The sequence below is a fragment of the Equus asinus genome, chromosome 21, assembly GCF_041296235.1.
Source record: "Equus asinus isolate D_3611 breed Donkey chromosome 21, EquAss-T2T_v2, whole genome shotgun sequence".
Taxonomy (NCBI): domain Eukaryota; kingdom Metazoa; phylum Chordata; class Mammalia; order Perissodactyla; family Equidae; genus Equus; species Equus asinus.
Window position 1 is genome coordinate 62554851 of NC_091810.1, and position 288358 is coordinate 62843208.

Consider the following 288358-nt stretch of genomic DNA (forward strand, 5'->3'; position numbering starts at 1 on the left):
AATAGCAAACACTCACATGATGCTAACCGTGAACCAGCAGAGTTCTAAGCTCAGCCAATGTATTAAGTTATTTAATCCTCACAACAACTCCAGGAGAAAGATCTACTAGTACCTCCGTTTTACAGATGAGGAAACTGACAGAAAGAGAGGCTATATGACTAGTCCTGATCACCCACTAATAACTGGCAGAGCTGGAATTCGAATCCAGGTGATCCAGCTACAGTCAAACTACCATGTTATATTCAAAAGAGCAGCTGGGCCTTATCTGTGGTTATGTAGCTGACATGATGTTCATGTTCTTTTTGACACAGTTCCAGTTCTTGAAATCTGGTTGCAGGGCATTCTCCCCATGCACATACAGAACCTGAAGGTAACATTCTCACTTTAAGGGCAAAAGGACTTTTATCAAACCCTACCAAATGGCAATGGTATCCACCAACCTCAGAATGAGCATATTTGTTAATTGTTCCAGGTGCAAACTTTGCTAGTTTTACATCCAGTTGACTTGAAGCATTTCAGCCATCTTCCTATCTACCCGGTTGGGGTATGTTGCTTTACAAAAATGGCCACGATTTTCCAATCCTTCCCCCACCTCTCTTAACAAAGAGAGAACCTGAAAAATGCACATTTTATAATGGCGAAGCATTTTAAGAACCACCGGACAAAAAACATTTTTGTTCCTTGTCAATTTACATTCACAGAATTTTTGTGAGTTCGCATCTCCTCCCATCAAGAGGTGGTGGAGTCTTTTTCTCCAGCCCTTGGATCTAGGTTGGTCTTATGAATTGCTTTGGCCAAGAGATTTCAGCAGAAGTGATGGTGTTCCAGTTCCGGGCCGAGGTCTTACACTGCCATGTCGTCTCCTGGAACCCACTCACCCACTATGAGAGCAAGGCAGGGCTAGTCTGCTTGAGAATGGGAGACCATGTAGTGTAACTCAAGTCAGCCCAGTCAGCCCAGACGAACCCCAGATATGCGGGACAGGCAGCCAAGATCAGCAAAGCCATCCCACAGCTGCTTGCAGATGCCTGAGGAAGCTTAGCTGAGCTCAGAAGAACTGCTCAACTGAACCCAGCTAAATTTCTGACCCAGGGAAGCATGAGCTAAGTAAATCGTTGTTGTTTAAAGTCATTAAATTCTAAGGTGGCTGATTACTGTCAAAAGCTAACTGTCACTCTGGCTCACTGGGTACTTGGCACTGCCTTTTCCAAAACCTTAGCATGTCCGAGAGGTATACCCGGGACCCCATTGTCTTGGTTTCTTCAGGCTGCTATAACAAAATACCGCACACTGGGGGGCTTATAAACAACAAAAATTTACTTCTCACAGTTCTAGAGGCTGGAAGTCCGAGATCAGGGTGCCAGTGTGGACAGGTGAGGCCGTCTTCTGGGTTACAGAGGACTCACTGTATCCTCACATGGCAGATGGGGGGCGAGGGAGCTCTGTGGGGTCTCTTTTTATAAGAGCATTAAGCCCTCATGATCTAGTCACCTCTCAAAGGCCCCACCTCCTAATCCCACCACCTTGGGGTTTAGGTTTCAACAAATGAATTTTGAGGGGACACAAACATGCAGACGACAGCACCTATGAACCTCTTAACAAAGATGTACATGTCTGAAAGGATGCATATTTTGAAACGATTAAGCAGCTCAAGAACCATCACCCAGAAAGTGTTGTTGCTACTTGTCAGCATTTGAAAGTCACGCTATTTAGAATTAACTCTTCTTGAGGAAAAATTAATTGCTGTGTAGAAGTCCAAGCAGGTAGCACTTTTTAATCCCTGTAGTCAAATGTGAATATTTCTTAAAGACTTAATTTTCTCCATCAAGAGCTCATTCTTCCCATTTACCAGCTGTCTCTTCCTGTTCATTAGCTGCTGCTGAGTACTGATTGGATAAAGGCTCTGTAAGGAGAGCACTTGTCCCTTAGCCTGATCCCCAGGGTCACATCTAATTGGGAAAAAATGGTAGGTATGGGATTATTGACCACAGAGATAGCAGCCTTTCTGTTGAGAGCTGTGATCAGCTTCTTTCACAGTTTTGCAAAACAGCAAGAAAGTAATTTTCACCACTACTGGCAACAAAAAATTCTAGCAGTGAGGTTTCAGATCGTGCTGCAAGAACAGCCCCTCAGCTTAGTTGCTCTTTTCAATGAAAGTTTCTGTGTGGGTGAATCTCAGAGAGATGTACTCCATCTGGTATATTTCTTGGAGTTGAGGGTATAAGTGCCATTTTCATCCTACTTTGTTTAATCTATTTTAAGAACTCTTTATATATTAGGGAAATAAAACTTTTCTCTATGATCTATGTTCCAGATGGGTTTTTTCTTTTCTGTTTTCTTTTGATTTTGCTTACGGTGGTGTTTGCTATAAAGAAAGTAAAAATTTTATGTTGTCAAATGCATCAATCTCTTAAGATTTCTGGGTTTTGCGTCATAGTTAAAGAAGCCTTTTCCTCTCTGAGTTTCTAAAATTATTCTTGCATCTTTTCTTCTAGTGTTTAATGATTTTGCCTTTTATCCTTTCAAACCTTTTTTGAAAAAAACCTTCAAGCCACTTGGAATTTATTTTGGTACGGGTGTCCCTCACTATCCGAAAGTTTGCTTTATTCCCCTTCTCTTTCACAAAAGACCTACATTAATGCCTGCTGAGTGAAAGAAATCAGAAGAGGATTTTCACTTTTATGAAAAAAAGGCAAAAGGAGAAAATAGCAGTCAGCGTTTGTTTTGCAGGGAGCCGTTATAAGGGCTAAACAATAAAGCCTACTGTCATATTCCAAACCCTCCATGTCAGCCACAATAGACAACAGACCTCAATCTTTGACACCGAGGCGGGCAGATATAGAAGATGTAGACATTAGTGACCTGCCTCCCCTGGTGGATTCAGACAACGATGAGGTGAGAGTAGCTGCCCCTCTTCCTCTCTCTCCTACACTCAAGCCTCCTGTACCTCCCACCAACTCAGCCTCTGATGACTCAATCTAACACACCCTGGTCACCACCGCCACCTCTCAGCCATCGAGTGTGCTTGCTGTCTTCCACATTCTGGTGAGTGAAACTACACTATACATACATTATTTCTACTTTATATAGGCTGTGTATTTACCATGTCATTCCTGCTTTTACTATGTGTCAGTGTCATTTTAGATTTTATGTGTTATTTGGTATGTTTTGGTAGGTTATTTTTTGGGTCTGGTAACACTCAAAATTTTTTCCATGTAAATTAATAGTAATTGCTTCTTTGCTTTATGCCATTTCAGCTGATAGAAGGTTTCATAGGAACACTCTACTTTTGGATAGTGACAGAAACCTGTATAAGGGTTTTCAGATGGTTAAAGTTGATTCCCAAACCATTTATTGAATAGTCTATTTTCCTCTACTGATTTGAGATGCTAGTTTTTATTGCATAATAAATTTCCACATGCATATAGATCTGTTCCTTGATTTTTCATTCCCTTCCCTTGCTCATCTATTATTTCACCACTGCACACTCTTTTAAATATTCAGATTTTATAATGTTTTAATATCTTTTAAATCTTTTTAATTTTTTCTTTCCTATTTTTGCTCATTTACTTTTTCATATTAATTTTAGAATCAGTTTGTCCAATTAAAAAAATTCTGTTAGTATATTTGTTGGAGTCACATTAAATTTTTTGGTTAGCTTACGGAGAACTATTATTATAATATTGGATGTAGTATTCTTTATGTTCCGTGTGCTTCTCTGATCATTTTGAGAATTTAAGTTTTGTTCACATAGATCTTTACACTTCTTATTGAGTTAGTTCTTAGGTATTTTACCTTTTTAAATCCTATTATAAATTGATCCTTTTCTCCTGTTATATTTTCAAATCTATTTGTTTATATAAAGCTATTGATTTATGAATATTCATGGTATATGCCACCATGTTATTAAATTTTTATTTGGTTCCCATGAGATTTCCAGGTATATGAGCACATAATCTATAAACAGTGATAATTTTAACCTCTTCCATTTTTATTATCTCAAATTTCTTCTTCTAATCTAATTGTGCTGTTTAGTAACTTCAAAAACCTACTAAGTGATAATGGTGAATGTGACTGTGCTGATTAAAAATATGCCCATAGTATCTATCCAAAGAACTTGAAATCAGCAATTCAAAGAGACTCATGCACCCCTATTTCACTGCAGCATTATTCACAATAGCCAAGACGTGGAAGCAACCTGAGTGCCCAGCAACTGATGATTCGATAAAGAAGATATCATGTATATATACACAATGGAATACTACTCAGCCATAAAAAAGGATAAAATCATCCCATTCACATCAACCTTGAGGGTACTATGTTAAGTGAAATAAGCAAGAAAGACAATAAAAGACAATCTCTGTATGACTCCACTCATATGTGGAAGATAAACAAGCACGTAGACAAAGAGAACAGATTAGTGGTTACCAGGGGAAAAGGTGCATGGGGGGTGGGCACAAAGGGTGAAGTGGTGCACCTATAATATGACTGACAAATAATAACGTACAATTGAAATTTCACAAGGTTATAAACTATCATAACCTCAATAGAAAATAAAATAGAAAAAAATATGCCCGCAAGTTCTTTGACATTCATCCCTTCAAAAGATGGAGACCAAGTCTCTTCATGAAGGGATGCTGGACTGAGTAACTTGCTTCTATTGAACAGAAACAAAGTGGAAGAGATGGTGTGTGATTTTGGAGACCAGGTCATAAAAGGCACTGTGGCTGCATCTCTCTCTTGTTTTACTTACTCTGGGGTGTGTGTGTGTGTGTGTGTGTGTGTGTGTGTGTGTGTGTGTGTGTATGTGTGTGAGTGTGTGCTCAGGCAACCCTATGGTCCCAAATGTTGAGGTACAGAGGCTTCTGGCCAACAGTCACGCTAGTGAGCTTAGAAGTGGTTCCTCCTGCCCCAGTTAAGCCTTCAGATGACTGCAGCCCCAGCTGATATCCTGACCGTAACCTTTTGAGAAAGCTTGAGCCAGAACAATACAGCTAAGCTGCCCCCAGGATAGGTGTTGGTGCAGATTTTCTTTATTGGAATGGATTATAAACTGATTCACAAAAAACCCACCAAGTTTAAAAATGAATTGTTTTAGCTTGGACTGAAAGGGACAATGTCAGTACAACATGAAGAGAGGACTTCAGATCCCTGCACAACTATAGACAGGAAGCCGCTGAGAAAACCATTTAGCTGTAAACATGGGCTTCTTTTTATAGAAGTGAAAGGATAACTCAGAGAGTGGAATGGAGAAGCCCAGTGGATGGAGACAAGAGCCACTGAGTATTCCCAGGAAGTATGACAGAGTCCTCCTAATCAAGGAACTGGCAACCTTTACCCAACTGAATTTCAGAATTTCTATGGACTAGTGACTGCTATATACCTTCCATTTCCACCCTCTTTGAAGGGAAATGTCTGTAAAGACAGTTTCCGATACCTCTCCCATCATTACATGTAACATGTGGTAGTGGTTGGGGCAGATCACTTGTCTTTTTAATTCACAGATCTTCATATGGAGAGGAACCACTTGAGTTACACCCAAGGAACTGCATCCAAGGAGCCTCACCTGCTCCAGGGCCTCACAAGATCCTGGACCTTAATGCTGTAACGGAATGAGAACTTTGCAGGGGTCTGGGGAAGGGGTGAGTGTATTTTGCATGTGGAAAGTATGTAAAACACTTGTGGCCAGAGGATGGATTTTGGAAGTTTTTTTTTTTTTTTTTTTTTAAAGATTTTATTTTTTCCTTTTTCTCCCCAAAGCCCCCCGGTACATAGTTGTGTATTCTTCGTTGTGGGTTCTTCTAGTTGTGGCATGTGGGACGCCGCCTCAGCGTGGTCTGATGAGCAGTGCCATGTCCGCGCCCAGGATTCGAACCGACGAAACACTGGGCCGCCTGCAGCGGAGCGCGCGAACTTAACCACTTGGCCACGGGGCCAGCCCCCTGGATTTTGGAAGTTTTAAAACATGGCCCCCAAATTATTTAACTCACCTCTCATCAATCTGATTTTGTGGCTGTTTGACTAATAGGATTCAGTACAGAATGAAGATTCTGGGTCAGTTTCTGGTCCCAGGCCTTGAGTGTTAAAGAAAAAAATATTCAATGACACTTGTTAAAGATGGTAAGGCAGACTTTATTCAGGACCATTACAGTAGGTATAGGGCCCACTGCAATGGGATTTTGCAGTTGGAGAGAGATTGGGCGCAACTCCAAACACAGCATGGTCAGTGGGAATTTAGAACCAGAGCACGGTGGTCAGAGGATGGAAAATGACTACGAAGAAACATCAAGGGTAAGGAAGATTCTGGCTAAACCCACCTAACAGGATTCTTGTTGAAGGCAGGCCAGGGTGATCTGTTATCACCTGGGGGATGGTGGAGGCTAAAGAATCTTATCAGATATCGAGGTAGAGGGTTTCACAAGGAAGCACAGAGATGAGCCTAGGGAGAGAGTTCAGGAGCCTGACTAAAATTTGGCCAAGCAAGGAATCTTTGTCATAAAAAATTGGCAGCTTCCACTTCCTAGTTTGGGACACTTGCTTTCCGGACCCAGCTGCCACGCTGTTAGGAAGTCAAGCCCACACGGAAAGGCCATGTGTAGGCATTCCAGTAGTCCCAACTCAGGTCCCAGTGGACGGCGAGCATCAAGCAACAAACATGTTGGTGCAGCCCCCCTCACATGACTTTAGTCCCGGCCATATGACTGCATCCGTAGGAGAGACCCTTTGGGAGAGACACCTAGCTACGCCCAGTGAACGCCAGACCATGAGATATAACAATAACACGATCGCCTGCTGTTACTGCGACTGAACCCTTAATTTAAGTCAGCCTGGCCATACCGCTTACGGCTATCAGTAGTTGGGAAAAGACTTTCCAAAGCTCTTTCTCGGGAGCGTTGATTGGATTACACTAACATCAATCAAGATTTTCTGCCCAGGGGGCCTTTCAGGCCCCAGAAAGAAAGTGAGCCTATTGGCTAAGACTCCCAACCGCGCTCTCCATCTATAGTGCGGGCAAAACCCAGAGACTACCTGAAAAGCCCACAGGGGAGCAAGGCAGCTCCGGAAGTGGCGTTTCGGGCTGCTTCCTCTAGTGCAGTCCAATGAGCTCTTTCTTTTGGTAGCAAACTCAGTTCTCGAGTCCGCCCAAGAGGAAGAACGTTTTGATTGGTTGTTTAGCCCGGGGCACAGAGATTCACGGGAGCCTCGACCAAACGCTTGCCGCTATTGTCCAGTTAGCCTGTCAATCAGCTGACCTCTCTGCATGGGCGGAACTGGCTGTCCTTTTGGCACCGCCTTTTCCTGGGTTGGAGCGTAGGGAGGCTGCAAGGCCGCAGGGGCTGGGAACCTGCCGCTTGGGCGGGGCCGGTATCACGGCCGGGACAGTTCCTCGGCCGCGAAGCGCCGGCAGTGTCCCGAAGCGCGTGGCCGGGCGGGGCTGGCCTGGGCGAGGGGCGAACGCGGGGGCGGGGCCGGGGCGGGGCCGGAGGAGGCGGAAGCTGCGCGCGAGCTGGAGCCGGAGCCGTATCGAAGCCAGCGTCCGGGCCGGCGGGACGGCGTCGGCGGGGTTGGCCGGGGCGGCGGGGCGCTAGAGCCTGGGCGGGCGGGCCGAGGGCCGGGGGTCGGGGGACGGGCGGGCTCGCTCCCGCGCGGTCATCGGAGCGGGCTGAGCTCCCGCCCCCGCGCAGTGCCGGGGAGGATGCGGCCCGGGGCCCCGGGGTGGGGCGGGTGGCGGCGGCTGCAGCGCTAGCGGCGCAGGGGGTGGGCGGCGGCGGTATGAGGCGCGGGGCCGGCGCCCGCGGGAGGGAGGCGCTGCCGGCGGCCCGGCCGCTCCCGCTGCAGCTGCTCGCCGGGCTCGTCCTGCCCTGCCCGTCGGGCCCCGGCCGCTCTCGTCACGGCCGCCGCCCGGGTCGCCGCTGGTGACCACTCGCCGCGCCGCCGGAGGCTTCACCCGCGCCCTCCCCCAGGACGCGCCCGCGGAGCTCCGGCCCCTTCGCCCCGCTCGCGGAGACCGCGCTGCGCGCCGGGCGGCGGCGAGGCCGGAAGATGGCCTGGGTGCTCAAGATGGACGAGGTGATCGAGTCCGGACTGGTGCACGACTTCGATGCCACCCTCTCGGGCATCGGGCAGGAGCTGGGCGCCGGCGCCTACAGCATGAGGTACCAGGCGCCCTGGGCCGGGCGGGCGGAAGCCTCAGTCTCCTTGGGAAAGGCCTGCTCGACCCTAGGCCTCTGCCCACCCCGGTAGCGGGCGTGGGAGGGGTGCCCCGCAAGCTGCGGCCGGGGACCACTCGTGAGGGCTTCATTTTTGCTGTAAAGCACGCCCTGCTATTAGGATGGCTTGGGCTGGTGGGGGAAGGAGCTTCCTTTCCTTGCAAGTGTTTTACAGGCCTTTTAGAGCTGGCACACACCGTCCGAAATGACAGGGCTCACACTGGGAAAATACTCTCCAAGGTTTTAGTATCAGTTCCTACTCTGTTGTCCTACATTGTAGTCTTTCTTGTTTGCCAATTGTAATCACTTGATGTTACAGTATAATTATATCATAAGGGAGAGTAGCCACGGGAGAAAAGCACATTGCCTTAGGTATATTTTTTTATTGTCGCAAAGTGAAATTTCTCATTTTGGGGACTTCCCTCGCAGGCTGTTTCCTGCCGAAGAAGGCTGAGAGATGCAGTGATTGCCCCACAAACCAGAGTTTGTTTAGTCTCTGCTGTCTGGCCCAGCAGCCATTCATTTTGCTTAATTCTGAGAGGTTGACACAGCTCTGAGCTTAGTGTCTGCCCTTTCTCCTGAAGAATACTGTTTTTTAACTCCTGTCAGTTTGGCAGCTCTTTATTTTTATTTCTTAGCATCTTTGCTGAAATACAGTTGACATGGTAGAAGTTCACCCGATTAAAAGTGTAAAATTCGATGGTTTGGCAGCTTTTCGTTAATGCGAATTGAGGTTTTCCAAATATGTTCGTTGAAGTAAGGCCTCCTGTCTTTGGAGTGCTGTCCAGTTTCCCCAGAGGTTTTTCATACATGTCACCCAAGCCCTGGGGAACGAAGGGAGCGCACGTGTCCTGACGACGACGGAGGGCTGGCTCGGAGCCCTCCTGGAATGATAGGGGCTGCTCCCTGTAATTCGGCTTTTAAGTCTTCGAGGGAAACCCTGGGCCATAGCGAACTCTGGGGAAGGTGGAGATGTTTCTTAGGGTGTGGACATGCCCGGAGGACAGACTTTGGTCCCCAGTCTCTCTGACTCGGAGTCTGTTGGTCCCCCTGAACTTGGCGCTGTTCTCTGCAGTTGTGCAACTTGCGGGCTCTGAATGAGGTGGCTTATTTTCTAGAACAACTCTCTCAATTGTTGAGGAAATTGAGCTATGTAAAGTCATAGGGTCGCCCCAGATGGGACTACTAGAGGCAGTGATTACCTAGGGAAGACCCTGGGCCTCAGGTGCAGTGAAGGCCTAAGCGGGCGGGTGGAGCAAAGTCACCGTCTCTTTTTTCACTTGCTTCTCGCTTACGGTAAGATGCAAGTTTGCTGCTGAGAACCCTGCTTATTGAGGGTTATTTTGAGCTTTTACTTTTTTCTAGAGTTTTGTTTTAGTGATTCAGCCAGCTAATTAACTTTTGTTCACGGTTTATTCCGTGAAAAGGAAGTAAAATCTTCTTATTAAACCTTTCCCTCACCTTGTTCTTAAAGTAATGCCTGACATCCTTGTAATTCTGTGCCTTTTCCACCACTTTCCATAGGGTAACTTTTTCCAGTGAATGTTTTTGGTTCCTGGTTATATGTTGTGTGTCATTTAATCTAAATGTTCAGGTATCTTCGAAGGCAAATACCGTTTTTAAGGAGCTTATTTAGTTTTTTCGTATTTCATTGTGTCCTCAAAAACTGAAGAGCCAGTGAGAGTACTTGCTTCGTGCAAATTCAAGCCCCCTTATTGGGAATTCAGACTTAGGAAATTCCCAAATTGAATTGATAAGGGAAAGGCAGGAGAAGGCATAGGCTGTCGAGGGCCTCCTGCGATTGAATCTGCCGTTGGTGCACCTGGGCCCGAAGCTCCATGGGCTGGACCTCAGCTGCCCAGCATCTTTCTTTCCTGGGCGGTCAGTCTCTTTCTCTGGCATCCCATGGGAAGTAAGGCTGTTGATGCTTGTCTTTCTCTTTCATTTGTTCTTTCTTAAGTTTAAGAAGTAAACTTGAGTTGCTAAATTTGAAATTATTAGAAAAATGACTTCTTGAGAAAAGCTTACTTTGTAAGCGGCTTTCCAGTTTTCTTTCAAAGTGAAGTATGCTTACTGTATTTGCTTTTTGGATGGCTTAAAACAAGAGGTCTTTTTAAAGATTTCTTTTAGGAAATGGTTTCCTCAGCTTTGGGGAAAGATAGCTTGAAAGGAAGAGGTGGTTTCTCTCAATAGTCTGACTTAATGTATTTGCATTAAACAGTGTAGGCTGATAGTACTGGGATATGTGGAGGCTAATTTCTGATATTATCTTTATTACTGTTTTTTTGCTCTGGTTTTTATTTTGTGTGTGTGATCCCGTGTTACTGTTGTTCCCACATTTGTATGTGAGGTATGAGCTGCTGCAGTCTATTTGAAATGAAGCATGTCCTAAATGTTTTCTAAAATCTTAGTTAAAATATCAGGATTCTAGCAATGGCCAAAGAGACCTTAGAAAACTAACAGACTGGTCCTCTTCTTCTAAGTGAGTAAACCAAAGCTCATAATTGTTAAAGTGATTGGCCCAAGCGGCCTGTCATGGTACCGTTCCAAATGAAGGCCGAGTTTCCCCTCTCTGAATGAAGGCCGAAACCCATTGTAACTTGAAATCTGGGTCATTCATGTTTTGTGAAGTAAAGAACAGACAACCAAATGACTTTAAAAAGTAAAACTCATTAAAACTCTCCTAAGAGGGTCTTTTGGGCCACCTGGTAATTTTCTTTCCATCTTACCATTCATATGTTATAATCTGTAGCAAGTTGATTTTCAGGATTTAAGGAGTAATGCAACTTCTTTAAATTATGCCTAAAACTTTGCTATTAAATTACTACCTTACCAAGGGCATTGATCTGAGTCCTGTTAAACTTCACTATGGTATAAATCTGTTTTGAAGCAAAAGGTTTACTTTACGTATTCTGAAGTGGGAGGTACATCCATAGTTTACATGTCATTTGCTAAATCAAAACTGCTTTGAGGTGAAGACAAATTTCCTATATTGATTGAAAGGTTAAAATGTCAGTTTACAGATCCTCTGGGGTAATGGGAAAATTCCAACTATGATCAGTGTTAAGTTAGTAAAAGATTACTAAGGATATAGATTATTATGTAGCTATTAATAGCTGATTATTTCCTTTTGGTCTCAGGCTAAAACAGAATGTCCTTGAGTAGGTGACATGTCTTGGAAGTATGGAAAAATTTTAGGATCAGTGAAATTTTTAAAATTTATTATGGTGGTGCCTGAGATTGCTTCCAGAATTGGCAATAATTTCTATAAAACTTCTCATTTTAAAGTTTAAAAACTTTCTCTGGATTTAATCTTGGCTGAAGTACAGGAAAGAATTTAATAAATGGCTGATTAAAAAACATCGATTTCAGATTATAGTGTCCACATTGGTTTTTAAATTTATTCCTTAAAGCAGGGATTGGCAAGCCTTTTCTCTAAAAGGCCACATAGCAAACATTTAAGGCTGCAAGCCAGAGGGTCTCTGTCACTTTTTTTTTTTTTTAATAACCCTTTAAAAAATGTAAAAACCATTCTTAGATCATGATTGTACAAAAACAGGCCGCTGGATTGGGCCCTGGGCTGTAGCTTGCTGATCCCTGCTCTGAAGGATCGAGTCTAATAATAACTTTGATCGCCTTGGAAAAAGATTTGCTGAGTGTTGAAATCTTAGAGGCAAGAAGTAATTTTTATGTAGACTAGGAACTCTCTCAGTTAATTTACGTTCTATTCATTGTCCACAGATTTTATTGTGTTCAGTTTTTAAAATGAGGGTGTCCCCCCTCCCCACTAAAGGTAAGACTCAGTACAGTTTATATCCTTTAGTCAGGGCTGTGTGAAGCTTAGTAGTTTATTGATAAGGTCTCATGAACTTGCTGTGTCTCATTGCAGTGACAGGACACAAACATTGGCTCTTGGTGGAAATACCATCTGATGTCTCATCTTTTTTCGCTTTAGGCTCTGTGACTGAATTTAAGAGAAGCTCCGTAGTGCTTGCTTGGCTTGCTCTGGGACACCTAATAGATGGATGTCCAGCTGTTCTGCTGTGAACCTTAGGAGTAGGCTTTTTTTCTTTTTTTTAACTTCCTGCGTTTTTTGGAGATTGTTAAATTGTCTTGATTTAACTATGACAAAATTAGTTTTTATTCATTTATATGTTGGTAGTTGAATTTTTAACTTTTAAAAAAACCTTCTCATTTTAAAATAATTTTAGGTTTACAAGTTACAAAGATAATATAGAGAGGTGGTATATTCCCTTTACCAGCTGCTTCTACTTCCATAACCAGTGGACAGTTTTCAAAACTGCGTGGGTGCAGAATTGCTATCTAAAGTACAAAATTTTTTTGGATTTCACAGTTTTTCCTCTATTGTCCTTTTTCTAATCTAGGTTCCATCTAGGTTCTAATCTAGGTTCCATATTGCATTTAGTTTTTGGCTCGTTCAATGACAATTTTTTAGTCTTTCCTTCTCTTTTGTGACTTTGACACCTTTAATATGTAGTGATCAAAACTGTCGTTTTTAAACATATAAAGTTTTTTTGGAAGCAAAGATAGAATATACCTATGAATACTATTTAGCTTTTAAAGGATCTCTGTCATTTTAGCAGAATGATTTTGAGTAGACTAAGACTACTGTTGGTGTCGTTCATTTATGAATTACTTTGTCTCGATCTATCTGAATAGAATATGCTGTGTACTTTGTAGTCCCTTCATGATCAAGGAATTTAAAAATTTATTAACAATCACAAACCATTATGTATTACCATAAATGTTTTCTATTAAAAAATTATTTTCCACAACAAAACACTCAGTGAGAAGAGTGGCATTATCTTATCCTTGTTGCAATCTCTTTAATGTCTGTCTTAGAAAAACAGATGTATTGTCCTGTCTGCTATTGAAATACATTGTTTTGGTTGACATGTGAAGAAAATCCAACCTCACGTAGGTATGTGGTTGGAAAAAGGAAGATTACTTTAATAACCCTTTCAGATAATTTTGGATGTTCTTCTTTGATACTATACCAGCACTTGACAAGTGGTAGTTTCTTAAAGTTGCAGTGTGGAATCTGAAACTATATCAATATACTTTTTGTACTGTTACATTGGAATCAATTGGCCTGTTTTGTACTTTGATCTCTTACCCTGCTTGATTTTGAAATATTCATGTGTTGGCCATTTGGAAAATAATGATTTTTCTGAGTTATGTAGATCTAAATGTTGGTTGACACTTTTTATTAGGCAATATAAAAAAATTCTTATTCCTTAATATCACCACCAGTCCATCAGAGAAAGCATATGGTGGAGGGTTCAGATTTTATTGTTGACAACAAATACCATCGCAGGTGGTTTCCTTGAAATGATAGGCTCACTTTATTCATTTTTTGAGGAAATTTCTGTCAAATATGCAGGTCTGAATAATCATAGTTGTCAGGTTTTCTTTCAGGTAAAAATGATATTCTGTGAGAGAAACTGCTAAATCAGCTCACAGATCACACCGACGTATAAAACTTTTCCTTGAGACAACCATTGCACTTAGGTGTGTGACAGAAATACATTATACCTACCCAAGAACCAATATTTAATAAAATTAATAATTTTTATTCAGTGACTACTAGTGCAGTTTGGTGCCACTGCCTTGATTCATGCCAAAGCACCGGCAGTCTTAACCACCATTGGTTTTTTGTGTTTTTTTAAGATTTTATTTTTCCTTTTTCTCCCCAAAGCTCCCCTGTACATAGATGTATATTTTTAGTTGTGGGTCCTCCTAGTTCTGGCATGTGGGATGCCACCTCAGCATGGCCTGATGAGCGATGCCATGTCGGCGCCCAGGATTCGAACCGGTGAAAGCCTGGGCCGCTGAAGCGGAGTGCAAGAACTTAACCACTTGGCCATGGGGCTGGCCCCTAACCACCGTTGGTTTTGTGCCATGAGTGTAAATGTCAAAAAGGTGAAAAAGGCAAATAATGTTTTAGTGTTATTCTGAAAAAGGTATGACCTCCTGAACCCCCTGAAAGAGCCTCAGGTTCCCCAGGATTCCTCGGACCACATGTTGAGAACCTCTGGTCTAATGTGTGCCTAGAGTTTAAATACTTAAAACATTTTCTTCTAAAGTGGAAACAAACCCATTATTAAATAAGAGCTTAGAGAAGTTAAGTAGCCTGCCACAGTGTCACTCAACAAATGGCAGAGCTGGGATGTCACCTCCACTTCTTTCTACCACACCCTTTGGCTGCCTACCAAGTAATAATGGAGAAGTCTTCTCAAGGTGGTAGAATATGATCTTTGTGGATAGGAGGAAAATCAGTCAGGAATGCTATATATATATTTTCTTGTTGTGTCTTGCTTTCTTTTTTCTTTAGGACCTTGCTGAATTTACTAGTTCTAATAACTGGTAGGATCTCAGATTTCCTAGTTAATGTCTTTAAATAGCCATAGATTTGTTTCTTCCTGTGTAATCTTTGCATCTCATTTTCTTGCCTTAGCTTGCTGGCTAGGGCTTCACCGCAGTGTTGTTTAGAAGCTCTAAGAACTTGAATCTTTAATCTTCTTACCGATTTTAAAGAATGCTTCCAAAGTTTCATAAATAGGTCATCTCTGTTCCGAGATGAGGTTGGTCCTCAATTTTCGTTGACTTGTACTCCTGTCTTTTTTTTTTTTTTTTTTTTTTAAACATTAAGGCTATATCAGCTTCAGGGGAGTTGGACTGCTTTCTCTTTTTATGGGCTGCAAATTTTTATATAAGATGGAACTTAATTGTTTCTTCAAGGTTTTGTAAAAGTCATCTGGAATATAACCTGGATTTGGTGGTTTTAATTTTTTTTTTTTTGGCATGAGTAGGTGTTCTGCACATATAATTTACTTAATGGACATAGGAATATTTACAATTTATCTTAGTTGTGGTGATTTTTATTTTCATAGAAAATTGTCTGCTTTAAGTTTTCATATTTTTTTTAAAGCTCTCTACAGTACTTCTGTATCTTCAGGATTTTGCAAGAAACCAAATTTTGATTTTGTTTTTCCTCTCTGTTGGGTTTTCTGTTTTATTTTTGTGGTTTTCTTCTTCCTCATGTTCTTGCTTACTCTTATTTTTCAACTTCTTGAGTTGGTTTCTTTCTCCTTAGTTTTTGGTGTCTGTTTTCTTTCTTTCTTTCTTTCTTTTCTGATGAGGAAGATTTGCTCTAAGTTAACATCTGTTGGCAATCTTCCTCTTTTTTTTGCTTGAGGAAGATTAGCCCTGAGCTAACATCTGTGCCAGTCTTCCTCTATTTTATATGTGGGATTCCTCTACAGCATGGCCTGACGAGCAATGTAGATCCGCCTCTAGGATCCAAATGCATGAACCCTGGCTGTTGAAGCAGAGTGTGCTGGACTTAACTACTGTACCATGAGCCAGCCCCTGGTGTTTGTTTTCTAAGAGATGCATTTAAGGCTATTTATTTATTTTTGCTGAGGAAGATTTGCTGTGAGCTAACATCTGTGTCAGTCTTCTTCTCTTTTGTATGTGGGTCACCTCCACAGCATGGCTGCCAACAAGTGGTGTAGGTCTGCAGCTGGGAAGCAAACCTGGGCCACCTAAGCAGAGTGGGCAGAACTTAACCATTAGGCAACAAGGCCGACCCCCAAGGCTATTTATTTAACTGTAAGTTTCTCTCCCAAGTTTTGAAGGCAGCACCTTTGTTTTTATTCAGTTCTGTTGTTTTCTTATTTTCTTTATTATTGCAGTTTTTTACATATTCTAGATGCTAGCCTTTAAATATATGGATAGGTCACAAAAAGTTTCTGCTCCATGTCTTGTCTTTCCATTCTCTTTATGATGGCTTTTGAATAGAAGTTCTTGATTTTGATATGGTCAAATTGACCAATCTTTTCCTTTAGTCTTTCCTTACTCTGAGGGTCTACAGATATTTTTACAGTCTTTTTAAAAGATTTGTTACTTTATATATTACACCTAAGTTTACAATCAATCTGGAGTTGATCTTTTTTTCTTCTGTTTTTGGTATGGTATGATGTAGGGGCCCTCTTGCAGTTTTTCCTGTATAAATATCAAGTTTACCTTAGTATCATTTACTGAAGACTGTTTCTCTCCTCTTTATAATGCCATTCTGTTCTAAATCAAGTGCCTATAGATGTGGTGTTCTGTTTTCAGATTCTGTATGCTGTCCTTGTTTTCCTGGGGAATACCCAACTAGATCATGGTTTGTCATTATAGTCTTGGATTTGATTTGATAAGATGTAGCTTAGGATTTTTATTTGCATATTTATGGCTGAAATGAGCTTTTCATTTTCTTTTCTAGTTCTGTTTGTACCTAGTTTTGACTTCGAAGTTATATTACTCTCATAAGATGAGTTAGGAAGTATTGCCGCTGTTTCTGTTCTGTTGAAGACTTTGTGTAAGGGCTACCATTTAAAGTTTGGTTAGAACTCGCCTGTGAAACCATTCTAGGCCTGGAGCTTTCTTTGGGGGAAGTATTTTAACCACAGTATCAGTCTCTGTAGGATTATTTTTTAAAGCTTTTTACGTCTTGAAGAAAGTTTTGATATTACTTTTCTAGGAAATTGTTCATCTTATCCATATTTTCAAATGTAAGGGCATAAAGTTAGTGACATTCTCATCTTTTGAGTTTTTGTGCCGTTAGTTTTATCTTCTTTCTTTATTCCTCCTTATTTGTGCCTTTTCTGTTTTGATCGCTCTCCTAGACATGTATCTCATTTTTTAGAGCATATTGGCATGGTCCTTTTGTGCCCTGAATACTTGTTTGTATGAAGGGCTGTGAGAAGTTCCACATTTTTAGGACACTCCTTTTCTCAAGCACTCTGGTCAGCTAAGGCTCTGCGCCTCCGCCGTTCTGTAGCCATCTCCCCTTTCTTACCAATTCCTTCCACTTTGCCCTCTGGAATTCTCAGTGTGTCATCAGAAAATTCCCTAAATGGTCAACGTTATGGATTGAATTGTGTCCCCCTGAAAAGATATGTTCAAGTCCTAACCCCTGATACTTCAGAATGTGGCCTTATTTTGGAAATAAGGTCTTTAGAGGTAATGAAGTTAGAATGAGGTCATCAGGGTGGGCACTCGTCTCATTGGTGTCCTTATAGAAAGGAGAAGTTTGGACACAGGGACAGGCATGCACTGAAGGAAGTCTGTGTGAAGACAGACAGGGAGAAGGTGGCCATGTGACTAGAGTAATGCACCTGCAAGCCAAGGCACACCAAGGGTTGCCGCCAAACACCAGGAGCTGGGAGCGAGGCCTGGGACAGCTCCTTCCCTCACAGCCCTCAGAGGAACCGACCCTGCCGACACCTGTATTTCAGACTGCTGGCCTCCTGAACTGGGAGGCAGTGAATTTCTGTTGTCTTAAGATTCCCCGTCTTTAGCACTTTGTTACGACAGCCCTGGGAGACTAATATAGCCAGCTTTGTCTCGTAATGGTATCTTTACCTTCTTAATTCTTTGGAAAGCTGGCTGTCCCGAGTATACTCTTGCCCTGAAGCCCTCTCAGGTGCTGGGGTTTGTTGCCACAGTCCTGCCAGTGCACTGGAAGGTTGAGGGATCCTCCTTACTTCTCATGCCGCTTTCAAGCTGTTCTCCTTTCTCTTTCCCTGCAGACCCGCACCTCTTCCTTCCCATACCCACCTTCATCTGATTGCCTTACTTGGTACTTCACTGAGAAACTTGAACTGCCATATCCTGTGCTGGCTTAGACGTTTTCCTTGATATATTTCTGTGGATTTTTTAAAATTTGAATTTCTTTGGTTATCTGGGCTTTTTTTGTTGTTGTTTGCTGAGGAAGATTTGCCCTGAGCTAACATCTGTGCCAATCTTGCTCTATTTTTTAGTATATGGGCTGCCAGCACAGCATGGCTACTAACAGAGCAGTATAGGTTGGCACCCGGAAACTGCACCTGGGCTGCCAAAGCAGAACACTCTGAACTTAACCACTAGGCCACTGGGGCTGGCCCTATTTAGGCTTCTTGAATCAGTAAATTGGTGTATTTCATCAGTTCTGGAATTTGCTTAGCTTTTATCTCAAATATTACCTCTGCCCCATTCTTTCCTCTTCTGGGACTTCAATTCAATGTAAATCTCAGTTTGTCCTTTCTTTCTTTCTTTCTTTTTTTTTTTGGAGGAAGATTAGCCCTGAGCTAACTACTGCCAATCCACCTCTTTCTGCTGAGGAAGACTGGCCCTAAGCTAACATCCGTGCCCATCTTCCTCTGCTTTATACGTGGGATGCCCACCACAGCATGGCTTTTGCCAAGCAGTGCCATATCTGCACCCGGGATCCGAACTGGTGAACCCCAGGCCTCGGAGAAACGGAACGTGGGAACTTAACTGCTGTGCCACCGGGCCGGCCCCTGTCCTTTCTTTTCTTAACGTCTCTTCTGTGTTTTCCATGATTTCGCTCTTTGTGCTTCCTTCTTGCTAACTTCTTGTATCTATATTCCAGTTTCCTTGTATACTCTACATTTCTGTCTGAGCTGCTGTTAAACCTGAGTTTTTGTTTGGTTGGTTGGTTGGTTTTTTTGAGGAAGATTAGCTTGAGCTAACATCTGTGGCCAATCCTCTTCTTTTTGCTGAGGAAGACTGGCCCTGAGCTAACATCCATGCACATCTTCCTCTACTTTATACGTGGGACACCTGCCATAGCATGGCTTGCCAGGCAGTGCCATGTCCGCACCCAGTATCTGAACCGGCGAACCCTGGGCCACCGAAGCAGAACGTGTGCACTTAACTGCTGCGCCACCGGGCCGACCCCAGACCTGAGTTTTTAATTTTAGTAATTTTATTTTCCAGTTCTAGAAGTGCTGTTTGTTCCTTTCCAGTTCTGCATCCCTTAAAAGTTCCTGTTCCTTGTACATCTTTTCAGGCTTGTCTTTTATTTCTCTTTTACATAATAAGCATAATTTTACAGTATGGGTCCAATAATTCAAGCATCTGAAGTTTTGGGGAATATCTGTGTCCAATCAGGAAAACAGAAAACATTTAGATGTTTCAAGCAGAGGAAGATTTAGTGAAGTATTTGATTGGAAAAGTGCTAGAAGGGTCTGGGGTGGAGGGCATGTTACCTGGTTGCTCCTGGGCTAGCCGCTGGAGGCATGGCTGCTGCCACCTGAAATTTCCTGCAGCTGCAGGCTGTGTTTGCCTGCCTCTGCCCTTTCCCATTCCCTGTTAATTTCCCACCAGTGCTTCCCTTTGGAGCAAATAACAAGACTGCAACTGGCCAGGAGCCTTGTAAATGTAGTTTTCAGGCTCTAACCCTCTGCAACAAAGGCAGAGAAGAGCTGAATACCAACAGACAGAACCTGAAACTGAATATATGCCATCTGTTGTTTTTGCTGTTGGTTCTTGCTCCTAGAGTCTTGTTTGTCTGTGTGCCTGCTTATTTTTGGGTACTGGCACTTCAAAATTATTTGGAATAATTTGAAGCCTTGAGGCTTTTCATTTGCTTGTCAGATACCTTGGAGTCCTGTCTGAGATATGGGATTACAAACACAATTGAATACTAGGACTCTCTTAGAGTTCAACCTAGTAGAAATGAGGATCTTAAATTGTCTGGAGGGCTGGCCCGGTGGCATAGCCGTTAAGTGTGCATGTTTCACTTCAGTGGCCTGGGGTTTGCTGGTTCGGATCCCGGGTGCGGACATGGCACCGCTTGGCAAGCCATGCTGTGGTAGGCATCCCACATATAAAGTAGAGGAAGATGGGCACGGATGTTAGCTTAGAGACAGTCTTCCTCAGCAAAAAAGAGGAGGATTGGTGGCAGATGTTAGCTCAGGGCTAATCTTCCTCAAAAAAAAAATTGGAGACCTAGTTTTTCACTTTAGTAACAATTGATTGGTTATTAATGCTGCAATTGTTTCCTTGAGTCAGCGGATACGTAAGCTCTGTCTTTGTGTTACATGCTGGAGTCAGTCAGTGAAGAGAAACAAATTTGGGGGATGGTTATATACTTATGGGGAATACAAACTTATGTCATGTATACTGTTGGAAAGTGATAAGTTTTATGGATAAATAGAGCAGCAAAGGGAAATTGGGAATGTGGATAAGAGGACTGCACTGTCAGATTGTCAGTGAGAAGGTGACATTTGAATGAAATGAGCCAGAAGGACATCAGCTGAAGAGTAGAGCCAGTGCAAAGGCTCTGAAAAGGTTGGGGAAGGAGGCTGGGGGGAAGAGGAGCAGATTGAGTAGGGCCTTGTAGGACCTTGTAAGGATGCTGGTTGAAAGTGAGCTGATGGAGAATTCAAAGGAATGAAATGATCTGACTGCTGTTTGAAGAGCATCACTTTGGCTTGAGTGGAATGCATTTTCCTTCTAATTAAGTAAAAAATTGAGTTTTCAAGAGCAAATGATGTTTACATGATTGTATGTTAAGTTCACTCAAGAACCATTTAGCACCTACCATGAGCGTAGTATTTCCTGTGTGGATCATCTAGGCTATAAGTAAGTGAATAAAATGGTGGTCACCTTCTAGGATCTGAAGCAAATAAAATTTTATTTGCTACATGTGACAGTTTATTTATAAATGGTCATTCTTATGCAGTCTTATTTCTTATTTTGATGACCTGTATTTAATGATCAACTCAAGGAGTTAGCATTGAGATCTTAAAATTATTCTCCATGTCACTTATAAGTATAATGCTCGTGAGTCATGGCTCTCATCTCATTTTTGTTTTCTTTCTCACTAAGAGACCTTTAAATGGTTACGTATATATGATGTAAGACTATATATATGTTCATCTGCTTTGGAGCCATTTTGACTGTTACGGTTGTTTTTCATAAAGACAGCTACTTTGAGTCTTAAAGTACCATTTTTAAATCTCCTGAAAAGTTTTTATATCTGCCTCAACGGTTTTATATCTGTTCCACCTAGATGGGACAGAATTCCTAGGTCACAGTGTTAAGAACTCTAGCGGAGAGTTGGGGACCATCACTGAGTATGTGTTCCTCAGTTATACTTTTGTACTGCGGAGTGTTTTGACAGTTCCTAGATATAAATAAAAGAGAAGGAGAATTAGTGGGTAACGTCTCTGAATAATCAGTCACTCTAGTGCTTTAATAGAAATGTAGGCGGGGAGGAGGGAGTGCAGAGTTTCCCTCCCATTTCATTTATTTCCACATTTTGTTTTTAAATTGAATTTAATTAAAATGGGCCAGCCACATACCTGACTTAGGCAACAGCTTGTCGGAAGGAAAAAAAGGGAAAATAAGAAATTCAGACAAGCCTTTGCTATTGGTATTGATGTAGTAGTTATTTGTTTGGATATTTTATTATTTTACTTTTTATTGAAGAATGAACATAAAAAAGTTATCAAGATATAAATGTACAGCTCAGCGAGTCATTTCAAAAACAAATATCCACCTTTTATACATTAATGGTGGGAATGTAAAATGGTGCACCCACTTTGGAAAAGAGTTTGGCAGTTCCTCAAAAAGTTAAATAGTTACATATGACCCAGTAATTCTACTCCTAGATATACACCCAAAGGAGTTAAAAACATGTGTACACAAAAACATATGCAAGTGTTCATAGTGGCATTATTGATAATAGCCAAAAAATGGAGACTATCCAGATATCCCATTATCTGATGACTGGATAAACAGAATGTGGTATATCCATACAATGGAATACCATTCAGCAATAAGAAGGAATGAAGTATGGATACATGCTACAAGACGGGTGGACCTTGAAAACATACTGAGTAAAAGAAGCCAGTCTCAAAAGGCCATATCATTCTATTTGAAGTAAATGTCCAGGGCCAGCCCCGGTGGCCTAGTGGTTAAGTTTGGTGTGCTCTGCTTTGGTGGCCCAGGTTCAGTTCCCAGGCGCACACCTACACCACTTTTATCTGTCAGTGGCCATGCAGTGGCGGCGGCTCACATACAAAAAGAGGAAGATTGGCAGTGGATGTTAGCTCAGGGCAAATCTTCCTTTAAAAAAAAAGAAATGTCTGGAATAGGCAAATCCGTAGATCAGTGGTTGCCAGGACTGGAGATAGAGTGGAGGGATAAGGAATGACTGCTAATTGGTACGAGATTTCTTTTTGAGGTGATGAAAACATTCTGGAATTAGTGGTGATGATTGCACGGTTCTGTGAATATACTAAAAATCACTGAATTATGTACTTTAAAAGGGTGAATTTTATGGTATGTAAATTATGTCTCAGCTCAGTTAAAAAAAAAGCACACATCCATGTGTATTTAACCACCCAGGTTAATAGAGAATGTAGACAATGCCCTAGAAGACTCCCCCTCCATCTTCCTCCTAATCAATGCCCCTAGTTATTCTTGGGGGAAAAGATAGCAGCTGTTTCTGCTGTTGCTGTTTGCCTCTCAGAAGGAGCCATTGTTTTAGACTAAGCATCAGGCTTTATGCTCTCAGCACGTGCCAGGCCTAGTAGGGAACTTTTTGTAAAGTACCATTTTAATCAAATGCTTCTTTGTGATTTCATGGGGCCAATGTGACCTACCTTTTGAAATAGGTAGCTACACACTGTTGTTCTTTTTTTACGGAAATAATGAATTTAAAGTTTTTAAAGATTTTTTTGAAGTAACTTTTTTTCAAGTACCATAGATATCGTTAGCCTGATCTCTTACTTCATCAGTAGCATGGACTTTATTAACTATTAAGTACTTTTTATTTTACCTGCCTCATGATAGCTGCACACCCACACTAGAGATAGGGGTTATTAATATTCTCTTTTAGGGGAGCCAGATTAGCATTAATAGTTCTTTTATTCTGCATATCATTTCTGATCTTAAATTTTAAAAGAAACTACCCCTAAATGTTTTTATATGCTTTTGCATATTTTCAGTGCAAGTAAGGTCAGTGTTGATGTTTTGCTTTTCAGCGATGTCCTGGCATTGCCCATTTTCAAGCAGGAGGATTCCAGCCTTCCATTGGATGATGAGACTAAGCACCCACCTTTTCAGTACGTGATGTGTGCTGCAACATCGCCAGCAGTAAAACTGCATGATGAAACGCTCACTTACTTGAACCAAGGTTAGTGTGGCTGTGTCAGATTTTGATGTAAGAATTTACAAAAATCTGAAATAAATGTTTTGGCACTGTAGCCAAGATTACTGTAATAATTTAAAATTAGATTCTTTTTCTTACATTTTCCAACTTTAGTTAACAAAAATTGTAGGAATTTTACAGTTGAGCCAACAAAGTAATAGTTTGTGTAGACTGATTTACATAAAGAGGGTCTGGAACAAGATTTATTACAGGATTTTTCAGACAGAATCCAAAGGAGGAGCAAGTAGGAAAGGATGTCAGTTATTTTTAGGAACAGTGGTTTCAATATGGAACTTGAGAGTGGATCGGAAGTCCAGCTATCGAGGAGCCTGGGTCTCAGGCATGAAGCAGGTTTGTGCTGAAAATAGACATGAGCTGCAGCAAGATGGAGTCTGTGGCTAAAGTAAACCTTGTCAGATTTTGTCTACCCATGTCTTCTCTGTGTTCTAGAAGAATAGTATCTTTTGGTGATATGCAAGTGAGAATGGGCAGAATGGAAAACAGCTGTGGGGGTAGACTTTACCCTTGGGAAGGATGAGGGGTTGTTTTAGGTGCTGTTAGCAGTTTGGACACAAGCCAATGTGACCTACCAATGTAAACAAGAGTACTTTGTTATGCAGGAATTAATTTGTTGGATCATTTACTGAAAGCATGTTGAACTCTTATTTTGTAAAAAAATTGAAGATTCTTATTGTTAGAAAAGTAGTGTATACTCATTGTAGAAAAGTTGGGAAATATGTCAAGGGATGAAGCTGAAAATTGCCTGCAGTTGCATCCACCAAGAGAACTAGTTCACAGTTTAGGTATATCTCCTTGTCTGTATATCTATTTTATTTCAACAAAATTGGAATTAATGTCTATTCACTTAGGAGGGTATTGTGATTATCTTTCTGTCATTAAATGGAATCTTTAATTCCTTGAACTTTAGAAAGAGCTATAGATTTTAGACTCTTTGTGATTAATATTCTGAAATGGGGAAGAATAACTTCTAACCTTTCATTTGAAAAATAAATTTAGAATCTATGAAGTTTTACTTCAGGTAATTCTATCTGTAGCACCTATGGCAATACCCTAACGTTATTGTTAACGTCAATTTAGTATTGGTTTGGGGAGGCATTCAGATATTTGAGACTTAAGTTTCACATTTGAAAGAACTTTAAGAGTTTACGTGGTAATCTGTTTTAGACCTAAAAATATCAGAAGAAACAATGTAGGGGCAAGGATATTCACTGTAGCTTTATTTCTAATGACAAAAAAGGAAATAACCTGAATTTCTCTTACTTAGGGAATAGTTGAATAAGATCTGTTATGTGCGTACTGTGGGATGAATGAGTACACACACATACACACACATACCTCTGTTTAAAGGAACATGTTGCATGTATCTGTCTATTGGCTTGGGGAAATAATCCATAATTTGTTACTATTATTAAGCTGCATAGCAATATTTCATATTGAGAAAAGTGGCAATCTACCATCTCTAGTGATGATACATGATACTGACATTCACTGAGTGTTCACTGTGTATGAAGCATTGTACTAAACTATACATGTGTTATCTTATTTAGTTCCCACAATAAACCTAGGAGAAGTTTTATTAAGCCACTTTACAGATGAAAGAAAACTAAAGCTTAGAGCAGTTGATTAAATTGTTCAGTATCAATTTGGTCAAGCTTAGATTTTTAAAAAATTATTGCAGTATATACAGTAGTATGCACAAGTCTGAAGTGTACAGCTCAATGAATTTTTACGTATATTATTCCCATGAAACTACTACCTGTGTCCAGTTTTTCCAGCAGCCTCCCTATGTCCTCCTCCCAGGTGATGCTCCAGCTTGACTATGATCAATATAAGTGCAGGTGATTTTCTTGTGGTTAACTCTGCTCACTGCAGTATCAATGATGAGTATTTTCTTGGTTGTAGAATTGTTAGTTTATTTATAATTAATATAAATTTTTTTCTTTTAAGAAAAAAAAGTAGAAAAATGAACTGCATATGTAGACATATTTTTTAAAACTTTGATTTGAATAATCACTAAAAATGCATTCGAGTAATAAAAGAATTCTTTTATATGCCTTTTAAAAAGAAATTATAATACCTTTAATACCTGAGTATCAAATATACATAGTGTGTATAGTTCTCTTACATACTTGTCTCGCAGCATTTATCACTTTGACAAAAGGTTCTGAACCCAAGATTTTCATGAATTCCCTAAAATTTTCAAGTTTTTTATAAATGTACGTTCTCCTAGGAAGAGGATCCATAGCTTTTTCTAGATTCAGGCAAGGTTTGGACCTGACTGAATTGTTGCTGCGTATCTTTCACCTCACCTCCTAAACTGATAAAACAAATGAAGGTCCAGACTTAGCAAAGGATCTTCAGATGATCAAGCGCACTTTCCCAAAGAAAACATCCTTGACAGTGCATCTGCAGTTTTGACTTTTTACTGAAGCCTTTCCTGCAGTGAATAGTGTAAAGAGAATCAGCTATAGATATAGAAAATAATATTTAGGCTTAATTAGTTTTATCCAGGAATTCTAATAGAATCCCATGAATATTTTTTTTAGCTAAAGTGACATTACCATGGAAAGTTCTTGCAGAGTATACCTAGGTGATACCATTTTAGTATAGTAACATCTATGCATCAGCTTTGATGGTGTGACTGTTAGGTATTGACATAATGTACTGTTTACTCTTTCTGTTTTTAGGAATCAGATCGTTATTCAGTTTTAATGCTCACCAATCAGTTTTTCCTGTATTCAGATGAACTCTTCAGCTCTACCAAGGAAAATGACTTATAATGGCAGTGTTGCCTTGTTCATCAAAAAAGCATACAAGTTTTTTTTTTTTTCCTGAGGAAGATTAACCCTCAGCTAACATCTGTTGCCAATCTTCAGCTTTCTTTTTTTTTGCTCAAGGAAGATTAGCCCAGAGCTAACGTCTGTGCCAGTCTTCGTACGCTTTATATGTGAGTTGCCACCACAGCATGGCTGATGAGTGGTGTAGGTCCACACCTGGGATCTGAACCCACAAACCTGGGCTTCTGAAGCAGAGCATGCTGAACTTAACCAGTATGCCACAGGGCTGGCCCCAAGATACAAAAAATTTATAAAGGATTAGATAGGGCATTTGAAGTTGTCATCCATTAGCACAAGTTTTCATTCTGCCTAAGCTTCCACATGTCAGTCTGTTTGCATTCATTCTAACAAATGAGAGGGAAATTAAGCAGTCACTTTCTTCTCTACTACTTGGAAATAATGACAACTAATGAAAGCACAGTTATTCCCATTTTATGATATTAAAGCTTTAGAGGGAGTAAATTTTTCCTACAGTTTTCTATTTAGATTATTGACCATGTTTTTTATAGATAAAGGTTTCAACCCAGAGTTTTCTCATTCCAAATCTCATTTTCTTGACTACCAAGTCTGTTTACTAGAATAATTCTAATGTTTTCTAAGTTTTCAGTTAATTGTTAACATTTTAAATTTAACAGTTTAAATAGATGATTTATATACATGGTTCAAAACTCAAAAGGTATGAAAGGTTGTACAGCAAAGTCTTCTTCCCCTGTCACCCAGTTATCAAGTTTTGCTCACCTCAGATAGTACTGAATTAGAACCATTTTTAAACACCTAAGAAGATTCTAATCATGTTTTATGACAGTCTTTGTATAACAGAAGTATAGTTAATATTTTATTGAATTTATTCTAGTAAACTTATTTGTTCATGTGATGAGTGAATTATATGGTTAATGTAGCTGTGGTGAATATAATGGTCTTGTTACTAAAGGATGAAATTCAAGAGAGAAGTTCCATCTCTGAAAGTAATGCCTAGTAGAAGCTCTCATATGAATGAAATAGAACTGCCCAGGATCTATGCTCCTCTGCTGCATAGTGGACGTCCTTATGCACATTATTCAAATACCTTTTTCTTCCTTTTAAGTGTTTCAGCTAGTTACAGTGACCAGTGATTTAAATGTCTTTTCTGCATTTACTGGGGTGTGAGAGGTAGAAAGAGCAGATTGAGTAGTGGTTATCAGTGGTGTCTGGAGCCAGGCTGCCTGGGTTTAGATCCCATTGCACCACCTGCTAGTTAGGCAAGTTACTTAATTTAATACGCTCCACATACGGCAGTTGAGAATTAAATTGAGTTAATATATGTAATGCACTTAAATAAACTGGCCAGCACATAGGAAGCACGACATGAGCCTTTGCTGCTATTACTATTATTTATAACTAAGTAGCTTTAATGATTTCTGATTGTACTGGAAGACCAATTATTTAGACCTTGGTTGATGTGTTAGTTTCCTGTAGCGGCGAGATGAGCAATTTTTACAAGTGGTTAGAACACAACCCTGGGATTAGATACCGGTGTGATGACTCAGGAATTTTGCCAGATTTGTTGGAAAGTACAATTATAATCTTTTAAATAAACCTGTGTCAGTTTTGAACTGTAGAAATGGTGTGTTTGCATTGCTTAGCAACTGTGGGAACCTGTTACTATTTTACCTTATGTAGCAAAAGAGACTTTGTAGATGTGATTAAATTAAGGGTGTTGAGATGTAGAGGTTATCCTAGATTATCCAAGTGGGCCCAGTGAAATCACAAGGGTCCTTAAAAGTGAAAGGAAGGCAGGAAAGTCAGGAGCCAGAGAGAGATCTGAAGATGCTACGTGCAGCTGGCTTTGAAGATGGAGGAAGGGGCCGAGAGCCAAGGGATATAGGTTGCATCAAGAAGTAGAAAAAGTCAAGGAAAGAGATTCTCCCCTAGGGCCTCCAGAAGGAACGCAGCCCTGCTGACAGCCTGATTTTAGCCCAGTAGACTCATTTTGGACTTCTGAACTCCAGAACTGTGTAATAATAAATTTGTATAGTTTCAAGCCACTAAGTTTCCGGAAATTTGTTAAAGAAGCTACAGGAAACTAACACATTAACCAAGGCAAATGGGTACTACATGGATGATCTCCAGGGTGGTGCGGGATGAACCACTGTTGTGTGTATCAGAGCTGTTTCCGTATGGTGGTCATCATTTACGGTTCTAGACAAAACCTCCACATCTTCCAGGACTGCCTCCAGACAGAGCTTATCTCTGAAGGCCCTGTCTAAGTTTCTAAGCTGGGTCTTGAAATGGGCATCTCATGAACCCTGAGCCCTCACTTGTGGTCATGTATATAAACAAAATGTGTGCATATACATATATTCAAATACGTGGACTGTACACACGTGTAATGAATATATGTGAACGTAAATGTACTTACGGAGCATATATATGTAATATAACAAGAGCTGTCCTAGACTGTTGTCAGATGTACAGTCCTGTCAAATAAGTGAATGACTGTTTAGTGAATTTTGGTTACTTGTATAGGAATCATACTGCAATTTATTTATTTATTTTAATTTTTATTTTTTTCGGATGTACATCATATTTCGAATTCTGTATACATTACATCATGTTCACCATGCAAGTTATTTTAAAGAGCTTTCAGTTGACTTAGTTCTTAATTTTAATAGACAACTAAATAATTTGAACTATAAAGGACTTTTGAAATCTTGTTACCTTTGATATTGAACAGTGACTCATATAACATTGTATTAAATGATCCCTGTGCAAAATGATGCAAATGTATAATCAGCATTCTAAACCAGGCCATTTTTCTCTTTGGTAGAGCACTTTGGGAGAGTGTTTAGCATAACATATCCTAGTATTTGTTCAGCTGCTAAGAAAAGATGGTTAATTCTTATCGTTTTACTCAGAGCATTTTGAGTATTAAGTTATTCCCAGGAAAAGGTCCTGAACACTTTATGTTGGAAAGAGTATTGACTGACTGAATATTTACATCTTTACATAAAGCAGTGGTTCTCCAACTTTAGCATGCATTGGGGTCACCCAGGGGACTTGTCAAACATGATTGCTCGGCCCCATAGAGTTTCTGATTCAGTAGGTCTGAAGTAGGGCCAGAGAATTTGCCTTTCTGACAAGTTTCCAGGTAATGCTGATCCTCTGGTCTGGGGACCATGCTTCAGTTTTTTATTACTTTGAATATTCAAGCAAATATGTGAGCTTACCCTCCCCATCACCTGTTATGTTGAATGGTTTTCCTCAGAGGAAGGCTGGTGCGTAGTTTGGGCTGTGTGCCATTCTTTGGTCATAGCTTGGGCACTGCTAGTAGCCTCCTCATAAAACTCATCTCCTGCCTCTTGGGCAGCTGTTGCTGAAGAATATTCATCATTGCATAACACCATAAAGAAAAAGATGTAAATTCTGTATAGCCTTAACTTCATCAGTCAGGTAGAAATTGGAACACATTTTACAAGTTGTATTGATGCCTTAGAGTGTTCGTTTTTGTACTATTTTGAACAATAGAAGTACAGAGTTTAAAAACTGTATTATGTTTTCCTAGTTATGCCTGAGCAGCTGGCCTCCTCTGCTCATAGGTAACAAGAAGAGTTAAGTCTCTGACTTTGTGGAGTAAAAAACTGTAGTCCCAACATGGAGCCACAAGAGGGTGGAATAAACGCAGTTGGCTCTCCCTTTGAGCGGGGATCTGGCTGGCATAGGCTGCCCCTTCTCTTACAGCTCCAGCTGAGTCTTTGATGCTTCCACACCTCATGATACGAGGGAGACTTCTGATCTTAACCCCTTGATTTATTCCAGATCAGCTCATTGCTGCTGTTAGATCAGAAATATCTGTTCATTTGGAGGCCAGATTCTGCTTGGAGAATCCTGTTAATTAATCCATATTAGCTACTTTGCAAATGGTTTTAGGCCCTAGGAAATAGTGTCTCGTGGATTAAAAATACTGTTAAATGATAGAAGCTTCAAAAAAGAAAAAATATTTTTTATTAATTTCATTTTACACATTAGTAGATTTCTTTGAGGTTAGCTTTGGTTCTTGTTATAGATTAAAGTTCAATATTAGGACCTTAGAAATAAATGCTTCAAACTTAGCCAAGGAGGGGCTGTCACATCTTGGGCTTCATGTTGCTCTGGAGTCCATCTGAGGAAGCTAGACTTTAGAGTCCATATTCAAAGGTGAGTGGGGACATGAACTCAACAGTTATATTTTTCTGTCAGTGCTTTTGTGTATCTAAGCCAAAAAAGGAGTGAAAAATCAAAACATGAAAGGTAAATTCAGAAGGTAAAGCAAAAAATAAGACTAGCAACTCACAGGATATAGCTGTTTAAGTTAGCTTTGTACTTCATATATAGTGGAACCTTCTTTATATTTCAGTTAGAACCCTGGCCTAATATTTCAAGAAGTTGTGTTATTAAAAGAATTATGGAAGAATACAAGAAGGAGAAATTAAACCAATAAAAGCCTGGTAGTTCACTCAGTGGACATTACCATTAAAGAATAGTTAATAGAGAGGGGTTTCTAAGTCGTGAGTGAGTTGGGATAAAACTGAAGGAGAACAGCTAGGATGTGCATAGTTTCCCGTAGGGAAACCATCTGAAGCTCAACAAATGTTACAGAACCTTTCTTAACCTACTTTTTGATTTTAGAAGAATAAAAATTTACAGTGTGTTAATACAGGAACAACAAATCTCAAGATCTGTTTGTAGAAATCGATTAAAGTTTATATTGAGCACAGAAGTATTCTTGTTAGGTTGACTAGAAAAAGTTATACAAAAGAGGATAGGAACATTGAGATTCCTTCCTTTATTTGATTTTTTCAATCCTGAGAATTTTTGAGTTTTTGAGGATCACAGGGTAATCCTGGGGAGACAAGTTTTCCCTCCCTGCTTGGCAGCCAAATGGAAGGGCTTCCAGGATACTGTGCACTTTGTTCACTTCATCCACCTCCCAGCTCGCTGGCTTCTTTGACTCTTTATTTATCCCAGCAAAGTGCCCTCACTCTCTTCTCTTTTTCTGCACTCACTTTTTGAATGATCCTGTCTTTAAATGGCTTTACCTAACAACTATACCCTGAAAAGTCCCCTATTAATATCTCCAACCGAGATCTCTTCCTCTTGGCTCCAGATTTGTAAATCAACTTGATTATCAACTTGGATGTCCAAAAGGTATCTCAGACTTAATGTATTCAGTCGCACTTTTGATTCCCCCCTCAATTCTAAGCCTAGTGATCTTCCACGTCAGGAAATTCCTTTGCCAACAATCTGCAATAATCTTCAACTCTTCTTTCTCTCACACTTTGCATCTAATACACCAGAGAATGCTTAGGCTCTTCCTTCACAATATCTCTAGAGAGTGACTGCTTCTTACCGTCTCCACTCCTCCTGTCAGTATATGAGAGTCCCTCTTTCGTCCACAGCCGTACCACCCAGAATGCACCCAGTCTCATCTGCTGTCCGAAGCTGAGCAGGATCAGGCCTGGTTAGTGCTTAGGTGGGAGAATGTTTCCCTTTAGACTCAGCAACTCAAACTGAGAGATTTATGCTAAACTGACTGGTGAAAAATGGCTTTGGTGTGGTTTTAATTTACATTTCTCTGGTCGAGGTTGAATGTCTTTGAATATGTTTAAGAACTGCGTTGGCGTTTCCCTCTTTCATGAACCACATGTTCATGTCATTTCCTCCTTTTTCTTCTTCTAGGGATGTTGGACATTTGTTAGTGTTTTTGTAGGAGTTCTTTATATATTAGGAAGAGTAGCCCTTTTTGTGTAATGTGAGTTGCAAATATTCCCCCTCTTGCATTTTTTCCTGTTTTCTTGACTAATGAATCCCTGAGTCAAAGGATACAGTATTTAATTCGTTAATAGGTACAGCCAGATTGCCTTTCAGAAAGACTATATCAGTTTATATTCCCCCACATTTTATGTGCTTATTTCTCTCCATCCCTGCCTACTTGATTTTTAATTAATTAAACATTTTTTGTTGATCTGAAAATCACATTTTGTTAATTTTGTGTGTATGTGTGAGGAAGACTGGTCCTGAGCTAACATCTGTGCCAGTCTTCCTCTATTTTACGTGGGACCCTGACACAGCATGGCCTGACGAGTGGTGCTAGGTGCACGCTCAGGATTGAACCCACAAACCCTGGGCTACCAAAGCAGAGCGCACAAACTTGACCACTATGCTGGCTGGTTGGACAGCCCTACACTTTGTTAATTTTTATTTCCTAAATTCTTGTGAAGTTGAGTATAACTTTAAATGTATAATGGTGTATTTTTCAAAGATATCTATTCATATGCTTTATTTTAAAAATTATTTCTTAGTTCAGATCCATTGTTAGATATGCTGCAAATTTAACTTTTTAAAAATGTCTCTTACCATAAAGGTGTTTTTAGTGTTAATCTCTTTCAATCTGTTGAATGAATCCTAAGGACTATTCCTTGGTAAATACTATATATAGTTGTTTTCCTTCACCAGTCTTGGAGTGATTTGGTTGTGTTTTGATACCTTTGTTGTATTTTGACCCTATGATCTAGTACCCTTTATATATTTTTCTGCAAGCCTCATTGGAGTGTGGACAAGATATTGGTAGTTATATCATAAAGAGCCTCAACTTCATACGATACTAGAAGCCCTCTTTCATTCCTCCTGATTTTCTACATATCAAATTCTACTGTCATTTTTTAATGGCATATAATCTGGAAATCATTTTCCTGGGTTTGGAGTACATTATTAACTTTAGGCAGCAGCTTATTTTCCTAATTATATAGATTGGTGTGTGAATATCTCCTCATGTTTTCATATGGATGCTAATTGAGCAGTGAGAAGGTATGAGTTGGGTGCATTGGACACAAAGGAGAAAGCTCTAGGATTAAAATTTGACCATACCTCACACAAAAACCTATACACAAATGTTTATAGTATTATTATTCATAATAGTCAAAAAAGTGTAAACAACCCAATGTCCATCAACTGATGGGAATGGATGAACAAAGTGTGCTTTGTTCATGCAATGGAAAAATATTCAGCAATAAAAAGGAATCAAGTACTAATATGTGCTGCAACATGTGTGAACCTTGAAAACATTATGCTTAGTAAAAGAAGCCAGTCACAAAAGGCCACATAATTCCATTTATATTAAGTGTCCAAAGTAGGCAAATCCCTAGAGACAGAAAGTAGATTGATTAGTGGTTGCAAGGGGCCGGGAGGATGGGAGAATGAGAAGTGACTGCTGATGGGTGTGAGTTTTCTTTTTGGGGTGATGAACATGTTCAAAAATTGATAGCGGTGATGGTTACACAACTCAGAATATACTAAAAACCAGTTGTACACTTTAAAAGGGTGAATTTTATGGTATGTAAATTATATCTCAATAAAGCTGTTATAAAAAATTAGTCTTGGATAATGCATGTATGCATAATAAAGATTTAGTGTGAGAGAGTAAGATGAAAATAAATTGACAGAGAAACTCTTTAGTCTTCTGTAATAGTGTAAGAAGGAATGGATGGTGTGATTTGCAGGGAAGAGAAAGATCAACCGGAATTTGTTTCTCCAGCAAATTAATATTGGGTAATTGTATGTTTTGAGAGACAGTTGAATTTTTATGTTAAACAGAGTAATGTTCTTTATATGGATTGTTTTTGATACATGATGTCTTTAAATAGGTCAGTCTTATGAAATTCGGATGCTGGATAATCGGAAAATGGGAGATATGCCGGAGATCACTGGAAAATTGGTAAAGGTAAGGACGATCCATTTTAATTCCTAATACATACTGCAATGATTGAAAAAAGTAGCAGTTTTGCTGCAAGGGATTTTTCTTTTTTGCTGCAAGAGTTTTTATAAAAGATTTTACTTAATTTCACTTTAACAAGTAATGGCTATATTAAAACTCCTAAAATTTTGAGCTATATTTTGTTTACTCATCTGTAAAATAGGAATTATAGCAGCTACTGGGTGAAGTAATTGTGAGAGCCCTTTGGAAACCAAAGTACCATAGAAAAGTTAGTTGCAGCCATTGGGGGAAAAACTCACCACCACAACAAAAACTTTGTTTCTCTTTTAAAGTAAAAGATAATGTGGGGGAAAAATGTAAGTGTTAATATGAAACTTTAAAAAGTCCTTTTATTTCACTTCTTAAAATTTCTCTAAGTAAAATTTGAAATCTCTGTTCACCTTACTGATGTATCTGAATGAAGAAGTCAGTCATTCCAGGTATAGGAGGCGTAGCCATTGGCCGGCCAACCTGTTCCTTTTAGGATATATCTTCAGAACCATCCCCGCCCCCTCCAGTGTCATGCAAGGTGGGTCCTTCTAGCCTCTACCTATCATGCACCACAGTTTATTATAAATTCCATAGCATTACAGGGCAAGGTTTATGGAAGAAACTTAATTGGGAAACAGCAAAAAACTTCAGTGTGACTACGTGTTAGCAAGAGAGAAACAGGCATGAGTTCTCTTGATTCTTCCATCTTCCCACAGAGAGCCATCTTGGGGCCTTGGTGCTGCTGGGTCCTCAGTATGGAGAGGCATTCATTGGAAAGACCCTCCCCTCTGTGGACCCTCCTTTTTAGAGGGCAATCACGGAAAAGGAAGCCTTGGTAGGGGGAATGGGTACTAATACTAAAGCTAACAAATTGGCATATCTGGGAAAGCCAGTTGCTCAGCACCTAGAGGCCTGGCAGTCTTTGGGATATTTTAGCACTCCTCCCACTCCTGGGGGCAGGAAGCCCCCAATTATTTGGAGAGTTGAGGAAAAGATAGAGGGTCTGTTCCACACTGGATCATTGTCTCACCAGCTCGGAGTAAGCTCCTAGATTTATCTTTCTGCCTCCTGGGGCTCCCAACATACTTGCAACAGAAGGAGAGAGGTTATTTCCCCATTCTCGAATTTGCCGTCTGCACTTTGAATCTGTTAATGTCTATGGTCAATCAGTGCGTTTGGTCATTTCCCTAGAGGATGAGTCAGATGGTCTTATTTTTTTTAATCCTTCCTATTGTTAGTGGATTGGATTCACCATTTTAAAAAGTCATCAGCATTGTTTGCAGTAAGCAAGCCCTACTTGGACTGGCTATACTCTGCTAGACTCTAATGACAAATAGCTACAGTTTGGTCAAGGAGCCAGACTAATAGCTCTCATTTTCTGTGTCCGGGGAGCTTAGAAATGTTGAAGATTGTCTCAGCATGCCCTAGTCCCAGCTGGCTTGCTGTCAGACAAGCCATTGGATGTCCTGGCGCACCTTTGGGCAAGTCTGCCAGTTGTACCATATGTGGTTAAAATTCAATATATATGTATTTTTTTTAAAGATTTTATTTATTTATTTATTTATTTATTTAATTTTCCTTCTTCTCCCCAAAGCCCCCCAGTATATAGTTATATATTTTAGTTGTGGGTCCTTCTAGTTGTGGCATGTGGGATGCTGCCTCAGCATGGCTTGATGAGTGATGCTAGGTCCGCGCACAGGATCTAAACCGGTGAAACCCTGGGCCGCTGAAACTTAACCATTCAGCCACTGGGCTGGCCCCTCAACCTAGTAATATATATTTTTTTTAAGGGAAGATGTGGGTGAACTCTTCTGTCATGTGGAAGTTAAAGTTACATTTGATGACTGAGATGCTGGTTTAAAAAAAAGTGTAAAGTGTTAAAAAATTATTTTAATTGTAGATTCCTCTATAAAATGGAATAGGGCTTGATGGGCCCTGATTTGAGCTCCTTAAAACTGTATCAACAAATGTTAGAACACTTTTTTCAACTTCTTATAGTAAAATTCAAACATACTCAGAAGTAGAGAGAATGGTGTGATGAATCCACATATTTCTCTTATGATGGTATATCATCTCTTATTTCATTATTATCATTTCTCTTATGATGGTATATGATAAATACACCTATGTCATGAGTCCTCATCATAAGTTCTCCCAGATTCAGCATTTATCAATAATTTGCCAGTCTTGTTTCATCTGTTCCTCCTGTGCTTTTTTTTTTGCTTGAGTATAGAATTTACTAATTCATAATTTTAACTCATATTTTAAATAATAATTTTAACTCAGTTCATCATTGATGATTCTTCAGTATTCTGACGAAAATATAACAAATTTTGGTATCTAGATCAAATGCCAAAATTAAGTTTCCATCAAAGCATTGAAGAAAGTCATTCTGAAGCAGTTTGTCATTTATCGTTGAAGACAAGCTGGCTTTCACGGGCAGTTCCCTGAATAGGTGGTAAGATTTAGAAATAACCAGTCCGATAGGTGAGACTTAATGTTTAAAATACTTTTGGCAAGCTAGTTAAAATACCTGTCAGATTAACTTGGAATGGCAGGGTTAATCAAGTTGTTGCTTGACTGTTTTAAGTTCACCTTCCTTGCATTTATTTCCAAGTTAAAACATTTAATATACAAAATTAGTGCAAGTTAAGAAAATTAAGGTAAAAATGACCCTTCATCATGAGATAATGAATTGTTGACACAGAGAAACCATGCGGCTGTAAGTGCAAAGTGGGTGTTTTGCTGACATAACACTAGCATGTTGTACCTAGACAAAGGTAGTTATTTTGAAAGCATCAGTATCCCTGAACAGTTAGCTTATAGATTGGAAAGGGCTAATTTTTAAAAGGTCTTCAGTCAGTTTCATCTTCCACTTGGTAAGCAACATGTCTGATTTTTGGTGGGTGTGCCGGAATACATCCAGTCATATCCTGAGAGCTTGCCTGGGATTCAGAGCTACAGTCTGCTACTGCCAAAGACGACAGGATGAATTCCTTAAAAATCATATCCTTCTTCAGCTAGAGGATCCCTAAACTATTCTATAGCCATCGAGAGTTTAATTTCCTAGCCCCACGATCTTTGGCTTTACTACTGTGAGGGAGTCTTGGGCATCAAATGCTGGGTTAGTAAAGGTGCTTTGGAGCTTCTTCAGTGTGCTTAACATACTCAGCGATGTGCTTGCTCTGCTTGTTCTTTCTCTTATTGTTAGGGCCCCTTTATCCGTTGCTGGTTTTCCAGGTGTGTTCGGTCTCCTTTTAGTCAGAATGTCCACACAATGACTTTTTCCTTTCCAAATTTAAGAAGTTTTGTTTAAATCTTGCAATTTCTTAACTATGGTGCTCCTTTCATATTCTTTACTGTACTCTCTTAGTCTGGCCTTCTAGAATGGGGTTTAGTAAGGCTCTTAAATCTATTATCTGTTTTCATCTGAATTTGTGGATTTAATCTGGTTCTTACTAAATATGGAAGAATCAAAATCATGACATTTTCTGTGCTGTACCTCCTTCTGAGAGATCGACCTGCTGGCGACTGTGAACCCGGGGCCACCAACAGCCCATGCCCCATCACTGTGAGGGCTTTGCTGCCAGCAGGCGGTGGTGTGAAATGGGTGCTGCAGAACTGCCCAGGGAGGCTCTGCAGACGTGGGTGCAGGTGGGGAAGATGGGCATGGATTGGAGTGGCCACAGGGCCTTTATAGACTTACACATCAGTCCTAACCACTGACTTGGCCTTTTTGACTATTTCAAATTAAAATATTGCTACTTGTAAATGGTTCCCTTCAAAATAATTACAGCTATGTTTTGGACAGTATTTGGGGGGTGGGAAAGGCAGGAGCACTAAAGTAGTATTTATGTGTATTGCTAACAAATTATTTCCTGTCCAAATCAGCAGAGAGTCTACTGGAAATAGGATTATCTTATTGCATCATAGTCTGAGAAATGCTTATTTGTAAATGTGTCAGTCACACTCATTAGTGCAAATCTGGTAGCTGAGTGGATTTTGATGACCTGTTATCTGTTCCTGGAATGAAACAGTAGTTGGCACCCCCAACCTGTGGGAGGGAAAGGAGGGGATGGTTGGAGAGCAGAGAATTGGCCTGGAGTTTGTAGAGTTACAGCCTTCCCTAGGGACCTGAGTGTCTGGATAAAGGTGACCTGTGGGGTTTTTCTTTTGTTTCTTAGATACCCTAACTTGCAGGTTAAATAGTTGAGAATGAATTTTGCATATAGGTTCTCCTTTTCGACGGGCGGGCAAATCCCCTCCCTTGACTGTCTTTCTAAAGAAACTCGATTATTAACTACTATTTTAAATTAATAGTTTTACCATTATACCTGGGTTTCTCTGTTTCTCTGGGTTTTACTACCTTTTAATTTTAGTAATTCCTCTGTGCATCTGATGGTTTCTTCATAGAAAAGTAATTCTTGCTCACTAATTTTATGGGCATGTACCTTAATTTTGAGCTGCAATATCAAATTTTTAAATAAAAATTTTACTAAACCATTTTATTCATGCTTTTTATTTTTGAGTTATAATTCTTTGCACCAAATAATTGTACCCATAATCCAGGTATCCAAGAGCAAAACAGTTCACTTACAAAATGTTAAAGCAGAGTTAGTTTTTGTACTCTTCTATTAGAGGTTAATTCATAAGAAGTGAAGATGCTTTTGCATTTTAGCTGCAACAGTTTAAAAGTACTTGTTTTCCCCACTTATTCCATAGAGCATCATAAGAGTTGTATTCCATGACAGACGGCTACAGTATACAGAGCATCAGCAACTTGAAGGTTGGAAGTGGAATCGCCCAGGAGACAGACTTCTCGATTTAGGTACAAGTGGCCATCAGAAGACCGTGGAGAGAGGAAGGCGGTTGGTTAGCTGTACCTGTTAATATGTTGGCACAACATGTAACTGTGGAGAAAGTTTTGGTGTTAGCAGATCCTGTGTGCCTTGAGTTGTTTTATAGTTAAAAAGTCATTTTTTTGGTGCTAAAAGAACGAGCCAGGAATTTTATGAGTTTGAAACCATTTATTTAATTCTCAATTGGCACCATCTATCATATTCTTAGTAAAATGAAATAGAAACCATGGTGGGACAAAGTATGATATGCATTAGGTGGGTTTTGATGTTGAAGTGGTTGACTGTGGAGAACACTGGAGAACAAAATTCAGCATGGAGCTATCATAATTTCATTAGAACATAATTATAGTAAGTTGTAAGCTTTTTAATTATAGTGGATGAGTTTCTATGTAACTTCTTTTTAAAATATAGATATTCCAATGTCTGTGGGAATAATTGACACAAGGACAAATCCAAGCCAGTTAAATGCGGTTGAATTTCTTTGGGACCCTGCAAAACGCACATCTGCTTTCATTCAGGTTTGGATTTTTACGTTATTAGAAGCGTACTAGCTTAGTTATTTAGAAGGCCTTGGATGAGACTACATTCTTGATGCACAATATCTTTTGTGATGCACAATATCTTTTTCTTTAAATGCTTATTTGTGAGCTGTCTTGTAATGTCTTTTTAAAAAATATATGCACTGTTAAATTGGAGTTAATCTACTAAATCCGTGATTTATAGACTAACAAATATAAAGGAAATCTGATATGTAAAGCATTATTCAAGCATTACTTTTACCACTGGTAATAACAATAATCAAGTCTTCCATTTTTCATAAGATGCATTTTTCTTGAACAAAAGCCATTTAAATGGATTGTTTGAAAAAGTGTACGGTTTTAAGATTCTCTAAGCATTATTTAAAAACATTCTTATATGGAAATTTTCAAACCCCCACAAAAGTAAGAGAATAACAATAATGACTCCTCTGTGTACCCGTCACCTGCCTTCAACAGTTAGTAGTAGTTTTCCCTTTTTAACTTATTGATAGAATATTTTAAAGCAACTCCCAAGCATTTCATTTCACCCATAAATATTCAGTTTGTGTCTCTAAGAGATGAGTTTTTTAAAAGCATAAATATAATATTATTATATGTAAAATAAAATCAGCAGTAATTCTAATACCCAGTATGTTCAAATTTGTAAGTGATAGAATTAAAACTACTGAGTAGGTCATCTTTATGTAGAAAAGGAAAACTACTTAATTGTTGACCAGCCTAAGTTGCCTCTGGTTTGTGTGAATTGTAAAGAATCTTTAGTGTTTTGCATTTTTGTGGTCTACCAAATATCATGCCCCATCCACGCATAATCCCTAGGGACATGGTTCATATTGGTTGAATATTTTTTCATAGTGTTTGTCTAACAGGGTAACTAGTCACATATGAAATGACTAGAATGAAAGCAATGTAAATGTCAGCCTTACGTCTCAGGTTGTGCACAGTCATACTGCAGAGATCAGTTTTAACCTTGAGCCATTAGAGGAACTGTGTAGCAGTTTACAAATTACCAAAGTCTTGTTGCTAACCCTGTGAGGTACCCTAAAGCTGTCACTGTAGTGGTATTGGGAGAGGGGGCAGAAGTGGTGGAAGATGAGTATTGTCCTCAGGATCCTCAGTGAACTTTGAAGGGTTGACAGAAGAGTTTAGATGGATACAGGTAGGATGAGTAGTGGGCAAAGCATCACAAGTTGACGTATGTGGGACCAACAATAAGGTGATTGACTGGCTAGAACTGGGGTGATGGCGGCAGAGGGCACACAGTGGAAGCTCAGAATGATGAGGTGAGGACTGCTGTGGATTGAGCCACATTCACAGCTTAGGAGCTGGGTCTGAGAGCAGCACAAGGTCCGGAGTGGAGGTAGGGGGAGGACGCAGGAAACGACTGGACTGTTGTCCCTGTATTCGGAGCAAGTCCTGAATTAGAGGAGAGGCACTGGATGGGGAAGAGCTCATTCCCAAAATGTTCAGAAAGGCTCAGTTGGATTTGTGAAAAGAAAGCCATATATCAAAACAATCAGAGAAATTCACGACAGATATCTGGCTGATATGTAGGAGTTTGTTTTAGAGGATCTTGAATTTTATAGCTCTAGCAGGACATCTGAGAGGGAACAAAGTAGAAGGGTAATCACTGGGCGGTACTTTGAATCCATTTCAGCTTGACTTGTTTTCTAGGTACACTGCATCAGCACAGAGTTTACTCCACGGAAGCACGGAGGTGAAAAGGGAGTGCCTTTTAGGATCCAGGTTGACACTTTTAAGCAGAATGAAAATGGAGAATATACAGATCATCTACACTCAGCTAGCTGCCAAATCAAGGTTTTTAAGGTAAATGATGGAAACCGGGCTTTCAGTAATTAAGGCCCAGTCTTGCTTATAAAGTTGTCTGTCTGAAGCCTGATGGATGAAATAATCTACTTTGTTTTTAAGCCTAAAGGTGCAGACAGGAAACAAAAAACTGACCGAGAGAAGATGGAGAAGAGAACTGCTCACGAAAAAGAAAAGTATCAGCCGTCCTATGATACCACGATCCTCACAGAGGTAATGCAGAGCGGCATGTCGGCTTCTGAAGAGAAGCAGAGGTTTGCATATTAGCAGTATCTCTAAGGATGAGTTTTGCTACAAAGGGGTTGGGGAAGATTGGGTGGTAGACTGACAATGTTCTTTGTGAAATTTGTGGGGAAAATATTTTATTTAAATTTGGGGATTTTAATGGTTTCCTGGGTGGGATCTTGAATGAAGATGCTGAAATCCCAATCAGGTCTCAGAAAAAGACCTTAAAAACCTTGAAGTTGGCAAGAGATTAAGTCGGGGCCTAGAATGTCCTATTTTTGTCACTGCTGGGGTTTTGCATTTTCTTTAATTTTGAATCCTGCTAGTCGTGCATTTGTTTAAGTGGACAGCAGAGACGTAAAGCAGGGTATTAGATCTTTCTTTGTATAATGAAAAGACATTGATCCCAATCTTTGGTGTTTGTCCAGATGAGGCTTGAGCCTATAATTGAAGATGCAGTTGAACATGAGCAGAAAAAGTCCAGCAAGCGGACTTTGCCAGCAGACTACGGTGATTCTCTGGCAAAGCGAGGCAGTGTAAGGGACTTCTGCTTCTCTTTTCATTGTGCAAGAAACCTTGTGCAGTGTTAGATATAGGACCAACTTCCACCGAAAAGTAAAGCCAAATTTGTTTCGGATGTCCTTGTCTTGATTTAATTTGCTTTTGTTTAGACTTCCTGCTTTCTGTTTGTTCCTCACTGAGGAAAATTTCCTAAATCTAACACTTTAAAACAAAGTTGACCATATTGGGTGGTTTTGGAGGGAAAAACGACACTGAGAAATATGTTCCCTCTCTGTCTCCTTCCCTTCCTCCCTCCCTCTCCCTCCTTCGTACACACACTTCCTTCACGAGCACTGAAATTAATTGAAATACTTTCTTTAGTAAAATAATTATCATTTTTGTGTAATTAAAAAAGGTTTTGCTTTCTCATGTGTATAACTGATAAGAAAATTTCATGGCTATTTCAAGAAATGATGGCAGCAAGCATGACATTAATGTATGCAGTATACTTTGTGTCACACTTCCCTGCATGTAGTATAAGAATGTGTGTCTGTCTGTGCTTTTAAAAGCCTGTTTGGCAGCACTAGTAGGAAGAAAATCTTTGACGGTGTTAGTGTTTCCTCTTGGCACCTGCATTGTGACCTTATGCTTCAGGCCAGAATAGTGCAGCTTGCTACACTCTCACCTGGTTCCCCCAACCTGCACTTAACGGGGTTTTTGGTTGAATATGAGCTTTGTCAGCCTAGGTTTAGCAAATCTTTATTTTATGACACAACTTTTCATCTAACAATCCACAAAGGATGATCCTGTTATATAAACTTAGATCAGCTATATACCTGCGGTAAATGTAAAGACAGAGCATTAAATAATTTTTTTTAAATAACTGTCATCATATGTATTAATGGCTACTCTATTCATCATTGAAGTGTTTGTCCTATCAAGGTGACAGAAATGGAATTTTCACTCTTATACATGTATCTGTAATTATCTGTAGACTGTGAAACTCAGAAGTACTATCACAGGAACCTCATTTCCAAATTAAAGCATTGATTGAAAATATTGTTAATGCTTCTTTATGCATAAAACTGAAAAGATACTCATCTGAGTGAATGGGGAGCACACATGTTGCATTTTCTTTAACTGGGCTTTTTGGACTGAAATCAAGGTTGTATGGAACAACTGTATACTCCTTCCCCAAAATGCCTGCCCCTCAATTTTATGTTTTTATTTCTCTTCTGATTTCCCAGCTGAAGACTCACAAATGGTTCTTAGTAAACTTTTTTGGGGAGACTGATAAATCACTTTTCTTCTCTTGTTAACCAACTAATTAAAAGGAGCGAGTTCTGATAATTCATAAATCTGTTACAGCCCAAAGCTACTCTGAAGATGGTAGAAATGTTGGTAAATTATTAATGATTCTTAAGTCTAAAGTATGCAAAACATCAGCAGTTCACTGGCCTGGGATTTCACATCTTCCTAGTGTGCTTGTTTGCTGCCCCGGGCTGCATTTGGTTTGGTTAAGATACTTCTGGGGGTGGTTAGAGCTCCTCTTGGAAACCTGTTTTAAAAAAGCAAGGTACAGATTAATCCCTTAAAAAATAAAGTCCGCAGCATTTTATGTATTTCTTCAAGTGCCTACGAAGGAAGGCCAGCATTTCTTATCGTTCTTGGATAGTTACAATTGGCTTTCAGTAGAAAGGGATGTCCAGACTTACCTGTTCAAGTTCAAAGGTGCTGTGTGAAATGGTCCCACACTGAATAGAGAGGCAGTACTCTTGGTTCCTAAGAGCTGCTGCACAGCAAAACCCTTCGGGTACTCCTGAGCTCTTTTTTATTGGGTCAAATCAGGACTGCCAATTTCTGCAGTGTAAGAGGGGTCATTGTTTTCTAACCTACAAGGGGAGGGACTTTGTTCACTGTATACCAAAACCATGACCGTACGAGTCCAGGCCAGGTATTGCTAAACCTTAATGAATTAACAGATTGTCTTCAGAAACGTAGGCACCTTGCCACTGCTTGCTTCTAAAGACAGGCAAGAGTGACAAGGTAGAAGAAACACTGAAAATATTCCCAGCTATGCCTTTTTTATCCTCCTGGGTTGAGACAGCAAGAGAAACCTGTAAAACACAGGCAGGCAGGTCTTGGTGTTTCCTTCAACCTGGCCATTTAAGAACTTGGAATCCATTATTTTCTAAAAGTAGAGGCCTCCCAACAGGACCGGTTTTCACTGAACGCTAGTTTTTAGTGTTTGGTGAATTGAGTCTGATATTTATTGGGCAAGTTTTAGATGTCGACTATTAACAGCCCTTTTCTACTGCTAAATGCATCTAGATGTAATAGTAAAATAGGTGTGTTTATGGAGTTTCAGTAAATTTGATGTCTCTGCCTTTTAGTCTGCCGTTATAACTTGAAGCTTCTTGATGGCTTCATTTCCTCAAACAGCTGGCAGTAATTACCAAAGAAATTTGGGGAGACTTAATTTAATTAAATTTTTTTTTTGGAGGAAGATTAGCCCTGAGCTAACTACTGCCAATCCTCCTCTTTTTTCTGAGGAAGCCTGGCCCTGAGCTAACATCCGTGCCCACCTTCCTCTACTTTATACGTGGGACGCCTACCACAGCATGGCTTTTGCCAAGTGGTGCCATGTCTGCACCCGGGATCCGAACCAGCAAACCCCGGGCCGCTGAGAAGCGGAATGTGCGAACTTAACTGCTGCGCCACCAGGCCGGCCCCAAGAGACTTAATTTTAAAAGGTTTTTACTATTTAGATTTGTGTGTTATGTTACGTTGTAATATTTTGTATCTGGGGAGGACGGTGTAACAGGAAAATCTTCCAGGTAGTAGAGATGACCGTGAGCATGTGACGCCTGTAAGTTATTATCAATTGGCTCACTGTGTCTTGGGTTCCTCAAACTGCATATGCTGAGGACATACTACTTTTTAAGATAGAAAGAAAACAAAGACCCTACTTTAAAAAGAATGAGTATTGTTGTATAAAATGTCATTTATAGTGAAATCGGTATGCCATGCAATAAGTTTAGCAGTGCTATCCAGCCAGATTAGATTTCTTTTTTGAAAGTTGACAGTAGTTGAAACAATAAGTCTGCAGTCATTTTCCCCATTTTTGAGGGGATACATAATGGGTAGTTGTAAACAATGTTAAGATTCTGGGATTTCTGTTTTATGTTCTTTGTATTCATGCTTCTTACAGGTGTCAGACATGTTGTTTTAAGCTCGTGTAACCATTGGAGAGATTTGGTTTCTGCCCTCAGGGTGCTTCAGTCTCAGCTCCTTCACACAAGAAGTGGTCTTGACACTTACACTCAAAAGAATTTTGAAAAAGAATATCCTCCCTTACACATTTTTCGGTTGAAATCTGAAAGTTTTCATATAAATTTAAATAGATGCAAAGGAGACAATTTTCTGGCATAGTGAATATTTATATTTACAATTTAAGATAAAACTATTACATTACTTTTTGAAGAGTATCCTGTGGAATTTAAATGCCCTGGCAGTGGTGACACCCACCATCATTCATGTAAAAAGTCCGAGATTAAGCTCTTTAGTGACGTCCGAATTTTACTGTGCTCTTCCTTCTTGATCTCGTTTTCTCTTCCATTCCCCTTAAACAATTTTATGCTAATATGACATACTTTTATGCCTGAAAACCTTTTAATGATCACCCTAATTACTTCTTTACAATGAACTTATATTAATTGAAATTTCATTTTAAAATTCCTTTGACCATAATTCTAAGTCAGTTGAGAAATTTAAAACATCATTATTGTACCACTTATAAAACAACAAATCCTACAAATTTTGATGAATAATTGTTAAATATAAAAACAGAAATGTTATTGGAAATGCATCTTGAATGATGAGACAGAACAGAACATAGAACATAGTTAAATTCCAGGTTTTTTTTATAGATAAGAGAAACTTTGGTTAGAGACATTTACTTTTCTTTCAGCAGTCTCATTCAGGTCTTGGAACTCCTTTTGAGTTATCTGCCCCAAATCCCAGTGATCTATTTTTGTATGATCTAGGAGATTATTTCACTTACGTGTCAGCTGACAATAGGTCCTCCTGAAGTTTTTTGAAGGCAAAGAATTGAAACCACCTGACGTACAGAAGAGTGTTTTGAGAGTCAGGTACTTTCTTAGTATCTATCCTGATAACTTTGAGTGGCCTTTTCTTAGTTTCTGGCAGAGCCTTCTACCCCATGGCCATGGGGAGATACGATGTCTTTTTTGCGTAAAATGGAAGAAGATTGATTATAAAGGGGAACTCTTGAAACCGAGGGCTTTCTGAGGCAGATTTGTTTTAGAAAGAATACCTGTGGAGTGGTATGGAGTCCCTCCACACCTCCGTTTGAAGACCTCTCCTTGAGACCACCCTAGCCTGCTCAGCAGGTTTTTCAGCTCTCCTAATTTACAGTCAATGTGTCTTTGTATCTTTGCTCTATTTTTGGTCAGAATTGTGCCGAGGGCTGAAAAATATTTTAAGTTCACCAAGTGCCTTCCAGGAAATATAAAATAATAAACATGTAGATAGGTATGGGCAGTACCATACACAGTTGATGTATTTTGATGCTAGGTCTGTCTCATCTTACTTGGGAAGCTCAGAGCAATCAAGGAAGCAAATAGAGACTGGTGAGGCTGCTCCTTGGGGAAAAGGGCAAAAGGAGCGCCAGGTAGGACACAGCCACTGTCCTGGTCACCCTGCCGTGTCATATGTTGCTTATGAATCCTTTCTTGCCTCTGCTGTTCTTAAACCTTGATAGGCACCTGTTGGGGAATTGAGAAAGAGGGAGGTGAAAGTTCTCGAAAGCAAACTGTACATAAGTATATATTTAAGATGCCTTTATAAACTTTTGCTGCTATCATCACTTCAGGTCTTCCCTAAGATTAATCAGTATCTAGACGCATACAGCAGGTAAAATTTTTCCTTGCCGCACAGAAGATTTGATGTTTCTGTGAGGTTGCTTGATGAGTGTCAGGTGTCTTGTGTTTTAGTCTTGCTTTTGGCCAGACTAGAGAGTGAATTACAAGAATATTTCTTCCACCTACTTTATAAGCATATCATTAATTTATTTTTGTTTCTATCCTTAGTGTTCTCCGTGGCCCGATACCCCCACAGCCTATGTGAATAGCAGTCCTTCCACAGCGCCCACTTTCACCTCTCCACAGCAGAGCACTTGCAGTGTCCCAGACAGGTATCTGGTGTGTGTAATTGTGTGCCCGAGGCGGATTCATGCTCATGCTCCTTTCTTTCCATTTCTCTCAATTTTCAGCACCCACCCCCCCTTTTTTTTTTTTTTTTTTTTTACTATCTAAAGTATATAGTGATAGGAAGTAGCCTGTACCTCATTTTCAGAGGAAAGTTATCTTTTGTTCACCCACTAGCCTTTCCTAGCCCCTTATTTTTCACACATTCACAACTACGGAAATGGTAGAAGAGGGGGCATTTTCAAGATATAGTCTTTGTGAGATAAACACAGCATTAATTAGGTTCATGAATAGAGGACAGGGAGTTATTACGGTGATACCGAGACTTGAATATGTTAGATTGCATTTATTATAAAGTGCATTTGTCTTTAATGCTCACCATATCAGAGTTATTTTCTGCCCTATTTCTTCTCCCTCCCAACAGACACACTATTTTTTAAAAATTAAGTCTTTAAACTTGAAGGGCTTTCAGTTTCTAAAGATTTACTGTGGTTTTAGAAATGGGAATGGTGGACTTTGTTTATCTATTATCTGGCCCTGAGTGGCAACTGAGAATCTCATGAGCTCCAGGCAGCAGCAGGAGAGGCGTCTCAGGCGTCCGAAGAGGCTGCCGTGGTGCCACTGCGGAGCTTTCTGTCCCCGGGCTTTGCTGAAGAACTAATGTGGCGTAGGTCACATCTTGTTTCTACTCTGGTCCTGCTGACAGGGTCGGTCTTAGTCTGCTTGGGCTGCTATAACAAAATACCACAGACTGGGTAGCTTATAAACAATAGAAATTTATTCTCACCGTTCTGGAGGCTGGAAGTCTGAGATCAGGGTGCCAGCAGGGTCAGGTTCTGGTGAGCATTCTCTTCTAGGTTGGAGACTGCTGACTTGTGTCCTCACATGGTGGAGAGCAGAGCAGACGAAGCCGACTCTCTGATGACTCTTATAAAGCCACTAATCCTATTCATGGGGGCTCCACACTTAATGTCCTCATTTAATGCCAATTACCTCCCAAAGGCCCCACCTCCTAATGCTATATAGCACCTTGAGGGCAAGGTTTCAGAGAGTGATTTTTGAGGGAACACAAACATTCAGACCATAACAGGGTCTGTCCCTGAGGAGATGGACAGACTAAGAAGGCAGCTTATTTTCATCTAGGTTACTATGCTTGAAGAGTAGAAAAATACTCATAGATTCAAAGACACTGGGGAGAGAAGGAGCCCAGCATGCTACCATGTAGGGGAACTCTTCTAGTTTCACAGTCAGTCTGGTCTGAATAATCCTAACAAATGATTATGATTTTACACTGGAGCTGTGAATTCACGTAGTCACTAATTGACCTGATATTTCCTGAGAGCCCACTGTGTGCCCTCCACTGTTATGGGTGCTGTGATATGTAAGTGACAGACAAATCCCTGTGTGAAGGAGCTTAAGTTCTGGTGGGTGGAGACAGTTGGTAAACAGAATAATAAACCTAAGGAATTGAGGTTATAAGTACTAAGAAGGGTCAGAGCTCAGGACTAGGAAGGTGGTCACATTCCTATGGAATTGTTTTTCATTTTCATTTTACCTTAGAAACCACTAGGATAGTGGTGCAGTTTCTTTCTTTTATTCTCTTGAATTCCACCCTCTTTAATCGCGGATAAATGTATTAAAGGGATATCATTTTCTACCTTGGCTTAGGATCATTATACCATTTCTTGTAGCTCATTATTTTCTTAAAGTAGATTTTTTGCAGTTATTTTCAACTGTTTATCTTATTTGATTTCTCATATTTTTTTCCTAACTAAAATGAATCAGTATCCTCCATTTTCCTGGCACTCTTGGAGATAATTAGAACCCTTGTGTTTCATAAATCTTGAATTTCTTACTAGAACAGACGGAGAAGGAGGCAGCACAAATTAAGAAACTGTCTTCTGTGTCTTAACCTTATCATCAAATTTACTCCCTGACCAGTTGTACCAATATTCTTGTTGCAAATTTACATTGTTCTGTCCCACAGTATTATTTTAAATTTATGTAGTTTAATAGCCTTTAGGGTCTTAAAAAAAATATATGTATCATAATCATCCTTGCTTTCCTTCTCTCCAGCAATTCTTCTTCCCCAAATCATCAGGGAGATGGAGTTTCACAGGCCTCTAGTGAAGTAAGTATCTTTTTCCTGAAACTATCAGATGCTTTCAAAGTTCTGCATGTTTAAGCCTTTGATGACAGGGCTTGAGTCGTTGTTTGGGGCGCTGAGTGTCAGACCTATGCTGCTGACTTTAAACTTGGAGGATTTCTGTGTTCTGTTTGAGTGTTCTTTATAACATGCCAGTGAGTTGGATTATTTTTTTAAGTTTGAAGAGTTTCTTCTATTTATATTCATTTTCTTTGTTAATAGAAACTTCAGCCTTCAGCCACAATCCAGGAAACACAACAATGGCTGCTCAAAAATAGATTCTCTTCCTATACAAGACTGTTTTCCAATTTTTCAGGTATGTCTGTGTGTATGCACATGCCTGTATGGTTTACTTATTTCTGTGCTTTTATTAACTTTAATTTAAAAAAAAATTTCGAAATAGTTATAGATTCATAAACAGTTGCCAAAATGTGTACAGGGAAGTCCTGTGTACCTATTGCCCAGTTTCCCCCAATGGTAACATCTTGCACACCACTTGTGCACCCTCAAAACCAGGAAACTGACTCAGTATAATCTACCATTTCACCAGTTGTATGTGCCCTCATTTGTGTATAAGTGTATGTAGTTCTTTGCAATTTTCTTTCTTTCTTTCTTTCTTTTTGGTGAGGAAAATTGGCCTTGAGCTAACATCTGTTACCAATCTTCCTCTTTTTGCTTGAGGAAGATTGTCGCTGAGCTAACATCTGTGCCAATCTTCCTCTGTTTTATGTGGGATGCTGCCAAAGCACGGCTTGATAAGCGGTGTGTAGGTCCATGCCCGGCATCCAAACCTGCGAACCCTGGGCCTTATATGAATGGCAGCATATAATAGGTGACCTTTTGAGATTTTCTCACTCAGCATACTGCCATTGAGTCCATCCAGATAGTTGTGTGTATCCATAGTTTGCTCCTCTTTATTGCAGTATAGTACTACATGGTACGAATATCCTCAGGTATGGTTTGTAAAGTGTGAATTTCTTCTTGTATAGTAAGCTAAGGGAGTATTTAGATGGAATTTTTAAAGGGACCAAGCATTGCTTCTCTAGGAGGTATATAGGGAACCTGTCTAGAGGGACAGTAATAGATAATGCCAGGAGGGGCAAGGGCAGCATTTCCCAAATGTATTTGGCCCAGGGACCCTTTTCCTACAGAACACTTACCAACGTGTTCTGGCCAAACACGTCTTGAGCAGTGCTGGGCCACAGTGAAATGGGGCTATAAAAACACAGCTTGAGCCTTTTAAGAACGTGCGTGTGCACACACCCGGCCTAGAGGAGAGCTTGATTTCACAAAGAACGTGGTGTCCTATTACGTCAGCCATTTATTGCAGGGCTTGTGCAATGATTAGTCATTCCCTGTGTTGCTCTTTGTCTCTAAAGTAGCCAGTGAAAGTTGTGTGCTAGCTGGTAGCCACATTTTTATATGACTGAGTAAAAGCCTTTATCTGTGACAAACTGGAAATTAAGAAATTTCAGTTGGGGGGCAGACACACATATTGAACCCTCATGGGGAAGACAGATGCAGAGCATAGCACATACAGAAAGCTCTGGCAGTTGGAACTGGGGGCAGTCCCAGGTTACGCCTATTATATGAGGTAGATACATGTTTTGGTCTGGAGAGTTCTGAGCCCTTTTCACTGTGAGCATTGATCTCGTGGCTTGGCCTCCTGCCTTTTCCTTACCCTGTGAGCTTCCCAACAATAGAAAGGTGAGGAGGAGAGTTAGGCTCCTTGACCTGAGCCTCTTGGGCATTCACATTTCAGAAAGAGTTGTACACATAAGTATCTGTCCAGTTCTGTGGACGGGTTAAGGATGTTTACACACACCTCTGGGCACTGCTGTGAACCCTGTTTTCAGAGGTGTGTGCAGTATGCCCTGGTAGAGAGGTGAGAGGGAGCCTGTCCTTGCTTACTTGGCTTGCATAAAACCACGCCATCAATGCTTGTGCCTTGTGGGAGATGTGCTTCTTTGGTCTTTATTTCTTTTATAAATTAGAAAGTTATTAGGCTCTCACATTCAGGCCTAGAAAGTTATTAGGCTCTCACATTCAGGCCCTCAAAAACAGAAAGGTAACCCTATTATCTTGTTACATATGTAGGTGGATATTTATCCTGTGAAAGTCATGGCTCAATCCCAGAGAGTATCTTAATTCTCCCAATTAAACTACATCTTGAGTGTTAATAAAAGAGAGAAACAAAAGATTATGGACCCATCAAACATAAAAAGTAGAGAGAGGAGTATGATGAACCCCGATGAAACCATCCGCAGCTTCAAAAATCATCAGCCTTTGGTCAGGCCAGCTCTCTACCCTCTCCCCCTTTTCTGCTGTATTTTAAAGCAAATCCTAAATATCATGCCATTTACATTTACCAACTATTTGTGGGAGAAATCTTAAGGTATAATATGCAATTCTTTGCCATGCTTTTGTCCTGAAACTGGCTGCTGTGACAGAGTTATGTTCCAGAATGTTTGACTTTTCACTGTGTGTTGCCATATAAAGAGGCCTAGTCCTGGCTCTGCTGCTGACTTGTGTGACTTGGAGCAAGTCCCCCAAACTCTGGACTTCCATTTCCTTTTTTTGTAATACAAGATTGGTCTGAGTGATCTTAAGGTTGATTATCTGGGGTCAGAATCACGTTTATCCACACATCCACCACCCAGCCAAAATAAGGTAGGTGGGGAACTCCTGTATAGGGCCCCCCCATTGATCTGCCTCACCAGCCTCTGGGCTTCTAAGCTCCTTCTTGATTTAGGACATGGAAGAGCCAGCATTTTTTTTGGCTCTGTGGGACAGAGAGTGTGTGTGTGTTCGTGTGTTGCTCATGTATATGTGTATACTCAGGAAACCTGTGACGGTTTTGAAGGACAGTTAACTGTGTGAAGACAAATGCCATAAAGTAGCCAGTCCTGCTAGTTCTTTTCCATTTCTTTGAGAAGAATCTTTCTGCTGTTCTCCAGGTGCCGACTTATTAAAACTGACAAAGGAGGATTTAGTACAAATATGTGGTGCAGCCGATGGAATTCGGCTCTATAATTCACTGAAGTCAAGGTAAAATACTGTGTTTAAAAGGAACTGTGTGCTTGAAATAAGAATGTACCTTTCTTCGCGTGGGGAATTTGGGCAGAATGTGTTTCCACGCTGGGTTGGCGTGTGCCTGTGTGCGCTGTCGAGCATCGGCAGCATCGCGCTCACAAGAAGACTGTTTTGTGTACACCTTCAGGGCAGGCCCAGATATGATGCAGGCACTGATGAGGGCAGAGGTAGACTGTAAGACTGGTAGAAATGCACATGGGCAGTACTGATTTCTTGAAGACGACTGGGTTTGTTGCCAAGAAAACAAACTTCTCATTTAGGTGAGCTATACAGAATCTATGGTTTTCAAGGTCGTTTGACTACTACTAAACAGTTATTAAAAATGTAAACTTCTCATTGTGAATTAAAATGATAGAACCGTAAACTGTGCTGGCTTTTAAGATCCATTTACTATCATTGCTATTTCTAGACTTGTGGTATGAGAATTCCATTAAAATTGAATCTTAACTGATTTTAAATTGCTGACTTAATCTTGAAACTTAAATTTACCAGCATCTGACAGACCATCTCAATGGTTTAGAGTCTGGATCATCAGATTAGACCACCTGTGATAGTTGGTGTGAGGTGTGTGTTTTTATATTTTTATTAGTAAATTATTTTGTATAATAAAATAACATTGTAAAGTTCTCATAAGGAAATAGAACTTAGATTCCTGTAGTTATCATTTGTTCATGTGGTGAGGCAGCTTTGTCTCCCCGACTCATGAGTGGCATCTTCTGCTTACAGGTCGGTTAGGCCCCGCTTAACCATCTATGTCTGCCAGGAGCAGCCAAGCAGCACACCACTGCAGGGGCAGCAGCAGGCTGCAGGCAGTGGAGGCGAGAGTGGCAGTGGGACACCCTACGGTGGGTATCGAGGGCATCTCAGCTTCCTGTGACCCTTTCTGATGCGGAGGCAGAAACGGGAGAGACTGAGCAGGGTTTCGAGGACTCCTGTCACATCAGGACTGCGGAGTTGCTGCCGTAGGGGTCTTGCCAGCAACGAGAGGCAGCAGCTCTTGGTTCAAGTTGTTGAAGAAGAGGAAACTATTGGCCTTTCTCAGTGATTTCAGCCACACTGTGGGTCTTTTTTTACATAGTCCTTTATGCCAGAAACCTCTAACAAGTGAAAGACTAGCTTGAATGGTTTGGGGTTTTGCTGTTTGTTTTTTTAATCTCAGATTTACTGAAATGATGACTATAACATTTGCAGCTTGGAAAGCAGGGGGTTTTTCTTTTCTTGTTTTCCATTTTACTGATTGGGGAAAAACTTAAAATATCACATGAGCAAAGATGCGTCTGTGTAACAGGACTAAGTGTGTATAGTTATCTCTCACAGCATCTGGCCAGCACTGCGCTCGGTGCAGTGAGTGGTGCCATGGCCTTTTGTTACTGTAAATATGCTCTCTGTCATTATCCCTTGAGTACTGGGGGGCTTCTCATGCTGCAGGTTTGCCTTAATTGTCTGATAGAGTGCTGGATAGGGCAGAGAGAGAAATCCTGACCCTCCTCCCCTCCTCTAAATATGATCCTGAAAAAAAAAGCAAGCATTTTTTTAAAGGCACATGTTTTCCCATTTGTAAGGTGGTATGTGGAAATATGTTCCCTCTTCCCAAATTCTGAAACAAAATAAGGGCAGCACACCCAGAATTTTCAAAGAAAAATGTGTTATGGAATTCAGAGAGGCAGCTGTTTGCTCTCATAATGAGTAGAGTCTGAAAAATACTTAGCAGCTTGAATTTTACTGCAGAATCCCAAGGAAAGCATCTGTGGTGAGCTTTCCATTGGTATCATTTTGAGTTCAAAAGCTGTGAATTTTAAGACTAAAGATACAAAGTCTTAGTCTAAAAGGATAAAAAGTCTAAAGGAGCTCTCCACATATCACCAAGGTCTTCTGTATCATTTACGTGTGGTCAGTATTATAATATTTTGGAAGGCGTATCCTCAAACATGAGTGTTTATGGAGGAGTGTGTGGACATATTGGTGAACTTCACCCTGGATCAGGCACAGCAGACCTTTTCTCTGAGAGGCCAGGTAGTGAATCTTGCCAACTCTGTGGACCACAGGGTCTCTTTCGCTCTCAGCTCTGCCATGTGGTGCCACAAGCACCATAGACAATCTGACACAATGGGCCATGTTCTGACAAAATTTTATTTTAAAAGAACAAGTGGAAGGCTGGGTTTGGCTCACACAGGCTGTAGTTTGGTGACCCCTGCTCTGGATCATCTGTATAGTCTTTAATTATAGTTCCAAATTCTAAGCTTTTCATAAAGTATAATTAGCGAAGCTTTCTGTACACACACCAGGAAAAGCCCTTGTTTAGAGAAGCAAAGCTCCAGCACTGATACTCCTGATGGATGTCGGGCCTGAGTCAGGAAGGGAGCAGGACCCGCAAGAGGCAGACTCATGCGGCTGTGCTGAGTCACATGTTCTAGAAACACAGAACACTGGGTGGACTGGGACTTTCTGTAAAGAGGAACCAGGCTGCATTGTCTGCATCCTTAGCTTTTTGTGTGGCATCTTTTACACTGTTTTTAATTCTCTGGGGCATGGAGAGGGAGGAGAGGTAGCTTTTATTTCTTAGGATAAATTCCCACTAGTAGGATTACTGAATAAAAAACTATGACCCTTTTTAGGATTCTTTGTATATACTGCTAGAAACACGTATTTTTGAAAACAGCTTTCTTGAGGTGGAGTTTATATACCATAAAATCCTCCCATTTAAAGTATACAATTCAATGATATTTTAGTAAGTTTACAGAGTTTTTGCAGACATTACCACAATCTTACTCCAAAAAGATCTCCTGTGCCCATCCGCAGTCAATTCCTGTTTGTTTTTAAGAGAAATTCAAACCTCAAATCGTTTTGTACAGAGATTACTGTTACTGGGTATTCTAGGTGTGAGCACAAAGACTTAATGCATTATTGTATTTCAGATGGGTGATAAGGGGGAAAGAACTATCAGGTTGTTCCCATTTTCTTCGGTTTGTTTTCAGTACTTTGAAAGGTGTGACCTTCCTCTAGATGAGGTCGAAAACAGATCAAAGATGACTGCTAAGATGCTGTTCTTATTTTTCATTTCAGTTTATCATGCAATCTACTTGGAAGAAATGGTTGCCTCAGAAGTCGCTCGAAAACTTGCATTGGTGTTTAATATTCCTTTCCACCAGATTAACCAGGTTTACAGACAGGGTCCCATTGGTATTCACATTCTTGTTAGCGATCAGGTAACTCGAACTGGCATGCCCTCTTGCTTTTCCCATTCACACTGGTGTTTACTTTTATATATATCATTGCAGAACTCAGGAAAAATTCTGTGACCTCTTTTGCCCAGTACTCATGGGAATTGTTTTCAGGGAGTTGGGGATCAAAATTTGTAAGAATTTATAACCAAGAGTTTCACATATCCTAGTGATATAATAATACAAATCAGGGAGAACTGTGGCTCCCCCATCCCTTTTCAGTTCAGACACTCATGGGGGGACTTCTGGGTGAGTGGGGGCTTTGGCCCTTTTTATGTAGAGAGGCATTTGGATGTGTTTTCCCTTTTGTCCACTATTTGATGAGTAATTTTAAAAAACAGTAAGGTTAGAAGTACAATTCCTCCCCCCCCACTGTTCAGTGATGAGCAAGTAGTAACAGAAGAGCGCTTAACGCAGTGACTTGTCCTTAGATTGGTTATTCACAGGATCAGATCTCACAAGGACTGTCACCGGCAGGCCCTGCCAGTGCAGCAGGTGTAAATTTTTACTACGTCACACTGCCTTCATGAATTACCATTTTGGCTGTTGAGTCCTGTACTTGTGTGACAACATATAGATTATGACACTTTCTTTTACTAATTTTAATCTTTTCTAAAGAAAGGACAGTTGGATCTTAATTATACATCTGCTTTATCCTTCTAGATGGTTCAGAACTTTCAAGATGAGAGTTGTTTTTTATTCTCCACAGTAAAAGGTACTTTGGCATGTGTGCATGTGTCTTGAAATGCTGGAATCATGAAAGAGTGTGTGTGCCTGTAATCAGCAGTCATCTTGTGTGTTTACTTTTGAAAATGCTGGCTTTACTAATTTTAAGAGAGTTTGACAAATGAATCAAGAGAATGTTTCTAGCGATTGTAATGGAAGCTAACTGGCAAATAAGGAGGAGAAATCAGTCCTTCTAGATGACTGGGGGGAAAAAAATCTCAATTCCTTCAGCCAGTGTTTCACTGAGCATCATGTGTCAGATACCATGCTTTTGGTGCTAGAAAGATCTTGAACAAAACAGACTCCGTGGAACTCTAGAGTGGGGAAAGCAAACCAGAATTGGCCAGCAGATGAGCATAATTACAGATATGTTAAGTGCCATGAAGGAATGGGAAAGTGTGGAGTGCTTATGGACAAGGGGGATCTGGGTAGGGGGACATGAGCCTGTTAGGCAAGGCTTCTCTGAGGAGGTGTCGATAACGCTGAGACCTGAAGAGTGAGAAGGAGCCGACCATACAAGGAGCATCCCAAGTGCAGGGTAAAGGCAAAGGAAAGAGCTTGGCCTCTTTGGAGGCCTGAGAGAGGGCCATGGAGCTGCCGTGCAGGATGTGAGGGCCGAGCAGAGCAAAATGAAGTCAAGACGGGCAGCAGGACCTGCTATTGATGGTAGTTTAGACTTGATTTGAAATGCATTGGGAAGTCAGTGAAGTTCTTTAAACAAAGGAGTCATCTGATTAGATTTTTCTTCCATCTTGCAACTCTGTGGAGAGAGATGAGAAGGTGGGAAGGCTGAAGGCAGGAGATGTCATCTAAGTGAGGGGTGATGATATCCTATACATCTATAGACAGGGCCCTGCTGGGCTCCACGTTTGAGGGAGGAGTGGTTGTGACTCTTGTAAGAGCAGCTGGGCAGACAGTGGTCCCAGTAGAGCATTAGGAATGGTGAAGAGAAAGCAGCAGGAGTTCCATTTCAGTATCTGGAATTGTCAAGGTGGCAGTGATTATGCCCATCTGGAGCTGGCAGGAGAGGCTTGGGCTTGAAATGTAAATCTGAAAGCCTTGAGCATATCAGCGGTGACTCAAAGCTGTGAAATCGTTGGGGTCATTTAGGGGAGAATGTGCAAAGAAGGCCTGGACAGGGCTCACGTGAGTTGCAATTAGAGTTAGATAAAGGAGGGATTTTTTTTTAAGATTTTACTTTTTCCTTTTTCTCCCCAAATCCCCCCAGTACATAGTTGGTTATTGTTAGTTGTGGGTCCTCCAGTTGTGGCATGTGGGACGCTGCCTCAGCATGACCTGATGAGTGGTGGGATCCGAACCGGTGAAACCCCAGGCCACCAAAGCAGAGCGCGCGAACTTAACCACTCGGCCATGGGGCCGGCCTCCAAAGGAGGGATTTGTAAATGTTAAATTATTATACAGAAAGAGACTTTTAAAAGCCTGTGGTTTAATTTAAGATCTAACTCCAGTCCTGCACAAAAGCTGCACTTTGAAGAGCAGGATATCCTGTGTCACTCTTTCCTAGAAGTGACTCTGGAAGGGAGTAGCCCAAAACAGTGCTGAAGTTGATGTCACTTTGTGCCTGATGTGATGCATATGTCATCAAGTTACCTGCCAGGTTGAGTTTTAACTGTGAACTGGTTTACTTTATCTTTTACTTTCACAAACATCTTTAGCGTAGTACCCTTCTGCTCAGTTTTCTGTTCTCAAAGCAATACAATTTTACTCACAAAACTCACATCATTTAAGAAAGGGCTTTCGTACTGTAACTGGATGGTAGAGTTCTGTGAAAGCAGTGGACCCTTCTGACGTCAGGCATCACAGGTATCCCCTCCAGTCTCAGTGTACCGTTGTTCTCATGAAAAAATTCATTTGTTCCTCCATGAATGCCTGTACTGCTTCTCACCATTGCTTGAGAAACACTAGGCCATCAGGCAAAAATAATGATAGATTTTTAAAATGTTTCAGCTCTACCTCTAAGCAGTTCAAACATTATTTCCAGCAAGGACGGATGTGTGCAGTCAGTTGATTTGTATGTCTGTGGAGCTGATGGTCCTCTGCCCTGGCAGCACAGGCTTTTCACTTCTTCTGCCTCCAGCTTTTGCCCCTTTGCTTCCAGCACTTTCGCTGCTGGTCTTGATACCCCCACCGCCCTAGAACTGGCAAGCAGTATGGGCCAGACATGCGAAAGCAAAATATCTGAAAGGGAATGTGTACATGTTGTTGCCTTAGGGAAGAGGAGCTGGAGCAAGTTAATTGGCTTTTGCTCCTGTAGAATTATTTAAAGGTAATTCTGAAATGTGGAGGAAGGGTGTAGATTTCTGGGACTTTTCACTTTAATAGCCTTGATTTTCCTAAGCCTGGCTAAAAAAATTGTACCTTCTTTCCTTTTTTTGTAGCTGAAAATGGTGATGGTATCCACATAATTTTGAAATGATGTCTTACATAGTCTGAACTATATTCAGTACCAAATAAAGTCACGCTTAAAAGTGTGTGAAGACTGAATCCAAGAAGTCTTGGGATTGGATTTTACCGTATGAAATGTTTCATATTGAAAACACAAGATGACCTTTCTAATGAGCTGTATGAGAGGCGAATCTCCTCACTGTCACTGCCATAGCCAAGCATCCTCGTGAGAGTGAGCACGTCCGGACAGCATGCGTGCAGCTCTGGGGGCCACGGTGCAGGCGGGGCTGCCTGCTTCTCTGGCAGAGGCCAGTAGATACAGTTCCTAGAAGCAGCCTGTGCTGTCTTTTTACACTGTATGCGGTTTGGAAATGAATGTAAAAATGGACTGTGGGCATTTACCTTTCTGTGCCAGTTTGGCTTTTATTGCCTGAACCTTATGCTGACCTGGGGCAGGTGGGGACAGTGCTGCTGTGGAGCCAGCATGGAATCTGTCTGCGGAGAGGCAGTGTGCTGATTCGGTGATTGGTGGTCAGGTAAGAGGCGTGGCACCTTCTCAGAAGAATCATGACTAAGGCTGTGCGTCTGATGCGATCATGCCAGATGGAGGAAGAGCCAAGCCAGGAAGCCGGGCTCGAAGCAAACTGCATTATCAAGAGTACCTTGGTGAGAGGATCAGTGTAAATCCTAATAGGTACAAAGACTTGTGTTTTGCTTTGTCACAGTTTTATTGAGAAACTTTCGCTTCTGCTTCCATTTTTAGCATTTTGTTTCTGGTTTTCATTTTTGAAGCCCCATTGTCTTTTAAACTCATGTGGTTTTCTTTCTCTTTTTCCTCCTCCTCTCTGTCTCTAACACCCTTCCTACTCTACCCTGTACCATCCTGTTCTTAGACATTTTCAAAGCCCTTCCCCAGACATCGGAAATAGGTGACTCAAGCAGGGGGAGAAGTATGATAGTTTCTGACTCGGTGTTAAGGGGTCCTTGTTATCAACAAGTTGAAATTATTCATGGAACACTAGACATGATAAATCAAACACTAAATTGTACCATAAAAATTCCCTACACCACTTCTCAAATATTAAGCTTTAGTACAATCATGGGTGAACATTCTGCTGATTAGAGGCTTTTTTATACAGCACATAGTAGCTTCTTTTTCTGTAAAAAAGAGTATCTCTTTCATAAAACCAAATGCTTGTCTGCTAGTCTGCTTTTCAGAGGGAATCCACAGTTTTCAAATCTTCCCGAAGTTCATCAGCAAGCATTTTTGAGGGTTGTGGTATAGCAAACCCAGTGTTTTTTTTTAAACTTTGATTCCATTTTAATTATACCATCTCTGTCCACTTACCCAGATTTGATCCTTATCTTTGTTCAGGAAGAACAGAAGTGAGTAATTTTGAGTTTGAAATCTCTCCCAGAAGACAAGTTTGACATTTTATGTTTTATTCATAAAGGGGGTATTTGATATGAAGCAGCACTGTCTCTAAATATTTCCATCTTCGGTTTGAAAATATCTGTGACTCCTACAGACCCTAGAGCAGGAGAGCTTTCCTTTCTGTCAGTCATCTTCCCTTTGCTTTTGTGTGACCACATGTTTTCTGTACCAATCACTTGGGAAAGAAGTGAGCTTCTCTCTTAATTGTTTTAGAGTTTTGCTTGTCTATTTAGCATTCCTTTTTGAGTCTCAAGATTTATGGAACAATAAATGTCATTTAATGCTGTGTGCTATTTTGAATTCCTCATCAGGTTTTAGAAGTGGGGTAAAAAGAATTTTAAAAGCTCATCAAACTTGAAATTACACCAAGTGGTGGTGAACATTAGTCTGTCCCAGTGAAACAGGTTCAATTATGGCACCAGCAAATTTGCTACTTTGTTTTTTTAATAGTAGGATGTATACATTTCAGTATAATAAATGTTTTCCGATTGTTTTGCAAATGTGTGTCTCATTTAAAATCCCAGTTCCTGCCAGTGTGATCAGTCATAGGATCAAGGGGTTCCGTGTCTATGTCCTGAGTACACACCAGTCCTGTGCTAGAAGAGATGAAGCCCGTGTGGTGGTGGTTTCTTTTCAGTTTGTTTCCTCAAAGCTGATGCAACTGAGCACACTTATTCCAGTAACTGTTCCATACTCAAAGAAGCAAACGTGATTTCCTTAGCAGAGGTTGAGGTCATGGGACACTGAGCAGCCAGTCTAGTAGCTGTGATAGGTTGTGTCCTGGCTCAAAAGAGAGAGATAATGTATGGAAGGCCCTGGTCATTTAAATTTTTAAATAGAAACTACAATTCATAGTCACTGAAGCAAGTCTGTGTAATACGCTCCTTTGTTTATTTAAATAGCTTTCTGCATCAGTCATTTGTCCCTCCACACAGTGGTGTAAATGTATATTTAAGTAACTGCTATGGTTACACACAATTTTTAGACCAGGGAATACTAGAGTATACCATAAGGCAATAAAATCATCAGGACTTTAATGCTTATTCCAGTAATCCTGTTAAATCGACTTATGTGGTTGTAGATGTATCTGCCTTCTCTTCTAGAATGTAGCTGAGGCACTGTATCCTAAATGCTTCTAAAACTGTCCATCTAAGAAGTATTGCTAGTCATGGGAAAATCTCTCATTTTTGCTATTTCACTTCAGCTTCCCTTGAGCTCTGAACTCTTCAGTTTGGAGAGTGGTTGCTAGGAAACGTTGGCTACCATTAACACAGAGGTTCACAATGAAGATGGCGATGGGTTCCTAATCTTTAAAAAAATCACAAATATGGACAGCACAGAGCACAAACTAGATCATCTTATCAGATTTTAGGTAATATTAGGAAGATATGAAATTGGAAAATGGTTTTGCTCAGATTGTCTACCATAAGATTATAGCAATAAAACCCTCTGACTTAAGCATTGCAATGGTTTGTTCATTTTTATATGAGTCTAAAAGGTGCCAACACTTTACTGATCTGAGTTTTAAGTGTGTAAAATTTTTAAACAGTTCTGGTGTAACTTGATTTCTAAGATCTTAAAATAAACTTGGAAAAAAGATCACACTCATTCTACATGCATCCATTCATTATTTTTAATTGATTATATTATAGATAACTTAAGCCTTAATCAGTTCTATTTCTTTAAGGTCCCCAAAATTTTGTGGGAGATGACATTAGCTTTTCTCCTATAACAAAAATGCATTATGTGCTATAGCATACCCCAGAGCCTATAATTTCCAACCAGGCAACACAAACTCTGAGTTGCTTTTGTTTAGTTTTTGGTCCCCAAAAGTTTATATGACAAGTTGACAGAAAGGTGAAGACCCGGCTTCACCCAGTTGAGAGTCCTCACTTCTTTGGTGTCTCATGGAAACCTATTTGCCTTCCACATAGATCTCTACATATAAAAGTATCAGACATTAGGAATTTGCAGTACAATCACTTTGATAAAGTTGCTTTAATCTTCAAAGTGGAAAAGTCCTGCTAATCAAAATGGAATCAGTGTGAATTAAACTAGCCCACTGGCTTAAGTATCAGGTAGAAATACAACAGCTTATTTTTTTGCTCAATTTGTGCTAACACTGATGGTTTGTTTGAGGAACGCTGACAAAGCTGAGGGCAGGACTTTCGAACCTGGGAAGGCACCCACCTCTCAAGAGATCGGGGTTTATTGCACGGTCCTGGCTGCACTGAGACCTCTCCTGCCATGTGTTAACTGACACAGGCTTTAATTTGATTGCATCACAGCAGAATAAAGGTGAAAACTATCACCAGAGTTACTGCAATCCCTACAGAAGTCTTTTACCTGTAAATGCCTTTCCCAATGGAGAATCAACAGATTTGGGTGACAGTGGTGTAGGTCAGGAAGACTCAGGTCTTCTCTGGAGGAAGGGACATCTCATCATGCCTTGGGCCCAGGCAGCTGCTGTCAGAGAATGACACAGCACCTGCACAGTCGCTGTCCACTTCCTCCCACTGCTGTCGGTGGGGTGACAGGAGCGAAGTAGGCATGGACTTTGACATGAGGGAGCTGAGCCTGAAAGTAGAAAAAAGAAGAAAGTGGAGTAGTCTTTACACTCGTATTTTTAGGATTATATGCATAATCCTAGAAAAGCCCACAGTTCTCATGTAGAATCTATTTCACTTTACTATTAGGCAAATAGTTCAAAGAGAATTTCTGGTGTAGGACAGAGTTACTCCTGTTTACATACACGTCCCCTAAAACAGCACCTTCTAAAGACAAAGGGAAACTAATATTTCTGCCCAGAGAAAGTCACTGGCCTTGTATGCAAACTGAGTGGAGTTCTGGACAGCTGTAGCACCCTGGGGCTGCTTTGGGGTATAAATGCAAAGTTGCCTAAACTTAAGGCATATTCAAGAAAATGACGTAGGTGAACTATGCGGGGAAAGAAAGCCACGTGCCATTAAGCCCTCTCACCCGGAAATTAGCCAAGACCATGTTCTTGCTCCTACTGGTAATGACCTTAAGTCTCTTTCTTTATAAGGGTGCTGATCATCTGATTACATGGAACCTCCACCCTAGACCCATTCTGGATGTTGAATCTTCCAGGGTGGGCTCTAATAAGAACATTTTGAAGAAGTCTAAGGAGACACTTGTCTAACAGATCAGTTTGCATAACTATTGGCTTAGGACAGAATGTAAATAGATGTTGATTCTTTTTTGGTGAGGAAGACTGACCCTGAGCTAACATCTGTTGCTATTCTGCCAATCTTCCTCTTTTTGCTTGAGGAAGATTGTTGCTAACATCTGTGCCAGTCTTCCTCTATTTTGTATGTGGGACACCGCCACAACATGGCTTGATGAGCAGTGTGTAGGTCCGAGCTTGGGATCCGAACCAGTGAAACCTGGGCTGCCGAAGCAGAGCACATGAACTTAACCACCATACCATTGGGCTGGCTCCTTGGATGTTGATTCTTGATGTAGTCATTGTTTGCTTAGAAATTATGCCAGGTGTGACTGATTCCTCCCCCACACTTACCCTCATCCGCTTGATGCCTGCACGGGTAACCTGCTGGCAGTCATAGAGCTCAAGGCGCTCCAGGCCGCGGCAGTTCTCTAGGTGTTCCAGGGCCACATCAGTGATGAGGAGGCAGTTGTCCAATTCGAGTACCCGCAGCCTCTCATGGCCACAGGTGCTGTTGCTCAGGTGCAGAATCCCATCATCTGTGATGAGCTCACAGTGGGACAGACTCTGGAATGGAGAAAAGAGCAAGTGTTTGCAAGACTCTCTCATTCCAAGGCTCAAGGCCTAGGAAAAGCAGAGAAGCTGGCTTGGGTAGTGTCCCAGAGTAACCACTTAGCAACAGGAGGATCAAACACAAAGCCCTGGGGCCCTATGGCCAGGGGTTTGCTGCAGCTGGGCAGTGGCTTCTCTCACCTTTCTGATTGTGTAAGGATGGAAATCAAAATTGCAGGGAATAGTCCAGTTCAAGTCGGTGATGCAAGAGGATCCTGAACTCACCTCCTCCCACGAAGACACCAAATCTACAGCTACGTATGGAACACTTCCTCTGAAGAAAACCTGAAAACTGGCTGAGCGACTCCTACACATCAGGCGAATGAGAGAAGACCCATGTTGAAGTGAACAGGAGAGGTTGGGACACAGTCTTGCCATAAACCCACCTCCAGTGCAGTGACCCACAGTCAGGAGGGAACTCAAAACCTGAACTTCTCCCTGAGGAGCAAAGGGTTTGACCCCACATTGGGCACCTCCAACTTTAAGACCTGTACCTGAAGGACAACCCCCCAAAACGTCTAACTTTGAAAACCAATAGGCTCACATAGACAAGATCCACAAAACTATAGTGATAGGAGAAAAGGCTCTTAAAGAGCTCGTGTGCTCGGACTCACCCACACCAGGACCCAGTGCAGAAGCAGCCTATCTACAAGAGCCTGGGCTTGGTGTGGGAGAGGCTCATTTGCTTGTCTTTGAGGCAGGCATCTGATTTGACACATTTTGGGGGGCCTGGTGGGATGCTCTCTGGGGACAGATACTGATGAGTGCCATCTTTGCACACTCCCTCTGCCTCGATCCAGCTGGAGAGCATCATCTTTTTTTTTTTTTACCCCCAGCCAGCGCCATCTTCACATTCTCCTTCCACCTTGCTCTAGCCATTGGACACTTTTTCTTTTTCTTTTTTTTAATAAACTTTAGGCTTTTTCTTTTTTCTTTCCTGGTAGGCACCATCTTCACACTCTCCTTCTGCTGTGCTTCAGAGAGCCAATGTCTCTCGGAGGGGAGCTTTTACACGTGTCTGGTGCCCCAGTTTTTGTGGCTGCCACCACAGGTCACTACTACTCCTGGCTCTGGTGGCCAGCAGGGCTTAATTTCTGGGTCCCATCAGACTGTAACCAATGGAGAAAGAGTTCTTAAATGGCTACCACCTCCAGGGAACAGCAAGAGACTGCAGACCCAGGAGCTCAGTCTTTCTGTGAAAGAGGCCTATTAGGCTGTCACCATAGTGGTAGCCTGAGGAGCACTCTTCTAATTAAAACACATCTTAAGGGCTAACTGTAATCCTTTTTAGAGACCTTGGAGGGCGGATGCTGTCCTTGTGCTCCCCCTCTGCCATGCTCCAGAGCACCACTATCTCCCAGAGGGAAACATTTACACACGTCTGGTACCCCAGTTTTTACTTCCTGTGCCTGTCTTTGCAGCTGCTGCCCAAGGGATGCCCCTTGATCACCTGGCTCTGATGGCCAGGAGGGTTTGCATTCCTGGATTCCATGGGACTTTAACAATTGGAGACAGAGTTCTTGGCAGGTTACCACCCCCAGGGCACTTTACAGACAGCAGACTAAAATATACCCCCAGTCTTTCTGTGAAAGAGGCTTATTTCCTTGGCTTAGAGCTTCGGCCTGAGGAGCAGGCTTCTGCTTTGGCACATATCTAGAGTAGTACAAATGTGTTCTCAGGGAATGTAGGCTGGTGCATGCCATCACTGTGCTCTCCCTCTGCCTTGCTACAACTTACTGGTATCTCCCAGACAGGAGTTTACGTACTCATCTGGAGCTCTGGTTTTTGCAAATGCCACCCAGGGGACAGCTCTAAATCACCTGGCACTTGTGCCAGTGGGGCTTATGCTTTCAGTCCCATAGGAGTACATATACTTGCATACTTTAAAAGCTGCTGCCTGAGGGTCTGGCTTCCAATCAGCCTGAATTCATCTACTGACTGAGATCCTGCCCCTTTGGGACACTGACAGGTCTTGGTACACCCTCAATTACCAGGAATCATTAAAAAAAAAAAATAGGCTTCTTGGACAATCACAAAAGTGTGAGAGACAACAAAGAGCTAGGGCAGGGTTGAACAATAAGGTTCATCTCCCACATGAGGCTACTCCTTCAAGACTGGGAGAGGTTACTGTTTTATCTAATGCATAGAAACCAACAAAGAGAGTCAAGCAAAGTGAAGAAACAAATGAATATGGTCCAAATGAAAGAACAAGATAAAACCTCAGGAAAAAATCTTAATGGAATGGAGATGAATAATTCACCTGATAATGAGTTCAAAGTAATATCATATAGATGCTCACCATACTCAGAAGAATGAACACAGTGAGAACTTCAACAAAGAGATAGAAACTATAAGAAAGTACCAAATAGAGCTCACAGAGCTGAAGAATACAATACGTGAAGTGAAAAATACACTAGAGGAGTTCAAGAGCAGACTAGATGAAACAGAACAAAGGATCAATGAACTTGAAGACAGGGCAGTAGAATTCACCCAGAGCAGCAAGAAAAGAAAAAGAATGAGAAAAGTTGAACATAGCCTAAGGGACTTACAGGATAACATCAAGCATACTAATATTTGCATTATAGGAGGCCCAGAAGGAGAAGAGGAAGAGACAGAGAGAGGAGCAGAAAACTTATTTGAAGAAATAATGGCTGAAAATTTCTCTAACCTGGGGAAGGAAACACACATTCACATCCCAGAAGCCCAGAGAGTTCCAAGTAAGACGAACCCAAAGAGACCCAACACCAAGACATGTTATAATTAAAATGTCAAAACTTAAAGAAAAGGAGAGACTCTTAAAAGTAGCAAGAGAAAAACAACTTGTTACATACAAGGAAACCCCCTAAGACCATCAGCGTATATTTTAGCAGAAACTTTGCAGGCCAGAAGGGACTGGCACAATATATTCAAAGTGCTTAAAGAAAATAATTTCCAACCAAGAATACTCTTCCCAGCAAAGTTATCACTCAAAATTGAAGGAGCAATAAAGAGTTTTCCAGAAAAGCTAAGGCTAAAGGAGTTCACTACCATTAAACTGGCCTTACAAGAAATGTTAAAGGGACTTCTCAAGCTGAAAAGAAATGGCACTCATTAGTAACAAGAAAACCTATGAAAGTATAAACCTCACTGGTAATGGTAAATATATACAAAAAGTAGTGGATTAATCACTTATAGAACTAGTAGGAAGGTTAAAAGACAGCACTAGTAAAAAAACTCCCAAAACTAAAATAATTAGGTAAGAATACACAAAATAAAAAGATGTAAAATGTGACACCAAAAACAGAAAATGTAGAAGGGAGGGAGAGTAAAAATATAGAGCTTTAGAATGTATTCAAACTTAAGTTATCAAATTAAAATAGAACAACTGACATTTGTAATAGTCTATGTAAGCCTCATGGTAACCACAAAATAAAAACCTAGAGTAGATACACAAAAGAGAAAGAGAAAGAAATCCAAGCACACCACTAAACAAAGTCATCAAACCACAAAGGAGGAGAGCAAGAGAAAAAAAAGAAACAGAGGAACTTCAAAACTGCCAGAAACAATTAACATAATGGCAATAAGTATATATCAGTAATTACTTTAAATGTTAATGAATTAAATTCTCCAATCAAGAGGCATAGACTGGCTGAATGGATTGAAAAATAAGACTCACCTATATGCTGCCTACAAGAGACTCACTTCAGATGTAAGGACACACAGACTGAAAGTGAAGAGATAGAAAAAGATGTTCCACACAAATAGAAACCAAACAGAGCTGGGGTAGCTATTACATCAAACAAAACAAGCTTTAAAACAAAAAGTGTAATAAGAGACAGAGAGGGATAATACATAATGATAAAGGAAACAATCCAAAAGAGAATATACCATTTCTAAATATTTATGCACCCAGTGTAGGAGCACCTAAATATATAAAGTAAATATTAACAGACCTAAAGAAAGAAATAGGCAGCAATACAATAATCATAGCGGACTTTAATACCCCATTTACATCAACAGACAGATCATCCAGACAGAAAATCAATAAGAAAACATAAGCCTTCAACAACATATTAGACCAAACGGACTTAACAGTTAGATACAGAACATTCCATCCAAAAGCAGCAGAATACACATTCTTCTCAAATGTACATGGAATAGAATCCAAGACAGATCATATGTTAGGCCACAAAACAAGTCTTAATTTAAGAAGATCAAAATCATATCAAGTATCTTTTCTAATCACACTGGTATCAAACTACAAATCAATTACAAGAAGAAAACCGGAAAATTCACAAATATGTGAAGATTAAACAATATGCTACTGAACCACCAATAAGTCAACAAAGAAATAAAAAAATACCTTGTGACAAATGAAAATGGAAATATAACATTCCAAAATTTATGGGATGCAGCAAAAGTAGTTCTAAGATAAGTTCATAGTGATAAATCCCTACCTCAAGAAACAAGAAAAATCTCAAATAACCTAACTTTATACCTCATGGCACTAGAAAAAGAATGAGGCCCAAAGTTAGTACAAGGAAGGAAATAAAGATCAGAGCCAAAATAAATTAAATAGAGACTGAAAAGACAACAGAAAAGATGAATGAAATTAAGAGCTAGTGCTTTGAAAAGATAAACAAAATTGACAAACCTTTAGACTCATCAAAAAAAAAAGAGGGCTCAAATAAAAAATCAGAAATGAAACAGGAGACCTTAGAACTGATACCATAGAAAATCGAAGGATCATAAGAGACTACTATGAACAATCATAACCAAGAAATTGGACAACCTGGAAAAATGGATAAATTCCTAGAAACATACAACCAAGAATAAATCATGAAGAAATAGAAAATTTGAACAGACTGACTACTAGTAAGGAGATTTAATCAGTAATCAAAAACCTTCCAACAAACAAAAGGCCAGGACTAGGCAGCTTCACTGGTGAATTATACCAAATATTTAAAGAGAAGTTAATACCAATCCTTCTTAAACTCTTCCAAAAAACAGAAGAGGAGGGAACACTTCCAAACTCATTTCATGAGGCCAACGTTACCCTAATACCAAAAGCAGATAAGGATGCCACAAGACAAGAAAATTACAAGCCAATATCCCTGATGAATATAGATGCAAAAGTCCTCAACAAAATATTAGCAAATCAAATTGAACAATACATTAAAAGGATCATACATTTCCAGGATACAAGGATGGTTCAACATTCACAAATCAATGTGATACACCACATTAACAAAATGTAGAATAAAAATCATATGATCAACTCAATAGATGCAGTAAAAGCATTTGACAAAATTCAACATCTATTTATGATTAAAAATATCAACCAATTGGGTATGGAAGGGACATACCTCAACATAATAAAGGCTATGTATGACAGGCTTCAGCTACCCTTATACTCAACATTGAAAAGCTTTTCCTCTAAGGTCAGGGACAAGACAAGGATACCCACTCTTGCCACTTTTATTCAACATAGTATTAGAAATCCTAGCCGGAGTGATTAGACAAGAAAAAGAAATAAAAGCCGTCCAAACTGGAAAGGAAGAAGTAAAACTGTCACTATTTGGAGATGACATTATATTAGATACAGAAAACCCTAAAGACTCGACAAAAAAAAACTGTTAGAACTAATAAAGAAATTCAGTAAAGCTGCAAGAAACAAAATTGATATGCAAAAATCTGTTGCATTTCTATACACTAATAATGAACAATAAGAGAGAGAAATCAAGAAAATAATCCAATTTAAAACTGCATCATGGGACCAGCCCCGTGGCCGAGTGGTTAAGTTCACAGGCTCTGCTTCGGTGGCCCAGGGTTTCACCAGTTCAAATCCTGGGCATGGACATGGCACCACTCATCAAGCCATGCTGAGGTGGCATCCCACATGCCACAACTAGAAGGACCCACAACTAAATATACACAACTATGTACTGGGGACTCTGGGAGAAAAAGGATAAATAAAAATAAAATCTTAAAAAAATAAAATAAATAAAATTGTATCAAAAAGGACCAAAAATAGGGGCTGGCCCCGTGGCCGAGTGGTTAAGTTCGCGCGCTCCGCTGCAGGCGGCCCAGTGTTTCGTTGGTTCGAATCCTGGGCGTGGACATGGCACTGCTCATCAAACCACGCTGAGGCAGCGTCCCACATACCACAACTAGAGGAACTCACAACAAGAAATATACAACTATGTACTGGGGGGCTTTGGGGAGAAAAAGGAAAAAATAAAATCTTTAAAAAAAAAAAAAAAAAGGACCAAAAATAATAAATGTTGGAGAGCTTGTGGGGAAAAGGGAACCCCCAAACACTGTTGGAATGCAAACAAGTGAAACCACTATGGAAAACACTATGAAGATTTCTCAAAAAACTATAAATAGAAACACCCTATGACCCAGCTATCCCACTACTGAGTATCTATCCAAAGAACTTGAAATCAACAACTCAAAGAAACTTATGCACCCCTATGTTCATTGTAGCATTATTCACAATAGCCAAGATGTGGAAGCAACCCAAGTGCCCATCAACGGATGATTGGATAAAGAAAATGTATGTGTGTGTGTGTGTGTGTGTATATATATAATATATATAATGGAATACTACTTGGCCATAAAAAAGACAAAAATCATCCCATTCGCAACAACATGGATGGTCCTTGAGGGTATTAGCTTAAGTGAAATAAGCCAGACAGAGAAAGACAAATACCCTATGATTTCACTCATATGTGGAAGATAAACATACAGACAAAAAGAACAGCTCAGTGGTTACCAAGGGGAAGGGGGATGGAGGGTCGGCACAAAGGGTGAAAGGGAGCACTCATAACGTGACAGACAAATGATAATGTACAACTGAAATTTCACAATGTTGTAAACTATTATGCTCTCAATTAAGAAAAAAAGAATAAAATACCTAAGAATAAATTTAACTGAGGAAGTGAAAGAACTGTATGCTGAGAACTATGAGATTGATGAGAGAAATTGAAAAAGAAATAAACAGCAAGATATTCCACGCTCATAGATTGGAAGAATTAATATTGTTAAAATGTCCCTACAACTCAAAGCAATCTACAGATTCAATGCAATTCCTATCAAAATTTCAGTGGCATTTTTCACAATAGGACAAACAATCCTAAAATTTGTATGGAACCACAAAAGACCCTGATTAGCCAAAGCAATCTTCAGAAAAAAGAACAAAGCAGGAGGTATCACGCTCCCTGGTTTCAAACCATATTACAAAGCCATAGTAATCAAAACAGTATGGTATTGGCATAAAAACAGACACATAGATCAATGGAAAAGAATAGAGAGTCCAGAAATAAACCCATGCATATATGGTCAATAAATTTATGACCATTAAGCCAAAAAACATACAATGGGGAAGGAAGAGTCTCTTCAAAAACTCATTCTGGGAAAACTGGACAGCCATATGCAAAAGAATGAAACTGGATCACTATCTTACACCATGCACAAAAATCAACTCAAAATGAATGTAAGACCAGAAACCATAGACCTCCTAGAAGAAAACACAGGCAGTAAGCTCTTTGATATCAGTCTTGGAGAAAATTCTTTTGATTCAATGCCAAAAGCAAAAGCAACAAAAGTAAACAAGTGGGACTACATCAAACCAGAAAGCTTCTACATAGCAAAGGAACCATCAACAAAATGAAAAGGCAATCTACTGAATGGGAGAAAATATTTGCAAGTCATTCTGATAAGCAGTTAATATGTAAAATATATAAAGAACCCACGCAACTCAGCAAAAAACAAACAAAAACCCAAACAAGCCAATTAAAAAGTGGGGAGAGGATCTGAATAGACATTTTTCCAAAGAAGGCATACAGATGGCCAACAGGTACATGAAAAGAGGCTCAACATCACTAACCATCAGGGAAATGCAAATCAAAATCACGATGAGATATCTATCACCTTAAACCTGTTAGGATGGCTATTATCAAAAGGACAAGAAATAACAAGTGTTGCTGAGGATGTGGAGAAAAGGAAAGCTTGTGCACTGTTGGTGGGAATGTCAACTGGTGCAGCCACTATGGAAAACAGTATGGAGGTTCCTCAAAAAGTTAAAAATAGAACTACCATATGATCCAGCAATTTCACTTCTGGGTATTTATCCAAAGGAAATGAAAATACTAATTCGAAAAGATATCTGCACCCCCATGTTCATTCACTGCAGCATTTACAACAGCCAAGACATGGAAACAACCTAAGTGTCCATCGACGGATGAATGGGTAAAGAAAGCGTGATATATATATATATATCTATATATATATCTACATATACACACACATACACTGGAATATTATTCAGCCATAAAAAACAATGAAGTCTAGCCATTTGCAACAACATGGATAGACACTGAGGGCATTATGCTAAGTGAAATAAGTCACAAAGAAAAAGACAAATACCATTTGATCTCACTTCTTTGTGGAATTAAAAAAAACCCCTAAAACCAAGCTCATACATACAGACAATAGATTGGTGTTTGTTGGAAGCCAGGGGAGGGGGTGGGGGGGTTGGAAAGGGGTGTCTGAAACAGGTAAATGAAGTGAAATGGTAAAAATTTCCAGTTATAAAATAAATAAGTTATGGGGATGTAATATACATCATGGTGACTATAGTTAATAATACAGTACTATATATTTGAAAGTTGCTAAGAGTAAATCCTACAAGCTCTCATCACAGGAAAAAACAATTTGTAGGATGTAGGGTGACAGATCTCAACTAGACTTATTCATAGTAATAATTTCACAATGTATACAAATATAGAATCATTACACTGTTCACTTGAAATTAATGTAATGTTTTCTCAATTATACCTCAATAAAATTAAAAAAAAAAAAAAAGAACCAGAGCTGCAGGTGCCCAGGACGCTCTAAGAGTAGCAGTAATTCTCCTGGACATTCAAAGTTTAATGCCTGGAAGGCTCAGGAATGAAGGAGTTAACACTTTTAAGTGCCCGTCAAGGCCGACTTAATGGGCCTTAAGAGAAACCTGAACAGATCAACCACCTGCATTCAGACGGAGCACTTTTCTGTGGAATCCTGGGTGGTCTGCCTAAGCAGGTTTCCCCACACCCTGCAAGGCTGCCTCTGAGAAGAATCCAGTTCAATAATGAGCAAAAAATGATTAACAGTGCTTCCTGCCCTCAGTTAGAGATGGGGTGGGCAAAGGGATGCTGGAAGAAAAACAAACAGGTGGATATTAGGTTGCAGTGTGGACTGAAACCGCTTACAGTTTTAGATTTGAGGATCATTGTGGTGACTGAGGAAGGGAATTGAAGCCCTTTTGTTTTTTTCCTGCTTTTTCTCCCCAAATCCCCCCAGTACATAGTTGTATATTTTAGTTGTGGGTCCTACTAGTTGTGGCATGTGGGACACCACCTCAATATGGCCTAATGAGCGGTGCCTTGTCCGCACCCAGGATTCGAACCTGTGAACCCCCGGGCCGCCGAAGCAGAGCGTACAAACTTAACCATTTGGCCATGGGGCCATCCCCGAAGCCCACTCTTGACTGAGCAAGGCAAAGAGTAAGCAGTTGTGCTATTTTTATTAAATTGTTATTAATCTGTTCATTTATCATTAAAGACCACTTTAAAACTGAGAAAGAAAATCGCAGGGGAAATTTCAGAGTTTACTCCATTGAGTGCAGTTTTATAGCCCAATTCTCCATTTGAGGGTTGGCCAGTGAATCAATGAATCTGATGTCCTTGTTCATTTAGAACATTGTGCAGCCATGACTCAGAGACACACTGAGCATTTTTTAAGGTTATAATTAAACAGACCTGGAACAGTGTGACCTGACATTACTGGCTTCTCTTGGGTATAAACAGTAAAGGTTGCAGAACATAAATTCAGATTAGTATTATATACCAAATGGATTTTTGTAATTTAAGTCATCCATATCAATAGTTTCAGACCTGACAGTTTCTCTCAATGCATATAAAATGTAACATTCATCCCACCACAAAAGTTCAGAGGCAAAAAGTACTGCATCAAAGTCACAATTATTCATTTTTCCCTCAAATATATGAGTTCCGACTCTGTGCCAGGCCCTATGTTGCAACAGTGAGTAAAAACACTCTTCTGCACTGGTAGGACTGAGGTTCTAGAAGTGAAATAGCATGACTATTAAACTGAAACTACGGCAAGTGCACTGAGAGCATATGATAGCGGGATTTGACCTGAGGAAATGACCACTGAATGGATATCTGAAGGATTAGGAGCCAAGAAGCAAGAGTGAAGAGCGTGTTGTGTGCAAGCCCCCAAGTGGCCAGAGGAGAATGGTACCGAGTGTGGGAATAAAGGAAACATTTGGATGTAGATGGAACTAGGGAAGTAGAGGCCAGATCACAGAGTTGTGTAAGTATCTGGGAAGAGTTTTAAGGAGAAGCTGATACCATGTTTGTTTTTCAAACAGATTATCATGTATCACTACATATCCACCAGTACGGCTAAAATGAAAAAGATGGAAAATAAACTGTTGGTGAGGATCTGGAGCAACTGAAATTCTCATATGTTGCAGGGGATATTTATATATTCCTGACTGAAATGCATCCATGTGTTAACTAAAAGATGTAACAATACTGGTTGTAATAACCCCAAACTAGAAACCACTCAAATGTTCAATAGTAGAAAGGAAAAATAAATCACAGTGTACCCAGTCTGCAGAGCAATGAGAATGAACAACGTTCAACTACATGGAACAATATGGATGAATTTTACAAATGTAACAGTGAAGAAACCAGGCACAGAAGAGTACATATGATGATTCCATTTGTATAAATTACATAATAAAGTACAAAAAAAGGCAAAACTAACCTTATGCTATTAGAAATCACTACCCTTTGGCAGGGGTTAGGGATCGGAAGGGAGCGGAAGGGGTCTTTCTGGGGTGCTGTAATGTTGATTCTCAATCTGGGTGTGCTCAATTTAGGGAAATGCACTGATGTACACACCTATGATAAATGCTCTTTCTGCATGTGTATTTTACTTCACTAAAAAACTAAAATTGAAAAAAATAAACCACCCTGACTGCCAAATTATCAAGAGTGTAAATGTGGACAAAGCTGAGCAAGTGGTGGTAGGCTCCTGTAATGTCTGGGGCAAGGGAATGCCTGCTTCTTTGGACCTGATGAGTTTTGGTGGAGAAGACAGAGATAAGTGGAGGGGTATGAGGTATTTTTGCAAAATGAAAAAAGAACCACAGAAAATTTGATATTGGACATAAGAAATAGGCAGCTGAGCACAAACCAGAGGGAAGGGAATCTAGTACGAAAAAGAGAAATTCCGTCAGAACCTTGACGCTTGAAAGACTCCTCTTTGAGCTCTTTAACAACATGGGACCTACTTCCCTTCTCAGGAATCCAGCCACACGGCATGTCTCTACACACAATACAGTCTTGACGTAATCAGTGACTGCCATTCATTGGTTTTTAGCTGTAGAATTGACTTATGCATAAAGCCAGAAGGCTTTTCAGGAGGCTGTTTAAAGTTGATAAATCGAGAAATAGAATTGTTTACAATAAAGTACAATCAGAAAAGAAATGTAACTTTATTTACGTATACATATATAGGGATATATATACACAGATAGGAGCAAGAGGATGATGGAGGTAAGTGTAGGAATGCCAACTTCCTCATTGGAAGAGGAATTGAGGAATCAAGGAGTTAATAGTTGCATCTGGGACCAAGGAGATATTCTTATATTATTTGAAAAACTTCTATACTGGCATATGCAAGCATAAATGCTGGCACATTTATGTAATTTTTAAAAACTGGTTTCATTTAAGGATAATCCCTGAGTTCACAGGAAAAACCTGCCAACATGGTTCACACAGCAGAGGGGCCTTTTATTTTACATCAATAAAGAGCCAATAGTCAAAGCCATCTGCTTTGGGCTACCCACTGTGTATACATTGTCTCCTTTATTCTTCAAAACAACCCTGCAGAGAAGGTATTATCATCCCCATTTTACAGATGAGAAAATTGAGGCTCAAAGAAGTTGAGCTCAGGTTGATTAAAGCCTTTCCCCTCTGCCCTGCACCGTTTCACCACATCCCTGGCATACTACAGAGGGGTCAGGCCATTTTTATTTCCTCATCTGTTTATAGCAGGTGTGTTAGGAAGGAGGAATGTTTCATAGAAACAAGTTTACATTGCTGGGTATTATATCCCCTAGTCTAGTTAGGAGTGGGCAGCTTATACCAGCATTTCTGAGGAGTCAGAGGTAGCTAGGGTTGGTAGGGGCAGAGTATGCAGAGCAGGGGGTGGAACTGCTTTTAAATGCCAAACAGCAGGTGTCTTTTGCTCCCCAGATGTAGCAAGGAGAAGGGAGAAGGGGAGAGGAGAAAACCATCTTTCAATCTCACATAGAATTTCTCTAGCAGGCTACAGACATTGGCTACAGTGGTTATCCCTGGGGAGGGAGCAGGGTGACTAGGGGTTTTAAATAAGAATGGGATTTTTCTCTTGTATTCTTTGCAGTTAAAAAAAAGAACTTTTTTCTTTTGAATTTTATCAAATGCTTTTTCTGCATTAATTGATATGATCATGTAATTTTTCTTCTGTAGCCTGTTAACATGGTGGATTACATTGATCCATTTTCAAATATTTAACAAGACTTGTGTCCCTGGAATAAACCCTGCATGGTCATGGTGTTTAATTATTTTTATATATTGCTGAATTCTATTTATTTTTTGTTATGGACATTCGGTTCTATATTTATAAGGGATACTAGTCTGTAGTTTTGGGTTTTGGCACGATTTTTGCCTGGTTTTGATATCAGGGTACTACTGTGTTAGTTTGTGCTTTTAAAGGTATTGGTCTAAGTTATCAAACTGACTTACGTAGATTGTTCCTAGTATTCCCTTATCATCCTTTTGATGTCTGTAGGGTCTGTGGTGATACCCCTTGTCTCAGTCTGTTCACACTGCTATAGCAAAACACCACGGAGAGGGCAGCTTATAAACAACAGAAATTTATCTCTCAGTTGTGGAGGCTGGAAGTTCCAGATTATGGGGCCAGCAGATCTGCTGTAATGGCTACGGAGGGCCCCCTTCCTGATTCACTACCAGAGCCTTCTTGTTGTGTCCTTGCTTGGTGGATGGGGTGAAAGACCCCTCTGGAGCCTCTTTTATAAGAGCACTTATCCAATTCATGAGGGAACCCTTATGACCAATCACCTCTCAAAGGCCCTACCTCCTAATAACACCCCTTTCGGGGGTTAGGATTCACTAACATCCAGACCGTAGCACCCTTGTTTCATTCCTGACCTTAGTAATCTGTGTCTTCTCTTTGTCAGTCTTGCTAGAGGTCTGTTTCAAAGAATGAGCTTTTCATTTTGCTCGTTTACTTCTGTGGGTTTGCTCTTTTCAATTTCATTGATTTCTACTATTATCTTTAGCATATCCTTCCTCCTTATTTTCAGTTTATTTTGCTCTTCTTTTTCTGGTTTCATGGGGGTGGGACTTCTTTTTAATGTAATCATTCAACACCAAAAATTTCGTTCTCAGCACTGCTTTAGCTGCATCCAACACATTTTGGTATGTTCTGTTTTCATTTTCATTCAGTTTAACTCTTCAAAAAAAATTTCCCTTGAGACTTCCTCTTTGACCCATGGATTAATCAGAAGTGTGTTTTTAAGTTTCCAAGTCTTCAGAAATTTTCCTGTTATCTTCTGTTATTGATTTCTGTTTTGATCCCATTGTGGTCACAGAATACATTCTATATGATTTCAATGCCTTTCAATTTTTTGAGGTGCGTTTAATGGCCCAGGATATGGTCTATTTTGGTACATATTCCATGGTCTCTTGAAAACAAAGTGTGTTCTGCTGTTGTTGGGTAGAGTGTTCTATAAATGTCCACTAGGCCTTGCTTGTTAATGGTGTTGAGTTCTATATCCTTGCTGGCTTTCTGTCTGGTTGTTGTATCAATTGTTGAGAGAAGAATACTGATGTGTTCAACTGTAACTGTGGATTTTCTGTTTTTCCTTTCAGCCCTATCAGTTTTTGTTTCATGTAATTTGTAGTTCTGTTGTTTAGTGCATATATATTAAGAATCACTATGTTATCTTGGTGGACTGACCCTTTTATTATTGTCATGTTCTCTGTCCCTGGTAATTTTCCTTGCTCTGAAGTATACTGTAAATAATATAATGACTCCTGCTTTCTTTTGTTTAAAGTTTGTATTGTATATCTTTTCCCTTTCAACCAATCTATATTGTTACATTCAAAGTGAGTTTCTTACAGCTTATATTATTTTATCCACTCTGGCAATCTCTGCCTTTTAGTTGGTATATTTACACCACTTACATTTAAAGATATCTTTGGGCTTAAGTCTGCCCTTTTTCTTTTCTGTTATTTCAGTTTTTCATTTCTCTGTTTTCTTTTTCTCTCTCTCTTTTTTTTAAGATTGGCACCTGAGCTATCAACTGTTGCCAATCTTTTTTTTTTTCTGCTTTTTCTCCCCAAACCCCCCCAGTATCTAGTTGTATGTTTTTTTTTTAGTTGTGGGTCCTTCTAGTTGTGGCATGTGGGACGCTGCCTCAACATGGCCTGATGAGCAGTGTCATGTCCGTGCCCAGGATCCGAACCAGCAAAACCCTGGGCCGCCAAAGCAGAGCACGCGAACTTAACCATTCAGCCAAGGGGCCAGGCCCTCTGTTTTCTTTTTCTTGCTTTCTAATGGGTTACATAAACTATTTTTATAATTCCATTTTGATTTATCTATTGTGTTTTGAGTTTCTCTTCTGTAGACTTCTCAGTGGTTTCTCTAGGTATTACATTACATATCCAAAACTTATTACAGTCTACTGGTGTCAATTGTTTACCAGTTTGAGTATAGAAACTTTACCTCCCTTTAAGTCCTTTCACCCTGCTTCATTTATAATATATCATCCTAATTACTTCCTCTACATACATTGAGAATATCAATGTTATAATTTCTGCTTCATCAAATAAAATTTAGAAAACTCAGAACAAAGTCTATTGTTTTACACACATTTTTTCCTTACTCTTTCCATTGTTCTTTCTTCCTGATATCCTAAGATTCCTCCTTTCATCATTTCCTTTCTTTCTTTAAAATTTCTAATTGTGGTATAAAAACCAACATAAAATTTATCATACTTACCATTTTAAAGTGTTCAGTTCAGCAATGTTAAGTATGTTTACACTATTTTGCAATGGATTTCCAGAACTTTTTCATTCCGCAAAACTTAAACTCTATACCCATTAAACAATGTTCCCCATTTACCCCTCTCTGCAGCCCGACAACCACCATTTTACTTTCTGTTTCTATGAATTTGACTACTGTATTTGACCTCAAATTTGTGGAATCATACAGTATTTGTCTTTTCTTCTTTTGAAATTTTATTGTGATAAAAACATGAGCTCTATCTTTTTAACAAATTTTAAGTGTACATTATTGTTGACTATAGGTACAGTGTTCTACAGCAGACCTCTAGACTTTATTCATCTTACTCAAGTGAAACTTTATGCCTGTTGATAAATAACTCTCCATTCTCTCCCCTCCCAGCCCCTGGTAACCATCATTCCAGTCTTTGATTTCATGAATTTGACTATTTTAGATACCTCATATAAGTGGAATCATGCAGCAGTTGTCTCTGTCTGGCTTATTTTGCTTAGCATACTGTCCTCAAAGTCTACACATGTTGTCATACATTGCAGAATGTCCTTCTTTTCTGAAGCTGAATGGTATTCCATTGCATGTATATGCCACATTTTCTTTATCGTTTCATCTGTTAATAGACATTTAGGTTGTTTCCACATCTTAACTATTGTGAATAGTGCTGCAAGGAAAATGGGAGTGATAATCTCTCTTCAAGATGCTGATTTCAATTCTTTTGGATGTATACCAAGAGGTGGGATTGCTGGACCTTATGGTAGTTCTATTTTTAAGTTTTTGAAAAACCTCCATATTGTTTTCCATAACAGCTGCACCATTTTGCATTCCTACCAACAGTGCACAAGGGTTCCAATTTCTGCACATCATCACCAACACTTGCTGCTTTTGTGTTTTGATAATAGCCATCCTGACAGATGTGAGGTGATGTATCATTGTGATTTTTACCTGCATTTTCCTGATGATTAATGAAGAACGTTTTTCATATACCCATTTGCCATTTGTTTATCTTCTTTGGAGAAATGTCTATTCAAGTCCTCATCCCATTTTTAAGTGGATTATTACTTTTTTTGTTGTTGAGTTATATAGTTTCTTATATAACCTGGAGATTAATCCCTTACCAGATACACTGCTGGCAAATATTTTCTCCCATTTACTCTGTTGATGGTTTCCTTTGCAGAAGCCTTTTAGTTTGATGTAATCCCATTTGTTTATTTTTCTTTTTGTTGCCTGAGCTTTTGGTGTCATATCCGTGAAACTGTTGCCAAGACCAATGTCATGAAGCTTTTGCCCCACGTTTTCCTCCAGGAAGTCTTACATTTAAGTCTTTAATTCATTTTGAGTTGGCTTTTATACATGGTATAAAATACAGGTCCAATTCCATTCTGTCACATGTGGATATCCAGGTTTCCTGACCTGGATATCCTGGTTTGCTGAAGGGACTATTTTTTCCCATTGTATATTCTTGGCATCCTTGTTGAAAATTAGTTGACCATATATGCATGGATTTATTTCTGGACTCTCTATTCTGTTCCATTGGTCTATATGTTGTCTTTATGCCAGTATCATACTGTTTTGATTACTTTGATAGCTTTGTAATATAGTTTCAAATCAGGAAGTATAAGGCCTCCAGCTTTGTTGTTCTTTCTCAGGATTACTTTAGCTATTCAGGGTCTTTTGTGATTCTATATGAATTGTAGAATTATTCTATTTCTGTAAAAAATGTCTTTGGAATTTTTATAGGTATTGAATTGAATCTGTAAATCACTTTGGGCAGCATGGATATTTTAATAATATTAAATCTTCCAATCTATGAACATGGGATGTCTTTCCCTTTGTTTCATTTCTTTCATCAATGTTTTGTAGTTCTCAGTATATAAATCTTTCACCTCCTTATTTAAGTCTATTCCTAAGTATTTTATTCTTTTTGGTGCTACTTTAAATGGGATTGTTTTCCAAATCTCTTTTTCAAATAGTTCATTGTTAATGTATAGAAATGCAACTGAATTTTTTATGTTCTTTTGTATCCTATAATTTTACTGAATTTACTAGTTCTAATAGTTTTTTAAATGTAGTTCTCTGTATACAATATCACATTGTCTGCAAACAGGGATAATTTTACTTCTTCCTTTCCGATGTGGATGTCTTTTATTTCTTTTTCATATCTAACTGCTTTGGCTAGGACTTCTCATACTATGTTAAATAAAAGTAGTGAAAGTGGGCACCCTTCCCTTGTTCCTGATTTTGGAGAAAAAGCTTTCAGTTTTGCACTGTTGAGTATGTTAGCTGTAGGCTTTTCATATATGGCCATTATTATGTTGAGATATTTTCCTTCTATTCCTAGTTTCTTGAAGAGTTTTTATAATGAATAGATGTAGAATTTCATTAAATGCTTTTTCCGCATCTATTGAGATGATCTTGTGATTCTGACCCTTTAATCTGTTGATGTGATGTATCACATTAATTGATTTTCATTTATTGAATCATCCCTGCTTCCCAGGGATAAATCCCATTTGATTGTGATGTATGATCCTTTTAATGTGCTGTTGGATTCAGTTTGCTAGTATTTTATTGAAGATGTTCACATCCATATAGATCAGGATTATTGCCCTTTGGTTTTCTAGTAGTGTCTTTGTCTGGCTTTGGTATTAGGGTGATGCTGGCTTCATAAAATGAGTTTGGAAGTGTTGTCACCTCTTCAATTTTTTGAAAGAGTTTGACAAAGGCTGGCATTAATTCTTCAAATGTTTAGTAGAATTCACCAGGGAAGCCCTCTGGTCCTGCAATTTTCTTTGTTAGGTTTTTGATTACCGATTCAATCGCCATACTAGTTACAGGTCTGATTAGGCTTTCTATTTCTTCATGATTTAGTTTTAGTAAGTTGTATCTTTCTAGGAATTTGTCCATTTCTTCTAGGTTATCCATTTTGTTGGCATAGAACTGTTCATAGTCATCTCTTATGACCCTTTTTATTTGTGTCATCCATTGTAACATCTCTTCTTTTGTTTCTAATTTTACTTATTTGTCTTCTTTTTTCATAGTTAGCTTAGCTAAGAGTTTGTCAATTTTGTTTACGTTTTCAAAAGACCAACAGTTCCATTAATTTTTTTCTATTGTTTTTCTATTTCTGCTCTAATCTTCGTTATTTTCTTCTTTCTGTTAACTTTGGGCATGGTTTGTTCTTTCTTTCTAGCTCCTAGAGATGTAAAGCTAGGTCGTTAGAGAACTTTCTTCTTTTTTAATGTACATATCTATCACTATGAACTTCACTCTTGTGCTTTTGCTGCATCCTATAAGTTTTGGTATGTTTTTAATTTCATTCATTTCAAAGTATTTTTAAATTTCACTATTTTTTGAAGTTTCTTGTTTTCTTTTTGCAACTGACTTCTAGTTTCATTCCATTGTGGTGGGAAAAGACACTTGGCATAATTTTTATCTTCTTGAATTTGTTAAGACTTGTATTATGACCTAACATGAGATCTACCCTGGAAAAAGAGCCATATATGTGCTTGAGAGAAACATGTCTTCTGCTCTTGTTGGTTGGAATGTTCTTATGACTGTTAGGTTAGGTCTATTTGGTCTATAGTGGAGTTCATGTCCTCTGTTTCCTTACTGATCTTCTGTCTGGTAGTTCTATCCAGAATTGAAAGTGGAGTATCGAAGTCTCCTCCTATCAGTGTATTGCTGTTTATTCCTCCCTTCAGTTCTGTCAATGTCTGCTTTATATATTTAGGTCATCTATTGTTGGGTGTATACGTATTTACAATTATTATATTCCTGGTAGATTGACCCTGTTTTATCATATAATGTCCTTCTTTGTCTCTTAGGACAGTTTTTGACTTGAAGTCTATTTTGTCTGATGTAAATTTAGCCATCCTGCTCTCTTTTGGTTACCATTCACGTGGAATATGTTTTTCTGTCCCTTCACTTTCAACCTAGGTGTCCTTAAGTCTAAAGTGAGTTTCTTGTAGGCAGCATATAGCCTTGTCATGTTTTTTTTAAATCCATTTAGCCACTCTATGTCTTTTGATGGAGGAATTTAATCCATTTACATTTAGAGTGATTACTGATAGGAAAGGATTTACTACTGTCATTTTTAAAACTTAAAGAAGTTCACTTAGAGCAGAGATAGGAGGCTGATATGATAGTATTCAAGCTTGTTTATTCTCCCCACCTTCTCCTTCCACTTCCTCTAGGTTGCTACAGGTCTCTTAGGATGAAGAAGTGTGTATGTGTCCTACATCCTGGGAAATGCTCCCCATGGAAGCCCAGGGACTGAACAGAATTTCAACTGAAAGATTAAAAAAAAAAAATTGAAGCCACTTGTCTGTCAAAGTTGGGGTAGACCATGACCTGAGGAATCCAGACATTCTCTTCTTCCCTAGGGCCAAGAATCTTCCCAAGACCTTTTCCAACAACAAGCGCCCTTTCCCTCCCCCTTATCTCTGTAAGTTTAGTGGTGTGACACCGAAGGAGCTGCCAGACTGCCTTGACAAGGTTGCTTGAAAGTGTGGGTAAGGAGAGTTTGGAGGAACCTCGGGATTCCTGACTGCAGGAACCCTTCACCTGCTCCCTCCTCCAAAGAAGCAGCTTCTTATGGTGGGCCTCTGGCAGGCAGGGAATAGCTGGCAGTCTCATGAGAAGGGCTCAGTCTTTGGGACCTGAGACCACAGCTGTAGGGATCGCCCTCATCATTCACACAATAGTTTTCGTGCCTGACTCTGAGACTTTGGCTGGCTTGTTTATATCCTTCTTTGTTCCAAAAGAGGATTTGAAGTGGCTTCCCCTGGTTAAGCCTAGTGCAAGGTGCTGGTGCTAGAGGAGAGAGGTAAGATCCTGTCTCTGTCCTCTAAGAGTTGACAGTCTAAATCACAATCCTAGACTCCCCCTGAATTCCCACTGAGGAAAGCTTCCTTGGATTTATGAATAGAACTTTTAAAACCTAAGGTTAATAGTGCAAGCACTAAAAACATCAAGGCACAGAGAGATGGCTAAAAAGCCAATAGACAAATTAAATGGAATTTTAAAAATATTCAGTTAACCCAAAAAGAAGGTGAGAAGGGAGGAATAGAAAAAAAGAGAGAGAGAGAAAACTCAACTGTATCAATATTATATTAACCTTAAATGACTAAACATTTCAATTAAAAGACAGATTATTAGACTGGCTAACAGCAAGACACATACATAAAAACACAGATAGGCTGAAAGAAAATGATATGCCATGCAAAAAGTAAGCATAAAAAGGCTGATATTAACATCAGATAAAGTAGACTTAAAGACAAAGAGTATTACTAGTGATAAAGAGGGACATTTTATAATGATAAAAATGTCACTGCACCAGAAGGATGTAAGAATCATAAATTTGTATGAAGCCAAATTGTAGGATAAGACCTCAGTGAGGATACACTAAACATCTTAGCCATGGGAGGGCTACTGTGTACTGGAGATGGGGTTGGCCCCAGCAGCTGGGCCAGGACTTGCAGCTTCCCATATGTGTACATGAAGTCACCCTGCTTGTAGAGTTTTGGGAGTGGTCTAATGTGTCTAGTGAATCTCAACATTCTAAGCTGAGATAACTAGAAGGTCTGAATAAACCAGGGTCCTCAATTTGGGACCAAAACATAGGCTGGACTGCTCTCCTCCAGGTGGTGCCACAGAACAGTGGCCCTTCAAACTGAACCCCCACCTCAGCTTCTCACTGTCAGCTCTTTCAAGCCTCACAGAGACAGTTAAGAAAGAAAGGAAGGAGTCTACCCTCCTTAGCAGTGCCCATGAGGCTCTGGTCCTTGCCTCCCATTGAGCCTCATCCCTTCTCCTTCCTCCCTCACTCTAAAACTCAGCCAATTGCAGAAAGAACACGTGCTGTTTCATCTGTGTAAAATGCCCTCAAGCCCTTTTTCTACCTCATTCTTGCTGGTGCTTTGAAAACTGGCCCAGTAGCTGAGAGTTGGATTTAAACAGGATGAGAGCTTTGCTAAGTGAAGAAGGTGAATCTTGAGGATCAAGGGAGTGATTTAATAATTGACTGTAGAATTTATGCTGAGTTGGGGGGTGGGCATAAAACGGGGATGGACAATGAAAAGATGGTGGGATCAATGGGTCCCATATAAATTATTGTTGTAGCTGGGTAATACAAGAGATGATCAGAAAGACAGGAGATGGTCAGACTGGGGGGGCATTAAACTGAGAAATAAACAACATACATTCTATTCTACACTGTTATTTTCAAAGTTGCTAAATGTTTCCACTTAAACTGAAAGAAATATTCATCCAAATCTTACCAACTCGTGCGTCCCTATTTTTCCTCTACAGCAGTGAGTAGTGGCATAACAAGATTGTCTCACATCCCCAAAGGCAGGCTTTCTACTAGCTGGATAACTTATGCACTTGTCATTCTGAAGGGAGAGTGACTGATCTGACACCTGATGGACATGGCTTTCTATACATCATCACTGTGTTTTGATAAATCAGGATGAAAAATAAACTTGGTAGCAATGAAGTAATATATTTCCTTTTTGGCTACATTCCTTATTCTTCAATATAATAGACTGATAAAATTCTTCTTGGATAGCTTCTATGACCAATGAGTTACATAGTATGATTCAAAAAGCCCAAAAAGCTGGCTCTGATATTGAACAGGAAACCAGCCCCGCCATGATCAACAGAAGCTGCTGCTAACACATCCTACAAGCTAAACACTGGAGGAACAAACAGGATCCTTAACCTTCTTGGAACAAATTTCATGACTCTTTACAGATTCTTCCAGGTCCTACTCCTCTGCATGTGGAATTCCCCTTGTTCACAAATGTATATTTGACTAATTTTCAAACAAACAGGATCAGTTTTCCCTTTCAAATAGCCTTTTGAATTTTTGGGTTTTTTTGGTTTGTTTTTGTGGGGGTTTTTTGCTGAGGAAGATTATCTCTGAGCTGACATCTGTGCCAATCTTCCTCTATTTTATATGTGGGTCGCTGCCACGACATGGCTGATGAGTGGTGTACGTCTGCGCCCAAGATCCAAAGTCCCGACCCCAGGCCGCTGAAGTGGAGTGCATGGCGCTTAACCACTGCAGCACAGGGCTGCCCCCTGAATTGCGTTTCTGTGTGAGTACAATGCCCTTCCTCCCTTGAGGATCACAGAGTGACTCCTGGAAGCGGCAGTGTGTGTGCACACCTGCCTCGTTCACGTCTAAAGGACAACCTGGGAAACTGAAGCGTTAGGAACTGAGGTGTGATAGTCACCTGGCTTTGGGCTGGTGGTCACTTCCTTCATTTCTTCCTGCTTGCAGATCTTTAGTAAAAGGTAAAAGCCGTATTTCAAAATTCTGAGTCTATGGGTTTTTCCCCCAAGAGTATTGCCTCCTCTAATCTCTGCAGGCCAGGGGAGGAATCCCTGAGGAGGACCCCCTGAGCAGCCTGTGCCCAGCTTTGTCACAGAGTGCTGTCTGTGACACTCCCTCAGTAAGAGGAGTTTCCTTACGGTGGGGACTGCGCTGCTCCCGTGTGGCCGCCTGCCCCAGAATGAGGCCTGTGGAGAAGAAACGTGCACGTTTCACCTGGCACTCAATGCCTGCCATCCTAAATCCTCCCAGGGCTGCCATTTCATCAAGGCAGGTGGCAAGCCGGCTGCACATGTGCACTGCGGGACCTGCTGCAGTAGAAATGCACTTCTGACACAATCCGAACTTTAACTCACCCTCAGCTTTACCTGAGGGTTGACAGAGGCACTGCTACTACTGGCCACTATCAAAGTGGGTCGTGCTCCTTGAGTATCCCTTAAATAAGGATCCAGGCACAAACTTCTCCGGAATTTCAGAGTGAGGATAAAGTTTCTCTCTCGTGATGAAGTATCTTTGATTTCTACAGTGCCTAGGACAGTGCCTGGCATGTGGTGTTCCTCAAGAGGTGTTTGTAGCGTGAATTAGATGGATATGGAATAAACGTAATCCATAGCATTTCCCTTTTCTGTTTTGGCTATTAGGAATCTTCAAAGCTAAGTTCAGATTTCAACTGCAACTGTTTCCCTGCTTTTCTGCTAATAATCCTTTGTGTTTTTTATTCTGGGCTCTTATTTTGGACTTCTGGTTTTATTATAGCTTACCTTTTACTCTTACGTCCCCTTTCTGGAAGTAGCTTATACAAATACAGGGGACAAGATGGAGATTTAGTCACCAGCATCTCCGCTGGGGAGAATGCTATGTATTTGGAAGACACTCCCTGACAAGTCGCTGGGGTGGATCCTGCACTCCTGAGGAGGCAGGAGGAAGAGCAGGAGTTAGGGAGCTGGCGGAAGGCCTTGTTGGCTCCGTGTAACCCCTCCTTAGGTGCCTCCGTCCTGATGTGAGTAGATTTCTTGCAGACACTGATGAAGGGGCAGGAGTTCAAGTCCAGGGTATCCCAAGGGAGGACAGAGAGAGCCCTTGGGCAGCACAGAGGAAGCAAGTTAAAGCAAGGAATAAAACCTGGGGCTCCTAATTTTTCCCACATCTCTGAGAGGCAGAAGGTGTCAAGGAAAAAGGGTGGAGAGGATAAAAGGAGAAAGCACATCTGAGTAAGAGGTTCTGCCAATTATAAAACCAAATCTGAACCAATTTGTGAGTAAAGACATCACTAGAACTACAAAATTATCTGTAACACGTATGGGGAAATGATTTAGACAGAGAATTTGGATACACATAGATTCCTGACTAATCTCTGAAATCTGACCCCAAATTCTTTTTAAAAAGTCCTAGAGCTGTCCACAGCCCAGCTGCACTTGTGCCTGAGGGAAAAAGTAGCCAGAATGCGGAAACAAGGAAAATTGGTGGGGAGAGTAACTCAAGGCCAAATGGAGCTTTAATGTTATAAAATTCTAGTCCCTGAGGACAAAGCAAGTTTCAAAAATGACAGAGAAAGTGCATTTAAGAAAAATCTGTTGTGTATCTCAGGGCAGTGGAAAGCCCAGACCCCAGGGAGGCCAAGAGATCCAGGACCATAGTGCAGTTGTGTAACTTTGGCCAAGTTCCTTAACTGCTCTGAGCCTCAGTTTCTTCACTGATAAAATGGGGACGTCCATAGTGCCTGCATCACAGGGCTGTGGATGGCATCAAATGAGACAATGTATCTAGCACAGACATAGGCAGCACGGTTTACATGGGCTTGCTCAATGAATGGGGATTCCATCCCTGCTCCTGGCTCAAACAGCTGGATGTGAAATGTGCATGAGATGTCTGCAGGGCTAAGAGTGCCAGTGACACTATTCACTGCTCATTTTGGATCTCTCAATATATTCTAATTCCTTTTCCCCCTATAGATATATATATGAGGAGATGTGAAATGTAAATTTAATACAAGGATGGCCTCAATCTTTTGTCTTAGATTATATCATTTTAACGTCCTTTCACTCCACCTGACATGATGAACATGAACTTGAGAAAAGTGGTAAGGACATGGGTCCCTATATTAGGTCCACATCCTAAAATGGAACCAGTAACATTTAGATATCCCGCCTCCCAAGTGAGCCCAACTAATAGGTCTCTGAAACCAAGAATGATGATACCTTTACAGAAAGGAAACCCAAACAGATTCCTGTTGTAGTGGGAGGATTTTTTCATTCCTAAAAGGTTAATAATGTCACAAAAAACTCAGACTCACCAGGGCTTGGAGTTTAGGACAGTGAATGGAAAGCTGGATGAGTGTGCTGTCGGTTATCTAGAGAGAAACATGCTGCGTCAGTGTGGCTTCTATACCAGAACTTAATACCTAATCCTGGCTTCTCCTGAACACGAGAATCAAAGGGGCAAAAGAGAATTAAAAACTAATCTCAAGCACACTTGGGCTGGGAGCTCCTCTTTTTACCAGCAACCTCAAATCTGTCCACTCCTGGAGATGCAAAGTCGTTCTCTGGTCTCTCTCTGGTGCCCCAAGGGGGCCTAGGGACAAGGGGACAAAGAGGGAGGGGTAAGGAGGGTCCCCCAGGATTCTTCATTGTAGAGTCACCTCGTTGCTGGACATGCAAACTTTACCTCCCTTAAATTCTGTGAAAATAAGTTTCTTTTTCTTTCAATGTTTGGCAAAAGATGGAGCTATCCTGAACTTCTCGACTGTAGCTCTGTCTGATGACTGAGAATAGCCCAAAGTTTACGCATCTCACTGCCATGGTCCTCATGAGTTCCCAAGCTCTAACAACTATGCTGGGCAAGGAGAGTCCAGACAGTAGCCAGTCTCTGGCTATGTGGTTGTCTGTTAGGACTAAGGGGTAGCCCTGCAGGGCTATCAGGAGTCCACTCACCAGAATGCATTCCTCAAGATCCATCTTTTCCAGGTCATGGCAATTCTGAAAGAGTCCATAAGACATCCCCCACATGCAGTCAGCGGTTGGGGCAAAACTGGTGGCTTGCTCTGTTCCTCTGAGTACGGGCCCAGTATCCCTGTTTTCTTCCATCAAGGAGTGTGCCCTGTTGCTAAAGTGGCCCAGTACTAACGAGCAGGTGCCCTTTGAATCATATTCACTTTAGAAATGGGAATAGGGCTGCCCTGGGCTGCATTTCCTTCTCTCATCCTGGACAGGTAGTTGCCTATAACCTTCCTGGTGGCTCATAGATAGCAGCATGTAAATTTTAGCCATAGAATAGGTTCTGGGAGGGCATGAGAGTGGGGAGCGCAGGCACAGTGTGGGCAGGTGAAGGTTGGGGGAAGAGTGTATCAGTACCCCAGGAGGACACGGGTTCCCAGCCGCAGGCCACAGGGACCCCGTGGTGGTCGGCATTTGCACGGCAATGTGGAAGAGGGAGCAGAGGCAGAGTGCAGCCCGGTTAGGGGAAGCTGCTGAGAGGTGAGTCAGGTCTGTGCGAGGAAGGGCATCTCCTGCCCGGGATGGGGCTCTTCTCACTGTGGGCCCACCTGACCAATGAGAGTGAGGCTACACCTGCCACAGAACCCTCGACAGGACCTCCCGAGTTTTCCGGCCAACTGGAAAAAATGCAAAACACACTCAGAGGACTGTATTCCACTCGGTGCCTGTCATTTCTGAAGGTATTTTTTTGCACACTCCAAAATCACTCCAAGTCACTTTGATTGAGGGAAGTGAATTACAGTTTGGTTTTGTTTTTTAAAACTTCTACCTTACCCGAGCTAAAAGTGTAAAGCCTGCGTCAGTCAAATGGGAACATCGGGCAGCCTCCAAAATCCTGGGATAAGGAGTGCATGGGAGAAAAAGTAGCAACTGGTTAACAGGAGAAACATTCACTTCATGATGCACGCTCTTGCATTTATTCTGCTCTTTGACACAACTTTGCTTCTGCTAAAAGCGTTGGAAATGCAAATACTGTCGCCACTAGACAGATGAGGAGAATGAGGCTTAGGGAGGAATGTGACCTGCCCTAAGCGCCAAAGTCCTAACCTGAACTCAAACAGTAAATCCAGGCATCTTCCCACTGCACCGCACACTGTTGCTGTTGTTGTTTTTAAATATTATTTCAATATTTGTTGACTTCTAAATACAATTAAAATGAACTTTTACTCAACAAAATCATCTTGATATCTATTGCATTTCTTGAAGTTACTCTAAAGGAAACTTTAAAAATTTGCAGCCAAAGAAAAACATGAGTTAATTCTCAATACTCATGCTTAACAGGGGCAGATGCATGAATACCATTTTTAAGTTAAATACTAATAGCAATAATTTTGACCTCCTTTCTGACCAGTTTTGATCACCCAAATTCCTTCTACTATGGAGAAACAGCAAAAATATCTAGAATTTTCCATAATACAACGGTAAGAAAAATGGGCAAAAGACAGAAATAGACAATCCTTAAAGGATACGCAACTGGTGTGAGCATAAGAAATGGATCCGTTTCACTGATGAGTAAAGAATAACAAAACAAATGGCTTTTTGCTGCCTCTTTCTAGGGTTAAGATTGCTGCTTCTGAAGTCGAACTCTGTTAAGTTCAAATTCTACTTTTACTTCTTACTCATTATGTGACCCAGGATAAATCATGGGATTTTCTGAGTCTCAGTTTCTCCTCCGCAAAACAAGCGAGAATAACAGTACTTATCTCCTAGAGACGTGGTGAGGATTAAATGAGATAATGCTTATAAAAGTGCCTAATACAGAGCCTGGGACATATGAGTTCAAGTGATGTTAACTATGATTAGTAGTTTGTTGCCATTATTAAAGTTTTAATAGTCACAATATTACATGGATAATCAGAAAATCATTATTTGTTAAAACAAAACTTTTTTCCTGATGGGAAAGATGATAAATAAAGTAATTGTAATTTTCCTCCCATGCTGTCCATTTAGCAGCTGGTTTAGAGGAGAACATCATGGCATTTGGATGTGAGGCTATCACTCTGCTCACTGTCAGATCACTCGGATATCAAACAGCATGAGGCAAATCATGTGGGCAAACGTGTGAAGTGCATCAAGAAACTGGTGGTAGACATTTAGTGCTTTCTCGTATGTCCCTAAATGAACTGCATTACGCGTTGTCCTACTCCAATCCCCCGACAGAAGCCAACAACAACACAACCACCGCCTTCTCCACCACCACCTGTTCCTACTGGCAAGCCTTTCTCCTCCTGCAGGAAGCCCTCCCAGTCAGCTCAGCCAAGCTCTGGGCTGCAAAGCAAAAGTGTGGTGCACTCACTGAAGTCTTGGGCAGTTCAAAGCCAGGGCTGTGAGAGAGGCGTCTGTGAGGTTGCTGCAGCCAGAAAGGCAGAGGGCCTGCAGCCGGTGGCATCCCCTGCATATCTGCACCACGCCTTCATCCGTAATGCGCTGGTGAAAACCAAAACAGGAAGGGAAATCAGAGGGCACCAGCAGTACCGAAATGAGAGCAGCAGAAAAACAGGACCTACTGCTAGTCGATTAGTTTGGGTTGCCAGTTACTCGCATTTTATCCTAATAATTTAAACAAAACAAGATGAAGCACAGGGCAGATGTGTTGTTATCTCTGCACAGCTTTAAAATATCCTAATGTTACTAATGAAGAGTAAAATTTTAAAATTTCATTTCCCTCCCCAGAAACATTTGATTTTTTTCAGGAAAAATTCATAAACTTGTGTTAAAAATCAGGTTAAATAAAGAGCTCATGAGACTTGCCTAGTTAAGTGACATATTAATTTTTGGTTGAATTTCTACAGATTAATGTTTCAGATATCTACCATATAAATCACATGTATATACTTACAGCATTTCCTCAATGTTTAGAAAATAGCAAAATTAAATAAATCACTGATAAATCGCTTGGGATTCTATGAATTTAGCCATGAAGATTCAAAATAAAATCTTTCTTTAAAGATACTAATTTATGTAGAAATAAACATGCACATATATGTCATACTTCAATTCATCTGGCAGTACTAGCAATCCAAGGTCCTATTTTTGAACAGTGCAGTCCCTGTACTCCCCTGTAAGGTCAATATTTGTCCCAAAGATACTTTGTTCTATCTCTCACTATCAGGGACTCTAAAGATTTATGATTCACTCACTAAATGCCAAATGAAAACGATTTCTCTCACTTTACTCAAGATTGATGTTCTCCCTGAGAAACCAAATAGGATTTAGCAAGCGTGCTCTTCAATCATCAATATTTACAATGGCAGTGAAGAAGCAGCAATAGTTTTTCACAGGCTAATGCTCTGATGAAAATTATACCTTGCCCTTGCATACGCCCTTTCTTTTTCAAAGTCTTTTCACATCTGTTACTTCATTTTATTCACTGAAACAATGTGAGAGGTGTCATCATCCCCAGTTTATAAGTAAAAAAAAGACACTGAGACATTACCATGGATTGTTTAGGTTAGTGACTAGTTTCACAGCATTCCTGATATCTCATAATAAACCAAGACCTTGATCTGTATTATTTTTAGGGGACATGTCAGTAGCTTTGTATTGGCCTTTGGGTTTAGATTGTTGTTCTTTCATCTTGCGGCAAATGGATAGATCACATCAGGCCACAGGAGAAGTAAGGGTGTGATCATCCCAGCTGCCCAGGGTGCTTCACAGCGGGGCCTGCGGCCGATTCCTGAGGGAGAGAACGTGGAGCAGGAAGGTGCTCACAGGAGAGGCACACTACTTACTGAGCAGGACTGTAAGTTGAGGCTCACAAGCTCATGGCAGTAATTCTGAATGTGCTTCAGAGCTTCGTCTTCCAACTGAGTAGAGAGAGAAAAGAGGGATGGAGCCAGGTCAGGGAACAGTGGGGCACCAAGAAAAATGAAGCAGCAAGTTCCCTAACGAAGTGCCACACCTATTGTTAGATAAGTGTTAGATGAACACGACTCTATTGACCCCTTGGTACCTGTGTGCAGCCCCTCAGAAGCAGGGCTTTTAGGCCTCGACAACCTCGCACCAGTGCCTCGATGCCATCCTTCGTGATCTGATCACACCAAGAGAGGTTCAGGTACTCCAGGTTTCGGCAGCCCTCACTGAGAGAACAAAGAACAAAACCACGCATGTGCAGTCTATCCTATAGAGAGTTTATTACCAACTTTGAGTTTAGTAAATCACAAGCAATTCAGAGGAGCAAGAACCTCTGAGACCTGTCTGAGTCACCTACTTCCTGCTCCAATGAGACCATTAGAAAGGTTTCAGACACACCAGAATGTACATAACTTTGGGTATTTCTCATGACCACAAACAACAGGTACTTTTACCTGATCCCCTTTAAGGAGCTGTTTGTAATGGACACACAGGAGGTCAGATCCAGATGCTTCAGCTTGGAACAGAATCTGCTAAGGCTATAACACGTGCTGAAAAAGAACAGACACACTAAAGGTATTTTCAACCATGTTTCTCTCCCCTCACTCTCCCCATGGCCAATTAGTGCCCAAACTAATTTTCATTACTTGCCTGTCAGTGATTTTTGTGCACCCATTGAGGTTTAAATGTTCAATGTTTCGGCAGTTCTGTGCAAAGGTCCTAAAATGAGAAAACATTTAAAAACTCTGTGCAAGTTGCTGGGCAGCCACTAGAGGGCATGTGTAACCGTTCACATTTAAAACAGTGCTCCTCAAACTTTAAAAAAATTTATTTAATTGTGGAAAGAACACTTAACATGGCATCTACTCTCTGAACATTTTTAAGTGTACAATATACTACTATTGACTATAGGTACTACTGTCTTCAAGCTTTAATGTGCACACAAATCAGCTGGGGCTCCGGTCACAGTGCAGATTCTGATAGTAGATCTACACAAACTCCCTGATGTCTGCATTTCTAAGCTCTCAAGTGATGCCAGTGCTGCTACTCTGGGGACTATACTTTGGGAAGCAAAGTCCTAGACTGACTACACTTCAGTTGTAACTCTCCTTCACCCACACCTTGGCAGTCATCTGAGAATGGAGGCCTGGCTCCCTGTTTCTTCCTCTCTACAAGAAAATCAATTGGAAGCAAGGGGGCTGAATCTTTCTTGCATTGTGTCACGCTGCCAGTTGGTTACAGAGCTTTCTGGAGAAATTGTCTCTGGCCATTAATAGCATCCAGTAGTTGATGAGTATCAAGAACCATCCATTTACTGGTGAGAACACTAATTCATGAAGGGCAATTTCCTCAATGATTTGTGGGTTGGTAGGGAGGCCAGAAGCAGAAAATTAAACATCCCTTACTCACCACTTACTACTTAACATATTCAGCAAGGACTGGCTCAGGTCATCTGCATTTTCCTGAAATACAGCTTCAATGTATCCTATAGGATAGAGTCCTGATTCTTCCACGCAGTACCCAAACATCTTCAAAACCTGGCCTCAAATCAGATGTCATTCTCATCTGTTCCTTCTGCCCTGCTATGGTACAGGGAAGGGGAACTGAGCTGGAGTCTAATGGACTTCCTGACTTGGGGATATGGAGCCAAAAGTCTGACCAAGGCAGTTAGAGTTATTAGAGAAAGTACTGGAGTGGAGGGAACTTCAGAGATCTGCAGAGGGTTCCCCTCAAGAATTCAGTAAAGTACTGATCAGAGCATGCATGTGAGGAGACTACTCAAAGCCTGGGAAAGAATCAAGAAAAAGCACTAGAGAGAACAAAAGCCAGATCTCACCCAGAGCCAGGAATAGTGCCCATTCCCACCAGCCAACAGTGAAAAATGTTACAATTTGTACGGCACTGGGTAGAGTACTGAGAAGGCTCTTGTTTCAGGAGTCGAGTACAATTAGCTCTAGACTAAACACTGCTTTGGTCCAACCTAACAAATTTTTTAAACAAGATCTGAAAGGAACTATGTCCAAGTAACTCAACTGCATCCTAGTACAAAACCCAAGAATATTTGTAGAAGCACAAAAATATTCTGCACTCAGAGTAAAATTCACAATATCTGGCATTGAACAAAAAATTACCACACTTTCAAAGAAGGAAAATATATCCATAATGAGAAGATTCAATCTATTAAAGCTGACCCAGAACTGACAGAGATATTAGAAATAGCAAAGGCATTAAAAGTTATTATAACTGTGTTCTGAAGAATATGGTTGTATAAAGCTAGATAAAGTTTGAACATGTTATGTTTAGTAAACACATTATATAGAGATATGAAAGATACAAAAAAGACCCAAATTAAGGTCTTAGATATGAAAACCACAATGGCTGAGATGAAAACTTACTGGATGGGATTAATGAAAGATTAGACATTGTGGAAAAGAAGACTGGTGAACTTGAAGACACAGCAACAGAAACTATCCAAAATGAAACATGGAGAGAAACCAAGAAAAAAGAACAGAGCATGAATGAACTGTGAGATAGCTTCAAGAAACCTAATATACATGTGATTGGAGTCCTTAAAGAGGAGGGCCCAGCCCTGTGGCCAAATGATTAAAGTTCCACGCACTCCCCTTCGGTGGCCTGGGTTTGGATCCCAGGTGCAGATCTACTGCACTCACCAGCCATGCTGTAGCAGTGTCCCACATACAAAAAAGATAGAGGAAGATTGGCAAAGATGTTAGCTCAGGGCTAATCTTCCTCAAGCAAACAAAAGAGGAGGATTGGCAATGGATGTTATCTCAGGGAGAATCTTCCTCAGCAAACAAAGAAGAATAGGAGACAGAGAGGGGAGGGAGAAAATATCTAAAGAAGTAACGGCCAAAATTTATCCAAAGTTTATGAAAACTATCAACCTATAGATACAAGAAAGTGAAAGAATTCCAAGCACAAGAAATATGAAAGGCATATCATAACCAAACTGGCCAAAACTAGTGACAGAAAAATCTTACAAGCATTTAGAGAAAAAGGACACATTACGTACAGAAGAATAAAAATAACAGTGATAGAAGATTTCTCATTGGTAACAAAAGAGCAAGAAAACAGAGGAGCAGCATCTTTAAAATACTGAAAACAAAAAACTATCAACATAAAATTTTATGTTCAGCGAAAATATTTTTCAAAATTGAAGGAAAAATAAAGATATTTTTCAGACATAGAAAAGCTGAAAGAATTCATCAGATCTGCAGTATGTGAAATGTTACAGAACGTTCTTCAGGCAGAAAAAAAGTGAACCAGATGAAAATTTATGTCTACACAAAGGAATAAGAATACTGGAAATGGTAACTACTTGGGTATATAAAGTCTTTCTCTTTTTTTTAGGTGTTTAATTCTCTTAAAAAAAATAATTGCCTGTTAAAACAAAAATACTAACAATCTAGTGAGGGGTTTATATCATACGCAGAATTTAAATGTATGACAATAATAGCATGAAGACTGAGGAAAAATGGGAGTGATGTATAATATAATTTAACAGTAGACTATAATAAGTTAAAGATGTAAACTATAAACTCTAAAGCAACCACTAAAATTATGAAACAATGAGTTATATCTACTAAGCCAAAAAAGGATATAAAATGGAATCATAAAATATCCTCAATCCAAAAGAAGGCAGAAAAGGAGGAAAAGGGAGAGAAAGAATGTACAGAACAAATAGCTAACAAATAACAAGAAAGTAAATTTAAAACTAACCATACCATATCAATAATCACATTAAATGTAAATGATCTAAATATCCAAAGCAGAGATTTTCATCACGGATCAAAAAAACAATACCCAACTATATACTGCCTACAAGAAACCAACTTTAAATATAAAGACACAAATCAGTTAAACGTAAAAGAATGGAAAAAAATATACCATGCCAACACTAATCAAAAGAAAGCTGGAGTGGCTATATTACATGAGACAGAGTAGACTTCAGAGCAAAGAATATACCAGGGATAAAAGAAGGCCACATGATAATGAAAAACTGGTCAATTCATCATAAAGGCACAGCAATCCTAAATGTCTATATACCTAATAACAGAGCTTCAAAATACATGCAGAAAAGAAACTGATAGAACTGTAAGGAGAAACAGACAAATCCAAAATTATAGGCAGAAATCTCAAGACACTTCTCTCAATATTTGATCAAACAAGAAATCAGAAAATCAGTAAAGATACAGAAGATCTGATCAACACTCTCAATCAACTTGACCTAATTGGTATTTATAGAACACTCCACACCTAACAGCAGCAGAATACATTGTTTTCAAGTGAACATGGAACATTTATCAAGATAGACCATATTCTAAGTCACAAAGCAATTCTCAGTAAAATTAAAAGAATCCAAATTGTATAAAGTATATTTTTTTATCACAATGGAATTAAATTAGTAATCAATAACATAAAAAGCTGGAAAACGCCCAAATATTTGGAAACTGAATAATACACTTCTAAACAACCCACGAGTCAAGGAAGAAATAAAAAGGGAAATAGAATGCATTTTGAACTGAATGAAAATGCCAACGCAGCATTAGAATTTGTGAAATCCTACTAAGTCAGTACTTCAGGAGAAATTTATAGCACTAACCTTCTATATTAGTAAAGGAAAAAAGGTCTCAAATCAATGACTTCTGCTTTCACCTTAAGAAAGTAGAAAAAAGAAGATCAAATGAAACCCAAAGCAAATAAAAGAAATAAAATAATAAAGATTAGAGCAGAAATCAATGAAGTAGGAAACAGAAAAACAATGAAAAATCAATGAAACACAAAGCTGGTTCTTTGAAAATAGCATTAAAATTAATAAACCTCTAGCCATACAGATCAGGAAAAGACAAAAAATTACCAATGTAAGAGAAATTTAATCATCTTTACTCTTTAAAAATGCACTATTAATGCCAATAAAAGAATTCAAAGAATATTGAATTACAATAGGCACTGTATAATCATTGTGATTTCTATTAGACATGACAAGTACTTCCATTTACTTAAAAAAAAATACCAATATCAGGAATGAAGAGAGGAGATATCACTGCAGATTTTATAGATATTAAAATGATAATAACAGCATTATAAACAACTTTATGCCAATAAAATCAACAACTTAAATGAAATGGACAAAATCTTTGTAAGACAAAACTAAACCAAAGCTTACTCAAGAAGAAATAGAAAACCTGAAGAGTTCTACATACATTAAAGAAATAGAATTTGTAGTAAAAACCTCCCACAAAAGAAAGATGCAGCCCCAGATGGCCTCAATGGTGAATTCTATATTTTAAGGAAAAAGCAATACTAATTCTACATAAAGTCTTCCAAAAAACTGAAGAGGAGGAAACACTTCCTAATTTATTCTATGAGGCCAGTATAACTTTGATACCTAGACCAGACAAAAACATCACAAGAAAACCAATTAACAATATCCCTCACGAACACAGATGTAAAAATATTTAACAAAATTTTAACAAATAGAATCCAACAACATGTAAAAAACACAGGTGCCAGCCTGGTGGCATAGTGGTCAACTTTGTGTGCTCCACTTTGGTGGCCTGGGTTTTGCTGGTTTGGATCCCAGGTGCAGACCTACATACCACTCATCAAGCCGTGCTGTGGTGGCATCCCACATAAAATAGAGGAAGACTGCCACAGATGATAGCTCAAGGCCAATCTTGACACACACACACACACACACACACACACACACAATACATGACAACTCAAGTGGGGTTCATCTGAGGGATGGAAGGTTAGTTTAACATTCAAACATCAACCAGTGTAATTCACCATACTAACAAACTAAATAAGAAAAAAACATATGGTCATCTAAATGATGCAGAAAAAGCATTTGACAAAATCTAACATTCACTCTCAATTTTAAAAAAACCTCTCAAACTAGAAATAGAAGGAAATTTCCCCAATTTGATGATTATAAAAAATCTACAGCTAACATCATACTTGAATGCTTTCTCCCTAAGATGGAGGACTGTCTAGGATGTCTATTTTCATCACTTCTATTCAATGCTGTACTAGAGATTCTAGCCAGTGCAATCAGGTAAGAATAAGAAAAGGTACTTATTGGAAACAAAGAAGAAAAACTATCTTCATTTACAGGTGACATGACTGCCTATGTAGAAAATCCAAAGGAATCAACAAATAAGCTACTAAAACTAATAAATGTATCTATTAAGGTTGCAAGATAAAAGATTGATGTACCAAAACCAATAGTATTTCTATTTACTAACAATGAACAATTGAAAATTGAAATAAAAAATAATACCATTACAATAACATTTTATAACTTAGAGATAAATATGACAAAAGATGTGCACAACCTGTACACCGAAAACCAAAAAACATGTTGAGAGAAATTTAAAAACACCTAAATATATGGAGACATATATCATGTTCATGCATTGGAAGACTCAATATTGTTAAGATATCAATTCTCCCCAAATTGATCTTTGCATTCAACATCACCCTAATGAAGATCCCAGCAAGACCTTGAAGAAATTGACAAGCTAATTCGATAATTTATATGGAAATGCCATGGATCTAGAACAGTCAAACAACTTTCAAAAAGAACAAGAGCTGGAAGACCACTACTACCTGATTTCACGACTTACTGTTAAAGCAACAGTTATCAAGACAGCATGGTTTGGAGTAAACATAGACAAATAGATCAACGGAAAATATAAATAGTACAAAAACACTCCCACAATTATTTTCAACAAAGGTGCACAGGCAATTCAGTGGAGAAGGGTAGTCATTTCAACATATGGTGCTAGAACAACTGGACATCATAGGCAAAAAAATGAATTTCAATCTATACCTCACACCACATACAAAAATCAACTCAAAATGATCATAATCTAAACCACAAAACTTCTAGAAACAAAGAAGAAAATCTTTATGACCTTGGGTTAGGCAAAGATCTCTTATATATAATACAAAAAACATGATTCATAAAAGAAAAAAACTGAACTTCATTAAAATTAAAAAACTCTTCAAAAAAGAAAATAAAAAGATAAGCCACAGACAGGAAGAAAATATTTGCAAAACACGTATCTGATTAAGGACTTGTATCCAGAACATATTAAGAACTCTCCAAATTCAATGGTAAGACAACAAAGAATCTATGAAAAAAATAAGTAAAACCTTTGAACAAACATTTCAGCAAAGAAAATATACAGATAGCAAAAAAACACATAAAAAGACACTCAACAGCATCAGTCATTGGAGAAATGCAAATGAAAACCACAATGAGATACCACTACAACATTTATTAAAATGGGTAAAATTAAAAAGACTGACCTACCAGAAAAAAAAAAAGACTGACCTACCAACTGTTGGCAAGAATGTGGAGGAACTGGAAGTATCATACACTTCTGGTGGGAATGTAAAATGGTACAATCCTTTCAGAAAACAGTTTAGAAGTTTCTTAAAAAGTTAAACATGCATCTACCAAATGATCTGGCCATTCCACTCCTAGGTATTTACCCAAGAGAAATTAAAACATATAACATATAAAGTCTTGTACAAAAATGTTCATAGCAGCTTTATATGTAATGGCTGAAAACTGGAAAGAATCCAAATGTCCATAAATAGATGAATGAATAAATTGCAGTGCATCCATACAATACGCTACTACTCAGCAATAAAAAGGAATGAATTATTGATACACACAACAACATGGATGAATCTCAAAACAATTATGTTGTGTGAAAGAGGCCAGGCAAAAACGAGTACATACTGGATAATTACACATAAAATTTTAGAAAATGCAAACTAACCTATAGAGATAGAAAGCAGATCAGTGTTTGCCTAGAGATGGGGCAAAGACAGGGGTGGAAGGCACGGAGGGATTACAAAGGTATGTGAGGAAACTTTTGTGGGATACAGATATGTTCATTATCTTTATTATAGGGTTGGTTTCATGGGTATGTATCTCAAGTGTATTGTATTGCATTACATTGTATTGTATTATTGTATCTCAATTGTAAAGTTGTTAAAAATCCATAGGACATCATATATAATGATGGAGCAGGAGTTATAGAGAATACACATTCAAGATCCATTAGTACTGGGATTTTAATCTATTTTGATTACTACTTTGTCTCCACTGCCTAAATCAGTGCCTGATACAGTAGAGGCTCAGTCAACATTTGTAAATGACTAGTCCCCCTCCCACCAAAACAATAACAATACACGTGTGGGGGCAGAGTAGACGTCAAGGCTAATTCTAGGTGATTACAATAAAAAACTGGAGGCATAAAATCCTTTCTGAGTCATAATTTGTGTTTATGCATATCATTATTTCTCACAGTAATCTGGTCTCATATTAAAAATGTATGTAGACAATACAGATTTCTGCTCTAACAATTATGGTAAACCAGTAAACATTCTTAGCCTTATAGGATAGTTTTGCTAGCATATATGGCTTTATTGCAATTGCCAAGATAATGTATTTCTTTGACATTCCTCATTGACAATTCACATCTTCACATTTATTTTAGTTTCCTCAAGGAAACTACTATTAGATTTATGTTCTATATTACAAATTATCATAGGACCTATTTGGTACATTTAAGTTCCCTGTTAAAATAGAATCAATCTATTCCACTGGTTTACAAAGCTTTTGAAGTAGCAGAAAATTTGGTCTGATGATCTTAATTTCTTGATTTATAAAAAGTCACTTTGTTCCATAATATTTAAAGGGAGTGTATTGATCCTTAAAAGATGTTATGAATTAATTTTCTTAGCAATGGTGTAGCAGGTGTTTCCATTACAAATTCTACTGTCTGCAATCACTATATACTGTACATTCTCACTGGCAGTCTGGGACTGATGTACACTGGGGTAATGTTTGGGTCTGCAAGAGACAAAATCTGTTCCAAGGTTCTAGGAGATGGTGTGTGCCCTAATTTAGCCAACTCAAACAATACTAGAGGCCACAAGGGTAAGGACATAAAGGTTTTAATTATATGTTGTCTCCAGGAAAGCTCAAAGCACATGTCCTTTAACAGTTGATTGATAACATTTCCAATAAATAATGGCTCTCTAGGAAGAAGTGGGCAAGCATTTGGTTGGATAGGACATATTGCTAACTACAGTAAAATGAATATGGTAATCACATCCCTTTTGAGTACGAAATTCCAGGTTATGCTAAGGAAGTTTCTGAAAGAATTATGTTCTTAATTAGTATAATTTATATAAAAAGGTAGCTACTCTTATGAGAAGGGAATTAGGAAGATAGGAAAATGAAGAAGGGAATAGAAGAGAGGCGAACTAATGTTATACTATGTGCCAGGCACTTCATATATGTTATTTCATGTGATACCCATGACATTCCCAAGCAGAAGCTATAACTGCCTTCACTTTGCAGAAAAGAGAACTGACACTCAGTGAGATGAAATAATTTTTCCCAAAGTCACACCCCCAACAACCCTGGAGCTCTGTTTCTAACCCAGGTCTGTTGACTCCAAAGTCATGGTTCTCTCATTATTCTATACAAATTACCATAGAAAGAATTTAAGATTACAAAAGCACATAATATGTTTATTTTTGCTAATGAAAATGTCAGCCACAAGCTGCCATGACAAAGTGCGTCACTGTGGAATCGACTTACTTCAAGGAGGAATCCCCGACACCAATGCAGCCTCTCAAGCTGAGCTTCCTCAGGAATCCACCACATCGCTTTGAGATATTTTCCACCACTCGACCCTTGAATCAAGAAAGTTGGGGAAAAAAATCTTGTTTTTCATGTTGCTCATCTAACAGCATAGTAACCTGAAATTTAGGACTGAATCCTATTTTTCCAGGTATAACAGAGGATATTTTGGAACATTCCTCCAACACCCCACTTCTGTCCCTAGTGCACAAAGGGGCTGCAAGCACTGATAAATGTTTTCAATTAAAGCATTTAAGTGTTAAAACAAAAAAAAAAAAAGCACTACTTTTTGAAAGTCTTAACCCTGGAGGGCCGGCCCCATGGCCGAGTGGTTAAGTTCGCATGCTCCGCTTCGGCAGCCCAGGGTTTCGCTGGTTTGGATCCTGGACACAGACATGGCACTGCTCATCAAGCCATGCTGAGGTGGCATCCCACATGCCATAACCAAAGATACACAATGGTGTACTGGGGGGATTTGGGAGAAAAAGGAAAAATAAAATCTTAAAAAAAAAAAAAAGTCAGTCTTAACTGTGGAGTTAGGACTCATAAAGAGACTACTACTCCACAAGAGAGGTAAGGAAGAGTATGTCTGGAATACAGGAGCTCACTTAAGCTGTCTCTAATATTACAATGCCCTGTGATTAAAGTCAATGGAAAACTACAAGTCAATTCAGACAGGACTACTAATGGCCCATATACTTCAGGAATCATGGTTTGGCTACCACTGGTGGCAGCTGGAAGCCACTGCCACCTTGAACTGTTACTTTCCCCCAATGGACTTCCATTTACAGCAGCCCTGCCCTATTCCCACTTTTTCTCTATAAAAGCAAGCTCCTTTCTCTGTTCACTGGATTTGCCTATGGTTCATCATAGCATGCACCATCCTCAATTGCAATTCTTTTGACTATTAATGAATAAACTTGTGAAGGTAAAATAACTGGTGAATTTGCTTTTTAAGTTGACATATATGGTGTCAGAAGTGGGATCTGAAGGAAGTGATCCCCAAGAGATGGCAAGCCCCAGAACTGAGCGAGGTACGTGCACTGAGCCCGTTGTGCTCATTGCTTCTGTGAGTTGCCACCTCCTTTCATTTTGGTGAGTCTCTTCCAGGATTCTGAGCTCCACTCTCCTTGTTATTTGAGCTCTCCAACCTTATTCAGGATCAGGAAAGGCTTTGTACTCTCAGGGGTAGGACTTTGTCCTTCCTGGTTCAAGGCTCTATCCTTGAGTTCAAGACATCGTCCTTAATGAGTACTCAGTTATTTTCTGAAAGTAACACAGTTCCTTTTGGGGCTCAGCCTTGCTGAGAATCCAAAAGCTTTTCCTTGGTTTTCAGATTCCTTTTGGAATCAGGGCTGAAAATCTGGCAGCCTCCTTTTGTTTTTAGATTTCTTTGGGGATCAGGGCTAGGACTCTAGCAACTTTCTTGGGTTTTCAGAGGATATTTCACAAATGGGATTCCAGTCATGTAAATGTTCTGAAGAAAATCCTCCAGAGATCCTGGCTGGATTTGTGTTTCAGAACTTTGGGCTCCCTATGTGCACATTTTTAACTAAATGGACCAAACCAACCAAGAATAATCCATAATTACAAGAGCCATTATGTGGAACTTTTGATCTCCCCAAACTCGCTTTTCTTAAAACCAAACTGGAAGACCACAGCTCTAAAACTAAGCAAAATGAAATGTCTATTTTCCTTGGTACCTGGAGGCTTCTGGACATGCATAAAACTCTAAAATTGCCTCACTACATGACACTTTGTCTAAATTAGCTGAAACAACTAAAAAACTGGGGGAGAATAAAATGGCTTCTAAAGCCTTGTCTTCCCCTCTCCCTTCTCCTTTGTCTCAAGCACCAGCTTGTTTGTCTTCCCAGACTCCTTTGTCTCAGACTTTACCCCCCAGCCATCTTGTGCATAGGTTCCATCCCTGGCACCATCCTCCTCTTTTCCCCTCTGCAAAAACCTGCCCCTTTAAAATCAGACCCTCTGAGGAGTCAAATGCTAAATCCCTATTAACTATTTCTAAGTTAACAGGAGAAGGAAAAATTTAAATAGCAATTACCCTAGACTTTTGATAGTAGACAAAATGACGCCAAAGACAGTTCTAAAAGGATCCTTACAGCATGCACAAAAATTCCTTAGTAGAAAGATTTGGCTGTGTGAATAAGTAACCTCAGCTTAGTCCATCTGCCAGAAATACAACTGGGATCCAACTATCATTTTGAGTTTTGTACCTGAGATATGGCTAAAATTTTTTAAAGGAAAGCTATGAGATCTCTGTCTGTGCCTGTATGTTATGTATCTATGGATGCAAGTTATAGAGATATGATATTTTTCTACCTCTGGATGGTATTGATAAGATTGATTTGTAAAAGAGCTCTATTTAATTGGCTTGAAATTTAGTGCTTATAAATTAAGTATTCCTAAATCTCAGAAATATAATGGAAACTCACCCAAATGTTATGTGATGTAGGATTAATCTTTTGTAAATAAAAGCTAGCTTAAGGTTGTTGGTTTAATTTAAACAAGCACATCTTTAGAGTTATCAATACTGAATATAATGCAGACATCCAATTTTCATTCTACCTGGGTTTACTAAACTGCTGTTATCTCTTACAAAATTTGTTAGCAAGAAAGTAACTTAAGACAATGGTTGGCTATTTAATGTCTAATTTAAGTGTGATTGTTAAAAGTAATTAAAATATATGTAAATAAGATCAAAGTTTAAACTACGTTAGACTAAATAATGGATGGCTATTGAACACCTAAATCATTTCCAAATAAGATAAACATTAATTATTGAACATGGGTTTAGCTACTTTTGGCTTCCTAGTGTAGAGAGGCTAAGGATATTTGAGTTTATTAGTGAACATGTTTTAGGAAACTGAGAAATTTTCTAGGAAAAGAGGCATATGTTTCTAGAAATTTACAAAAGGTATTTATAAGTTTGCCAAGCCAAAAAATGCTAATATAGTTCACAATTGCTTACTTCTCAGTTTTCACTAAGAATTAAGGATGCTAAGGGTTAAAAATTCTAATATACATAACAAAAGCTACTAGAAACAAAAACAGAAACATCTCTGTAAGCAAGGAAAGTAGGATGTGTGTTCTAGTAAAGGAAAGTATGAGGAATGGAAATGCATTTTATTGAGGGAAAGGAAGTAATTTTGTCCTAAAGAGAGGCTGGTTGTTTCAGAATGGGAAAGAGAAAAACATAAGACAAAATCTGAACATAACAAGAAAGCTGTACAAGGTTTATGGAAAGGAACCTTGGGAAAGGAATTTTATGGGCAGTCAAGACTGACTAAAATTGAAATGAATGAGTTTTAATACTGAAAGTAAGCTGATGCAAAATTGAAATTTGGCTTTCTTTTCTGTTAAAAGAACAAGGTTTATGGGCCAGCCATGATGGTTAAAGTTTGGCACACTCTGCTTCAGTGGCCCAGATTCGGTTCATGGGCATGGAACCAGACCACTCATCTGTCAGTAGCCATGCTGTGGTGATGGCTCACATAGAAGAACTAGAAGGACTCACAACTAGAATATATAACTATGTACTGGGCTTTGGGGAGGGGGGAAAAAGGACAAGGTTTTCTTGGGCTACTGGCCTGCCTCTGATAGATTGTGAAAGCTTCTTTACTTTTAAGCAATAGGCCTAGAAATAGAGATTTTATGTGTTTTTTTAATTAAGATTATGATAGATTACAATCTTGTGAGATTTCAGTTGCACATTATTGTTAGTAATGTTGTGGGTACGCCACTTCACCCTTTGTGCCCTCCCCCCACCCCCCCTTTTCCCTGGTAACCACCGATCAGTTCTCCTTGTCTATATGTTAACTTCCACCTATAAGTGGAGTCATACAGAGTTCGTCTTTCTCTGTCTGGCTTGTTTCGCTTAACATAATACCCTCAAGGTCCATCCATGTTGATGCGAATGGAACAATTTGGTCCTTTTTTATGGCTGAGTAGTATTCCATTGTGTATATATACCATATCTTCTTTATCCAGTCATCAGTTTCTGGGCATTTAGGTTGGTTCCACGTCTTGGCTATTGTAAATAATGCTGCGATGAACATAGGGGTGCATGGGACTCTTGGGATTGCTGATTTCAGGTTCTTAGGATAGATACCCAGTAGTGGGATGGCTGGGTCATAGTGTATTTCTATTTTTAACTTTTTGAGAAATCTCCATACTCTTTTCCATAGTGGCTGCACCAGTTTGCATTCCCACCAACAGTGTATGAGAGTTTCAAGATTTTATGTTTTATCAAAATAATTTCCTGTGCTGTTTGTATCGAGTCTTTAAGAAAACTGAGTCTTCTTAACACTGAAGGAGTTAAGTTTTGCTTACAGCTATGTAACTCTTTGTATTTGCCTTTGAAATTTTTTATTGTTACTTTGGTCTGATAGATAACTAGGTATTTTCTCATAATGATCTGTGACCCAATTTGGTCAAGTGTCTTCCCCAAATATTCAAATTTTAAATGAAGTCTTTTCCACCTGGACGTAACTTTAGGATTTTCCAGAGGGCACCTGGGATATCTCAAAAGATTTGTTCCCTCTCCTAATAAAAAGAGAGAGATTACACTAATTAGGCTTATTTAGCATGTCAAATTACATGAGAAGCGTGGTCAAATAAGCAATAACAAACCTTTTAAGGTTATAATGTATGGGTGAATGTTACTAAAATGTGTTCTAGAAACTGTATAAAAATAATAAAAATCTGATATGTCCTAATATAATGTTATTACTTGTAATTCTAAATACTATCTAAAATGTATATCATAAAAATACCCAAATTTCCTTGTCAACTGCATTTACCCACTGCCTTTTTTAAAAAAATCTTTTGCCAGTTACACTTATTATTTTACTCTGATGCCTTTACAAATATGTTTCATTTTCAAAGAGATTCATGGGAAAGACTTTAAGAATACTCTGTAACACAGGTTTTGATAACTTTAAGATCATAACATTGAGCCGGGTGGGAACTTCTGGAACTTGAGTGGAGGACTGATTGCTTTAATGTTTTGTTTCCCAGATTTAAAGGATCTCTTTTTCTCCTCTTCTTTAAGCTATCTATAACTTACAGCAATTTTGTAAAGTAGATCTTTGCAACAAGGGTTGAAACATTTATCTTTTTCTCCCTACCTAATCTCTCCAGAATTCAGAAACTCTTAAGTATTCTTTTCACGACAATATGTGTATTTGCATAAATTCAATGAGAACCTGTTCTCCTTATAACAGGACAATTGGAATAACATTTGGAAATATTGGCTAATATTACCAAAGCTTAGACCAGAATGTCATATTTGAAAGAGATCTATGTAAACTAAGATATGACCAGACAGCTTTAAAGAACTGCTTGGAAAAATAGGCCTAGCATCTTGCTTACAAGGTTCCAGCAAAGCAATCTTTACAAAGAGTTTGCGTGGTCAATCGCTATTTTTGCTGTATTTACATAAATAATCAGGCTAAGTTTAATACAAATTAGTTTTACTATGATTATCTTTAATAAAAATGGGGGTAATTGTGGAGAGAGAAATCATGCTTGCACCTTTGTGGATATTAAATTCTAGTCCTACTGTCTTTAATGTTTTGTTATATACCTGTAAGCTGGATGGGATCCTATCTTCTTCTGGTTTCCTTAAATGTCTGGCTACAATACTCCAAATTGATGTTTCCAATTTTACTAACCTTGAAATCTCTTTGAAAGGGATCACACCAGGTCCTCCTATCAAGATGGCAGCCAAATTTCAGGGACTCGAGACTTGGGTACATGTCTCAGAGCTAAAGAAGGTTCACCTGACATCTAGACCTCTACTAACACTGGGCACTTCCAAATCAAATTGACTAGGAAGAGAAGCAGCTGACATCTGAGGCAGACAGCTTTCCCAAGATGACTGGACCAGGCCTGTATAGCCTCTTCTCACTTTGTTTCTTATTTTATTTTCTCCCTCTCTTTCCTAGAAGGACAATGCTTTCCTCTGCCTTTCCCAATTCTTTGCAAAAGGGGGAAGTCTCTCTGAGTGCTGGATTTACCAACAGAGACCTCAGTCTGTCCAAAACAGTAATGAGCCCTTAGTTCACCCTATAAGTAATTTCACTTGGATTCCAGATGATGTTGTATATCTAAACTGCTCTGCTGGCCCCTTTCACCAAATCAGGGTGCTACCCTACCTAAACTTGTCCCTTGCTTTAATTTAATCCAGGCTTGGAAGGTGAAAACAAGATCTTTTGAATATTTGTATGAAAAATTTTGTGGGACCATCAATGTCAGTTGAATCATTTATATATTCTTAACATGTCCATGTATTTAGACAATCTCTTGATGTGTAACAACATAGTATCTAAGTCTTGGTTATGTAATACCAATGCCTCTTTCCCAATGAATGAGTCTATAGATAATATGACTTATGCAGGAGCCTTATGTACATCCCCTGGTTATGTCTTCATCTCTGGAGGTTTCAGTAATAGTGTTTATGCCCAGGCAGCTCACTGCCCTGACATCTGGAGAATATAAGGACAGTGTGCTCTTAGGGGATTCACTGTCCTGTTCTCTCTGCATAATCAAACAGAGACCTCTCATTGGTCTCTCCCACTGAATCTCCATAACCACTTTAAACGAGAACTTTCAAGAGGCATGTACGACTCTGGGTTTGCCTCCACAGGAAGAGCTTTCTTCCCATGGATCAGAGTGGGTGCCAAAGAACAAGTGATCAGGAATCTCTCCCTGACACCAGAAGAGTTGGCCAACTCCACAGCCAAAGCAATTTCAGCTCAGCAATGGTCACTTAACTCACTGATCAATGTTTGGGATAATCATATAGGCCTTCATTACCTACTTGCTGAGCAAGGAGGTATCCATGCAGAAGGAACACCTCCTATTGCACACATGGGTAAATGCCTCCAGGGGGGTAAAAACCCAATTACAGAAGGTTAGAGAGTAAATACACTGGCTATAACAAATCTCACCTAACAGTCCACTGTCTTTTGTTTTGTTCAACTAGTTACCTTTAGGTTTGAGCTCCTGGTTTAGAAGCATCCTGCAAACTGGGTTTGTAATACTGCTCTTAATCTTACTTTATATACTTATTGCAAAGTTCTGTACCTCTTGCCTGTCAAATCTCTGTAAAAATGACGTGCCCAATAAGGTGATGCTAGCTCAGCACTTCAAGATGATTGCCAATGCTTATGGCCTTGGAGAAATATAGACTTTACAAATGGGAAAGGCCTGAGAGTTCTCCCTCCTAACCTTTCTTGTTACTCAAATGTGGCATAAATGGTTTCCAACCACTATTTTACCTTCCCTACCATGTGGGAGAAAAAGGTCCTTCCTGGCACCAAGGGACAATACCACTACATGCAGAGAACTGGACTGTTGATCAGCAATTCTTTTGGAGAAAGATTTTGATCAAAAGGGGAAAACATGGAATGAATTAGAGAAACCGCAACTAAATTAAAGTCAGGAAGGCCTGTAGGAGGAGATCTTACACCCCCTCATACATCATCAATTACTCCAACCAGGACAAGACCTATGCTTGTATCTCCAATTGGAAGTACAGCTACTTTACTACTGAAGGAAGATTTCTCCCCCCACCCAGAAACAGCCCAGCCAATGAGAAACACTGCAGTTCAGCCAATGACATGCCACTGCCACCCTGAAGTGTTACTTTCCCCCAATGGCCCTTCGTTTACAACAGCCCCTCCCTACTCCCCCTTTTCTCTATAAAAGCAAGCCCCTCTCTTTGTTCTCCACATTTGCCCATGGTTTGCCATAGCACAGACATCTAGAATTGCAATTCTTTTGGCTATTTCTGAATAAACACACTTTGAGGGTAAAATAACTGGCAAATTTTCTTTTTAAGCTGACATGGCAAAATATTATTCTGGGTGTGTCTGTGAGGGTGTTTCTGGATGAGATTAACATTTGAATCAGTAGACTGAGTAAAGCAGATTGCCCTCCCTAGTGTGAGTGGGCCTCATCCAATCAATTGAAGACCTGAATAGAACAAAAAAGGTTGAGTTAAGAGGGAACTCCTCCTGCTTGACTGTTTGAGCTGAAACATTGGTCTTTTCTAGCCTTTGGACTTATACTGAAACATCAGCTCTTCTTGGGTCTCAAACCTGCCCCTGCCAGCTTTCAGGTTGGAATTTACACAATCAGCTCTGCTGGTTCACAGGCCTTCAGACTCAAACTGCAGATACACGTTGGCTCTCCTGGGTCTCCAGCTGTCGAATGCAGATCTTGGGACTTCTCAGCCTCCATAATCACATGACTCAATTCTTTATAACAAACCACTCTATTTATCTGTATCTATAACCACACATATCCTATTGGTCCTATTTCCCTGGAGAATCCTGACTAATACAGATTGGATCCCTTACCTTCATTTTGCAAATAAAAAAATTAAATGGTTAAATTGCCAAGGTTATACTTTAGTGAGTAGCAGAGTTCAGGTTCTAACAGGTTTATCTCATTCTAAACCCTGTGTGCTCTGTAAAACTACTACCTCCACAAGGAAGAAAACATTGAAAAGGGCTATTTTATTTTGTTTTTAATATTATTATCCTTATTTCATAAAATAGCAACCTTGACACTGAACTGTAAGCACTCAGAATTCACAAGGACACAACAAACCATAGGATCACAGGGGCAGGGCTCACACATATTATTACCTGGTTAACATCTTAATTACGGTGAATATCCAAACTTTGATATTGCTAGAGGCTTTATTTATGCTTTCTTGAACATTACCTAAGTTAACAATTAGTTTTGAAACAAAATTCCAGACAACCATAAAATAAATCTCTGTCATGGGGAGGGGTGGAGTTTGTGGCTTGATAATCCAAGATTTAAGTACTGAATAAAAGAGCAAAAAAAAACCCCTCCAAACTAATGTCTGCAAATGGAGCACACAATATATTTTTCTCCATTTCAGGTTAGTAACACTTATATAAGCTTTCTATTCTTCCTTTCTTTGGAGTAAAAGTTTTTATACTGAAATTAAAAAATTATATTTACATTTTCTGCTCCACTGTTTCCATCTAAAAGGAAAGAATGAGGAAATCCTTTCCAACGCAAAATTCAAGTCAATGACTCTGCATGTTATCTATTACATAGTATGTTGCAGGTGTGCATTTTGAGAACAAAGGGCTTTAGAGAAAAATAAGACCTAAATAGAGAAATCCTTGGATTTACAACTTTTAAGTTAGCATACTACTTGTTTATTTCTCATTTTTGGCTTGGGAGAATCTTTAATAACTATGAAGCACTGACAACAAAATGTCCAACTTTTAAAGGCATAGAAAATACCTAAACACCAGGGAAACAACACTTATTCAGGAAACAGTGATGCTCAAGGAGACACTCAATGCACATTTGTCATCTGGATGTTTTAATCTGTCTTTTCTTTGAAATGCAACAGTCATGTAACCATTGTGCAAAAGTACCTACCTCTCTACTCTTACTAGGTGAGAGACCTTGGGTAAGTTACTCAAACCTTTTGCACCTCAGTTTCTTCAATACAGTGTTTTTGAGAGGATTAAATAAAGTAACTTATATAAAGTACTTAGAATAGTGCCTGGCACACAGTAAACAGTATTAATATATTAATCCTGACCCTTGGCACCTTCTCTCACCTCTTAACATATCCACAAATCATTGCTTTCATCCCAATGAAATGAATTTGAGACCATCAGTTTATCCATGGACTGCTTCCCAGGGTGAGTATCCAGTGGGTCCTCTTTAGAGACTATGGGAAGCCCAACACTTGGTTCATAATTCAACCTGGATTCAAAGCGTTAGCCCAAAAAGGGAACTAAATAGCATTAGACTACACTGAAACCCTGGTGTCAGCTATTTCAAGTTTTTACATGTAATTGGTGAACCATAAATTTGTCTTTTAGTGGAAGCACTCAAGTATTTCTGCAATGTGTTTATATAGCTGCAGTCAGCACTTGACTAAAATTCTGAAATCAAATAATGCACAAGGTAGTGCTATTTGCTTAAAATAGTATTTTTTAATATCTGAGTTTAAAAGTTTTTAATGTGACTTCCAAAAAGTTGTATAGTTTGGAAAAATCATCTAAGAAAACTGAGGAGACAGAAAGAACTAGAGAAAAAGAAAAAATATTTTGCAAATTTTTTTAAAACAATGACTTTCCTTTGCCAGTAAAAATGACTACAACTTTTGGTATTTCATGTTCTCAATATCACTAAGTAAACACAATGAACAAAGATCTTGAGATTATCCTTTTGAAGGGGAATTACATGTCAGCATGTTTGAGTGGGGCACTGTTGCAATCATTGCTATTAATTCTGGAAAGAGCATTAAAGAACTCCTAATTCATGGACCACATTCCAAGCCAGGAACTACAGCTTATCTTTCCAAGATGGGCATGAAGTCCTGAGGTCCCTGCCTCCTTCCAAGCTCAGAGAACCACAACAAGAGAGGAAATCAACTGTGGGAAACCCTCTGCTCAGCCCCACTTGCTGTAGGTGCTCTGCTCCACAGGTCTGAGATGGGACCAGAAACTCTCAGGCAGCAAGTAACCTAGAGAAGGAGGTGAAGGGGCTTCCACAACTTGCCATTAGTTCTTCGAGGTAACACCAGGTTAAGTAACTCACAGGAAATTATTTGGGCCCATCTCACTATTAAACACATTCATTTCCTTATCCATTAAAAAAGACACAAAACATACACTTTGATAAAAACACTCGAACACACTACATGAGTAACTGAATCAAAATACAATTCCCCTACTGTAACTGAGTTGGCTAAACTAGAAATGAATAAGATTTTACTAACAATGGGGAGATGATAAACTTCAGAATCTCCAGACCCTTAAAACAGCACTCCAGGGGATCAGCCCAGTGGCGCAGCGGTTAAGTTCGCACGTTCTGCTTCTCAGCGGCCTGGGGTTCTGCTGGTTTGGATCCCGGGTGCAGACATGGCACCGCTTGGCAAGCCATGCTGTGGTAGGCGTCCCACGTATAAAGCAGAGGAAGATGGGCATGCATGTAAGCTCAGGGCCAGTCTTCCTCAGCAAAAAGAGGAGGATTGGCAGTAGTTAGCTCATGGCTAATCTTCCTCAAAAAAACAAAAAAACCCAGCACTCCAGACAACTACTATGTGCAAAGCTCTTTATTACTTCCCTCTCTCTTTTTGGTTATAAATTAGAATTTAATATCAAAGTTGTTTTAAAATAAATTTTTCTTATTTGGTCAGGTTTACTGTCTTAAAGGGAGAGATTTACATATTTACAGACAAATACATCAGAATCCTAGAATTATAAAAGGCTTTAAAGATTATTTTACTTCTTTGTTTTCTAGATAATAAAACTGAGACACTAAGAGATCCTGTGCTAAGTGGTCAAGCCAGAGTGACAGTGCAGATCTCCAGCCTCACTTCTGGGCCTGTGCTTCTGACATTTTCCATTCCTGATGTTGAATTAGAATTCTCACTGGATCTTTCAGACAGACAAATATCTGTCAAGAGTCTCCTAAGGTTAAAACATTGAACCAGGTGTTAACGATGCAGGTGTGAGTCTTTAAAAAGCTGAGTGGTAAAACTCAGAACAAGGGAGAAAAGTAATCTGTTACTGATACAGAGCAAAAAGTAAAATACAAGCAGAATTTTGGTCTTGATGTATGCAAATACCTTCCAGGTTTTTTTCTGCTCTACTCCACCTTGGCACCTTAATATTAAATCTAAATGCAGCAAAATAAAAAGGCAGGAAAAAGTGAGCAGTTTACTTACAAAATCTTCTTAAAAAAATCTTTTGTTGAAAACAAGGTTAACTTACCTCTACATCTGTTTGAAAGTTAAAAAGGTCTATTCGTTGCCAGTTGCTTCCATCCAGGGCTAAGATGTTCCAAGCCTGGGGGGTGGGAGGTAAAGGAGGAGGGATTGGGGTGAAAGAGATATATTTATGTATTTCCAAACTTTTTAAAAAATATACATCAGTTGATAATCAAACGTGGAATTATAACGTGTTACGTTAAATATACAAAATGACATTTTAATTTTTAACTGTTTACTTGAACTAAAACATCCTCATTCTAATAAGACTAATATTTATTGATTAAAACTCTGGTTAATACTTTACCTTGGAAATCTGTGCACATCGGCACAAAGTTACTATATCCAAGAAGGAAAATATTCTAGGAAGAAAGGGAAAAAACACAAAAATGAGATGGTGTTAACATTTTAGGATATTTATAACTTGAAAGATAAAATCTAATGAGCCATGTGGATAGATCATAAGTTTTTTCAAGATTCCTCAATTTGCAATACACAAATGCAGCATAATTCTACATCACTACCGTGAAATATTAAATGTTTGCACTCACTAAACTTTATTTCCCTTGTTCTAAGACATGGATATGGGACAGCAGATCATAACTTGTTCTACTCAAAGACCCAACTCTCTAATCGCCAAGGCACTAAGCCTGGCGAGAGCTAAATCCTTCTAATTCTCATGCCCCCAACAGCGCAAATCCCTCTTTCAGTGGTAGATGCACCAAACAAATTCAGATGCCTCAGCCTCAAATAACATGGCCAAGAAATGCTCGATGATAAAACCCATTTGGTTTTAAGATGCATTTGTTTACAGGGCAGAAAGATGGAGCTCATTAGTTGGCAAGGTCTACAAGTGACCAGTTTTTCCTGAGCAAAAGCCAAGAAGCCAGAGAAGATGAGAAAGATGGTGAAAAAGAAAAGAAGACAGAAGCAAACAAAAACTTAGTTGACATCAGTAACGTCCCTAGAGGAAGCAGTAGCTGTCAGCATGGCAGGAGTCTGAGTGAGGTCCCAACATTCTGGCAGTGGAGGAGATGAGCTGCTGATGATAGCAGAGTGGCAAATAGCTGTGTGTGCCTCTGCACTGCGCAGTGACAGCTGAAAACAAAGAACAGCTTCATGTGAGAAGAAGGGTAGATGGGGATGAGGTCAAGGACAAAAACAGGATCTCAACTGTCATAGTCCTGGAAGGTAAATATGAGTCTGCGCCTCTGTGTGTGGGATGGGGAGGAGGGTGAGATGAAAAACAGCTACCTATAAAGTTCTTCAAAATTCTTCAAAGGTAACAATGAGTGGAGCTGAAAATCCATTGGCCCAGGAAAGAACAGTAATAAGACATCAGCGTGTTATACGCTACAATAACGCACCCACAAGCAGCACCACACCGCTAGTGACAAGGTAGATACCACGCTACAATACAGGTTTCAATCATTTTCTAGTGAAAAGCAAGGGATAGAAGCCTAAGAGCTGCACTGACCTCAAAAGACTTAATGGAACTTTGTGCATAGGAAAATGCTGGTGGCTGAAAATGTGTATTTAAGTAAATAAATATAAACATATTAAATATATAATATACATATTTCAGGGTGTCTGCATACCTACATTATCTCTATGGGAACACATCTTGCCCCACCCACAGGCCCTCCTGCCTCAAATGTCCATGTTCTGTGACATGTGACCATTCCACAATGAGCCACAACTGATTGTCAGCTCCCTAAAAAACCAAGGACCAGATAGAGAAATGAGTATGGTACAATAGTCACATTTCATGCTGGGGTTGGGTTCTAAAGTACAAGCTGAAGGTGAAAAAGGAGTTAGCTAAGTTTCCCTTGAAAATCCCTTAAGAATGTACCACCTTGGAGAATCACATACTCTGTCGCCTCTCGGTAGTAATAACAATACTGATAATAATAAAAATAGTTAACATCGATTATGCACTCACTATGTGCTAGCCACAGTTTATGTTAGTCATTTAATCATCACAACAATGCTATGAGGTGCTATTATTATCTCCATTTTACAGATGAGGACACCGAGCACAGAGAGGTTAAGTAACCTGCCCAGGCCACATAGACAGTAAGAGCGGAGCTAGGATTTGAACCCAGGTAATCTGGCTTGGGAGCTCAAGCCCACGACCACTACACATACTGCCTTAGAAAGTTTAACACAGCTAATTTTCCCGCAGGATTGAACTAGATGCTATTTCTTCAACTAAACAGCAGAGGAAGTAGTGTGTCTAGCGAGCCTGCAGTATGGAAAGCAGATGTCTTTAAATGCTAGAATCACGCCACCTGGAGCAAGATGCTCACACAGAGAATGAACAGGTGGAACAGAAGTTCACATTTCTCACCTTAAGCTTATTAGCCAATTTTATGGTTACTGAATGAAAAAGTAGATTGCTTTTAGTATTCACATTATTTCCTCTTTCCCGCCACGAATACATGTAGCTGAACTTGCGCAAGTTAAAAAGGGCATGATAGGTCTCCAAACTGCTGAACTGCAGCCTAAGCCAAATTCCTGAATCATGTTTCAAAGAATAAAATAAATGCCCCGAATGATAGAGCCTGGGATACTGGCAATAGAAACACAGATAGCTAGAGGAGTTTGAGTAGTGGGAAACTGAGTTCTAGCCCTTCCAAAACACGGTTTTCTGGAAATTGCTTCCTGCTTCAAATGTGTAACTTCACCCTTCATTAGCAAAGCACTGCAATGGCAACTTGGTTATAAACAAGTACATACAGGGGTATATGGGAGTGGATGTACTTCTGGACTTTGCACTCTGTTCCACTGGCCTGTTTGTCTTCTACCTTTGTGCCAATAAGACCTTTTTAATTTATGAAGCTTTATAATCTTTTTTTTTTCCACTGAGAAAGATTCACTCTGAGTTAACATCTGTTGCCAATCTTCCTCTTTTTTTCTCCCCAAAGCCCCAGTGCATAGTTGTATATTGCAGTTGTAAGTCCTTCTAGGTCTTCTCTGTGAGCTGCTGCCACAGCATGGCTACTGACAGACAAGTGGTGTGGTTCTGTGCCCAGGAACCAAACCCAGGCCGCCAAAGTGGTGAGAGTGCCAAATTTTAACCACTAGGCCATCAGGGATGGCTCTATAATAAGGCTTGATGTCTGCTACTGTAAGTCCTTCAACTTTGTTCTCCTGCATCAAGATTACCTTGGTTATTCTTGGCTATTTTTGGTTCTTTGAATTTCCACTCATGTTTTAGAATCAGCATATCAATTTCCATAAGAAAACTTTCTGAAATTCTTATGGGATTGAATTTTTAGAAACTTCAGGGAGAATTGAGAGCTTTACAATATTAAATCTTCCAATCCAGAAACATAATATATTCCATTATTTATTTAGAATTTCTTTAATTTCTCACAGTAATTTTTGTAGTTTTCCACTTAGACACTCTGTTCATCTTTAGATTTTTTTCCTCTGGTTATCTGATGTTGTTACTATTAAAATGGAATTTTTAAAATGTCACTTTCCAGTTGTTGCTAGTATTTAGACAGACTTAATTTTCATATATTTACCTTTTACCCAGTACTATTTCCAAATTCATTAATATATTCTAATGATTTTCTACATACAAAATCAATTCACTTGTGAATAACGACAATTTTCTTTCTTCCTTTCCAATAATCATACTTTTTGTTTCTTTTTCTTGACTTATTGAAGTGGCTATGATCTTCTCTAGTACCAATAATGGCAATGAGAGACATCTTTTCTTATTCCTATCTCAGAGAAAAAGCTGTCGCTCTTTACTCATTATGATATTTACCATAAGGTTTTTTCTGCCTTTTCAATTTTTTAAAATTACTTTGTTATACCCTATAAAATATCTCAGTTTTGCACATGCATGGTTTTAACATCTAACATCTGCTTATCTTCTCTTTTAAAAATTTATTAAAAATAAAAGCAGATAATAGAGTTCTCATATATTACCCCCTACCTTGACATACATATAGTTTCCTCTGTTATTAACATCTTGCGTTAGTATGGTACATTGGTTACAATTAATGAACTAACATTGACACATTATTATTAACTAAACTCCATAGTTTAAGGCTCACTCTTTGTATTGTACAGTTAGTTCTACGGGCTTTGTGAAATACACAATGACAGGTATCCACCATTACAGTACCAAATAGAATAGTTTCTGGCCCTAAAACTTACCTGTGCTTCACCTGTTGATCCCTTCCCCTCCTCCTCATCAACCCCTGGCATCTACTGTGTTTTTTTGAGGAAGATTAGCCCTGAGCTAACATCTGTTGCCAATCCTCCTCTTTTTGCTGAGGAAGACTGGCCCTGAGCTAACATCTGTGCCCATCTTCCTCTACTTTATACATGGGATGCCTACCACAGCATGGCACGCCAAGTGGTGCTATGGTCGCACCTCGGATCCAAACCGGCAAACCCTGGGCTGCCAAAGCAGAACGTGCGAACTTAACTGCTGTGTCACCAGGCCGGCCCCAGTCTACTGATCTTTTTAATGCTTCCATCATTTTGCCTTTTCCAGAATGTCACATAAGTGTAATCATACAGTATGCAGCTGATCAGACTAGCCTCCTTTGTTTAGACATATGCATTTAAGGTTCCTCTATGTCCTTCAGTGGCATGATAGCTCATTACTTTTTATTGCCAAATAATATTCCATTGTATGGGTGTACCACGGTTTGTTTATCCATCCATTTAAAGACACCTTGGTTGCTTCCAGTTTTGGTGATTATGTATAATTCTGCTATAAACATTTGTGTGCAGGTTTTTGTGTGGATATGATTTCTACTCAGTTGGATAAATATCTAGGAGTGTGATTGCTAGATTGTACAAGTTTATGTTTATCTTTGTAAGAAACTGCCAAACTGTCTTCCAAAGTGGCTGTACTATTTTGAATCCCCACAAGCAACCAAGGAGAGTTTCTGTTGCTCTGAATCTTGCCAACATTTGATATTGTTAGATTTTTTAATTTTAGCCATTCTAACTGGTGTACAGTGGTACCAAATTGTTATTTTAGTTTTTAATTCCCTAATGACCTATGATATTAAGAATGTTTTCATATGCTCATTTACCATCTATACATCTTCTTTGGTGAGATGTCTGTTCAGATCTTTTGCCCATTTTTAAAATGGTTGGTTTGTTTTCTTGTTGGATTTTAAGAGGTCTTTGTATATTTTGGACATCAGTCCTTCATCATAGGTGTCTTTGGCAAATATCTTCTCCCATTCTGTGGCTTGCCTTTTCATGTTCTTAACAGTGTCTTTCTTGCAGGAAATTTTAACTTTAATAAAGTCCAACTTGTCAATTTTGTCTTTCATGAATCATACTTTTGATGTTGTATCTGAAAACTCATTGCCAAACCCAAGGTTACCCTACCTTTTCTCCTATGCATTCTTCTAGAAGATTTCAGTGTTTTTACATTTAGGTCTATGATCCATTTTGAGTTTATTTTTGTGAAAAGTGTAAGGTCTGTTTCTACATTCTGTTTTTGCATATATGTCCAATTGTTTTTGCACATAAGTCCAATTGTTCCAACACCATTTGCTGAAAAAGATATACTTTATCCAATGAATTGCTTTTGCTCCTTCGACACAAGATCAGTTGATTTTATTTGTGTGGTTCTATTTCTAGGCTCTCTATTCTGTTCCACTGATCTATTTATCTATTCTTTCACCAACACCACACTGTCTTGATTACTATAGCTTTACACTAAATCTCTAAGTCAAGTAGTGTCAGTCCTCCAACTTTGTTCTTCAGTGTTGTGTTGGGTTTTCAGAGTCTTTTGCCTTTGCATATAAACTTTAGAATGACTGTCAATATCCACAAAACAACTTAGTGGCATTTTCACTGGGATTGTGTTGATTCTATAGATGAACTTGGGAAGAATTAACATTTTAACAATATTGGGTCTTCTTAACCACAGATATATAACATCTCTCCATTTATTTAGATTTTCATTGATTTCTTTCATTGGAGTTTTAGAGTTTTCATCACATACCCCTTGTACAAATTCTGCTAGACTTCTACCTAAGTATTTCATTTTTTGAGCTAATGTAAACGGTATTGTGTTTTTAATTTCAATTTCCAGTTGTACACTGCTGGTAAACAGGAAAGTAATTAATTTTTTCTATTATCTTATATCCTGTAAACTTGCTATAATAGCTTATGAGTTACAGGAATATTTTGTCAATTCTTTGGGATTTTCTACAAACACAATCATGTCACCTACAAACAAAGCCAGTTTTATTTCTTCCTTCCCAATGTATACCTTTTCTTTTCCTTCCTTTTCCTATCTAACTGCATTAGCTAGGACTTCTAGTACTATGATGAACAGGAGTGGTAAGAGGGGACAATCCTTTTCTTGTGTCTGATCTCAGGGAGAAAGCACCCAGTTTCTCATCAATAAGTGTGGTGTTAGCTGTAGGTTTTTTAAAGATATTCTTGATCAAGCTGAGGAAGTTCCCGTCTATTCCTGGTTTGATGAGAGTTTTTATTATGAATGGGTGTTAGAATTTGTCAAATGCTTTCTCTGCATCTACTGCAATGACCAGATGATTTTTTCTTCTTTAGACCACAGATGAGATGGATTGTACTAATTGATTTTTGAATGTTGAAGCATCCTTGCACACCCGAAATAAACCCCACTTGGTTGTGGTGTATAATTCTTTTTTATACATTGCTTAATTTGATTTGCTAATATTTTTTTGAAGATTTCTGCATCTAGGTCAAGAGAGATATTGGTCTGTAGTTTTCCTTTCTGTAATGTCTTTCTCTGGGTTTGGTATAAGGGTAACGCCGGCTTCATAGAATGAATTAGGAAGCATTCTGCTTCCATTCTCTGGAAGACACTGTATAGAATTGGTACATTTGTAGAATTCACCAATGAAATCATCTGGGTCTGGCGCTTTCTGTTTTGGAAGGTTATTCATGATTGATTCAATTTATTTAATGGATATGTGTCTATTCAATGTATCTATTTCTTCTTGTGTAAGGTTTGGTAGTTTGTGTCTTTCAAGGAATTGGTCCATTTCATCTAAGTTATCAAATTCGTGGACATGTAGTTGTTCATAATATTCCTTTACTGTCCTTTTAATGTCTGTTGGATCAGTAGTGATGATCCCTCTTTTGTTTCTGATATTTGTAATTTGTGTCTTCTCTCTTTCATTCTTGGTTAGTCTGGCTAGAGGTTTACAATTTTATTGATCTTTTCCAAGAACCAGTTTTTGGGTTCATTGATTTTTCTCTATTGTTTTCAACTTCACTGATTTCTGTTCCAATTTTTATTATTTCCTTTCTTTTGCTTGTTTTAGATTTCCATTGCTCTTCTTTCTCCAGTTTCCTAAAATGGAAGCTCAGATTATTGACTTTAGATGTTTCTTTTTTTCTAATTTATGCATTCAATGCTGTGGATTTCCCTCTAAGCACTGCTTCCCACAAATTTTGGTAACATATTTTCATTCTCATTTAGTTAAAAATATTTTAAAATTTCGAGACTTTTTTGGCCCATCTGTTATTAAGAAGTATGTTGTTAAATCTCCAAATATTTGAAGATTTTCCAGCTCTCTTTCTGTTACTGATTTCTAGTGTAACTCCATTGTGGTCTGAAAGCATACTTTGTATTCCTTCTATTCTTTTAAATTTGCTAACATGTATTTTATGGCCCAAAATACAGTCTATCATGGTGAATATCCTGTGATCTTGAGAAGAATGTGTATTCTGCTGTTGTTGGATAAAGCATTCTATAAATATCCATTAGATCCAGTTGACGAATGGCGCTGTTCAATTAAACTATATTATTACTGATTTTCTGCCTGCTGGATCTGTCAATTACTGACAGAGCATGGATGTTGAAGTTTCCAACTATAATAGCAGTTTTGTCTAGTTCTCCTTGCAGTTCTATCAGTTTTGCCTCATGTATTTTTGATGCTCAATTATTAAGTGCATATATGTTAAAGATTATTATATCTTTTTGGAGAATTAACTCCTTTATCATTATGTCATGCCTCTCTTTATGCCTGATAATTTTCCTTGTTTTGTCATCACTGTCTGAGCTTGAGATAGTTACTCCAGCTTTCTTTTGATTTGTTAGTATGGTACATTCTCTCCATCCCTTTACTTTTAATCTATCTCTGTCTCTATATTTAATGTGGGTTTCTTACAGAAAACATACATAAGTGGGTCTTTTTGTTTTAATGCACTCTGAACTTATACCATATTTGTAACTGTTTTCTATTCACTGAACTTTTTTTAATCTTCCATTTTTTCTACATTCTCTGGTTTTAAATGAGTATTTTATATGATTCCATTTTCTCTCCTCTCCTCGCATATCAGTTACATTCTTTTAAAAATATTTTTAGTGGTTGCCCTAGAGTTTGCATTTTCTTTTGCCTCAAGGTATATTTTTATTTCACTTTTGATTTTTTCACTGACCTATTTTTTTTGTTCACTCCTTTACTCTCCATTTAAGACATCTTTGAAATACTCAAATAACTCAATAATATTGGTATATTTTTGTTGGTTGCTCTGATTATAGTGTACATCCCCATTTTGGTCTACCTTGAATTAATAATATACTTCCACCACCAAAGTAATGATAGACTGCCATTTAATCCTTTCCTATCTTTTGTGCTAATGTTGTCACATATTTTACTTGACATATATTATAACCCAACAATATATTGTTATAATTTTTGCTTTAAACAGTCAATTATCTTTTAATGAATTTTTCAAAAGAGGTAAAAGGTATTTTATATTTACCCACAGAATTACCATTTATAGTGTTCTTCATTCTTTCCTGTAGACCTGAGTTTCATTTCCCTTCTAAAGAACTTTCTTTAGCATTTCTTACAATATGGGAATGCTGGTAATGAATTCTCTCAGCTTTTGTTTACCTAAAAATGCTTTTATTTTTAAAAGATAATTTTGCTTGATATATAATTTGTTTGAGAGGTTTTTTCCCTTTCCTTTCTGCACTTGAAGATCTCATTCCACTGTCTTGTGTTTTGAATTATTTGTTATATGAAGTCAATGAACATTCTTATCGTTATTCTCCAGCGTCTATAAGTTTTCTCTGTCATCTTTTAAGATTTCTCTTCATCTTTGGTTTTCAGTAATTTAACTATGGTATGCCTAGGTGCATTTTTTCATTGTATTTATTCACTTGGCATTCACTGAGCTTCTTAAATCTGAAGATTGTCTGTCATCAGATTTGGGGCTATTATTTCTTCAAATATTTTTATTCCCCATTCTTTCTCTAGACCTCCAATTACATGTATGTTAGACCACTTGATATTACCTCACAAGTTGCTAATTATGTTTTGATGTTTTTTCAATCTTTATTCGTTTGGTGTGACAGTTTGGATAATTTCTATTAACCTGTATTCAAGTTCAATGATCCTTTCTTTTGCAGTGTCCAATCTGCAGAAAATGATATTTTTAAATTTGAGATATTATTGTATTTTTCAGTTCTAGAAATTTCATTTGATTCTCTTTGGTGTTTCCATTTATCTCCTGAAATATCCCATCTCTTCACTCATTATAACCATTTTCTCCTGTAAATTCTTTAATGAATTTGTAACGGTTGTTTTAAAGTCCTTAGTTACTAATTCCAATAACTGGGTTATCTAAAAGTCTGCTTACATCAATTGTTTTCTCTTGTTTATGGGTCATGTTTTTCTGCTTATTTGTATGTCTCAATTTTAGTCCGTATTTCAGTCATTGTAGCTAAAAGAACAGAGAAGAATATAGTATAACTTTATTTTGGCTTGTTATTTCCCAGAGAGTGCAAGCCCTTTCCTCTGTCTGGAGGTTAAAGTTAGTTTCCACTCATTCAGAATCCTTCTTGAGTTGAGCTGGATCATAGCTAAAATTAAATTTAGATCACTTGTGTTTGGCTCAATCTTCAACCTTCTGAGCCACTACATTAAGAATAAAAACTTGTCAGTATGTGATCCAGAATGGGTTAGCTGCAGTTTCAGATAGCTTCAGTTTGCTTCTGGATTCAAGTCTGGCAAGTATTCTGAATCCTATCACAGAAGGAATGTAATAGCCTAGACAATTTCTCTCTGCTTATGGGCCTTTTCTCTGTTGCTGCCTTCTTGGTAAAACTTTCTTGGAGACAATAGGGGCAAAGACGAACTAAAGAGGGAGAATTCCTAGGCTGAATTATTTGTTCTTGTATTTGAGTCTCCAAAGCACGGCTGATTTAGCTTCTATGTCTAATGCAGGCCCAGCTGTACCATGACAAGGCATCCACCACCAGGTATGGAAGCTGCTGTAGTCCTCTGCTCACTAAGAAGGGTATGTCTCTCAGTTCAGTTCATTCAGACCTCCTCTTGTCCACTCCTCTTTGCTTGTCCTATAGAAAGCAAGATTTTTAAATTTTGTCTGTAATTTTTCTTGGATTACCATGGAAGCAAAAATCTTTCATGTCCTTCCTAAACAAAAGGAGGAATCTCTATAATAATGTTTTTTATCTCAAGGCCTATTTTATCTTATATTAGTATTTCTGAAGTCTAAAGTTAATATTATCTACCCAAAAACTGTAAATCACTTTAACTCTAATTACCCTCTTCCCATCATCCAACTAAAATTGTTGACTATTTTAGTTCCACCTTCCTTTCACCAAATCTTCCACATAATATATTAGTTATTAGCAATATTTTCTTTCTTTTTCTGGAGTCAGTATTTATTAAGATGTACCCACATGATTACATTTTGTTTAACACTGTTTCTTGTTTCTCATTCATTCCTTCTGAGATCAAATTTACTAAAGTTTATCCTTTAACAGTTCTTTCAGACAGGGGACTTCCAAGAGTTGGAAGATTTTTTTTTACTGTGATCTTTTTTATTGAGGTAAAACTCACATAAAATTAATCATTTTAAAGTACATGATTCAGTGACATTTAGCCCACAAACAATGTTCTGCAAACACCATCTCTATCTAGTTTCAAAATATTTTCACCCAAAAGAAAACACCATACTTATAAAGCAGCCATTCTCTATTCCTCACTCCCCTTAGCTCCTGGCAACTACTGATCCACTTTCTTTCTCCATGGATTTGCCCATTGTGGATACTTCATATAAACAGAATCATACAATATGTGGCTTTATTTCTTACCAAAATGTTTTTGAGGTTCGTTCAAGTTATAGCACGTATCAGTACTTCCATCTTTTTTATGGCTGAATAATATCCCCTAGTATGTATATACCACAATTTTTTTATTCATTCATCCATTGAGGGACATTTGGGTTGTTCCCACACTTTGGCTACTGTATATAATGATGCTATGAATATTCATGTACAAGTATTTGTTTGAGTTTTCAATTCTTTTCAGTATATACCTAGGGCTGGAATTTCCAGGTCATACAGTGATTCTATGTTTAGTTTTTTGAAGAACTACCAAAACTGTTTCCCACAGTGGCTGCACCATTTCTGGAAAAGGTTTTTATTTCATTTTAGAATGATAATTTTAGAATGATAATTTAGCTGGGTAAAGAATTCTAGATTTACATGTCCATTGGCACATGGAAAATATTTTTCCACTCTTTGCTTTTATTGTTGCTGATGAGAGATCTATTGTCAGTTTAACTGCTAATCCTTTTAGGTAATTTTACTCATCTTGCAGGTTTTTAAAAAACTTTTCTTTGTCTTTGAAGTTCTGCTGTTTCACTATGATGTGTCTAGGTATGAACTTATCTTTATTGATCCAGTTCAAACTTCACTGTGCTACTTCTATTTAAGGATTCATATCTTCAATCCATTCTGAAAAATTTTCAGCCACTATTGCTTTAAATATTACCCCTCTTACATTTTCTCTATATTCTCTGTCTAAATTTCCTTTACACAAATGTTGAATCATCTAATCTGACCTTCTGGGTCTCTTAACCTTTTCTATATTTCCATATCTTTCTCTCTCTATGCTGAATTATGTGTAAATTCCCCCATCTCTATTTTCCAGTTTTCTAATTCCCTTTTCAGTTTGATATAATAGCTCTTTAATCAATTTACTCTACCTTATGCTGGATCATATCCTTAGGTAACTTGTCATATTTTATTATGACCTCATTTTCATCTGATTATTGATATGTGGAAAGCTCATGCATCTTGGTTTGTGAAATGGCCCTATAAAATTGTTTTACACTTGATTCTGCCAAGTTTTCCCAAAGGTTTCATCTTTCCAGCATCAATTTTACATTAATTTCAAAGCTTGGAATTTCTTAATCATTCATACATGGGATTAGATTTTTCAAAAAATGACTTTTCCCTCTTCACTCAGAGTCCTGAGCAAAAGCAAGGTTTTGTTTATTTTCTGTTTGTTTTTTTTACAGTCTCATCTTACTTGATAGAGGGAACCTTTCCAGGGTCTCTGCATTATGTAGCAGTCACATATTCAATTTCTCTCCTTGTACAGGCAAGGCCTCATCTCCTTTCTCTGGCTAGCATTAAAATTCCAGCCACTAGCTATTACAGACAGCCTGCCAGCTGGTTTGCTAACCACTCCAGTTATAACTACACTAAGATTCTTTCTTTCTTGAACTATGTATTTACTTCTGTTTTATTTTATTATAACTATTGTTTTTCTTTGTTATTTCATGTGAGCCCAATTATAAGGTTACAGGATCCAGAAGTCAAGTGTTCCTTTTCTTTGATGACAATTAACAGCATAGTACATAGAATGCTCTATGGGGTAGAATATCAACTACCCTTCACTTCCACTACTACAGCAAGGAAAACTAGGTACATGATCTAGTTGATTTTTGATTAGACACATGACCTATGATGTTGACTAATGTGAAACTTAAAAGTCTGTGCTCTGCTGAATAGAATAAAAATTATATACCCTATCCTTTATAGGTAGATATATGAATATTTATGAAGGGTTTTTGGGTGTATTATAAGACTAATGCATCCTGCAAACAATTTTTTTACTAAACAGCAATCAAGTATAGAAGGAAGAACATAAGATGTGAAGTCAAGGCCTTGGTTGAAGTCTCATATCTACACAGACCCTTTAAACTCCAAATTCCATGTTCTTAACAACCGTGGAATCTTGATCAAGTCATTTAACCTTTAAGTCTCAAATTTTTCATCTGTAAAATGAAGATAATTAAAAACTGCTCTATCTACTTCAAAAGACTGTTTTGAGTATCAAATGATGATTATGAAATTGCTGCAGCGTATTCAAGAAACACTCCTTTTTTTCTCCAAAATAATAATCATTAGTAAACTTTAGGCTGAATGGATGGTGCACATTGAGAACAAATTTTTAAAAATGAATAAAAAGAAATATCAACAGTTTCTCTCAAATTGGAGGCAGAATCTTTTTCACCCCTCGAGGAATATTCACCCTGAGCCAACATCTGTTGCCAAACTTCTTTTTTTTTTTTCCCTTGAGGAAGATTAGCCCTGAGCTAACATCTGTGCCAATATTCCTCTATTTTGTATGTGGGTTGCCGCACAGCACAGCTGACGAGTGGTTAGGTCCGCACCAGGGATCTGAACTCACAAACCCAGGCTGCTGAAGTGGAGCATGCCAAACTTAACCACTACGCCACAGGGCCAGCCCCTGCAGGCAGAATCTTAACAGGACTTTAGGAAAGTGTGAGGAACTTTAAATTGTCACACAAACGTCAGTTGTTCTGCCAGGAATTGCTGTGAGTTAAGAGTGTCAGCAAGCCCCAGAATATGACAACTGTTGGCATTTATGTATTTATACACATCCTCTTATGGGACCACCATCGTATACGCGGTGCATCATTGACTGAAACATCCTTATGTAGACATGACTGTATTTTACCTGAACATCCAAAATACTGATGTGTTCTTTAAGCAAATGTTAAACTTGAGGTTATTGAGAGAGGATTTGTTTAGTGATGTTATCAAAATGGAAAAAAAACCCTTAAATTCTCCATGCGTTTTTTTTGAAGGTCATCCTCAAAGAACTATGAGACAAACAAACATTTACTCAGACTGCTGAGACGAGGAAATTCTGAAACTCAATCACCACTTTTCTCCCTACAGTCTAACCCCTTCAGAACCACATGATGCAAAGACTCCGGTTTTCTGAAAGGAAATCAGATGAAATCTCACACTAACCCTCACTGAATAGTAATTATGTTGTTGTTAATGTATTGTTGATGCCGACACCTAGCGACCCTGTGTACAGCAAGCGGAACCCTGCCTGGTCTTTTTGCACTGTCCTCTCATCTTCCAGAGCTGGATCAGACAGTGCTCCACTGCTATTCACAGGGTTTTCATGGCCAATTTTTTCAGAAGTGGGTGGCCAGGTCCTACTTCCTAGTCTGTCTTAGTCTGGAAGCTCTAATGAAACCTGTCCACCACGTATTTCATGTCCACTGATATACCAGTGGCATAGCTTTCAGCATCACAGCAACACACAGCTACCACAGTATGACAACCAACAGACGGGTGGTGTGGTTCCCTGACTTTGGGAAACGAACCCGAGCCACGGCAGTGAGAGCATCAAATCTTAACCACTGGACCACCAAATAATTATGAGGTAGCACAAATAGAGGTAACCACTTCAGAAATGTTTCCAAAAGTGCAGATACTATTTACACTTGCTATCTCAGAGTGTGAGAGCTGAGGTATGTTAAAGAGAGATGTATCTTTTTCTTCATGCATCTTTTAACCATCACTTGCTAAAACTATCAAGTTTTTAAATTTAAAATCTAATAAAGAAAAGAGTAAAGAAAGACAATGAATCCAGAATAGCAAAATTAGCCTCACATGAATGCATAGTCTCTCTTTGGTTTTGACTCTCCACATTTTCAAGGGAAGTTAAAGCTAAGTTAATTAGCTCATTATTAAAACCTGTAATCATCAAATTTTCTGACAAAGAACAGACATTTTTATGGCTGGGTTCCAATTTTTCTATTACTAATTCATAAATAAAGGTGTCATCATAAATGTTGAGCACTAACCAATAACTAAAATAAAACACAGCATAAAAGGAAATTAGTCAGCCTGACTAAAATTATTTAAAAGACATTTTAACAAGAAGGATACAGTCAAAGGAAAGATCAATGACTTCATGCAAATGCAAGACACTTTACAATGATCAATCTACTTCTGCCATAATGCTAGTGATCTTAAAGAATCCATAATTGAGTTCCTAGAAGAAAGATTTAATTTTTAAAACATAAGTCAACTAATTGATGGGAAACATGAAATTTTCCAAGTTTAGACAACTGCATCATAAACTGGAGAAGGAAGATTTGCAAAGTCAACATTGGACAGAAACCAATGTTGAATGTATTATTAAGATTGAATCAAATCAAATTGAATCAAATTACAATAAAGGATGAATAAAGTTAACTTTGGACTTGAAAAAAGTCATTTGAGAAATTAACAATGAACTTAGTAAGGTGGTAATTCAAGAGGTTTCCACAGCATTGGGAACAATTCTGAACGGAATGGGAAACAAGATATTAATAAAGGTTAGGAACACCTAACCCTAAAAGATAGCAAAGGGAAGACGCAGCAACAAGACGGTTAAGCACAAGAACAAAAAACAGTAAGCAGAAGACAAATTGAGAAAAGAAAAAAATGTATAGGCCCTCTTCATACCTTTCAAACTTTTCCCAAATCTTTTTATTAGGAATATTTTGATACCTACAAAAGAATTTATGACACTTTGTAGTCCTCAATAATAAAAATAGTATGAATCACTACTCAAACTTAAAAACTAGAACATTACCAGTATCACTGCACCTACTTTGTGGCCCTCCCTTGTTTCCTTCCTCCACTTCTCAACCAATAAATATGCTCAGAATTCCTGTTTTTCATTCCCCTGCCTAATAGTTTTATCACAATGTATACATTCCTAACAATATACCATGTATTTTGCTTGATTTTGAATTTTATAAAAATGGTACATGCTGTGTATAGTCTTTTGCAACCAGCCTTTTTTCACTCAGCATTATAATACTAAGATTTATGCATGCCATTTTGTGGGACTGTAGTACATTTCACTGCTTTAGAATATTTTGTATTTCAGTTAACGAACATTTGGTTGTTTTCAATATTTTTGCTATTATGAATAGTGCTGCTATGGACATTTTTATACATGTTACCTGGCCACAAAGTGTACATTTGCAAGAACTTCCTTAGGGTATACTCAAAAGTAGCAATGCTGGGTCACAGACTATGCCAATGTTCAATTTTATAAGACAATGACAATTACTTTCTGGGTACACACCTATACTTCATTTCCTGGCTTCCCTTGCAGGTACATGTAGCCACATAACTCAGAGCTAGCCAGGGAAAGTGAGCTGGCTGGGGGGAAGCTGTAGTTGAAGACAGCAGAGTTTCCTTCAACCAGGTCCTCAATAGCTGCACAGAGCAGGGCTGCCCTGCTGACTTCACAGAACACACCTAATTCTACTAGTTGAGTAATAAGTAAACTTCTGTTGTGTTTAAGACATAAGAAGTATATGAGATATATATGCCTACTCTAAATACACTAATACAGAAAGAGATACCTTGAAACGGGGTGCTTCTAGAATGAAAGCCTAAAATATATGATCTCTACCTTGTGGCTAACAGCACAGCAAACATGTATCAGAGCTGGGAAGATGAAGACATTTGTTATGTGATATTTCTAACCATGATAACATGGAGAGCAGAAAAGCATGTAGCTCTAGAGAAGAAGTTGGAAAGTGTCAAAATGTTTGTGAATAATGGTTTCTCCTTGCTATATTGAGCAACGCATTACAAGAAACAAAATACTCAGGAAAGAACTGGTGGTTTGCAAGCAGAAATAAAAGGGGAGACAGTACAGAAACTGAGGGCCTCAGACAGTTGGAACAGCCAACTATTTCTAAAAACCATATGGTAGAAAATAAGACTTAAAAATACCTTAAGAGATTATTCAGACTTCTCTGTTAAACATAATAACTAAACCCTGTAGCAAAGATCAGATGAAAGTAGCCCCCTTTCATTCCAAGCCTGTTTCAGATGTCTCAAGATAGACACCACGGAGAAAGAAAGGCATAGGAGCCAGGAAGCAAAAAATCAAATAAAGGAGGCCTGAGAGTACTCTAAGAACTGTGGGTGTGGTTACTGGCACAGGGAACTAACTAGAATCAGACGGATTAGAAGACCACCAAATTGTTAAATTCTCTCAAATAATCCATAAGCCTAGCCTAAAATATGCTGTGATGATAAACTAATCCCCAGGCCTCCAAAACTGCACAGGTGGGAAATGGCTGTGAAATAAAAATAGCCCCTAGGAAAGGAATATTCCCTAACATCCACTTCAGACACAGTTAGGGAAGATAACGGGCAAGGAAGAACCTTCCAGAGGTTGAAGTTAAGAGTCAACAAGACCAATGGTAAGGGAATCCCTTTCAGAAAATAGAATAGGAACTTCCCCTACTGCTAGGACAAGGGGGACTTCACAATGCCTGCCTAGCAGAATCTCCTCATTGCTATAGAACAGTAACTGCTGTGTGTCTTCCTTTCCTCCCCTTTCCAAATTTTATTCTGTATTGCAGTTATCCTGCCCCTGTCCTGAATAAGGAGTGAGGGACAGCAGTTGGGAGAAGGTAACAAAACCATGAAGCACCACATGCCGATCTGATGGAGAGGACTGCATATCACCCACAGATCCCCGAGCTGGATGCAGTGAATGGATGGGATCCGGTTTACCTCTTGGGGATGAGGTATGCTGTGTGTGGAAAGAAGGGGCATCAACACGGTACTCTGGTTACGAGAAAGGTAAACTATGACTTAAGAGGCTAGCTGCTCACCAAATTTCATGTTTTTCTCTTCTTCCTGGGCATACATGTGGTCTAACTATGCGCCCAGGAAGAATAGGACTACATGGATTTTGGAGAACAGCTAGCAGCCGTTGCCTCTCTTGCAGTTAGGTGAGGCTATGTAGTTGAATTACTCTCAAGTGAATGTGAGAACACGATATATGCCACTTTCAGGCCTGGTCCATAAGCATCTCTCATCACGCTCCCCCATGCACTGATCTAATCTTACTGTAGATTACACCATGTGCCATCAACATTATAGGTCATCATGTACGTCTGCCACAAAATTGTATAATAGAAATTTTTTTAAAAAAAGAATAAAAGGATTGAAAAATAGATACTAGGCAAAAGAAAGCTGGTGTCACTATATTAATATCAGATAAAAAAGATTTCAAGATAAGAAACATAAAGGAGAATAGAGATGATAGCTATATAATAATAAAACATTCACTTCACCATGAGGATGCAATGACTTAAAATGCAGCTGTACGTAATGCTGCCTCGAAATACATAAATAAACAATTGACAGAACTATAACTAGGATAAGACAAAGAACCCACTATAGTCAGAAACTTCAATATACTTCTCTTGGCTGCTGACAGGCCAAGGAGTCAAAAACCAGCAAAGGTTTTAATCATTTGAAAAACAAGTTTGGGATTCCAGTTCAAGATGATGCTGCAAGAAGATCCTAAACCCAACTCCTCCCACAGCCACACCAAATCTACAGCTGCATGTGGAACAATTTCCTCTGAAAAAACCCCAAAACTCGCTGAGTGACTCCTGCACATTGCGTAAATGAGGAAAAAACCCACATCAAAGTGGATACGAGAGGCTGAGACACAACCTCACCATAAACCCCACCCGTGGTGTGGTGACTCACAATGGGGAGAGAACTCAAAATGCCAAACTTCTCCCAGAGGAGCGAAGGGTTTGAACCTACACCAGACACCAAAACTTTGAAGACCTGCACCTGACAGACAACCTCCAAAACATCTAGCTTTGAAAGTCAACAGGGCTTGTGTCCACAAGACCCACAAGGCTACAGTGAACTGAGAAATGGTTCATAAAGGGCTAAGGCGCACAGACTCACCCATGCCAGGCCCCAGTGCAGAGGCAGCCAACCGAAAAGTGCCCAGACTTTCTGTGAAAGACGCTTATTTGCTTATCTCAAAGCATCAGTGTAAGGAGCAGGCATCTAATTTAACACACATCTAGGGGCCTACGGAAATACTCTCCATGGACAGAGGCCAGTGTGTGCCATCTTTGCACTCTCCCTCACACCAGCCAGTGGGCATCAACTTTGAAGTCTTCCTCTGCCTCACTTCAGCTCTCCAGTATCTCCCAGAAAGGGGCTTGTACCCTAGTCTGATGCCCAGATTTTTGTGGTTGCTGCCTGTGGGACACCTTTAAGCCACCTGGCTCTGGTGCCCGGGAGGACTTACACTTGCAGGTCCCACAGTATTGTAAACAATGGAGAAAGCGTTGTTAACCAGCTACCACCTCGAGGGCACCCTAAGAGGCAACGGACTGAAGTGCCCAGTCTTTCTGTGATAAAGGCCTATTAACTCATCTTCATGGCTGCGGCCTGAGGCAGGCTTCTAATTAAATATACATCTGTATATGTACAATAGACTATAACCCTCTCGGGACACCTCAGAGGGCAAATGTTCTCTTAGCTCTCTCCCTCTGCTGTGCTCCAGAGCACTAGTATCTCATGGAGGGGAGCTTTTACATGCATCTGGTGCCCCAGTTTTTACATGTGGTGCCCCAGATTTTATGGCTACCATGCAGGGGACACTCCTTGATTGCATGGCTCTGGCGGCCAGCTGGGCTTATATTCCTGGATCCCACGGGACTGTATGCTTGAAGAGAAAGAGTTCTTAGCCAACTACCAACCCCAGGACACGGTGCAAACAGCAGACTGAAACACACTCCCAGTCTTTATGTGAAAGAGGCCTGTCTGCTTGTCCTGGAACTTCAGCCTGAGGAGTAGGATTCTACTTTGGCACATATCTAGGGACCTACTAAGTTGTTCTCTGGGGACGCCATCTTTGTGCCTTCCCCCTACCTCACTCCAGGTTGCTGGTATCTCCCAGAAAGAAGCTTATACATGTACCTGGTGCCCCAATTTCTGTGGCTGCTGCCCAGGGGACACCTCTAGATTACCTGGCTCTGGTGGCCAGCAGGACTTAACGCTTGCAGTCTCACAGGAATTTACATATTTGCATACTTTAAAAGCTGCTGCCTGAGGGTCTGGCTTCCAATCAGCCTGAATCTAGGTATTTCCTGAGTTTCTCCCCTTTGGGACATTAACAGGTCTTGGCACACCCTTAATTACTAGGAGCCACTAAAAATAAAATAGGCTGCTTAGACAATCATAAAGATTTGAGAGACAACCAAGAGCTGGGGCAGGGTTGAACAATAAGGCCAACTCCTAAATAAGGCCACTCCTTCAAGACTGGTGGAGGCTGCTGTTTATCTAATGCATAGAAATCAAGAAATAGAGTCAAGCAAAATGAAGAAACAAAGGGATATGTTCCAAACAAAACAAGCTAAAAGATCAGGGAAAAAAAACTCAACAAAACAGAGATAAGTGATTTACCTGATAAAGAGTTCAAAATAACGGTCATAAAGATGTTCACCAAGATCAGGAGAAGCATGGATGAACACAGAACTTCAACAAAGAGAGAAAAAAATACGAAAGTATCACACAGAAATCACAGAACTAACGAATATAATAAGTGAACTAAAAAATACACAAGAGGGGTTAAACAGTAGACTAGATGAAGCAGAAGAAAGGATCAGTGAAATCAAACACAGGGCAGTGGATCTCATCCAATAAGAGCAACAAAAAGAAAAAAAATGAAAAAAAGTGAAGATAGCTTAAGGGACTTACAGGACATCAAGAGGACCAAGATTCGCATTATAGAGACCTCAGAAGGAAAAGAGAAGAAGAAAGGGTCAGAAAGCTTATTTATAGAAATAATGGCTAAAAACTTCTGTAACCTGGGGAAGGAAACAGACATCCAGATCCAGGAAGCCCAGAGAGTTCCAAATAAGAGGAAGCCAAAAAGGCACATTATAACTAAAATGTCAAAAGTGAAAGACAAGGAGAGAATCTTAAAAGCAGCAAAAGAAAAACAACTGTTATGTACAAGGGAACCTCCAAAAGACTATCAGCAGATTTTTCAGCAGAAATTTTGCAAGCCAGAAGGGAGTGGCATGATATATTCAAAGTCCTTAAAGAAATAAATTTCCAACCAAGAATATTCTACCAAGAAAGGTGTCATTCAGAACTGAAGGAGAGAGAAAGAATTTTTCAGACAGGCAAAAGCTATAGGAGTTCATCACCACTAGACCAGCCTTATACGAAATGTTAAAGGGACTTCTTTAATCTGAAACTAAAGGGTACAAATTAGTAACAGGAAAACAAATGACCATATAAATCTCACTAGTAAAGGTAAATATATAGTAAAATTCTGAATAACCTAATATTGCCAAGGTGATGGGTTAACCACTTATAAAGCTAGTATGAAGGTTAAAAGACAAAAGTTGTAAAAATAACTATAACTACAATAATATGTTATGGATACAAAAGATAAAAAGATGTAAATTGTGACATCAAAAAGATAAATCGTGAGGGGGAGTAAAAATGCAGAGGTTTAGAATGAATTCAAACTCAAGAAGTTTGGCAACTTAAAATAGACTGTTATAAATACATGTTGTTTTATGTAAGCCTCATGGTAACCATAAAGCAAAAACCTATAGTACATACACAAAAAATAGAAACGAATCTAAGTATACCACTACAAAATATCACCAATTTACAAAGAAAGAGAGCAAGAGAAGACAGGACAGAGAAACTACAAAACAGCCAGAAAACAATTAACATAATGGCAATAAGTAGATATCTATCAATAATTACTTTAAATGTAAATGGACTAAATTCTCCAGTCAAAAGACATAGAGTGGCTATATGGATTTTTTTTTTTAAAAAAAGGACCCACCTACACGCTGCCTACAAGAGGTTCATTTCAAATTAAGGACACACAGACTGGTAGTGAAAGGATGGAAAAAGATATTCCATGCAAATGAAAAACAAAGGAAAGCTAGGGTAGCTATACTCACATCAGACAAAATAGACTTTAAGACAACTGTAATAAGAGACAGAGAAGGCCATCACACAATGATAAAGGGGTCAATCCTACAAGAGGATATGACATTTGTAAATATTTATGCACTCAGCATAGCAGCACCTAAATATATAAAGCAAGTAACAAACCTGAAGGGAGAAATAGCAATACAATAATAGCAGAAAGCTTGAAAAGCCCTCTACATATCAAACAAATTAAAGTACTTAAAATTTTTCCTACAAAGAAAATTCTAGGCTCAGACAATTTTTCAGTTCTATCAGACTTTCAAGGAACAGTTAAACTAAGACATACAGACTCTTCCAAAGAACAGGAAAAGACTGAATACTCCACAATTCAATTCAAAGGCTTGTATTAATTCCCAAATCAGATAAATACAGTATGAGAAATAAACTTATAGACCCTGATCACTCAAAAACAGACATGCCTTCTGGTGGTTTGCCCCATGGTCAAGTGGTTAAGTTTGCACGCACCACTTCAGCAGCCTGGAGTTTGCTAGTTCGGATCCTGGGCACAGACCTATACACCACTCATCAAGCCATGCTGTAGCGGCATCCCACATAGAAGAACAAGGATGATTTACAACTAGAATATACAACTATGTACTGGGGCTTTGAGGAGAAAAAAAAAAGAGGAAGATTGGCAACAGATGTTAGCTCAGGGTCAATCTTCCTCATGAAAAAGAAAAGAAAATAGAGATGCCTTCTGTGTGGTATTAGCACATAGAAAATAAACTGACGGAACAGAATAAAGAACAGAATATATTACAGAGATGATATGGCATTTCTTTGGAGGAAGAGAAGAACCATTCAACAAATGAATCAGGAAAAATTGATAAACCCAACTCAACTGAGTCTCTAATCCATTGTTTGTATGAATGTAAACTGATAAGACCCCTTTGGAAAAACAATATAATATCACTATATAAAGTTAAATATTTGTATAGCCTATGATCTCCAGTAATTCCACTCCTAGAGGAACTTTTTTTTTTCTTCTTTTTCCCAAAGCCCCCCTCAGTACATAGTTGTACATCTAGTTGTAGATCCTTCTGGTTGTGCTATGTGGGATGCCACCTCAGCATGGCTTGACTAGCGGTGACATGTCCGTGCCCAGGATCTGTACCAGAGAAACCCTGGGCCACCGAAGCGGAGCATGCAAACTTAACCAGTTGACCATGGGACGGGCCCCAAGGAACTTTTGTGTATTTGTACCAGGAGACATTTACAAGGATGTTCTCAGCAGCACTGCTTTTATTAACAAAACGCTGGAAACCCAAGTACTCATCAAAAGAAGAATCAGTAAGTGACTTTTGGTATATTCACATGATAGAACATTATACAGCAGTAAAAATGAATGAGTAACAGGCAACCAGAGCAACATGGATCACTCTTGTAACATAATTTTGAGTGAAAACCATGTCTCAGAAGATAGGATATACTTTTTTTTTACAAAGTTGATAAAAACAAGCAAAAGTGAACACTGTATGGTTTAGTCAAATATATTTAATATAAAAATTTTTTTTAAGAAAGGAATCATAGATACAAAGTTCTTGAGAATATTAAGTTGATGGTGGGGAAGGGGAAAGGGCAATGCATGGATCAGTAAAGAAGTGTATCATTAACCAAGAATTACGAGTAATCCAATTTAACTACAGTAAAAAAAGCTGCAGTAATCATCCTTGTATATTTATCTTTGCAAATATATCTGCTACTAAGTTCCTACAAATGAAATTTGTGAATATGTATATTTAGCATTTTGAAAAATCTTCCCCATTGGCCCCAAAGAATGGCTACAGCAGTTTATATTCCCACCTCTAAAGTATCTTAGACTGTCTGTCTCCTACCTTCTTGCCAAAACCTAGTATTATCAAACTTTTGTGTTTTGCCCAGTCAGATAGGTAATATCTAATTATTTTGATTTGTATTTAAATATTGGCCTGATTGAGCATCTTTTTATATATTTATTGGCCTTTTGTATATCTTCCTTTGTTCATATCCTCTTCAAACTATATTTCTAATAGAGTTAATCTACCTTATGGTTAATAACTTTTAAGATTTTTTTTTCTTTGTTTATTGAAGAATATAGCCCTTGCTTATAATGCGTATTCTAATTATTTCACCTACAAATGTGCTATTTATCTTTAGTTTGGTATATTTTGTCATATTTTACTATTCACAGAGTCAAATTTACCAGTCTTCTCTGTTGTAATTACTGAATTCACAGTTTTTAAATTACAAGTCTCTCACATAACTTTCCAGGGCTAAAGCTCTGGAGCAGAATGTATAGTTCTATCCTTCCTATCAGTGGAGCTTTTCTGGTGTTTCATCCTGTCTCAATGTAGACAAAAAACCCAAAGGCATCATCAGAGTTTTAATGTATAAGCATAACCTCACTCTGGACTAACGGAAATTTGCTTCTGCCATGCTTTAGACTCAGATGCCGACCCTAAAATAGTATGTAATAGTATACAGAGGTAATGAAAAGGAAGGACCTGTAAGCTTTTGCATTCAGTTTCAACACATTAATTCAGTCCTATATTGCTTCATGCAAAGTAAAAAAATCAACAATAAAAATGAACAAACCCCAACAAAAAGTCTTTAACAAAAAAGACAAATCTGTATAGATGCTTAAACTTGAATTTACAGTACCCCCAAAATAGCATCTTACCTGTTAGGCTGCCTTGGAATATATATAAGGCATCACAGACAGCAGGAGGTGGAGGCACCAGTCCTTGAAAAAGTCCATGGAGTGCTGAAACCCACCAGCAGGCAGCAATACCCACTTAATGATGCCCAAAACAGGGATGAGCCCTTTACTGCACTGCTCCCCACGGTCCCAAACTACACAGAAGCACTGGGCTGTAACTTAGTGATTGCAACAAAAACCACAATTACTTTCACTCATGGAATTGGCTTACAAATTTTAGAAAAAGCAAAATTTGAAAATTTATGTGCTAGTCATTTTATAATTTTCCCTAGTAAACTAGTAAAATTGCCAAATTATGTAATTGTGTAGTTGATTTCATTTGCCCAGAATTATTAGGCTTAGCTCTCCTGTTTGGGGCAAACCCCTCATCAAGCCAACAAACACTATTAGTACTTAATTTTGTCATGTATTAGTACTAACTTTAAGAGGAAAGAAAATGACATAAATAATGGTGATTTAAGTTTTTAAAAACGTCTAATAAGAGGTTTCTTTCATTATTATCTATTACTAACAACAGCTTTGTCTTCTCAGAATGTTTTAAAATATTTACTGCATGTAGCACTCCCTGTCTCCTGTGAAGTAGTTTTCATTTCATCATTAACATATGAAAGCAACCATAACAGAAGTAAAAACTTAAGGTCAAACAAATTAATATTAAAATGTATAATCTAAGTGTGAAGCCAATATTCGATTCAGACAAGACTTCTTTTCTAAAAAGAGGAATGGTTCCTTCCAAGAGACTGCCTTTTTTATAATACAAAATAATTATCAGTTTTCTTAACACCACCATTAACCTGCTTAGGTCCTAGTAGTTGTCCATTTATTATCAGATAGTAGTATGCAATTTCCATTGAGATTGGATTAGTCCAGGTTGATGAAAGGAAGCATTGGGCTACATTAACTTACTTAATAATCAGGTTCTTTACTGAGATATTGTTAGCAGCAGCATACGTTAAGATTCATATCAGGACAGCTTGCTTTTGTCAGTTATTTGCACTAAAACTGACTGCATTGTCAAACACCATTTAGTAAGTATTCAGGAATCCAAAATTGATATTAATAACAATAAGAGCTAACATTTATTAAATGCCAGGTACTCTAAGAGCTAGCAACAACCCCATAAGGTACAAGTATTACTACTCCCTTTTTACAGATATGGGAAATTATGGCACAGAGAGTTAAGTCACTTTAAGGTCACACAACTAATAAACAGGGAGAGTTGAAATCTCAATGAAGTCTGGCTCTAAAAATAATATATAGATAATAACAATGAGGACAAATATATGTAAGGACAACCAGCTCACTAATAGATATATAGATTACAACCAATTAAACATTCCCATTGTTATAAACATTATATAACTGCCTCCCCAGGAAGAGGAAAATTACAAGCTGTTTGTTGAACTGTGTGAGAGTGAAGGGTAGAGAGGGAGAACTTAAGTACCTTTAACCTACGAGAGAAGGCTGAGCAGAAAAAGCAAAATTGTAAAAACTTGTTAAACTAAAATTGGGTGGTAGAAGGAATCTCTGAATATCGGCTGGTCTCAAAACAGGCAATAAGATAAGCAGAAGGGAAAAAAACCTCACAGATTTTTCTGAGTGAATTCAAAGAGATACAAAGAGATGAAAAGAAGCACATAATTCCAGGTTATGCTTGTTAACAGTTCCAAAGAGGAAGCTGAGTCTTCACTTGACGTGACCAGTAATGGAAGCTGGTAGAGAATTTACGAGGGTGGCTGACACACTCAAAAATTTCAGAAGAGAAAATTACCTCAGCTGCAAGCAAATGAGATTATTATAAACTCAAAGAACTCATATCTATCGAAGTAAGACTGGCAGTGAACAGGAATTCAACAAGAATACGAACAATAGTTTGCACTGTCACAAAGAAGTCTACAATATGAAGTAAAAATGTAAGTCTAGGACAGACTGAAAGTACGAAGACATCGTTTAACTGAGCAAAATAATCAACACTTAAGTTCCATGAGGCGGGGACTTTGTTGCACTCACTCACTTTGCTGTGGAATTAACTGATGATGAAGATGGCTGTTTCAGTAACCTGGTTCAAACCCTTCTTCAAAATTTTGCTTAGAAAGGGTGGCTAGAAGAGGGGACAGCTATTATTACTGAGAAAAGAAAGCCTGAGAGTAAAATGGTAGAAAAGATTTAAAGGCCAACAAAATCATGGTTACCTAGAGTTAATTTTGAGACTCACAAGTCAGAGAAGATCTGTAGAAGTACTTCAGAATTTAAATTCTCCTTACAGACTCCAAAATAAGAAGAGAAGTGGGAATGCAAATCTATGAATAGACACGTATGAACATTTGCTCTCAAATGGCAATTCTTTTTGAAAAACGATCTATGTATGAGCCTTATGGCGTGATTCAAAAACTGTAACTCCAGGATTCTTAACAGCTGGGTCCAACATGGATCTTTAAAAGAATTAAAGTTTCTAAAACGGAGTTCAGAAATCACACTAGCACATGAAGTGACATAAATCCCCTCCTCTTTTTTTTTGTCAATAGATAGAAACTGTTCCATGGCTGAGTACAGAATGAAAGCTAACCCTACCAAAAGGGAAAAAATATTAAGTTAGCAGCCTTGCATCACAGACAGCAGCAGTATTCATGAGAAGAGTAGACCTTAATCACACTCCAGTGCTGAATGACTAATACGAGTCTGCCTGAAGCTGGTTATGATTCTCCATAGTAAGAACGACATATTCATATTACAACTTGATGTCTGTGCTGTAAAAATGGTTCAGATCAGGAATGAAACATCGCACACTTCTAGGGTACACCATCTACTTTGTAGTGTGTTGTGGATGGTGTGCCCTACAGTTGTACAGTAACAGCCTGCTCACCCTAACCCAGCAATCTTAGTCTAACAGCTTACGGTGTTTGATCAAGACCTTGCCAGTTTATATCATTCCTTCCTTGTTAACACTTTCACTTTAAAATGGTCCAAAATGCCAAATATTCTCTCTTATCCAAACAAATATTTGTTTTATTGAAGTAAAATATAATTGCTGTATTTTTCATATGATACTGTCATTAGTTAATTTTCCTTTTTTATTAACTGAGTAGAATGAGCTCATGAGGACAGTGTCAAACACCTGATGACTAATGAAACATCCTCTGAAGCCCCTGAAATGAGATCACAACCACAAAGAGGCTAAGTGTTCTCGCCCCGTTTCTGACTCAAGAAAAAACGTCTAACATAATGAGGATGGCAAAGGTGATTAATCTGTGACATTTACACAGTGACTTTGTGGTGAGCTCCAATATGTAAACAAAACTCATCCCCATTCACCAAATGCTAAAATGAAATTTAGCACCACTAAGAAATGGAGTCATCTGGTCAATCTTGTAATGCATGTTGGCATTTCCTAAAATTTTTTCCATGGAATATTAAAAGGATTCCATGCTCAGTAAGTCTGAAATTTCACAACTATCCATCTGGGAGCATCACCAAGCACAGTAGCCTATTAAGGCTCCGGGAAGTCATGCAGTAAACAAACTGGTTTTGTTAACCCAGTGTTTCCCATACTTCTTTGATCACAAAACCTGTTTTTGTTTTATTTTGTTTTGTGGAACAACAGTGAAAGGAGAAGAGTTTGGGAAATGCCAGCTCAAAGATTACCATATATACATGTATTAATTATTTGTAAACAATTAAAAAATAACATCCAAAACTAAAATAGGATGTCTTTAACAATGCACAGTACTAAAGAAAACTACAGTGCCTCAAGGTCAACAAATGCTGCTTGATAGCTTTACTTGGTAAAATGACAAGCAAAATACCATTTACTGTATACTCAGTGATACCAAAAGTAAAGGACAGAAAGCCTTTATAGTATTCACTGTCTCTTAGCACATAATTCTCATAAAATGGATAAAAACATATCAATATTTGGGCTGATAGCATTTTAAATGCTCAGTAAGAACATATAACTGTACTTATGTTAAAACTGACTTATCAGAAAACATCTAAATGTCTATGATTTCAGGAGCTCACAATCTTAACAACAATCTCTCCTCATGTTATTGACTACATTGAGATTATTTACGGCTACCAAAACAATGGCACCTACTGAAGATTATTACAATACTTACCACATTACAAAAAGAATCCAGACCAATGCTATGTACATACTTAGTACACTCTGGATTAGACCAAGTAAAATTTAACAACAAGCTGAACAGCATTCTATAAAACAAAAACAAAAAGTCAGTTAGGCTAATTCTGTCTGTTTTTCTATGCTACGGACTCACAGAGTGAAAGAAGATTGTCTTGGAACTTGATGACTGAATCAAATCTGAATTATGTAAAGTTTATCTATACTTACCTTAAGAGAAGTTCTTTGGGTAGCTTTTTGTTAATAAGACCTTCATCATTATTTGAGAAAACCTAAAAGGAAAGAAAGAGAAATTGTTAAAGTGTTCCTCAATCAATTAAAAAAAAAAGTTATGTATTTTTCAGATCAGAACAGCCCCAACCACTGTCCTACAAATATGATGATACTAATTTCATGAAGCCACCACACTTCAATATTGATGGATATAAAAACAGTTTATCCCCTATCACCATTTCATAAAAACAGCAACAGGCAGCCATTTCTATACTACATTGTATTAGTGGCTCTGGTCAAGGCTATTAGGCAAGAAAAATAAATAAAAGGCATCCTGATTGGAAGGGAAGAAATAAAACAACCTCTAGTCACAGATGACATTATCTTGTATGTAGAAAATTCTAAGAAATCCACAAAAACTCTATTAGAACCAATCAAGGAGTTCAGCAAGGTTGCAGGATACAATATGCAAATGTACAACATACTTAGCATCAAAAAGAATAAAATACTTAGGAATAAATTTAGTTAAATAAGTGCAAGACTTATATATTGAAAACATACAAAACAGTGTTGAGAGAAATTAAAGATGACAAATAAACTGAAACACATTCCATATTCATGAATTGGAAGATTTAACAGTGTTAAGTTAGCAACACTTCTCAAACTTATCCGCAGATTTAGTGAAATCTCTATCAAAATTCCAGCTGCCTTTTTTGAAAAAATTTAAAAGCTGATTCTAAAATTCATATGGAAATGCAAGGGACCCAGAATAGCCAAAAAAATCTTGAAAAGGAAAACAAAGCTAGAAAACTCATATTTCCTGATTTCAAAAATTACTATAAAGCTACAGCAATTGAAACACTGTGGAACTGGCATAAGGAGAGATACATAGATCAATGGAGTAGAACTGAGAGTCCAGAAATAAATCCTTATATTTATGGGCAACTAATTTTTGACAAGGGCTCCAAGAAAATGCAGTGGGGGAAAGAAGACTTTTCAACAAATGGTGCCAGGGCAACTGGATGTTTACATGCAAAACAATAAAGCTGGACCCCTACCTTGTAGCATATTAAAAAAATTAACTCAAAATGAATCAAAGACCTAAATAAATATGAGTTAAAACTACAACCCTTAAAAGAAAACATAAGCATAAATCTTGGTGACCTTAGATTACGTATGTAACAGTTTCTTAGATATGACATCAAAATTACAAGCAAGCGAAGAAAAAATAAATAAATTAGACCATCAAAATTAAAAACCTTTGTGCTTCAAAGAACATCATCAAGAAAGTGAAAAGAAAACCCACAAAATAGGAGAAAATATTTGCAAATCACATATCTGATGAGGGAATTGTATCCACAATATATAAAGAACTCTCAAAATTCAGCAATAAAAAGATAAACCAGTTAAATGGGCAAAAAGATACATCATGATTAAGTGGGAACCACAGGGATGGCTCAACATCTGCAAATCAATCAATGTGATACAACACATTCACAAAATGAGGAATAAAAACCACATGATCACCTCAATAGATGCAGAGAAAACATTTGACAAGATCCAACATCCATTTATGACAAAAAACTGCTAACAAAATGGGGATAGAAGGAAAGTACCTCAACATAATAAAGGCCATATATGACAAACCCACAGCCAACATCATACTCAATGGGCAAAAACTGAACGCCATCCCTCTGAGAACAGGAACAAGACAAGGATGCCCACTATCACCACTCTTATTCAACACAGTACTGGAGGTTCTGGCCAGAGCAATTAGGCAAGAGAAAGGAATAAAAGTAATCCAAATAGGGAATGAGCAAGTGAAATTCTCACTGTATGCAGACGACATGATCTTATATATAGAAAACCTTAAAGAATCCATCGGAAAACTATTAGAAATAATTAACAACTACAGTAAAGTTGTGAGGTATAATATCAACTTACAAAAATCAGTTGCATTTCCGTACTCTAATAACAAACTTACAGAAAGAGAACTCAAGAATACAGTTCCATTTACAATTGCAACAAAAAGAATAAAGTACCTAGGAATAAATTTAACTAGGGAGGTGACAGACTTATACAATGGAAACTATAAGACATTATTGAAAGAAATAGATAATGATATGAAGAGATGGAAAGAGATTCCATGCACATGGATTGGAAGAATAAACAAAGTTAAAATGTCCATACTACCCAAAGCAATCTACAGATTCAATGCCATCTCAATCAGAATCCCAATGACATTATTCCTGGAAACAGAACAAAGAATCCTAAAATTCATATGGGGTAATGGAAGACGCTGAATTGCTAAAGCAATCCTGAGAAAAAAGAAAAAAGCTGGAGGCATCTCAATCCCTGACTTCAAAATGTACTACAAAGCCATAGTGATCAAAACAGCATGGTACTGTTACAAACAGAGATCAATGGAACAGAACTGAAAGCCCAGAAATAAAACCACACATACATGGGAGCTAATCTTCAACAAAGGTGCCAAGAAGATACAATGGAGAAAAGATAGTCTCTTCAATAAATGGTGTTGGGAAAACTGGACAGCCACATACAAAAGAATGAAAGTAGACCATTAACTCATGCCATACGCAAAAGTAAACTCAAAACGGATCAAAGACTTGAAGATAAGTCCTGAACCCATAAAACTCCTAGAAGATAATATAGGTAGTATACTCTTTGACATCGAACTTAAAAGGATCTTTTTGAAGACTGTGTCTTCTCAGGCAAGGAAACAAAAAAATAAATAAACAAGAGGGAGTTCATCAGACTAAAGAGCTTCTGCAAGGCAAAAGAAACTGGGATCAAAACAAAAAGACAACCCAACAATTGGGAGAAATATTTGCAAATCATATATCTGATAAGGGGTTAATCTCCATGATACATAAGGAACTCACACAACTGAAGAACAAAAAAACAAACAGCCCACTCAAAAAATGGGCAGAGGATATGAATATTTCCAAAGAAGATATACAGATGGCCAATAAACACATGAAAAGATGTTCAATGTCACAAATCATCAGGGAAATGTAAATCAAAACTACACTAAGATACCACTTTATGCCTGTTAAAATGGCTATAATCACTAAGACTAAAACGAACAAGTGTTGGAGAAGGTGTGAAGGAAAGGAAGTCCTCATACACTGCTGGTGGGAATGCTAACTGGTGCAGCCACTATAGAAAACAGTATGGAGATTCCTCAAAAAACTAAAAATAGAACTACCATATGACCCAGCTATCCCACTACTAGGTATCTACCCAAACAATTTGAAATCAACAATCTAAAGTAATATATGTACCCCTATGCTCATCGCGGCACTATTCACAATAGCCAAGACATGGAAACAATCCAAGTGTCCATCGACTGAGGACTGGATAAAGAAGATGTGGTATATATATGCAGAATACTACTCAGCCATAAAAGAGGGCAAAATCATCCCATTTGCAACAACATGGATGGACCTGGAGGGAATTATGCTAAGTGAAATAAGCCAGACTGAGAAAGACAAACACCAGATGATTTCACTCATATGTGGAATATAAACAAACACATGGACAAAGAAAATAGTTCAGTGGTTACCAGGGGAAAGGGAGGGGGAGGTGGGCAGAGGGTGAAGGGGAGCACTTATGTGGTGACAGACAAGAAATAATGTACAACTGAAATTTCACAACAATGTAAACTATTATGAATTCAAATTTAAATAAATAAAAACACGGGCCGGCCCCATAGCACAGTGGTTAGGTTCATGTGCTCCAATTTGGCGGCCCAGGGTTCACATGTTCGAACTTGGGCATGGACCTACACACCACTCATCAAGGCATGCTGTGGCAGTATCCCACATACAAAATAGAGGAAGACTGGGACAGATGCTAGCTCAGGGACAATCTTCCTCAAGCAAAAAGAGGAAGATTAGCCCTCATACCTTAAAAAAAAAAAAAAAAAAGGAAAGGGTATACAAAACCCAGAGCAAAGGAGATAAGTAGAAAGACAAAATCAGAAAATTATAGCTCTCCATCAGAACAGTTTAGCAAATGCTAAGTATAACATTCAAGATAAAAGGAAGGGAAACATCAAGAATAAATATAATCTTGTCATTTTAACCACAAACTCACAACACAAGAAGGAAGAAAAAAAAAGATCTGACAATAACAATCTAGAAGGGGAAGAGGAGAGGGATGGAATGGCTTAATCTAAGGAAATAATAGGCTATCAGAAAATGGACTATCTATGAGATGTTTTATACAAACCACATGGTAACCACTAAACAAATAACAAGAATAGAGACACAAATTACAAATAAGAAGAAAGCCAATATAGAAAACCACCTACCTGAATTGGTAGGCCAAAAATCATGGGACGAGAAACAAAGGAAATGCAGGAGAACCAGAAAACAAGCGATAAAATGGCAGCACTAGGCCCCCACATTTCAATGGTCATTCTAAATGTAAATGGATTGAACTCTCCAATCAAAAGACACAGAGTGGCAGGATGGATTAAAGAACAAGACCCAACAATATGCTGCCTCCAGGAAACATACCTCAGCCCCAAAGATAAACACAGACTCGGAGTGAAGGGATGGAAGATGACACTCCAAGCGAATAATGAACATAAGAAAGCAGGTGTCACCATACTTATATCAGACAAGGTAGACTTCAACACAAAACAGGTAAAGAGAGACAAAGAGGGGCAGTTTACAATGATAAAAGGGACACTTTACCAAGAAGACATAACACTTATAAATATATATGCACCCAACACAGGAGCACCAAAGTACGTAAAGCAACTATTAACAAAACTAAAAGGAGATATCAACAACAATACAATAATAGTAGGGGACCTCAACACCCTACTAACACCAATGGACAGATCATCTAGACAGAAAGTCAACAAGGAAACTGTAGAATTAAATGAAAAACTAGACTAGCTAGACTTAATAGATATATATAGAACACTCCATCCAAAAACAGCAGTTTACATGCTCTTCTCAAGAGCACATGGAACATTCTCAAGGATAGACCACATGTTGGGAAACCAAGCAAGACTCAACAAATTCAAGAGGGTTCAAATAATATTGAGCATCTTTTCTGACCATAATGGTATGAAACTAGAAATCAACTATAAGAATAAAGCTGGGAAAGGGGCAAAAACGTGGAGATTAAACAACATAATACTGAACAACCAGTGGAGCATTGAAGAAATTAAAGGAGAAATCAAATATTATCTGGAGATGAATGAAAATGAAAACGCCATACCAACTCATCTGGGATGCAGCAAAAGCAGTCCTAAGAGGGAAATTCATGGCAATACAGGCTCATCTCAATAAACAAGAAAAAAATAAGCAATCTCAAACTACACCTAACAGAATTAGAAAAAGAACAAACAAAGCCCAATGTCAGTAGAAGGAGGGAAATAATAAAAATTAGAGCAGAAATAAATGAAATTGCAACAAAAAAGACAGTAGAAAGGATCAATGAAACAAAGAGTTGATTCTTTGAGAAAATAAATAAAATTGACAAACCCTTAGCCAGGCTTACTAAGAAAAAAAGAGAGAAGACTCAAACAAATAAAATTAGAAATGAAAGAGGAGACATCACAACAGATACCACAGAAATACAAAAGATTATAAGAGAATACTATGAAAAATTATATGCCAACAAATTGGACAACCTAGAAGAAATGGATAAATTCGTAGACTCTTCCACCCTCCCAAAACTGAATCAGGAAGAAATAGAGAATCTGAATAGACCAATCACAAGTAAAGAAATTGAAACAGTAATAAAAAAAAACCTCCCCCAAGACAAAAGTCCAGGACCAGATGGCTTCTCTGGAGCATTCTACCAAACATTCAAAGAAGATTTGATACCTATCCTTCTCAAACTATTCCAGAAAATTGAGGAAGATGGAGCACTTCCTAACACATACTATGAAGACAACATCACCCTGATCCCAAAACCAGACAAGGACAACACAAAGAAGGAAACTACAGGCCAATATCACTGATGAACACAGATGCAAAAATCCTCAACAAATTCTTGCAAACTGAATACAGCAATGCATTAAAAAGACATACACCATGATCAAGTGGGATTTATACCAGGGACACAGGGATGGTTCAACATCTGCAAGTCAATCAACGTGATACACCACATTAACAAAAGGAGAAACAAAAACCACATGCTCATCTCAAGAGACGTAAAGAAAGCATTCAACAAGATCCAACATCCATTCATGATAAAAACTCTCAATAAAAAGGGTATAGAAGGAAAGTACCTCAACATAATAAAGGCCATATATGACAAATCCACAGCCAACATCATACTCAATGGGCAAAACTGAAAGCCATCCCTCTGAGAACAGGAACAAGACAAGGGTGTCCACTCTCACCACTCTTATTCAACATAGTACTGGAGGTTTTGGCCAGAGCAATTAGGCAGGAAAAAGAAATAAAAGGAATCCAATAGGCAATGAAGAAGTGAAACTCTCACTGTTTGCAGACAACATGATCTTATATATAGAAAACCTTAAAGAATCCATTGGAAAACTATTAGAAATAATCAACAACTATAGCAAAGCTGCAGGGTATAAAATCAACTTACCTAAATCAGTTGCACTTCTATACTCTAATAACGAACTAATAGAAAAAGAACTCAAGAACACAATCCCATTCACAATCACATCAAAAAGAATAAAATACCTTGGGGTAAATTTAACCAAGGAAGTAAAAGACTTGTACAACGAAAACTACAAGACTTTCCTGAAAGAAATTGATGACAACATAAAGAGATGGAAAGACATTCCATGCACATGGATTGGAAGAATAAACGTAGTTAAAATGTCCATACTTCCTAAAGCAATCAACAGATTCAATGCAATCCCAATCAGAATCCCAATGACATTCTTCACAGAAATAGAACAAAGAATCCTAAAATTCATATGGGGCAACAAAAGACCCTGAATTGCTAAAGCAATACTGAGAAAAAAGAACAAAGCTGGAGGCATCACAATTCCTGACTTCAAAATGTACTACAAAGCTACAGTAATCAAAACAGCATGATACTCGTACAAAAACAGGTACACAGATCAATGGAACAGAATTGAAAGCCCAGAAATAAAACCACACATCTATGGACAGCTAATCTTCAACAAAGGAGCTGAGGGCATACAATGGAGAAAAGATAGTTTCTTCAGCAAATGTTGCTTGGAAAACTGGACAGCCACATGCAAAAGAATGAAAATTAACCATTCTTTTTCACCATTCACAAAAATAAACTCAAAATGGATCAAAGACCTAAAGGTAAGACATGAAACCATAAGGCTTCTAGAAGAAAATATAGGCAGTACACTCTTCGACATCAGTCTTAAAAGGATCTTTTCAGACACCATGTCTTCTCAGACAAGGGAAACAATAGAAAGAATAAACAAATGGGACTTCATCAGACTAAAGAGCTTCTTCAAGGCAAGGGAAAACAGGATTGAAACAAAAAACTAACCCACTAATTGGGAAAAAAAATATTTTCAAATCATATATCTGACAAAGGGTTAATCTCCATACTATATAAAGAACTCACACAACTCAACAACAAAAAAATCAAACAACCCAATCAAAAAATGGGCAGGGGTCATGAAGAGACATTTCTCCAAAGAAGATATACGGATAGCCAATAGGCGCGTGAAAAGATGCTCATCATCGCTGATCATCAGGGAAACACAAATCAAGACTACACTAAGATATCACCTTACACTCGTTAGAATGGCAAAAATAACCAAAACAAAAAGTAAATGTTGGAGAGGTTGTGGAGAAAAAGGAACCCTCATACACTGCTGGTGGGAATGCAAACTGATGCACCACTATGGAAAACAGTATGGAGATTTCTCAAAAAACTAAAAATAGAAATATCATATGACCCAGCCGTCCCACTACTGGGTATCTATCCAAAGAACTTGAAATCAGCAATTCCAAAAGTCCCATGCACCCCTATGTTCACTGCAGTATTATTCACAATAGCCAAGACGTGGAAGCAACCCAAGTGCCCATCAACTGATGATTGGATATAGAAGATATGGTATATATATATACAATGTAATACTACTCAGCCATAAAAAAGGATAAAATCATCCCATTCACAACAAAATGGTTGGACCTTGAGGGTATTACGCTAAGTGAAATAAGCCAGATAGAGAAAGACAAACTCTGTATCACTCCACTCATAAGTGGAAGTTAAAAATGTAGACAAAGAGAACAGGTTAGTGGTTCAGGAGAAAGGGGGTGGGTGCACACAAAGGGTGAAGTGGTGCACCTACGACACAACTGACAAACAATAACATACAACTGAAATTTCACAAAATCTTAAACTATCATAATCTCAATAAAAAGTTTAAAAAAAGAGAAATATTAGCAACAAATGTTAGCTCAGGGCCAGTCTTCCTTGCTAAATAATAATAATAATAATAATAATAATAAAATAAAAACATAATGACACACTTCACAGCCACAAGGATGGCTAAAATCAGACAGACAGATAATAACAAATAATGGCAAGAATGTGGAGAAAGTGGAAACCTCATACACCTTTGGTGGGAATGTGAAAATGGTGCAGCCACCTTGGAAAACAGTCTGGCAGCTCCTCAAAGGTTAAACATTGAGTTACCATATTAACCAGTAATTCCAGTCACAGGCAACTACCTAAGTGAAATGAAAATGTGTCCATACAAAAATCTAAACATCAATGTTCACAGCAGCATTATTCATAATAGCCAAAAAGTGGGAACAATTCAAATGCCCATCGGCCAATGAATGGGTAAACAAAATGTGGCATACCCATACAAAGGAAAATTATTCAGCAATAAAAAGAAATGAAGTACTGACACATACTACAACAGGAATGAGCCTTGAAAACACAAAGGCCACATATTGTATGATTCCGTGTTTACATTAAATATCCTGAAAAGGCAAATCCATGGCAACAATATAGATTAGTGGTTGCCTAAGATTAGAGAACGACTGCTGATGAGTATGGGGTTTCTTTTTGGAGTTATGAAAATGTTCCTGAATTAGACAGCTTGGTGAATATACTAAAACACACTCTAAGTTTTTGTTTGTTTTTTGTGAGGAAGACTGGCCCTGAGCTAACATCTGTTGCCAATCTTCCTCTTTTTGCTTAAGGAAGATTGTTGCTGAGCTAACATCTGTGCTAATCTTCCTCTATTTTTATGTGGGATGCCACCACAGCATGCCTTGAAGAGTGGTCCTAGGTCTGTGCCTGGGATCTGAGCCTGCAAACCCCAGGCCACCAAAGTGGAGTGTACAGATTTAACACTACACCACTGGGCTGGCCCCTGGATTGTACATTTTAAATGAGTGAAACTTACAGTATATGTGTATTATCTCAATTTAAAAAAAGGCATACCACAATCCACCAAAGCAAACTGCAGAAGTGGAAACAGTGTCATAAATAGTATCCTACATTCATTTTTAAGGTATTCCAATGATTAGTCTTAGTGGTGTGTATGTGAGATACTAACATTTATTAAGTGCCTACTGTATTCCAAGCTCCGGTAAGAAATGTGTTAGATGAATTAGCTAAATTATCTAATTAATCTTTCTCTAGTTCCTTGAAGTGTCAAGTTAGGTTACTGACCTGCTATCTTTCCTCTTTTTAATGTAGATATTTAGAACTATAAGTTTCCCTCTGATCACTACTTCCAGTTCATGCCATAAGTTTTGACATGTTGTATTTTCATATCCATTCATCTTAAAGTATTTTCTAATATTCTTTGTTATTTCTTCTTTCACTCACTGGTTGCTGAAAAGTGTGTGGTTTAACTTCCACCTATTTGTAAATTCTCCAGTTTTCCTTCTTTTTTGGTTTCTGGCTTCATTCCATTTTGGTCAGAGAAGATATTTTATATGATTTCAGTCTTTTGAAATTTATTGAAACTTGTTTTGTCACCTAACATAAGGTTTAACCTGGAGAATGTTCCACGTGCACTTGAGAAAAATACGTTTTCTGCTGTTCTCGGGTGGAGTGTTCTATGTATCTGTATTAGGTCTAGTTAGTTTATAGCGTTGTTCAAATCTTCTACTTCCTTATTAATCTGCTGTCTAAATGCTCCATCACTGAAATTATAGTGATGTGGTCGGGGCTGGCCCCGTGGCCGAGTGGTTAAGTTCGCGCGCTCTGCTGCAGGCGGCCCAGTGTTTCCTTGGTTCGAATCCTGGGCGCGGACATGGCACTGCTCATCAAACCACGCTGAGGCAACGTCCCACATGCCACAACTAGAAGGACCCACAACGAAGAATATACAACTATGTACCGGGGGGCTTTGGGGAGAAAAAGGAAAAAAATAAATGATAAACAAAATAAAATAAAAATACATAAATAGTGATGGGGGTAGTTGTGAATGATACCATAACAATCTTCACACATCTCAATAGCTGTCCAAAGGATGCGCTTATTTTCTGTTATTACAAAGACCAGTGAATCAAAGTTAAAAGATTTCAACTCAACATAGAGAAAAACTTTCTAACAATAGCCCATACTAGAATGTTCTACTCTTTAAAGCAGTGATACTCTACCCACAGTGCTCCTGCAGAGACCACAGAAACAGAAATGTCAGAGAAGGAAACCCCTTCCTTCAGTGAGAGATTTGAATAAGACACCTCTAAGGACCAAATCTAATTTCTGAATCTATCATCCAGGTTCTGCCATGTACATCTTGCTTACCTTGGGCATATCATTTAACTTTTCTGTGCTATGGTTTCCACTTTTGTAAAATGAGAATAGTAATGGAAACTGCCACAGGAGTTGTTGTGAATTAAATGAGTTCATTTGTGTAAAATGCCTAGAATAGTCTTGGCAAATAGTAAGTGCTCAACAAATAATAGCTATGATGATGATGTGAAGTCTCCAACTATTATTGTAGAACTATCTATTTCTCCCTTTAATTGTCAGTTTGCTGCACATATTTTGGGACTTGGTTGTTTTGTGCATATGTGCTTATAATTATTATAACTTCTTGAGGAACTGACCATTTATCAACATATAATTAACTTGTCTCTTGTTTTAACTTAAAGTCTATTTTGTATGATATTAGTACTATTTGCCTGAAAAGTCTTTTTCCATCTTTATACTTTCAACCTATTTGTCTTTGAATCTCACAAGAGTCTCTTGCAGACAGGACATAATTGGAACATAGGTTTTAGGGGTTTTTTTATCCATTCTGTCAGTCTCTGTATTTAATTGGTAAATATAATACTTCTACATTTAAGGTGACTACTGATAAGGAAGGACTTACTTTTGCCATTTTGCTATTTCTGTATTCTGTAGTTAAGTGTACTACTACATAAATGTCAGTTAGGTCAAGCTGGTTGATAGAGATGTTCAAATCTTTTATATCCTCACTGATTTTTCTTTTAATCTATGAATGCTATCAGTAAGAGAGAGAGGTGTTACTATATCCAAACATGATTGTGGATTTGTTTCTTTCTCCCTTTGGTTCTGTCAATTTTTGCTTCATGTATTTTGAAGCTTTGTTGTAAAGTGCATACACATCTAAGATAGTTACGTATTTTTAATGAACTGACCCTTTGTCATTATGAAATATCCTTCTTTTACTCTAGAAGTTATCCTTGTCTCAAAGTCTACTTTGACTAATATTAATATAACAATACCAGTTTTCTTCTGATTTTTGCATTTTTTCCATCCTTTTACTTTCAATCTGTGCCTATACACTTAAAGTGTTTCTCATAGACAGCATATAGTTGGGCCACACTATTTTATCCAGCCTGACAATTGCTACCTTTTAATTGGAGGGCATGGCCTACTTCTATTTAATGTAATTATTGATATGATTGGTTTTAAGTCTACCAGCTTAATATTTATCTTCTATTTGTCCCATTTGTTCATCATTCCTCTGTTCCTGCTTTCTTGACTTTTCTTTTGGTAAAGCGGTATTTATTTGGTTTGTCTTATTGATCTCATAGTTGTAGTTGTTTGTATTTTTTTAAAAGTTTGCTCTAGTGATCACAGAGTGCATCTTTAACTTACCACAGTCAAACTTCATTTACAGTCATGCACCACATAACAATGTTTCAGTCAACGATCGACCACATATACGACAGTGGTCCCATTAGTACTATACAGCCTAGGTGTGTACTAAGGCTATACCATCTAGGTTTGTGTAAGCACTGTAGGGGAGGAAGACATTTTCCTCTACCCTTTTAGGTTCTTCTGGCTGGTCTAAGAATTAAATTGACATGAGACAGATTAACAGGAGAAAAGCAAATAGAAGTTTAATAAGATATATACCCAGGAAATGGAAATGAAACCCAGGAAAACCAAGTAAGTCACCAAAATGGCCATAGCCCTCACCTTAAATACCATTGGCAGCTAAAGACAAAAGAAGATGTTGCAGGTGGGGAGAGCAGGGGACTTCAAAGAGAAGGAAGGCAATTCACAGGTAGGTGAAAAGAAGCAAACACTTGGAAAACAAGTGTTTGGCCACACAGACACAGAAGAACACAGAGGGGAGCCCAACAAACATGCTTTTCCAGGTTCCTCTCTATTTACCATCTAGTTCAAGTTATGCTAAGGTGATTGCTCACTTCCCAAGACAGGTTTTTTTATGTGAATTCTTTTAGGCAGTTAAGGGAGAAGGAATAAGAAAAACTTTGAGTCCTTTGTTTCTTAAAAACAATCAGCCTAAAATTAACCTCATGTTAAAGAGACACATTTTGGGGTGGCAAATTTTGTTCCCCCTTGGTACATGCTACAATGTTCACACAATAATGAAATCACCTAATGATGCATTTCTCAGAACGTAAACCCATCGTTAAGTGACACGTGACTGTAATTTCCTCCTGCCTGCTTTGCATTTATTGTCATATATCTTACTTCTCCTTCTACCATGTGCCTGACAATATATTGCTATTATCTTCTGAATAAATATATATATGAAAGAATGATATTTTTTATAAGATCTCTTATATTTACCTATTTACCTTCATGGTGCAATTCACTCCTTCCTTCAGAAGGAGTACTTTTCAACATTTCCTGTAATATAGGCCTGCTGTAGACAAATTGTCTTTGCTTTTATCTGTCAGAAATGTCTTTATTTCTCTTGCATTTTTGAAGAACATTTCTCTGAATATAGAATTTCAGGTTAGCAGGTTTGCCTTTTTTTCTTTAAATCACTTTTAAAAAGTTATGAGATTGTTCTCTGGTTGCATTGTTTCTGAAGAGATGTCAGCTTTCATTCATATTATTGTTCCCATTATGTAATTCTTTTTCTTTTCCACCTCAAGATTTCCTTTATAAAAATACTTGATTTTTGGAAGTTTGACTACAATGTGCCTAAGTTTAGACTTCTTTGTATTTATCCTGCTTGGGGTTTGCTGACTGTGTCCAATTGCTGTTGAGTCCATCAAATGAATTCTTAATTTCTGATATCACATTTTCCATTTCTAGCATTCCCATTTGGTTCTTTTTACAGTTTTCCTTGTTCCTGCTGAAATTTTCTGATCTGTACATTCATGTTGCTCAACATCTGGATCATGGGCCACATTTTCTTGTTTCTTTGCATGTCTTATAATTTGTTATTTCATGTCAGATATTCTGTGTAAAGAATAGTGATTTACAAAGGTCAATAAAACTAAGAGCTAGTTCTTTGAAAGATAAACAAAAGCGACAAACCTTTACCTAGACTCACCAAGGAAAAAAAAAAAGAGAGGACTCAAATAATTTCAGAAATGAAAGAGGAGGGGTCGGCCCAGTGGCACAGCAGTTAAGTTCACATGTTCTGCTTCAGAGGCCCGGGGTTTGCCAGTTCGGATCCGGGGTGCGGACATGGCACTGCATGGCAAGCCATGCTGTGGTAGGCATCCCATATATAAAGTAGATGAACATGGGCACAGATGTAAGCTCAGGGCCAGCCTTCCTCAGCAAAAAGAGGAGGATTGACAGCAGTTAGCTCAGGGCTAATCTTCCTCAAAAAAAAAAAAAAAATGAAAGAGGAGACATTACAACTGATACCACAGAAATACAAAGGATCATAAGAGACTACTATGAACCAAATGCCAACAAATTGGACAACCTAGAAGAAAAGGATAAATTCCTAGAAACATACAACCTACCAAGACTGAATCATGAAGAAAGAGAAAATCTGAACACACCAACTCCAAGTAAGAAGATAGAATCAGTAATCAAAAAGCTTCCAACAAACAAAAGGCAAGGACCAGACAGCTTTACTGGTGAATTTTACCAAATATTTAAAGAAAAATTAATACCAATCCTTCTCAAACTCTTTTAAAAAATATAGGAGGAGTGAACACTTCCAAAATCATTTCACGAGACCAGCATCACCCTAATACCAAAACCAGACAAGGACGCCAAAAGAAAAGAAGATTACAGGCCAATATCCCTGACAAACATAGATGCAAAAGTCTTCAACAAAATATTAGCAAACCAAATTCAACAACACATTAAAAGAATCATACACCATGATTAAGTGGGATTTAATCCACGGATGGAAGGATGGCTCAACATCTGCAAATCAATCAATGTGATACACCATATTAACAAAATGAAGAATAAAAGTCATATGATCATCTCAATAGAGGCAGAAAAAGCATATAACAAAATTCAACATCCATTTATGATAAAAACTCCCAACAAAGTGAGTATGGAGGGAACCTACCTCACCAAAACATGACAAGCACACAACATCATACTCAACTGTGAAAAGCTGAAAGCTTTTCCTCTAAGATAAGACATAAGACAAAAATGTCCACTTTCGCCACTTTTATTCAACACAGTATTGGAGGTCCTAGACACAGCAATTACGCAATAAAAAGAAATAAAAGCCATCCAAATTGGAAAGGAAGAAGTAAAACTGTCACTATTTGCAGATGACAAGATATCATATATAGAAAATCCTAAAGACTCCACCAAAAAACTGTTAGAATAAAGAAATTCAGTAAAGTGGCAGGAAACAAAATAAATATACAGAAATCAGTTGCATTTCTATACACTAATAACAAACTATCAGAAAGAGAAATTAAGAAAACAATGCCATTTACAATTGCACCAAAAAGAACAAAATACCTAGGAATTAATTTAACCAAGGAGGTAAAAGAGCTGTCCACTGAAAACTATAAGACACTGATGAAAGAAACTGAAAACACAAACAAATGGTATGGAGATATTCCATGCTCCTTGAAAGAATGAATAGTGTTAAAATGTCCATACTACCCAAAGAAATCTACAGATTCAATGCAATCTCTATCAAAACGCCAGCAGCATTTTACACAGAAATAGAACAAACAATCCCAAAATTTGTAAAGAATCACAAGAGACTCCAATTAGCCAAAGCAATCTTGAGAAAGAAGAACAAAATTGGAGGTATCATACTCCCCGATTTTAAACTATATTGCAAAGCTATAGTAATCAAAACAGTATGCCAGTGACATAAAAACAGACACACAGATCACTGGAACAGAAGAGAGAGAGCAGAAATAAACCTATTCATGTATGGCCAATTAATTTATGACAAAGGAGCCAAGAATATACAATGGAGAAAGGACAGTCTCTTCAATAAATGGGGTTGGGAAAACTGGACGGCCACATGCAAAAGAATGAAACTGGACCACTATCTTACACTATACACAAAAATTAACTCAAAGTGGATTAAAGACTTGAATGGAATATCTGAAACTATAAAACTCCCAGAAGAAAACATAGGCAGTAAGCTCCTTGACATCAGTCTTGGAGATGATATTTTGGACTTGAAACCAAAAGCAAAGGTAATAAAAGCAAAAATAAACAAGTGGGACTACATCAAACTAAAAAGCTGCACAGCAAAGGAAACCATCAACAAAATGAAAAGGCAACCCTCCAAACAGCAGAAAATATTTGCAAATCATTTCCTGATAAGGAGCTAATATCCAAAATACATAAAGAACTCACACAACTCAATAGCAAAAAAAAATCCAACTTAAAAAATGGGCACAGGACCTAAATAGGCATTTTTCCAAAGATAACATCCAGATGGACAAGTACATGAAAAGGTGCTCAACATCACTAGTCATAATGGAAATGCAAATCAAAACCACAATGAGGTATCATCTCACACCTGTTGAAATGGCTATTACCAAAAAGACAAGAAATAACAAGTGTTGGCGAGGATGTGGAGAAAAGGGAAGCTTGTGCACTGTTGGTGGGAATGTAAATTGGTGCAGCCACCACGGAAAACAGTATGGAGGTTCCTCAAAGAAGTAATAATAGAGCTAATATATGATCCAGCAATTCCACTTCTAGGTACTTATCTGAAGAAAATGAAAACACTAATTGGAAAAGATATCTGCACTTCCATGTTCATTGCAGCATTATTTACAATAGCCAAGACATGGAAACAACCTAAGTGCCCATCAATGGATGAATGGATAAAGAAAGTGTGGTACACATACACAATGGAATATTATTCAGCCATAAAAAAGGGAAATCTTGCCATTTGTGACAACACGAATGGACCTTGAGGGCATTATGCTAAGTGAAATAAGTCACACAAAGAAAGACAAATATCGTATGATCTCAAGTCTTATATGCGGAACCTAAAAAAAAAAAATCCTAGATACAGAGAACAGATTTGTGATTGCCAGAGGCAGGAGATGGGGGTGGGGAGCAAAACAGGTGAAAGGGCTCAAAAGGTACAAACTTCCAGGCATAAAATAAATGTCATGGGATGTATAACATACAGCATGGCAACCATAGTTAGTAACACTGTATGGCATATTTGAATGTTGCTTAGAGAGTAAATCTTAAAAGTTCTTATCACAAGAAAAAACTTTTGTAACTAGGTATGGTGACAGTAGGTTGCTGGCAGGGGAGGCTGAATCTTGTTAACCTATAGTTGAGGTGGGTTTGAGATTTGTTGTAGCATTAGTTAGATTCAGTTCATGATTTGCTTATTTTAGGGTGAGATCAGAACTCCACCTTCAGGAGAAGCTGGGATCTGAGCACTGGTGAAACGTCACAGATCTCCTTGAGCATTACAACCTAGTTGCTAGCTTTCTGAATTGTGAAAGACCTTTCTCTATTCTACATCCTGGCTGCCAGCTGGGAAGCAGTCTTTGCTCTCCAGTAGCACCCTCTGCTGTCCATGCCTTAAGGAGATCTCTCTCTCTGTACCCTCTTACTCCGCCTTCTGAAAGCCTGCTGCCTTGTCCTCAGGGAAAACCTGAGTAGGGGGATATTTCCCAGCTCTCCTGCCATGCCCCCAGCCTGTGGTAGCCCTGCCTTACACTTCGTAAAAGCCCCTACTGCCTCAGAGAGATTTCTATTTACTCTCCTGCCCTGCCCCTAGCCTTCAGCTGACTTCATCTACCTCAGGATCCTTCTTAGCTCTCTCTTCCTCTGGCCCCAACCTCCAGCATACTACATCCATGTACTCAGTGAAGGCCCATGGGAGAGAGGTGGCAGGTAGGTGCAGCCTTTCTCTGTGGCTGGGACTCCTCAGGATTCCAAATTGCTGCTCAGCCCACATGCAGTCAGTAAAAGTTGGACTGATTTCTCCTTGCCTGTCTATAGCAGATTCTTCTTCCTGCTATCCCACCACAGCTGAAAGTATCTGTCTCCTCATTTCTGGGAAGGGCTTATCATGTTTTGGATCGTAATTCATTTAGATTTGTGTCCTCAGCTTTCTGGTGGGTTTTAGAGAACTTCAGATCTAGCTTTTGAGACACCTTTTCTTACTGTTAGAGTGGAAACAATGTCTAACTTTTGCAACTTTCAATAACAAAGTGGAAGTCTTTATTATCCATTTTTTGTGTTTTGAGGAAGATTGGCCCTGAACATCTGTGGCACTCTTCCCCTATTCTATGTGGGATGACACCACAGCATGGCCTGACGAGCAGTGCTAGGTCCATACCCGGGATCCAAACCTGTGAACCCAAGGCCACCAAAGCGGAGCATGTGAACTTAACCACTACACCACTGGACCGGCCCTTTTTGACAGAAGAAAAACAGACTTGGAGCAGATAAATGACTTGCCCAAGGTTTAGAACTAAAAAAAAACCAGAAAAACTACAATTTAAACTCCTATCTTCTGACTCCAAGTCTAGGGTTCTTTGTACTACATAACAGGTACTAAAGGCTACTTGAGTCTGGGCAAGTCATTTAACCTCTCAACGCTTCTAGTCTGTAAAATGAAGGGGCTATACTAGAGAAAGCCAAAACTCTCTTCCAAATCAAATATTTCAAGATTCAATGAAGTTTGTGTTTTTAAAGCACATACCATCACACTGTTTCTGAAAGCATAACTGTGTGTCTTCAGATGGCTTTAGATTTTAGAGGTCTAACAAGCATAACAAATTTATCAAGTCCAAAACCAACTCCTGCTTTCTTCATCCCTACTCTAAATTTACTCCTCCCATAGTCTCTCCATCTCAGTAAATGACTTCCTCCTATTGCTCAGGCTCAAATTTGGAAAGAAGCCATGGTGTAATGGTTGCGATGCCAGACTTGGGACACAAGCTGGTTGAGTTTGAATCCTGGCTCTGCCACTCACCAACTAGGTGACCTTGTTGATTAAATTGCCTAATCAACCTGGGCCTTGTTAAATGGGTATAATAACTTCATTCTCATAGGGATGTTGGAAGGATTAAATGAGATAAATGTGAAGTGATCAGCTTAAAAGTGGACAAAGTGGAAGGGCTCTGTGAAAAAAAGTTATTGTTACAATTACTAAAAACTATTTTCCACCCTCACCCCAGTGTAGACAAAAGGGAGACAAATATTGTCAAGAGAAGGGAAATTAATATAGAGAGAAACCTCTTCTTTTCATGATCTACTAACACAGACCTCATTATATAAGCTCTCTTAACTATACTATAAGATGACAAAGAGACCAAAAACTGTCTAAATCTTGGATATATTTTATTGTAAAGTGTCCCCGCCCCTGCCCCACCTTGTGCTTCCCAACACCTTTGAGAAATCCTAACACAGACAAATACAGAAAGGGAAGTGCCAAAATAGGAGGAAGGTCCAAATGAATGAACTAAAATGGGAAAACTGTATGACACAATGTTATTTTATATTTCAAACAAAATAAATCCGCCTTACAAGCTAAAGTATTAACTAACAACAAAAACCTGACAACAGGCATCCCGATGTACATTTTGATTCATGTGAATTAAAATTTAAACAATTACTTGATGTATTTTTGTAACAAGTTAGAAAAGGCAACTAAAATAAATGTAAAAACTACTATTAGGAAAACCCTCAGAAAATAAAATTTTGTTTTTAAAACAATTTCATCCCTCAAGTCTAAACGGCTTTATGTAAAACACCGATCTCTGATTCACAAAAAGCAGGTGCCAACTCCTAAACACAAAATTAAATGACAGGAGAAACTTTCAATGCTATTGCCATTATGAGTATGAATCCTAGTCCAATAATCTGTCTCCAATAATTCCTCTTCATTTCACCTTTGTGAAAGAGGAGAGGGAAAAGGAGGAGGAGAGAAGGCTAGGCGTGCCACTGTTCTGTAGCATCTAGCTCGGTGCCAGGAACAACAAAATGCCAAGTATTCATAAGTGCTGAAAAAAATCAAAATCCAAATAAGGAAGAAAACTAATTTCCCTATATATATATGCCATATATATTGGGGAACATATAATGACACACTATACATTACAGTATAATCCAGTATTTACATAAAAGCAGGTTCTGAGACAAACTGCCTGGTTTTGAAATCTGGCTCAACTTATCAGCTGGGTGACCTGGGCAAGTTACTTTACCTCTCTGTGCCTCAATTTCCTCATCTATAACATGGGGAAATGGTATCTTCCTCATAGGGTTGTTGTGATGGTTAAATAAGACAAACAAGGTGCTTACAAAAACATCTCACACATAGAACATACACCATAAATGGTATTATTATTACACAGGCAATAGAAACAAGTGGCTTAATTGAAGAAATTTTCATTGACAAGTAGTTAAGCAGAGGTTGAAAATTCACATGCAAAGTCATTTACATCAACTACTAAAGCTGTACGTTTAGATTCAAGCATTTAATGAAGAGTAATGTTATGATCTCAAATACAGTTTGGGGATTATACAGGCAGCTTCCCCATCCCCCCCCCATACCGGCTCTCCACTTCCCTTGGGGCCCAGGCACCAGCTTACCACCCAATTAAATCCCTTCCATGAATTAAACTCTTAATGCTTCAAGATACACAAAAAGCAAAGCATTTCTAAGTTTAGCAAAGCAACCATTAGTACATAAGTACAGTAAAGTGCTTTTAGAGCAAATAAAACTCTAAAATTCACACTAGTGAATCAAGGCGGACTGTGGGTCAGGATGCAAGAGGTGGACGAAGGAGAAGAAAAGGAAAATGGACAACAGGAGGAATATGAGACTTCAGAGAGCTGTGAGAATTTAATTCCTGAATATTATTACTTTCTCCTGGCTATAAATATAAGAGCTCTTCTCACATATAACATACAAAAGTAAGTTACTGCAATATTTAAAACACTTAGATTTTTGTAAAATTCATTTTCTAAAACTCTTGCTGGCTGGAGCCATTGTCATTTAAAAGCAATTCAGAATTAAAAAGAAACATACACAAAATAAGACATTGCTGTTACTGGTGGATGATGCTCTTTTCCTGCTATCAACAGGCCACACACCTGGCAGCTGTTTTTCCAGAGTCAATGAGAGACAGACTGTCCACCTTCTCTTACTGCCACGCCTCTGCTTAGTTAAGACAGAGCCAGCTAGGGTTCCAAATGGCAGGTTTTCTCTCCAGAGGGCCAAATGGCACTTGGGGAGCACTCTGCATCCTCAGCTTATTAGTACTTCCACTAACTCCTGCAGGTAAGGAGCAAATCTACACTAAATTACTGATAGTTAAGAAAAAACGTTTCTCAAAACCAGGCTTTTCCTTACCCCTCGCACCTGCTCTCAAATATTCTATACCAAAGGTGTGTCCCCAAGCTGAGAGTCCAGTTCCTTTCTTCTTCTATCTTCTCTTTTAGGCCCTCTTTTCCAGGCCTCTGGAGATCTCACACCTTTGGGTGGCAATTCCCTGAACCTTGTCTATTCAAGTCAACACCTCAGCTGAGTCTTCAATTCGGGTTTTAAAAACGCTTAATGGAGGCCAGGTGGGATGCCCATCACTCTCAAGTTTACTCAATAAAGGTAATGATTTAAGACGTTTACAATGTACTAATTATGAATTGAATCCCTGACTGAGGGTGCTGCACGCCGAAAAAACCACCAACTTAATGCCCCCATTTTTTTAAGAGGAGGAAGAAATCTCCAAAATCACAAATTTCCACATGCTAAAAAACCTATCAGAATGATGAATTTAAAAGAAATACATATTAAGTATCGTTATTTATATATAATAGCACAGAAACAAAACAGGAAGCACACACACTGCAATATACGGTTAATATGAACATATGTGATAGTCACACGCCTTTTTCTTTTTTTTTAAAACCACACCCTCTCTGGGTGGCTTCCCAGGCTCGCCAGGGCCAAAGAGCGTCACGCTGTCCGGCGGCCCACGGGGTGGCGGTCCCAGCTGGGACCCAGACACTCAGCGGCAGAGAACGCTGCGTCGCGGTCGCCCGGGAGCAGGCGGGCGTCAGGGTCCCCCAGGGTTCGCCCTCCTCCGGGCCCGCCCAGCCCTGCCCCGCCCGGCAGCCCCGCAGGCCGCGGCCCAGCCTCTCGGCGACCCCGGCGCCGCCCGCCTGAACCTAGCAGGCGGCCGCGAGGGGACACAGTCCGGGCCGGGAAGGGCGGGGCGGCCGAGCCAGCCCGAGCCCCAGACTCACCATGGCCGGAGAGCCGCGAGCGCGCCCACAGCCCGGAGTCACAAGGCGCCGGCAACGCCCGTTGTCCTGGTGACGCCAGCTGGGCGCCCCGCCCCGTCCCCAAGGTGGGCTCGGAGGCGGCCATTGGCGGCCGGCGAGCACGTGACGCGCAGGGGCGGTGCCCTTTGGACCGCCCCCTCCGCCCCCCACGCCTGGACTGTGGGGCGGGGCCTCTTCGCCCTCCCTACTTTGCATCTGGTCCATGATCACCCTGATCACCTTGACTTCGCTCACCTGACAGATAACCCAACCACAGACTTCCCAGCTGGGAGAGACCTTTATGGTTCTTCTTTATTTAAGAAACAGATTGTACAGGTAATACGTGACAGCATTTTAAACTAACGATAACAAGAATTAAAAGGAATAAAACCATTCTAAATCTCAGCACCTGAAGTGACGACCAATTAAATTTGTCTATATCGAGTCTACCTGCTTCCAAGATTCCAACGAAATATGTATTATAATATATTGTATTCTTAAAAATAGAAGCAAACCATACACACTTTCATAATCTACTTTTTTCAATTAAAAATTGTCATCTTTGCATGCCAATTCATGGAATAGCATTGTGTACATGCACTCTAATTTATTAAATCAATCAGCAGTTTGTTGAATGTTTTTAACAAGGTTGAAGGGAACTTGGGATAGCCTCAAGTCCAGTCAGTTAGGTCTATGAAGAAGAGATATATTCAACAGCCAACCTGACATCTCCCCTTGAATGTGTAACAGGCATCTCAAACTTAATATAGTCCAAATAAGACTTTTGACCCACGTTTCTTTCTCACTCTCCAGTCGTCTTCATCCCAGAAAATGTTCCCACTATCCCCTTGGTAGTTCAAGACAAAACTTAGGAATCATCCTTGATTCTTTCTGTTCATCACACCTCACATCCAATCCATTAACAAATATTCTTGACTCTGTCTAAATAAATCCTAAATCTATCCATTTCTCACCAGTCTTCACCTCACAGCCACCATCATCACTTGCCTAAATTCGTCTGCATGCCACCTGTCTCCCCTCCTTTAGTCCGCACTATAATGGCTTTTCAGTAGATTCTCATGGCGCTTAGGCAAGACATCCAAGCTCTTCCCATGGTCTACAAGGTCCTCCATGGTGGGGGCCTTGTCTACTGCACTAACCTTATTTCCTACCACTCTTCCCTCATTCACTCCATGTTAGCCATGTTTTATTTCCCAAGGTTCCTCAAACATGTCAAACATCTCCTACTTAAGAGCCTCAGCAACCGCTGCTTCTTTCATTTGGGAAATTCTTCCTCCAGAACTTCACACTGCCCATTATATAACTTAATACAGGTCAGTTATCTCCTTAAATGCCATCTTCACAGGAGCCTTTATTGATTATTCAATCTAAAATATCTCACCCCATTTACTCTTTCTCATCCCAGTCAGCCTCTCTTATAACTCTGCTTTGTTTTCAAAATATTTAGTACCATTTGAGATTACCTTTTTAAATTTTTGGTATATTGATTACTGCCTGTCTCTTCACCCTGGAATACAAGGTATCTATCTTGTTGCATCCCAGTGTTCTTAGTGTTTACAACAGCTTGTCGCTTATAGTAGGTGTTCAATAAATATTGATGATCGATTGAATGAATGAATGAACATCTTTCCTAGGACTGGATGGTCAATTTGAAGACACAAATATGAACATGACTGGTCAAAGTAGTGATTGTGACAGAAGAAGAAAAACTGTAATTACTGACAGTTTTTGTCTATTTTATTATAAAATATACATAAAAGTAATAAAATATTAATGCACAGTTTTTAAAAAGTGAACTCCTATATAAACACCACCCAGTCCAAGATATAGAACATTGCCAGAAACCCAGAAGATCTCATGTGTCCTTTCCCAATTTTAACCCCTCCCTTTATGTGAGTGACTACTATCTTAGTATTTATGGAGAACACTTTCTTGCTTTTCTTTATATAATTTCTATAGTTCATTCATTTTCATTGCTGTAAAGTATTCCACTGAATGTGTATACAAGAATATATCCATTCCACTGTCGATGGGCATTTAGGTTGTTTGGGTCATTTCCTGTTTAGGACTATTATAAACAATACAGTTATGAGCATTCTCCTTGTGCATATTAGCACTCATTTCTCTAGATGAAGGTTTCTCAATCTTGGCAATTTTGACATTTAGGGTGAATAATGAAGAATAGAATTGCTGGTTGGTTTATCTTTGGATTTACTACATAGTGCCAAACTGTTTTCCAAAGTATTTGCAACAGAAGTGACATCATGGAATTAGCAAAGTAGAGCACTCCAAGAATTGGTCCCTTGCAAGAATTAGTCTCCCCAGCAAGAATTAAGCTGGCAAAAACTGACAGAATCAATTTTTTTGGAATTCTGCAATCTAATCCAACACCTATGTCAACCAGGGAGTACTTAATGAAGGAAGAGGCTGTTGAATTTTGGTGAGAAACCATGTGGTTTCTGCTGACTTGCCTAGCATCCCGTATTCCTCAGTTTGGCAGCAGCCTTGTAGACAATGGCCCATGTTCCCAGTGCAGCTTACAGGTGCCAGGGAAAGCAATTTGGACCTTGTTCTCAAAAATTGTGGTCATGCATTTCACTTGTCTGATGTTTCCCTAAGGGACCAGCACAGAGACTGACCTTTATTTTGCCCCCTTCGGGTTGGAGTAGCTTTCTGCGTGGCATCTGAAGGAAACATTTAAAGATATATGCTAACCATTGCTACCTGGGGCAGAGAATGAAGGATGAGGCAAACAGCAGACAGATCCAAAAGCCTGGGTATGAGGAGGCTGAGGACGAAGATTTTCGGGGCAATAAGAGCTGTGGAGGGCTGCTGTGTACACTGGGGAATCTGGAATGTGCTGTGCATGCCCAATGCCAGACACATGCTCAGAAAAGACCTGAGAGGACCCTGGACTTACACCTCTGGCTGATCTTTGGACTCCACATAAGCAGGAGGTGAAGGCTAAGGCAGAGTTGTAGTCAGCTTGGCTTAGCTTTGAAGGAGCATCCTAGCTCAGAGCCAATGTTGCCAATCAGGGGAGTTTCTTTCTTTTTGTCTCCAGGCATTTAAGGAAATACCTTCTAATCACTAACTGACTGCTGAGGTAACAGAACAGAGACTTCAGTGAGCATACATAACAAGGAATATGATCTTTGCAAAAATACTCTGGAAAAGTCACTAAACAAATGGACAACTGCAACCCTGAATGATCAACCTCAGAGAACCCTGTGGAGGGAGAGAGAATCTGTAGAGACAGAAAGTAGATTAGTGATTGTTTAGGACTGGGGGAAGAAAGGGCGGGTAGAGAGATGATAGCTAAAGAGTATAAGGTTTCTTTTCGAGGTGATGCAAATGTTCTAAAACTGTGATGATGGTTGTGCACAGCTGTGAATGTGCTAAAAATCATTGAATTGTACAGTATAAATGAGTGAAATGCATGGTATGTGAATTATATCTCATTAAATTGTGTTTTCCTTTTCTGTTCTGATTTTTGTTTAGTGATTACCATGAGGTTTGTATAAAAGAGCTCATAAATGAGATAGTCCATATTCTGATAACCTCTTATTTCCTTAGTCTAAGCAGGTTCCATTCCTTACCTCTTCCCCTTCTGAGTTATTGTCACAACTTATTCTGTTTTGTGTTGTGAGTTTGTGGCTAAAATGAAGTGATTATATTTATTCTTGATAAATAATTTTCCTTCCCTTTATCTTTAATGTTATAATTCTTTGCTAATTTGTTCTGAGAGTTGAAATTTTCTGATTTTGTCTGCCTATTTTGTTCAAAGCATTGTAAACCCTTTATTTTTCAGGTATGTAAACCCTTCTTGATCGTACCTTGTTCCAGGAGGCGAGGATCTTGTGGTGATGAACTCCCTTAGCTTTTGTTTATCTGGGAAAGTTTTTATTTCTCCATCATATCTGAAGGATATTTTCACTGGATATAGTATTCTTGGCTGAAAGTTTTTGTCTTTCAGAATTCTGAATATATCATTCCACTCTCTCCTAGCCTGTAAGGCTTCTGCTGGGAAATCCGCTGAAAGTCTGAAAGGGGTTCCCTTGTAGGTTACTTTCTTCTGCCTTGCTGAATTTAAAATATTAAATTTTTTCTTTGTCATTGACTTTTGCCAGTTTTACTAATATATGCCATGGAGAAGGTCTTTTACATTGATGCAATTAAGAGTTCTGTTAGCTTCTTTTACTTATACTTCCAGCTCCTTCCCCAGATTTGAAGTTCTCAGCTATTATTTCTTTGAACAAGCTATCTGCTCCTTTCTCAATCTCTTCTCCCTCTTGAATACCTATAATCTTTATGTTGTGTTTCCTAATTGAGTTGGATATTTCTCAGAGAATTTCTGCATTTTTTTTTAGTCTTAGTTCTCACTCCTCCTCCATCTAAAGCATTTCTATATTCTTATCCTCTAAATTGCTAATTCTACCCTCCATAAATCAGCTCTGTTACATAATGACTCCAGATTTTTCTTTATCTCATTCATTGTGTTTTTCATCTCCAACATTTCTGATTGGTTTTCCTTCATAGTTTCAATCTCTTTTGTGAAGAATTCCCTGTGTTCATTCCCTATGTTAATTTTGTTCCTGATTTCATTGAACTGTTTGTCTGAGTTCTCTTGTAACACATTGAGGTTTTTTTATGATAGCTATTTTGAATTCTCTGTCATTCAGATTGTAGATTTCTGTGCCTTCAGGATTGATAGCTAGATGTTTATCTTTTTCCTTCTGGCCTGGAGTATTAATATACTTCTTCATACTATTTGATGGGGTGGATTTGTGTCTTTGCATAGTGATCATAGCTGGTCACAGATCCCATCTGCTGCTACTGGTGGGGGTACATGGGGAAGGAGCTGTGTATTCTCGGCCCACAGCAATCCCTGTCATTTCTGCCTGTCTGAGCCTGAGCCACTCCTTGGGACTGCAGCAGCCCTGTGGGCCCTCCCACTGAATAGGAAAGCAGTCACACAGAGGCTCAGATCTGCCACCGCCTGCTCCCACAGTCCTGCTGAGATACGCTCCCCACTTTGGGGCCACAGCAGTACTATAGGCATTTGCAGCAGCCAGAAACTCATTCTCCCAGGCCCATAGATCTGCCACTGTCTGCTCCTACATCATACCAGCTGTTGTGCTTGGCGGGTGGGGCCTCCCCACTGGGTCTGAGCCAGAGCCACTGCCTGGGACCTCAGCAGTACTGTGGGCTCTCCCACCAGATGAGAAAGCAATTACACAGGGGCTCAGGGCTACCATCACCTGTTCCTGCAGTCACTCCAAGGCGCACCCTCACCTTTGGGGCCACAGCAGTGCTACGGGAACTCCAGCTGGGAAAGCAGTCACACACATGTAAAGGGCTGCCAGGGGGCCAGAGAATGTTCGCTTATCTCCACCACCTCCTCAGAGATAGTCCATACATCTTCAGATGTACAGCTTTGCCAGTCTCTCAGGCATCCTGATGTGCTGTATGGGTATCCTCCATTGATCAATGAATGTCTGTTTAGTTGTAGTTCAAAGGGGGAGAGACAAAAGGAAGAGCTCACTCTGCCACGTTGCTGACATCACTCCTAAACTGTGATTTTCTTAAAGGTATGTTGTTGGTACAAATACATTCTTAACTCTCATATGTTCTTGGTAAATTATCTTTGTATCAATGTTAAATATCCATTTTTGTCCTGAATTTTTCACTTTGAATCCCATTTACTCTTTTTCTCCAAGATTTGGTGAGGTATAATTGACAATAAACAATTGTATATATTTAAGGTGAACAGCTTGATGATTTGATATATGTATACGTTGTGAAATGATTACCACAATCAAGCTAATTGACATATCAATCACCTCACATAGTTACCATCTTATTTTTCTTTCTTTTTTTTGGTAGAGAGAATACTTGAGATCTACCCTCTTAGCAAATTTCGAGTATTCAATACAATATTAATAACTATATTCACATTGTTGTACATTAGATCTCCAGAACTTATTCGTCTTGCATAACTAAAACTTTGTGCCCCTTGGTGAACATCTCCCCATTTCCCTCTTCCCCAAGCACTTGACAACCACCATTCTACTCTCTGCCTCTCTGTGTTTGACTATTTTAGATTCCACATATAAATGAGATCATGCAGTATTTGTCTTTCTGCATCTGATTTCTTTCAATTAGCATAATATCCTCAGGTTCATCTGTGTTGTCACAAATAGCAGAATTTCCTCCTCTTTTTTTGCAGGGAAAGATTCACCTGAGCTAATATCTGTGGCCAATCGTCCTCTTTTTTGTTTTCCCCCAAATCCCAGTGCATCATTGTATATCCTAGTTGTAAGTCCTTCTTGTTCTTCTATGTGAGCCACAGCATGGCCACTAACAGATGGGTGGTACAGTTCTGCAACTGGAAAATGAACCCAGGCCGCTGAAGCAGTGACAGCACTGAACTTTGACCACTAGACCATCAGGACTGGCTCAGGATTTCCTTATTTTTAAAGACTGAATAAGGGACCAGCCCCATGGCCAAGTGGTTAAGTTCACATACTCTGCTTCAGCAGCCCAGAGTTTTACCAGTTCTGATCCTTGGCACAGACATGCACCGCTCATCAAGCCATGCTGAGGTGGTGTCTCACATAGCACAACCAAAGGGACCTACAACTACAATATATACAACTACATACTGGGGGGCTTTGGGGAGAAGAAGAAGAAGAAAAGAAAAAAAACCAGAAGATTGGCAACAGATGTTAGCTCAGGCGCCAATCTTTAAAAAAATAAAAATAAAAAGGCTGAATAATAGTCCATTGTATAATGTATAGATTTCCCTATTCTAAAAGTTTATGTGAATGTATAATAATCTGGCTTTTGTGACTAGCTTCTTTTACTTAGCACAGCATTTTCAAGATTCATCCCTCTTGCAGCATGCATCAATACTTCATTCCTTTTTATGACCAAATAATATTCCATTGAATGGATATACCACATTTTGCTTATCCATTTGTCCACTGATGGACATTTCAGTTGTTTCCACCTTTTGGCTATTATGAATAATGCTGCCATGAACATTCATGTGCAAGTTTTTGTATAGAAACATGTTTTCTTTTCTCTTGAGAATATACCTAGGAATAAAATCGCTGAATCGTATGATAACTCAATGTTTAAGCGTTTGAGGAACTGCCAGGCTGTTTTCCAAAGTGGCTGCACGACTTTACATTCCCATCCGCAATGTATGAGAATTGCAATTTCTCCACAGCCATGTCAACACTTTTTCTCATCTGACTTTTTGATTCTAGCCATCCCAGTGGATGTGAAGTGGTATTTCATTGTGATTTTAATTTGCATTTTGTTAATGACTAATGATGTCAAGGATCTTTTCATGTGTTTACTGGCATTTGTGTATCTTCCTTGGAGAAACAATTATTTATATCCTATGCTCATTTTTAATCCAGGTACTTGTCCTTTTTTCTTTTGTTGCATATGCTTTTGGTGTCATATCTAAGAATCTTTTGCCAAATCCAAGGTCATGAAAATTTATCGATATGTTTTCTTCTAAGAGTCGTATATTTTTAGCTCTTACATTTAAGTCTTTGATCCATTTTGAGTTAATTTTTGCACATTGTGTGAGGTAAAGGTCCAACTTCATTCTTTTTATGTTGATAAGCTATCCCAGAACTATTTCTTGAAAGGACTATTCTTTTCCCCCATTGAATGGTCTTGGCACCTTGTTGAAAATTAGCTGAGCATAGATGTATAAGTTTATTTCTGGACTCTCAATTTTATTAAATTATATAGCATAAAAATTGGCAAATGTGACTGATATGCATGTTTTTTTCAAATATGCAAAACATTCCCTCAAATCAGGAAAGGCCACCGTGGACAGCTACAGAGCCTACATACTGTGCAACAATGAAGGATGATGGCCACATAAATTAGGATATAATTGGTACCTCCAGAGTTATGCAACATGACATTCTTGCCCAAAATTAATCATACCAGGATATCAAGGATGTTGCTTGAAATTCTTTAAGGAACTAGTACTGTACTGACCATATGTTCAATGACCATATATATTCAATGACCATAGTGCAATAAAATTAGACAAATGACAAAAGATAGCCATACATTTGAAAAGTAAAAGGCAGATTCGAATCAGTCATAGTTGAAAGATGAAATCAAAACTGAAATTAAAAATTATTTAGAACTAAACAAAATTAAAGTATTCCTATGAGTACTTGTGAGAATCAGCTGATGCAGCGCTTAGAGGAAAACTTATTGTCATTAATGCATTTAGTAAAAAGCAAAACAACTGAAATTAAAGCAGAAGGAGCTAGAAAAAGTACAATCAAATAAACCTAAAATGTGTTGAGGGAAAAAGTAGTAAAAATGAAGGCAGTTTAAGACAATGAAAAGATAAGCCATAGATTAGAAGGATATAATTGCAAAACATGTCTGACAAAGAGCTTGTATCTGAAATATACAAAGAATTTTGAAAACCCAGCATTAAGAAAATAAACAACCCAATTTTAAAAATTGGCAAAAGATTTGAACAGATACTTCACCAAAGAAGATATACAGATGGTGGCGCCAGCCCCATGACCTAGTGGTTAAGTTCAGTGCACTCTGCTTCAGTGGCATGGGTTTGGTTTCCAGGCACAGATCTACACCACTCATCTGCGACCATGCTGTGGCAGTGACCTATATACAAAATAGAGGAAGATAGGCACAGATGTTAGCTTAAGGCAAATCTTCTGCAAGCAAAAAGAAGATTGGCAATGGATTTTTAGCTCAGGGCAAATCTTCCTCAGTAAAAAAAGAAGAAGAAGAAGAAGATTTACAGATGGCAAATAAGCATATGAAAAGATGTTCAGCATCGTATGTTACACGAGAATTGCAAATTAAAATAATAGTGAGATACCACTACATACCTATTAGAATGACAAAAATCCAAAACACTGACAGTACCAAATGTTGATGAAGATGTTGAGCAACAGAAACTGTTATTCTTTGCTGGTGGGAATGCAAAATGGTAAAGCCACTTTGGAAAACAGATTAGCAATTTCTTATAAAGCTAAACATACTCTTACCATATGACCCAGAGATTGTCTTTGTTGGTATTTACTCAAATTAGTCAAAAACTTATGTGCACACAAAAACTGGCATACAAAGTTTATAGGAGCTTTATTCATAATTTCCAAAACTTGGAAGCAACTAAGATGTACTTCAGTAGGTGAATGAATAAATTGTAGTACATCCATTCAGTGGAATATTATTAGCATAAAAAGAAATGAGCTATTAAACCATGAAAAGACATGGAGGAAACTTAAATGTATATTGCTAAGTGAAAGAAGCCAATCTGAAAAGGTTACATACTATGTGACTCCAAGTATATCACATTCTGGAAAAGGCAAAAGTATAGGGACAGTAAAAATATCAGTAGTTGACAGGGGTTTAGGGGGAGAGAGAGACGAACACAGGGCATTTTTAGAATAGTGAAACTATTCTGTATGATACTGTACTGGTGGATACAAGACATACATTTGTCAAACCCACAGATCTATACAACACAAAGAGTGAACCCTAATGTAGAATATGGACTTTAGTTAATAATAATGTATTAGTTCATCAGTTGTAACAAATGTACCAGACTAATGCAGGATGTTAATAATAGGGGAACTTGTGTGGGGATGGGGTGGGGCAAAGTAAGAGAGGGGCAGGGGATAGAAAGTATATGTGAACTCTGTACTTTCTGCTCAATTTTTCTGAAATCCTAATACAACTCTAAAAAATGAAGTCTATTAATTAAAAAATAATAATAAAGGCAGAAATTAATCACATAGGGAAAAATAGAGTTGAATAGGACCGTAAGATGGTTTTTTGAAAAGATTAGTGAAATAGTTAATGCTCGATAATATTGATCAAGTCAAAAAGGGAGAAGGTACACAAAAACATTGAAGACATTGTGTGGAGAAAATGATACATAATAGTATGAATAATTTTGCACCAACAAATTTGAAACCTCAGATGAAAATAATAATTTTCTATAAAGTTGTAAATTTCAAAAAATAAGCTGAAGAAAGTGTAGAAAACAGAAATAGACCACTAAACATATGAGAAATGGAAAGATCTGGGTGACTTCTCAAGTGCATCGAATAATTTTTCAAACAAGTTTTGCAAAAACTTTAGGGAACAGAAAAGTGCTATCTTACATAAAATATTCCAAAGTATGAAAAACTATTTATTTTGTGAGGTTGGGATAATCTTGTCACAAAAACTAGACCTACATAGACAGCAAAACAACAATAACTAAATAGAAGGCAATCTCACTAATACACATGGATGTAAAAATTCTACATATTAATGTTCAGCATATCAATTCCAGCAGAGGAAGAAATCACTAATGATAAGTAAACTTTGATCACAGAATGCGAAAATTGACTTGGCTGGCTTTCTGTCCATGCTCACTAGCCATTTGCAAAGGCTCACACTCACCACCCTTGGTGCATGTAGGGAGGCAGTCATTTTACTGGGGGGGTGTGTGGTGAGGCACACGGAGCACTGGGGGTGCCTGTGGGCCAGTTGGGGGGGATCCACAGGCTAGTCATCCCCAGCAGCTTGTGGTCAGGCTTCCTGATGGAGTCCACAAAGCAGCTAGAAGGATCTGTGTCCCTTTGATGCCCTCCGAGAGCCTGGATGCTGTCCTCCCAGCCCCTCCTTGCCCCTTCTTGTACAGCACACCTCAGTAGTCTGGATGGAACAAGAAAGAAGTGGGCCTCTTTGTCAGCCTCGCACACAGCTGGGGAAGCCAGACATCCACTCTTACTCTCTCACTCTTCCTCATGGGAGAAATCATGGGCAGAGAAGGTCTCTCTTGGCACTGAGCTGTGTCACGTTGGGGGAGGCATGGGTGACACAGATAGAGTGAAACTGTTCTTCTTACCCTGTTCAATGCATCTAATCTCAGATATTTTGCTATTCCAATACTGTGCTAGAACTTCTCCACTGGACTCCTGGACTTCCACAAAAGCACTTCCATTCATATGCTTGTTGTCATAATTGGTGTTCTTTGGGGGGGAACTTGGTAGAAACGTCTATGCCATCAACGTTCCTGATGTCACTCTCTATCATCTCTTTCTAGGATTCCTGCTAGACATGTAGTGGATCCATAGGAGGATATGAAAGATTTATCTTTTTCCCCTGTATTTTCCATCTTTTATCTCACTGGGCTATGTTCTGAAAGGTATTCTCAGCTTGATGTTTAGTTGTCTGATCTCTCTTCGGCCGTGTCCAATCTGTTATCTGACCCATCTATTTGGATTTTTACAAATTTCAATAGCTATATCTTATATTTTCAAAATCTTTTATTGTTTCTTTTCTCACAGCTAACTGTTCATACTGCATAATGATTTTTAATTTTTTATTTTGAAATAATTTTTAGACTTTTTGAAGAGCTGCAAAGACAGGACAGAGTTCTCATATATCTTTCACCCATTTCCCTTTAATGCTAACGTCTTACATAACCATGGTACAATTATCAAAACTAAGAAATTAACACTGGTACAACACTATTAACTAAACTGCAACTTTATTCACATTTCACCAGTTTTCCACTAATGTCCTTTTTCTGTTCCAGCATCAAATCCAGGATCTCACATTTCATTTTGTTGTCATGTCTTGTTAGTGTCCTCCAAACTGTAACAGGTCCTCAGTCCTACCTAATCTTTCATGAACTTAACCCTTTTGAAAAGTACTGATCAGGTGTTTTCTATTTATTTATTTTTTGTTTATTATTTATTTTTTTGCTCAGGAAGACTGGCCCTGAGCTAACATCTGTTCACATCTTCCTCTACTTTATATATATGGGATGCCTGCCACAGCATGGCTTGATAAGCGGTGCATAGGTCTGAACCAGCGAACCCCAGGCCGCCGAAGCAGAACATGTGAACTTAACTGCTGCACCACCAGGCTGGCCCCATGATCAGGTGTTTTTTAGAATGTCCTTCAGTTTGTGTTTGTCTGATACTTCCTCACGATTAGATTGAGGCAATAGCTTTTGGGGAAGAATATCACAGAGGCAATGTTTCCTCCTCAGTGCACGTCATAAAGGAGTACGTGATGTCAGTGAGTCTTATTTGGGCTGACGTTAACACTGATCATTTGGTCAAGGTGGTGTTGGCCAGGTTTCTCCAGCGGAAAGTCACATTTCCCTTTGTAATTAACATGTGTCTTGTGGGGAGATACTTTGAGGGTATGCAAGTATCCTTTTTCTCCTTAAACTTTTCCCACTAATTATAGAATTCACAAGCAGATATTCCAGAAGCTAGTGTTATCGTGGTATTCTAATTGTGATGGTGATTTTTCTACTCCCCTCACTCCTTCTTATTATTGTTCTTATTACTCCAACTTATTATTGGAATTCTTCTATAAGAAAGAGTTGTTCCTTCTCCCCAATTAATTTATTTATTCAGTTACTCATATATATCAACACAGACTTCAAGAATATTTATTTTATTCTGTGGGTTATAACTGAAACTATTGGCTACTGGCCATTTTCCTATCTTTGCCTTCCTTTCTTCTTTCCGTCCTTCCTTCCTTCCTTTCTTTCTTTTACTCCTTCCTTCCATCCACCCATCTTCCATCTCTCTCTCTCTCTCTCTATCTATATCCGCTTATTTATTTAGCGCTCCCTTGTTCTGCCACCACAAAGTGCTCTAGGATCATCTTGTATTTTCCCTGACTCAGTCCTAGAATCAACCACTTCTCCAAAGAGCCTCAGTTCTTTGTATTAGAGAATGGTATTTAGAAATCCAGATCTGGGCCCCAGGTGTGCTCACTGCTGCCAGTACATCACTGCATCCAGACCCCCTAAGCAAACAGGGCTAGAAAATACAGGCATGTATGCTAACCTATGTATTCTGTATCCCTTTCTGTATATGTGTGAAAAGAAACCACGAGCATTTGGATTGGATGCTGATGCTTTGGATTCCAATCTAATACCACAGTGTTTATTCGCTGAGCTAACATCTGTGCCGATCTTCCCCTGCTTTATGTGGGATGCTGCCACAGCGTGGGTTGCTGAGCAGTGCCAGGTCTGTGCCTGGGATCCAAACCTTTGAACCTGGGGCTGCTGAAGCAGACCACGCGAACTTAATCACTACACCACCAGGCCAGCCCCTTGTTCTGCCTTTTTATAGTCAACCTCTTCTCCCATATCCATCCCCTAGCAACCACTGACCTATTTTCCATCCCTATAGTTTTTCCTTTTTAAGAATGTCAAATAAATGAAATCATACAACATATAGCCTTTTGGATCTTTCACTCAGCAAAGTACAATTGAGATTCATCCATGTCGTTATGTGAATCAATAGTTCATCTCTTTTTATTGCTGAGTAGCATTCCATTGTGTGGATGTACCACAGATTGTTTATTCATTCACCTATCGGAGAACATCGGGGTTGTTTCCAGTTTTTGACAGTTTTGAATAAAACTGCTGTAAGCATTCATATACAGATTTTTGTGTGAACATTAGTTTCAACTCACTTGGATAGATAACCAGGGCTGGGATTTCTGTTTTAGAGGGAAAAGCATTCAGTAGCTCATCATTAAGCATGATGCTAGCTGTAGATTTTTTGTAGGTACCCTGTATTAAGTTAAGGAACTTCCCGTCTGTGCCTAATTTGCTAGGAGCCTTTTTGGTTTTGTGTTCTGTCCTGTTTTACTGAAAGTACATTGAATTTTGTCCAATGCTTTTTCAGAGTTCTGGTACTTCCTTTTTCTATTCTGTCCACAGTATTTTGTTGCAATACAGTGTAGACAGGCTGTAGCAGACATACTTCAAAGTCCTCGAAGTCTAATCTTAACTGATACTCCCCCCTCTCATGTAGTGGGTGCTCTATAACAAAGTACTATAGACTGAGTGGCTTATAAACAATGGAAATTTATTTCTCACAACTTATTTCTTCTTCTAGTTCTGGAGGCTGGAAGTCTGAGATCAGGATGCCAGCATGGTCAGAGTCTAGTGAGGGCCCTCCTCCAAGTTGCAATCTGCTTTCTTCTTGTTGTAACCGCACACCATGGAAAGAAGGCAAGAGAGCTGTCTCAGGTCCCTTTTATGAGGGCACTAATCCCATTCAGGAGGGCTCCACTTTTGTAACCTAATTACCTCACACAGGCCCCACCATCACATTGGAGGTTAGGATTTCAATATATAAATTTCAAGGGGGCACAAACATTTAGTCTATTGAACACTCTTACAATGCAATACAAAGACCTTGGAACATCTTAACTCTGTTTCCCTCTCCCAACTTGTATGCTGTTTTCATGTATTTTAGTTTATTAAATATTTTAAACCCCATAAGATAGATTGTTGTTTTATGCAGTCAATAATCCTCTATATTTACCTATTTATTAATTTTCATCCTTTCCTATATCTCTAGTCTTCCATCATGGATCATTTTCCTTCTGCCAGAAGGACACTTTTGGTAATTCCTTTAATGTGGGTATGTTGGTGTTAAGGTCTATAGTTTTTGTAAGTCTGAAAATGAAAGGTCCTTATTTCACCTTCCTTCACAAAGGATGTTTTCACTGGGCATAGAATTCTCTGTTGGCAGTCATTTTCCCTTTACAATTTAATATATTATTCTTTTGTCTTTGGATTTTCATTGTTTCTAGAGGGAAATCATCTGTAAATTTGGTTGTTTGTCCTTAGAAGATAATATCTCTTTTTTTCTTCAGCACGTCAGGTTGTTTTCTTCTTTTTTTGTCTTGGAGTTTCAGCAGTTGTACTATAGTATGCCAAGGTATGGCTTTCTTTGTACTTATCCAGCTTAGATTTGTTAGTCTTCTAGGATCTGTGGCTTGATATCTTTTCTCAATTGAGAAAAAATCTCAGGCATAATCTCCTGAGGCATAATCAAATATTTTTCTGCATTATTCTTACTCTCCTTTCCTTTTAGCACTTAAATTATGTGCTTGATCTTCACACAGTAGTCTCTGTATCTATTATTTTATTTTTTATTTCATATTTTATTCCTCTTGTCTCTTTATGCATTATTCTAGATATTTTCTTCAACATACCTTCCAATTCACTAAATCTCTCTTCAGCAACATTTAATCTGCTGTTAAAAAAATCCACTGAGTTTTTCATTTCAGTTATGATTTAGTTGTAGACTTTACATTTTTAAATTTTTTATAGTTTCTAGTTCTTGGCCATATTTCTCAGGCTTGTCTTTTATCTCTCTGAATATAATGAATAGAGTTATTTTAAAGTCTGTGTTTGGTAGCTCCAATATCTGGTTTCTCTGTGGTTCTCTTTTTATCATTTGTTGTTTCTGCTGGTTTTCATTCTTTTTTTTTTCTTTTTGTCTCTTGTGTGCCTGCTTTGTTTCAATTGTAGGCCAGATATGTATTTTCAAAATTGTTTGCAGACTAATTTGTTCCCCAGAATGATGTATTCTTCCTCTAGAGAAGCTTTTTATTTATTGCTGGTAGGCACATGCATGTCCAAGTAATATGAGTTAAGCTTAAGCCAAATTCAATAACTGAGATTATTTAAAGCTGAACTGCAGTCTCTGCAAGGACCTACCTTTTCTTATAACCTTATTGCTTATTATTATTTTACAACCTTATTGCTAACGTGGAGCATTGAGATCTCAACACAAAGCAAAAGAACACCCCTTCTTGGTTGAACTGTGTCATTTTCCTGTTCCTTTACTCTGACAAGGCTATCAAAAGAAACATGCAGTTTCTCATCCTCTCAGCAGTCCCCTAAAATTAGTAAATAGTCCCACAGAGGGAAAGAGGTCAGACTCCCTAGGATCATCTCTGTGGGCCCCTGCCCTTCCACGGATCCCAGTCTAACAATTATTCACAATGTTATTAGCTGCCTGATGCATTTAAGTAGATGTTACCAAGTTTTGTGCAGGTTTTTAAATTGTCCTTATCCTCAGAAAGAGACTTATCTAATTATTTCAGCATTACCAGAAGTGAAAATTCCCTTAAACCTTTTCTATTCATATCCTATAGATATAGATATAGATATCATAAACATAAATAGAGAGAGCTAGATATGATATAGATATGTAGATATATGTACTATATGGTATTATCTAGAGTAAATTTTAATTTTTTACATGAATAGTATCATAATGTATATTCAGTAAATTTCTTTGTTTTCTCAACAGTATGTCTTGGACTCCTGTATTAGGACATATAGATCTTCCTCATTCTTTTTTGCATAATACCCACCAAACTCAAACAATGACATTCCTTGTAGGGTAAGCATTTGTCTTCGACACTGCTAGTAGTCAAAGGGTACTTTGGTTTTTATACAATATTTTGATTTTTTTTAAGGTGGATGAATTCACTTTGACTTGTGTAATTAAAAATTTGAAAAATAAGTAGGGTTATGCCTGTGAAAAGGGCATCTTGGAATAAGAACAGAAGACTTTTGGGTAAGAGACTGTCATGTGGCCAGACAAATTCTTTGGCATTTGGGGATTATGTTTAACATACTGTGTTTATAGTAGCTTTTCCTCTGCAACATTTCCAAAGTACTTATTACTCTTCCTCTTTTTCCCCAATAATTTGGTCAACATTACCTCCTAATCAATCCATTCAGTCCCCTCTGTTCACTGGCAACAGAATCTCTTCCTCTGAATACTGAGTCATTCTTCCCATCCTTTTTCCCATTTTGCTTCTGTAGACACACATTGTGTATTTTTGTGGGACCTGGAGAAGCTGCAAGTTAAGAATTTGTTTGTTTTTTCATGTGAATGAAGATAAAGTTCCTTGAAAACCAAGTCCAAATAACTACAGAGCAATCCTTTTATTTGCTCATTTATGCTTACACAGACTGTTTGGCAGGACCCTCTTCAAAGTCAGTAGACAGGAAAATATGCTGTCTTAAAATATAATGTAATGAAAAACAGTAAGCTTCTAATTATTCACCCAAGGCTATTCCTGCCCTTTTCAATAAATTAAAGCAAGCTTGGCTACCTTTGTATGGATGGCATAAAAAGTAAACAGGGGCTGAGACAGCAGATGGCACGCCTAGCAATCCAGGATGCAGATGATGCAAGTCTTCTCAGAGCAGGATGCCCTTCCACGGGGTTTAATCAGGCACTATGTCAATGTCTGGTGGGGTTCTCAATGGCTATATGCCTATCTCGTATCGCTCATGTGCTCTGGGTGCTCTCTCTTGATCCCAGCCCAGATTCATCCCTAGACTTTGGCTGTCAAACTGTTCCAACTTGAATATTCCCTGAAACTGCTTCTCACCTTCTTGTTTCCCCATCGCTTATTTGATGAATGAACGAATGAACGAATGAATGAGAGCTGAGCAATTTGTTCATAGTCACAATACTATCAAGTGGCAGAACCCACTTGTTTCTGTTCAGCACTCTGCTACCCACCTTAGGGAATAAAGGAGAGATACAAAATTTATCTCTCCCCCTTTTCCCACTACCTATCTGTGTCCAAGTCAATTCTAGGTAAGTATCTGGAATGTTGTCATGTGTATATTCCTGTAGATATATATAAACTGTTATCTACAGATGACTTAACCTAATTATTATTGATTTGCTAACTCAGCAGTGAGTGATTTTAGTTTCCAATACAAAATAATAAAAAGAGAAAATATTTGCACATAGCTTGATGTATATCTTCAGATGGTAAACTGAGGTGCCAAATGAATAAAAAAATATTTAAAGTATATGAGTTGGTATGTTGAACAAAAGGGATACATAGATTGTCATCAAAGCACATGTTTATTTTTACTGTTCCTTTGAATATTACTTAATGGGGATGGGTAATCATCCCTGTTCCCCAACTCCCATAGGGTCCATGGAGTGTTTTCCACTTTAAGGTAATGGTTCCACTCTCGTTTAAATTTACAAATATGGGGCGGGCCCTGTGGTGTAGTGTCTGGGTTCGGCACACTCCACTTCAGAGGCCTGAGTTCACGGGTTTGTATCCTGGGAGCAGAGCTACACCACTCAAAGGCATGCTGTGATGACAATCCACATATAAAACAGAGGAAGACTGGCACAGATGTTAGCTCAGGGCTAATCTTCCTCAAACAAAAAATGAAGAAGATCGGCAACAGATGTTAGCTCAGAGCAAATCTTCCTCAGCAAAGTAAGTAAATAAATAAATAAATAAATTTATAAATACAATTTTGTTTCAGAAATCAGCACTAGACACAACAATTGAAATGCACAACTCTGATGGGAGTAAGTCTTCTCCTCCCCCTGTTTGGGCTCCCATGTCTCTTGTGGTTGCATCTCTGTTTTGGGATCCCTAGAGCTCTTTTCTCAGCCCTTGGGCAGCTTACATAAACCTCTGTCCTATGTCTGCTGAAGTCTCTTTGCCTTTCCAGATAGCCTTGTGTGGCAGGACCAAAATAACCCCAAGCCAACTCTCTTTCCAGCAGGGCCCACATTTGGTCCCATGCTCTGACAAATTTTGGGAGTGTGGGAGTGGAGACTCCAGCTTGGCCAACAGGAGGCATTCTAAATGCAGAAAACAACCATGCATGATGAAAGGGACCATTGGACTCAAACACAATATTGGAAGTCTCTTTAGAAGTCATCTCCCTGTTGCTGGCCTTTACTGAACAAGAAATGGAGAGCAAAGGAATGATTAGCTCAACAATAGGTGGTTGATAGACTTAAGAGTAGGATTGATTTTTCTGATGGCCAGGCATCTTGGACCCTTCTATCACATTACTTCTCAAAGTAAATTTAAAAATATCTACGCCTTTGCTACACTTCAGTAAAAATCAAAATGAATATATGGGCTAAGATGAGAGATATTTCATGTCACATCATTAGGCTGAGTTTTTTCTGCCTTCTCACCACGTCCCGTGCACATGATGACCATTCTTCTGGAAATGAAGATTTGAGTACATAGCCTGACAAGTACATGTATATCAGTGGGTACAATAAGACTGTCTATTATTATGTATCCTAGGTTGCCTTAGATATTTGATCTTAGGTTTGTTTGTGTTTTTTAAGGTAAAATGAAGAAAATTTGACTTACATACAGATGGAAACTATCATCCATAATAAATGGCTCTAAGGATCCTAAAATGTTGAACTTCAGCAAAATGATTCATAGCAACTATTCGTCAAGCATTTATTTTGGTTAAGATAATAATGAAGACTTTTTTTCTTTGGCTGGGAACTACTATTTCATGGTTGTCATGAATTATTTGAACAAAACTGCCAACCCAAAATTCCCATAGTTCAGTCATGGAAGATTGCGAGGTATTTTAAATTAGTAATGACCTTGGTGAATCCAAATGGAGAAGAAACTTCTATAAATGAACTGTTTGATATATGCAATGTCTGTATTTCTTCCCTAGATAACTTGGTGGTGCTATTTACAGGGGGTGAGTTCTTCATTACTACCTTAATACATGGACTGTCTGAGGGGGGTCTGCGATGAGAGATCCCCTGAATAGCAGTCATGGTTTTCAATGGCTGAGAGTTCCACAGGGAATTGCCCTGTTGTCCCAGAGCAAACAGATATAGTCCAGAGGTTGCTCTGTGATCTTTAAAGAAGTGAAGGTCTTAATGTTAGACATAATAGAAGACTGGAGTATGCATATCCTTCTCGCTGCTGTGAATTAACCTTACTCAACTCACCTCCCCTTTATTGGGCGCCTACTCTGTTCCATGTCCTGAGCTAGAAGCTGCAGACATAAAACAAGACACAGCCCTTGCCCTCAAGTGGTTTGCAGAGTGATGCAAAGTGCTAAGGTACCATGCATGTAGAAATTATTATGGGTAATCGTTTTATCTGTGGAAAGTTTTTTGATTTACAAAGTAATTCCAATCTCAAAGACCCTGTATGTCAGGTAGCGTTATCGTCTCTATTTTATAGGTAAAGAAACTGAGGCCCAGAGATGTAAAGTGATATGTTCATGGTTCATGTCCATGGTTCCACGGCTATTAAGTTGCAAAAGTCAGACTTACACTCAGTTCTTCTGACTCCTTTCCGGAGTGGTCCCTCTCAGTGGCATTTGCATCTCAACAAGGATCAAAGTCTGCTCTGAAAGCTACAGGAATCACACCATGGACTGCAGGAGCTATATCTGAGATTGGAGCACTGGGGCCCTCCCGGGGTCCCTGAAAAGCCAGCACAGAAGCAGCCTGTGGATAAGACCCGCCCGGAAATAGGTCTTATTCTGATGCCAGCACTGCAGCCCAGCTCCTTGGCTGCCCTGAACAGCCTTCCCGCCAAGTCCAAAGCCCGTCTTCCTGTGGAGCCAGGGTTTCTGAATTGCTTTCTGAGGGCTCATTCCTACTTTTCATTAGATTAGGTGCAAACAGTCTGAGTAAACAAAATAAAAATTCTCTGCCATTGGCAGCCTGCTGCTAACTGCTATACCCTGGATGGTTTTCTTTTCGTTAATAATTCAATTGCTAAAAAAAAAAAAAAAGAAAGAAAGAAAAAAGAGGGGCTTGGCAGGGACTTGGCTCCAGCTGCAAATCAACTTCAGACTCCAGAGGAACTTGAAAGATCTACCAGCGCCCACAATGGCTCTTCAGTGCAGCCTGTGTTTACTCAGGACCCAGCCCACAACCTCCCTAGTCCCGAAGGCAGCCTGCATGTAAATGCTACATTGTGCAGTAATTTTTCGGTTATGTGGCTTCAGGCTGGTGGCAGATGATTTGTGAGACTGCTTCAGATCCATCAGGTTTGAAATTCTACGTTGGCTGGTACATTGCTTTGGAGGCTCATTTACTCATCCTTGCATTCATCAAAGCTTAATTAAATGCCTACTATGTGCTAGGCACTGTACTAGCTACCAGAGATAGAAAAACATACAAGGACATGGTCACTGTCCTAAAAAGACGAGGCTAGGAAGAGACTCATGCGATCCCTTGGCAAGTTCCTTCTTTTACTGAGCATATTACCATGACCCTTGACAAGCTCTCTCCTTGGGGTCCTTTGGAGAGTTAACCCAATAGCTTGGGGTATATGATTAATTCATCAAACATAGGTTGAGAGCTTACTATGAACCAGGCACTTCTCAAGGCACTAGAGGTAAAAACACAGAAAAGATGTAGCCCCTGTCCTCAAGGACATTCAGAGTAGTGAGAGAGACAGATCTGCATAACAATAGTTCCATTAAAGAGCCGTAATTACTAAAAGACAACTGTTCAGGGTACAGTGGAAGCACAAAGGGGAGAGTCATCAGTGGAGAGGTTGGACTAAGTCACAAAGGAGACTTCACAGGGGAGATGATGCTAGTATGGAGTCAAGAAAGATGAGCAGGTATTCGAGCAAGTATTCAACCAGGTGGACTGTGGAAAACAGAGGGTCCACAATACCATGGAAGTAACTTACTCATTCATTCATCAGACATTTAGTGAGTACCTATTATGTGCCTGGCACTGGAATAGGGGCTGTGCTAGACACTGGTGATACAGAGCTAGTAAGACCCTGCCCCTACCCCCTGGAAACTTATTCTTCAGAAAAAGGGATAGACCCATAAATTTACAATCACATACGATGACCTAAGTTGTACAGTCATAAGGTGCTCGAGAGGTTACTTATGGTTTCTTTCTCACACCTGGACATGAAATGTAACATCAGACTCTGCCTTTCAAGCATTTAACCCTAATTGAATGAGAAGAAATGCTACAGGGTATCTAAGAGGCAATATAGTATGAACATAAGAGTAGAGACTTTGGAATCATGTGCAGTTGGGTTCAAATCCCACTTTTGCCATACTAGCTGTGTGACCTTGGGCAATTTTCATAACCTACGTAGAAAAAAATCTCCATTTTCTCATCTGAAACCTGACTGTAGAGTTATTGTGAAGCTTAGAGATAAAATTTAAATTAAAGTGCCTCGTTATCATAGGTGATCAATAAAAGGTAATTACTTCTTGGTGCACATATAACATTGTGAAGTAAACTTCCAGCACCAAAGTAATATGTTAAGTTTATTTAGGACAATTACTGTCCATAACTTCAGTGTTAAGAAAACTATGATCAACATTTAGCCTTCTGACTCTACATGCCGGGTAGAAATTTGGACATAACAAGATATAAATGAGGCCAGCTAGGCTAACTAAATTTGAAAGTCTTTAGTGATATACCAAGAGATCCTACTTAATGATCCAGGCCATTAGAGATTTTAAACAGAAAACCAGCTTTCCCTACAACTGAGAGACCAAGTGGGACACGATAGGCTGATCTATGTATTAGCTAGGGCTTTGCACATAGCCAGGCATCTTTTTGAATGCATGAACTCTGAAATATCCTAACCGAAAAAGAATCTTTTGAATATAAAGAATGGGACTCTCAGGTAGGGTCTAAGCACACTCCATTTGTCATTTACAAATTTAATGACCATGGAATGTTTATGAGTGGTGTGTTTTTATGTGAGGATAAGAAGCCAGGAGAGGAGAGGGCCTGAAAAAAGAATGAATTTGGAAGTGAGAGAGAGTTGAGAAGAGAGAAGAGAAAAACAAAAGAAGACGGCTGTGGAAAGTGGCAGAGTGGGCAAAAGGACTTCGGACTTTTAAAATAGGAAAGTCTAATACTCCATTTTAAGTTGTTTGCACTTAGGTGAAAAACTCTCACCACTTTTCTAAAGCCTTTGACAAAAGACTGTTTCATAGGTAAAAGGTTTAAGTGAATAGAGTTTTGGTAAAAATTAAGAAAAAATTACTCCAACATGCATTCCACATTTGCGTGGGCACCAAGGTGGAAATAAAGGGACTACAGCCACTTTCTGTAGAACCAGAAGTGGGAGCAGTAATTTGAAACCCAAGCGTCTCAGAGATTTTCAGAAATCTTTGGGTGGACTTTGAACTTTTCACAGAATGTTGTGACTTTGTTAAATTAACCTTTGTTAAGTAGAGCCCCAGTTTAACTAAAGACCAAAGGGAAAGTGAAATAGAGAAGTTGATTGCTCACATGTCCTAGAGGAGGTACATGGCATGCCTTGAGGAGTTATATGGGGACGTCAAGGTGGGGTGCAGACAGAGCATTTCTGGATGTTATGTTTTTCTTCCCTATTTTCTATCTCTCTGTCATTCTGCTATACCTTCTGGGAGATTTTTTCAACTTTATCTTCAAACTTGTCTATTGAACTTTTCATTTCTTTTTTTTTTTTTTGAGATTTTATTTTTTCCTTTTTCTCTCCAAAGCCCCCTGGTACATAGTTGTGTACTTGTTTAGTTGTGGGTCCTTCCAGTTGTGCATGTGGGACGCCACCTCAGTAAGGCCCGATGAGCAGTGCCATGTCCGCGCCCAGGATCTGAACCACCAAAACCCTGGGCCGCATAAGCGGACCGCAGGAACTTAACCACTCAGCCACAGGGCTGGCCCCAGAGCTTTTCATTTCTGATCTCATGTTTTAATTTCTAAGAAATCTTTTTTTTTTGTATTCTGAATATCCTTTTTTTTTTGGTACAATGCCCGTCTTCTATGGTTTTTAATGCAGTATCGTCTCTTATCTCCCAGGTTATTGCGTTCAAGTTTTCTTGTCCCTGCATTGTCTCTGTCTCTTCTGGGTTGTTCTTATTTCCTGTTTCTTTAGTTAGGTCTCTAGCTATCATACTATAGGTTTTCCTCAGATATCTGGTGATCCTGCATTGTCTACACTTGAACATATGAGGTCTTCAAGGGATATGTGCTGTGACAACACCTACACACAAGGAGCCAGCTGAGTCATGATACATCTCCATTTTCTATTTAGATGGTTACATAGCTTACACAATATTTCCAGGCATCCATGCCACATAAATCCATAGATCACAGGTTTATTTACCACAAGTAATCCTAAACAACCATATACATCCTTCAAAAAGCATTCCAAGGGGGCTGGCCCCGTGGCCGAGTGGTTAAGTTCGCGTGCTCCGCTGCAGGCGGCCCAGTGTTTCGTTGGTTCGAATCCTGGGCGCGGACATGACACTGCTCATCAAACCACGCTGAGGCAGCGTCCCACATACCACAACTAGAAGGACCCACAACGAAGAATATACAACTATGTACCGGGGCGGGGGGCTTTGGGGAGAAAAAGGAAAAAATAAAATCTTTAAAAAAAAAAAAAAAAAGCATTCCAAGGATAAGGTTCTTGCTAGAAAATATTATTTGTTTGTTTGCTAAGAAGTCTGTCATTAACATATTTAAAAAGAGATTTGATGGGATCGCCTTCTTTCTTTCCTGGTTCTATCTCTGGAGTAATGAAGAGAATGAATTACAGACCTGTTGCTTAGCCAATTACTTCACTGTGTTTATGGTGTGCTAGGACCTCTTATCTAATCACAAGAACTCTATGGGGTTGGTGTTATTATCCCCACTTAACAAACAAGGATGTGAGTGTCAGCACTTAAATCGTTTCCCCAAGATCATGACATCTGGTGAAATCAGGAGGGCCTCAAATGGCTAACTTCAAGTTCTTCTCCCCACTATGCTCCCACAGCTGATGTCCCCTAGCCAAACAACCCTCATCATCACAGGGACCAGGCACAGTTTCTGTTTTTCCCTGAGCAGCAGGTTTCAGTTCTCCACCAGTCTGAGGAATTATTGAAACAACACAATCACATCCTTCCACAGACACCAGAGGTCATCTCACCTTCTTGTCACTACAAAGCCTGTGTCCCATAGCTCCTCCTTGTTCATTCTGTTCCCAAGTGCAAACCCCGTGTGGCACTGCATGGCATGCAGTGTCCTCCTCTCCTAGGCTGAGTATATGTAACTATTAAACTGCTATCAATCACACCTGTGTAGTGTTGAGTGTCATGTGTTTGGCCATTCTTATAAGAAAATTAGGAAATGATTCCAGGAGACCCGGCATGTTTCTCCTTTGATAGAATGAGCTTCTGAAAGATTTATCTTGATTTCATGCATAGACGAAAAAAATTGGACCGCTATTTAAGTAAGCTGATTTTCTTTTTAACGTATTGATGACACTGTGTGAAACTGGCATCATTTAACCAGTAATGGAATCAACATATATGCACAGGAAAACTTGAAATAAAAAAATGAAACAAATTAATTTATAAGAACAGTCATTTGATCACATTGAAAAGTCATGTTTCATAGAATCGTATGTAAATGGACCTTCTGCATTGCACATGTTAACATACTGTCTTCAAGCAGTGTTCTTAAAAATAACTGACAACTTTTGAAATGATTGCTGATGCATCAGCAGATTCACATATTCTGATTTTCATGTTGTCAGTGAAATCCTTCAGGTCCATGATGGATCGTAAACGTTGACAAACATTTTCGACAACTTGCATGTTCATTATTAACTATCTTGAGAAATGGAAATACAGTACTTAATTTTTCATTAAATATGCTATCAAAAGAATTTATTGCAAAATAGAGTTACCAAACAATAAAATAAATAACTAAATAGTTGTAGATTTACACGATATAATAAATGATTGTTCAATGTAGCAAGAGCATTCAAACTATACAGTAAGTGCTCGAGGATTCTTCAGTCTCTATTTTCTGCACATATTTTACATAAAATTGAACCTATAATGTTCCTCTTTTCCCACTGACCTGCTGACTGGTGGCCTCGTACATTTTACAGACCACTGAAAAGCTGCCTAATAAGTTTATTGGTTGGCAGAGACTTTGAATACTTTTCCCATCATGACCAGAGACCATAAAGAGTGAGTTGTCCCTAGCTTCTTGCCTTTGAACACACTTGATTCATATTGTTAATCATTCTGCATACTGTCCTTGAAAGGGAGAAGTTGGTTACACAGCATCAGAAAAAGGTCAGGGAAAATGAGATGGGTCTCTGGTTATCTTTCATGTTTAACCATGTTTTCAAGTGAGAACTGCACACGCATCTCACACATTACCAGGTGACAATATGCAGAAGCTAGAAGTGCAAAATTGACAACTACCATTCTGGTTTATGTTACTTTTACTGTTAATAATTTTTCTTTTGAAAATGAAAAATCCGGATCAAATATAAAATTGGACAGGATGCTGGGACAAGAGGCACAAACAAGAGGTATAAACCAGGATGTTTGGTCATTCAATGTTTCTTTCCTGTTTGCTGGAGTGAAAGCCAGAAGAATTTGGACACTGTTAGTGGCTTATCTTCAAATTAATCAGGTGTTGAGGGCAATTGCACCTGCTCTTCCAGGTATATTGTCATTCCTAGGATAAATCAATACAGATTTTGGCACTTGTTATGCCATTATTAACCCAGTAATGGTTTATTTTTAATTTCATCAACAGAAGTATTTTGCCTTTGTCTAGCAAGGATAGCAGCACACTTTCACTGTCTCATCTCAGGGCTGTATCTAGAGACAAACTGATACCTCTGTACTACCATGAGGAATAATAAGATACGGTGGTTTGGGGACCATTTACTATGTGGAGACCCATAAGGCTCACAGTTTTGAAAATAGTCCATAGCAAGAGGGAATTCCACAACATCCAGGCAGCAGTGCAAACTGCCTTGCCACTTTGGCATCGCGTCACAAAAGACACAATGCTTTGTGTGTGTGGCAGATAGGGATACCTTATGAAGCTTGGGAAAACAAAACAGTAGAATGGCAATGCAGACCTCTAGATTTTAGGGTAAAATCAACCATTCTCCATTTGATAAGCAGTTCCTAGCTTGCTATTAGGCCTTGGTGGAGATTGACTTGACCACAGACACCACGTGAGTATGAGACCTTAGCTGGACTCATGAATGGGGCATTTTGAATCACATGGAGAATTGCACTGTTAAGTGGAAGTGGTATATACAAGGGTGGGTCTGGAAGGAACAAGTCAATTGACGGGCAGGTGACTCAGAGTCTCACGGCACTTGCTCCTACTGCTTTGCTGCCTCAACCCCAACCCACACCTATGGACTCATGGGGAGTTTCACTTAACAGAAGAGGAAAACCCTTGGGCTGGCTTTACACTTGAGTGTTGATGGCATAGCATCAGCCATCCCCACTCTGGTATAGCACTAAAAACAGTAGTGACACAAAATGACAAACATTGTATGATTCCACTTATATTAGGTACCCAGAAGAGTCAAATTCATAGAGCCAGGAAGTAGCACAGTGGTTACCAGCGACTGGGGGATGCGGGGAATGGGATTTATTTTTTCATGGGCACGAAGTTTCAGTTAGGGATGATGTAAAAGTTCTAGAGATGGATAGTGGTGATGGCTGCACAAAAATGTGAATGTACTTAATGTCACAGAACTATACATATAAAATGGTTAAAGTAATAAATTTTATGTTACGTATATTTTACCACAATGAAAAAGAAGCAACAAAAGAAAATCCTCCCAATGGGTGGAACGTTGGTTAACATGAAAGGAAAATTGGTTTATTCATGGATCTGCATTGATTTATGGCTAATGCCTAAAAGAGTTGGTCAGAGAATTGAAAAATTCAAGGTTGGAGGACTGATAACAAGGGTGTCAGTATGGAACTCTTGAAATGAGCAGCCTGTGAATACATATGCAGCCTATCCCCCTCTACAGGCATTCAGTGGAAAAGATGCTCCTAACAATCAGGTGGACACCTGGGAGAATTGGACCCATTTTCTAGCTGTCAGTTGCCTCCTTCTCCCACCACATCTGTGCTCGTGCGATGGAACCGTGTATGTAGGGGCCATGGTGACAGGGATGGAGGCCTTGCAGGAGTGCAATAACACAAACCTCTCTTCTTTTTAGATTTGATCTGATTACCACCACTGCTGAGTGTCCAATGTGCCAACAGCAGAAGCCACCATGAGTCTCCATATGGCATCATTCCCTAGCCGGCCCCTCCTGTTGGCTATGTGGGAAAAGATTGTTTACATTGGATCCCTTTGTTCATAAAGGCCACAGTTATGTGTACTCATTAGAACAGATCCTTATACTAGACATGATTTTGCCTTCCTTGCCTGTCTTGCTTCTGTTAGCACGACTATCATGGACTCAAGGAATGCCTCATCTATTGCCCTGGAATCACTTGTTACATCATCTATAACCAAGAAAATCATTTCGTGGCAAAGGCAGTAGGGCAATGGACTCATGCCCATGAGTTTTACTATATACCCCATTACCCAGAAGCAGATGTCTTGATAGAAAGGTGAGGTCACAGGGTACTAGCTGGGGACAACACTCTGAGAGGTTTGGGCAGTCATCCAGGATACAGTATATGCCTTAAAAACAGCAGCCAATATCCGTGGTCATTTCTCTATAGGCAGAATATACTAAGAACCAAGGAGTGGAAGTGGGAGTGAGTGCCTTTCTATTACATGTAATAACCCACCTACCAAAGTTTCGCATACCATAGCCACAATCTTTAGGTTGGTGAATTGGGAGGTTTGGGCGGGCGAGGCAGAAATACTTCCACCAGTAAACACACAGGCATGTGCCAGTAAATTGGAAGCTAAGATTGCTCTCCAACAGACAGAAAATAAGGCCACTCTTCTGGCTGGTGATTGATCCTGATTACCAGGAGAAAATTGGGTTGCTGCTACATAATGCGGGCTTGGATGACTATGTCTAGATCCCTGGGGATTCCCACATCCAAAAGTCAGTAGGAAACGTGGCAAACCAATAAAGATAGGTCCTTAGTAGGAATGAAAGTCTGGGTCCTTCCCACCAGTTAAAAAAACAAACAAACAAAAACTCCTTCGGTGAAAGATGTTCAGAGAGTGGAAGAGTAACATTGCAATGATTATCAAATAAGGCCTCATGACCAGTTACGCAAGTAGGAACTGTAGCATCTATATTTTATGATAATAGTTTACTTCTCCCCTTTTCTCTTTAAGTGAAAGGGGACTTATGTGAAAATAACCACTGATGGTGGTTAATATTACAGGTTAGCTCCAAGTGAGAATTTGACTGACATATTTGAATTGATGTATTTCTAGATCATACAGAAATAGATGGGACTTTGTGTTTCCCCTGTCTTGTTTTTAATTATTTTCATCCACATGAAAGAAAAGAATAGATGGACTGCTGGCTGTCTTCCAATTGCCTCGCCAGATCCACTCTCTACCCTTCTTTGCCCGACTCTGCATCCTGGGAGGACAACATCTAAGGACCGTGGCACCTGCGCTCCTTTGCCCTCCAGCCCATAGGGGGCATCAGGAGGAATCTGAAGGTTAGAAGGAGAGAGAGGCTGGGGTATTTCTTCCCCACTCCCTCCCTACCAGGCCCGTGGCAGCGATTTTATCTTCTACCTATGGCTACCACTCCTTTCAGGCATCCTCTTTCATGGCCACAGCCCTTGCTGGGTTTTGGTAACGCCCCACCCTCCCCTCACACCTTCAGGCCTCAAGGTGGTAACGGCTTCCTACTGTTGATAGTCCCGAGAGCTTTACCATCCTTTATTGGTTCCCTCAACTCTGCCCACATCTCTACATGTGGTCCTTTTATTAGACTCTCTTCTATTAAACCTATTTATTCCTTAGGTCAATGGCTGAATATTATTTTTGAAATATTTGTTATTAAGGTATAAATAACATTCAACAGAAGGCACAGATTTTAAGTGTATAGTTTAGTGAGGTTTGACAAATGCATGCACTCATGTGACCACCATGCTCATCAAGATACAGAACACTCGCGTCACTTCAGAAGTTCCTTTGTGTTCCCACCCCGCCAGAAGCAACCAGTGTATGGATTGTTTTCACCACAGAATAGTTTTTCCCCTTCTTGAAACTTTGTATAAAAATGGAAGCACACAGTAAGTGTAAGTCTTTTGAGTAAGGCTTTTCTCATTCAGCACAATATTTTTGAGATTCATTTACATTATTGAGTGTATCAGTTTTTCATTCCTTTTACTGTTGAATAGTATTCTTTTGTGTGACTATTACACAGTTTTTCTATTCATCTGTTGATGTCATTTGGGTTGCTTGCAGTTTTTAATTTTTGTGAATAAAGCTGCTATGGCATTTGTGTGCAAATCTGTTTGTGGACCTAAGTTTTCATTTCTTTTGGATATACACTTAGGAGTGGACTTTCTGTGTCATAGGGGAGGTATATGTTTAACTTTATATGAAACAGCCAAACCGTTTTCTCAAGCAGTTGTACCAATTAAACCTTTATAGCATGTCATCTCTCTAAATTAGGACAGCCCAAGACAGACCTGCATAAAGACAAACTTTAAAATGTCATTAGGATTAGGTAGTAATATCCAGTTGACTATTCTAAAAACATTAGCAGGCACAGCTCCTGAAGGAACCGGTCCGGTGCTCCTGCAGGTGCCTTCTGGCTCCTCCCTTCCATTCTCAGCAATCATCAGACTTTAAAAGGTCCCCTCCAGCCCAAACATGCCAAGTCTCACTCCAGGTTACCAGTTAGCTGTTAGAAAAGAAGTAGCTAAGTAAGTTAATTTACACTTACATGTGAATGATTGTCAGGCCTCACTGCATTTAACACCCTAAGGTATTTGTATTTTTGAAACAAAGTTTTATTTCACAAAGTAATTAATCACTAATAATAGCCTTGTAGTTGACATTTGGGGTGGAATATGGAGAGGAGACATCTTCTCCATGAACGTCAAAAACTACGTGATCTGAAAAGTGACACCTGTAATATCAGATGTGGGTTCAAATCCCAGTTTTCACCTGGAAAAGAAAGTAAATAGTCTTTCAATGTCTGCATCCCAGTTCATTGTCATTGGGTCAATCATCTGTTCCTGTTAGCACCAATCACTTGTTCAATCTTCCTCAAGCATCTGTCTCATTTAAGCGTGAGCATTTTTAGGACAGACTGTAGCCTCATTCGGGGTCCAGCACGGGCGCAGGCACGCCGAGGGCACTCGATAGATATTTGTTGACCAGTACATGAAGACGGAAGGGGTCTGTAAACTGTACAGTGCCACCAGTGCCCCACTTATAACACTGCCGATCTTTATTACTCCACCTATGAAGAATGCAAATTTTCGTTCCTTCACTGTTGATGCTGGGAGACGGGTGATCTGGAAGAAGAAATCAATTCAGGGCAGGGACGTCTGCAGCAGAATTCATAGGGACACTTATTTAGAAAGTAGATTCCGAAAAAAATCCGAATGGCAGGCCCTCTCCAGGTCAAGGAGCCCTGCTTTGGGAGGTGTAGTAATGGTGACATCCCCACCAGCGCTCATGGTGTTCTTGGAGAAAGGTTACGGTGTACCTGGAAAAGTCGTGAAGGAAGCGATGCGCAGATGCCCCTTTTGGAGTGACTGTCAATCTAAGCTCTTAGAGAAGAGGCGTCTCGCTATTCCGTGCGTTTCATTCCTTAGAGTGAGGTTGACGAGTTACATTCTTCTTCTTTTTCATAAAAATGTTCCTCCTCTACAGGAGGACGCCAGCTGGAAAGTCAAGAGGCAGAGGGCAGAGTTAGGCATCCGTTTTCGAACGGTCCTCCCAGAGGGGCTCGCCCTTTTAGACCGCCTCACCCTCGCGCCGAGGGTCCCCAGCCAGTCGGGGGTTCCCTGCAGCCGGCGCTCCGTTCTCCCCGCCTCCCTGCTCCCTCGCCCTCCGCCCGGGCGGCGCCCCGGGGGCTCGCGGTCCGGCGCAGCCTCTTTTGGCACCGAGGCCTCCAGGTGTCCAGCACCAAGGCGGAGCCGGGCTGCAGCCGCCTCCCCGGCGCCAAGGACCAGACCCCGGGGAGTTCGGGGCCCCAGCGCCGCGGCTCCGGCGTCCCCAGCTCCCCGAGGCCCTCCGCGCTCCTCCCTCCCGACGCGCCGGGCGCGAAGCCTGCGGCGCGCGAGCCGAGCGCAGCGCGCAGAGCCGAGCGGCGCACGCTGGGCAGTGGCCCGGGCCGCCCGGATCGCAGCCAGAGCTGCCTCGAGCCCGCCGGCCTGCGGGCGCCCGCACCATGGCAGCCGAGGGACCTGGCCTCCGCGCCCGGCTCTGGGCGGCGACGCTGCTCCTGCTCGCTCTGCCGCGCCTCTCTGTGCGGGCGGATGGTGAGTGTCCGCGGAGCGCTCGGGAGGCGGGGGACCGGGGGGCGCGTGGGGTCCGGGTCCGGAAAGCGGAGCCCGCTGGGGTGCCCCCGCGGACGAGCCCGCAAAACGGCAGTGCTGGCAGGGAACCAGGGGAGAGGCCGTCCTGCGACCCTGCGTCCCTCTCCCGGCCCAGCGAGTCTCCGCGCGCCGGAACGCCCCGTTGGGCCCCTGAACCATCCCTTCACGCCGGGCGCGCGCTGGAGAAAGCCCGAGCGTCGGTCCTGCAGCCCTGCCGCTAGCCTTCCCGAGATCCCCATGAAAGTTCTTTGAAATGAAATCACGTCTAGGGTGGCCTAGAACCTCCTCTGCGGAGATATAATTTTCCACGTCTATTAAATGTACTCCTGTCGGTAAGGCCGTTGATTAGAACACTCCCTCAGCATTTTGGCTTGATCCAGGAAGACCTGAAAGATAAGTGGGAATCAACTAGACAAAGGGGAGAGGAGAGTGTCCTGGGTAGAGGGGAAATAGCACGTGCAAAGGTCCTGTGAGCGGCAGGGAAAATGGGATAAATGATAGACAGTGTAGCTGGAGCTGAGAATGCAAGGTGAGGATGTCCCACGACATGAGGCTAGAGAAATAGATAGGGACCAGATTATTGCTGAGAATAATCTGAGAATCGATCCTTGCCTCTTTTTTTTTGTTCGTTTTTTGAACCTGAATTCAGCTTTCAATAATTCCCTGAAATTAGCCTGATTGGAGCCTTATATCAATTCAATTTATAAAGGTAATTCAGCTGAGTTTTGATTTTGGAACAAAACTCAGTTGACTTGGTGCAGGAGAATCTGAAAGAAAAGAAGCCAGCAGTTCTTACATCCATGAGGGGTTCCTAGTAACTACAAGTTTGGGACAAATTAGATCGATGAAGCAGAAGGACCGTTGCCTGATTCAGGATGCTTTGTATATTTTAAAATGTCACTGCTATTTAGCAAACAAAATTGGGTGAAACGAAAAGGCTGGACAAAAGAAGCATGGTGGTTAGGGAAAGGGGAAAACAAGGAAAAAACCTCCAGATGTTATCTTAGAGTTTTTGGTGCTCTTTATCCTATGTACCACCTTGAAGAACTCTTTGCTCCTAATTAAGACTGAATGTCTTATTTCTTTGTATCCTCAGAGAGAGTGTTAGAGGAGAAAACATTTTTAACTTTCAAGGCTCCTTACTGACCACTGTTAATTTTTTAATTGAGATATAATTCATGTAAAATTTACCTTTTTAAAATGTGCAGTTTGGTGGTTTTTAGTATATTCATTATGTTGTGCAGTCATCACCACTATCTAATTCCTGGACATTTCCATCACCCAAAAGTAAGTCCCATACCTGTGAGCAGTCAATCCACTGTTAATTCTTTACTGTATGATTTGTTTTTTTTTTGCCTGACATCAAGTCATGAAAATTAAGCTGATTTTAAAGAATGCAAGTAGAATAAATTGGAGCTAGTATTAACTTTTGAACAATGTATACTATTGTACCAATTTTAATTCCTTTTAAAGAAATATCTCTGCAATCCATGAGGCTTTAGAGTTTCACCCCATTATACCTGCTTAAGTGGAATGCCAGATGGATATGGATCAATATTTTGTGCCTGTCTGGCTTGATGTCAGTCATAGAAAATTGAAGGCAGAAATATCATTGGAAAAGGAGAAAGTAACGACAGCACCAGGCATATTTTCTTGTTACCGCTTGCCACAAATGTCTCCGTGTCTCCCTCCTTTCTTTTCTTCTCTCCACTTCCTCAATGGAGAATTATAGGTACGCTTGTTTTCAAGAAACTCTGTTTGCTGCGCTCCAACTTTTATAATAGAGCCATTGAAGAATTATAACCTATATTAGGAAAGGATTCTTTTCTTTACTAAATATATGCTTAACTACCACCACTTTCCACATTTAGTTATTTGTGTGCTACAGTGATGGAAGGGGTAGAGAAATGTTTGGCTAAACTGTGATGCGTTACAGACATTTGAAGAGAGAGAATTGAAACTATTTTTAAAAAACAAGTCAATGAGAAAAATTTCAATGAAAAACATTTAGTTTACATTCGACTAATTAGATGTGCATCTCATCCGTAAGGGAGACCTGCTACTGTACTTTTAAAATACTTTTGAAATTGAAAATCTTCACATTAACTGAATGCAAATTAAGTGTGTTTGATTACAGTAGTTTGATTAAAGTTTGTATGGGTAACAGGAAAAGATTCATTAAATCAACAGATAATTTATTATCTACTGTATGCTAGGTACTGTCCTTGCTGTTGAGGATAGAATGGTTGGGAGAAAGAGGTCCTTGCTATCAGGGAACTTTAAAGTCTAATGGAAGAGAAAGTCACTAAGCAAATCATTGCATGAATGAAATGTGAAATTGCAATTTTGGTAAGTGATCAGATTAAAGGATAGAAGGTTCAATGAGAGTATATAATAGGAGATTTTGACTTGGTATAGGAGTCTCTGAAAGATGAGTAAGAATTTACTTGGCAAAGAGAGGGAAAGAAGAGTATCTGGGTAGAGAATAGCGTATGCAAAGAAACTGTGGGTGGCAGGGAAAACGGAACGTGTGATAAGAGACAGAATGGCTGGGGCCAAGAGTACAGATGGAAGTGGCTCAAAATGCTGCTAGGGAAATTGGTAAGAGTGTGATGATGTAGGGCCTCATAGGCCAAATTTAGTTTAGTTGTTTTTTTCTTCTAAAGATTAGCACCTGAGCTAACCACTGTTGCCAATCTTTTTTTTTTTTTTCCTGCCTTATCTCCCCCAAATCTCCCCGCTACATAGTTGTATATCTTAGTTGTGGCATGTGGGACGCCGCCTCAACGTGGCCTGATGAGTGGTGCCATGTTCGTGCCCAGGATCCAAACTGGCAAAACCCTGGGCTGCCGCAGCGGAGCGCGCGAACTTAACCACTCGGCCACGGGGCCGGCCCCCCCTAAATTTAGTTTTAATCCAAAAAAGGAAAAGAAGCCATTGAATGGTTTCCAGTAGTAGAGTGACTGATCAGATCTGCATTTTGAAAACAATACCCTGATTGTGATGTAGGGAGAATGGATGGGACCAGGGCAAGACTGGATATAGAGAGACCATATAGGATGCTATTTCACTTGTCCAGGTGACAGAGGATGAGAGTGGAGAGGTGGATGGGATGGATGGAAAGGGTCTGGACTAAAGAGAAAAATGTGAGTCATCTGCGTAAGGATGGTCTTTGAAACCACGTGTGTGGATGGAATCCTGGGGAAAGGTTTTATCGTGAGAAGAGATGACCTAGAACTGAGACTGGAGTGAGGGAAACAGATTTAGGATTACTGAGTCTATGTTCATGAAATATATTGGCCTATAATTTTCATTTCTTGCAATAGTCTTGTCAGATTTTGGCATCAGGGTTATGATATTCCTAAAATGAACTGGAAATTGTTCCATCTTCTGTTCTCTGAAAGGGTTTCTGTGAGGTGAGGGTTTTTTTAAATGTTTGGTAGCAAGGTCATATGTGTTTGGACTTTTTCTTATTGGGAAATTTTAAATGATGAATTTAATTTCTGTAGTAGTAAAGGAATAGTCAGATTTTCTTATTCATTTTGTGTCAGTTTTGCTGTTTGTTTTTTTAAAGAAATTTGTCCATTTCATCTAAATTGTCAAGTGTATTTACATATATAACATAATAATCTCATTATTTTTTCAGTGTCCATGAGATCTGTGGTGATATCCTCTTTCATTGATATTGGTAATTGGTATTTTCTTTCTTTTTGTCTTGATCAATCTTGCCAGGTGTTTATCAATATTATCATTCTTTAGAAAAAAGCAGCTTTTGGCTTTATTTTCTTTGTTATGCCTCTGCTTTCCATTTCATTGGTTTCTCTTCTGTCTTTATTATTTCCTTCTTTCTACTTCTCTAGAGGCTTTAATTTTATGTTCTTTTTTCTCTGTTTTTGAGATAGAAACTTAGATCCTTGATATTCAACCATGCTTCTTTTGTAATATGAACATTTGAGGTTATAAATTTCCCTTAAATGCTACTTTAGTTTCTCCACAAGTTTCTGTCACTTAAGTAAAAAAGTTTTATTTCAGTTGTGGTTTCTTCTTTGAGCCCGAAATATATTTGGTAATTTCCATGCACTAGAGGATTTTTCTAATTATTCGTTTGTTATTGAGAGGCAGTATAAACACAGGGGTCAGGATCACTGACTCAGAGCCAAACTGCCTGGTTTGGTATTCCAGCTGTGTGATCTTGGACAAATCATTCATAGTAAACCTTAACTATAGAATGGAGATAATAATAACATGTGCATCATAGACCTGTTATAAAGATGAATTTAATGGATATTTGTGAAGCAAGTTGAATAAGACCTGGCCTGTAGTAAACACTATATAAGTGATAAATAAAACAAGTGATTTTAGTTTGTTTGTGTTGTGGTTTTAAAAACGTGCTTTGTATGATTTGGGTTTTTTGAAATTGTTTTAGATTCGTCTTGTAGCTCAGTATTTGATCAGTTTTACAGGTGTCCTGTGTGTGCCTAGAATGAATGTGTATTCTGTAGTTTGCAGGACTGTGTGTTGGTCCTTAGGTCAGTGTGTTGATTTTGTTGCTTTTAAATCTTCTATATCTTTTCCTTTTCTTTTTCTGTTTTCTCAGTTACTGAAGGAGATAGTGGTTAAGATTTTCACAAGCATCGTGGGTTTTTCTGTTTCTCCTTGTAGTTTTATTAATATTGCTTTTTTGTAGCCTAGAGTTGGTATTTATTTAATAGTGTTTGAAATTCTTATGTATTACTGATTAAATAAATCTCGTTATAAGAGATCCTGCTCTTCTCTAGCAATGTCTTTTTTTAATAACAGTTTTATTGAAATATAATTCCTATGGCATACAATTCACCCATTTAAACTGTGTGATTCAGTGGTTTTAGTATCCTCACAGACTTATGAATCACCACACACAATTTTGGAACACTTTCATTACCCCAAAAGAAACTCTGTACCCATTAGCATTCACTCCCATTTCTCCCCAACCCCTCAAGCCCCAGGCTACCACTACTTTCTGTCTTTATGAATTTGCCTATTCTGGACATTTCGTGTAAATGGAATCATATAATGTGTGGACTTTTCTGACTGGCTTCTTTCACTTAGCATAATGTTTTCAAGGTTCTATCATCTGTTGCATGTGTCAGTACTTCATTTCGTTTTGTTGCTGAATAATATTTCATTGTGTGGATATATCATAATTTCTTGATCCATTTATCAGTTGATGGTCATTCGGTTGATTCTACTTTTTGGCTATTATAAATAATGCTGCTATAAATATTTATATACAAGTTTTCATATAAACGTGTGTTTTCAAGTATGTTGGGTATTCACCTAGGAGTGTGATTGCTGTATCATATGGTAACTCTATGTTTAACCTTTTGAGAAACTGCCAGGTAGTTTTCCAAAGCAGCTGCACCATTTTACATTTCCTCCAGCAGTGTCTGAGGGTTCCATTTTCTTCACATCCTTTCTATCACTTATTACGTGTCTTTTTGATTATAGCTATCCTAGTGGGTATGAAGTAGTATCTCGTGATTTCGATGTGCATTTCTGTGATGGCTAATGATGTTGAGCATCTTTTCAAGTTCATATTGGCCCTTTGTGTATCTTCTTGAAGAAATGTCTATTCAGATTCTTTGCCCATTTTTTTAACCATTTTCACCATCTTTAAGTGTACAGTCCTGTGGCATTAAGTACTTTGACATTGTTGTGAAAACATCACCACTGTCTGTTTCCAGAACGTATTCATCTTCACAAATGAAATTCTGTACCCGTTAAACAATAACTCTCTATTCCCTCTGCCCCCCAGCCCCTGGAAACCACCATTCTATTTTCTGTCTCTATGAATTTGACTATTCTAGGAACCTTTATATAAGTGAAATCATACATTATTTGTCCTTTTGTGACTGACTTATTTCACTTAACATAGTCTTCAAGTTTATCCATGTTGTAGCATGTGTCAAAATTTCCTTTCTTTTTAAGGCTAATTAATATTCCATTATATGTGTATACCACAGTTTGTTTGTTTATTCGTCTGTCAGTGGATGCTTCAGTTGCTTCCTCTTATGGCTGTTGTGAATAATGCTGCTGTGAACATGTACAAATACCATTTTAGTCTCTGCTTTTACTTCTTTAGGTATATACCCAGAAGTGGAATTGCTGGATCATACGGTAGTCCTGTGTTTAATTTTTTGAGGAATCACCATATGTTTTCCACAGCAGCTACCCTATTTTACAGTTGTATCCGCAATGTACAAGAGTTCCAGTTTCTCCACCTCTTTGTCAACACTTGTTATTCTCTGTTTTTTTAAAAATAAGAGTCATCCTAATGGGTATGAAATGGTGTTTCATTGTGATTTTGATTTGTATTTCCCTAATGATTAGTGGTATTGAGCATCTTTTTATGTCCTATTGGCCATTTGTGTATCTTCTTTGGAGAAATGTCTATTCAAGTCCTTTGCCCATTTTTTAATCAGATCATTTGGATTTTTTGGTTGTTGTTGAGTTGTAGGAGTTCTTTCTTTATTCTATTTGTGAATTTCTCATCAGCTATATATTTGAAAATTTTTCTCCCATTCTGTGGGTTGTCTTTTCACTTTATTAATTTTGTCCTTTGAAGCAAAAAGTTTTAAGTTTTGATGAAGTCCAGTTTATGTTTTCTCTTTGGTTGCTTGTACTTTTGGTGTTATATCTAAGAAACTATTGCATGATCCAAGGTCAAAAAGATTTCCTCCCATATTTTCTTCTAAGGGTTATAGTTGTAGCTCTTACGTTTACGTCTTTGATTCACTTTGAGTTTATTTTTGTATATAATGTGAGGCAGGAGTCCGACTTCATTCTTGTACACGTGGCTGTCCAGTTGTTTCAGCAATGTTTATTGAAAAGACTCTTCTTTCTCCCATTGAATGGTCTTGACACCCTTGTCAAAAATCAATTGACTGTAAATGTGAAGGATTATTTCTGGACTATCAGTTCCATTTGTCTGTATGTATGTTCTTATGCCAGTACCACATTGTCTTGATTACTGTAGCTTTGTAGTAAGTTTTGAAATAGGGAAGCATGAGACCTGCAACTTGTTTTGGCCATGCTGAGGCCCTGGAATTTCCATACAAATTTTAAGATCAACAAAAGCCGCTGGGATTTTGATGGAAATTGTGTTGAATCTGTAGATCTATTTGGGGAGTATTGCCATCTCAACAATATTAAGTCTTCTGGTCCATAAATATGGAATGTCTTTCTATTTATTTAGGTCTTTTTTAATTTCTTTCAATAATTTTTTATAGTTTTCAGAGTATACATTTTACATTTCTTTTGTTAAATTTAAGTATTTTATTCTTTTGGTGCTATTACAGTGGAATTTTACTTTTCATGTTTAGTTTGTCCATTGCTACTGTAGAGAAATGCATATGATTTTTGTGTATTGATCTTATATATTGCAACCTTGCTGAGCTAATTTTAATAGTTTTTCATGGACTCCTTAGGATCTTCTACATGCAAAATCATATCATTTGCAGATATAGTTTTACTTTTTCTTTGCAATCTGGATGCCTTTTATTTCATTTTATTGCCTGATTGCCCTGGCTCGTACTGCCAGTATAGTGTTAAATGGAAGTGGCAAGAGCAGATGTCCTCATTGATGGGGATCTTAGGGGAAAGCATGCAGTATTTCACCATTAAGTATGGTGTTAGCTATGGGATTTTTGTAGATGATCATCGTCAGGTTGAAGAAGTCCCTCTTCCTTCCTGGTTGGTTAAATGTTTTTATCATGAAAGTGTGTTGAATTTGTCAAGTGCTTTTTCTGCATCTGTTGAGATGATCATGTAGTTTTTGTCTTTTATTCTGTTGATATGGTATATTGCATTAATTGATTTTTGGATCTTAAACCAATCTTATGTTCCTAGGATAAGTCCCACTTGGTTGTGGTGTATAATTCTTTTTTTATGCTGCTGGATTTCTTTTGCTAGTATTTGTGGAGGATTTTTGTGTCTGTACTCAGATAATGACACAAAGCGATATCAGCCTGTAGTTCTCTTGTGATGTCTTTTGTCTGGTTCTGGTATTAGGGCAACGATGGCCTCAGAGAATGAGCTGGGAGGTGTTGTTCCCTCCTGTTCTGTTTTTTGGATGAGTTTGTAGAGAATTGGTATTAATTCTTTAGATGTTTGGTGGAATTCACCAGGAAGCCATCTGAGTCTGTGCTTCTCTTTGTGGGTAGTTTTTAAATTACTAATTGAATCTCTTTGCTTGTTAAAGATCTGTTCAGATTTTCTATTTCTCCTTGAGTCAATTTCAGTAGTTTATGTCTCTCTAGGAATTTTTCCATGTCATCTAAGTTATCTAATTTGTTGGCATATAGTTGTTTATAGTAGTGCTTTATCATCTTTTTCATTTCTGTAAGTTTGGAGTAATGTCTACTCTGTCATTCCTGATTTTAGTAATTCTAGCCTTCTTTCTTTTTTTTTTTTTTTTGAGGAAGATTAGCCCAGAGCTAACTACTGCCAGTCCTCCTCTTTTTTGCTGAGGAAGCCTGGGCCTGAGCTAACATCGTGCCCATCTTCCTCTACTTTATATGTGGGACGCCTGCCATAGCATGGCTTGCCAAGTGGTGCCATGTCCGCACCCGGGATCTGAACCAGCAAACCCTGGGCCGCCGAGAAGCGAAACGTGCGAACTTAACTGCTGTGCCACCGGGCCGGCCCCCTCTCTTTTTTTTCTTTGGTAATTTTAACTAAATTCAATTTTCTTGCTCTTCAAATAACCAATTTTTGGTTTTATTGATTTTCTTTATTGTTTTTCCTTTTCTGTTTCATTAGTTTCTACTCTGATCTTTATTATTTCCTTCTTTCTGCTTGCTTTGTGTTTGATTTGCTCTTTTCCAGTATTTTAAGGTAGAAGGGTAAGTTTTTTATTTGAGAGTTTTTTCTTATTTTAACATAGGCATTTACAGCTATAAATTTCCCTCTAAGCAGTGAATTAATTGGATCCCATAAGTTTTGTATGTTTGTTTTCATTCGTCTCAAAGTATTTTCTAGTTTCACTTATGATTTCTCCTTTGACTTATCAGTTATTTAGGAGTGTGTTGTTTCAACTCCACATATGTATGAATTTCCAAACTTATTTCTGTTATTAATTTTTAGTTCCACTGCATTATAATTAGAGAACATACTTTGTACAATTTTAATCCTTTAAAATTTGTTGAGGCTTATTTTATGGCCTAGCATATGGTCTATCCTAGAGAATGTTCCATGTACACTTGAGAGAAACGTGTATTCTGCTGTTGTTGGGTGCCATTTTATATAATCAGTGTTCATTTATATTTAATCGTGTATTGATTTTTTTCCCCTTTTCCATTCCATCTTACCTCTCAGATAATTTTCTTTCTGCCTGAAATACTTCTTTTAGTATTTCCTATAATTGAGATCTGCTGTTGGCAAACTGTCTTGGTTTTGGCTTGTCTGAAAAAATGTTTGTTTCACCTTTGTTCTTGCAACGTGTTTTCAGTGAGTATAGAATTCTAAATTTGCAGTCATTTTCTGCTCATAACTGTATTCTTGCCTCCATTGCCGCTGTTTGAGAAGTTGGCTGTCAGTCTGACTGCTGCTGCTTTCAAAGTGTTCTGTCCCTTTTCTCTGTCTGCTTTGACAATGTTCTCTTTGTCTTTACTGTTCAGCAGCATCACTAGTATATGGCTCCTTAGAGATTTTTTTCCCACCTCAGCATTTGTTGTTGGACATATTCAATCTATATTGGAAAATTTATCAGTTCTATAAAATTCTCAGGCATTCTTTCTTCAGATATCACTTCCACCTCATTATTTTCTCTCCCGTCCTTCAGGAATTCTAATTAAAGCATACGTTAAGCCTTATTCTTTCCTCCATGGCTCTTTATTATCTTAATATTTTCCATCTTTTTTTCTCTGCTGCATTTTGGATGATTTCTTCTGATTTCTTTTTCAAGGATAAGTTCTTTGTTTAATCGTGTCTGATATACAGCCAAGAACATCCATTGAATTTTTAATTTATCATTGTATTTTTAATTTCTAAAAGTCCTATCTGGTTCTTTTTCAAATCAGCTAAATCATTTTTTATAGTGCTCTATCCTTTGCAGATATTTTCAAACTTGTCTTTTATTCCTTTAAATATAGCAATCATCATTGTTTTGTAATGTGTGCCTGTTAATACCAGTGTCAGACTTATGTTTAGGTCATTTTCTGCTCTGTGTTGTATCTGTTGCTTCTCACGGTGCCTCATTTCCTTGTACACGGGCTGTATTTTATTGTGGTGGGCATTGACTTTGAAAAACTATTTGTATGGGATTCCCTGAAGCATAAGGTGAATTCTCCAGAGAGGATTTACATTTGCTGTTACCACGTGTCTAGATAAATGTTGGTCTTAGGCCACTTTAAGCTAAATCCATGGCTTCAAGTATCTCAGACGTCAATTTTCTTGGACTACAGTTCCCGGTGGGGATTAGCACTTGGGTTTCTAGCACCAAGGCAGCTCTTCCCAGAGCCCCTTGAGGGTGAGGGGAGGAGGCTGTTTATCCATGTTCACTCTTATCCGGAGAGTTTAACCCTTCAGAGTCCCAGCTTCATGTATTTGTGTGTGTGTGTGTGATGGTGGTGGAGCGGTGAGGAGAGGTCTATCAGATTCCCTGCCTCGAGTGAGCCCTGGGCTGTCACTTTCATCCTCCTTGCTCTAGGGCTTGGCATCAAAACCTAGTTTAATTTCATAACATTTTTTTCCACAAGGGCAAATGCTATTAATACAGAAGTGTCTTGGGGTGCATCCATACTTCTCCAGGCAGGGACAGCAAGTACAGTTGTTCAGGTTGCGTACTGAACATTGGGATCCAGTCTAAGGGAGCACCAGTCACCTACAGATATGTCTATTTTGAAATTTTTTATTTTTATTATAACTTTTGGTTCCAAAGCTGAAGGGTTATTATATTTATTACAATAATTTTGCAGTAGATGACAGTTAAGTGTCTTATTCTAGTAAAATCACTGTATTATGACAATTTTGCTGACAGCTGGAAGTAAAATGTCTCATTCTAACTGGGTTTTTCCTCCTCTGCCTTTATGTGAACTTCCCAGGGCCACCCAAGGCTTTGCTTCATCCCTCCAGGAGGCTCCTGGGGACCACACCACTCCCTCCTGCACCCTGGTTTTCTTGCCTAAAGCTCTCTTTTGCTTTCAGCCTCAGTTTCCCCCTGTGCCTGAATTCATGTTCCCATTCCACCACTTGTCACACATTTCCTGAGGCCGCTACATGCTCGTGTACTGCTTTGCGGCAGGAAGCAGAGACATGGCTGCTGCTGTCTTGTCCAGTAGGGGGAGAAATGCAGGGAACAGAAGTGAACTCATGGTGGGAAGGGCCTGATGATGTCCTGAGACGATAGGACAGAGAGAAGGGAAGCAGCCTGCTGGGTATGGGGTCATCCCAGGGCTGGGGCAGGCAGAAGAAGGCAGAGCTGAGGCCTGAATCAGTGCCTCGGACACCAAGTGACCCAACTCAGGGGAACCTAGGACCCTGAGCCTTGCCAGATGGTGTTTGTAAAACACCTTTATAAAAGGAAGATTTGAAGAGCTTATCTGGATAAACATGCCGGAGCAGATGGTTTATTTTTTTTTTTTAAAGAAGACAAGAGCAAAAAATGGATTAAAACACCCATAAATTGTCATCACCTGGTCCCAGAGATGCATACAATGGGGTAATTGCTGCACTTGGGTATTCTGGCAAGTCGGAAACTACAGTTCTGACAGGCGTCTGCCAGAGAGCGAGTTTGCTGAGATTAAATTCCCATGGATCCTGGAGTCACCCCATGTTTGTGCTTGTCCCCACACAGGGAAGCTCTTTGTGTTGGAGTCTCAGAATGGCTCTCAGGGCCTGGAACTGGAGGCGGCTCGGCTTTCCTGCAAGAACAGGGATGCTCGCCTGGTGTCTGCGGATGAGCTGCGGAGAGTGGTCCAGGATTGCACCTTCGCTGTGTGCACCACGGGCTGGCTGGCCGACGGCAGGCTCGGGTAAGTCAGGCGAGCTGGGGGAAGCTCTCCTTCCAGCTCACCCTGACTGCCCCACCGGGGCTCATATGGGAGCTCAATAATTGTTCTGTTGAGGTGCCAGGATATGCAAAGTGCAGTGGGCAGTGCATTCTTGTTTTGAGTTTTTATATAAAAACATTTTTCTGGAGTTCTGTCAGTTTTTTCCTCCTTACTTTGTTATTTTGAATTTCCTTTTTAAGTTACAAAAATAATGCATGCTTGTTGTAAAAATTTCAAATAATACAGATATGAATAAAGTACAAAGTGAGTTTCTCTCCTCTTCCCCACCTCGGAGGTAATGACTCATAACTGTTTGGTATATATTTTTTATCCCTTTTTCTCTGCATACATATGAATAGGAAGATGGTGTGGAGATTTTAAAATATGGCCACAGATTCTTTCACATTGCTGTCTTCGAGAAGTGGGGTCTGTGTCCATTTAAATCAGAGACAGCATAGTATTGCCTCAAATGATAAAATGCAGCAGAAATGATGCTATGTGACTTCTGAGGTTAGGTCAGAAAAATCTATGCCCAGATTTCTGGAGACACTCACTTTTGAGGTGCCGTGTAAGAATTCTGACCATCCTGAGGAGGCCATGCTGTGAGGAAGCCCAGGCTACATGGAGATGCCCCATGTAGGTGCTCTCACCAATAGCCCCAGCTGATGTCCTGGACAGTAGCCAGCGTTAACTGTCAGAAATGTGAGTGAAGATGCCTCCAGGTCATTCTAGCCTTCAGCTGTTGAGTTATCGCCAGCTCATGAGTTTTCTCAGCTCAGACCCTAGACATTATAGAGCAGAGACGAGCCACTCCCACTGTGCCCTGTCTGAGTTGCTGACCCAAATCCTTATAAAGAAGTACATCTTGTAGCCATCTAGGATAAAATTTCCCAGAAGTGCTGCTAACAGCTTCTTTAGTCATGCTCAAATGACAGGAGTCTTTCCACGTTCTCCTTTATGCCACAGGAATGTGAAAGAGTAAAATGGGCTCCAGGAACTACTTTGGTTGATAATGACTCTGAAGATGTCTGGCTGGCAGATGGCCATGGAAAATACACACAGCCATGCTGACTCATGTCTCATACTGTGCCACATATGAAACAGCAATTGAATAAAGAGGACCATTGAGGCTACATCCAGAGCTTTTCAGTGAATCTGGAACTGTGGCCCTCTCTGCCTTATATTTTACATCTATGTTCCTAAATAGACAAAATAAGTCTTGTGAATGCACACTTCCATAATATAGTCAAGTATGGATATTTTTAATAACTCTGTTACTATCATTGCTTCAGATAATCAAGATATTCAGAGATTCTGAAGAGCCAGCTTGGAGCCAGGCTTAGGGTTCCCAGACATTACAAGTCGTGACTGGGTCATTGGAAAGGTCTATCTTCTCTGGGTTTGCTATAAGATGTTAGGACATATTAGTGGATCTCTCCATTGCTGAGTTGATATTTCTTTATAAAGCAAACATACTTACTTGACATATTTACTACAGGAAATATTAAAAATTGTCTTCCCATTTTAACATTTCTGGAACCAGGAAGTATCTGACAATTAGTAGGTACATTTCACCATGAGTTTTCCTGCACAGGCATCCTCCCTCCCCACCAAAACCCAATTATTAAATGCATGGTGCATCTTACAGTTGATGGCGTAGTAGACATATAGTAGGTCTCATCTGTGTCTCATGAATTTATGTTGAATATACACATAATTCCAGAGAAGGATGGAGGTCTAGAGTGGTGAATCCAAAATTTGGAACCATTTCTTTGGTGTGAGCTTGTGCAGATCCCATAAAGGGTGGCTGAAAAGCTGAGGAGCAATTTAGGTAGCCTTGGGGGACTCGGAGGAGAGGGATGTGAATTCAGGTTTTGTGTAGGAGGGGGCCTGGGGAGCCCTTTTGCTTTGGGTTAGAACATTGTAGGGCTATACCCCAAGAGTAAGAGTAAACCAAAAGAAGTACACAGGCCCTCACAGGAACTGCAGCATAGCTTGAAATCCTTTGAAGTCATGAAATTGGATTGAGATGATACTGGCATTCCTGTGCTCCAGACAGCTAACAGAACTGAATTTAAAAAATCCTCTTGCAAGGAAGATAACATTATCCTAGGCAATTTATCTCCACAATTTTAGCAAGTATAGGATTTGTCATACAATATAAAATAACCAGTCACATGAGGAGACAAAGGAACAAGAGCAAAAATAAGGAGAAACAATGGTTAATAGAAACTCTAGATATTAGCATTGGTAGATGAGGACTTTAAAACAACTGTCTTTAAAATGTTCAAAGATACAAAAGACAAGAAGGAGAATTTTGGCCGAAGACTGGAAACTATAAAAATAACCAAATGAAAACTCTAGAAATGAAAAATACAATAACTAAAATTAAGAACTTAATGGACAGATCTGCTTAAATAATTAAAAGGAGCCAAAGAGAAAACTAGTGAACTGGAAGATATTTCATAGGAAGTATCCAGAATAAAGAACAGGAGAAAAAACAAAAACAAAAAAACATACAAGAAAGGGTTAAAGGCAAAAAAGATGCATGTAATTGGAATTCCAGAAGAAGAGAAAGAGGATGGAGCAAAAGCAATATGAGACTTACCCACAACTGAAGAAGAACATCAAGGCACAGATTCAGGAAGCTCTACAAAGCCTAAGGAGAGCAAATAAAAAAAATTTCACAACTTGACACATCATGGTAAAACTGGTAAGAATCAAATATGAAGAAAAAAATATTAAAAGTAATAAGAAGAAAAAGAGAGAGTACCTTCACAGGAGTGACAAAAACTGACAATGAAAGTCCAAAGACAATAGGTGACACCTTCAAAGTCCTGAAAGAAAATTACTGCCAACCTAGAATCCTATACCCAGTGAAAGTATCTTCCAAGAATCAAGGTAGGGGCCAGCCCAGTGGTGCAGTGGTTAAGTTTGTATGTTCCGCTTCTCGGGGCTTTGGGTTTGCCAGTTTGGATCCTGGGTGCCAACATGGCACCACCTAGCATGCCATGCTGTGATAGGTGTCCCACATATAAAGTAGAGGAAGATGGGCACGGATATTAGCTCAGGGCCAGGCTTCCTCAGCAAAAAGAGGAGGACTGGCAGTAGTTAGCCCAGGGCTAATCTTCCTCAAAAAAAAAAAAAAGAATCAAGGTAAAATAAAGACATTTTTAGACAGACAAAAGGTGAGAGAATTCATTATATCAGACCTGCACTAAAAGAAACACTAAAGGGTCTCTTTATGCAGCAGGAAAATAATTGCAGGTGGAAGGCCAGAGATGCAAAAGAGGATGAATGGAAAGAGTAAATATGGGGATAAATTGAATTTGTGTAATTATGTAAAGCAGTAATAATAAAAATAAATACTAAAAAATGGTATATACGTCAGGAAGTGTTTTAATTATGTTAACATGGTTTTAAGAATTTTAGGTTGTATTATTGGGGAAGAGGGTAAAATTAATATTAAGTTTTAATAAGTCAAGGAAGCATATTATAACCTCTGGGATAACCACTAAAAGAATAGTAAAAAGATGTATAAGTTCCAAACCAAGATAGAGGAAAAAGAAAATGCCAAAAAGAATTCAAACAATTCAAAATAGGGGAAAGAAAAGAGAGGAAGAAAAGAAAAGAGAATGGACAGAACTAATAGAAGGATAGCAGATTTAAATTCAAAGAGATCTGTGATTAAGTATAAGTAGATGAGATGCTCCAATTAGAAAAGAAAGATTCTTAGAGGGATCTTTAAAAATTGTGCTATTTGCTCTTTACAAAAGATATCCCTAAATAAATCATGGGACATAAATATAATGGAAATTAGCATTTATGTAAAACTGAGTAATATTAAAAATACAACATACTCAAACTCATGGGATGCTATACCTAGAGGGAAATCTAAAGTATTAAATGCTTGTGTTAGAAAAGGAAAAAGGCTGGAGGTTCATGAACTAATGATCCGTCTTAAGAAATCTGAAAAAGAACAGCAAAACAAACCCCCTCAAAAAGAAGAGAACTAATAAAGAGAAGAGCCAAGTTTTAGGAAATTAAAACCAAACGCTTACTGGAAGAGATCAACAATGCATTGCCTCTGAAACTTGAATTAATACACATGACCTCAACTTGAGCATCACCTCTGTCTTCCTGATTTTAGACCTTTGTTTCAGGAGAGTGTTTCCATATCGATGCTTCCAGCCAAAGCTCCTGAATCAGAAAATCTCTGCTGATTCAGAGCTGACAGCAGAAAAGAATTGTTCTTTCCCAGTTTTGGTGAGTTCTCCTAACCTTGTGTTTTCTTTGTTTCAGGACAACCGTGTGTAGCAAGGGGAGTGGGGAACAGCAAAGCTTGAGGGCTGTTGACGTGAGAATTGACAGTACCCCTGTTCCTGGCGGCACATACAATGCCCTTTGCATTAAGGATGAAGGTCAGTGCCAGAGTCTTTGTAAAGGTTCTGGAAGGCATGCTCTTGGGGGTTGCCATCTTAGGTTGGGTTCTCTAGAAGCCACCCTTGAGATGAGGATTCACTGAACATGGTTTATCAGGAAGTCTTCCAAAGAGAAGCCAACAAGGCAGTGGGTCAGTCAACAGGGAAAGAAAGGGACCAAGTGGCAGTACAGTACTACGCAAAGTCCACGGTGGTGGTGAGGTGGGGAGTAACTTTGGCTCAGTCCCTCCGGGCATCTCTGGAGACAGTGTGTGGGTCACCATGGTTTTCCTGATCAGGGGTGAGGGAGCAGGAGTATTTATACCACTGCGCCTGTCAGTCATTGGTTAAGGGCTGCTTCAGGGAAATGTAAATTCTCAGGCTCTTCTGGTTTTGGTGTGCCCAGGCAAAGGGTTCCAGTAGCCTGAGTGCCGCCCTCCAACAGAGGGACAGATGCCCCCCAGGAGCCTCTGGGCATAGGAAGAGCAAAGGTATCTACGGATGATGGGCAGACCCTGGGCAGTGTTTGCTACAGTTGCTGATATAGCTTGCCCTCAGTCTCTCTTTGTGGTGGGCAGCACACTAGAAAGGAAAAAAATCCTTTTTCCCCAAAAGGAAATTTATAGGATTTAGAAAACTGTTCCGAGGAAGGAAAATTCACCTTCCTTCTGGGAAATTAGCTGAGTGGTGGGAAGAAAACCATAAAGGAGTCTCCGGGGCTGCATTTCATGTGCACTGAAGTAAGTACACGTTCATTATCAGACACACATGCTGTTGAAAGGGAATGTTCGTGCAAATGGAGAAAAAGCCCCCTGCTTACTCATCACTCCTAGAAGTCAGCACAGGTACTGCTGGGCTGCACTTTGGTCTCATCTGGGAAGTTTTTTTTTTCTTTCTTCTGCTTTTTTCTCCCCAAATCCCCCCAGTACATAGTTGTATATTCTAGTTGTGGGTCCTTCTAGTTGTGGCATGTGGGACGCCACCTCAAAGTGGCCTGATGAGTGGTGCCACGTCCGCACCCAGGATCCGAACCACCGAAACCCTGGGCCTCTGAAGCCGAGCGCGTGAACTTAACCACTCAGCCACGGGGCCGGCCCCATCGTCTGGGAAGTTTTAAGAAATACTAATGCTTGGGTGCCAGCCCTAGAGATTCTGATATAAGTGTTCTGGGCACTGGGGTTTTTAAGAGCTCCCTAGTGATTTTTAATGTGTAACCCAGTTTAAGAAGTGCTTCTCTAATGCAGAGTTTCCAAAACCTCTCTGATGATGAAAAATATCAGATGAACTTGTAGAAATACAAACCCTCAGGCTGCATCCCAGAGGCACCAAATCCTAATCTCCAGGGAAGTGTCAGAGGAGTTGATAAATCAGAGAGCCATAGTGAACCGTAAGGCCCTGACTCGTCCCTGTTAGATGTTGATGAGTGATAGGCTTCTCTGCTGCTATGGGGTCTCCCTCCAGGAAGGGCTCTTCCTTTGCTGATTGACATGGGAGAGTGTGTTGGGAGACTCTCCTCAGATCATCTGTTCAATCAGTCAACTGAAGGATGTGACCTTACCCTGGGGAGGACAATATCTATGGGTTTTTTTGTTTTTGTTTTTGAGGAAGATTAGCCCGGAGCTAATATCTGCTGCCAATCCTCCTCTTTTTTCGCTGAGGAAGATTGGCCCTGAGCTAACATCTGTGCCCATCTTCCTCTACTTTATAAGTGGGATGCCTGCCACAGCATGGTACATAGATCCAGGCCCAGGATGCGAAACAGCAAACCCCAGGCCACCAAAGTGGAGCATGCAAACTTAACCACTATACCACTGGGCCAGCCCTATGGTTTGTTTTTTAAAAACCACAGAAGTGAATTAAAATGATCCTTTGAATCCAAACATAGGCAAAAGTTCAGATCCCTAAGGAAGGCAGGACAGAGCCAGAAGAAACACAGCATGACCTTCTGTCCTCAGTGATCTCAAAGGGATAGGTAGGGCTTCTGAGTCTTAGCTCTTTCCCCTGATCGACAAGCGGTATCAGTTAGCTTTTGCTATGTAACATACCACCTCCAAATGTAGTGGTTTAAAACAACAACTCTTTCTTTAGTTCACTGTGTTTTTGGACTGGCAGTTTGTGTTCTGCTTCTGGTCTCAGCTGGGCTCACTCATGAGTCTACAGTCAGCTGCCGGTTAGGTGCTGCTTCTGGGAGTTGGCTGGCTGTTGGCTGGGGTGATGGGGGCAACTGAGCCAAATGTTCCTCATCATCCAACAGGATAGCCTAGGCTTCCCACCTCAGAGGTCTTCAAACAGGTTGTGTGTATGCAAGTGTGTGCCCCTTTTGCCCATAGTTGTAGCGCATGAAGCCAGAGGTTGGAAATATTCGTTTGCACCCTGTAGGGCACAAAGGTCAAACCCATCGTAGTGACTCCAAAATGGAGTTATTGCCAAACCAATGTAACATGCCTCCTGATATATTGCACTCAGAGGAACACAACTTCAATTCAGTAATATTCCTGCCAAAAATGCATAACTTGAATCTAACCATGAGGAAACATTAGTTAAATGCAAATTGAGAAACATCCTATAAAATGACTGGCCTGTACTCTCTAAAAAAGCATCATGGATAAGAAAAACAGAGAAAGGCTATGCAACTGTTCTAGATTAAAATAGACTAAAAAGACTTGACAACGAAATGTAACTTGTGATCCTGGATTGTATCCTGGGCCAGGAGAAAATAGCTGTAACTGATGAAATCTGAATACAGATCATGAATTAAATAATAGTATTGGATCAGTGCTTGAATTTCCTGATTTGGGGAACTGTCCTGCAGTTATATAAGAGAATATCCTTGTTCTTGGAAATGCATACCAAGGTTTTTAGGGACCAAGGGACATTATATCTACAACTTACTCTCAAATGGTTCAGAAAAGAATTACAGCTATAAATACATATTCATATGTATGTGTACACTCATATATACATATGTATATATGATATATGTATCTTCCTCTCTATGTAGATATCTATCTATATCGAGAGAGAGGAGAATGATAAAGCACATGGGGCAAAATGAAAATACATTGGTAAATCTGGATAAAGGGTATTATGGGAGTTCCTTATTCTTACCATTTTTCTATAACTTCGAAATTATATAAAAATAAAAAAGTTCAATAAAAAGTAAAATGGTCTACATAGTCCTCCAAAACAAAGACGAAAAAAAAAAATCAAACCCTAAGAAACAGAAAAAACTGTGAGCCATGGGGAGCCAACCTGTGAAGCAAATTCATGATGCCTGTCAACTCCTGTGAAGACTGATGCCATTTTAGCGAGCGGGCACTGTGTGTGGTTTCTCAGAGTCAAAGTGCTCAAGGGCTCTGCATCCCAGAACAGCTTGCCTGAGCCTAGCCTGGCCTCCCCTCGCCTCCAGGTCAACAGGGAGGGGCTTATGTGGGGAAGACTGGAGTCTTGGTCCTCCGAGCCTTATTTGTGAGGAGGCTTCAGGTGGGCATGAAGGAGACTCAGGAATGCATGCTGAGGGCTCCTCTCTCTTGGGCTTTCTAGAAAAGCAGGACAGATTCCTCAACTCAGAGAGAGCTCTGTCCCTGTTCTTCTGCCTTTCATCCTTTAGAAAGAGCATGTAAACTGCTCCCACAGGGCCCTCCGCCCTGCTCAGTGGAGCCTTTGTTGACAGCGCAGTCAACAAAGGAAACCTGTGTGCTGAAGGAAGGTGCAGCGACTTAGCAAAGCCCAAGAGAGCAAGCAGTTCCTTGGGTTCCTGCAGAGTGTAGCTGAGGTCTGGTTCAGCATACGCCCCAGTGCAGTATCATTTCCAAAGGTTGCCCTTTTTCCGATGATGCTTCATGGCGCTTAGCTCTGTGCTGCTGCTTCTCTTTGGTAAGAAAGGAAAAATGAAGAGTGCTAACTCCCAAAATGGCGGACATGTCCTCATAATGAGCACAGAAGGAAAATAGAGCCTGTGGAATGTTCAGGCAGCTTCCTCCTGTGTTTCTTTTTTGAAATAAAGTTCATCATGACTGTAGACTTTTCTCCATTTCCTTCTAGTATTTTTGTTTCACTGACAGTGAATTTCCAGCCCTGTGGTGATCTCACTTAAACTAATAAGTGAAGTTATTTTTAACCAACTGGATGCTGATGAAATAAGCTGCCTCCATTTGGGTTCTCTGGCTTTGCTTCTCTTGGCACCTTGTCAGTGGGGTCGATGACTTGGAGTCTGGAGACTTCAAGTCTCGTCTCACCTCTCTTTTGCACCCACGAGGCCCCGCTCTGGGTCTGCTTCTGTTTCTCCCCGTCTAAGACAGGGCTGGCCTGGCTGCTGTTCCCCACCAGCCCACCTCACCTTCTGCATTCCACTTCTCCTGCATGCTTCACTGTTGCCTATAGCTCCCTTAAGAACAGAAATGGAATGATTCCCTTCCTTTATGTCATCAGGAAGAGAGCTGGATGCTCACCTCCTTGAGAGCGATCAGGAATTTTGGAGAGTAGTCAATTCCCAGGTCTGCCTGGAAGAGGCCCCATGCCTCAAGATTGGCTTTGGGGAAATTCTCCGTTGTGATCAGGAGACTGGAACCAATTAATTGCACTGCTTTGAACACCTGATAGCATTCGTTTAGTTTAGGGTCTCCCAAAGGAGTGTGGAAGACTGTGAGTTCATTACCGTTGACCTGGCATTGGCCCTTTGTTTATTTATTTGTCCAGGGTAATGCAAAGTCCAATGCTCAGACTTGTGGGTACTTTAGATAGATAGGTAGGTAGGTAGGTAGATAGATAGATAGATAGATAGATAGGACTTATCTCCACCCCCAAGAAGTTGACAGTGTATAAGGATAAGAGATTAATGTGTTTCCGTGACACAATGGAGGACAGTAATTAGGGAGACTTCCTAAGGCAGTGGAATCTGAAGGATTTTGTTTTGTGGGAATAATGGGTAAGGCAGGGAGGAGAGGACATTGGAGACAGGAGAATAGAGGAAGCAAGGGATCCCAGTGGTTCCGGAGAGACTAGCTCTGGGTGAGCTATTGTATTAGTGCTTCAGGAGAGTGAGTCAGGTTCAGAACATCCCTGGGGGCTCCAGTAGCTGCCAGGCAGGTGTGAGGTGGCTGCAGAGGGCAGTCCAAATACACACCATCACAGTAAGTACTGATGCCCTCTCCCCTGCCACCCACACACCCAGGCTTCGACAGCATCGGTTCTTGCTTTCCCAAGACTGAGCTCTTCCATTCTAAAACAGTGGGCTAGATCAGACCTGATGCACAAACAGCCAGTTCCCAGGAAGGCCAAGTGTCTGGGCAGCCAGAGAAATGGCGCCAATGGTTCCTTAGCCCCTGGGGCAGATACCTCTGTGATATCTCTGTAGCCTGGGGCTGTAGGCACCAACAACCTGGACAGATTCTCCACTTCTGTGCTACTCAGAAGACCTGGGGCTGCACTCTGGACCCATTGGCGTGTTCGGCTAGTTGTGTTTGGCTTTCTGGAATGAGATAAACGTGAGGAGGAGCCCAAAGCCCGGCCTCACAGACACACACATGAGCTCCCAGAGCTGAGTACACCAGGGGCAACTTTGTTCTCAAGACTTGGAGGTGCTTAACTATGTGCTGTTCCACAATAGCCTCTGGACCTGCAAGGGTCACTTGCTTAGTGACAGTCTGTCATTAGCTTTCCTAGAAAGTGTCTTTATGGGGCTCAGAATTCTGCAGAAAGATAAAAAACACAAAGCAAGGTGTGCTCCAGATAGAGGAAAGACCACACAAACATTTACAGAATATCTACCAGAAGGACTTATAATACCCCACCAAATCCTCCAGCAGCTTGTGTAGGCTCAGAGTTAGAAGTTGCCCAAAGCCACAGTTAGCAATTAGGATGTGGCTCTTTCTGACTCCAAAGTCCAGGTTTTCTGCCCTGTCACACAACGTACCACAGGAAGCGACGCTTTCTTGAGCCCACGTGGGGGCACGTGCACCCACGCAGCCCACATTGCGTTGCAGAGTAGCAGTGAGTGAGCAGCTCTCCTCACAGAGTCGGGTCCCTCTCTTGTGTTTGCCTGAGGCCTCCAATTTCCAGCTGCACTTCTGTTCATGCTTAAAAAGAATGAATAATGTACATTCCGTGGCCCTTCATGTCTCCTCTTTTGTTGGTGAAGATGAGCTGAGAGAAACATCTGGGATGTGGAAGGAACCTGGCGCTGGAGGGGAAGTTCAGAGGATGACCTGGTGGCTCAGGGGAGGTGGGCCTGGACCGCCTCGGTGGTGGTCAGAATCCCCTTGACTATGACATAGGGTAACACTCAAGTGCCTTCCCTCCTTAGGAGCCCATGATCAAAGCCACTCATATGCAATTCGGATACAGAGCGCTTCCTTCTTTCTGTCTCCTGGCCCCTCTCCGTATCCACCTAGGCCTGACCTGCCTCAGTTTACTCAATAGTAAGGTCATTTAAAGGCCTGTCTTCCCGGACATGGGGACTCACATCCACACAGCTAGCTCTCTTAGTGTGACTTTTGGGCAGCTCATCAGCTTACAGCACACGTTTGACTCTTCCTCTTATCGTTTCCCTCCAGTAAAGCACTCACGAGCATTCTTCTGTTTGTAGAGGCTGAGGGTTGCAGGTGTACTTTACAGATCAAAAGTGTTTAATGGAAGAAGCAACACTCGTCTGTGACGATAGACCTAGGAGGCCTGGTCTAAATTCCAACCACACCTGTCTCCCTTGAACTTCAGAATCTCATTTAGTACAACTGATTCAACCAACCACGGAGGAATTGCTGGGCGGGGTTACTGTCAGGAGAATCCTCAAGTGGAGAGACAGCGCTAATGCCTTCCAGGAGCCTGTTTGGGGAGAACCAATGGATAGAATTTACCAAAATAATATTATTTTAAGATCACATAATGGTCCTCCTCAGAGGGGTCAAACCAATTACTAGCATTACTGCCCATCTTGAACTCAGCTGGGGGCTGAGAGAAGCGTCGGTGATGTCGTCAAGGAGAGTGAAGTGTCTGCAGGAGGGATGAGGGCAGCTGGAGGCTGTGTAGACCATCAGGGGTTGAATCAGAACTGCTTTCTAAACCCAAAATGCTAATGGGGTCACCTCTGGGCAGTGGAAGGGGCCGATCTTGGGGAAGGGGTGTTTTCACTTTCTACTTTTAACGCTTCTGTACTGAATGAATTTCTTACCATGATCACAAAAGAAAGAAAGGAGGGAGGAAGGAAGGAAGTGGGAGAGGGAGGGAGAGAGGAAGGAAGAACTAGCAATTAGAATGAATGGAGTGAGAGCTATGACATGGAGATCTTCCAAGACATAGTGTGCAGGTCTCAGAATACGTATAAGACATCCAGTTTATGCTTTAAAAACACTTATTTTGTGCAGGCAAGAGCTTGGTGTGTTTGGGGAAGTGTGCCTGGATGGTTCAGGCAAGGGGAGAGTGGTCCAAGATAGGGCTGGAGAGGTCGGGAAAAGAGCGAGATATGCAGGGGTGAGAGAACTGGACTGACTTTTAAGGGAAAGTGGGAAACTGTTGTGGGGTTTGTGGATAGGAGGTGACTTTTGACCATTTTCTCAAGATCATTCTGGCTGCCAGTGGTGCAGTCCAGTAGAGGAGGAACCCCCAAACCTGTCCTCTGTGCAAAGTGCTCTGAGCCCCTTGTTTATGACAAGAAGGTTCATCGGAGCTGAACCATTGTGTGCTCAGAGGAAACAACCCCTGGAACACGATAGTGCACGGTGGTTAGTCCCGTGGACTCTCTACCCAGAATCCCTGGGTTCGAATCTTGGCTCTACCGCTTACCTGCCTTGGGAATAATATTAGAATCCAAGACATAAAGTTGTCAAGAGGACAGAATGGGTAATGCAAGTAAATCACTCAGCCCAGTGCCTGGCACAGAGTGAGACCTCAGCAATACAGTATGAGCTGTGACTATGATTAGTTTCTAGCACACATGAACTCTAACAATACAGAGTGATCATAGCATGGTTTCTTCCTTCACCTTGATGTCACACTATTTCCAATCAATCAACCCATAATTTCTTTCCAAATCATTGAGCAAAGTTTAGTATGCATGTGCCATGCAACTGAGCAATTCCACACCTAGATATTGACCCAGGAGAAACTTAGGACCACAAGAACCTGGGCACACAAATGTTCATAGCAACTTTGTCGTAAAAGCCAAAAACTGAAAGCAACCCAAATGTCCATCCACTGGTGAATGGATCAAACAATTGTGGTATATCCACATCATGGATTACTATTTGGCAATAAGAGTAATGAAATATTAATACATGCTAAACATGGATGAATCTCAATAACATTATGCTAAGAAGCCCAGCATAAAAGGTTACGTACTGTATTATTCCATTTGAATGAAATTCTAGAAAAGGCAGAACTACTACTGATGGACAGTAAAACAGTGGTTGCTTGAGGTGGGGTTGCAGAGGGCATCCAAGGCCGAGGGCAAGGAGGAAATTGTTTAGGAGAGGTGTTCTATACCTTGATTGTGGTGGTGGTTACACAGTTGTATATGTTTAGCAAAAATTATTAAGCTGTACACTTAAATTTGGTGAATTTTATTTATATAAATAAAATCTTAATGAAACAGAACAAGAAAAAATCATCAAGCAGCTTTACAATTCCAAAATTCTTTCTTTCCAAAGCTTTCCTGCATATATCATCTCATTTAATCCTCAAAGCAATACTGTAGGGAGGAGATTATCTTTCTTTTTATTCAGATGAGGAAACTGAAGGACAGAGAGGTCATGCGGCTCCTGGGAGGTGCAGATGGGAGCTGTCACCCACACACATTCCTGTCCTGCTCTTCCCAACCCTGTGCAGCAGGTCCCAAGACCCAGTCAAGCCTGATGCTTCCATCTCTACCACTTCTGTTGACCCTGAGGCTGCACCTCTAATAATAGACTTGGCATGTGCTTCGGACTTTTGACTTCAGGAAGAGAATAATAACTAACATCTGTATAGCATCCACAATGTTACCTGTGTTCACTCGTTTAATCCTCACAACAACCCTGAGGAAGTTACTGTTATCCTTATTTTACAGATGAGGAAACTGAGGCACAGCAAGGTTAAGTAACTTGCCAAAGTCACACAGCTAGTAAGTAGGGGAACAAGGACTTAAACCCAGACACTAAAGGGCTTTTGTTTTCTGAGGTGCTCTTTTCTTTTTACCTCTGAATTGCTCATCTTCCCAGGGACAGCTATTCCAGCCGAGATGGATAAATCTCATATGAGGGGACCCTGCCTTCAGTTTTCCCAGGACAGTCCATGGTTATGGTGGTTGTCCCAGTGTAATGATTGACAGGGCTCCCTCTCATTTTCAGAAGTGTCCTGGTATGGATAATAAATTATATAGTCACCCTAGCTATTATCAATACTTGATCATCAATCAAGGCTTGATGTAGAAAATTCCCTCTGGGGGAGGGTGTGTGGATGGTAGAATAGTTACAAGTGGATCTGTGCTTCACCCTGCTCACTACAGAGGTCCATTGTTGTTGGAAGCAAGACAACCTGACAGATCCAGAAATGCAGCTCATGCCCGTGGTAGGGTTGGGGGATCTTTCCTGCAAATCCTCTTGTGTCGTCATTTGCTGCTTTCATGGACCATAGCCCAACTCCAAGAGTTTGCATCCATCAGCAATCCCTCTGTGTTCCCAGTTCTTCTGGCTGCTTCTCACCTTGAACGAAGCTGCTGTCACTGACCATTGTTGCCATATTAACAATGGGAAATATGGGCCCATATCTGATCTGATCTTACGAGCCATTTTGTTTTGCCCTTTCATGGCCACAAATGGCATTTAATTCCTGTTCAGTCATCATGTACTTGGCTATATTTGGTTTATGGGAACTGGGCATTCAGTTACCATGATTACTGGAAGAATGATTCAAAAGATCATCAGTCTCCAACTATTTACTTGGGAAATGGAATTCATTTTTATTTATGTTCCTGTTAAGTTCCAGGCTTGTAGTGGGCACTGGGCAAAGCATAAGCTCATTTAACTTTGGGAACAGCCCTATGAGATAGGTGTCATTAGCTTCACTTTACATATTAAATATATTTTCTAATTATAAACATGAATATGTGGTCATTGTAGTAGAAAGTATAAGGAAAATTTAAATCACTCATAATCCGTCTGCCATGAGATAACTACTTTAGCATCAGTCTTTTTTTCTCCTACATTTTTATTTGGTTTACCAAATTGGGATTGTATGGACAAAATTCTGTTTTTTTCACTCACTAATATATATCTTCTCATGGCATTGCATATTCTTCAAAGGATGATTTTTAATGGCTATTATAACAATCCATTATACAGATGTACCATAAATTAAACATTCTTCTGTTATGAGACATTTTGGTAGTTCCATGGTTTTCACTATAATAAATAATGCTATGATTGAACATCCTCATATATATATCTTTTTGCTCATCTTTAATTATGTCAGGCTCTTTTTATAGCTATGGTTTATTGAGAACTATGTGTCAGAAATTGCACTAAGCTTGTCTATTGTGTACTATTGTGTACAGACATTGTCAACTCCCTATGCGACAGCCACTCCCTCCCCGACTCCCCAACAGTTTCCCCCTCTGAGAGCTGGTGGTTAACATTTATCAGCACACCACTGGTCAGTTAGGGGACTAAGCAAGCAGCAAAGAATTACAAGACAAGTGAAAGGTGTCAACATTTCAAAAGAAAGGGAATTATTTTAAGGAATCAAAACAAATAAAATCACTCGAAACTGTTTAGAAAATCATATTCTCATCAAGCTGTTACTCCATGTCTCTCTCCCCCTCTTCATAGCCCCAGAAATCCTCTACTTGAAATAATGGTCTGCATTATCTCCCCTCCCATCATTCCTTTATTCCTCCATCCACTGCTTTCTGGCTGCTGTCCCATCACTGAAGTGACACTGCTCTCACCAAGGTTACTGGTAGCTTCCCTATGGCTAAATATAGTAGCCATTTCTCAGCCTGTGTTTTGCTTGCTGTTTCTGTAGCCTTAAGTACTTGACCATGCACTGCTCACTGAAACATGTTTTCCCTTGATTTCCTTTGGGTTTTCTATCTGTCTGGCTGTAGTGGTGACCTTTGTGAACTCCTCGTTCTCTGCTCACCTCCTTGAGCCTCTGACTTGGGCCCTCATCTTTCCTCACTCAACACTCCAATGGCTTCAATTTTCATCTAAATGCTCATTAATCCCAAATCGTTTTCTCAAGCCTAGGTGTCTGCACTGAGTCCCAGATTCTATACATGCAGCTACTTATGGACACTTCCCCTGGAACTTCAACCTCTGTAGGTCCCAAACTGTGCTCATAATGCCTTGGCCTCCCTAGCCCCTCCCTTGGCCCTGATGCTCTCCTGTACCCCCACATCTTTTCAGTCCTAAATTCTGTGCATTTTTTCTCAGTATCTCCCAGATCCACTTGGTTCTTGCACCTCATTTCAGCTCCTGTCCTGCTATCTTGGTCATCTCCAGTAGCCTCCTAACTGGTCCCCTAGTTTCCAGGCTTGTTTCCTCAATCCGGTCTCCACACTGCAAGCAGGGCTCCTTCTAAAGTGCTGACGGGATCATGTTATTTCTGTTTTAAACTCTTTAATGGTTCCCCATTCTCCACCAGAAAAATTCCAAACTTCCTACCTAGTTTATATGGCCCTCCATAAACTCATGCCTGCCTGCCTCCCTTGTACTTTATGCTTCAGTCTTACTGACTTAACCCCATTCAAATAATAAGAGAGGCTCAGATATCAAAACACATTTTAAAGCCACGGTGAACAAAGTCATTTGGCACCAAGACACAAATAGACAAATACTTCAGTGCAAAAGGCTGAAAGGACCATAACAGATACGACATACATAAGTATATAGTGCGGGGAATAGTTGAAACTTCAGGTCACTGGGGAAAGGATGGATGGATTTTTTGAGAGTTAGTACTAGGTTATCAGTTAAGAATTTGGGAAAATAAGACAATGTAGATCTCTTATAGGTTGATAAGAAAAAGATGTGGACCACAGTAGAGAAATATTTTTAAGAAATACAGTTGGTGAATAAATATTCAACTCTTTTACCAATTAAAGATAGGCATGTTAATATAAGAAATCGCTTTTTTGGCCCATGAAACTGTCAAAGTTTACAAAGAATGATGGTCTCCAGTGTTTTGAGGAGAAACAGGCAAATTTATATACCACTGCTAGGAGTGTAGATTCTTAAATACTCATATTCAACTTGGCACAACCTATCAGAAGCTTTAAAAATATATATGCCCTTTCAACCATCAATTCCACTTTGAATATTTTATTCTAAAGAAATTGGCATTGATGAGTACAAAGGTATGTTACAAAAATGTTCATTACTTAGTAGGGAAAAAATGGAAACAAAGTTAATTTCCCAAAAGAGGGGGTCCATTATGGTAAATCCATATAAGTGGAATAATATATAGTCATTTACAAATAAGTTCAAATAATACAAATATTTGTTGACAGGGGAAAATTTCACAATATAGTGTTAAATTAACAAGCTGCAAAACAAAACAGTTATAGTTTGGCAAAATATTGTGTGCGTGTGTGTATGTATGTTTGTGTAACACTGAAAAGGTAAAAACCATGTTAACAGTGGTTATCATTGGTGAAATTAAGGGAAAATTTTTATTTTTCCTGTGATGTTTCTTCCCTGTGAGTTTTTCAAATTTTCTGGCTTGTGTAAGAATTACCTATAGGGACAATTTTAAAACTTTTTATCATGAAAATTTTCAAACACACACAAAGTTAGGGAGAATACTATACCAAATCCCCATGTACCCATCACCCAGCTTCAATAGTTATCAATATTTTGCCAATTTAGTTTCATCTTTTTCTGCCAATGTTTTTCTCCCATTGAGATATTTTAAAGCAAACACTGGATGTTGTATCATTTCATTCTAGAACACTTTTTAAAATAATTTTTTTAGGACGAGAAACTCAGGAACTAGTATTGTGTAGATTCCATGTGATAGTAATTGATTTAGATCTATTAATTGACATGGGGGTTATTTGCATATGAACTCGCCTACATCTCACAAACACTGTAGTGCTTCCTCAGTAGACAGCATGCAAGTTGGAAACCACTATCTTAAGTCATGGATCCTTGTCAAATGCAGTCCCTTTTAGGAGTGGTCGTGAATAATTTTCAACCATTTATATTGCATGCTGAATAAATTGCTGAGTTTTTGGAGGAGAGGTATTTTTTAAGTTACTTCATTGAAGTATAATTTACGGGAGCAAAATGCACAGGTCTTAAGTTGATGAGTTTTGACCAAGTATACACTTGTATAATCAACACCCAATCTAGATAGAGAACATTTCCTTCACCCCCAGAAAGCTCCCTGGAGTCCTTTTCCAAAAGTCCTCCGCCCCTCCCCATCCAGCACAGCCAGAAGCAATCTCTGTTCTGATTCCTGTCACTGTGTATGCGTTTTGCCTGTTTTTGAGGGTAGGTTTTTATCTAGAGCAGTAGTTATCCAAGGATGGTGCCTGGACCAGCAGCATCCACATCACCTGGGAACTTGTTATAAATGCAGATTCTTGGGTCCTAACTATGAATGGGTCAGAAACTCAAAAACACAGCTATGTGTGTGCTTGTGTTACAAGCCCTTCAGGTGATTCTGATGTGTGTTCGAGTTTGAGAACCAAGAATAAAATTGGATGGAGCAGGGAGGGCAATGCTGGTTGTGTATTGGGTGGAGTAGGATGAGTGGGAGCTGGGCAGGTATGCATGAAAGACAACTTCATAGCTTAGGTTACACCAAAAGGAAGGAGTAAGGGTCAGGTATTTGTGTTAGAACTTCTACCTCTTGGTTTGTGAAATAATAATGGGGCTTTACAGGCTCTTCTTTAGAATTTCAAAAGTCATGTTGAAAGTCTTAGAATTTCTCAAAATAAAAGCATCACTTTTCATATGAGTTTTAAACTCTGTGGAAACACTGGATATCAGAAGCTCTGATTGGCAAGCAAATGTGTCCTTTTAAATCGAAAAAATGAGTCGCTGTTTATTCATACTATTTGTTTGATTGGACAAGATCTTTTATAAAATCTTTTTTCCTTGGAAAGGAAAAAAATAGAATTTGCTCTTTCTGTTGAAAGCCAGCTCTAAGGTTTGAGAAATCCACAAGCCGCAATCCCCACCTGCAGAATAATTGAGAAGTTGCTGTGAAGACTGTCCAAATGTAAGTTTCTTTAGAAAGGAGAGGAGGGCCCAGGTATTTAGCCAGCTATTTTCCATAGCTCCCTTGTGAGTTTCAAGATGGGAAAGTTAGTGAAAGGAACTAATTCAAGTTGCACCTGGATATGAGTGGTGTTTTTGGCACACACTTAGTTGTGTTAGCGCATGGAACTGTTGTCCTGGAGCTTCTGAAATCACACCAGCTAAGAAGCAGTGTGTTTCCTGTCTTGAGCATTTGTGGGAAATCCAGAAACACATGATTTGTGTATCCAGACACTCAGGAGCGTTATTGTGGTTTTCCTGAGCCAGATTCTAGCCCCTGGATTCTGGAAATTAACTCTCAGGAAGAAGATCCCATGAGTCTAGTAGGGTGTGAATTTGGCCTGAAGTTCCCCTTTATCTACTCTCAAAGCAGTTACCTGCTCCTGGATTTTCCTTTCAAGAAGTTGGTGTTATGTTCCACAAATAGAGCTGGGTGAGCCAGAAGATATTTACTGGTCCTTTGATAGTGAGTATTGGATGAAAAGCCTTCAGTTTGCGGGAACTAGATCCTGGTAAGAGGAGAAAACATCCAGCATGAGTCATAGGCAGCTGAGGATGGTGGAGAGAGAGACAGAGCCTTTTGCCCCTGAGATACTAGCTGGAATTCGGGCCAGCCTGACTTGACTGAGGCTGATGACTTTGGTCCATTCTTCTCAGGATGCCCTGCTCAGGCCAAGTGACCCCAAGGATGATGCCTCTCTGCTCGGTGGGGGTGCCCCTGGATTTGTGGCAACTTTCAGATGGCTGCCTGTCCCTACTTGCCGCATAGGTGAAATAAACCCTTGATCTCATGGGCTATGCAGTCAAGGCGGTTTTGCTTGAAATGCAGCACTCTGCACTGGCTTTCCAAAGGACAGCCACGCTTTTTCATTCAAAATCTCTCGTGTTAAAGAATGTGCATAGCTGTGACTCTTTGAGAAAGTGCTACCAGAAGTACAAACTGTCAGGCCAAGCAGGGTGGCTTAAGGCACAAGTTGTATTTTCTATTTTCATCTTTTCTTAGCATATATTCTTTTAAGCAATATGCTTCTTAGGTAATTTGATTGCATAAGGACTTAAGGCTCTCCTTTCAAACATAAAAAATTAGAAGAGGAAATTTGAATTAAAAATTATTTCCTTTTTTTCAAAAAACAAAAACAAAAATTTTTCCTTTTTTTCACTGCGTCACTTTGATGCAGCAGTTCCCCTTCTAGAAGTTTATCCTAACGAAATAAGATATGTGCAGAAAGGTACATATGAGGCTGTTCATAGTAGCATTGTTTTTAATAGTGCAGATTTGGAATCAGCATAAATGTCTGTGTAATGATGAAATAATGTGTGCTATAATGTAGCCTTTCAAAAGCTTGAGGTAATTTTTAGTACTAATGTGGAAAGAGCTCTAGAACATTAGGGGGGGAGAAAAGGACTTCTTGTTTCTGGTCCAGGATGTAAGGAAAGAAATTGAATCAATAATTAATAACATTCCAAAACAGAAAGCACCAGGCCCAGATGAGTTCACTGGTGAATTCTACCAAATAAGGAAGAAATTATACCAATTCTCTACAATCTCTTCTAGGAGTGAGAAGCAGAGAGGATACTAACTCATTTTTTGTGGCCAGCATTACCCTAATACCAAAATGAGACAAAGACATTACAAGAAAAGAAAACTACAGACCAATATCGCTCATGAACATGGAGCGAAAATCCTCAATAAAAATATTGGCAATTTGAATCCAACAATATGTAAAAAGAATTATACACTGTAATCAAGTGGGATTAATCCCAGGCGTGCAAAGCTGGTTCAGCATTCAAAATTCAATTACTGTAACCCGTCATATCAAAGGCTAAAAAAGAAAAAGCACATGATCATGTTGATAGACACAGAAAAAGCATTTGACCAAACCAACACCTATTCCTAATTAAAACTCCCAGCAAACTAGGGATAGAGGAGAACTTCTTTAACTTGATAAAGAACATCTACAAAAAATGTATAGTTAACATCATACTTGATGGGAAACTTGAAGATTTCCCACTAAGATATTTTTTATATTTTAAATGCAGTTTATTCGATCTATAACTACCTCAGAGGAGGCAGTGGGGGAGGGGCTTCAGACCACAGCAAGAGCGCCCACTGCTGCCCCAGATCTGTAACCATTAACCTCGTTCCTCAACTAACACCATTGAAAGTATCGTTCCACATCATCGGGCTGTGTGTTTGCTTATGTGCCGTGGACCACTGAGCCCAGGGGTGTCACCCGAGTGGAACTCAAGGGCTCTTGCCAATGTGGAAGGAGGAAGGCTTGGGCCCTCCCTGCCTTACTTTTTGTGCTCCCTCACTGGCCAAAGCCTTGGCTGGGCCCCTTAGTGGCTGCTTCTTGGACCAGCCACAGGTTTTTCGTAAGCAATTTACAAGTTTTAATACAATCCAGTCTACGTTCATTCCTAAAAGGCTCATTTCCAGTAAAAAAGAAAAATATGCCAGTAAAAACATTCTCACAGGAGGACTAGGGCAGGGTTAGAAAGGGGACCTGGGCCATATCCCCCAAGAGTGACTCCCGGGGCCAGCTTGAGGGCAGGCCCAGGAAGAGGTTCCAGGGCAGGGACGGGCTCTTCTCCATCCGCAGATCCAAGCCTCAGGCTCCCCCGCAGAGTGGACCCGACTGTAAACTATGGACTTGGGGTAATAATGATATGTCGATGGAAATACATCACTTGTAACAAATGTACCGCTGTGGTGCTGGATGTTGCTAGTAAGGTAGGCTGCGCATGCGTGGGACCAGGGGCTACATAGGAGCTCTTTGTACTTTGCATTTAATTTTGCTGTGAACTTAAAACTGCTCTAAAAAGTAGTTTATTTTTTTAAAAAGCAGGTACTCAGTAATACATATGATGTAATCCCATTTATGTTAAAAGCCACACACACATACAGAACTGTTATATATCTATCCATCTATGTGTGTATGTATATGTGTCTGTATCTATATGTATCTATATCTGTATTATTTGTATATACCAAACTGTTACCAGTGTTACTGTCAGGGTTGAGGTTGGGGGAGGGGAGAGGCACCATCTCTGTACTCTATAGTCTGGAACAATTTAGCTTTTGACAGAGTAGCCCTTTGTCACTTATGTAAATAAGGCAAAAAAGGGGCTTGCTGCAAAGCATATGTCTCTGGGTCCCCCTTTCAAGGAGACATTACAGGGTAAGGCTGCCTGGCAATTTTAAAATACAACGTTGTAGCGCTTTGCAGCACATTCATTCACTCAACAAGTATTTTTGAGTGCCTCATTTGTGCCAGGCATTCTGCCAGGCCCTGGGGATGCCGGAGTGAAGGGGAAGCAGCCCCTGGGAGCCCTGTTCAGGGTGCAGGCGGTACCCAAGGAGGGGAGAGTTGCTTTTTAAGTTTGTCTTTTCCCAGAGTTTGGGAAAGCTGATTGTGATCCTTCTCCTCAGAGAAGCCGTGCGGAGACCCGCCTTCGTTCCCACACACCATCCTGCAGGGACGCACCGGCTTGGAGATGGGGGATGAGCTGCTGTATGTGTGTGCCCCGGGCCACGTCACGGGCCATCGAGAAACCGCCTTCACCTTGCTGTGTAACAGCTGTGGGGAGTGGTACGGCCAGGTGCAGGCCTGCGGGAAAGGTAAGCCGCCCCGGCTGGGCCACCTCCACCTGCCCACACACTGTGAGCCACGCAGCTCCACTTCTGCTGGTGGCCTGTGGTGGACTCTTCTCCACAAAAGTCCCTTTCAAAGAGACTTTCAGATTTTTCCCTTGAGTTCTGGACCTGGCAACATGTCCACTTGGGCGTTCCTACCGCGTTTCAAAGGCCATGTATCCACAAGTGAGCTCTTCGTTTTCCATGCTGGGGGTAAAGGATGAACAAAACCCTCTCTTCTTCAGTAAGGACAGAGTTGACCTTGGGTTAATGTTCTAGCTTGTTTCCCTGGAAACCTGATCAACATGGCCTGCCAGCTGTGGTACCAAGCAACCATGCGTAGGGTAAAAATGACTCCTGATTGGTGAACTGGGCTGGGAGGGCTGCCATGAATACAGGAGAGGAACGTTCCCAGCTTTGGGCTTCCCTGGGTGTGGGGATTCTTGTGACTGGGCACGATCCTTGTGGGGACCCTGAGAGCTACGCTATGGGTTGTGACAAGAGCTGTCGTCTCTTGTGGGGCACGGGGCTTGTAAACCAGGGTGGATCCACAGCCACACATGCGAGTCCTGTTCCCTTGCACCCGAGCCATTATAGGGGTGTCGGGGACGGGGGGAGGGAGAAGCAGGGAGAGTGACTCCAGGGCAGCCGTGTGGACTGCTCCTACTGGTGAGGATTGCCTGCCGCGTGCTGCTGCCTTGCTCTATTCCCTGGCCTGTAGCCTGTGGCTGTCATGAGTCTGAATGTTTAGTTGAGACTAAAAAGACGCCTGGTGGGCATTGAGCTCCCCAAACCTGATCAGATTCTCCCAGATGTCCCCATTCCCTTATTATCACATACCTGGGGGTCCCAGGCTTCTGCATCCCACCTCTCCCACTATCGGAAATCACTGTCTCCAGCCACAGCCAGGCCTGGCCTCCCCCATCTCGACCTGGGCTATGATTCCTACGCCGTGGACCTCCTGCTAGAGCCTGCACTGTTCCTTGATCTCACAGGGCTCCTCTCACCCCAAGACTTCTTCAGGGACCACCTTCCTGACCCCCCACGACATCTGGGTATGGAGTGGAGCCTGGCTCTATAGAGGGGAATGACTCCAGCACCACAGTGTTAACTGAATTTTGGGGACAGTTTGTCCCTAGAATGTCCTGCAGATCCCCTGGGGGAACCATGAGGAGACTAGGGTGCTGCCTTGTATGCAAGATTCATCCACATTGTTGCCTGAGGTGTGGCTTGTTGTCTTCACTGCTATTTACTATCCATATCGTGAATACACTACCATTTATTTCTGCAGTCTGCTGGGAGACTTGTGGCTTGGTTTCATTTTGTGGCTCTCACAACTTACGCTGCCACAATTGTTCTCATGCATGTCATTTGGTTCAGATGTGAACACCTTTCTGTTGATTCCTGGGACTGGAATTGCTCACCACAGCATAGGTGTGTGTTCAGCTTTAGTGGATGCTGCCGGGGAGTTTTCTAAAGTACAGTGTTTGGAGCAGTTGACTCTCCCGCTAGCTGTGTATGACAGCTCTTGTTCAGCATCCTCACCAACCTTCAGGATTGTGAGACTCCCCCCCCTTTTTTTTTTCTTAGGTGAAGAAGATTGGCCCTGAACTAACATGCATTGCCAATCTTCCTCCTTTTTTGCTTGAGGAAGATTAGCCCTGAGCTAACAACCTGTGCCAGTCTTCCTCTATTTTGTATGTGGGTCGCTGCCACAGAATGGCTTGACGAGTGGTTGACGAGTGGTGTAGGTCCATGCCCAGGATCTGAAGCTGCAAACATGGGCTGCCAAAGTGGAGCATGCCAAACTTAACCACTACACCACAGGCCAGCCCTGACACTTTTGCCTTTTTGCCAATCTAGTGACTACTCCGGGTGACTTGTAGTTGTAACATTCATTTCTCTGGTTGAGCACTTGTCACGTGTTAATTGGGCATTAGCACTTCTTCTGTAAAGTGTCCAAGCTTTTGCCCATTTTTCTAATTGATTTGAATTGATTATTTACATAATGTAAGATTTCTTTTTTACATAAAACTTTCTTCATGTGTTGCAGATATACTCTCCCATTCTGTGGCTTATCTTTTTCCTCTTGGAGTGTCTTTTAATGAATAGTGTTTTTTTTGTTCTTGTCTATTTCACTACTTCTCAAACTGTGGACCATTAAAAAAATTTTCTAGTCATTGGAGGATGGATACTTTAGTAAAATGCAATAAAAATAAATTAATATAGAACTAAAATAAACAAAGATTTCCGATTATAAACCCCATTTTTTAATTAAATAGATATAAAATTCCCTTGTCAAATTGTTACAAAAGCTTCTAAAAACTTCCTGTCAGTGTATCTCCTTGCCTTGTTACATTCTAATAACAAAAAGTTACAGACTGGGACAAGTGCTAGAAGCATAAATTGAGCAACCTTCTAGCACTTTCCTCATCTTTCTTCTGCTGCTGTTGCTTTTTGTCAGGCAGGAGCTCCCTGCCAATTCTGACCATTCACCTGTCAGAGAAAATTAAGCATAAGGCCCAAGCTTCCTGTTTGTTGAACGTGTCACCTCAAAGCAGACTCGTACTCACCCTGAGATCTTTAATGAACTGGCTCTATTTCTGGTGAGAGCTGAAGCCACACCTTCTCATGAGCCACTCCCACCAGCCAAATGGGTTGTTTACTGGCCCCAGTAGAATGAGAACTAAATGCAGGTTTTGTGTGTCTGAAATGGTGTTTATTTTCTCATTGCAAGGCAGGGTTGTTAGAGCTTTTAGCTGCTGGGCAGGAATTCTGATTTCTACACTTGGCTGAATATACAGACTGTTACAGTTTTCGTTACTATGTAGATTTAACATTGAAAGTATATGTGTCGTTATAAGAAGTGTGTGTGTGTCTGTGTGTGTGTTACAAGAATATCTTCACCAGGTATTTCACTCCATTTTATGCATTTGTTTTTCCAACAAACATGAACTTTTTTGATTAGGCAACTGCTCCAAATTGGGGAGAAGTCATCTTGGGAGACTGGGTCAAACAAGGGTGTTAGAGTTGGACCCATCTGGGTTTGGATAATAACTGTTCCTTGTACTGATTGATGAGCCATTCATTCATTCATTCATTCATTCTCCCATCCCACATCTGGCAGGGCCCTAGGTGCTGTGTATACAAAGTTGAGCAAAACTGTCCCAACCGTAAAGGGGTCTCTGGTAAACTGAGTGCCTCAGAGGAGACAGAAAAGCAGTAGACCGTGAGGTAGAAGGAAAAGCTAGAAACCGAGGTATCGCAGAAGGTGAAATTTTAGGGGAAATGTGTGTTTCCAGATGGAAGAAGTGCTCAGTGAGCTCAAAGGCTGCAGAGATCAAGTAAATGACAGCTAGAAAATGTGTGTTGGCTTCACAGTGTAAGAAGGTTCTGGTGGCCTTGTGTTTTCAGGGTGTATGTGAGGAGTGGGATGCACCTCAGCCACACAGCTGTAACTACAGGAATGAGCTGGGGGGAGGAAGAGGACCAAGGGAAGACAAGAGAATTAGGGAAGAACCAATGGGTAGAGGTCAAAGAGGTTCAAGGGGCCAAAGAGGTTGTGGGGGTTTGTTTTGTTTTGTTTGCTTGCTTTTATTGTTTTAACATGGGAGAGACTTAACCTTATTTAAATGACAGTGGAAAGGCTTAGAAGAGAAGAGGAAACTCAATAATTTTCTTGATTTCCCTGAACCTTAATTTGCTCGGATGAAAAAATGGATACTATTTATCACATAGAGTTACCCCATGGGGTTCCCACAGGTGCCTCACTTAGAAGAGGACCTGTGACATGGTCTGGGCTCAACGAATGTTCGTTCTTTCCCTTTCGCTCTCATGCTGATCAGGGAGGGCATTCAGGCCCTTTCACTTAAGGGATCTACAGGGATTTGTGCACGAGCCTGGCTCCTCGCTTCCATGTGTGTTATTGACTCTAGCCCCTATTACAACAAATAATCAAAGGCAGTCTGTGACCTCCACTGTCTGTTACTTGGGTGAGAAGTTAATCTTTGCCAGCAGGTGTCTCAGAATCTGAAACCCAGCAGCTGGTCCTTTCATAAAGGCATGGCCCATGTGGCTTTAGGACTTGATGGAGACCCCATGGGCAAGCAGCTGGTAACTTTCTAACCTGTGGCTCCCGGGCATTCCATACTTGTGGCCCAGCTGCCTCACTTCTCCAGGGAGCACTCGTCTCCTTGGTACTGGGCCAGCCACTGACCCTCCCTTCACATCATGCAGTTGTCAAGGATTTCTCCCTGCCCCCACCTAGAACATTTCCTTGTGAATGGCTGGAGCCTACTGCAAGCCTGCTGGTGGAACCCACCCATAGACACTGCCCTAGGAGCTCCTCTGCTGAGGGTGAGATAGCATCCTTGCCCCTTATTCCCCTCATGACCTCTTCAGGCCCAGAGAGCCTCAAGGCTCAAGTACCTTGGAGATCAAGACTGAAAAGAACTTGGGGCTCAGAAGGGTTTGGTCTCAGAGATTTTGGGGGCTTAAGGGCTCAGGGCTACTATGAAGACTATTTCATTCAAATCTGTCATTGTTTGGGCATTTGAAGACTAGCTGGGTGACTTGGGTGAGATTCTCCAGAAGCAGAGCCTATTCAGATGCACGTGGTTTGTTGAGGGAGAGGGGAAGTTAGGGAAGCAGAATAGGTGAGGGGAAGGAGTTAAGGATGTGGCCTCAGCTGGATTCTTGCTTTGCCTGATCCCGTGAATTGCACCACAGGGTTGGTCCCAATGGGAAACAAGGGGACCAGCATTGAGTTCCTCCATGTCAGTGTGTCATTGGCTGCAGGCTGCTGGGCATGAAGGGCATGTGGCCTGAAGCCTCCCAGGTGAGGCTCCCACTCCACCAAGGGCTGTTCTATAGAGAACGGGGTGGCTGTGAACCAGTAGGTGCCAACACTCACTGGGGGATGGTCCACTGGCCTGGGAAAGGGAACATGGGCAGGACACCAACAGCAGTCACTATGGTGGAGAATTTAGTTGCTCATTAAAGCATCAATTCAGTGGAGCAGTGATTTCAAAAAAAATTCATTAGTAAGGTGAGGACCGCCTGAATGAGCTTGCTGAAATTTAAAATTTGTGATGATGAACAGGCATGAACCCAGAGGGGCACGTACACCTGGGGGGATGGTGCAAGAAGGTACCTCGGGCACACCGCCCAGGTTGTATGTTTACCACAATGTTAAGGTCACCTCAGGTGGTGGTGGTGAGGTCTCTCACTTAAGCACAGGGACTTTAGCCTGGACCATTAACCTAAATGAGTGCGAATCTATTTAACTGCCATTTTCGCCCCTCTGTGTGTGGTATTTCTCTAGCTTTAGTTCCTAGAGTCCGGGTCTGGGTCTGGCCATTTAGTTTTCCATTCTCTTGTCCGAATCCACATCTTCTTGGTTTCCATTCCCAGTTGGGCAGTGCGAGTCTTACCTCTCTACCGTTCTCAGTATCTAACTATAATTGATTGTCTCCTTAATTACAGAAAAATCCTGATGCTTTGCTCCCAATTGTGTATGCAAGAGAATTTTATGCTACATTTCGTTTCCTTTGGGCTTCTTGTTACATCCATATCCATCTTCAAGACCATATTTTCTCTCTGGCCACTTGCACCCCAAGAACAGTCTCTACCTCCCAGCGCTCTAAGTGGCCACCCTTGGCCATGTGACCCCAGTGTCAGTGCCCGTGTGGGTCCCACTTATGGCCTTCCTAAGGTGCCCTCGTGGTTCCCTTGGTATACTGACTACTCCTGTCCTCACTGTCCTGGCCCCACGTTGTCTTCGACACCTCAGGTCTCTCTTGGCTTCAGCACTCAGCGGTCCTGTGACCTCTGCCCCGGGTTGTAGGTGAGACTGTTTATCCCGTCTGCGACTGGGGTGGCTGGGAGAGAAGAGCTGCTGGCAAGAGTAGCATAAGACAGATGACCCAGGAAGTGAGAGACTCATAGACTCTTCCTCTATGATTTGCCCCTTGTTCCTCCTTTAAAACTTGCCCTGACAAAGGGTGTCTGCCAAGTGTTCAGACAGACTCCGAAAGGCCTTCAAGACTTTCCACCCCAAGCTCCAAGGGTTCTGTTTGTACTTTCTGGTCTGTAGTATCAGGAAAGTGAGTGACACCAAACTTGACCTCACTCCACAAGGCCCACCACCTCTGGGTCCAACAACAAATAGAGAGCCTTTCTTTTTTCCTCCCCTGGTCTGCCACAGCTGTGGAAACAAGATGCATTCCCTGGTTAGGCACTGAGAAAATAACTATCATAAACCAAACACTTGTTCCATGCCATCTCTGTCCCGGGAGTTGTTTTTTTGTTTTTGTTCTGTTTTTTAACAAGTCTATTGAGGGGTTAATTTGCATACAATAAACTGTACCTATTTAAAGTATAAAAGTCTCAGTTGTCACAGGTGTATACACCCATGAAACCATCATCACAACCAAAATATAGAACATTTCCATCCTCCCCAGGTCTCTTTGTGCCCCTTTCTATGAGAGGAGTTTTGCACACTTTATCTGATTCAAAAATCTGAGAGTCAAAATGGCTAGCTCCACTTGACAGATAGGAAAACAGGTACAGAAAGGGTCGGTGACTTGCCTGCGTTACACAGCCAGAAAAAGGCAGAGCCAGGATATAAAATCAGGCATGTCTCATTCGAACTTCTGTCACATCTATGTGCTTCCTCGGGGGGCCTCTAAACCTCGAGGAGAGCAAAGCCTCCGGACAGTGCAAGGCTCGCCTGCAAACTAGTTGTTCCCTCAGTGAGTTCCTCTGCTCTTTTTTCTCATTTCTAAAGCCTTTCTTTTGTTTTCTTAAACAAACTTCAATTTCTGTTTTTCTCCATCTTGTGGACTTAACTTCCTTCAGAGAATAAAGCATGAGACTGAAACTGAATTTAGAAGTTCCTTGTCAATATTGCCATATTTGTTCAGAGGTTCATTGAATCACTGGCTATTTCTGGCTCGTCTGGTTGTCTTTTTCAAAATTACTATTTTTAAAGACTGCGTAGCCAAGACCAGAGGGAAAAAGGAGGTATGTGTGGGCTTCCAGAAATACAACATGAAAAGTGGCAGCATTGGGTCCGGGTCTCTGGCCTTCTATGCTTCAGCCCCTGACTGTGTCACACCCAGATAAACGCAGGCAGTGTGCGAGCCAGCCTCCGCCTTCACTCCTGAGTTCTGTCTATCTGTGGTCTTCTCTTTTCCAAAAGTAACAGTTAAATATAAACAACCAGGGAATGACCTGATTTTTGCCACGAGAACCCATGAAGTTTACATTTCCCGGACTTGTTGGTCTAGATCAGAAGGCTCCCTGTTGTGTTAGCGCAGATTTCAGGGAGAGCGTGGGGGAGGGGAGAGGGCTGGAAGGATCGCTGGCTGATTACGGAGCCAGTTTGCAGACTCAGGAAAGCAGAAGGGAGGGGAGAGAAATAGCACCTCAACAGGCAAAGAGCTGGGCGTCTCCATCTTGTGGGCGGAATTTAATTTTTGGTTGAGATTCAGTGAATAACAAACTTTACTATTACTCATGAGGAGAAAAACAGGCTTGGGATACTTTTTCATGAGTAGACTGTTTGTAAACAGTTGGTATCCTTGTCTTCATTTGAGGTTTTAGGAAAACTGTAACAGTGAGAACCTGTTTCTGAGCCAGGACCTTGACCTGAGAACCTGAGGAGACAGGAAGAGTTTGGCTCAGGGCCCCAGGCTGTCGTCCAGGGATGTTCTAGGCCCAGGGAGCTCTGGAGGCAGAACCTCCAGACATATAAACACAAACACACACACACACACACACACACACACACACACAGGACACACACATGGAGCTCAGACTGACCCTGAGGGTCCAAGTCAGGCCCCCACACAGCCAGAGTGGGCTGACCTTTCCCAAATCCTCAGCTCTAATGTTATATGTTAGGCCAGTGTTTCCTGCCTGAAAAGGGGTGAGAGAGGAGAACATGGCTCATCTCCTGTCCATATTCCAGGTGCCTTTTGACTTCATGACATTTTTAAGCTCATCGGATGAGTTACAAGGGAGGAGGAATTTCACAGACATTGATTATGCCCAGTACTGGAACAAAAAGGTCATTTACCATTCTTTGCTACTGACACAAATCAAATAATGCCCTGGCTGATGGATATCTAGACTGAATCAAGCTTTATCAAAATGAGCTTCCACCACTCACTTACTCACCTCTTCACTCACTCATTTATTCATTCAACAAACATTTGTGGAGTGTCTACTATGTGCCGAGCACCATGCTGTGGACTGGGGATACAAGACAGAGAGGACATGTCCCTGTTCTGAGAGAGTTCCCCCGGCTAGGAGGAACTGGGCAGGTTATGCAGTGAGAGCAGAGTGGCACGCAGTGCAGGGTCACGGAGAGCGCAGAGGGATGCTGCTCCCATTGTTTCAGTGAGTAGGACGTTACTCCCAAATGAGACCATCTGGGGTTGAAGTCTCAAGCACATCAAGGTCTACACTGGTTTTACCCTGTCAATATAAGGGTGAGAAATGTCTCTAAAAATATTCTTAGCCAATCCCCATATCATAAATACCTTTCATTTTACCGATGACAGCCCATTTCTGATATTTATCATGGTAGTTAATAGGCCACTAATTTCACCAATAGAAAGCCATTTCAGATAGTCAAGGTGCTAATTAGCAAAGCAATGGTTTTGATCAAGATAGATAATAGAAGTACTTGTAGCCTCTACATCTAGAGGATGAGTTTCTGATGCGAATGCTAAGTGTCCACCCCTAGACTGTGAATTCCTAATTGGAATGTCACCAGCAACTGGTTTACAGCTTAGTGTAAGTAACACATGCATAATATCACACAGTATGTTCTTGAAATATTTCAAAGTGCAGTCATCCTAAGAAGAATGCATGTCTACTGTCTTTATAATTGAGTAACATCTTAACAAAGTATAACATTGTTGAATTACATTTTCTTTCCCTCAAAGGTTATAAGACATCGTTCTCTTGTTTTCTATTGTTGAATGCCGAGGAGAAATTTTAGGCAAGCCTCATTTAATTTTTCTTCTTGTGTGTGATTTGCCTTTTCTGCCTGACTTTCAGTTGAATTCTTTCTTTATCCTTGGCATTCAGTAACCAAACTCTGTCAGTTTTTCCTGGAACATGGTGTGCACTTTTGATTGTTTGTTTAAATTTTTCTTTAAGAGTAACGTAAATACAGAACATTTAAAAAATCAAAGGTTATAAAGCTCAATGAATTATCATATCATAAACACACCCATGTAATCATCACCCAGATCAAAAAGTTGAACATCACCAGCAATCCAAAAACACTCCTAGTGTTCCCTTCCAGTCACTGCCTCCCTGAAAATAACCACCATCATCCGGACTTCTGAAGCCATGAATTACATCTTCCCTGCCTCAACTTTGTTTCAGTGGAAACATAGAGTGTGTACTCTTCTATATGGCTTCCTTTGTCCAACATTATGTCTGTAAGACATCCCTGTTGTTCCATGAAGCTATAGATCATTCTGTTTCTTTGCTGTAGTATATTCCATTTGACTGTTGATGAACATTTTTGTTGTTTCAAGTTTGGGACTATTGTAAGAACATTCTGTACAGGTCTTTTGGTGCCCATGTTGCATGCATTCCTCTTAAGTATATATACCTAGGAGTTAAATTGCTTGCTGGGTCATAGGGTATGTGTATGTTCAACTTTAGTAGATAATGCTTAACCAGTTTTCAAAATGGTTGTACCCATTTACACTCTCACCAGCAGTTTATGAAGTTCCAGGGGCCCCATATCCTCACCAACGATTGGTATTGTCAGTCTTCTTAATTTTTAGCATTCTGATGTAGAGGTTGTAATATCACTTAATTTGAATTTGCCCTATTATTAATAAGGTTGGACACATCATATGTTTATTGGCTATTTGAATATCTCTTTTGTGAATTGCCTATTCAATTCTCTTGCCCCTTTTTCTACCCATTTCTATAAATGGGTTGTCCATTTATATCATATCGATTTGTAGGAGTTCTTTATATTATTCTAGATACCAGAACTTTTGAGGTTATATTTGTTGCAAATATCTTCTGCTAGGTAAGTTGCCTTTTCACTTTCTTCATAGTATCTTTGATGAGTAGAATTTTAATGTAGTCTAATTTATTAATCCTTTACTTTTTTAAAAATTGTGGTAAAAAACACAACACAAAATTTACCGTCTCAGCCATTTTTAAGTACAGTTCAATAATATTAACCATATTCACATTGTTGTGAAACAGATCTGCAGAACATTTTTGTCTTGCAAAACTGAAACTCTATACCCATTAAACAATAATTCCCCTTGCCCCCTTGCCCCAGCCCCTGGCAACCGCCATTCTACTTGGTCTCGCTGATTTTGACTTCTCTAGATACCTCAAATAAGTGGAAGCATACAGTGTTTGTCTTTTTGTGACTGACTTATTTCACTTAGCATAATATCCTCAATATTCTCAATATTCAATATCTCAATATCCATAATATTCTTATATTCCTAATTGTAAGGGTTTTTATCCTGTTGACTTTTGTCAGATGCTTTTCTGAAACTCCTTTTATCAAATAAACCAATCATGAGTTCCGGGGATAAACCTAAACTGGTATGGTGTATTATCCTTTTAATATATTGCTTAATTATTCAGGTTACCGATATTAATATATTACTAGTTTCAGTTTGTCAACACTTTATTTATGATTTTTGCATCTGTGTTTAGTGAGACGGGTTTGCAGTATTATTTTCTATCATGTCCTTGCCAAGGCTTTGGTACCAAGGTTACACTGGATATATAAAATAAGTTGGGAAGTATTTCCTCTTTTTTTGTTCTCTGGAAGAGTTTGTATAAAATTGAAATTAGCCTCCTAAATATTTGATAGAATTTATTGGCAAAGCCACCTGTGTCTAAAGTTTTCTGGGTGTAGTGAGATTCAATTTCATTAATAGTTAATGGCATATAAAATTTTTCTATTTCTTCTTGTGGCACTTTTGGTAAGTTGCATTCTTCTAGGATTTTGTTCATCACAATTTTTAATGTTGAGGGGCATAAATTTATCATAGAATCCTGTTATTGTTTCCTAATATCTGAAAGATGCTTGTTATTCCTGGTGTTTTCATTTGTTGTTCTCTCTAAATGTTTCTTAATTAGTCTTCCTAAGAACTCATCAATGTTGTTAGTTTTTTCAAAAAACCAGCTTTTGGCTGTGTTGATCCTCTCTATTGTATGTTTTATTTTTATTTCATTAATTTTCTGCTCTTTTTAATCTCCTTCCTGTACTTTGTGTTTAATTTACTCCTCCTTTCCCAGTTTCCTGAAATCAATGTGATTTTCAGCCTTTTTTCTTTTCTAACATAGGTATTTAAAGCTGTAACTTCCCCTATGAGCACGGCATTTGCTGCCTCCCACAAGTTTTGATGTGTCATAGTTTCATTATTATTTAGTTAGAATGTTTTCAAATTTCCATTGTAATTACTCATTTGACCCATGAGTGATTTAGACATATTTTGCTTAATATTCGTACATATGAGAATTTCCTAGTAATTTTTTTTCTAAGTTGATTTCACCAAGGCTAGAGAACATATGTGTGATTTAATCCTTTAAAGTTTGTTGACATTTCTTTTATGGTCAATTTTGTAAAAGTATTCTATACACACTTGAAAAGGATGTTTTTTCTACAGTTGTTGGATGTGGTCTATACATGTCAAGTAGGTCAAATTTATTAATTAATTAAGTTTTTTAGATATATATTCTTACCTTTTTGTCTACTTGTTCTAATTGTTAATGATAGAGATGTTTAAACAGCTGTATCATTGTGGATTTATCTGTTTATCCTTTTAGTTCATATACTTTAGATTCATCTATTTTGAGGCTATGTTAAGTACATACAAATTTAGAATTTACTATCTTCCTGGTGATTTGGAACATTTATCTTTAGAAAATGCCCCTCTTTATCTCTAGTAATGTTTTTTGCTTTAAAGTCTTCTTTGCTGGTTAGTCTTTTCATGGTATATATATTTTTTTCATTTTTTTACTTTCAACTTCTCTGTATATTTATATTTAAAGTAAATCTCTTATAAGTACCATATAACCAATTGGAGCATTAATTCATTTTACGTTTAATCATCAATAGATTTGGGTTTAAAATTAGTCTTTTTATTCATTTCCTCTCTGTCCCATCTGTTCTTTATTCTTTGTTCTCTGCTTTCCTGCATTCTTTTGAAGTGATTAAGCATTTTAAAAATAATTACATTTACCCCCTTTATTGCATTCTAATACATTCTTTTACTCTTCTTTTAGTGGTTGCTCTGGAAATTATAACAGGCATCCCTGACTTATCAAAGTCTAATATAAATTAATACTTTTCCCCATTTCCTGACAATTTAAATACCTTCAAACATTTTGACCCCATTTACCTCCTACCAATTTCTATGCTGTTGTCAGGTGTTTGAGTTATTATTGTGTGTGTGTGTGTGTGTGTGTGTGTGTGTGTGTACTTGTTGTTTGATGCAGTCAGTATTCACGTGGATTTGCCCCTCTGTACGTACCTGTTTCATCGTTCCTTCCTTCCTGCATCTCTGAGCTCTCGTCGAAGGTGTTTTCAAAGAGTAAGAATTCTGGGTTGGCAGGCCTGTTCTCGCACTGGGAAGATATCATCACATTGTCTTCTGCTTTCATTGTTTCTTTGGAAAGTCAGCGTTCAGTCTCGTTGCTTTTTTGCAGGTTATACGTCCACTTTCACTGGTTGCTCTTAAGTGTCTCTGTCTGGTTTTTAGCAGTTTGAATTCGGTGTAATTTTCTATGAATTTATTCTGTTGAGGTTTGCAGTGATTCTTGAACATGTCCCTTCAGGTCTTTTTCTGTTTTGTAAAATTCTCAGTCTGTTCTATCCCTTGCAGTTTCTAATTTATTTTCTGGTTCTGTCATGATGTGACATGGGACCTCAGTGTGATTCCTGAAGTTTAAAATCACCCTTTTCATAACATTCTGTTGTTTTATCACCTTGCCTTTGAGCTTTTGTTTTTTTCCACTTACTTTCTTAAGTTCTGTAGTGTGAAGCATTTGTAAAGAATTCGTTCTGTTCCTTAAATTCTTGTTTCCTCTGAGTTCGGTTCTTTGCCCCTGACATGTGTCTTCCCTTCACCCAAAAGAGGGAACAGTAGCAGGAAGGGACAGTTCAGCTGAAGTGGTATGTCGTTTTACTTTTGTTTGTTTATCTGTGTGTTTTAAAATATCTGGGCTCTGCTTTCTCTTCAGAAATGTTGTTAAAAATCTCCTATATCAGGGTTTACTTCACCTGCACAATGTGCAGTCCTGGCATTTTGGGTTCTCTCAGGCAGAGTCGGCCCTGCTGGTTATTGGGCTGTTTCTCTCCACCTTCTTTGCTTCTCTCTGGGACTTGTTGACTCCCCCATAGTTTTCAAAGGGTGAAGTGGGTTAGGAGCTGAGCAATGCTGCCCTTCTCTATTCTACTCCAGAATCTTCTATTTTCTCTTCTTGGTAACCAGTTTTTGAAATTTGCTGCAATACATTATTCCCTTTTCCATGCATGGTTGTTGTTGGTAAAATTTTTTTTCTATGTTTAGTATAGTTTCCTCAACTTTTAAAATTCATATCCAACATGCCTAGTTGTGTGTGTGTATGTGTGAGCACATTTGTAAAAATTTATTGTGGAGTTTCCATGTTTTGATAAGTATAGGGGAGAGAAAATGTGATACAGTTTCAATTGGAACACTTAGATATTTTTCATTGTGGCATATAATCTACCCTGATGATAAAGTGATTTTTTTCACCTATGCCCCCTGGTAACATACTCAAGTGGTCTGGAATGTAAGTGATAAGGTGGAAGAAGGAGAAAGCAGAACAGAGGACAGGCAATCAGAAGGAGCAAGAACATAGAAGCACATAGGACTCGAGCTGATGGAAATGGAAAATGGGGTGTGAGGAGGAGACACTGGGAAGAAGCCAGAGCAGAGGTTACAGGGACACATCAAGGCAACAAAAACTGCGAGGCGCTGGAAGATTTGTGCGTATCCCTCACTCACCCTTCTTTTTAGCTGTTGGTTGTTTGGGTAGAATTCTGTTTACCCATGGGCCATATCAGTCTTGGCATCTGCGTGTGATTACAAGAAGATGGTGTGTGAGAATAGTGAGGCAGCACTCCCACTCTGCTGCTCACCTTGACCTGGGCTCCCTGCCGGCTCTCCGTTTGGCAAAACTCTGTGCAAATATTGGTTCCTTTAGCTTATTTACACCCAACGGTCAATGAGCTACAGTTGATGACCTGAAAGAAAATGAATATAGTGTCAGAATTTAACCAGAGATGACTAAAGTTCTGTGGAATAAAACAGAACCATTTGTGGACTCTTGATGGTTTGGTGTCTTAGGGCTGCAATAAGGCAACAAAGAAATACTCCCTGTAAAATAACATGTGGTAAGAGGCCTTCCATTGCCGATCATGCATGAGGTCATAGCCTACGATTTCAAGTGGGTGAATGCTTCTTAGGGAGAAATGGTCTTGGAGAGACCTGCTTCCTGCCTTTCCCCGTCATGAAAGGGGACTGTGTTCTAGCCGAGAACACTGGCATATTCATCCTTGAGAGCAGAACCTCTGGGAGACAAATGGCAAATGTATATTGTTTTGTAAAAATAATTTCTTCTGCAATGCCATAGAATACAATCTTTTTTGTAATTAAAAAAAAATTGGATATGATGAATTTGGGGCCCAAATGACCTGTCAGGTGTGTGGAGTTCCAGATTTCTTTGTATTAGGACTAAATTTTGGCAGAGAGGAATCACTTCCCTGCTTCATTATGACGAATCTGCTAGCCGTGGGGAGGGAGTTCTCCTGGGGTGTGCTTTTAAACTGTGGGGGTGGGGCACCAAGGAGAGGCTGGGAAGAGAGTATATATTCTCATGGACCAGGCTGTGGACTAATTTGCTCACCAGCATGTGAGAGGTGTGTGTGTAATGCACACTCGTGTGTATGTCTGTGTCTTCAAGTAGTCCTTCAACGATGGCATCTTTTCAGAGGGTCTTCAGGGTCTTATGAGAGATTATCATCATAAGTAATTCATTCCTCACAATTTGGAAATGAGTCTGTAGTCCTCTTATGTTTGAGGGCACTGTGCGCCTGGAAATAGATCTTAGCTCTGAGCGCTTATGAGGCAGCAATGAGGAGAATCTTGGGGTCTGACAAGATATTGCAGATTTTCCCCTCCCTTCCCTCCCAGGGCCATTGATTCTTTCACAGGTTCAAGAATACCTGTAAGAATACCTACAATGGGCTAGGCACTCCTCCACCCCAGGGATACAATGTCTCGCTTCCTGCCCTCGTGCAGCTCATTGCTAATTTATTAATTAGCTTTTTCTGCATAATAAACCACACCCAAAAAACTTAATGGCTTGAGACAACGATCATTCATTTGGCTCCAATTCTGTGTGTCAGTGGTTTGGGCTGGCATCAGCTGCATCATTCTCCTGGTCTTGGCTGGGCTCACTCAGGTGAATGTAGTCAGCTCCCAGGTAGACTGGAGTTGGCTGGTCTGGGATGGCCTCAGTTGGGACAGTTTCCCTCTCATCCTTCAGCAAGCTGTCCCAGGCTTGTGCACATGGTAACTGGCAGGGTTCCAGGATGGAGAGAGCGGGAGAGAGAGAGCAGAAGCATGCAAGGCTCTCACTGTATTCTCTAGATCAAAGCAAGTGACAAGGCCAGTCCAGATTCACAAGATAGAAAGATAGGCAGCCCTTCTTGCAGGGAATTGCTACACGATCCATTACAAAAGGACTTAGCACAAGGAAGAGCAGAGAATTTGGCTATTTTTGCAATCAGTCTATCACAGCTAATCAGTACACACACATGTGCAAGCAAAGAATCTACCACATTGTCTTAAAGACAAAGATTTAAGTCATGGCCTTTTTTATTATTTTATTTTTTTATTTTTTGTGAGGAAGATTGGCCCTGAGCTAACATCTGTGCCAATCTTCCTCTGTTTTATGTGGGATGCCGCCACAGTGTGGCTTGATGAGCAGTGCTAGATCCGCACCCAGTATCCAAACCTGCGAACCACAGGCCACTGAAGCAGAGTGCGTGAACCACTACGCTACCGGGCTGGCCCCAAGTTACGGCCTTTTTAAATCTCCAGCCGGATTCAGTATGCCTTGTCTATATATTCTGGATAAATTTAAGGGAAAAGTTTTGTCATAGTAGCTTTTGTTTCTTTTGTTGTGTTCTTAAGAAAGGCTGGTACTTAAATGCAAAACCTAACGTATATTCAGCATGCTGGGTGAGAATTTGTATACACAAAAGCTTTGCAGTTCAACCTGATAGGTCTCAGGACTGTGGAATTCTGTCCCACGTGCTCCATGAGAGCAGAGACCGTTTGTCCTGTTCACTGGTGATCCCGAGCCTTAGAAGTGCCAGACAAATAGTCAGCACCCAGTGAAGTTTGTTGAGGGAAGGAGTGGATGAATGTAGTACTTAGAATGATGGTGGAAGACGGAATAAGGCAGTGTGACATAACAGTGAGCGTAGCCTGGGAGGCTGTATTTGAATTCTGTGAGGCTCACAAGAATGGTCCAGCCATCTGATATGGTTTTTATCTGGGGATTGTGAACAGGACATCATGAGGTGGAAGGGTCTCCTGAAATAAATACAGAGCTGTCTTTTTCTAAGCATAAAACATATATGCATTTGACATTTATCAGAGGTGTTTCATCTTTATCTACTGTTTTCCATTTTTGTCCGAGGACACAAGCAATGTAAATGGGCTTAAATTTTAGGAGCATATCAGAAAGGATTTTTAAATTTATTTATAACTCTGCAAGTTATTAAATAAGCAAGATATGGAGTCTTATTAGAAATAAACCACATGCCCACTAATCCAGTTTCAGGGCCCAGGAACACACCACACGGCCCCTCAGCATTCCATCAGACCTTGGTTCTGGAGCTCTTTGCTTTTTGTGCTTTCCAGGGTGCAAAGTGAAGTGGGGGGAAACTAGTAAGATCTGTTTCTACCTGCAGAACACTTCTGACATTAAATGTGATGGTAGCGGGGAGGCCCTCCCACCAACAGCCAATTCTCCAAGTCTCCGGACCCTGGCTGGGTGTCCCACGATTCAACTCAACTCTAACACCACCTACCTGGAGTTAGTGCATACCCCGCCGATTAAGGGCTCAGTCCCACAAGACTGCCCCCACCTCACATGCCAATCACAAGCCAGGTTGTCACCTCTTCTTCTGACCAACTGGCTGTAAATCAGGGGTTCTCACAACTCCCTCCTCAGGTTCAACAATTTGCTAGAACAGCTCATAGAACTCAGGAAAGCACTTTACTTACATTTACCAGTTTTGTTTGTTTGTTTGTTTGTTTGTTTTTTCTGCTTTTTCTCCCCAAATCCGCCCAGTATCTAGTTGAATATTTTAGTTGTGGTCCTTCTAGTTGTGGCACATGGGACGCGACCTCAACATGGCCTGATGAGTGGTGCCATGTCCACGCCCAGAATCCAAACCCTGGGCCGCAGAAGCGGAGCGCGAGAACTTAACCACTCGGCCATGGGGCTGGCCCCACATTTACCAGTTTATTGTAAAAGACATTATAAAGGATACAGATGAACAACCAGATGAAGAGGTACATAGAGTGAGGTTGAAAGATCCTGAGGGAAGGAGTTTCTGTCCCTGTGAACTTGGCGTACAGCATCCTCCTGGCACATGGATGTGTTCACTAACCTGGAAGCTCTCTGAACCCTGTAGTTTAGGGGGTTTTATGGAGGTTTTGTTACATGGGCATGATTGATTAAATCATTGGCCACTGGTGATTAACTTAATCTCCAGCCCCTCTCCCTCCACAGAGGCTGGGGGTGGAGCTGAAAGTTTCAACCCTCTAATCCAGCCCCCATCCTGAAGCTATCTAGGGGGCCACCAAGCGTAACCTCATTAACATAAGCTCAAGTATGGTCAAAGAAGCTTGTTATGAATAACAGAAGATGCTCCTATCACTTGGGCAATCCCAAGTGTTTTAGGGGTCTGTACCAGGAACCGGTACCGGAAACGGGGAACAAATATACATTTCTTATTATATCACAATATTTTAGAGAACCATTCTGTTTAATACTTATGTGTGTCTTCCAGTAGGACTTGACTTTCAAAGACCATTGAGAGATGGGAAAGCCCAGCAGGCTGCCCTCTTCTGAGGACATGAGCTCCTAGACACCTTCCTAACCAGCGTGATTCTCATCTCGTCCAGCTGTCTTTACATTCTGGGCTCCTAACTCTGGGGCCTCTGTTCCTTCTTACTCAGCTGGATTCAGAAGACTTCACAGTATAGTTTCATGACTCAGAGGTCTTACAAAGAGCAAATCAGTGTTTTAAAAGATAACATCTTTACTTAATTATAACATCCATACAAATCATAAGGGAACAGATGAATAAATTATCAAAGAAAGAAATTTTCTGAAGGACAAGGATTAGCCTTGATGTACAGACTGTATACACCTTTATTAGTTGTTAAAACATGGAAATAATAATAATAAAGAAATTTTTTTTCCAAAGATTGGCACCTGAGCTAACAACTGTTGTCAATCTTCTTTTTTTTTTTTCCCTGCTTTTTCTCCCCAAATCTCCCCAGTACATAGTTGTATATTTTTTTGTTGTGGGTCCTTCTAGTTGTGGCATGTGGGACACTGCCTCAGCATGACCTGATGAGCGGTGCCATGTCCACACCCAGGATCCAAGCCAGCGAAACCCTGGACTGCTGAAGCGGAGCATGCAAACTTAACCACTTGGCCACGGGGCCCCCCTAATAAAGAAATTTAGCCACCACACAGGTCAAGAAGTAGAACTTTGCCAGTATCTCAGAAGCCCTGCTTGTGCCCAGACTCTGTCATTGAGCCTTCTCTCCTACCCACATGTACCCACCGTCCTGACTTTTAACATCATAGATTAGTTTTGCCTGTTTTTGAACTTTATATGGATAGAATCAAACAGAATGTGCTCTTTTGTGACTGACTTCTGCTGCTCAACACTATGGCTGCGAGAGTTATCCATGTTGTTGTGGGAAGCAGTGGCTGGTTCATTTTCATTGATGTACAGGTTTTCTTTGTATGACTATATCATACTGTTGAATCACTTCTGCAGTTAACGGACATTTGAATTGTTTCCAGTTTTGGGTTATTATGAATATTTCTGTGCATGTCATTTGGTGCCCATGTGCACACATTACTGTGGAGTATATATTTAGGAGTGGAATTGCTGTGCCATGGAACATGCATATGTTCGATTTTAGTATCAATGCCCAGACAGTTTTCCATAGTGGTTTTTCCAGTTCACACTCCCACCAGCAGTGCTGCACGTCCTTGTTAACACTAGATATTGGCAGTCTGTTTAATTCTAGCCATTCTGGGGCTCTGTAATGGTATCTCATTATCACTATAATTAGCATTTCTCTATGACTAATGAGGTTGAGCATCGTTACTTATGTTTAATGACTATTTAAATATCTTTTTTCTGATATACTGATGCAAGTTTCTTGCCAACTTTTCTATGGTTTGCTTATTTATTATTGGTTTGTAGGAGTTCTTTATAAATTCTGGATACGAACTCTTTGGAGGTTATCTGTATTGCAAATATCTTCAACTCTGTGGCTTGCATTTTAACTCCCTCATGGTGGCTTTTGATGAACAGAGGTTCTTAAACTTAATGTAATCCAATTATCTATCCTTGTGCCAATACCATAGTCTGAAAAGTACTCCAATTTAACTAAATCTTGAAATCTTGTCATGTACATCCTCCAGGTTTTTTCTACATTTTCAAGATTGCCTTGTCTATTCTTGGCTCTTTGCATTTCCATAAATTTTAGCATCAGCTTGTCAATGTCTGAGATTTTTATTAGGATCCTATTAAATCTGCATAGATCAATTTGGACAATGCTGACAACTTGACAATTTTGAGGCTTCCATTACACAAACACAGTATATGCCTTCATTTCTTTAGGTCTTCTTTAATTTTGCTCAGCAATATTTTGTACCAGTCCATGTAGAAATCTTACACATAGTTTGTTAGATTTATTCCTAGGTGTTTGATTTTTTTTTATGCTATGGGAAATGGCATCTTTTACAATTTTTGTTTTCTATTTATTGTTGGTATATATAAATAGGGTTGATGTTTTATATAGAATGTAGACCCAGTGTCCTTGATCAACTCACATGTTAACTATAACCATTTCTGTGTAGATTCTTTGGGTTTATCTGTGATACACCGTCATATCATCTGTGAATGACAGTTTTATTTCCTCTGTTCCAGTCCTTATGCTTGTTATTTCCCTTTCTTATGATCTACACTGGCTCTGTGACCTTGGACCTAATGAGGTTTTTCCCTCTTTCCTTCCAGATGAGGCTGAGGCACACATTGACTATGAAGATAATTTCCCTGATGACAGATCCGTGTCATTCAGAGAGCTCATGGAGGACTCCCGGACAGAGGCGGAGAAGGATGGGCGTCAGGGAGAGGCCTCTGAGGAGGCTCCGAAGCAGGACCGTCTGGTCTCCATTTCTGTGAGGAGAGAAAACATAGCCCGGGATACAGCCTCTGTGCCAACTGCAGGCTTGCCCAGTGCTGGGAGCAGTGTCCCCACAGACCTGCCAGGATCCCAACTAAACCAGAAGTACTTGTTCTGGTTTCCTGGTGAGACCTTCCACAAGCCTGAATTGGAAAAGGAGATAGATGATGACACCAAAAAGCAGTTTCCTGCTGGAGACCACAGTGGGATAACATTGGCTCCGGGTGAACCTGAAACCAAGGTGATCTATAGCAGCACTGATGGTCCCTCAGTGCCATTTGTGGGCAGCAATGACAGCAAGGCAGGGGATCCAATGGTGAGCAGCAGCGATGGGTCCTGGTTAGATGGCTACCCTGTGACCGATGGGGCTTGGAGGAAGACAGAAGCAGAAGAGGCAGAAGAGGAGGAAGATGGGGATAAGGGGGACGGGTCAGTAGGACTGGAAGAAAGTATTCTAGTTACTCCCAATCAGCCCATTCTTGTGGAAGTTAAGAAGCCCAGAAGTACCACCCTCATACCAAGTGAGGACATGACCCGTAGTTCAGTTGTCCTATCTCAAACACTAGATGTAGAAGCTTTGGCTCTCAGACCCATGAATGTGTCTGAAACTGAGGGTCCCAGCAAGGGGGATGGTGACTTGACCACCAAGTACCAGTCAACTGTTCCTTGGAGATTTGCCACAGAGAAGCCTCCCGTGGTTACCCTACCTTATGAACTCACCAGCTCTACCCTGGAGACTGTAACAACTGCTGTCCAGAAGATGCCTAACTACATTCCCTCAACTGCTATGGCGGCCACCCAGACTCCCATGGAAACCACTGCTCCTGAGGTCCAGGATAGCTTCCCATACCTACTGTCTGAGGACTTCTTGGGACAAGAAGGCCCCGGCCCAGGTGCCAGTGAGGAGCTTCTTCCAACCTTGGAGCCGTGTGTAGGGGATGAGTGTCCCAGCCTCAGCAGAGGCCCCGTCATCGCCACGGTTGTCACTGTCCTGTGCCTGTTGTTGCTCCTGGCAGGTGTGGGAGCAGTGTGGGGCTACCGCAGGTGCCAGCACAAGAGCTCCGTGTACAAGCTGAATGTTGGCCAGCGGCAGGCTCGGCACTACCACCAGCAGATTGAGATGGAGAAAGTCTAGCCACCTTTGGAGTGGGCTCTCCCAAAGCCACTTGGGAGGAAAAGAAACTGTGACACATCACATGGATAAACACTGATAATTCACTAGAGCATGAAACAGGTGGAGTAGGGCTCATCTTTTTCTCAGGTGTTTGTTTTATAGACTGAGAAGTATCTCTGGAGGCACCTGGCAGGGCAGGAAGGCTTTGGTGGCATCATCACGCACGTTAATATCTCCTCAACCATCTGCCCTGGAATGTATTGCACTAATCCCAGACCTGTGCTTGGGCCTTAACTCCAACGTCAGGTCAAAACTCACCTCTTGTTTCATCAAACTATTGTCTTCTTTTCCTTTTTTAAGAAAAAAAAAATTACTGACTCCATGACCTGAAATTTTTGAAATAGGCTTGATAAATGGAGCATTTGAGAGCAGTGTTATTTAGGATATAGATATTTACTTGTTGGGAGTGGGATACAGAAGAATAATGGGTTATTTCCTTTTAATCTTGTGATGTTGCTGAGGGCAAATGAGCCAAGAACCAGGACATAGTCTAGAAGCTTTGAGATTTCTCTTTGTTTGTTGAAACTGGAGAGAATTTAAGACTGACATTTTGTTGCAGGGGAAGTGAGGAGGGGCAGGACACACATCCACCTCTGTTCCCTCCATTCTGTGGGACAGCCCATCATTTTTTTAAAAACAAGGTTGGCTTTGTACTAGTAAGCACCATTTCCTCTCGGAAGCAGTGGCCTAGTTGTCCTTGACCAGTCTGTGCCTAGGAATGTCTTAGAATTTTTGCCAGGACTAACAAAACTCAGTCCTTGGTTTCCTCTCTCAGGATTAACCATTTCTCTGAACTCCAGTAAGAGGGAATGACATGGGAGGAAAAAAAATGTTTTAAGAGGGCCAAAGGAGTAGGATATCTATGGGTACCTACTTGATAGAGAAGCAGATTAATTAAAAAGGAATATGAAACCTGTGCCAATCTATTCTTTACTCTATTTTGGCAATTGTGAGCTCTATGGAAACAGCATGAGTCCAGGATGGATTCATCCTGGCTACTGAGCAACCCATTTCATAGCATCCAGATCAGCTTATGGTGACTCAGCAAGGCTTGTTTACAACAATGGTCCTCAGAGTGCGGTCCTCAGACCAGTGCTCCAATATCACCTGGGAACTTGATGGAGCTGCAAATTCTCTGGTTCCACCCCAGACTTAAGAAGCAGAAACTCTGAGAGTTGGTCCCAGCTATCGGTGTTCTAACTAGCCCTCCAGGTGATTCTGATGCACACTCGGGTTTGAGAACCATTGGTTTATGATAACATAAATTTTGTGCTTTGAGGCCAACTGAAGTTCCAGTGGCACCGAAGATGAGTAACACCTGTGGCTTGTCTTGCACGGAAATCAGGCATCACAATGTGTACCTGAGGTAGCATTTGAAGCTGCCGAAATACCATCTCCAATGGTCTCCTGTGTAATGGCACAGAAAAAAAACTCATCATATTTTTCTGAAATAGTTTTCAGCAGTAAAAAGTGATGAAGGCAGTACATTTATTTTAAGACAGTCTAAGAGTCCAAGTGTTTTTTTGTAGCATGAGAGAAATCCTGAACTTTTTTACAATGGGAAAATTGTTGGTGATGTTTTACCTAAGGAAAAAAAGAATTCTCGCAATATGTTTTCTACCCTGCCACCTCTTTTTTGGTGCAAGCTTTGGAAAAATAATAGGCTAAGTAGCTATAAAGTTGGTACAGCAAAATCAAAGACCCCCGTCCCCGTTAGTCAGTAAAACGAAGGCCTAAAGGTACCAAATGGAATACCTATGTGTCAGATGAAATCTAGAACAATAGGAATGAAATGCTTTCTGCATGTAGCCAAAGCAAAATACAAAGAATAAAAGCCAGAGACTGTATATATTTATAAATTAGATTCTTTTCTAATCTATTACAAGATAACTTTTCTATTTGTGACTATATAAAATAACCTCCTTCTCAACATTGGGATCGTGTTATCAACTATTATTATGTAATAACCCAAGAACATTGACCTAATACCAACACAAAAATAGGTATTATTAATACAAACGTATTAATAAATTTATTACAAATACATTAATACATATAAATGTATTATTTTATAGACATGAACTGCAAAATAGACCCAACACATCAGTTTTTAAATTTTTATTGATTTGGTATAATCTAAGTTAAAAATGCATGTAGAAAGGGAATGATTAAAACACTGTAAACCTAAATTGTATGTCATTAAGCATGTTTTGAGACTGGTAAATGTTTAATATTCATGAAAATTGGGTGGGGGGATCCAGTAACACAAAGCTTCTGAGATATTTAAAATAAATAAATATTTCCCCAAAGAGTTGCTTAACGTATTTTATATCTGGGCGTATCATGATCGTCTTTTTTTTTTAAAGGGTTCTCTAGTAATCTTGAAAATAGTGTCTTAATACTTGCTATATCTAAGACGGCCCTCTCTAAGCCTAACTCTCAGGCATGTTACCTCCTGCAGCAGGATTTCAGGGAAGTCCCCAGAGCTCCTACTTTCTCCTCCCTCCCTCCCTCTTCCTCACCCCAACCAGAGACCACACCCCTCACCTCAACAAAAAGCCCAGGACCTTGCTATTGCTACTCAAGGTGTGGTTCCTGGGCCAGCAGCACAGGCACCACCTGGACTCAGAAGTGCAGTGTCTCAGGCCCCACCCCAGACTTGCGGATTCAGATTCTGCATTTAACAAAAGGCCCAGGTGATGAGTATGCATGGTGAAGTTTGAGAAGCCCTCGCTAAGAGATCAGAACTGATTGCCTCCCTTCTCCTAACTGATAGGACAATCAAAGGAGTAATTAAAGAGGGTTAGATGTAGGGACTAGTCATAAAAGTGTGGGGAGAGTTAACAGAACCATCAAGGGCTGGTGGAGGGCTGTTTGTAAGCGGGCCAGAGCTTCGGCAATAGGGAAGGCACTGTGGGACAGGATCATGGGTCTCGAGACCACAGCCACTGTCCAACTGTGGCCCAGAGGAGGCAGGGATTTTAAAGACCTAGACCTCTTCTCTCACCTTGCAATTTCTTGCCAGCACATCCCACGGGTAACTGGAAGTCAGAGGTGAGGGAACCCAGAGAATGTCGACCGTAGGGGTCAGGCCCCTGGGGCACAGGGCAGAGTGGAAAAGAGATGTGGAGGGGCAAATGGAGAAATCCAACTCAGAGACCATCAGCACCAACCCCGTCTGCCATATGTCCCTTTCTACCTCTGAACACCAGGCATGACTCCTCCCAAGCCACCCAATGTTGTAGACACTGTTGGTGCCTGCCCAGATCGGCTTCACTGGGCAGGTGAACCCATCCTCCAGCTGCCCTGTTGGCTGCTAAAATGCTCACAAATGTGTAAGTGTACCCTTCTCACCCAGATTGACCTTGATCTAGTGGGAGTTCCCTCACCCAGTAGTTAGGCCCACCATCTATGCTCCCAAGGCAGCTTGCAGCCAAGGACTAACCGACAGGAGCATACAAAAAGCCAGCCTTCTTGCCTCAAGGTGGGGACAACTCTGTGGTGTAATTCATGCTCCGCAGCTCCTGTGGGATCAGGCTGAGGCTGGTGTCCAATGAGACCACACCCTTGCTGGCTCCTTCCTGCTTCCCTCACAGCCGTTCTCCTGAGAGTACTCCATCCCTTGCACAAGGGTTTGCTTCAAGGGATCTGGACCTAAGGCATCCATCAATGTGCAAATTCTTATTCCCTACAGTGCCACTCCTCCTCAATCCAAACTTTTCCACCATATCCTCTGGAATTCTTGGGCTGACATCAACAAAATCCCTGTGTCCATCTTTTCTTCAAACAGCTGATGTTTGGACCTTCCATCTCATGGATCTCTGTTTTGCCCTGATTTGTTCCTCACTCTTTCCACCTGCCTCCTTCTACTCTTTTCTCTTTCTCCTTGCTTGCCTTCCAGTGACATGCATGGAGCACGGTAGCTGTTGACAGTCATGCCTGAAGATGTTTTTCATCCTTGTTTGCAATGGTAAATATTCTGCCACTTCTCAGACGTTGGCAGTGAGGGACCAGCTCATCAGATCCAAGTAAGCCCTGGATTCCATATGTTTTTCCTAACTGGATCCCAGATCTCTGGAAGATAACCACCCTGGGGAGAGAAATGAGCCCATATCTCCTGAAAAGCCCTCGGCACACCCATGGCCAGCAAGGGGCACCCCTGCTATGGGAGATCCGAGTCTTTGGGGTAGGGTTCTGCTTTGCTAGATGAATGTCAGAAATCTCACTGACCTGAGAAAACTGAGTTCATTGTAACGTGTCCTAGAATGACTAGGGCTGGTTAAGATGGTCCCATCCAGTGGATAGAGAAAGAAAGCAGTAAAGAATAAGCAAAATAAGACATTTAATGTGATTTTTTTTAAAGTCTTTGTTTTTGATGATTTTCCAAGTTCCGATTTCCCACAAGCATGAGATTGCACACACTGCATTAGCCCAAGGTGGAAAAGACATCAGCAACAACGTTTATAGTTTGGCCTTCTGACCGCCACCCTAAAGTGGGCAATAAAACTCTGGGATCAATCTCTCCTATCTGTTGGCCAGATTGCTTAATTCCTTGCTATTCTTTTCTGGAAAATGAGGCACCAGTATCTTACCCTATCAGCCCCAAGAGGATAGTGAGCCAACTCACTCATTCACTCAACGAGCCACCAAAGCCAGATATTTGAGGGGTGGGGGGCAGTTAGGTGCTAGGGTATGGTGGCTCACATGCCGGCCCTAGAGAAAAGCACTCTACTACGCTATATCCCACAGCCATGCCTGACTCTTACCTCGGGGGTAGGAGTGGTCAGTCAAGGCAAAGCTGGGCTGTCATGGTGTCTTCCCGCTCAGGGAGATGCCATGGGGATGGGGTGGGGAACAGCCTTGCCCCGCCTGAAGGCACAGGAAGTCCAATGCACAAAACCTTTGGCTGAGGCTTATTTAAGGTTCCTTTCCTTTTTCTCCCCCCCTTGTACATAGTTTAAACTCTCCACACTAGGTCATTCAGGCCTGGAGTCCCCAGAAAAAAGAAGTTGCTGTTTGGGGGATGGCAGATGCTCAAGAGTTCAGACAGCTGCGATGAAGGATTAGTTGTGGGTTTTCTCAGTGCTTCGCTACAAACTCTGTTGCAGTTCCATGTGCAAACACTATTAAATGAGAATGTTTTCTCTGGCACCCATCCACCTTCTCCCCACAGTTTAAGTATTGAATTTTTTAAAAACTGAAGTAGCTTAGGTTTACGGCTCACATTGAAAACTTAAAAACGTTATTTCCATAAATGTTGGCAGAAACCCGCCACTGTTTATTCCACCAGCAGTCATAATAAACCCTTTCCCATTGACAATCTAACAAATCATTTTCTGTTTGCCACTGAGTTTCTGTTCAATAAAATTTTTGTGCTCTTAAAATTCCCTTAGTAAGAACTAAAAGCAACATTTCCTAAGGCGGCCTTTGTGGTCAACGTACCCAGTGGTTCTCCTGGATCCCGGAGGTGAGCACAACAGGCTGGTGGCTGTAATTAGAAAGTCTCAAAACTCAGAAAGACATTAGTATGTTGAATACGTTGGTATGTGCGAAATTTCAGTCAATTAGTCACTTTTAAACCTGTGTACGTACAAACCTCTCCTCAGCCCTTCAAGGCTAATGTAGTCTGAATATTAACAGGGGCTGCAAAGGGTGGCCTTTAGACCCTTCCCAGTGGTGCCCCCTGCCTGGGTTGCCTGAGTGGCACTGGAGCTGGACAGATGCCCCCCATCCCTGTGGTAGACAGCCTCCCTGGGTGGACCAGCCTGAGGAAAGCACAGCAACTGTAGGGCTCCATGCCGTGGGTCAGAGGGCAAGCAGGCCATCTTAGGCTGGGTCTGGAAACTCCCACAAAGCTTACAAATGTGTTTGTTTTTTCAAAAGACAGGCTAGGCTGATACTGAACCCATGAGGTCTCAATCCAGGCATTCTCTAGGCTCCTCCAAGAAACACGCTCAGGGAGGGAGGTGCTGGGTTGAGGTCACTGAGCGCAGCCTGAACACTGGGGTTTCATGGTAGGTTTGGAGGAATTGGACCCCCTTTTTTTCTTTTTGAAAGGTTGCTTTGGTTTCCTTTGAAATAAAAAATTTAGTAACTCAGATCCACAGCCTTCTCAAAGAAAAATGCTGACCATGTTGATCATACTGTCCCCACTGTTTCTTCCTCAGGGGACATTGCTAGGATGGGGATGGAGGTGCTTTTCAATCCCCAGTGCAAAGAGGCCAGCTTCAGAGAGTGAATGAGGATGCCCCCTACCACCACCACTCAATCCTGTGTGGAAAGTCATCCACCAAAAGCTCACCCCAGGCTCAGAGGAAGAGGACCAAATGGAAGCTCTGCAGGCACAGAGGTGGAGTGAGTCAGACCGCCCAACCCAGCCTGGTCCCCATGGTGGTCTCCTTGCATTTTCTTGCACAGCTAGGAAGGACAACTGCAGCCAGGAGCTATGAGGAGAGTTAAACAGCTGCTGAGTGCACTACCTCCACTGACTCAGGAATCCTAGGGCAGGGCGTCCCCTCCCTGGGTCCCCTTCTACTTTATGGTCCTGCCCTATGACCCTCTTCCCCACTGATTTCAAAAGGAAGTTTCTCTGGTGAAACAGAGGGTGGGGTGAGGGAAGAAAGGAGGACCCAGGATTCCAGGGGCAGAAGCCATATAGGATCTGAGTCATCACTGGGCTGGAGGGTGCTCTGATTGGGAAGCTGCTGTGGACACAAGCGCAGCCATCAATAATGCCAATAACACTGACTCCTTTGACCACACAGCCCCCTGGGAGTGCAGACTCTGCTGACATGGGCAAATTCAGTCAAAGCCATAGGAGTAGCTTATTGTCTTGAGTTGGGTACCCTAGAAGGAGAACTTGACATGAGGATTCTTGTGCAGATAAAAGAGGAAGTTCTCTCAAGAGAGAGGGGATGAGGGAAGCAGGGTAGTGCAGGAGAAATAGGATACATCTGAGACCCGAGGTTGGAATAGTGAGATGGGGAGAAAAGAAAGCCTGGAAAAGCAAAAACATGTGAGTTTTCCACCCCCAATTAATCATCATTACACTAAAGACCCAAAATTCTATCTCCTTTCATTCCTTTCCATGCCATTGTGGGACAAGTCCTGTCTCCCAAATGCTGTGCCAGTCTCCTCCATCTTCCTTTCCTGGAGGGTCCCAGCTAGACTAAGTGCCCTATTGGAGGGAACAAGGTTGAATAAAGAAAGCTCAGATTTCAAAACACCACCCCTTCTGGTTTTCTCCCACCTCAAAGGTGGCTCCCTCTCAGTCTCTTTGGTGGGTTTCTCGTTTCCCAGAGAGCCCCAGGGCTCTGTCCTTGGTCCTTTTCTCTTGCTTCTTAATATAAACATACAATCTAGGGGACCACATCCAGCCTCACGGCTTTAAATACCTTTTACACGCTGATGATTCAGTGGTGGGCACTGTGGAGCTCCACCCAGATCCCCTTCACAGAGCCAGTACCCACATCCCTGCCCCCACCCCCTCACTGCACCCATTGGCTGCCAATCGCCCAGTCCCTTTTCCTGAGAATTGCCCTCAGTTGACCAAGCTATTTGCCATCAAAGGCACACCCCTTCCCCCAAAGGTACAGTCAGTGGCTGACTGACGGAGGCTTTCACAGGTTCTCCTGAATACAGCCCCACAATAAACTGCATGCATTCGGATCCGTCTCAGGCTCTGCTGAAGACCTGACCTGAGAGACTCAAATTTTATTTACAGCCTGAACCTCCCATCCAAACCTCAGCCAGCCTGCATTGCGCCAAATTTCTTACCTACCCACTCCACTCCTCCATCTTCCCCATTTCAGTGAACGGCAACTCCATCCTTCCCGTTATTCAGGCCAAAAACCTTGAGGTCACCGTTAGCCCGTCTCTCCCTCTTACACTCCACCTCCAATCTGTCAGCAAATCCTATAGGCCCTGCTTTCAGAATAAATCTACAATCTGACCACTTCTCACCATCTCCACTGCTACGGCCCAGGTCCAAGCCAGGCTTCCCCTTGCCTGGAATTTTGCAGGATCCTCCTAACTGGTTTCCCTGCTTCCACCCTCACTCACTTTCAGGTTTTTCACAAGATGGCTGCTAGAGTGATCCTGGAAAATGTCAGTCAGTCAAGGCACTCCTTCGCTCAAACCTTCCAATGGCTCCCATCTCACTCAGAGTAGAAGCCAAAGGCCTTACACTGGCCAACAAGGCCCTAAGCCATCTGTCCTCTCCCCCACCTCATATACATATACCTCTCTAGCCTCATCTTCTTCCATTCTTCCCCTTTCCCACTCCTCTCCTTGGCCTCTGTGCTGTTTCCTGACCACAGCAAGCATGTTTCACTGTTGGGCATTGCACATGCTGTTCCCTGTGCCTGGAATGCTTTTCCTCGAGACCTGCTTCCCTAAGGTCTCTGCTCTGCTGTCACCTTCTCAGGGAGGTCTTCCCTGAGCACCCTATTTACATCTGTAGCCTCATCTCCAGGCTTCCTTATCCCCTGCTCTTTATTTTTCTCCATAGCAATTATCACCCTTGATACTTTGTATATATTTATTCTTGTTTATTTGTTGTCTGTCTTTCCCTGTAGAATTTAGGCTCCTTGAGGGCAGGGATTTTCTTCTGTTATTCTATGCAGTATCTCCAGTGCCCAGGTCAATGCCTAGCACATAGCAGGTGCTCAATAAATATTTATTGAAAGAATGAGTGAAAATAGACTCCCTCTGCTTTCTTCCATTTCCAACTCTGAGATGTACAACTGAACATTGTCCTCAAATGGGATGGACCAACTCTTAAGACTTTGGAGATGCAAAAGTGTTGGGCAAAAGCCACATTTCTGTACTCTACACTGTCTACTCAACTTCTTTTTCAGTGGGTGCCAGAAACAGTGCAGGTCAGACCATGTGTAGACCATCATGGAGTGTGGAGAAGTTTACCACTTTGTCCTTACCATCTTTGCTGGATCAGAGGATGGGGAGAAAGGAGACTAAAATCTGGAAAAGCAGAAAGGCCACAGTAGTTTTCACAATTATGATCTTTTAGGAGTATTTTTCTTATTTAAAAAATAATACTGACTTTCTGGAAAAAAACATCCATGGAAAACTGTCTTTCAAACCAAAATGGTGAGAAAGGCAGGTATAAACATGGAGAAGGCAGTTGTGAAGATGGAGAGGCAAGTGTGAACATGGGGAAGGTAGGTGTGAATATGGGAAGACAGGTATGAACACAGGGAAGACAGGTGTGAAGATGGGGAGGCAGGTGTGAACATGGGGAAGGCAGGTGTGAAGATGGGAAGACAGGTGTGAAAATGGGGAGGCAGGTGTGAACATGGAGAAGGCAGGTGTGAAGATGGGGAGGCAAGGGTTGTCACAGGGAAGGTAGGCTCACCCCTTGTTATATGTAGTGAGAGATGGGGGCTTCCCTTTCACTTCTTAGAGTAAAGAGAAGGCTTTGAGGTATCAACAACTTGGGCTAATGGGAAAAGGAAAACAAAGAATCTGTGTTTCCTGAACATCAAGGGGAAGTCTCTTTGGCTCCTGTGGACTAGCCAGTCTCCTCCAGCTCCAAGAGGTCATCCACATATTCCACAACCTCTCCCTGTAAGAGACAACAGGACACCTCTGTTAACTGGACTACCTGACCTTAAAAGTGCTGGTGAACAGAGACTAGAAATTTCTCCAAAGAAGTTGTACAAATGGCTAATAAGCATACAAAAAGATACTCAACATCATTAGTCACTAGGGAAATGTAAAACAAAACCACAATGAGACCCCACTTCTAGGTCTCACACCTACTAGGATGGCTATAATAGAAAAGATGTAGCAAATTAGAACTCCCACACATTGCTAGGGATGGAAAATGTTGCAGCCACTTTGAAAAAACAGTCTGACAGTTCCTGAACAAGTTAAACACAGAATTCCCATATGACCCAGCTATTCCACTCCTAGGTATAAGAGAATTGAAAGCTTTTGCCCAAACAAAAATTTGTACACAGATGTTCATAGTGTCATTATTCAAACTAGCCAGAAAATGGAAACAACCCAAATGTCCACCAATCAAAGAATAAACAAAATGTGGTACATCCATACAGTGGAATATTATTCAGCAATAAAAAGGAATTTTTACATGTAACATGGCACATGTTTCAACATGGTTGAACCTTGAAAACATTAGGCTCAGTGAAAGAAGCTAGTCACAAAGACCAAATACTGTTTGATTCCATTTACATGAAACATCCATAACAGGAAAATACATAGACAGAAAGCAGATTAGTGGCTGACAGGGGCTAGGGGCATGGGTAGGGGGTGGGGGATCGGGCAGAAGAAACGGGAAGTGACTACTGATAGGTTTGGGGTGATGAAAATGTTCTAAAATTAGATGGCAGTGATGAATGCACAACTTTGTAAACATACTAAAAACCAGTGAGTTGTATAGCTTAAAAAGGAGGATTTTACAGTATGTGAAGAATAACTCAATAAAGCTGTTCCAGAAAGGCATAAGGGAAACTGCTTATATTACAGGGTTAAAAGGAAAAGCCATCATATATAATTACAGTTGAATTTATACTGAATATATATTGGAAAATGCATAGAAAAAACTGGAAACATATAAACTATCAATAGTAGCTTGCCTCTGGACAATCAGGTACTCAACCCTGCCTCCTTTTTCTAAATATATTTTTCTCCACTTTCCAAACCATAGCAGCCAACCTTGTTTGTATCTGGCCAGCATTCCTTCCTTGGCAGCATCCTTGTGATCTTATCTCAGGCTCTGCTTCAAGGGAACTCAAACCAAGACACATGGTATATGTATCACTTCCTAGTTACAAAGCACTTCCATATGCAACATAATATTTCATTCTCCCAACCCTGTGAATTCAATATTATTAGTCTCATCTTATAGATAAAGAACTGAGGCTCAGAGAAGTTAAATGAATGTTAATGATGGGTCCATCCCATGCAAATTTGTGCACAGAAAACAAATTCCATGATCATGTCTTATTTAGAGAGGCTTCATCAAAAACTGGGGCAGTAGAAAGAGCAGATCTGGAGGCTCAGGCCCATTGGGTCTGGCCTAGCAGTTCACAGAAATTTCCTGTCCCCTAAGCTCCTCATCTATGAAGTGAGGGGTCACAGCGGGGAGGCCTCACCCACCAAGCACAACAACTGGTACAACCTAGATCCAGACGGCAGCAGAGCTGCAAGTCTGGGTGAACAAGATCCCAGCTACCTCAGACACCCATAGTACCGCTGCAGTCCCAAAGAGGGGAGCGCATCTGGGTGGGACTGTGAGAACAGGCGGCAGCAGCTGCATGATTGTCCTCCCAGTTGGTGGGAGACCTCACAGGGCTGCTGTGATCCCAAGGAGTGGCCCAAGCTCAGACAGCCACAGCTGACAGGGATCTTGGTGGGCTCAGATTACCCAGCACCTGCCCCCTTCCCTCAGTGGTGGCACGTGGAAGCTGCAACCAAATTCTATCTCTATGTGGAGGCACAAATCTACACTGTCAAGCAGTATGAAAAAAATATATTAAATCTCCAGAAAAGAAGGAAAATGACAAGTACCCAGAAATCAATCCTGAAGACACAGAAATCTATAACCTAAATGACAGAGAATTCAAAATAGCCTCCATTAAAAAACTCAATGTTAAAAGAGTTAAAAGAGAATGCAGATACACAATTCAATAAGTTCAGGAGCTACTTCACAAAAGAGATTGAAACTATAAAGAAGAACCAATCAGAAATGTTGGAAGTGAAAAACACAATGGATGAGATAAAGAAAAATCTGGATTCCCTGAACAGTAGAGCTGACATTATGGAGGAACAAATTAGCAGTCTGGAGGACAGAAATATAGAAATGCTTCAGATAGAGAAGAGAGAACTAAGATGAAAAGAAATGAAGAAATTCTCCAAGAAATATCTGACTCAATTAGGAAATGCAACATAATGGTCATAGGTATTCCAGAGGGAGAAGAGAGAGAGAAAGGAACAGAGAGCTTGTTCAAAGAAATAATACTTAAGGACTTCCCAAACCTGGGGAAGGAGCTGGAAACACATGTGACAGAAGCCAATAGTCTCTAAACTATATCAAGAGGATCTTCTCCAAGGCATATAGTGATAAAGCTGGCAAAAGTCAATGATAAAGAAAAAATATTAAGGGCAGCAAGGCAGGAGAAAATAACTCACAAAGGAACCCCTATCAGGCTTTCAGCATATTTCCCAGAAGAAGCCTTACAGGCTGGGAGAGAGTGGAATGATATATTCAAAATTCTGAAAGACAAAAACTTTCAGCCAAGAATACTCTATCCAGTGAAAATATCCTTCAGATATGATGGAGAAATAAAGACTTTCCCAGATAAACAAAAGTTAAGGGTGTTCATCACAAGACTCCTCCTACAAGAAATTCACAAGAAGCCTTCACACCTGAAAAAAAAAGAAATGGCTTACAAAACCCTGAGCAAGGAGATAAATAGATAGATAAAATCAGAAGATTGCAGCTCTCTATTAGAACAAGTTAGCAAACAATTATAACATTAAAGATAAAGGGAAGGAAAATACCAAAAATAAATATAATCTTGTCATTTTAAACACAAACTCACAACACAAGATGGAATAAGATGTGGAAATAACAACTTAGAAAGGGAAAAGGAGAGGGCTGGAATCAGCTTAATCTAAGGAAATAAGAGGCTATCAGAAAATGGACTATCTCATCTACAAGATTTTTTTATACAAACCTCATGGTAATCATTAAACAAATAATTAGAACAGAAACACAAATGATAAATAAGGAGAAAACTAAGAAAGCCAGCATAGAAAACTACCTAACCAAATTGGTAGTCCAAAATAACATGGGGAGAGAAACAAAGGAAATGCAGAACTGGAAAACGAGTGATAAGAAGGCAACATTAAACCCTTTATATCAATAATCACTCTGAATATAAATGGATTGAATTCTCCAAAGACACAGAGTGGCAGGACGGATTAAAGAACAAGACCCAACAATATGCTGCCTCCAGGAAACACATCTCAGCTCTAAACACAGGCTCAGAGTAAAGGGATGGAAGACGATACTCCAAGCTAAAGGCAAACAAAAGAAAGCAGGTGTTGCCATACTTATATCAAAGTAGACATCAAGATAAAACAGGTAAAGAGAGACAAAGAGGGACAGTACATAACATGAAGTGAGGGATCAGACCAGAACAAGTTCACCACTCTCTTCCAGCTCCAATAGCTGGCAAGTCCCCAGCTATCTCAGAAAGCATGTTCTGGTTTGTTCCAAATGCATCTCTATAAATACAACCCTAATGATGGCTTTTCTGTGACAAGGCTGCCCACCACAAAATACTGCAACATAAAAATGGAGTCTTTGTGAAAAAAGGAGCTAGCGGAGTGAAAATCAGGAATTTGAAGCAATCTCAGAGAATGATACAATGACTTACAGCAAAGACCTAATTTACAAAAAAGAAAAGATAATCTCATAGAAAAATGGGGATGGGGAGTTTTGAAGTGCCTTCAGAGTACTGAGTAATTGAAAATGTACTGTGTTTTTATAAAGTTAAAAAATGACAGCTGGATGACTCCTGAGAGGGATTCCTGGAGCATCACTCCACACACTGTCAGGACATGTGGCACTTCAGCCTGGGTTTCCGAGAACATCCTCTTGCCCAGGCCAGTGCTCTGACTGTCATTAAAACACTCAAAGAAACCCGACTTCTTAAGGTCTCCTTCTGTTCTTTATTTCAGGGACAACTCAGGCTTCCAGTGATTTCAGCAAAGCTGTGAGTAATATTTTCTCTTATCCAGATGTGTGCTAAACCTGAAAACTTACCTCATCATCATCCATTATATTTTCCTTAGCAAAGTCGTACAGCTCTTTCTGGAGTGTAGTCACGTTAAAGAACTGAACTGCTTCCTGTTCAGACACAAACAGAGAACAGTTTGTATGGCCAATCATTTCACATTAGAACTGGAGGGGCGGGGAACAGGGTATGGGACTTCTTTTGGGGGTGATGAAAATGTTTAAAATTAGATAGTGGCAATGGTTGTGCAATTCTGTGAATGTACTAAAACTACTGAATTGTGTATTTTAAAAGCATGAAATTTATGGTATATGAATTATATCTCAATTTGAAAAAAGAGTGGCCAACCTCGAGTAAATGAGACAAAGAGTGTGTGGATGTGTGCATTAGCAGGGGAGTGAAGTTTTTTTACGACAGATGTATATATGGCAAACCAGGACAGTATATAGAAATCTCAATGAAAATACATGTTAAGGACAAAGATCAGTTAGAAAAATCTCTTGAGAATAATATATAATCCATGGAGTTCTCTGACAACACATGCAATGCTGACTTTGTCCATCAAAGGAATTAAATGATGGTCCATCCATAAATAAGCCTGGGGGCCGGCCCAGTGGTGCAGCAGTTAAGTGAGCACGTTCCGCTTCAGCAGCCTGGGGTTTGCTGGTTCGGATCCCGGCTGCGGACATGGCACCATGTGGCAAGCAATGCTGTGGCAGGCATCCCACATATACAGTAGAGGAAGATGGGCACAGAAGTTAGCTCAGGGCCAGTCTTCCTCAGCAAAAAGAGGAGGATTGGCAGCAGATATTAGCTCAGAGCTAATCTTCCTCAAAAAACCCACAAAAAACAAACAAACATAAATGATCCTGCCATGGAATTGTTTAAAAAAAAGTAATAAAGTAGGTGTATGGTGTGACACAGAAAATGCTCACGATGAATTGTTAGAAAGACAAATCAAGTTTCAAAACAGTACGTAAAGTATGATCCTGTTTTTGTAAAAATCAAGAAATATATGGTGTATATCTGAGTAAATGTATAGCTAGAGGCAGCATGAGAAAGAGAAAGTATGGGATTACGAGGGAATTTCACTTTCTAAGTAAAATATTTCTGTAATGTTTGACATTTGTAGCTTTCACTGCTTCAGAAATCAGAATAAAGCAGTAAAAAGTTAAAAGACAAAAAATCTACAGAAAAAAAGAGTCTCCCTTCATTTCTGAAATAACCCTTTCTCTTCGGGCACCAAGCAATCTCCTGAAAGTGGGAAGGATGAGGGGGAAAGAAAATGTAACACCTGGCGCACTGGCACTTACTGGTCTGGGCTGGAAATGCTCGTCCGAGAGTCCCCACTTGTCCCTGTGGTACTGATAATACACCAGGTTCTGCTGCATGACCTTGTCATTGTGGTCAAAGAGCAGGTAGCTGACCGCACAGGGGGCCGCATTCTTCAAGTCGTTCACTGGGGTCAGGGAGAAAAGAGGAACAGGAAATTAGTGAACCTTGCCCTACAATTCCTGTCACCAGCTTCCTAAAGGAAAAGGTCATGAGCAAGCCCCTTCTCCGCAGCCCCTCCTTCAGAAAGCCTGCAGCTGACCAGAATCACCCCTGGGTGGTCAGGTCACAGACTGGATCTCCATGGCGGCCTGAAGGCCAGTTTGGAAACAAGGAAGTTCCCAGTTAGGTAGATTCCTTTGCAGAAATGCCTGCTATATACCACATCAGGCTCCGGTGATCTGAGCTGGTCTCACATCCCTGGGGTTTGAGAAGGCTGGGTCCCAAGGCCTGGACTACCATGGGGCTGAAGGAGCTGGGGGGATATGCTCAGCAAATGAGCCCCTCATTGGGGGCCCACAGTCCTGGGTCCCATCTGGATGGTACCTCAATCCCCAGATTCCAGGCAGGCCGTCCCCAGCTAACCCAAACCTAGAAAACCCAAAGAATGGTGAATCCTCTGGGCTGAAAGAGATTTGAAAAGTGACCTGGTCTTGTCATCTCCCGGAGGTGGGATTCTCACCTCCAGCCTCCCTCTTTAGAGTTGCCCCACCTCAACAGCACCTTCAGCATAGGGGTTTTGCAGGAGTTGGGGGACAAAGAGGAATAAGTGACGAGCCACCAGCCCCTGGGTATTTATTCTGGCACATTACGCTCCAATTTACAACCCAGGAACACTACTTTTGCTAAAGCTCTGGTTGGCTGGAATAACCAAAGCTTGAGTATGAATAAATAGTGCCACCCAGTGGCTGTTTCCTGTAACAACAACTTTAAGACTAGCCCTTACGGGCACTTATTCACAAGGCCTGCAGGGCTCGGAAAGAATTCCAGCGGAAATAACACCACCTGCCCTCAAGACATTGAGTGGAGTAGTTAATCTAGAAAGAGTTCAAAACAGGGCAGACTTTCAGGAAGCCAATTTCAGAAAGTAAATTGTGCGTACACTGTTTACTTATAACCCAGAAAGTAAAATTTTCCTGGGGAGCAGCAAGAAAAACTAGAAGTTTGGGGTTGCCAGTGTTTCTAAGTCTCAGCCACAGTTTCTGATAGGCAGGGTGATTTTCAGAGCATGTGAGGATTCCAGAGGACCAGTAAACTGCCAGCGCCTGGGTGGGTCTGGAACACTTCTAAACGCCTAGTGTTCTGGCTTTGTGCGCACAGAACCGAGCCCTGCTCAGAGGGCTGGAAGACCTGATGGATTCTTCCCCGTGTTTCAAAGTCCAGCACAGAGCTGGCTCACTGACCTGCCAGCACAGGTTTTCATGAAAATGGAATAAAAACACTAGCCTATGTTTTCATCCAACAGAAAATCTTTAAACTGTGAACCCAAGATTGGCAAAGTGTTGATAAAAGTTGAAGCTGGATGCTGAGCAGGCTAGAGTTCATTATCCCATCCTCTCTAACGCATGTTTTAAAATTTTCCAGAATAAGTTTTTTTTAAAACCACATATATAATTTTTCATAATTCTCATTAAAACAGAGCTCTTCCAAGTGTGGATGAAGATAAGCAAAAAGTTAACACCGGGGTAGGGAAGGGGAGGTGGGGGAGGTGGGAACAGGTGGCTTGCTCTGGATGTTTCTCTGTATATCTCCGAGATGTTTGGTTTGCTGCAACAAGCCTATACTACAAGCCTTTGTGAAAGAAAGCACTACTCAGTCACTTATATTAAAAAAGAGAGCTCTTCATTAGCAAAAATGCTACCTAGTAGAAACCGTCCCCTCAACACTAGAATACGGTCAGCAAATATTTTGTGGGGACCTACCATGAGTTCAGTGCTGTCTCATAGGAAAGCGTGTTCATAGATTATGTAGAACAAGACTCTTGTCCTTTATGCTAAATAATCCTTTACCAAACAGCTGGTGCCAGGGTGGCAAGTAAGACCTCATCCCTGCCCTCCGTGCAAGGGGACTTCTGGGAAGGACATCTGTTTAAGACACACCTCACCCTCCTGTTAATCTTGGAAATGTCCCAGCCAAAGGAAGCGAAGCTTTTCACTGCATCCTTAGATGAGGTTCCGGCTGAGAAAGGCAAGTTACCTTACTCAGGAGGACCTGGTGGAAATGACTGCTTCAAAGGAACAATCTTGATTCAAAGCAAAAATTATATATATACCTATATACATACATACATATATATAAATTTTTCCCTTTTGTGACCTTCAGCAGGCAAGGCTTTCAGTGTGTCCTGAAGAGGACAGGAGGTGGGATAAAAAGGTAAGTAGCTGTTGTGGGCAGAGAGAGCCCAACAAAGAATAGAATAGCCATAGCAGGGAGGGAGGGCGATGGAAGCCAAAGTCACCTGTCACTCTTCCCAGGACATCCCTGAATCTCCAAGGCCAGCCGCTCCTCAGTTTGAAGGGTAGCCTTGGGGAATGTAGCCAGACTCCTGCCCCTGGACCCAGGCATTCATCAGTAGGGCAGAGTAGTTCCTGCAGCAATTGTCCCTAATAATCCCCCTGTGTTTGTAACTCCTGTCCCTAATAGCCGCCGACGCACACGCTGCTCGAACAAGGGGCTCTCAGCAGGGTCAGTTACAGGGAGAGGAGGAAAAGCCAAAAAAGACAGGCCCTGAAGTCTAAACTCTGAATGACTTTCTCTCCTGCATTCATTTCCCTTTGTCCCCTTGGAATGTTCTGATTGATAAACATCATTTTCAGGCCAAGGGAGGACCGACTGGAATGAAACTCTAATAGCCTGAAAAATAATGCCAGTGATAGGGAGGAAGGGAAATAACGATAAAAAGAACAAACACTTGGATAGAGTCTGCTCTGTGCCAGGGTGCAAATACCCTAAGCAGTCTATGTCTATCAACTCCTTTAATCCTCACAACAATCCTATGAGGTTAGTACTATTATCTCCACTTTACAGATGAGGAAACTGAGACACAAAGAAGTGAGTAAGTGACGAAGCTGAAATTTGACCCAGACAGTCTGGCTCCAGAGTCCGTGTCCTGAAGCACCAGGCCATACTGACTGTGCAAAGCATGGCACCAGGGCTGTCAAGGCGACCTTGATAAATTCTCTCAACAACCATAGGAAAGGGTTGTACCCTTATGTCACAGATGGGGAAGCTGAGTCTCAGAAGGATTAAGTACCTTGCCCAAGATCTTACAGAAGATAATTACTTACGCTTATAATAAGCAAACTGCAAGTAATGATACATGGTAGCCACAAATTTCTCCACTGGATAGCCTCCTATCACTGGGGTGAGGTTCTCTTCACACTGTATTTTGCATTCCAGAACTTCTATATAATGATCTGAAAGAACACACAAATTTTCAGAGCAGTGCATTCATTATTTTTTTAGTACCACTTCTGCCCTGCCCCCCAAAGGATAAAGGTAAAAATGATAAAGGTGAAATACTGCAATACTTATGATAAAGGACTAAAATCTTTAATACATAAAGTTCCTTAAAATCAACAAGAAAAAGACGAACACCCCAATATAAAAACGGCCAAAGGATGTTAACAGAAATTATAAAAATGCTAATAAACATTGTGAAAAGATGCTAAACTTTTTCTGTAATTAAGAAATACAACCCCACCTAAAATAATAAAATAATTGAAACGGTTAAATTTGCAAATTTTTAAAAATTTGATAACATCCAGTGTTAGGGAGAGAATGATAAGACTTACACACTCTCATATTCTGTTGGTAGAAGCAAAACAGAAACAAATTTTTGGACAGCAATTTGGCAAAATCTATCAAAGGTTAAAATACACATATCCTCAAACCCAGCAGTCTACTTCCAGGAAATTTTCCTTAGATAGAGGCACACAAAAGCACTGTTTGTAATAGCAAACAAACTTGGAAATAACTTAAATGCCAATCAATAGGATGATGATTAATAAATTATGGTACATACAAACAATAGAATCTATAAGCCTTTAAAAGAGACTAGGTGGACCTAAATATAATAACAGAGAAAGATGTCAAAGACTACATTTCCCAGCCTCCCTTGCAGTTCAGTTGGGGCCACATGACTAGCTGTGCCAATGAGATGTGGATTGCAATAACTAATGAATGCTACTTCCGGGGCTGGTCCCTAAAAACCTTTCAGTGATCCTTGGCCCCCTCATTTTTCTCCCTTCATGTAGCTAGAAGCAAAAGGCTCCAGGATGATGGCACACATTTTGTTGGCAACACTGTGGAGGGACAGGTACTGTCATACATTGTTGGGAGGAATACAAAATGGTCACTTAAAATACTAAATAATTTACAGAAATATTTAGTCTTTGAACTATCAATCCCACTTATGTTGACTTTGAAAACATACCTCTATATGTAGGGGGAAAAAAGCCTAAAATTCCCCACTGCAATGTTATACATAAGAGCAAAAGATTGGAACAACCCAAAAGTCCATCAGATAGTTGACTAAACTGTAGTATGTCACTCTCTCAACTCCTCAATGCAGGACGCAGAAGCAATAAAAAAGAATGACACAATCTCTGTGCACTAGTTAGGACACATTAAGTGGAAAAACCAAAGAACAGAACATATAACATACGGTACCTATTCTGTATGAAAGAGGCAGACATAACATTAAGAGGAAAATAGATTTATACTTATATATCCTTTATAGGAAAAAAATGATTCAAAAAAATATTTAGGCAAGAATCTTCAATAGATGCTAAATCAACAGAGCAGGGATGGGGAAACACAGAGTTTGATGGATAATAAGTTGTATCTCCCCACAAATTATTTATTAATCTCTAAACTAGTAATTATATTGTGGAGAAACTAGGAACCAGAAAGAACTTTAACTAAATGCTTAAAAATTAACATCACCAATAAGGGGCAAACAGATACCACGCACACTGGGATGTGATACTCTGAGAAGGACGTTTCTGTAACGTTCCAACCAAAAACGCACAATGTGAATGTAATTGTAAAGACACATCATAGAAACTCAAATTGAGGAATATTCTATAAAATTATTGGCCCATATTCTTAAAAAAGATCAATGGCATAAAAAGACAAAGAAAGGCCAAGGAACGGACCCAGATTAAAAAACACTAAAGAAACAAATAAATAGGAAACATGATCCTGGACTGGATCTTACACTAGAAAAAAAAAGTTGCTAGCAAGGACATTATTGGTACAATTGACAAAAGTGGAATATGGACTACAGTTTGGGTCAAAAATAATTGGATCAAAAATAATAATAAAAAAATTGTATCAATATTAAGTTGCCTTAATTTAATAACTGTATTGTGGCTATGTGGGGAATATTATCATTCTTAGGAAATATACTGAGGTATTATGGAGTAAAGGGTCATGATGTATGCAACCTACTCTCAAATGCTTCTGAAATAAAAGTAATGATACACACACATACAGAGGTCGTGAAAAAGGAAATGTGGCACAATAATTGTTTAAATTTGCTGAATCTGGGTAAAGAGTGTATGAGAGTTCTTTGTACTGTTCTTGCAACTTTTCTATAGGTTTGAAATTATTTAAAAATAAAAACTAAAGGTCTCTAAATATCTATCTATATAGATAGATAGAGTCACAGATATAGATACAGATATAGATATATATCTTGGGTATATCAAAGATAAAGTTATCTTTGCTTATTTTTGTCAAAAAAAAAAAACCTTTTAGAAGTATAAGCCAGAAGCTAATAAAAATGGTTACCGTTGGGGGTGAGTGAAATGGGTAGAAGAAATGTGGATGGAAGCAAGACTTCCTTCTAGCTGCTTGTAACTCCTTCCTCCCCTTCAGTCTAGGAGATAACAACTCAGCTACTAGCAGCCCCGGGGTACAGTGTTGCCCCTCGGGTTACCCGTCACCCACACGTCTGTAAATAACCCCTGTTATTCTGTAAATAAATCTTTCTTGAATTACCCTGCTGTATGTGTGCCATCTATTTCCAGTCAGAACCCTGACTATACAGAAGGAAACATCTTTCACAGTATATCCTTTTGTGTCTCACATTTTACACTATGTGCACATTATTACCTTTTCAAAAATAAAAGTTCGAGACTAAGTATAACGTACCCCAGGAGGTGGGACACTGTTTCACTGGAGTTAGGAGAGAGGACTCAGCAGTCAGAATGCCTGGGTTCAAATCCCAGCCCTTTCCCTGAGGACAATGAGCACAGTAGTTAACCTCTCTATGCCTCAGCTTTCCCAGCTGTAAAATGGGAGAATGCTAGTACCTTCCTCATAGAGCTGCAAAATTCTAATTCTAATAATACACATAAAGAGCACAGAATGGGGCCTGGCATCTCCTTAGAGCTTCATACATGTTACCTTTTCTAATAACTATTTTTTATCTATAGTCAAAACACTGCAGCTCCAAGTAAGCCCCCTTTTCGCACCCCAGCCTTTATTCTGTGTGTAAAGAGCACTTCCTGACAATGCAGGCATGAAGGGAGGCTGGAAGGAATGACCCCCTCATCAGCAGAAGCACACTGGGTGACAGATTCTCTGTGAGGTCCAGGCGTGAGCACTAGCAGCTGCCAACATCACGGAAAGAGACAACCAGACATTCTGTGCCTCCTATAGGAGAACTCAGCGCCAAGTAGGAAGTAGCTTTGTCCCCCAGCCACCACCCAAAAAAAAACAACCTGAACCCGATCAAGCCTCTACATCCAACTACCAATTTATAAGAAATACAGAAGGCAGAGAATCATGGGGCACAATCAGCAAATCCAAACTATGGGAATCTCTACAGGGCAAACGAACCAGTTTTTTCAATTGCAACTGGGAAAGATATGGAGGAGGGACCTATAGATTAAGAGAGATTTAAAAGGCAACCAACTTCCTTTAATGTGGATGAACCTTGCGGACATTATGCTAAGTAAAATAAGCCAGTCACAAAAGGACAAATACTGTACCATTCCACTTAAATGTGGTACCTAGAGTAATCAAACTGATAGAGACAGAAAGTAGAATAGTGGTTGTCAGGGGCTGCGGGGAGAAGGATGGGGAGTTAGTGTTTAAAGGGTATGGAGTTTCAGTCTGGGAAGTTCTGGAGATGGATGATGGTGATGGGTGCACAACAGTGTGAATGTACTTAATGCCATAGGACTCTACACTTAAAGATGGTTAAAATAGTAACATTTATGTTATGTATACTTTACCACAATAAAAATTTAAAAAGATAACCAAGTGCAATTTTTGGACCTTATTTTGATCCTGATTCAAACAAACTGTAAACTAAAAGTAAACACACATACTTATAACATTTCTGAGATGACTGGGACACTGTCTGGATAATTGATGACAAGATTAAGGAAATATGATTAAAATTCTTTTAGGTGTAATAGTTTGGTGGTTATGTTGAAAAAAGTTATCATTTAGAAGTATATACTGAAATATTACAAATGAAGTGATACAGAATCTGGGATTTGCCTCAAAATAACATGAGAGTGGGGAAGTGGGTGGGAATTAGGTGAAGCCCAAGTGGCCATGAGTTGACAACTGTGAAGCTGGGTCATGGGTACATGGGGGTTTGTTATACTCTTCTCTTTATTTTTTGCATAAGTTTGAAATTTTCCACAATAAAAAGGTTTTGTTAAGAAAATAATAAGGTACTCTGAAAAAAAAGATTCATGAACAAAAAATGATTTAAAAAAACTCTGGATTCAATACCTTAAAGAGCTGTCATCCAGCAGGATTTCTACGGGCCTTTAACCGCTAATGTACACTGTGACTCTCCAAGAGGCAGACAGCGCTCAGCCCATTCCCAGACTTCTTGGACCAGCGGACCCTTTCTGCACAGGGCAGTTCTAGGATCAGTGTTCCCAAAACACTTTAGGAAATCTCTTGGCCATTGTCCATTTTCTGGAGCAATACTGCCCACTAAAGGTTTAAAGAGAGATCCTAGGGAAATCTGAGCTATCTATGGGTAGTATTTTAAATTTTCTTTCTGTCTTCATTCTTTCCTATGTTTTCTAAACTTCCTATAATGAGCATGCATTGTTTCACAATTAGAAAGAAAAATCTGCCAAGTTACCTTAGTGACAACGACTAAAGGTTTATCATACTTTTCATTCTACCTTCATACGTGTTGGAAAATTTCCATAATCAAAGTTATCTGAGTCATGAATTGCTCTTGGGCCCATTTTTATTTTTCCAAAATCTAGTGGGGAATCTGTAATCTGCCCCTGCAGGGCAGAGTTGATATGGTGGACTTCCTCTCCAGCCCTGTGCTTGAACACTGTACCAAATTATTTCTCCAGAAGCCCCTACCCAGTCAAAGGCTGATCTATGCAGGTGTCGGCCACCCCAGTTACCCATTAACATTCAAGCTCAAAAGTTCCTCAGAGGCCACTCAAGTTACCAAGAAGGCAGGCAGGCTCCACAAGAGTGTTTGGAATCCCATTTACGTCTAGGATACAACTCACCACCAACCTGCTATGGAAAGATAGAAATCCTTGAAGTCCTTGATCTCCCTGGAGCCCTCACAGGCTGCGAGACACTCATAAAAGGCTTTGAAGAAGTCAGGAAGGGCCAGCTCCATGTCCGTGATGGACGTTCTCCAATTCTCGCCATTGTATGCCCGAACAGCTCGGACGAACAGGCTCTGGAAGGCAAGGAGAAGCCAGTGAAGCTCTGGACACAAAGGGAGATGAACTTGTCCTCCCAAAAGGAATCAGCCCATCATAGAGCTCCACTCTCATTAGTTCTCAAGAAACCATGCTGACCCTTAATAAGAAGCCAACCAGTGACTGACTTATATCCAGCTTTTTCTACCCTGTGTACAATGGTACACTTATTTCATTTAATTCAAAAAGTAGCAGGCACTTGATAATAAAATCAAATTCAAATCAAGGAAAAAGGGAAAACCAGTGACAGAAATCTGAGCAATGGCAGCCAAGAGTCAGGGGTTGGGATAAAGGCTTAACTACAAAGAGGCATGAGGGAACATTTGAGGGGAGACGAAAATGTTCTAATCATGATTATGGTGGTAGTTTCATGACTGCATGCATTTGTCAAAAGTCATTGAATTATACACTTAAAATTGGTAAATACATTTTAAATAAATTATACCTCAATAAAGCTGATTTTAAATGTGAATCAAGGAAATGGTACAAGCTTGAGAGCAGGTGTCAGCTACCTCTGCCCGTGACAATGAAGTACAAAATAAGAATGCTGTGCATCAGCTCTAATTACCAGGGAGGGCAGCCATGTGCCAGATGGTGGAAGCTTCAAGGAATGTCTGCTCATTGTTGACTGGACCAGATGAAGGGCAATAACCAGGGCTGAGGAAGCAGCTTGGTCTCACAAGCAATAAGACAGATCTTAGATACATGCAAAACTATGCTAACTTGGAGGGGCCAAGACAGGCAGGCCTTGAAATAAGCATGGGACTCTCCATCTCGAGTTTCTTTTCAGCTGCACCAGAACAGGGGTACCCAGGGCCAACCCCAGACCTGGAATTTTCACCAATCTTAAGGCATCAGGTAGAGAAGGTGGATCTCCCTAAACCTCTTGGACAGGCAGGATCCCCTGGAAGTAAGACATGCAGAGGACGGAAGGGGCGTTGCCTGGAGACTGGGTAAATAAGCAGCCACTCCAGGCAGCTGGCTCTGCAGAGGCGGTAGGGCAGCAGCAGCAAGAAGAAAGCAAGGCAGAGAGAGAGACCAGCGGGCACACAGGAGGGCAGCCCGCCACACCCAGCAGGACTCCAAACAGGGACAGAAGGGCCTAGCTGACTTGCAGTAAAGCACAGTGCTCTGACCACATGCACTCAGCTCTGCTCCCCAAACCCTATGAAAACGACAATGAAGCAAGTAAAAAGTCCTAAATTCTTTTTATAGGCAAATGGGAAAGGAGCAAGCAGCAGACAAGAGAATTCAACAACTTTTGCAAAGACAGAACGCCAAATTATCACAGAGGAGGGTCCAGTAGGGAAATGAGCCACACACCCTGTTGGCACTTGCAGGAACTAGGGACCACGGAAGGCTGGCGCAAGGCACAGAATGGAAAGCAGGGCTGAAAAGCCTGAACGGGCCTGCTGGAGCCCTAGGTTCTCTCCCAGCACCTACCTGCCCACCCAAGGGATCACGCCTCCCAAAGCCACTCCTCATCAGACAGGTGATTTATTCTAGAGGCTCTATCCATAATAGCTGAAGGTCAGGGACCAGGCATAGCAGAGCTGGGGCTGAGGCAAGGGGCTGAAAACCAGGAAGTAGGTAAGGTCTGACTCAGCTGTGAGGCCTCCATCCTTCTCCCAAGACTGGCTCTCAGACACCAGCAGACAAGCATGGACACTCTACCAGTCCTGCCAAAGTCTGGAGAATTCTTCCCTGGAAAACTAAAGGGCCCCCAGAAAAGAGACTTTGCACACTATATTTGAGAGTCACCACCAGTGAAAAAGTGAGCTTGCAGCCAGGTCACACTACAGGAAACCCTGTAGTCAGACCTTGGGGTCTAACAGTTCCCCATAGATACTTTCAATACATCCCTCTGTTTTCAACCCTGCCCTGCCTTCCTTGGTACCCATGCCCCCAGTGCCCGAGCTCGATAGGCCCAGGCAATAGTAAGTCTCAAAGGGGTTAGATTCTTCCTTTTACTGTCATCATTAATTCTCATCAGAACTCCCCTTTGCAGAACACAGATTTAAGGAGCCTCTAATACATCAAGTCAGTTCTGCCAGCTCCTCTATTCTCTTTCCACCTTAATATATATTGGGGGCAGGGGGCAGGAATGTATAAAAATATATGTCTCCTAGTTTCATCAGAAATGGAGACTTCAGTTTCTGTTTCTTGTGTTCTTGGTCATTTTTGGATGATTTCCAAGACATAAGTTTATTCCACAATCTTAAAACTGAATGATCAAATGACCACATTTCTAAAATGTAGGATTCAAAGGAAAAGTGGCTTTAAAAGCATCATGAAATGTAAAAATCTCATTCTTAAGTGGGTCAACTTTGTGATAAAAAGTCAATCACTTCTATTGTCGTAATATTCACCAATGTCATAAAAATTACTAGAGGTCCTTAGATGTCAATAGCTGTTCAACAGACACTCTTCTTCAACAATTCACATTGCGCCAAGTGCTGTGTAAAAATCGAAATATACCTCATATGACTTGGTTTCCAAGTCTTTAATGTAGTCCTCGGCATCAGGCAAGCTCTTGTAATACGCCATGTTTCTCTTCATCATTTCATCATCAGGATGCTTCAGTAGAAAGGTGTGAGCAGCTGCAATAGCTTTTGGAAGATTATTTGCCTAAAGTACAAAGAAGAAAGATAAGAGTTACTCAGTGGATGGGGAGAGGGCGAAAGGGGTAAAAGGGCACATATGTATGGTGACAGATGGCAACTAGACTTTTGGTGGTGAACACGATGCAGTCTACACAGAAGCTGAAATATAACGACGTACACCTGAAATTTATATAATGTTATAAACCAATGTGACCTCAATAAAATAAAAAAATAATAAATAAATAAATTTTTTTTTAAAGTTACTCAATGGATGATGAGCAGTGATTTGGGTAAAACAAGAATGCCTGTTTAGTCCTTCAAGTAACTTTGTATTCTACACAATGGTTCCAGCTAAGGGTTCAGTGACTTCCAGGGCCCAGCAAGACCTGGACTCTCTTGCCCTCGAGCTTCCAATGGGGTTCACCAATGAGGAGCCCCAATAGGTGTTTGAAGGAAGGGAAGAGAGTAAGGTTGGGTTATCTAGTCTCCTGACTCCCTCCCTGCACAGTCACCTTGGGCTGCTATTGTTCCTTAACTGAAGGTCACAGCTCCTCTCAAGGTGGCCCTCACCATACAGTCTCTCTCCTTCCAGGTTGCTCTCTCCCTTTCCCTTTTTTGGCCTAGGGGTAGTCACACCCCACCATTACTAGCCCTTGTAAATAACTACCTTACTAAACATCTCTCCAGTTACACCATGTGACTATACCATGTCTTTTCTGCTGGAATCTTGACAAATACATGAATATTTTCCCAAGTCTCTCACAGAACCTCCTGCTTCACCATTCTTGATGACCCCCTGCCACCTCCTCACTTACTCATCCACTCACTCATCAAATATCTGCTGAGAGCCTCCTACATGTAGGCACTGTTCTACAAAGTGGGTTTGTAACAATGAGGAAAACAGGGGAAAAAAATCCCTGCCTTCACGTACTGTGCATTCAAGGAAGTTTCCCTATCTGCCAGCAACCTCCACTAAGAGCCTCTTTTATGTTACACCGTGTTCTGTCCTCCTGCTTTTCACAGCACTCTGTAGCTTAGCTAATGCATCTATCTCCCCCTCCAGGCTATGGTCCTTGAAGGACCCACAGTGTCGTTCATGTCTGCATTCCTGGTGCCTGGCACGCTTCCTGGGACAAGGCAGGACGCAGTGAGTATCAGTCATTTGGACATGACATTATGACTACCTAATATTTTCATAAAATTAACTCACATTTTCCTCTTTCCCCCTTCCTCTTCTCCCCACTCAGGCGGTGGCCAGCTGTTTCTGAGTTTCACTGCCTCGAGGGAGGTAGCTGTCTGGTGAGAATGCAGAAATTACCCATATGACAGAAGCCCTGTGCTCTTGAGAGAACTTAGCAGGTGTGAGGAGAGGAAGAAAGGGGGAGAGGGGCTGCGGGTAGAAGCTGAGAGAAGTGGGAGAAAGAGGGAGTCCCCCAGGCTAGAAAAAAGGTTCTCCTTGGGGCCTACAGGAACAGCAAGCTCTGTGGCCCTGGAGCTTCAGACTTGGCACTGTTGTGGGCAGAGCCCAGCAGGGCAGAAGTCCTCAGGGAGGAATGGTGTGCTGTCGTGGGCCTCAAGAGGGCAGGCAGACACGGATTTGGACACCTCCCTGTGTGGACACACACCAACAACCAGAGAGCCCCCCACACTGATGTCTTGGCTCTGGCCGTCCCCTGGAATCATGGTACAACCTGGTGGGGGCGGGGAGGCACCCAAACATGTGCACAGAGACTCCTTCAGCCAATCCAGAGGGACACTCAGAGGGAGGAATTCAGTTTGGAAAGAGAAAATAAGGGGATATTTAGTACACCTCGGATTTCTGAGAATCAAAGGGTAGCACATATCTGTATGAAATTGCCCCAGATTTCGAGCCAAGGCATTTGGAGATGAAGGCAGTGGCTATACTGGAGAAGTGGTGCGTGGGAACGAGGGCAGACTCCCAGACGTCAGTGCTGACATTCTGAGAATGCCCATCAGTGGCCTGTGGTGGGGCTGCCTCTGAAAGAATTCTACAGAAAGGTTTATACCGACCGGGAAAAGGCCAGTCCGGCAGCTAAAAGGAAGGGAGGAGGTATGAATGCAGCCCTTTTAAAGAATTTGCCGATGAAATTAGATTCTGTCATTCTCAAAAGAGCACTTAGAAAGAGGGGTACGGGGGGGAATATTTTAAGGCCACTAAGTCAGGACCTGGGTTTTACAAAATGGAACCCCTTCCGGAGGAGGAAAGGGTGATTTTACTCAGTTCAGCTCAGGCTCTGCCAGCTGGAACAGGGGGCCACATCTCGGCAGCTAAACCTCTGAGAGACCCAGGCAGGTTTTGGAGAAGGTGGGTAGAGCAGCTACCCTGCCCTGGGTTCCCGGAGACAGCCACCTGCATAGGAGGCCCCCAGCCACCTGCCAAACGAGCCACCCCTAAATCGGCCTCGATGTGCTGGCAGGCCCTGTGGTTCAGGGGAGAACAGAGTCCACGTCCAGGCAAAAGGTGAGCTAAGAGTGCCTGCGGGGCGGCCAGCTCTGTCCACTCAAAGTCATTAAAGGTTTGATAAAGTTGGGGCCGGACTGGTGGCGTAGCGGTTAAGTTCACACGTTCCGCTTCTCAGCGCCCTGGGGTTCGCTGGTTCGGATCCCGGGTGTGGACATGACAGTGCTTGGCATGCCATGCTGTGTTAGGCGTCCCATGTATAAAGTAGAGGAAGATGGGCACGGATGTTTCCTCAGGGCCAGGCTTCCTCAGCAAAAAGAGGAGGACTGGCAGTAGTTAGCTCAAGGCTAATCTTCCTCAAAAAAAAAAAAAAAAAGGTTTGATAAAGTGCTGGGGCCCACTTTTCCCTTGGCCTGAGGGGAAGATGAGCATTTCATGGAGATGGCAGCCATGGAAAGAAACCACAGCTAGTGACATGAAACTAAGGCAGATGGGGGACATGAGACCTATGGTGGGCTTGAGGACTACACACCAGGAGCACGGCCCCTTCTCTACAAGATCCCACATCCAAGCCGCCTGACCTTGCTCTGACAGTCTGAACCCACCATCCCCGTCCACGTGTTCAACTCAGGCATTTGTCCTGAATCACAAGACAGAGGCCTGTGAATCAGAACCGCTCAGTAACATCTATCCACATCCTGTTCCAGTTCGCAGCACCATCTAGCTCCAGACTCCGCTTCCAGGCTTCAGGTGCCAGGGAGAATGCATGTGCCTCACCAAGCATTTTCTCTCTACCCAGAAACACAGTTTGAAAACATAAACATCACTAAGGAAAAAAAAAATAAACCATACAATATTGCCACCTAAAATCACTGTAGCAGTGATTTTCAGTTGAAGCAATTAAGTGAAGATTTGGGTTTATTAGTAAAATTCTTGGCGCCAGCCCCGTGGCACAGCAGATAAGTTCACACTTTCCACTTTGGTGGTCCAGGGTTTACCGGTTCAGATCCCGGGTGTGGACCTACGCAGTGCTCGTCAAGCCATGCTGTGGTAGGCATCCCACATATAAAGTAGAGGAAAATAGGCATGGATGTTAGCTCAGGGCCAGTCTTCCTCAGCAAAAAAAGAGGAGAATTGGTGATAGATGTTAGCTCTGGGCTAATCTGCCTCAAAACTAAATTAATTAATTAATTAATTAATTAAAAATAAAATTCTTAATTTTTTCCTCCCCATAAGAGATGTCCAAATACTAAGACAGATGGTATTTTACTGCCTTTTACGTAAGTGATTGTCATCGAGACATATAGTGGGTTTTGAGGAGAAGCTATGAACTTCCTAACCTTTAAGGATGCCATGATGAAGGAGAAAACCCATGCCTTACTGTCACATTGAGTAAAATGCTCTTCCTCTCCTCCCTATAGCACTTGTTTCAAATTCATCTATATATTAAAAAAAGCAGAGCTTCCATTATTTTCCAGGTTTAAAAGTAAAACATTTCCTCCTTGATTATGTGACTCAAATTTGGTTCAGACTGTATTTGCCAAAAGCTATACAAAAAAAGAGAGAATTAAACGAGTCATTTTTAGCTTAAAAAGTAGTGCTCGTATGAGTCAGCCATCATTTTTCAATGTCCTGGAAATTTATTAATCTTATCTCCCTTTCTATTTTAAAACTGATTTTTTATTGCCAGGACAAACATTCACAGAACTGATACTTTATATAAAACTGTAACTAAGCATGGAAATAACCCAGTTTTTCTCCTATTTGGAGTTTTGTGCTATTTCATTGCTCATATGATTGCAACATACACGTGGCTCTGTTTCAGCGGAAATATGAAAAACAGATCTTGTAGCCCAAAGTCTCAAAGCAAAGTTTAAAAAAATAAAAACCCAACCAACTTCTACTTCCAGAATCTGGGATATGCTGTGAATCTATTTTTGCAGTCGTTAAAAGAAATGCAATATGTTCCTTTAAAAATCGTTTTCAATTAGATACAGTAGAAACCGGACTTTGAGAGGGCTCTCCTGGCGAAGGAGGTGAAGACCCTCCAAGTTCAAGCCTGTTTACCCAGTAACAGGGAATTCAGCCCATTCTCAAAATTTGTGGCTCCCCAGAGTAAGGACTCAAAGGAGAGAGAACCGCAATCTGTGGCTATTTTTAGCCAGCAATCACAGAAGTTAAGTAGCCACAAAAAGGAGGAAGACAACTGTGTTAAATTCTAAATGAAAAAGAGACAGCGGCGAGCGCCAACCGGGTGAGTCATGGCGCACAAGCTCTGCTCCTCTAGGCACGGATGCGTCCAACCAAGCACGCCCTGTCCTTTCCTGGCCTCAACTTCCCCCTCTAGCCGGCTCCTCAGGTCCTCTTCCGCTTTATTAGTGAAAGTCACTACTCACTTGAGAAAAGGCGATTTTAATGGTATATACAGAAAAAAGGAGTCGGTGTTCAAATAACACGTAACATTTATCAGGCACTTTGTTGGGTGCCAGACACTGAGCTGGACGTTCTAGGTACGTGTTCTCTGCCTCAGAACGACCCTTCCAGAAGAGTAGCTTCATCTCTATTTAAGACGAAGAAGAGGGGGCAGGATTTGGAAGCATCCTTTGGCTGGGCTGGGAGGGAGAGAGCCCTGGAAGGTCATGAAAGGTCCTGAAAGGGCGGTGCAAAAGCGGCCCAGGCCGGAGGGGCGGGGGCGGGGCCAGGGCCGCGGGGCGGGGCAGGGGCGGGGCAGGGGCGGGGCCCTGGAGGGGGGAGGCCGCGGCCGCAAGGCCGGGCGGACTTGCCTTGAAGTAGGCGAACTGCAGGAACTTGTAGGGCTCGCGGCGCTGGAAGTCGGCCAGCACTTCGCGGCTGGGCTGCGACTGGCGGAAGGCTGGCAGGCCCTGCTTGCACCGCTTGAGGCAGTGCGCGCGGCGCAGCAGGCCCCCGAAGAGGCGCAGCTCGGGGTAGCGGGCGAGGCCGGCGGCGGGCTCGGGCTGGGGTGCCGCGCTGCAGTTGCGGTGGCAGAAGGCCTCACTGTCGCGCAGCAGGCGGTGCAGCCGCAGGCTGATCTCCAGGTAGCCCACGCTCTCCGCCCAGTGCTCGCCGCTGTATTGGTCCAGCGCGTGCCGGTAGGCCGACTCGAGCGGCATCAGCTCGTCCCGCGGGAAGCTGCGGAAGCTGTAGCGCTCGTACTGGGCGCGCCCGGAGCGCAGCGCACAGCCTGCGCACAGCAGCGCCAGCAGCACTGCGGCCGCCCTGCGCCCCGGCTCCATCGCGCCCGGCGGAAGGAAGGACGGGAGGAAGGGAGGAAGGGAGAGAGGAGGCAAGGAAGGAGGCGGACGGCGCAACGCGGCGGGCCGAAAGCCTGGGAGGCGGGGACGCTAGCCTCCGGCCCGCCCCGTCCGGCCGCCCCTCCCCACCCATCCCGGGGGGCAAAGCCGCGCTTGCGGGGAGGGTGCCCTGGGGAAGGCGCGCAGCCATCTGGTTCCTGCACCGTCTAACCCGTGTTCTGGGGTTCCACTGTTCCTTGGTTTGGAGACGGCCGTCTGCAAGCCAGACGCGGCCCTAATGGATCCTAGATTAGCGCTAAACTTTAGAATCACTTGGAGGACTTGTGAAAACTTAGATTCCTGGGCCGTGCCCATAGAGTTTCTGATTCAGCAAGTCTTGGATGGGCGTCTGAGGATTTGCATTTCCAACCAGCACCCTGATGAGGCTGATGCCTCGGGTCCCAGGCCTACACTTTGGTAGCACTGCCGCCCACCTTACATTTCAGTGAGAAAGAGAACGCATAAATAAAATTAATAAGAATGTCAGTGGCACTTTATAAACTATTTAGCTAGCCAAATTGAAGGTGCACGCACCTTATGACTGCCGTTCCACTCTCCAGAATATACTCCAGAAATAGACTCTTGTATGTGTGCATCAAAAGATATGGATGAAATGTTGAAAGCACTTTTAAAAAATTCTTTATTTTGAAATAATTTACAGAAAAGTTGCAAGGATAGTACAAAGAACTCCTATATACCCTTTAATCGAGATTCACAAATTGCTAAGGTTATGATGCCACATTTCCTTTCTTTATCTGTGTGGCTTTTGCCTTAATCTTTCAGTATGTGTATCCTAAGAATGAAACTACAGTGATCAAATTCAGGAAATTTAACACTGATGGAAGACTTTAATCTACACTCCCTATTCCAATTTCCTCAACTGTACCAATAACGTCTTCTATAGCACTTTTTTGCATTGACACAATGCAGTCCAGGATCATGTATTGCATGTGGTTGTCACCTGTACTTAGTGTCTTCTAATCTGGACCTTTTCTTCATCTTTTCTTGTCATGCTGTCAACATTTTTGAAGAGTATAGGCCAAAACAACAATGAGATACCACCACACACCTACTAAAATGGCCAAAGTCCAAAACACTGACAACACTAAATGCTGGCAAAGATATGGAGTACCAGGAACTCTCATTCATTGCTGATGGGAATGCAGAACGGTACAGCCACTTTGATGGCAGTTTGGCAGTTTCTTACCAAACTAAATGCACTCTTATTATACAACCCAGCAATCACATTTCTCTATATTTACCGAAATAAGCTGAAAACTTATGTCCACACAAAACCTGCACACAAATGTTTATAGCAGCTTTATTCATAATTGCCAAAACTTGGAAGCAACCAAGATGTCCTTCAGTAGGTGAATGGATAAATAAACTGTGGTACATCCAGACAATGGAATATTATTCAGTGTTAAGGAAAAAAAGGAGTTATCAAGCCGTGAAAAGACATGGAGCCACCTTAAATGCATATAACTAAGTGAAAGAAGCCAATCTGAAAAGGCTATGTACTGTATGATTCTAATCATACGACATTCTGGAAAAGGCAAAACTATGAAGGCAGTAAAATGTCATTGGTTGCCAGGCATTGAGAGGAAAGGATGAATAGGCATAGTACAGAGTATTTTGGGGGCAAACTATTCTGTTATAAACCAACATTACCGCAAGTAAAGAAAAAAAATAATCTAACAGAAAAAAAACTATTCTGTATGATACTATAATGGTGGATAAATATCATTACACGTTTGTCAAGACCCATAGAATGGGGGTCTGGCCCCATGGCTCAGCAGTTAGGTGCAGACCTAGCACCACTTATCAAGCCATGCTGTGTCAGGTGTCCCACATACGAAGTAGAGGAAGATGGGCACAGATGTTAGCTCAGGGCTAATCTTCTTCAAGAAAAAAGAAAAATAAAAAGAGGAAGACTGGCAATGGATGTTAGCTCAGGGCTAATCTTCCTCAACAAAACAAACAAACCCATAGAATGTACAACACCAAGAGTGAACCCTAATGTAAACTATGGACTTTGCGTGATTATGATGTGTCAATGTAGCTTCATTGATTGTAAGAAATGTACCACACGGCATTCTGAGAGTGGGGGCAGCTGTACTTATGTAGTGGCAGAAGGTATATGGAAAAATCTCTGTACCTTCCACTTGATTTTTCTCCAAATCTAAAACTGTTTTAAAATAAAATCTGTTTTAAAAGAGAATACAGGCTAGTTATTTTATAAAAGCTCCCTTGTTTGGCGTTTTCTCTGATGTTTCCTCATGATTAGATTCAGATTAAGCTCCTGCGGCTAGAATACCACAGAAGCAATGTTGCAGCCATCTCAGGTGTCACATAGGAGGAATACAGTGTTGGCCCCTTATCAGGGATGTTAATTTTGACTACTTTGTTAAGGTTGTATCGATTTTCTCCACTTCATTTCTTTCTTTTGTAATTAGTAAGTGTTTCTGGTAAGATATGGCAGTCTTATTCTTTTTTTTTTTTTAAGATTTTATTTTTCCTTTTTCTCCCCAGAGCCCCCCGGTACATAGTTGTGTATTTTTAGTTGTGGGTCCTTCTAGTTGTGGCATGTGGGACGCGACCTCAGCATGGCCTGATGAGCAGTACCATGTCTGCACCCAGGATTCAAACCGCCGAAACCCCGGTCCACTGAATCGGAGCGCGAGAACTTAACCAC

At 40.2% G+C, this 288358-nt stretch overlaps 4 protein-coding genes and 1 long non-coding RNA gene across 16 annotated transcripts; 2 read left to right on the forward strand and 3 right to left on the reverse strand.

The window, feature by feature from the left end:
* Positions 1-5706: 5706 nt before the first annotated feature.
* On the reverse strand, positions 5707-7142 carry LOC139041333 (uncharacterized). Its single transcript, XR_011496280.1, has 3 exons — positions 7030-7142; positions 5991-6074; positions 5707-5894 (listed from the first exon to the last, which is right to left on the reverse strand). It is a non-coding gene; the product is annotated as an uncharacterized lncRNA (long non-coding RNA).
* A 198-nt stretch (positions 7143-7340) lies between these two features.
* Positions 7341-60543, forward strand: UBP1 (upstream binding protein 1). Of its 5 annotated transcripts, none has more exons than XM_044755186.2 (17): positions 7341-7564; positions 7965-8156; positions 23057-23208; positions 33740-33816; positions 38563-38668; positions 39111-39217; positions 40910-41062; positions 41165-41275; positions 41716-41823; positions 46900-47003; positions 49093-49147; positions 49385-49478; positions 52120-52210; positions 52982-53100; positions 55319-55461; positions 56140-56191; positions 58602-60543. In XM_044755186.2, the coding sequence occupies exons 2-17, from the start codon at positions 8044-8046 to the stop codon at positions 58637-58639; spliced, it is 1623 nt and encodes a 540-aa protein (XP_044611121.1). In that variant the 5' UTR covers positions 7341-7564; positions 7965-8043; the 3' UTR covers positions 58640-60543. The 5 variants fall into 5 exon arrangements, 3 of the variants coding, with proteins under 3 accessions (XP_044611121.1, XP_070348525.1, XP_014683035.1); XR_011496276.1 differs by lacking the exon at positions 7341-7564 and adding an exon at positions 52383-52515 and having other exon boundaries at positions 7872-8156; XM_070492424.1 differs by lacking the exon at positions 41716-41823 and having other exon boundaries at positions 7431-7564.
* FBXL2 (F-box and leucine rich repeat protein 2) lies at positions 42531-165607 on the reverse strand. Of its 8 annotated transcripts, none has more exons than XR_006517836.2 (16): positions 165497-165607; positions 143651-143712; positions 114972-115026; positions 114669-114743; positions 102823-102917; positions 93819-93887; positions 93623-93718; positions 93268-93394; positions 93047-93121; positions 91612-91742; positions 90090-90150; positions 89253-89297; positions 88616-88672; positions 63585-63797; positions 62390-62620; positions 42531-43346 (listed from the first exon to the last, which is right to left on the reverse strand). XR_006517836.2 is itself a non-coding variant. In XM_070492426.1 (16 exons), exons 7-16 carry the CDS (start codon positions 93841-93843, stop codon positions 62513-62515), a joined length of 957 nt encoding a protein of 318 aa, XP_070348527.1. In that variant the 5' UTR covers positions 93844-93887; positions 102823-102917; positions 114669-114743; positions 114972-115026; positions 143418-143511; positions 143651-143712; positions 165497-165591; the 3' UTR covers positions 60919-62512. The 8 variants fall into 8 exon arrangements, 5 of the variants coding, with proteins under 5 accessions (XP_070348527.1, XP_070348528.1, XP_044611123.2 ...); XR_011496279.1 differs by lacking the exon at positions 42531-43346 and adding an exon at positions 64068-64149 and having other exon boundaries at positions 60915-62620; XM_070492426.1 differs by lacking the exon at positions 42531-43346 and adding an exon at positions 143418-143511 and having other exon boundaries at positions 60919-62620; positions 93623-93737; positions 165497-165591.
* Positions 165608-196878: 31271 nt separating this feature from the next.
* SUSD5 (sushi domain containing 5) lies at positions 196879-255803 on the forward strand. The gene is made up of 5 exons (XM_014851832.3): positions 196879-197396; positions 209287-209464; positions 213785-213903; positions 231571-231759; positions 252155-255803. Exons 1-5 carry the CDS (start codon positions 197306-197308, stop codon positions 253456-253458), a joined length of 1881 nt encoding a protein of 626 aa, XP_014707318.1. The 5' UTR covers positions 196879-197305; the 3' UTR covers positions 253459-255803.
* Positions 255804-262025: 6222 nt separating this feature from the next.
* Positions 262026-285823, reverse strand: CRTAP (cartilage associated protein). Its single transcript, XM_044754434.2, has 7 exons — positions 285136-285823; positions 279806-279955; positions 277134-277305; positions 271901-272029; positions 268595-268740; positions 267311-267394; positions 262026-263080 (listed from the first exon to the last, which is right to left on the reverse strand). The coding sequence occupies exons 1-7, from the start codon at positions 285604-285606 to the stop codon at positions 263027-263029; spliced, it is 1206 nt and encodes a 401-aa protein (XP_044610369.1). The 5' UTR covers positions 285607-285823; the 3' UTR covers positions 262026-263026.
* Positions 285824-288358: the final 2535 nt, after the last annotated feature.

Coding starts and splice junctions, on each gene's coding strand:
- CRTAP (XM_044754434.2), bottom strand. CDS start 285,606: ATGGAGCCGGGGCGCAGGGCGGCCGCAGTGCTGCTGGCGCTGCTGTGC. Junction 279,956..285,135: donor TGCAGTTCGCCTACTTCAAG/GCAAGTCCGCCC, acceptor TTTGTACTTTAG/GCAAATAATCTTCCAAAAGC. Junction 268,741..271,900: donor GCAGTTTGCTTATTATAAGC/GTAAGTAATTAT, acceptor CCCTGACCCCAG/TGAACGACTTGAAGAATGCG.
- FBXL2 (XM_044755188.2), bottom strand. Junction 91,743..93,046: donor TCAACTTACAGTCCTGCTCA/GTAAGTAGTGTG, acceptor GGTTTTCACCAG/CGCATTACGGATGAAGGCGT. Junction 88,673..89,252: donor ATCTTGAGGAATGCATTCTG/GTGAGTGGACTC, acceptor GTTTCTCTCTAG/ATAACCGACAGCACACTCAT.
- UBP1 (XM_044755186.2), top strand. CDS start 8,044: ATGGCCTGGGTGCTCAAGATGGACGAGGTGATCGAGTCCGGACTGGTG. Junction 33,817..38,562: donor TCACTGGAAAATTGGTAAAG/GTAAGGACGATC, acceptor CTTATTCCATAG/AGCATCATAAGAGTTGTATT. Junction 39,218..40,909: donor GCACATCTGCTTTCATTCAG/GTTTGGATTTTT, acceptor CTTGTTTTCTAG/GTACACTGCATCAGCACAGA.
- SUSD5 (XM_014851832.3), top strand. CDS start 197,306: ATGGCAGCCGAGGGACCTGGCCTCCGCGCCCGGCTCTGGGCGGCGACG. Junction 213,904..231,570: donor CCTTTGCATTAAGGATGAAG/GTCAGTGCCAGA, acceptor CCTTCTCCTCAG/AGAAGCCGTGCGGAGACCCG. Junction 231,760..252,154: donor GGTGCAGGCCTGCGGGAAAG/GTAAGCCGCCCC, acceptor CTTTCCTTCCAG/ATGAGGCTGAGGCACACATT.